Source organism: Pristis pectinata, chromosome 16 (assembly GCF_009764475.1).
Source record: "Pristis pectinata isolate sPriPec2 chromosome 16, sPriPec2.1.pri, whole genome shotgun sequence".
NCBI lineage: Eukaryota > Metazoa > Chordata > Chondrichthyes > Rhinopristiformes > Pristidae > Pristis > Pristis pectinata.
Window position 1 is genome coordinate 38,914,041 of NC_067420.1, and position 233,814 is coordinate 39,147,854.

The following is a 233,814-nucleotide window of genomic DNA, read 5'->3' on the forward strand; positions in this document are numbered from 1 at the left end:
CTTGTGACATGATGCTTACCCTGTCCAATCTGTTTTTTTCCACCTTCCCTTCCAAATCAGGCTGGTCAAAATTCAGTTGTTCTGAGTTTTCTATTTGTTAGCATTTCTGCAGAGGTGAATCATTACAGAGTTTCATGGAGGACGTTAATTTGACGTTCCATAACCTCTTCCTTCGCTGCCCCTTTCACCATGTTAAATCTTTCCACATCCCTTTTTGAAGCTGGGTGTGGTGAGAAGTGAAACAGTTCTTTACTGCACTGGCCTTTGCAGGTTGTTGTTCAAATTGAAACATTCAGAAGGTCAGGAGCTACGGGATCCAGGGAAACCTGGTTGTGTGGATTCAGAATTGGCTCGCCCATAGAAGACAAAAGGTGGTTGTAGATGGAGTGTATTCTGCCTGGAGGTCGGTGACCAGTGGTGTTCTGCAGGGATCTGTTCTAGGACCCCTGCTCTTTGTGATTTTTATAAATGACTTGGATGAGCATGTAGAAGGGTGGGTTAGTAAGTTTGCTGATGATACAAAGATTGGTGGTGGTGTGGATAGTGTAGAAGGTTGCTGTAGATTACAACAGGATTTTGATAGAATGCAGACCTCGGCTGAGGAGTGGCAAATGGAGCTCAACCCGGAAAAGTGTGAAGTGATAAACTTCGGTAGAATACAAGGTTAATGGCAGGACTCTTAGCAGTGTGGAGGAACAGAGGGATCTCGGGGTCCATGTCCATAGATTCCTCAAGGTTGCCGCGCGGGTCAATAGGGTTGTTAAGAAGGCATATGGTGTGTTGGCCTTCATTAGTCGGGCTATTGAGTTCAAGAGCTGCAAGGTAATGTTGCAGCTCCCTAGAACTCTGGTTAGACCACACTTGGAGGATTGTATTCAGTTCTGGTCGCCTCATTATAGGAAGGATGTAGAAGCTTTAGAGAGGGTGCAGAGGAGATTTACCAGAATGCTGCCTGGATTGGAGAGCATGTTTTATGAGGATAGGGTGAGTGAGCTAGGGTTTTTCTCTTTGGAGAAAAGGAGGATGAGAGGTGACTTGATAGAGGTGTACAAGATGATAAGAGGCATAGATCAAGTGGACAGTCAGAGACTTTTTCCCAGAGCGAAATAGCTAATATGGGAGAGCATAATTTTAAGGTGATTGGAGGAAGGTATAAGGGGGATGTCAGGGGTAAGTTTTTTACACAGAGAGTAGTGGGTGCGTGGAACGCACTGCCGGCAGAGGTTGTGGGGGCAGGGACATTTAAGAGACTCTTAGACACATGAATGATAAAGAAATGGAGGGCTATGTGAGAGGGAAGGGTTTGATAGATACTAGAGCAGGATAAAATGTCGGCACAACATCGTGGGCCTGTACTGTGCTCTAACGTTCTACGTTCTAACCTAAACTGGACCATTCCTTGTTACAACGTCTCTGGAAGACCGTGCATTCTGTGGTGGTGAATGGCTTCATGTGCTTCTCCTCTCACCACTTTGAGTGGCTGTTGTTTAATGCAGGCAACCTCCATGTAACGGCAGTTCAGGTCATGGAAAGTCACCCTTATGGAATTCACAAATCACCACTAAAAAATTTGACACACGGAATAAAAATTTGCTCTTATGAAATTTATGTGAAGGAAAGTAAATAAGCACAACATTTTTATTTCAACTCGCATTTCTTGATGCATGCACAGACAATGCAGCTTTGCTTGAGGGAAGTCCATGATAGAGACTGTTCTCGAGGGACGGTAACCCCCCGTAACGTGGGGTTCGCCTGTACTGAGGGTTTACACATAAGTATAAAAGGCCACCAAGTCCTTTCTTGCAATAATGTGGATGGACCTGTTGGAACGATCTCAGAAGCAGCTTCCACACCTGGACTGATGCTTCAGGAAGTTTTGCTCTGTATTTCTGTTATACTCTGAGTATACTGGCTTATCCATCTTTGCCAAACCAAAAGATGATGCCTTCGTATCCACCAATAAGCCTGTGTTCTTCCATAAGCCTGTTCTGCGATGCCTTGGGTTTCATTAGCCTCCGTACCCCTGTTAAACAACCTTGGCGATGAAACAGTTTCCTGCCTTCATCCAGACGTATATCTAAGTCATTCCATCCACGTAGCGTGTGTTCATGCACTTGCCTCAAAAATCAGGTTTTGTTTGCACCACTCAGCTCTTTCCACTGCTCTGACAGAGCTGTTATCTTCTGCTGCCGGGAGAATATGATTTTTGTTTTCTAAGCTTCTTGTAGGTGATCTCAATAGCACATTCACCACTGAGGTTATGTTTGAACGCTCCATACTCAATGTTACAGTCCAAGTGGAATAGAGGCTTGGCCCATCTCTGTACCCTTGACTCTGTACCATCGAGGCAATAATAGACTGTGACCCCAGAATGGCCAAGTGAAGGTTTGTGGTCAGTAACTAGTGTGAGTGGTCTTCTCAGCAAGAATTGGTGACACCTTATAACTCCAAATATAATCACTATTGCCACATTCTTTCCATGAGCATAGACATTTCTACTTCTCATCAGTAGGTGTGACATACAAGTAACAGGCATCTCATGGATATCTGAAATATCTCTGCAGGAGCCCTGGCAGGATATTTGAGATATCCATGGTAATCTTAATTAACCACGGGTGAGGTGACAGAGGACTGGGGTATAGCTAATGTTGTTCCGTTGTTTAAGAAAGGCTCTAAGAATAAACTGGGAAATTATAGGCCAGTGAGTCTGATGTCAGTCAAAGGTAAATTATTGGAAGGTATTCTGAGGAACAGGATATATAAGTACTTGGATAGACAGGGCCTGATTAGGAATAGTCAACATGGCTTTGTGCGTGGTAGGTCATGTCTAACTAATCTAATAGAGTTTTTTGAGGAGGTTACCAGGAAGGTTGATGAAGGGAAGGCAGTGGACGTTGTCTACATGGACTTTAGCAAGACCTTTGACAAAGTCCCACATGGGAGGCTGCTCCAGAAGGTTGAGTCGCTTGGCATTCAGGATGAAGTAGTCAATTGAATTCAACGTTGGCTTAGCAGAGAAGCCAGAGAGTGGTAGTAGATGGTTGTCTCTCTGATTGGAGGCCTGAGGGTAGTAGTGTGCTGCAGGGATCAGTGCTCGGTCCATTGTTGTTCATCATCTATATTAATGATTTAGATGATAATGTGGTAAAATAGACCAGCAAATTTGTGGATGACACCAAGATTGGTGGCATAGTGGACAGTGAGGAAGGCTATCAAAGCTTGCAAAGCAATCTGGACCAGCTGGGAAAATGGGCTACAAAATGGCAGATGGAATTTAATGCAGACAAGTGTGAGGAGATGCACTTTGGGAAGACAAATCAGGGTAAGACTTACACACTGAATGGTAGGGCACTGAGGTGTGCGGTAGAACAAAGAGACCTGGGAATACAGATCCTTAATTCCTTGAAAGTGGCGTCACAGGTAGCTAGGGTCGTAAAGAGAGCTTTTGGCACATTGACCTTCATAAATTGAGTACAGGGGTTGCAATGTTATGTTGAAGTTGTATAAGACATTGGTGAGGCCAAATTTAGAGTATTGTGTGCAGTTTTGATCACCAACCTATTGGAAAGATGTCAATAAGCTCGAAAGAGTGTAGAGAAAATTTACACGGATGTTGCCAGGACTTGAGGACCTGAGTTACAGGGAATAGGTTAGGACTTTATTCTGTGGAGTGCAGGAGAACGAGTGGAGATCTTATAGAAGTATAGAAAATTATGAGGGGTATAGATAGGGTGAATGCATGCAGGCTTTTTCCCCTCAGATTGGGTAAGACTAGAACTAGAGGTCATAGGTTTAGGGTGAAAGGTGAAATATTTAACAGGAATTTGAGGGGGAACTACTTCACCCAGAGGGTGGTGTGAGTGTGGAACGAGCTGCCAGCAGAAGTGGTGGATGCAGGTTCAATTGTAACATTTAAGAGAGGTTTGGATAGATACATGGATGAGAGGGGTATGGAGGACTATGGTCTGGGTGCAGGTAGATGGGACTCGGCAGAAAACCAGGCCGGCATGGACTAGATGGGTCGAAGGGCCTGTTTCTGTGCTGTAGTGCTATATGACTCTATGGCTGGTGTTCATGATGGGGCTAATCTTCACCCCAACTCCATAGTTGGAAGCACTGCAAGACAACTCCAATTATCTGGCATCCAGTTGTTTGGAAATCCTGATAGTCCAATATCTGGCTCACTCATCAGTCCAGAATGTGAAGCAGGGGTCCAGAGTGCAAGTAGGGTGTCCATCCAGAACTGGGGTCCCGGGGTCTTGATTGGTCAGGGGGTTAAAGATTACTGGGAGAAAGTGGGAGAATGGGGTTGAGAAGAAAAAAATCAGCCATGATTGAATGGTGGAGCAGACTCGATGGGCCGAATGGCCAGTTTCCATATCTTATGGCCTTATAGTCCCACCAGGATCGGACTGTGGGCCAGTTGTGAGACTGGAGCCAGGGTTATGGTCTGGAACACCAGAGGTCAGGAACGTGGGCAGGTTTGTGGTTGGAACCTTGCATATTTCCTGCTCCCTTTAAGAACAGCGGGTTCACTGGAAAATTTATGATACCACTGAGTAACATGTAAATACTCGTGTGTTTGGGCAATAATAGGAGAAACATCCAATAGTCCAGAAGATCTGCTGGTCCAGTACCAACAAAGTCCAAAAACGTGCTGGATTATCAGAGCAAGCTTCAACACACCTGGTGCAGGATGTAAATTGGTTTATTATTGTCACATGTACTGAGGTACGGTGAAAAACTTGTTTTGCAAGCCATCCATACAGATCATTTCATCACATCACATCATGTACCAAAAAGTGCTCACTGCCAACCCCTTTCTTGCAGGAGTAGCACACCTCCTCTGCTCTCCCTCCCACCTTCATGGTTCGCCTTTCTTTAACGGTTGATGAAATGGAGGCAGCACTGGCAATGGAGGCCAGAACCTGATGTAATATTGGGTCATACCATACAATGACCAGGGCTCAGTTTCACATTCTGGCTCTGGTAAGAGCCTCACATTTCTCTTCAACTGCCTGTAGTCTACATCTCCTCGTAGACCTAAATAAATCGCTTCCTTCTGCCTAAGGGCCATTTTCCTTTTTTTTTAGTTTAACATTATGTTGATGACGCTTTCTGAACACTTGCTCAAGTATTTGGAGGCTTTCCTCCTCTGTGCAATTTGGATGCCATCCTGGTTGTGCAAGCCGTACTGGAGCCCCTGATTAATATATGTGGCCTTTGAAATATTGGGCGTGTACCCTTCTAAGAATTGTAGCATATGACCAACTATGTGTCTGTCACTATAAATAGTTCAGTATTGGGACTTTCAGATTCTCTCTGTCTGCCTCTGGGGAGAAGCTACCTCCGCGGACCGATAGACACACCATGGAGAAATGCTGCGTGGCACAATGTATGTTCTTAGATAAACAAACTGCCTTCATTCCTTACTTCAAATAACCTCAAGGGTAAATAAGGCAAAGATACAGAGACACTTTGCACCATCTTATCTGCTTCTCCACTTTAGGTAATCCCCACCCCACCCCCACCCACCAGGCACGGTAGTGTAGCGGTTAGTGTAACGCTTTACAGCGCCAGTGACCCAGGTTCAATTCCGGCTGCTGTCTGTAAGGAGTTTGTACGTTCTCCCCGTGTCTGCGTGGGTTTCCTCTGGCTGTTCCAGTTTCCTCCCGCGTTCCAAAGAAGTACAGGCTAGGAAGTTGTGGGCATGCTATGTTGCCGCTGGAAGTGTGGCGACACTTGCGGGCTGCCCCAGAACACACTATGCAAAAGATGCATTTCACTGTGTGTTTCAATGTACATGTGACTAATAAAAATATCTTACCTTGTCTTAAATGAATCTGGAGCCCTTTTATATGTGTAATCCTTAACTATATCTTCATATTAATCCAGATTTTCTTTAAACATACCTGTGATGCACTCACATTAAATGTGCTTTTCCAATCTATCCTCAACTCTTTCAGCCGATCTATCCCTAGCAGGGTTGTTTCTTTCACATAATCAACCAATATAATCATTAGCCTGGCCTTTTGCCCATTGTGGGGGACTACACACTCCATTTGTCCCAGTATTTACTGGTTCTCATTTGAACACCTTCTCAACTTTAATGCACTTCTTGCTAATGGCACCTTACTGATCCCTTGGTTATGTGTAACCCTTCCCATAATGGTGCAGTCAAGTTCTATTTCAATATTCATGTCTACGTCATGAAGTTATATCCCTCTAGGCCTTTTCTATTCATGTACCTTCCAAACGACTTTAAAACATTGTAATTGTACCCGCCTCGAAAGCTTCCTCTGCTCCTGTGCCCTCATGTACTAAAACAACCTGCTACAGAGACACACATGGTGCTGGAAACCTTATGGATAGAAATTAGTAGAAGGAGCACACAGAGCACCCAGAAATCCTACAGTAAAGTTCCCATAAGATGAAAAAATTATGAATTGCAAATCAGCTGGAATTATGCAAGAAAGACTTTAGTGTGTTCAAGCATTACTTTGGCTGTTATGGAGTCATGGAGTAATGTAGCACAGAAAGAGGCCCCTTCAGCCCAACCAGTCCATGCTGACCAAGATGCCCCATCTAAGCTAGTCTCTGTTTGCCTGCATTTTTATAGAGTAATAAGTCAATAACTTAATTATTAATGTTTGCTTTAATTTTGAAATCACTGCTTTTATCAGTGGCAAATAGCCCATTTACAAAGCCTTCGTCTTGGTCTTCAGCCTCATGTTATGTAAGCATCCTTCCTGTGGTTTTTCTACTAGAATTATTGACCTTCCACTGGGATGAGGTCCAATTTGACCGGCTATATCCTGTATAGCCCTCTGTGGAGACCATACACCCCTGCTCTCTACAATTGAAACACCTGTGCTGAATGATTCCCATAGCAATGGTGACGGTGTTTCCCACTGGTGACTGTGTTTCCCAATGGTGACAGTGTTTCCCCAACAGACTCTCTTTGTTTCACGATTCCATGGCATCATGGCCCCTGACACTGGTCCGCGTGCCATGTTTACATTAACATTCCGTCCCGGCTGAAATATCCTTCACGCTTTTAGGGGCCATTTCCTTAAAGACAGTTACCTTGTATGCCAGTTTCAAATTACAGAAGTACATCAGAAATAGAAGCAGGACCCTCAAACTTGCTCCATCTTTCAACGTGATCACGGCCAATCTTCTAACTCAACATTACTGATCTCAATTTTGAATGAAGCCAATGACTGAGCCTTCATAGTCATCCTGGAGAGAGAACTCCAAAGATTCATCACCTTTTGAGTGAATAAATTACTCCTCATCTCAGTCCGAAATGGCCTACCCCTTACTTTAGGGCTGGGCGCCTGATTCTACCTTCCTCAGGCAGGAGAAATAATCCTCCCAATATTTACCTCGTTAAACTCTATAAGAATTTTGTACATTTCACTGAGGTAGCACGTTTAGTAACGGACTGGAGGTCTCATCAGTTAGTTCATGTTCAAACTGGTCTCACAGTGTGTGATCCAAGAATGCACCAAAGTTGACATAATTCTTAAAGGGCTAACAGCCTTACAGCAACAATTATAGTTCAGTCCTATATGATGCACACTATAAACATCCATGGCAAACACTTGAGCACAGAAATCCAGGCTGGCTACTCAGGGAACTGCTGAACTGTTGGAGATTATGAGAAGTCAAACTGATGCCCCATTTGCTCTCTCAGGTGGCCATATAAAATCTGATGGCATCATTCTGAAGACGAGGGAGGTTATCTCCTCAACTATTAAGTCTGATTCTCTCTCCACAGATGCTGCCTGACCAGCTGAGTATTTTAAGAACTTTCTGTTTTTATCTCAGACCTTCAACATCTGCAGTACTCTGCTTTTGAGCTCTCCCCTGTGCCCTGGCCAATCAACATCGATAAAGAAAAACAGGACCCTGGTCATTATATCGCATTGCTATTGGTGGGAGATTGCTGTGTACAAAATGGTTGCTAACTATCCGTCATTACAGCACTAACTGTACCTTAAGAAACATTTCATTGGTTGTACAATACTTTGGGATGCTTTGAGGTCCATAAACGGTTCTTTATGAAATGCAAGCTCTCTTTAAGTTTTTAGTCTATCCCTTGACACACTGAGGTATTTATGCCATCAAATCCATTGTGCATTACCCTTCAATATTCCATGCACCAACTGTCTGTCCAATCATGCTTCAAGATGATTGTTGGACCTGGGCTTATGAAAATTGAGCAGCCAGGAGATCACTGACTGGTTAAGTAAGTCATGGGGCAAGGGTGGGTTTTGTTTGTGGGGAGGAAGGGTAAAAATTCCCTTTTTTCTGGGCTGCAGAGGATCACTCCTGCTCCTCACAACTCCAGACACATCTTGGTAAGTTTCAAACTAACCCAGCAGGGTTTTATTGGGACAAGGAATAGGAAGTGTCCAGGCTGGATGTACTGATCAATGTTTTGATGACACCAGGACCTTAGTTTACATATCCCTGCAAGAGTCAAGATGGCTTCCTAAACTCTCAGAAGAACAACAGTTCAAAGTCAAAGTCGAGTTTATTGTCATACGCACGAGTACATGTGTGCACAGGTGCAATGAAAAACTTACTTGCAGCAGCATCACAGGCACACAGCATCAGGTAAGCAGCTTATCCTCATAACGACACAACAGGAGTCGATTTGGTTGAATGGTTTCATGTCAGCTTCTGGGGAGCTATCCCATTACCCTGTATCCCTTCAACTTATTCTCTTACACACACGTCCACCAACACCCCTTTCAGTATTGAACGGTTTGCTAGTACGATAAGAAGGACTCTTGATCAGCGTGGCACGGTAGTGTAGCCATTAGCATAACGCTATTACAGTGCCAGCGACCCGGGTTCAATTCCGGCCATTGTCTGTAAGTTCTCCCCGTGTCTGTGTGGGTTTCCTCCAGGTGCTCCGGTTTCCTCCCACATTCCAAAGACATACGGGTTAGGAGGTAGTGGGCATGCTATGTTGGCACCAGAAGCATGGCGACACTTGCGGGCTGCCCCCAGAACACTTTACACAAAAGATGTATTTCACTGTGTGTTTTGATGTACATGTGACTAAAAAAGAAATCTTATCTTACCTCGTTATGACCTTGCACCTTATTGTCTACCTGCACTGCACTTTCTCTGTAACTGTAACACTTTATTCTGCATTCTGTTATTGTTTTCCCTTGTTCTACCTCAATGCACTGTGTAATGAATTGACCCGTACGATTGGTATGCAAGACAGGTTTTTCACTGTACCTCGGTACAAGTGACAATAATAAGCCAATGCCAATTCCAATTCCATTAACCTACATTTAGAGGGATATGGGCCAAACGCGGGCAAATGGGACTAGTTTAGATTGGAACCTTGGTCGGCATGGATCAGTTGGGCCAAAGGGCTTGTTTCCGTGCTGTATGCTTCTATCACTCCATGACTTGGTGGTAATTTACAGTCAGCGACTAACTTACTGGCATGTCCTTGGGATGTGGGAGGAAATGGGAGACCTGCGCTATCACAGTGGGAATGCGCAAACTCAGCACAGAAAGGACCCAAAATCAGGGTCAAAACCAGGTCCCTGGAGCACCACCACATCACTTAGACAGCTGTCAAAGATTTTGTGGGCAATTGGTGGGAAAACTGGAAGAATAACAATTCCAGGGAATGCTTGATGGGCTGTGTGCTCTCCTTTCATGCCACAATAATTTGAGATTCAGTGGAGAATCATTTAAAGGGTAGAGTAAATATTGAATGTGTTCAAAAAAATCTCTCCGCAGGAAAAACAATAACCAAAGTAAATGAGCCTCTGGGGGAACTCACTATGTTCCTGTAGATAATAGACTCTTAGATGGGATTTCAATTACAGGAAGACTATACATTTAAAATGGGTGTGTGTGTGTATGTGTGTGTGTGTGTGTGTTTATAGTTACCATAGATAAAAAATACAATGGAAAATCACTGATTGGTGAAATTTTGAAGAGATAGAGAATAAGGCCTATGTTGTACCAGACGACAAGCTCAATCAAAGCGTCTCACCACTCCTTCCCTCCTCTTTATACTGGTCATCTCCCCTCTTCACTCTCAGTCCTGAGGTAAGGTTTCGAACCCAATCATTGACAATTCCTTCCCTCCCCCACAGATGCTGCTCGACCCGCTGAGTTCTTCCAGCAGATTGTTTGTTGCTTCAGATTCCAGCATCTGCAGTCTCTTGTGTCTCCACCAAGGGAGTATGAGGGTGAGGAAGAAATCATGGGCAGTATTGTTAGAAATGGGTTTTGGGGCCTGGGTTTGACACATGGCCTGTTCGGTGGAAGGATTGGGATTTTCATCTGGGGGGAGGGAGATAACGAGAAGATTGGATGGGGCTGGTGGGCATTTGATGTGATGCAGAGTGATGTAGTCATCTAAAGATTTCACTGACATGGTGGATGTCCCCATTCAGTGCACTGCCAGTAAGACCGAGGGTGTCCCAGGATGACTCAGGAAAGGACTTCCCCTGGACAACATGGTCTCAGTTCCCTGCAATGCACAGGAAATGTCAGCCAACTGTGTGCCCTGATGCGGAAATCTCTCTAGATCCAATTTCCAGGGTGACGCCAAACAACTGGAAAGTGATTGTTATCACATTTCAGTCAAGATTAAAATGGGTTTTACAGTGCTTGATCCTGAAAAGAACAGCATCATACGATTCAATTTCGAGTCAAGAGTGCTGTCCTTTCATCAATCCTGTGACCATAGTTCTGATAAAAGAGGGTATGAAAACATTGACGATACATCTAATTAAGGACATAAGAAATAAGACAGGGGTTGGCCCTTCAAGCTGCTTTGCTGTTCAATAAAATCCAGACATATGGTTTTTGGCCTCAATACCACATATTTGCTGATTCCATGGTAGTTTAAATGTCTCTGCAGCTCTCTAGGGGAGATAATTCCAAAGATTCATGACCCACTGAGTGAAGAAATTTCTCCTCATCTGTCTCAAGTGGCTGACACTCTGGAATTATGCCTCCTAATTCTAGACACCCCGACCCAGGGAAATAACCCCGCAATGTCCACAGTGTTGCAGCCCCTCAGGGTCTTGTGTTTCAATAAGGACATCTCTCATTCTTCTGGCCTTTATACATCAGCTCCTTTTTCCCAGAAATCAGCCCAGTGAACCTCCTCTGCAAGGTCTCTGGTGTCAATATTTCTATCCTTAAATATGAAAATCAAAACTGTACGTGGTACTACAAGTGCAGTCTCACCAGCATCAAAGTTGCCAGAAGTAGCATCAAAACTTCCCCACTTTTATACTCCATACCCTTTGCATTAAAGGTCGACATTCCAATAACCTGCAGCAAAAAACAAACTGCTGGAGGAACTCAGTGGGTCAAGCAGCATCTGTGGAGGCAAAGGGATGGCCGATGTTTCGGGTCGAGACCCTGTATCCTGATGCACCTCTTTGACCACCTCCTTGCCTCCACAGATGCTGCTCGACCTGCTGAGTTCCTCCAGCAGCTGCTTGCTGCTCCAGATTCCAGCATCTGCAGTCTCTTGTGTCTCCATTCCATTAACCTTTCTAGCTACCTGCTATACCTGCATGCTATCCTTTTGTGTTTCATGAACCAGGGCTCCCAGATTCCTAAGGATCTCATTATATAAGTCTCAATTTGTTTAAATAATAATTTTCCTTTTCATTCCTCCTTCCAAGGTGCACAACTTCACACTTCCCCACATTACACTCCATTTGCTAACTCCTTGCCCACCAATTCACCTCTCTATGTCCTTTTGCAGGCTCTTCGTGTCAACCTCACAACTTGCTAACCCACCGATCTTTGTGTCATCAGCAAACGTAGCTGTAGTACACTCTGTCCCTTCATCCAAGTCATCTCTACATAGCTGAGATCCCAACATTGATCTTTGTGGTACACCTAGCCAATGAATGCCAATCCAAAGGTGACCCAGTTACCCCGACCCTCTATTTCTGTTAGTTAGCTTCTCCTCTATCAGTGCCAATATATCACTTAAGTGTGAGGGGGCACCAAACTTAGGTGAAGGTTCCATTCAATGACTGGCTGCATTTGAGAACATGGACACGGGGGTTTCATTGCTTCCTTGTGATAGACGGAATCACTGACATACTGGACTAATACCAGGAATAGGCAGGTGGAAAGATTGGATGGGCTAAGCTTGTATATGCTGGAGCTTAGAAGACTGAGAGAGGACTTGATTCAAACATATAAGATCCTGAGCGGCCTTGATAGGGTGGATGTGGAGAGGACTTTTTCCCCTTGTGGGAGAATCTAAAACTAGGGGTCACTATTTATAAATAAAAGGTTGTTCCTTTAAGATGAAGATGAAGCAGTTTTTTGTTTCTCACAGCTGTCCGTGAGTCTTTGGAAATCTCTTCCCCGTAGGGTTGTGGAAAGTAAATATCTTTAAGGCAGTGATTGATGGTTTCTTGACAAGCAAGGAAGTTAAAGGTTACCATGCATAGACAGGAGTGGAGATCACAGTCAGATTAGCCATTATCTTATTTAATGGTAGAGCAGGCTCAAGTGCTGATTGGCCAACTCCTGCTCCTAATTCATATGTTTCCTTATTAATGTAACTTACAATTTTTAATAGAAAAATCCATCTACAGTTCTTGATAGTGTTATTGTTTAGCTGAAGTTGGATTCTTGAGCTGTTTAATGTATAAGACACTAAATGAGATCTTACAACCACAGATGGGAAAAGAGCAACAGGCCAGCACTTGTGTTTTCACCCCCTCTCCATCCTGTTTCTAACTTGAATCTCCCCAGTTTTAATTGCTTTGTTATTGGTGGCAGTGCCTTTAGCTGCCAAGATCCAAACTTCAGAATTCTCACTCTAAATCTTACCATCTCACTGCCTCTCCTCCCTCCTTTAATTTCCTCCCAAGGTTTTGGTCATGTTCTAAAATCTCTTCATGCCATTTGGTGTGAATTTTTGATTACTTCTTCGGTGACCTTGCAGTATGTCTAAGGCCCAGTGGAAAAGCAGGTGCATATCGTTGAATTTTAAACCTCCCTGATACGTTTTTCTAAGATGCCTTTTGTCCTCAAGAAACTCTTCTTGGGCAGGGAGTAGAGGAGCTGGTAAATTGGTGAGAAGCCATGGAAGAAAAGAGAGCCAGAAAGTGAGGGAAGGAGGTATGGAAAGGTGGAAGATAGAGGGGAGAGGGGGTAGGGAGGGAGAAAACGGGGGAGGAAGGGGGTGGGAAGGGAGGAGGTGAGGGAGAACTATGGAACTGAACCACAGCTTTTCCCACCTCCTACATAAGGCCACCTTTGAATTGGTGTCACTTCTGGAAGCCAAGTTTCAGTTGGATTAAAATACGATAGCCATTTCTAGCACAAAGGCTTTAAATAAATGCTTAGAGGGTGCCTTTATTCATCCTACCTGAAGAAAAGGTTCAAGTTACAATACATCGTAACTGCTTAAGTCATCCTTTGCAAATTTGCATCAACAGTCAAGTGTGCTGTGTCACGTACTGCATTAGATCAGAAATTTTCCAGGGGATTTGCATATTTTAAGCAAAAGTCCAATTCCCTTGAGCAGTGCCTTTGGTAATCCAATTGAATCGTACGGCTCTGACCATTCCAAGTGTATAAATGAATGGTTCTTTCTCTTTTCATTCTGCCCACCCACCTGTCCTAACTGAACCACCACAGGGACTGCGTGGGCTCCCTCATCAATGAAGTACATACATCCTGGCCCCCACCCCTCCTCCTCTGGTGTCTTTTCTTTCACTGAGCTCCTCACTTGTTCCACTCATCCTGAAATCAAGGACGTCTATCATTCACGCAACCACCCCCCTCACCTCTGCCAATCCCCCGCTCGCCCTGTGTATTTCACCGAGGTATCCTGTCTTCTTTCATTCCTTCAGTTTTACACTTGGAACTCCTCCTCATATTTCCATATTCTCATATTTCCTTATGACCCTTCAGCCCATCCTGTCTATTCCAGCTTACAAAACTATCCTCAACCCCCCACTCATTTTCCCTGTGGAGGAATCTCCCTCAAGTTGCTCTTTTGCTGTTCTCCCCACCTTCCCATCAACTCCACCTAGAATCTCCCACTCACCTACACACCAGGGGCAATTTACATTAACCAATTAACCTACCAACTTATCAATCTTCTTTGCCCTCACCTTAACATCTTCATCCCACTCCGTTCAAGACCAGCCCCTTGATCTTACCATTTGATGTGCCTTCTCTTATTCTGTGGTCTCTATCACAGATAAGGTCAACTCTTACCACTTTCTCACACTGCCCCCATAACCTCCTAACTTACTGACTAATGACCGTGGATAAGATGTTTCTCAGTAGAAACACTAATGGATAAAAAGAAGGCAAGATACCTTTAAAACTTAAAACTTTAAAACTTTATACAGCATGGTAACAGGATCTTCTGGCCCAATGAGCCCCGGCCACCCAATTACACCCATGTTAACCTACTAATCCGTACGTCTTTGGAATGTGGGAGGAAACCAGAGCACCCAGAGGAAACTCACGCAGTTATGGGGAGAACATACAGACTCCTTACAGACAGCAGCGGGAATTGAACCCCGATCGCTGGCACTGTAATAGCATTACACTAACTGCTATGCTACTGTGCCTGCCCTTAAAGATGAAATGGTGATGACAATTTAATGACATAAAGCTCTGTTTGTCAAACATTTGTTCTGTTTGTCAAACTTTGTTCAATTTGTTTCAACATAGCATTGGTATTGGTATTGGTTTATTATTGCCACTTGTACTGAGGTACAGTGAAAAACTTGTCTTGCATACTGATTGTACAGGTCAATTCATTACACCGTGCAGTTACGTTGAGTTAGTACATTGAGGTAGGACACATAAAAACAATAACAGTACAGAGTAAAGTGCCCGCATGCCCACAACTTCCTAACCCGTACGTCTTTGGAATGTGGGAGAAAACCGGAGCACCTGGAGGAAACCCACGCAGTCATGGGGAGAACATCCAAACTCCTTACAGACAACAGCAGGAATTGAACCCCGATCGCTGGCGCTGTAATAGCATTATGCTAACCGTGCCGCTGTATCTTGGTGGGGTACTTGACTGGAAGCAGTGCGGGTGTAAGCATGGATAATAGATAACAATGGCTTTAAGAAGTACTGTCCGAATCACAGCTGGCTTCCCTTCGCCCTTCATTTGGCCCAACCTACCCAAGTTGCTCTCTTGTTTAACTTTTTGGTGCCCTTGTTTGCATGAAAACTTTTACTTCCTCCAATCCTTGTTGATTCCTCACCCTGGGCAACCACCCAAAGTCCATTGTAGTTAGTGCATAATGACAGATGTGAGGTCACTGATAACCTGCCTACATCTCCACTAGAACTCTTGACCTGCACCACAATGCAAGTTTTCTAGTATAGAACACAGAACAGTACAGCACAGGAACAGGCCCTTCGGCCCACGATGTCTGTGCCGAACATGATGCCAAATTAAACTAAATCTCTTCTGCCTGCACACGATCCGTAGCCGTCCATTCCCTGCAGATTCACTTGCCTATCTATAAGCCTCTTAAACGCTACTATTGTATCTGCTTCCACCACCACCCCTGGCAGCCTGTTCCAGGCACCCACCACTCTCTGTGTAAAAAAGTTGCCCCACACGTCTCCCTTAAGCTTTCTCCCCTCACATTAAGTGCATGTCGTCTGGTATATGATGACGTTTCTACCCTGGAAGAAAGATTCTGACTGTCTACCCTATCTATGCCTCTCATAATTTTATAAACTTCTATTAGGTCTCCCCTCAGCCTCTGACGCTCCAGAGAAAATAACCTAAATTTGTCCAACTTCTCATTATAGTCATGCCCTCTAATCCAGGCGCCTCTTCTGTACCCTTTCCAAAGCTTCCACATCCTTCCTGTAATGAGTGACCAAAATTGCACACAATACTCCAAATGCGGCCTAAACGAAGTTTTATATATGCAGGGCAGGCACGGTAGTTTAGCGGTTAGCGTAACGCTATTACGACGCCAGTGACCTGGGATCAATTCTGGCCACTGTCTGTAAGGAGTTCGTACGTTCTCCCCGTGTCTGTGTGGGTTTCCTCCGGGTGCTCCGGTTTCCTCCCACATTCCAAAGATGTGCAGGTTAGGAGCTGTGGGCATGCTATGTTAGTGCCGGAAGTGTGGCGACACTTGCGGGCTGCCCCCAGAACACTCTACACAAAGATGTATTTCACTGTGTGTTTCAATGTACATGTGACTAATAAAGATATCTTCTCTTATCTTTACATGACTTCCTTACTCTTGTACTTGATGCCCCAACCAATGACGGCAAGCAGGCAAAATGTCTTCTTTACCACCCTATCTACTTGCATAGCCACTTTCAGGAAATCTATGGACTTGGACCCCAAGATCATTCTGTACATCAATGCCTTATAGTGTCCTGCTATTAACTGTATACTTTCCCCTTACATTTGACCTCCCAAATTGCATCAGCTCACCCTTGCCAAGATTAAACTGCATCTGCCATTCCTCTGCCCATATAATATTGGATTGGCACAGTGGTGCAGCTAGCAGAATTGCTACCTCACAGTTCCAGTGACCCAGGTTCCATCCCGACCTCTGGTGCTAATTCTGTAGAGACTGCACGTTCTCCCTGTGACTGTGTGGGTTTCCTCCGGGTGCTCCAGTTTCCTCTCACATCCCAGAGAGGTGCAGGTTGCACTTAACTGGACACTGCAAATTGCCCTGATTGTCTTGATGAGTGGTGGAATCTGGACAGTTGGGGATGTGGGGAGTATGAAATGGGACTAAAGTTGGATTAGCATGAATAGGTGCGGGCTGCCTTCAGAACGCTCCACGCAAAAGATGCATTTAACTGTGTGTTTCGATGTACATGTGACTAATAAAGGTATCTTATCTCATCTTATCTTATCTTGATGGTTAGCGTGGACTTGGTAGGTCGAAAGGCCTGTTTCATTGCAGTATAATTCTAATTGTCATAGTTCTGAGTGCTGGTGCTCGATTCTGCCCCTTATCCCCATTGATGGGGCCTTGTTGTGCAGCACATGGTTTCCATGCACTACTATTTGCTAATGACACACGCCTGAGTTCCATCAGGAGGCTAGTATAAGAACCCTGGTTTCACAAACACTGGTTGCCAGATTGTTGGTCTATCTCTGGGTGTACTTTGTCTCCTGGCTGCTTAGAGCTGGCAACTCTAGAGCAGTCCTGGTATTGCTGTTTCTCCTAGAAAACCCTGTTTGTGTTGGGACTCTGTCTCAGGGCCCTGAAGCAAGATTCCTTCTGTTTGCTGTTCTGCATTTGGTTCTGAGGAAGCATCCTGACTCCAGTCTTGGACTGGTGTACTGCATTTGGGTTCTCTGCGATCTTGCTCTTTGTGTGACATTGTGACACTAATATCCAATGAGTGAGTTGCAGTTTTCTTCATTGAGCATCTCTTCCCCCACCACAACAAGCCACTTGAGACTAGCACTAACTTAATCATCCTCCCTCACCATTATCTCAGGCCTGTTCACCAACTCCCTGCCCCATATCCTTTTTCAATCTGAGCTGAGCTTCACACCACAAATTCCCTCCATTCCCAAACACTTCACCTGGGATTCCCAGAAGCCTTTGAAGTCTCAATGGGATTCTTACATTCCCCTGGCTTAACACTATATTGAAAGGTTTATGTGGAGAACTAACAGTGGTCTTCAAAATTGTCAGGGTGTCCTTCATAGAGGAAGCAGAGCAAAACCAGTTACATCAGCAAATGAGTCAGTAACCATAGGTCATTGACCCAAAATAACTGGCAAATAACAGGAGAGAGGTGAGAATCAATACTGTACAACAAAGCGTGGTTGGCAACTGAAGGCACTAGCTTGAAATCTGCAAACGTGTTGGTCTCTGATTCCCTCAGAATTTATGAATGGCATTCAATGAAGACTTAGGAGGAACTAATTATCAGAGTTATAGGGAAGACCTGAGTTGATATTGGTATTGGTTTATTTTTGTCACTTGTACCGAGGTACAGTGAAAAACTTGTCTTGCATACCGATCGTACAAATCAATTCATTACACAGTGCATTGAGGTAGTACAGGGTAAAAACAATAAAAGAATGCTGAGTAAAGTGTCACAGCTACAGGGAAGTGCATTGCAGGTAGACAATAAAGTGCAAGGTCAAAACAAGGTAGATTGTGAGGTCAGGAGTCCATCTCATTGTATAAGGGAGCCGTTCAATAGTCTTATCAGAGTGAAATAGAAGCTGTCCTTGAGCCTGGTGGTATGTGCCCTCGGGCTCCTGTATCTTCTGTGTGATGGGAGAGGGGAGAAGAGAAGAGAGAATGATCTGGGTGGGTGGGGTCTGTGATTATGCTGGCTGCTTCACCAAGGCAGCAAGAGTTGTAGCACTAACCTACATCTGGATAAACCATAACCGTCAAGGCTATGGACCAGGAGCTGAGAAGTTGTAATGGACCATAATTGCTCCATTTTGGCTGGCATTGATACAATGGGCTGAATGGCCTCCTTCTGTACTCTGATTGACACTTTAAGTATTTCCTACTACTTGTCTGGTTCATCTGCCAGGTACGTGATGTCAACAACTGATTGTTAATAAGGCACATGCATTTCTATAGCACCTTTCAGCATCAAGGATACTTTATAGTCGCCCAGCACTTTCGAAGTGTGGTCACAGTTGAAACATAGGAAATGCAATCAACACAGTGCAGAGCAAGATCCCACAGAAAATAATGCAGCAATAGCCAGGCAATCGATCTTTATTAAGGAATAAACATTATCCAGCAAAACCCCCCTGATCTTTCTTCCAAAAGTGTTCTTATCTAACCACCTGAGAGAGCACGTCACCTGAAAGACTCTGGAGCATACTAGAAACAGTGGCACAGCTAGCAGAGCTCCTGCCTCACAAGGAAGGCTGTGTTAAATAGGGAAGTAGAAAATGCAACTCCTTTCATCAGAAAGGGCAGGAACCTGAGAGCAGGACCAGTTACCTTAATATTTGTCATACAAAATTGTGAGAAGCCATTGTTAATGGTGCTATTATTATAAGGGACTTAGAAATATTCAAATAAATTTATTGGAGCTGTTTGAAGAGGTATTGTGTGTGTTGATAAAGAGCAAACTAAGAAAGCGTGGATGTATGTACTTAGATTTCTGGCTGACACGACTTCAAAGGTCAGAATGGAACATGAAAGCTCTAGGAGGAAGATCTGCTGGGTAACGGGAAACTGAAAGACATAAACAAGCCTTTATCTGGTCTGCGAGATACGATAAGTGATGTGCCTCAACATTTTGTATAACTTGGACAAAGGCAAACAAGGATGTGCTTGCAAAATCTGCTGATAATCTGCCGACTATTGAACAGTCCCCTTGTACCTCACAGTCTACCTCGTTATGGCCTCGCGCCTTATTGTCTGCCTGCTCTGCGCTCTCTCTGTAACTGTAACACTTTATTCTGCATTGTGTTATTGCTTTTCCCTTGTACTACTTCAATGCACTGTTGTAATGAAATGGTCTGTATGGACGGCATGCAAAACAAAGTTTTGCACTGTACATGTGACATTAATATACTGATTTACCAATTTAACACAAAGATAGGTGGAAACGTAAGTTATGAGGGGCATGGAAGGAGGCTACAAAGAGATATAGATAACATGATTGGGCAAAAATCTGGCAAAAGGAGTATAATGTGGGAAGGCTTGACATTGTCCATTTTGGCAGGGAAAAAAAGAAACATTTTATCTAAATGGTGAGAGATTGCAGAACTCTGAGATGCAGAAGGATTTGAGTGTATTAGTGTATGATTTGCAAAAGGTTAGCATACACGTACAGCAAGTAGTTAGGAAAGTTAACAGAACGTTACTGTTGAGCAATTGAACACATGACTAGGGAGATTATGCTACAGTCATCCAGGATAATGGTGAGACCACATCTGGAGTACTGTGTACAGTGCTTACTTAGGGGAGAACGTAATTGTGATGGGAGCAGCTCAGTGAAGGTTTACAAGACTGGTTCTTGGAAGCACTGGTTTGTTTTAAAGGGAACGGTTGGATGGGCTACGCTCGTATCTGCTGGAGTTTAGAAGAGCAAGGGGTGACAATTGAATCACTTAAGGTCCTGACAGACCTTGACAGAGTGGATGTGGAGAGGTTGTTTCCTCTTTTGGGAGAACCTAGAGCTAAAGGTCACTGTCTAAAAATAACCCATTCAAGAGAGAGTTTCTCAGAATGTCAACAGTTTCTCCGAATGTCAGCAGTGTTTAGAACATTGTTTCCCAAAGGGTGCTGGAAGCAAAATGCATGAATATTTTTGATGCAGAGACAGACTGAGTCTTTGTTAGGAAGGGGATGAAAGGTTACCACAGGTGGATGGGAATGTAGCTGAGGTTACGATCAGATTAGCCATGACCTTAGTAAATGACAGAACAAGCTCGTGTGGTTGAGCAGGTATCTCCTGCCCTATTTGGGATTCTTTTAAAGCATCATGAGAGCAGAGTATTTGAATATTTTGTTTTAAGATAAAGGCAGACAGATACATGATAAGCAAAGGAATGGAAAGTCACTGGGGATAGACAGGATTTGTAGATACAATCAGATCAGCCCTGTAATTAAATGACAGAGAAGGCTCAAGGGGAAGTGTGGTGGGGGCGTGGGGAAGGGTGGGTGGGAGGGAGGGAGGGAAGGGATGTGGAGGATAAGTTGCCTATTCATGCCCCAATTTTCATATGCAGATATGCAGGACTCGAGGGATTGTGTTACCTGGGTTGCACTAGGACTTTATTCATTGGAGTGTAGGAGAATGAGCAGTGATCTTATAGAGGTGTATAAAATCATGAGGGGCATAGACAGGGTGAATGCACACAGTCTTCTTCCCAAGGCTGGGGAATCAAGAACCAGAACGCATAGGTTTAAGGTGAGGAGGGAGAGACTTAATAGGGACTTGAGGGGCAACCTTTTCACCCAGAGGGTGTCCATATATGGAATGAGCTGCCAGAGGAAGTGGATGAGGCAGGCACATTGCAACATTTAAAAGGCACTTGGACAGGTCCATGGATAAGAGAGGTTTGGAGGAATATGGGCCAAACGCAGGCAAATGGGACTAGCTTGGATGTGCATCTTTGTCAGCATGGACCAGCTGGGCTGAAAGGCCTGTTTCCATGCTGTCTAGGTACCTCCTAGGTTACGAACACCCGACTTATGGACAGCCCGACATATGAAAGAGCTTTTGGGAAACCACCGGGATATATGGGGGTGGATTTGCCATCTGCTGCAGTGCTGCAGGCATCTTCTGCTGGATGGGAACGGGACATTTCCATGTGTCATCCCTTCCCACCGCAGCTGTCCCCACCCTCCCTGAGCCCCAATAATCGGGGGGCTGGGACAAGCCGAGCAGAGCCGGGAGCGCTGAGCAGACTCACTCGCTTGCTGACTGAGTCAGTGAGACCGGCTGGCAGCCACTCTTCCCGTGCCCGCTCGCTCTTCCTGTGATCCTCTGCCACACACTGTCATCGTTCATTTTCGACTAACAGACGGTTCTCAGGAACTGAACCCTGTCCTAACCTGGGGACTGCCTGCAAGTATACATCTGAGCGCAGCAGTAAAGATGTCTTACTGCAATTATATAAGGACTCAATGAGGCCGCAGCTAGAATATTGAAGACAGGTTTGGTCTCCTTACCTGAAAGGATAAACTTGCCAAAGAAAGAATGCAATGAAGATTCACAAAACTGGTTGCAGGGGTGGTGGGTTTGCCGTAGAAGGACTGAATGAAAAGACGAGGCCTGTATTCTCTACGGTTCAGGAGAATGAAGTTAAAATTTCTTATGAATCATGACTGGTAGACATGTTTCTTTGGCTGAAGAGCCGAGGACCAGGGTCACAGTCTTGGAATAAGGGCTAGGTCTTTTAGGATTAAAATGAGAAGAAATTTCTTAACGTAGAAGGTGGTGAATCTTTGGAGTTTTTTATATCCCAGAGGGCTTTGAAGACTCAATCATTCAAACTAGAGATCAATGGGTTTCTGGATATTAGGGGAACCAAGATATATGGGGATAATGAGGGAAGCGGAGCTGAAGTAGATCAGCCATGATCTGAATGAATAGCGGAGAAGGTTTGGAGGACCAAATGACCTATTCATTGCCTCTACTTTGCCTTTATGTTCATGAAGGAGCAAATCAAATAAAACACTACTCAAAAGTTACAACGATCAATGCTTTTTTGTTAACTGATAATTTTTTGGCAGGGTTCGCCTGAGGCTGTGCTACAGCGCTAGATAAGTGCAAATATTTTCTTCTTTCTCCTCTGAAAAGCATATAGTAATTTTAAACTTTAAAAAAAATTCCAGTTCTAATTGTACTTTGACCTAACATCAAGGGTGATCAAACCATGAGATCCTGATCAAGTCAGGGTCCCTATGTGGACAGAACTGGAGCCTGAGGTGATAAGTTCCATTGTCTGCCAGATGCTGTTTCCTTTGTCCTTCAGCAGTGAGATGTTGCGTTCCTTTGAACAGGGCATTCTTTTGAAATGTGTGGTTGAGCAACGAGTTCACGAGAACCCAGACCAGAGCTAAGACCAGAGATGAGTAGTTCCTGCAATGTATCTAGGTGACACACCCAGCAGCTGACTGAGGTGTTGTGGTTAAGATGCTGACCACTGAAACTCTCTCAAGTTGTGCAATACACTTCCATGCTTGCAACTGCAGTGCTGAAATCTGTCCTACAGCCAAGAGCTCAGTGTTGCCTATACTAGGATAGTTCACATCCTTAGAATATAGATGTTGTGCCGAACTAATTAATCTAGTACTTAAATGCCTAACTAAACTAATCCTTTCTGCCTACACTATGTCCATGTCCTGCCACTCTCTGCACATTCATGTAAGAGCCTCTAAAATGCCTCTATTGTATCTGCCTCCACCACTGCCCCTGGCAGCACATTCCAGGCACCCACTCCTCTCTGTGTAAAAAAATTTGTCCCCTTCATCTCCTTTGAACTTACCCCCTCTCACCTTAAAGCTATACCCTCTAGTGTTTGACATTCCTATCCTGGGAAAGAGATTCTGACTGTCCACCCGATCTATGCCTCTCCTAATTTTTTAAATTTCTATCAGGTCTCCCCTCAGCCTCCGTCGCTCCAGAGAAAACAACCCAAGTTTGTCCAACCTCTCCTCATAGCACATGCCCTCTAATCAGGACAGCGTCCTCTTCCGCACCCCTCATCCTTCCCACAATGGGGTGACCAGAATTGAATGCAATACTCCAGATGCGGCCTAACTAGAATTTTATAAAGCTGCAACATTACTTCCCAACTCTTGAATTCAGTTCCTCGACTAATAAAGGCAAACATGCCATACGCCTCCTTTACCACCCTATCGATCTATGCAGCCACTTTCAGGGAGCTATTCAGGAGCTTCTTTCTTTTAATTTGCACACAGATTATGGGATAATGCCAGCCTTTCCCTAAATAGACTGGGGTGGCAGTTGACAGCCAACTGCAGTCATAGTTCTAGACCTAAAAGGAGATTAGGGCAGTGGATATTCCTCTGTGCCACTGTTGACCCTGAGTCAACTAACTCAGGCTGGGTAAATAACCACAAGTCCTAATTAATCCAAACTACTTGCAATTTTATTGTATCCATACAAATATCCACATAAGTTATGTTGACGGCAGGTCAACAATTCCAGAATACTATTGTTCCCTTAGTACTGGTACTCACCCAAACTACTTCTCCCATTTACAGCACTAATAGGGGATCTTCTGTTGGCCAAATGATCAATCCTTCTTCTCCCTGCCCAGGTATGGGGGTCTTCCTTGTGATAGTTAGTCTCCAGAGTTCTCGCTGCTCTGTCTCTGAATCTCTTCATTGTTATTCTGTTTCCTTATCAATTCTGCACCGTTATAAGATCTCTTTATTAGTCACATGTACATCGAAACACACAGTGAAATGCATCTTTTTGCATAGAGTGTTCTGGGGCAGCCCGCAGGTGTTACCACACTTCCGGCGCCAACACAGCATGCCCACAACTTCCTAACCTGTACGTCTTCGGAACGTGGGAGGAAGCAGGAGCACCCGGAGGAAACCCACGCAGACACGGGGAGAACGTACAAACTCTTACAGACAGCGGCTGGAATTGAACCCGGATCGCTAGCGCTGTAATAGCGTTACACTAACCGCTACACTACTGTGCCTTGATTCTGTTGGTTCTAATTTATCGGGCTAGCCTGTGTCTACCTTTCACCGTCTCTGTCCCAAGGCTACAGGTAGCTTTACCCCATTGCTCTTCTCCCGAATAAGGAAATGTCTCTGATGTGATTCTCTTGTTTTTTTTTCCCTGAATCAGGCCATTCAAGCCAATTAATCCAGTTCAAGTGAGACTCAGGTTATATCAGTTCACGGACACAGACAATTGTCGATACTTCTACCTTGTCGAAGAGTATCCCACAAATAACTTATTATTTGGAAATGATCTCTGATTAAGCAGATTATTGGTCGGGCCTTCGTTACGTCCACTTCCATCCAGAAAGAGATAATTTGGAAAACTAGTTCACAAAATGGTGGTCACAAGAATCGTCTGTCAAAGCGACAGCCTCCACTTCTTTCAACATGTGGCAAAAATAAAGACGTTTTGTTGTGTCTACTCATCCACTGTCCTTGATTTGTTCCAGCCGGCTGTTTTGTGGATTTTTAATTTCTTCAGGCCAACACCACTGCCTTACAGTGCGAGAGATCCGGGTTCAGTCCTGACCTCAGGTGCTGTCTGTGTGGAGTTTGCCAGTTTCCTTTGTGACCGTGTGGGTTTCCCCCGGGCTCTTGGTTTGCTCCCGCATCCTGCAGACATGCGTGTTGGTAGGTAGATTGTCTCTTGTGTGTAGGTGAGTGGAGTGAGTTGATGGGAGTGTGGGGAGAATTAAATAGTATAAATGTAGGATTAGTGTCATTAATGGTCAGCATGGACTCAATGGGCCAAAGAGCCTGTTCTGCGCTGTATCTCTCTATGACTCTTATGATATTATTGAACCAGATGGCTTTTACAACAACATGCTGCCCTCAAGCTTGCCATTTTAATTCCATGATTTTAATTGGTTGAATTTAAATTCCCCAGCTAGGCTATTTAGATCAATAATCCAGGCCTTTGGATACTAGTGAAGTAACTAGATCTTGATTCCATGGTCACCTGAGTCACTGGTATCTGGCTGTGGAGTATGTTGAAAGCAAAATGATGAGCAGAACAAATGACCTTCCTCTATAGGAGCAGCAAGTTCCTTCTCTCTATTTCCTGCTTCCTTTCATTTTGTTTCAGGTGAGAGGGAAAAGATTTAAAAGGGACATGAGGGACAAGTTTTTCACACAGAGGGTGGTGGGTATATGGAACGAGCTGCCAGAGGAAGTGGTAGAGACAGCGACAATTACAATATTTATAAGGCATTTGGACAGGTGCATGGATAGAAAAGGTTTGCATAAGAACATAAGAAATAGGAGCAGGAGGAGGCCATCTGGCCCGTCGAGCCTGCTCCGCCATTCAATAAGATCATGGCTGATCTGGCCGTGGACTCAGCTCCACCTACCTGCCTTTTCCCTATAACCCTTAATTCCCCTACTACGCAAACATCTATCTAACTGTGTCTTAAGTATATTTAATGAGCTAGCCTCCACTGCTTCCCTGGGCAGAGAATTCCACAGATTCACTACTCTCTGGGAAAAGCAGTTCCTCCTCACCTCCGTCCTAAATCGTCTCCCCCAAACCTTGAGGCGATGTTCAGAGGAATAGGAGCCAAATGCAGACAAATGGGACTAGTTTAGATGGACATCTTGGTCAGCATGGATATATTTGGCCAAAGGGCCTGTTTCCATGCTCTTTAAATCTATGACTCTATGTCTGGCTCAGCTTAAGGAGCCTTATGCTGTCTGGCTCTGAAAAGGTCAAGTGTATCCAAATGCAGATTTATACCACCTCACCTTTAACTCCAGTTCAAAGAGAAGCTTTATTTTTGATTCCCTGATGTCACAGATATCAGAATATCTAATTGTAATAGTAAATTAGTAAATTGCTAAATTGGTTTATTATTGCCTCATATAATGAGGTACAGTGAAAAACTTTGTTTTGCATGCCATCCATACAGATCATTTTATTACATCAGTACATCAAGATAGTGCAAGGTAAAACAATAACAGAATGCGGAATAAAGTGTTACAGTTACACAAAGTGCAGTGCAGGCAGATAATAAGGTGAAAGGCCATCACGAGGTAGATTGTGAGGTCAACAGTCCACCTTATCGTACAAGGTATCTGTTTAATAGTCTTATAATGGTAGGATAGAAGCTGTCCTTGAGCCTGGTGGTACGTGCTTTCAGGCTTTTGTACCTTCTGCCAGATGGGAGGGGGGAGAAGAGAGAATGCCCGGGGGGGGGCGGGGGGGGGGGGTCTTTGATTATGTTGGCTGCTTTACCGAGGCAACGGGAAGTGCAGACAGAGTCCATGGAGGGGAGGCTGGTTTCCATGATGTGCTGAGCTGTATCCACAACTATCTGACAAGTTCCAGGTCCAATTCCCTCCCTGTGCTGTGATGGTAAAATAACATAGGTTATCTTGGAGTATTGCCCACAGTGCTAAAGGCATTTCTCTGAAAGACATTTTCATTTCCTTCAACTGCTCTTCCTTGAGAAGTATGTAAGTTCCATTTAAGAGATGTTGTTGATTTTGATCCCACTGTGGTTCCTGATAGGAGAGGCCAAGGGTTAAATTGGACAGACCCAAAAAAACAGGCACAAGTGCAAAGACCAGTTAACAATCTTAGTCATCCTAAACAGTGCCCCTCAATCACGCTGCAACACAGCTCCAGAGACCTGAGGTTCAACACTGACCTTGGGGCGCTGTCTGTGTGGAGTTTGCACGCTTTCCCTGTGACTGCGTGGGTTTCCTCCTGGGCATTCCGGTTTCCTCCTGCATCCCAAGGACGTGCTGGTGGGCAGGTTAGTTGGTTGCTGTAAATTCCCCTGGTGAGGGGGGAATGGAGAAGTATGTGAGAAAGACCATGAGATCATAAGATATAGGAGCAGAATTGCGCCATTTCGCCCATCGAATAGATTGCAGGGAAATAAGTGGGGCAATGGGACTAACGGGGATGCTCCAACAACTGGCAAAGATGATGGGCTGAATGGCCTCCTTTTTTGTAGTAGGATAAATATGAGAACATAGAACATAGAACATTACAGCACAGTACAGGCCCTTCGGCCCACAATGTTGTGCCAACATTTAATCCTGCTCTAATATCTGTCTAACCCTTCCCTCCCACATAGCCCTCAATTTCTCTCTCATTCATGTGTCTATCTAAGAGTCTCTTAAATGTCCCTAAGGTATCTGCCCCCACAACCTCTGCAGGCAGTGCGTTCCACGCACCCACTGCTCTCCGTGTAAAAAAACTTACCTCTGACATCCCCCTTATACCTTCCTCCAATCACCTTAAAACTATGCCCCCTCGTGTTAGCCATTGTCGCCCTGGGAAAAAGTCTCTGACTGTCCACTCGATCTATGTCTGTTATCACCTTGTACATCTCTATCAAGTCACCTCTCATCCCCCTTCTCTCCAAAGAGAAAAACCCTAGCTCGCTCAACCTATCCTCATAAGAAGGGAATATGAGGCAGGACAAACACTGTGTGCTCGTTACTCTCTTGCATTGATTCTGCATCCAGCCGTCATTAACCCCTCTGTGGCTGAAAAGCTGTGGCAGGTGCTCAGTGTTCTGTGTAGATAAGGCTGGTTCAAGCAGTATGGTAGTGCAGCTGCCTCACAGCTTCAGCGACCCGGGCTCAACCTTGGCCTCGGGTGCTGTCTGTGCGGAGTGTGCATGCTCTCCCTGTCACTGCCTCCTCCAAATCCCAAAGACGCGCGGGTCGATAGCTTAATTGGTGAGTCTAAATTCTCCCTAGTGTATGCGGGTAGTAGAAGGACGAAGGTGGAGTTGATGGGCAGCTGAGAGAGAATAGGTTATAGGGAAATAAAAGGGGGAACGGGATCGACAGGAATGCTCCAAGGGCTGGTATACACTCAATGGACTTAATAATAAGACCAGATTTGAGAGTGATCTCTACCCCACTAAAGAGGAGGTGCAGTGCAGCCGGAGTAAATAGTAATGTGTACCTACCACCCACCCTGGGCAACATAAAGCACAATATGTGGAGACCAGGACTATGACCTGGGATTTTCAGGAACTGCACCTGACCTTGGTGGGATGGAAACATCCTGTATCCACCAGGGTCCAAGGGCTTTCATCTACACTTCTCACTGCCTCGGAAAATCAAGGATCCCTCCCACCCTGATCGTTCTCTCTATTCCCCTCTCCCATCGGGCAGAAGATACAAAAGCTTGAAAGCACGTACCACCAGACTCAAGGACAGCTTCTATCCCGCTGTTATCAGACTCTCAAAAGGACCTCTCATATGCTTGAAATACGAACTCTTGATCTCCCAATCTACCTCGCCGTGGCCCTTGCACTTTATTTGTTTACCTGGGCTGCACTTTCTCTGTAGATACAACACCATATTCTGCATTCGTTTTTTCTTTTTACTACCTCGATGTACTTATGGGATGATCTGACATCGCAGATCTGACAGCACGATCTGACTGGCTGGCATGCAAACAAAAGTTTTTCACTGTATTTTGTACATGAGACAATAATAAAACGAATACCAATAGGTCCCTTCTGGGTGCACATTCAAAAGACAGAAGGAATTCATAACTGTGACAGTCTATATTGTGGGGGGAGGGACAGCAAGCCTTGAGGATCTTGATGCATTCATACAAGAAGTTGTGAATTTATTTTATTAATTAGCCCTGCCCTGCAGTGGTAGGTGGAGTTGGAAAGGCCTATCAATAGTTGCTCCCTAGAAGGAAGTGGTGAGCTTCATTCTTGAACCTCTGTAGTGAGTGTGGAGAGGCATTCTCACCATCCTTTCTACCAGAAGCACCAGCAGCCTTGGATACTCAGCGACCCACACACCCTCATTGCTCACCAACAATCTGGACTCTTCAAGAGAACTCACACGCTCCACCACACCCTCACATACTCGGCACTACTGCAGGATGAATCACACAGCTTGTGCACAACACACACCATTCAACCATGCCAGCCACATCAACTGAACGAGTTGCACAGCCCCCAATGAGACACCACCTCGCTCTTACAGGTCAAGATTGTGCCCAGCTGAAGGAAGACAGACTGAGTCGCTGTTTCCTAACACCCACCATGAAGGAGAATGCTGTGTGTTGTTGGATTGGCAACTGATGAGCCTGTGGCCAGAGCAGGGACTGAATCAACAGAAGGTGAGTGTATCCAGCACTTCATCCTCTTGTCTCACATCTCCCCTCTTCACAGTCTCTTCTGGTCTGCGAACTTCCAGTAATGTCCTTGCACCTTTCACGTTTCCTCACTCCCTGCCTGAAGCATAACTTTGCAGAAACTTTTCAGAAACACAAGGTGGGTAACCTGAGGTTAGCAGAGGAAGAGTAAGGAGATTGGACTGACTTCGGTGAATGACTATCAGTGCAGCGTACGGCACACTGCTGTGGCTACATTGCCTGTTTAGCAGGCAACCTGTCTTTACCTCCCGCTGCCTTGGTGACGCGGCCAGCATAATCAAAGACCCCACCCACCCAGGTCATTCTCTCTTCTCTTCTCTCCTATCAGGTAGAAGATACAGGAGCCTGAGGGCACATACCACCAGGCTTAAGGACAGCTTCTTTCCCACTGTGATAAGACTATTGAATGGTTCCCTTATACGGTGAGATGGACTCTGACCTCACAATCTACCTTGTTGTGACTTTGCACCTTATTGCACTGCACTTTCTCTGTAGTTGTGACACTTTACTCTGTACTGTTACTGTTTTTACCTGTACTACCTCAATGCACTCTGTACTAACTCAATGTAACTGCACTGTGTAATGAATTGATCTGTACGATTGGTATGCAAGACAAGTTTTTCACTGTACCTCAGTACAAGTGACAATAATAAACCAATACCAATCCAGATCTATGTTCTTCAGAGTTTAGAAGAATGAGGGGTGATATTATTTAAACATAAGATCCTGAGTGTGCATGAAAGGGTAGATGGCGAGATGTTTCCACTAGTGGGAGAACTGTGAATGAGGGGACATAGATTATGGAACAACTGAGTTGCATAGGAACTTCTTCTTGCAGAGGGTGGTGAATCTTTGGATTTCTCTACTCTGGAAGGTTGTGGAGGCTGGATCATTGGGGATATCTAAAAAGGAAGTAGAGAGTTTCTTTGAAAGATCAAGGCATTGAGGGTTATGGGGAACTGGCACAGAAGAGGAGTTGAAGCCAGCATAGATCAGCCATGATTATATTGAATGGTGGGGCAGGCTTGAGGGGATGAGTGGCCTACTCCTGCTCCTATTCCATTCTTATGTGCAATGATTGCACAGAATCAGCCCGATTCTGGGGGCTTTCTCTCCCAGCTTTGACTGGTTGTTTTCCTGCTGTCCAGAGTGCTCCTTGACCCTGGGTGGATGCGAGATATCCCCACTTCCTCCACCGAGATGTCTGCTTAGTGCCTGTCCCCTCAGCCCTCCATCACTGTTTCCCAAGCCAGCCGTTGGCAGCCCATCATGATTTACTCCAGCCACATTGCACCTCCACCTTGCAATCTCCACTACCCCCAGCTAAAGGTGGACAGGCAAGGCTGTTCCAAATGTCACCTCTGCTCCCTTCCCTAACAACCCAGGTCTAAACTTGAACATGATCTCCAGTTCCACACTCACTCCCTCTTGCCCCCTGTGGATGGTGTGTCACAGTAGGATGCACAGTGTAATGCTGGGCCACTGCCCTTAACATTGCAGTGTGGGCGTGGCTCACAGATCCTGAACCCATTTGGTATTGGAGTCATAGAGTCCTACAGGCCCTTTGGCCTATCGAGTCCAGGCCAACCGTCAAACACCCATTTACCCATTCTAGTAGCATTTTATAGTGGCCAATTAACATATAAACCCTCACATTTTTGGACATGGGGGTGGGAACTGAAGCACTGGGGGGACCCACCAGTCACAGGGAGAATGTGCAAACTCCCCACAGTACTGGAGGTCAGGATTAAACCTGGGTCTTTGGACGTCTGAGGCAGCAAATCTGCCCGCTGCCCTTACCATTAATACTTCTCCATTTAATGCTTTGACAGCCAGCTACAATCACCTAGAACATCAGGGAGTTACATCCCTGCAGCTCTCAACCCTGAGAAATCTCCCTCTGTGGAATCAGCAGAAGGCAAACAGACTGGGGCAGCACAGTGGCCCAGCTAGTTGAGATACCTCCTCATTTGTCCAGCAATCCAGGTTCGCTGGTTCTGTCTGTGTGGAGTTTGGACGTTCTCCCTGGGACTGCATAGGTTTCCTCCAGGTGCTCTGGTTTCCTCTCATATCCCAAAGAGGTGCGGGTCGGTAGGTTAATTTGCCACTGTAATTTGCCCTTAGTGTGTTGGTGAGTGGTAGAATCTGGGGGAAGTTAATGGGAATGTGGGAAGAATAAAATGGGATTACTGGAAGATTAGTGTAAAAGCGTCCTTTATGATGGGGGCAGACTCAGTGGGGTGAAGGGCCTGTTTCAGTGTTGTATGATTCTATTGTGCTGCAAATGCTTTCCTCAACACCCAAAGTAATGCTTGAACATACTGAAGTCTTTTTCACAATTCCCAGCTGAATTGCAATTCATAATTTTTCAATTTTTAGAGAACTTTACTGTAGGATTTCTAGGTGCTCTGTGTCTTGGACACTGGTGTCGTTGTAACAGGTAGTTTTAGTACATGAGGGAACAGGAGCAGCGGAAGGTGTAGTGGACGGTACAATTACAATGTATAAAAGTCATTTGGAAGGTACATGGATGGAAAAGGCCTTGAGGGGTATGGGAAAAACACAGGCACATGGGGAAACAAGAGACTGCAGACGCTGGAATCTGGAGCAACAAACAATCTGCTGGAGGAACTCAGTGGGTCGAGAAGCACCTGATGCAACGTTTCGACCTGAAATGTCAACAATTCCTCTCCTCCCACAGATGCTGCTCGACCCGCTGAGTTCCTCCAGCAGATTGTGTGTTACAGGCAAATGAGACTAGATCAGCCAGACATCTTGGTCAGCACAGATGGGTTGGGCTAAAAGGTATATTTCTGTTCTGTGTAACTGTATGACTCCATAATTTAAATTCCTGGATGTTAACATATTGGATGACCAGTCCTGGGCCTTGCACATAGATGCAATCACAAGGAAAGCACGCCAGTGTCTTTACTTTTTCGGAGGTTAAGGAGGCTTGGTTTGTCACAGAGCACTCTAACAAACTTCTGCAGATGTACTGTGGAAAGTATCCTGACTGGTTGCATCATGGTCTGGTACGACAATTCAAATGCGCAGGAACAGAAGACTCTGCAGGGAGTAGTGGACTCTGCCCAATACATCACGGGCACATCCCTCCCCACCATCGGTAATGTCTACAGGGGCCGCTGCCTCAAGAAGGCAACATCTATCATCAAAGATCCCCACCATCCAGGCCATGCTATCTTCTCGCAGCTACCATTGGGAAGGAGGTACAGAAGCCTGAAGACCGACACCACCAGGTTCAAGAACAGCTACTTCCCTTCAACTATTCAGTTCTTGAACCAACCTGCACAACCCTAATCACTACAGTTTAGCAACATTGTGACCACTTTGATCACTTTATACTAAAATGAACTTTACTTTCATTTTGTTCCAATTGTGTTCTTGTAAAAATTGTTTAATTTATGTTTAATTTATGTTTTTCTTGTGAATGCTGCTTATATGATGCTATGTGCCTGTGATGCTGCTGCAAGTAAGTTTTTCATTGCACCTGTGCTACATGTACTTGTGCATGTGACAATAAACTTGACTTTGATTTAATGCCATCAGATATAACATCATGACTTACTAATTACCTTTGCTGTTGCAAGAATTTGTCATCAACAACAAAATATTTGTGCTTTGTTTTGTGAAGGAAGATCACCACAAAGATCTTACAATCTATAAACAAACTTCCCCTTTCCCAAAATCTGCTGCCCAGTCAAAGGGATCAAAGGGATCCCTCATGCCCAGCAAGAGCAAATTAAAAAGAAACTGCAGATGCTGTAAACCTGAAATAAAAACAGAAAATGCTGCAAATACTCAGCAGGTCGGACCACATCTATGGGAAGAGAAACAGAGCTACCATTTTAGGTTGAAGACCTGAGTAAAGATTCTTCAACCAGAAATTTAGTTTGAAACAAAATGAGTCTCAGAAACAACGACAATGGATTGTCATAAAATCTTAACTTGTACACTTATGTTAATACCCAGTTTGGCCTCTATGTGACTCCAGACCCACTGATGTGATTGATTCTGTAGTCTCCTTATTTCAGAGGCAACTATGGATGGATAATATTCATATAGATAATGTGGATTATGATCATAATATGGATAATGAATCTAAATTCCTTCAACAAGCTCTGTTTCTCTTCCCATCGAGCACAGCATCTACATTGTCATTGAGCTGGGTGAACAGCTAACATGCTAAGGAATTCTCACAGAGAGCATAATACAGAGTGCTAAATAGAGATTGGAGTACATATATGTGAGTAAGATTAAAACTGCCATATGTTAAATACAATTCCTAAACTTTTAAAAAAGATGCAATATTATTTGTCTTGCAATATACATCTGCAGAAATTACATAAAATTAGACTAGCAGATAGTTTGCTGAGCAGTAATAATGGTTCAGTGTACCATTATGACCTTGTTTATCCATTTTCAGGGCATTTTTTAGCAGGGCTGGTTTGTAAGTAGTTTACATTCCTCTCTATACATGCGATTCTCTCTACTTCCAGCGGCCTACTGGGGAGGACTGTGTCACTCACATGAAATCTAAGGTAAAATGCTGAAGCCACTATCTGTTTCACTTACTATCATTACAATTGGTATTAAGTTGCCTTTGCAGCTGCCCCAGATACCAGGGCAAATTCTTACTCCCAACTTTCCTCTCCATTGAAGCAGTAAGCTGAAGAATCTGATACAAAACACGATAAAGATGTTTACACGATTATCACGCAGTCATTCTATTCCATGTATTGTCAGTGAAACTCTTGTGCTGAACACATGTGATTCTGAGCAATTCTGTCCTGATTACTTCAGCTCGGTTGACTGTGTATCCAACTGCCGAGCTCCAGATCTCCTGAAATTCCCTCCCGAAAGCTTTCCACATCTCTCTCCTCCTTTGTGGCATTCCTTAACCTGATCTTTTGATCGTAGTTGATGAAAGGACCAACTACAGCCACTCACTCTTCCTCTGTCAGTTCCAGCAATAATCACTTGTCCTCTGTTGCCATGGCTGGACTCTCTATACATCTCCATGTAGGGAGATGTCAGGCTTGGTTTGACATGTTTGTCTGATGATGCTCCTGTGAAGCATGTTATAATGCCTCAGCACATTAAATTAATTTCAAAAGCAAAGTTCTGCTGTATAGTGAGCCCAGCCGTGGCAATTGAGGACAAGTGATTGTTGGTGGTATTGGTTGAGGACAGATGAGTGGCTGGTTCTTTCTGTGTGGGCAGCATAAGTGTACACCCCTGCCCATGGCAGACCTTGTCAATTGTTACGTGTGAAGCCCATTACACATTCACCTTCTTCCATAACCCATTCATTGTACACTCCACTGCGTATTTTCATTTCAATTTTTTTTGACAGGATGCATATTTTATTATCCATCTGTAGTTGCCCCCGAAATAAGGAGGCTGTTAAGAATCAATCAGATCGGTGGGTCTGGAGTCACATAGAGGCCAAACTGGGTTTGAGCATAAGTGGACGAGGTAGGTTTTAATGACAATCCAGTCATTGTTTCTGAGGCTCATTTTGTTTCAGTTCCTTGAATCTAAATTCCCCATCGTGTAGAACATAGAACAGTACAGCACAGGAACAGGCCCTTTGGCCCACTATGAACATGATGCCAATCTAACTAATCCCATCTGCCTGCACATGGTCTATATCCCTCCAGCCCTGCCCTTTCATGGGTCTGTCTAAGTGCCTCTTAAATGTTGCTATCGTATCTGCTTCCACCCCCTCCCTGACCGCGTTCCAGGCACCCACCACCCGGGTGCAAATCTGGCCACTGTCTATAAGGAGTTTGTACGTTCTCCCCGTGACTGCGTGGGTTTCCTCCGGGTGCTCCGGTTTCCTCCCACATTCCAAAGACGTACGGATTAGGAAGTTGTGGGCGTGCTATGTTGGCGCCGGAAGCGTGGCGACACTTGCGGGCTGCCCCCAGAACATTCTATGCAAAAAGATGTATTTCACTGTGTGTTTCGATGTACATGTGACTAATAAAGATATCTTATCTTTTGTGTAGAGTGTTCTGGGGGCAGCCCGCAAGTGTCACCAAACTTCCCTCGCCAAAATAGCATGCCCATAACTTCCTAACCCGTACGTCTTTGGAATGTGGGAGGAAACCGGAGCACCCGGAGGAAACCCACGCAGACACGGGGAGAACATACAAACTCCTTACAGGCAGCGGCTGGAATTGAACCCGGGTCGCTGGCTCTGTAAAGCGTTACACTAACCGCTACACTACCGTGCCTATCGGATCTTATCTGATCTCTGTGTAAAAAAATTGCCTCACAAATCTTTTAAACTTTCCCCCTCTCACCTTAAAGCTAAGTCCTCTAATATTTGACATTTCCACCCTGGGAAAAAGACTGATTATCTACCCTCTCCATGCCTTTTATAATTTTATAAACTTCTGTCAGGTCTCCCCTCAGCCTCTGATGCTGCAGAGAAAACAACCCAGTCTGTTCATCCTCTCCTTACAGCTGCATGGCAAGATTCAAGCCCTTGTGTCTACATCAGCGATCACCATCATTATACCCCACTCCAGTTATATATATCATGGTGGCTATCCCCACTACCCTTGAGCCTAACTTGATCCCTTCTACTTATCCAAGATTCCTTCACTAAAAGGGGCCACCTAACACAGGAGCATGTGATTTGGATCCATTCCAGAGATGGAAGCTTTACGAGAATGTTGCCAGGACTCGAGGGTCTGAGTTATAAGGAGAGGTTGGGTAGGCTAGAACTTTACTCCTTGGAATGTGGGAGAATGAGGGGTGACTCTATAGAGGTGTATAAAATCATTAGGGACATAGATAGGGTGAATGCACGCAGTCTTTTCCCCAGGGGAAGGGAACCGAAGACTAGAGGGCAGAGGTTTAAGGTGAGAGGGGAAAGATTTAAAAGCAGACCTGAAGGGCAACTTCATCACGCAGAGGGTGGTGGGTATATGGAACGAGCTGCCAGAGGAAGTGGCTGGGGCAGGTACAATAACAACATTTAAAAGACATTTGGATTAGTACACGGATAGGGAAGGGTTAGAAGGATACGAGACAAACACAGGCAAATGGGATTCGGTTAGGTGGACGCCTTGGTCAGCACGGACAAGTTGGGCCGAAGGGCCTGTTTCTGTGCTGTATTATTCTATAACTCTGTGGGTCTAAGCCCTAAAACCCAGGCTGATCTTCCAGTGCAGATGGATGGAAGTACCTCAGGGTCAGAGGTGTCACCTGGATAACATATCTGCTCCTTCCAGTCCCTGTAACTGATCCCATGACACTATTCCAAAGAATAGGGGAGACGTCCACAGTGGTCTCACCAATATTTACTCTTCAATGAACATCCCCGAAAGCAGATTCACTGGCCAAAATTACATCGACTGCATCCATTCCTGCTTACAGCGAATTCTCAAAAGCTAGAAAACGGAGTCTTGGATCGGGATAGGAATAGTGACCAATACCTACACAAGGCTCTGTTACAGATCATCTAAGAACCATCTAACGTCATCTAAGAATCTCAGCAAGTGGAGCAGCATCTGTTGGGGGAAGGAATTGTCGATGTTTTGGGTCAAAATCCTCTAATGCAGGGTTTCAACCCAAAACGTTGACAATACCTTTCCCCTCTACAGATGCTGCTCGACCTGCTGAGTCCCTCCAGAAGATTGTTTATTGCTCTGGATTCCAGCACCTAAGAATGTCCACATCTAAGAATCTTTTTAATGAGAGAATAACTAGTGAGTTATGAAAGGTGCCATTAAAAAAAACAAGAAGTTATATAAAGGAAACAATTCTTTTTGACTGCAGTGTTGTATGTTATTTCACGTGAATTGCTGAACCTCTTGAACCCATGTACATTATAATCTTTATGTTATGTTATAATCTTTTGTCCCGATAAAGGGAGTTTTCAGTGGCCACCATCACTACCATATAAGGTTAGTGAAGGGGCATGGATCACAATCTAACCCGCCCTCCCCCTCTCTCTCTCTCTCGGGCTGACGCGCGCTGTATTGTGGAGCGATGTCTAATGCCGAATGATCACGGGGTTTTCCGCAAACGAAACCACAGGGATCGCCAAATAAAAGCTCCCCAAAGCTGGAGGCATTTCTTACAACCAGTGAGCAGGGGCAAATCTGCAGCCAAAGACCACACAAGGTGAAAATCGAGTCGGAGGAAATCAACAATAATGTATTCAAAGGTAATTTCAGTGATATTGATCTACAGGGAACTTGCACACAGTCGCACAGACTGTGTCTGGCGCCTTTGTTCTTTACCAAGAAGTTATGACTGATTTTTATATAACTTTTTTTTAATATAAATGTTTCAGGCGGGACGCTATTCCAGGACCTTCTTCATTGTGTCGTTTATTGGCAATACTTAGGTACCAGTGAGTTATTAAACCTTGGTCTATTTTTGCAGTCAGTAAACAGGTCGAAACCTAATTTTTTTTACTGATATAATTTTCTGGTTCTTCAAATAATGCAAAAATTGTTCTTTCATCTAACATCTATTCACAGAGGGCTGGGGGCGTACCCTCTCGCCTATCTACACAAGGCTCTGTTGCAAATTCAAAGGGTTTTTCCTGCGACAAGGGCGAAGTTGTGAGACTTCAGTGCAGTCGTGGACTGTGAGAGTTGTCCTAGAACCCAGCTGATCCAGAAGATGTTCTGGAGGGAAGGGGTTATACCACCCAGTATGTTCGCCTTCAACGTCTAACGCGGTTGCTGCTTCAAATCCTGGGAAGTGCTCCTTCCAGGGACTTTAGGTGGTCTTTCCACATCGAGGGATAAATTATTTCCACAAATTATCCATCTGTTTCACTCGCCCTGCGTCTCACCCACTTTTATAATTCCTGCATGTTTCTCTCCAACATACGTTCTGTATCACCACTGCCATTTTCATGTACATATAGAGTGCATACAACAGTACAGCACCGGAACAGGCCCTTCGGCCCACGATGTCTGTGCTGACCATGATGTCAATCCCTTCTGCCTGCACATGGTCCATATCCCTCCATTCCCTGCATGTTCATGTGTCTGCCTAATAGCCTCTTGAACACCACAATCATATCTGCCTCCACCACCACCCCTGGCAGATCGTTCCAGGCACCCACCACTCTCTGTAAAAAAAAAACTTGCCCTGCACATCCCCTTGAAACTTTCCCCCTTCTCAAGTAGCCCTTTCTCCTACGTATTACTCTCTCCTTCTCACATTTAGTGCCTGGCTCCCTGTCCGTGAGGATATAGCCTGTGCTAACAGCCCACAGTGGGACTGAGGGACTGCTGCATTGTCAGAGGTCCCATCCTTTGGTTGGGCCTTTGCCTGGGCAAGTGTGCATGCTTCCAGAGGTCAAAGATTCCAGAGAGGTTTTCTAAGGAAGGTTCAACTCTTGTGGTATTACAACATTCTTCTCATAATGTTTGTGGGATCTTACTATGTCTGCTATGACTCCCTATGATTTGCCTACAAAACGGTGCACCTTAAAGTAACACATTGTCTGCAGTGAGCTTTGAAGTCATTTGTCTCAGCACCGGTGGACGTGGAGGGTTAGGGGAAGTGACCTTTGGAGAGGCTTGCGGACAAGTATTGGGGAAACCCAGATAACATGTTGGAGCATCTTGTGGTCAATGCTCTGGTGGGCAGTGATCCATTCTTGGTGACAGGTATATAACATTTAAATGGGCAGCAGCTAGAGCACTGTGTATCGTGCTGGTCATCACACCTTAGGAAGGAGGTGTTAGTATGAGAGAGGGAGTTACAACGACTGTACCAGGGCTGAGGAAATAGACTTGCGGAGGGACCTTCTTGCCTGGGGTTGTTTACTTTGGAATAAAAGAGACTAAGGGAGACTTAGCTGAGGTGCATTAGACTGTGAGCAAGCTGGATAGGATGAACAAAAGGCATCTATTTCCCTTCAAAGAAAGGCCAGAAACAATAAAATTAATCGATAGAAGGACTGGAGAGGAGATGAGAGAAAAAAATTTCATTCAACAAGTCGTGGTGATGTGGAAGCCACTGCCTGAAAGTGTGGCGGAGACAGAAATCCTCACCACATCTCAAAAGTACCCTGTGAGCATTTGAGGAACTATCGACCACAAGCAGGAAAGGGAGTTTAACCTATTTTCTGCTGGTGTAGACACAATGGGCTCTGCTGTGTTGCAAACAAATGTGATTTCTATGACCTAAAAATGGGTAGAGGTGATCTACTGATACCAGTGACTGGTTGGTTTATGACACTACAATATTCCACAATGGATCTTAATCTTATGGCTAAAAGTGCCTAAGATAGTTAGATCACTTCCATATTTTGGTTGAATTAATCATGTGCAGAAGGGTTGTGGGTAAAAGGGGATGTGTGACCCAGTCTGCAGCCCATACGGGTGTAAGTAACTGTTCACAAAACTTGGAGAGGAATTCCCCAGAGTTTCCATACTTCTCCAACTGACCTAAGGTTTTTCCCTCTCTTTGTCACACTGTTAGCTGTCTTTCAGATAAAGCCTTAAGCTGGGACCTCATCAGATGGGTGTAGAAAAGTCATTTGGAATCATTTTAGGAAGAGCAGGGAAGTTTTTCAGGTAACCTGACCAGTTTTGAGTTCTCATCCACCAGTGAATGAGGTTGTGTTGCCAGGACTTTGCCTGACTGTAGGACCTTGGCGTTCATAACCTTGCTCATAATCAAGGATACCCCAATGCTGGGCATAAGCGTCAGACTAAATTCTCCTTGTTGTATTGTAGTAAATAACTTCTCATAACATCAGTCTGTTTGAATTCATACCTAGGCCTTAAAAGTTTAAAGAATTTTTAAAATTAATTTCTTTAGGACATGTGCATCACTAGTAAAGCCAGCATTTATTGTCCATTCCTATTTGCCCTTGAGAAGGTGGTGGTGAGCTGCCTCTTTGAATCATTGCAGTCTTTCTACATAGAGTCAGAGTCTTACATGGAAACAGGCCCTTCGGCCCAACCCGTCCATATCGACTGTGTTGCCCAGCAAGCTAGTCCCATCTGCCCATGTTCGGCCCATAGCTCTCTAACCTCTGCTATCAATGTACCTACCTGGATGGCTTTTAAATGCTTTTAAATGTATAGAATTGGGAACAGTTCCATACCTGGAGTTCAGGTATGAGGAAGAAAATTTAAAGAAATCAAGGGACAAGATAGCCTTAAATATAAATGCACTGCTTATTATTAATATAGAATGGATTTGGAGTTACTCCCCACACTCATACTTATCTGATGCAGATTCAGAAAGTCTTTTTTTCACTGGTCTGAAGCATCCCAGACCACAGCAGTGCTTTCTGGTGAATGTTCTCCCTTATTAATGTTGGGGAGGGAGTTTCAGCATTTTGACCCAGCAGCAATGAAGGAATGGAAATCTCTTTCTAAGTTAGAAACGGAGGAAAAAAAACCGACAAACATTTATTGTGCACTGTGAGCTACTGTTGATGTCATGAGAGTTGAACTCCCGAATCCCACTGTAAAAAATCAGAGGTACAGATCTCTTTAGGATGTGCTACAAACTAACAACTAACACAGCGCTTATGTTACATATACAATTATTAAATCAAAAAAATGTAATGTTGGCAACTAATTACCTGCTTTGTATGTCTCATCGAAAAAAATTGCCTTACGCAGGAAGTTTTTCTTTATTTCCAGTGATTCAGCCCCTGACCTTTCACCACAGAGGCCTAGGTTTGAATCCCAGCTAGACAACTGAGGTGAAAAGACCCCGACAACCATTAAAAAAGAGACTCAGGACAAATTCATATTGGACATTTCCAGTCTGATTTTAAATCCATATTCACAGCACTTAAAGCCAAAATTATAATTGTAAGAGATATTGAGAAGATTTGTGTTGGGATTATTAGTAGGGTTTGAGAGCAGCGGCCGTTCTCCTTGAAGGTGAGCTCCAAATCACACAGCTTTGTCTCAGTTCCAGCTCCATATCTTTTTTGCAGAACCCGTGTGACTGGGATCATAACACCCTGGGAATGTTTGCTCAAGTGTTTTCAGTATTTTATCTCTAAAATCCGCTGATGTAATTCCAGATGCTTCTGATAACTCCCTCAATAAAAGGAACTCTTTTAAGCAAAGGCATGCTTCTTCATGTTTAATTGGATCACGATGGCCAGCTGTATCTGGTGGAACTATTTATTAGCTTTACAGCCTGTAGTGATTTTAAACATGTCATTTTAACATGTTTTAACATGTTTGATTGATCTCAAGTCATTACTGCACAGAAAAGCAATGATTTATAATTACACCAAGAAATCCTGCGTCATTTCTGTCTTAGTCCTGTTACAGATTAGGAGCAGCTGGAGCTAATTACTCTTCTAACTCCCTTTCCCAGACATGTACAGGGTCCTGGTTGCAATGTGGGCTTTCACTGCACAGTCAACAAGTTGTAAGTTCAATTCCCACTGGAGCAACAAGCAATCTTCTGGAGGAATTCAGCGGGTCGAGCAGCGGCTGTGGCGGGGGAAGGAATTGTTGATGTTTTGTGTCGAAACCCTGCATCAGGACAACTTTGACCCGAAACGTCGACAATCCCACTGGAGTTTGCGATGCACTAGAATTAACAAACCTGGTTACTGGTGGCATAAAACATAGATCGGCAGATTGTCGCTCAAAAATGGGTTCACAAAGACGCTTCACGGTGTGATTTTAGTTTGTTTATTTCCCTTGGCAGGGTAACTGATTTACCAGCAGAACAACATTCCTCTATTCAATAAATGTTCTAAATTAATCCATTTATTTAAATATGGAAGCACAGCTACATCATAAGAGCAGCCAAGTGGTATAGCTGCTGCCTCACAGCTCCAGTGACCTGGGTTCAATCCTGACCTTTGGTGCTGTCTGTGTGACATCTACATATTCTCTCTGTGACCGTGAGGGTTTCCTCTGGGTGCTCTGGTTTCCTCCTACGTCCAGAAGACGTGGGCTGGTAAATTAATTGGCCACTGCGTATTGTCCCTGTTGTGAGTTGTAGAATCTGATGGGAAAGCAGGGATTGGTATAAACATTGGTAGAATTGGTATAAACATTGATATAAACTTGATCGTTTATGTGGATGTGATAGGTTGAATGACTCTATGAATCGAACCATAAACAGGTTTCATAATGCATATTTATGACATGCTTAGCTGCATTATTTTAAGCTCAAAAACAACTTCCACTCTGTTTAAGAAATATTTGGGAAAGTCAAGTCATTGCCGACAAAATCCAACTGGTTGATCAAAAGGGAGGCACACTGTCACATACCTGCCCTGACCTACATGCAGCTCCTGACCCAGACTGTGTGCCTGCTGTTGGTTCAGAACCATCTGCATAGACCATGTCCCAGAGATAAAGTGTATTTTTAAAATGCACACTGCCCAGGGCCAAATGAACATTAGTTACTTGTCCTAAATCATCTTGACTCAGACACACAGCTGGTGAATGTCTTAACCCCTTCTGCTCCAGGAAAACAAGCCCTTTGCTGTCAAATGTAGCCAGGTGCCTTGTGCAGGTGGAAGTTCAGAAATGGTGTCTGCTGCCTGATTTATGCTTCATTTAAGATGAGCTGTGTCTGATGTTAGGAATAGCAGTGTACCCTGTACTTTGCAACCTCCCAGTGTGTTCTGACCTGTACTACAGGGTAGAAAGAATACAAGTTCACACCTGCAAACATGCTGTCATGGAAGGAATTCATACATAAATACCACCTTTCATGCATGCTGAATAGCCCAAAGCATCTCACAGATACATACATGATTTGTGCAATTAGTGTGTGATAGAGAAAATCTTGTTTCACACAGCAGGCTCCTACAAGTCTTAAACCTGTTTAAGTGATGTTGGTTGAAAGATAAATATTGGGGAAGATCCCAAGGTGCCTCTCCTCCAGTTGATTCTATTGGATAGCTTAATAAGGAGGTGGAGCCTGACCATTTGTTCCTGTGCTTGGGGACTCTTGTTTGGGCAGCACCCCCACAGTACTGGAGTTGAATGCCAGTTTATATAATCTGCTTAGGTCTCCACATTGGGTCATAGAGTCATACGGCACAAAAACAGGCCCTTCGGCCCAACTGGTCCATGCCAAATAAGATTCCCATCCAAGCTAGTCCCATTTGCCCTTGTTTGGCCCATATCTCTCTGAACCTTTCCTATCCATGTACCCGTCCAAGTACCTTTTAAATGTTGTTAATGTACCTTCCTCAACCACTTCCTCAGGCAGCTCACTGCATATATGGACCACTTTCTGGGTGAAAAGGTTGCCCCTCAGGTTCCTATTACATCTCTCCCTGCCTCGCCTTAAAACTATGCCCCCTAGTTCTTGTTTCCCTAACCCGGGGGAAAATGTGCGCATTCAACTAATCTATGATCACGAATCTAGGAGCTTCTGACCATGAGACAAGATGTGTGAGCCAGCTGCTTGAAGATCTCTGCCAGTTCCAGGCCTCCACTTGGAGTAGTGTGTAAGGAGGTTCATTTCTTGGGCTCACATGTTCTCCTCGCATGTGAATGAAAATCAAGAAAAACTAGCGATGCTGGAAATCTGACTGAAAACCAGAGGACGCTGGAAACTCAGAGCAGGTCAGGCCGTGTCTGTGGATAGAGGAACAAGGTTAACCTTTCAGGTGGAAGACCTTCAATCAGAACTGTTGGCCTTCCTGATAGAGGCGCCTTTGACCGGACATGTTAACTTGTTTCCATTTCCACAGACGCTGCTTGACCTCCTGAGTGTTTCCAGCATATTTTTCATCCTGGCTGGTGACCTCTTTAATCACTAATGCACACAACTTATCGAAGAAGTTCTCCCCAGTACCCAGGCCAACATTTACCTCTGAGCTCACTATTACCTGGAAGTTATTGTGCAAGTCTGTGTGGGACCTTGCTGAAATGATGCTGTCTGACATCTCTCAAACATCGAAATTATGACAGCAAAACTATTTTATTAATTGCTAAATGCTTCAGGGTGCTACAGATGCCTTTCTGCAGTACAAAATTACCTTGTGTAATGTCAACTATTTATGCAGGTGTTTGAAATATAATAGCTTCTGCCCAATTGTTCAATCTTCTCTTCTCATGCTTATGGTTCCCCTCCCATGAAAGGATTGACTTTTATGAGTCAGTCATAAAAATGAAAGATGCTGGAGATTGGGAACGATGACAGAAAATGCAGCAAATACTCAAAGAGTCAGGCAGTATCTGTGAGTAGATAAATGCTGATGATCTTTTATTAAGGAGAGGCATGAGAGACTGCAGATTCTTGAATCTGGAGCAACACACAAAGCTCTGGAACTGGGAAAGGTCATTAAGTTGCGGGGAGAGGAGCAGAGTAGGGAAGGTCTGTGAAGGCAGGACTAAACACTCAGGTCAGGCAGCATCTGTAGAAACAGAAACAGGGTCAATGTTTTAGGTCTGAGACCCTTTGTTAGAAGGCATGGTTGGTAATGGTAGAGTGAAGGGTGAAGATAGACTAATGTGTCGAATGTTATCATAGCACATCAGCGTCTTTACTTTCTCAGGAGGTTAAGGAGGTTCAGCTTGTCACCAAACGCTTTTAACTTCTACAGGTGCACTGTTGAAAGTACCCTAACTAGTTGTATCATGGCCTGGTACGGCAATTCGAATGCACAGGAACGTAAGAAGCTGCAGAGAGTAGTGGACTCTGCCCAATACATCACGGGCACATCCTTCTACACCATTGGTAGTATCTACAATATGCTTCAAAAAAGCAACACCTATCATCAAAGGTCCCCGCCGTCTGGGCCATGCCACCTTTTCACAGCTACCATTGGGCAGGAGGTACAGAAGCCTGAAGTCCCACACCGCCAGTTTCAAGAACAGCTACTTCCCTTTCAACAATGCAGGTCATCCAATATGTTAACGCCCAGGAATTTAAAGCTGCTGACTCCCTCCATTGCCGATCCCTCAATGTAGACTGGCGCATGTTCACCCTCCTTCCCCTTCCTGATGTCAACAATCAGCTCTTTAGTTTTGCTGACGTTGAGCAAGAGCTCAACACACTGTAGAAAGGTGTGGTAACAATAGGAAAAGTGCAGAAGAGTTTCACTGGGATGTTGCCTGGAATAGAAGACTTTAGTCACAAGGAAATATGGGATAGGCTGGTGTTGTTCTCCCTGGAGTGGAGGAGGCTGAAGGGTGACCATATAGAGCTCCATAAAATGATGAAGAGCAGAGATAGGGTAGATAGTCACAGTCTTTTTCTAAGGATGGAGGAGTCTGAAACTAAAGGACATAGGTCTAAGGTGAGTGGGGAAATACTTAAAGGAGATCTGAGGGCCAAGTTTTTCACCCAGTGGCTGGTAGGTCAATGGAAGAAGCTGCCAGAGGAGGTGGTAGAGGCAGGTGCAATCACAGCATTTATAAAGCATTTGGACAGGTAGGAAAGGAACAGAGATATGGGCCAAATGCAGGAAAATTGTATTAGCATAGATAGGCATCTCGGTTGGCATGGACAAGTTGGGCCGAAGGGCCTGTTTCCTTGCTGTACAACTCTATGACTCTATCTCAAAAGTGTTTTAGCCTGTAAATTATCCATGTACATGGACCATTAGGTTAGCAAACACAGCAAAGCATAACAAATGAATGACCAATTTATTTGGTTATTAGATGGATGTTAGCCAAGTTATTGAGAAACTCCTGCTTTTCTTGAATAGCACTGTTGGAGGCAGTTTAGTTAGTAGAAGAACAGTCACTTGTAGTTCAAGTAAGTGGTGAGAACAGTAATGTGAGTTTCTTTTAACTGATCTGACAGAGACAAGAGGTGTTGGTTCAAATTTCCAGAGGAAAAATTGATGAGAGAAGATTTTCATTGCCTCTTTAAGGATCGCCAGGAATCAGCATCAGGCTGATTTGACTGTGAGATCCGAAGGTTATGATCTCTAGTCTGAAGAAAGAACCACAGAATTAACAGAGTGGATGATGAGCAAGGATTAAGTTGGTGAGAGCAGAGCTCAGGAGGGCTCCTGAGGTTCTGGACCAAGACCCAGAGAGGTTTGAGGTTCAAGAATTTAAGGAAGATAGACAAGCAATCGGAATGTTTACAGAACACGATGTTTCACAATGATATCTGGCCCGGATGAATTTCAATATTAAGTTGATAACTTGGATTATATTAGCTAACCTAAAAGTAAGAGATTTCATCTTAGCTCACCATTTCAAGGTTTACTTGTGATTATCCATCTGCTTTAGAAGGTCAAATTAGGTCCTTTCTGTGCGATTAGCCAAACTGCTTGGGCTATATGATGCACAAGAGACTACGGAGGCTGGAATCTGGAGCAACAGACAATCTGCTGGAGGAACTCAGTGGGTCGAGGAGGAAATCCTCTTTGAAGTCGGAATGCCTTGAAGAGACTTTGTAGTAGAGTAGTAAAATGTAATTCCTTTTACCTCCAACAGATGCTGCTTGACCTGTTGAGTCTCTCCAGCAGATTATTTGTTGCTTTTGACTCTCGGACTGTTTGTTACATTACACACTTTCAATCTTCTTGTTGGATTTGTGCTGCTTTCAAATCCTAGTGAGAGCTTGGTGGTAAACAGGAATCTTCTTTAGTTTCTGCAGGTTGAATGGGTTGTGTGTCTTGTGTTGCTATCGGAGGCCGTCCTATCCATTGGAGCCTGGAAGTTGTGCGCTGAACCCTCAGAGAAGCACCTGTCGAAGAGGCTGGCCCATTTGGAGTCCAGTGAGTTGGGCTCCAGTGCGAGGCAGTTCATTCCTGGCAAAGAATTCAATGCCTCCCACAGTTTCACCTCTGTGGTTGGAGAACGGAGCACTTCACCATGGTCTTACAGGTAATTATAGAGTATTATTGACTTATTCACCAGTAGACCATTGACTTAACCTATTCCTGCTTCCTTTACTGCTGGTGGAATTGTAGGAACTACAACTCCACAATCCAGGGAGCTCCCAATTATGGTCACTTGCTCTGCCCTGAATCCCCTGATCAACCAGATGAATTAGATGCAGGAGTACTTCCTTGGTTATCTAACCCTAGGTCCCCTGTGGATCACCATCTAGAGATCCCTGCTAATCTCATGTTGGATTAATAGAGGCCAGGGTGTAGAAGAGATTCAGCAAGCAGATACCAGGAATAAGAAACCTTGGTTGGAGAGACCAACCAAAGACAAGGAGGACCTCCGATTGAAGTGATCAGTTCATTATGAAATATTTGCACTGGTCCATTCCTTGAGTGTGTAAACTTACAATCACCATCTTGAGAACAAAGGGAAGAGTTAGGAGTATTCTTAGTTCAATATTCGCTCCAGCAAATGTGAAACCATGGAACCCTCGTCCAGAACCACCGGCAGAAGGGTAATCTGCACTTGCTTTCATAAGGGAAATTGCTAAATATATAAAACCAGACTTTACCAGGAAGGGGGAGAGGGGATTGAACTCAAACTAAGGAGACTGGTCTTTGAGAGGAGACAAAAGAGACTGCAGATGTTGGAATCTGGAGCTACAGCCAATCTGCTGGAGGAACTCAGTGGGTCGAGCAGCATCTGTGGGAAGAGAAGGAATTCTCAAAGCTCTGGGTTTTGAGATGTCGGTAATTCCTTTCCCCTGACAAATGCTGCTCACCCCACTGAGTTCCTCCAGCAGATTGTCTGGAACACTGAACACTTGATTGTCTGTTGCTCCAGATTCCAGCATCTGCAGTCTCGTGTGTCTCCATGGAAACAAACCTTTCAGCCCACTGAGTCCGCGCTGACCAACAGCCACCCATTCACACCTCAAATTTTCAATTGTTGGGGTGAGGTGCGGATCATTTAAAACAAAATACTCAATGAATTATTTTGATGTGGAACAGAGTCCCTGAAAGGTTCGATAGTAACTTTCAAAAGGGAATAGACTTCAAAAGGTCTTAAGAAAGAAAACTGTGCAGGACTAAAGGGAAGAAGAGAGAGAGGGACTAATTGAAAGGTTCTTTGATGAGCTGACAGAGGAAGGGCTTGATGAATGGCCCACTTCTGCGATGTACGATTCTGTGGCCCTCACAATCATATAAACCACGTAATAACTCCAAAGTATTGGCCACCCCAGGCCCTTTCACTCGGCAGAATGTTGGAGCAGCATCCTCACTGTTCATTTTAGAATGTAAGAAATTGGATAAGGAGTAGGCCCCTCGTGCCTGTTCTGCCACTCAATAAGATCAAGGCCAATCTGCTTCCATTTCCAAAGACACATAACCCACTCAGAGGAGAAATTCCTCCTCACCTCAGTCTTCAATGGACAAGCCTTTGTCCTAAGACTATGCCTTCTACTGCAAGAGTTTCCCACTGGGGAAAATATCTCACACATCTGGTTTGAACAGTGGAGCAGATAGGAAGGGATGTAAGGCCTTGTCTTGCACCTATTACTTATGTTCCCTGATTCTACAGGAGTGCAGCTGTTCAATAGAACGTGATGGAGTAGTCTCCACTGGTCTGGATGAGTGCAGTTTCAACAAGAAGCTCAACACCATCCAGACAGAAGCAGCCCACTTGATTGACACCCTGGTGCCACCATAAATGTTCTTCCCCTCCACCATCGACGGACAGCGGCTTCAGTGTGTACCACCTGCAAAATGCACTGGATTTACTCACCTAGGCTACTTCAGCAGCACTTCCCAAACCTCCCACCTCTGCCAACTAGGAGAACAGGTGCAGGGGAACACCACCGCCTGCAGGTTCCCCCCACACTGCATGCAAATACATCACAGTTCCATTGACAAAGCGGCTCAGCAGGGCAGCACGGAGGAGCAGCTGGTAAGAACTGCTGCCCCACAGCTCCAAAGACCTGGACTCGACCCTGACTGTCGTTGCTGCCTGTGTGGAGCTTGCACATTCTCCCTGTGACTGTGTGGGTTCCCTCTGGGTGCTCCAGATTCCTTCCACATCCCAAAAACGTGCGGGTTGGTAGTCTTGACCTCACAATCTACCTCGTTATGACCTTGCACCTTATTGTCCACCTGCACTGTACTTTCTCTGTAACAGTTACACTTTATTCTGCATTCTGTTATTGTTTTCCCTTGTACTACCTCAATGCACAGTTGTAATGAATTGATCTGTATGAATGGTGTGCAAGAGAAGTTTTTCACTGTAACTTGGTACATGTGACAATAATAAACCAATTCCAATTTAATTGGCCACTGTAAATTGCCTCTAGTGTGTAGGTGAGTGGTAGAACTGGGGGGAGTGTGGGAAGAATAAAATGGGTTAGGGTGGGCTAAAGGGCCTGTTTCTGTGCAGTACCTCTCTGTGCCTCTATGCCCGTTGATTCATCATTGCTGGATCCTATGCTCCAGCACTGAGGGAGTATCTTCAGCAGAAGTACTACAGCAGTTCAAAAATGTGGCTCACCACTACCTTCTCAAGGCCAATTGGCGATGGGGACTAAATTCTGGTCTTGCCAGTGCTGCCGGCCCTGAAAGATTGCATAAAATAAAGTTGTTGCTTGCTAACACCTCATTCCAGGGTATGTGTCATGCCTTGTCAATCAGGTAGAATTTAGCAGGCAGATTTGTTTCCAAAAGAGCAAGGGTGTGAATTGTAAACACATGATTTAGCCCGGTCAGGTTTATCAGGATTTTCTGCTGTTACGACATTTATTCTTAAGAAACAACAAGGTGTGTCCCGCAGCAGGAGCAGGACACTCTGTGTCTGCTTCTCCAGTGGCCCACAGTAACTATAAATGAGATGGGTGCTGTCTGCATGGAGTCCGCAGGCTCTCCCTGTGACTGTGTGGGTTTTCTCCAGTTGGTCCAGTTTCCTCCCATGTTCCAAAAGTTCCCAAGGTGTTCCAAGGTTTACGAGAATGTTGCCAGGACTTGTGGGTCTGGGTTATAGGGAGAGATTGGGCAGGCTAAGACTTCATTCCTTGGAGTGTAGGAGACAGGGGTGGATAAAATCATGAAGGGCATGGATAGGGTGAATGCACACTGTCTTTTACCCAGGGAAAGGGAATCAAATACTAAAAAGCATACGTTTAAGGTGAGAGGGGACCTGAGAGGCAACTTCTTCACACAGAAAGTGGTGCGTATATGGAACGAGCTGCCAGAGGAAGTTGTAGAAGCAGGTACAATAACAACATTTAAGAGACATTTGGATAAGTATGTGGATGGGAAAGGGTTAGAGGGACATGGGCCAATTGTGGGCAAATGGAGGGCAAATAGAACTAGCTTAGGTGGGCACATTGGTCAGCATGGACGAGTTGGGCCGAAGGGCCTGTCTCTGTGCTGTATTACCCTATAACTCCGTGTGCACTGCTAGGGTAATTGGCCACTGTAAAGTGTCCCTAGTGTAGGTGAGTGGCAGGAGAATCAGGGAAAGTTGATGGGTATGCAGGGAAGGATAGCTTGCATGGATATGTGAAATAGGACTGATGAGATTGCTCTGAGATGGAATAGACTTGAAGAGCCGACCAACCTCTTTCTACATCATAAGGGAACATGAGACTCTTTGCTCTGAATTTACCCCATTTGATGAAACATTTCTTCTGTAACTGCTCTCTCATTCACTAACTTAGATCTCTCCTCCACCTTCTAATGCCTGTATATTAAGCTGGATTTCACATTGGTAAATTGGTTTATTATTGTCACATGTACGTGAAAAACTTGTCTTGCATACCGTTCATACAGATCAGTTCATTACACAGTGCATTGAGGTAGTACAAGGAAAAGCAATAACAGAATGCAGAATAAAGTGTAACAGCTACAGAAAAAGTGCAGTGCAGGCAGACAATAAGGTGCAAGGCCATAATGAGGTAGATTGTGAGGTCAAGAGTCCACCTTATCATACTAGGGGACCATTCGATAGTTTTATAACAGCAGGATAGAAACCGTCCTTGAGCTTGGGTGGTACGTGCTTTCAGGCCTTTATATCTTCTGTCCGATACTCTAGGAGGGGACAGTGGGGGCCACAAGAGGTAGCAGTTTTATCCTATTCTGTTTTGCTTTTCAAACCACAGAATTAATGAGGACAAAGCACGTTACCCAAGGAAGCTGATGGAAGCATACTGTCTCCACAAGGGCTGCATCGGAACCAATGGGAAAATTGATAACACTGTATTGAGCATGCCATATCACACAACCGTCGTAGTGCTGAGAAGGAAATCAAACTGCAAACACAAGACCTTTGTCTACAAAAAGGCCATGGAAAAGATTGCGTTGTTCTGCATTTGTGTGATGCCCACAGGGGACAAGTCTTAGACGGAACATCCAAGATCCCAGTAGAAAGAATGTAGCCCTCTTTGTAAGATTCATGGAAACCCATTTCTGTAGGCCAGGGATAAAAATGTGAAATATTTTAATTGTTTTCTAAAGCCCCACTTTGCTTATCCATTCCTCACTAATGGGAGGGTGAGTTGAATTTAAAATGATGGACCCCCCACCCCTTCTACTAGAACACATTGACATTTCACCAACCCAAGGTTGGATACGGCTGAGGATTTTATCCTCCTCTCTGTTGTCAGGATTGCACAGTGAACACCTTGTCGAAATGCCTGAAGAGACAAACGCTCAAAGATTCTATTGCTCAGCCCCATGTGTTCTCTGCAATAGAATTTTATCTGGAAGCCTGTTGCTTTATACTTCATAATAAACAGAGATTGCTAAGTTGTTTCTGGGCCCCACGCGGGTATGAACGCAGAGGTCTCCAGATATGCAGTGCGTGTTCAGAAGCCTCTTCCAGGAAAGTCAGTCCTTTAAAACAAACAGGAGGCCTGTCAAGGCAACACTTAAAGGGCACCTGTCCATGCACTATACTTGCCCATGGAGTCTTGTGCCTGGAAAAGACTGCGGTTAGGTGCCCTTTAAGAACCCGCACCTTACTCCAGGCCGCCTTTGGTCCCTTTATGTTGTACCCTGACTCACTTGGAAACCTGAAGCCCTCGCCCTCCCACAGCGTTTCCCTCAAGTGATTTAAGCCATCTTGGTCCTCGTGGCTCTGGTTATGGTTTAACCCCATGCTCGGATCACTCTTCAATGTGAATGTCCCCTGCCATTCGTGACCCTACCTAATTTCCGCTCTTTGTGATGGTGTGATGGCCAGAGGAAAGTGTGTAAGGCCCATCCTGTTGCACGTGACATCTGGGACCTCATGCACAACAGAATCCTGCAGCAATGAGCTCCCACATTAAAACCGGCGCTGGCACAGCCAGAAAGAATTCTTTCACCAATTGCTCTTCACCTGGCCAATTATTGAATGTGGTCCTGTTGAAAGTTCCTTTCACAGCAGTAGCTGGTGTAGCAACAACAACTTTCATTTTTATAGGGCCTTTCATTGCAAAACATCCTGAAGTCCTTTACAGGAGCACCAAACCAAGATATCAGGGCAGGCAAGCAAAAACTTGAGGAGAGAGGGGAAGAGAGCCTCAGGGAGGAAATTCCAGATCGTAAGGGCTGGTTGAAGAAGACGTGGCTACCAGTAGTAAAATAATTATCTTCAGGCTTGTACAAGAAGCCAGAGGTAGAGGAGCTCACATTTGGAGGGCTTCAGAGTTGAAACAAGTTGACCACACTTTGTTTTAGAGCATCCCTTCGATAGGAGTTGTAATTGAAATCCAGTCAAACGCTAGGAGTTCCATGTTGGGTTTAGATCTGAGTTTGATGACTGATCTGTGCTAGGCTAAGCAATCGCCCTCAACATGATGCAGAGGAGATTTACAAGGACATTGCCAGGACTGGAAAATTTTTAGCAATGATGAAAAATTGGTTATGTTGGCTTTGTTTACTTTGAAAGGAAGGAGGTTAATGGGACACTTGAGGTGTAAAGGGGGCATAGATAAATGGGAAGGATCTATTTTTGGGGTAAAATCCGGAGGGGGGGAGGGAAAGATTTAAAGTAATCAGCAATGGATCAGAGAGAAGTTGAGGTAAAATGACTTCACTCAATGAGTGGTGGGGATTGGGAACTCACTGCTTGAAAGGACGATGGAGCCAGTAACTATCATGAAAGTAGCTGACCATGTACTTGAAGATCGGTGACCTGCAGGGCTATGGACCAAATTCTGGAAGGTGGGATTAGGCAGGGTTGCTGTTTCTTGACCAGTGTAAATACAATAGACCAAACAGTCTTCTTCTGTGTCATAAGTTTCCTCTGATTTAAGATGGAGACTGCACAAGGTTGGTTGGGTTGGATTCTAATGGCCGTGGAGTGTGCAGGGCCAAAGTTTCCTACTTGGCGGAGTAGCTCTGCAGATCATTGCAGGGTGGACCTATTAGTGGACAAGCAGAGGTTCCCCTCCTGTGCCCAAAACCATCCATCTTTAATCAGCCAGATGTTGCATGGCCCTTGGTACAATTTGGGATCCAGCCAGGCATGAACTTGTGTGCATTTCTTGAATTCCTGTCTGGTGGCCCCTTAATTGCCAGAATTAGGAGAGAAATTTGACCTTACCTGCTGCAAATTGGACTGGAGCTGCGAGGGATGTAAATACTTAAAAGACAGAGAGTAATGATTTCCCCACTCCCTAAATATTTGATGTCAAGAAGATTTGATGCATTTCCAAGCTTGTGGTTTCAGATTATGCATGTGACTGTTTGCTTGTCGGCAAGATCAGACCCAACTCCTTATGGCACTATTAAATCGGCACTGTAATTATGCTTGGTCATGTGAAAACAGAAAGTACAGTGGGGTAATCAGCTTATGGTCTTTGCTTCCGCTAGACTGAACTGCCAGTGAACTGACCTAACTTAAAAGTTAATGCCCAGTCCATTTGCCTTCACTGCAGTTTTGGCAGAAGATTGATGGTAAACTCATACGGATCTCCACAGAAACTTGGAACCAGTTCCAACTCAACCCACCCAATGTGAAACCAACCAGCTGATCAAGTGCAGTGCCTGTTTTAAATCCTCCCTGATCTTACTCCCCATTGAAGTTAACTGAGAGAATTATTGAGGTGAAGCCACTGTCCCACCAAGCCCTGAAGGAATTTCACCTGGGTGAATTAGGTTAAAGTTACCACCTGGCCCCCTCCCTACACCCAAAATATAAAGTCATTGCTGCCAGGATCATGCTGAAGTTAGTAGAACCACTTTGGGAAAATTTACTCCAATCTCTTCAAGATGTGAATAAGATCCCACTGAATGTTCAATTGGATAACTAGTTGTTCTCCACATATCCTCTTATTAGCTGTACTGGGGAACCAAATACACTAACCCTCAGATATCTGAGCACAATCTGTGCAAAGAATGATTTTTTTTTATTCTTAGTTTCTTTGTACATGAACTGTTGTAACTTTGTCTCTGTAGTTATTAAAACAAGTGAGCCAAGGTTATGACTAAGCGATGATTGGACTGACATTTCCTGGTATATCCTGTTTAAAGGACTTCTTGCAGCCTGGTATTAAATCATTATTTGTCCAGAATGTCATTGGAGGATTTAAGAATGCTGCCTAGTTCCAATCTCTGTACAACATTATCAACCATCCATAGGGCATTTATTTTAGTAATGCTTTTGACCAACATGTTGTGATGAAAAATCTGCTACTATTACAATAATAAAGCCTGAGATGACTGCCATAGTTCTGTGGAATTTTTAAAGATTCTTATTATGGTAAAAGGAAGCCTTTAAGTCTTTAACTAAATTGTGTGATGAACTTCAAAATAAAAATGTGGCTCAGTTGCGGACAAGACATATAAAATTGTGGCAAATTAATATTTTCTTTGACTAATGGTGGTAATTTGCAAAAGTCAAAAGGCATTTTCATTTCTGAAGGGAAACAGCTCAAAAGGTGAAAACTTTACACTTTTTTTAATCATATCTGTGGCGTTTTTCACCTCAGGAACAATCTTCATTCTCTATAAACATCCTTTTGTTCTCTGCTTCTCATTGCTTCGCCAGGGATGATTTGTTCACAAGTGAAAAAGAGGTGATTTAGGGGCCGAGGGATCAAAAATACTGCAGATGCTGGAAATCTGTCACAGAAACAGAGATTTCTAGAAAAATTCAGTAGGTCAGACAGCAACTGTGGAGTCAAATGTTTTAAATGTGGGACTTTTGATCAGAACTGAGAAAGAGAGAAGCAAATTGGTAGAACAGAGAAGGTGGAGGGTGGATGGAATGAAAGGAATTTCTGCGATAGGGGATCTGGGGTTGTGTGGGCAGCGTAAATCTTCGAAGTGACCAGGAGGGGAACAGGAGACCTTGGAATAGCTGAGAGGAAGGCCCCGAGATTGTGGCAGTGGCCAGGAGAGAGGTCAGAGACAAGGAGCTGTACCTTTTTATATTGTAGAATCTGTCGTAACTACAATCCTTACTTGCCCATCTCCTTGTGACATGGGTGTCACTGATGAGTCAGTATTTATTGATTATTCCCAATCACTTAAGAACCATGTGTCATGGAGCTGAAGTCACATAGACTGGACTTGGAAGTGCATTTGTCCCTCTGAAGGACCAGTTGCTCAGTTGGACCAAAACAGCCCGCATGCTCTGAATTTAATTGCATAATTAGACATTCCATGATTATAGAAGTATGCTCAGTCCACCCCACAAACTCTCAGCCACTGTATCTCAAAGAAGTCCAACAGCTTCTCACGCACGTTAGGGTCAAAGTTCCACCATAACTATTTCCAACTGAGGTAAGGAGGAAGTTCACCCAGAGGATTGTGAGTCTTTGGAATATGTTATCCTAGAGAGTTGCAGATGGCCACTCAAGAGTAAATTCAATACTGCTTGATCACGTTTTGGGCACTGCGGGAATCAAATGGGAAAGGAGAAGTTGTGGCAAAGTTAAGAGATAAGATAAGATCTCTTTATTAGTCACATGTACATCGAAACACAGTGAAATACATCTTTTGCGTAGAGTGTTCTGGGGTCAGCCCACAAGTGTCACCACGCTTCCGGCGCCAACATAGCATGCCCACAACTTCCGAACTCATAGTCTTTGGAATGTGGGAGGAAACAGGACCACTCAGAGGAAACCCACGCAGACACGGGGGAGAACATATAAACTCCTTACAGACAGTGGCCGGAATTGAACCTGGGTCGCTGGCGCTGTAATAGCGTTATGCTAACCACGACAGTACCATGCCTGCCTACTTAAGCCATGTTCTGAGCAAATGGTAGAGCAGAACCAGGGAGCTGCATGCTCTGGTTTTGTGTGTTCTTACATCAAATTAACTTTGTTTCAGAGGTAGGAGGCTGAATCCTTAGCCATAGGCATATGCAAAACATTGCAAGTAATACGCACATCTGGGGCAATGCCTAGTATCACATAGTTAACACTGCATTCCATATAATTACACCACTCTGGTCTGAGATTGGAACCTTCAGCGGGTGTCTGAACTCTTTGGTAAGCCAGAGTGACTGATTAGAATTAGGTGCCCACTCGCCCGATTTTGGAGACCCCAATACCACTTTTGACCCGGCAGCTTATGTCTGGTAGGGTAGGGGAGAGGCAATTGATGAATGTTTGCAACACGTCCATTGGGCGGTTATCCTGTGTAGCACATGGAGGATTTGTTGGCCAGAGTCCTTTGCACTGCCATCCACTCAGACCACCATCACAGAACATAGGACGTAGAACAGTACAGCACAGGAACAGGCCCTTCAGCCCAGCACGTTGTGCCAAACTAAGTAAGCTAATGACACCTAATCCCTTCTGCCTGCATGTGGTCCATATCCCTCCATTCTCTGCATATTCATGTGCCTATCTTAAATGCCTCTATCGTATCTGCCTCCACCATCACCCCTGGCAGCACATTCCAGGCACCCACCACTCTCTGTGTGTAAAAAACTTGCCCCCTCTCACCTTAAATGCATGCCCTCTAATACTAAACGCTGGGAAAAAGATACCGGCTGTCTACTCTAACTATGCCTCTCATAATCTTATAGACTTCTATCAGGTCTCCCCTCAGCCTCTGCCGCTCCAGAGAAAACAACCCAAGTTTGTCCAACCTCTCCTTATAGCATGTGTCCTCAATTCCAGGCAACATCCTGGTAAACTTCTTCTGCACCATCTCCAAAGCCCCCACATCCTTTCTGTAGTGGGGCATCATGTTCATCAGAAAGTCATTGGAGACCACTTAGTCCATCACATCCATATAAAAAGCAATGCCCTGGTTTCTTTCAGATGACAAACTGCAGGCAACTGGGATGTGACAAATTGCAAGCAACTTCCCTTTAAATATAGGGCCCAAGCCCTTTAATGGTCTGTAAAGGTGGCTGTCCTGTCCAATTTTCCAGTGGTAGACAACCAACTTGGCTCTCTGCTTGGAGAAGGCCTGAACAACAGGCATAGTTGCAAGGAGCTCACAACATCGTCATGGTGCTCACTCTGAGATTTGTCCAATCCGGGATAACAGGCGTCCTTCCTGTTTTGGAGGTGCCCTGTCCCTGACAACCATCCAGTCATCCTGCCTGCAGGTACGCACATGAGCGAGCAGCTTTGGACGTGGAAACCGCTTGTCCGATCTGCTCCTGCCCCTGATACCACACGTGGGTGCTGTCTGAACTTGTGCACAAAGATCTACTGCAACTCAAGCCATCACAGCCATGCAAATGATTGGTTGCTGTGTCTGTCTGGTCAGGTCTCTGGCTTCCAATGGGGTTCGAGTTCCACTCCAAAACCTTCAATCAGTATACAGTTGACACTGTCACCTCAGTGTGGTATCTCGGGGAGGACAGAGGTGAGTAATGAACTGATGTCAGGTGGGAACCAAAGACACAATGGCTTTGTTTGGAAGAGGAACCAATACCATAAATAGATTACCCGTCATCTACAGCTTTAGAAAACATTGGCAAGGCTACATCCAGAATATTGTGTGCAGTTTTGGTCACCACATTATAGGAAAGGTGTGATTACTCTAGTGAGGGTGTGCAGCAGATTCATCACTGAGAGGGAGTGTCTTGTAACTGAGAAGAGACTGGATAGACAGAGTTTGTTTTCTTTGGAGCAGGGAAGGCTGAGGGTGGACCTGATAGAGGTGTACAAAATATTGGATAAATTGGTAAATTGGTTTATTATTGTCACATATACTGAGGTACATTGAAATACTTTGTTTTGCATGCCATCCATACAGGTCAATTCATTACAACAGTGCATTGAGGTAGTATAAGGGAAAACAATAAAAGAATGCAGAATAAAGTGTTACAGTTACAGTTGCAGTGAAGGTGGACAGTAAAGTGCAAAGTCACAATGAGGTAGATTGTGAGGGTCAAGAATCCATCTTATTATACTAGGGAACCGTTCAATAGTCTTATAACAGTGGGATAGAAGCTGTCCTTGAGCCTGGTTTCAGGCTTTTGTATCTTCTGCCCGATGGGAGGGGGGGCGGTCTTTGATTATGTTGGCTGCTTTACCAAGGCAGCAAGAGATATAGACAGAGTCCATGGAGGGGAGGCTGGTTTCCATGATGTGCTGAGCTGTGTCCACAACTTTCTGCAGTTTCTTGCGGTCCTGGCAGGGCAGTTGCCATACCAAGTCGTGATGCATCTGGATAGGATACTTTCTATAGTGCATCGGTAAAACGTAGTGAGGGTCAAAGGGGACATACCAGATTTTTTTGATAGGGTCGACATTAGTAATTTTTTTTGCCATTAGCCGAGGTATTTCTAACCAGACGGGGTGGGTTTGAGGTACCGTCTACCCCACGTTACAGCAGTTTGGGTAATGGAAATTCACCCTTATGGAATTCACAAATCACTACCAAAAAATTTGAGATAGAGAATAAAAATTCATCCTTATTAAAGTTATGTGAGCAAAACTAACTAAATAAGCACAAAATGTGAAAGAAAAAACAAATTTTGTCAATTTTTATCAGGGTTCATGTTGGAGAAAGTGGTGATACGGACAGTTTCCTGGGAACGCAACCCCTCTGTCACGCAGGAGTGTACAGCAATGATAAGAAGTTTAGAAGGGATCTGAGGAGGAATTTTTCAATCGAAAGGTGGTTGGAATCTGGAACACACTGCCTGAGGAGGTGATGGGGACAGGAACTCTCAAAACACTTAAGAAATATAGGGAGGAGCACTTGAATCGCAAAAAGGCGCGTTTCACTGTGTGTTTCAATGTACAGGTGACTACTAAATAAATATCTTTTCTTATCTAGAAAGATACAGACCAAGTGCTGGTAAACAGGAAAGTGCTGGCATACAGACCAATTCCTGAAGCAGGTTACCTCCACTACTTGTGTAATGAGAACCCTGCTGTGCGCTAATTGGCTGTCATATTGGCAGGAAGTTAGACAAATTATGAAACTGTTCCTTCCCATTGCTGCAATCTTTCTCCACAGTTCTGCAAATCTTTTCTCTTCAAGTAAATACCTAGTTCCTTTCTGAAAGTTATTAGTGAATTAGGTTACACCATGTTTTCAGGCAATACTTTCCAGAACGTGCCAACTTATTTCTTAATGTAAACACTTCTCCATCCTGCCTCTGGTCAGTTTTTACTTGTTGCTACAAAAGAAAATGAAATTATTTGGCTTGAGTAAAATTTAACTTACTGGTAATATTTTTAAGGCACCTCCTTAAACAGGAGAGGCTGAAAATAATATTTTGTATTTATCCAACTTCACGGAAATCGCACCGCAGGGAACTACTTCTGATATTCAGGTACTTTGGATGGACGGACACAACTTGACCATTAATGGTTTGGAGATTGGAGACACACGAGACTGCAGATGCTGGGATCTGGAGCAACACACAATCTGTTGGAGGAACTCAGTGGGTCAAGCAGCATCTGTGGGAGGAAAGGAATTGTCGACGTTTTGGGTTGAAACCCTGCATCAGGTCTGGAGCAGAGTTTTGACCCAAGATGTCGACAATTCCTTTCCTCCCACAGATACCGTTCGACCCAATGAGTTCCTCCAGCAGATTGTGTGTTGCTATGGTTTGGAGGTGAATGTGAATGGATTACTCTACCAAGAACCAGAAAAGACTCAATGGAGCTAATGGCCTCCTTCTGTGATGTAATGATTCGGAGATTCCATGTTTCTGTGCTCTTCCATTAAAATTCCTTCTGGGAAGAAATCACTGAGATATTCCCAGGAAGACCATCCAAGTCTCCGGTTGCATCCTTCGACAGGAACCATGGAGAGGGGAGGGGGGTGGGGGGTGGGGGGGGCAAGCAACAATACGCCACAAAGAAAATAATGGTGAGACACAAGAGATTCTGCACATGCTGGAATCTGGAGCAATACACAAAGTGCTGGAGGAACTCAGCAGGTCAGGCAGCATCCATGGAGGGGAATAAACAGTCGACGTTTCGGGCCGAGACCCTTCATCGGGACTGGAAAGGAAGAGGGCAGAAGCCGGAATAAGAAGGTGGGGGGAGGGGGAGGAGCACACGCTGGCAAGGGAGAGGTGAGTCCAGGTGATAGGTGAGTCCAGGTGAGAGGGGGAAGGTAGTAGGTGGGGGAGGTGGAGAAGATGTAATAAGCTGAGAAGTGATAGGTAGAAGAGGCCGAGGGCTGAAGAAGGAGGGATCCTGTAGGGGACCCTGGGGATCTTGACGCATGCATATTGCAATGAAAACTCTTGATGTTAATTGGCATATAAGCAACATAAGATGAAGTATTAGGTACTAACTGGTACTAATTGGCCATTGGTATTAATAGCCAATGGTACCAACTGAAGTATTGGTGCCAATACTAATTGGCCCAGCAAAAGCTGAAATACTAGAGACACAAGGGACTGCAGATACTGGAATCTGGAACAGAAAACAAACTGCTGAGGGAACTCAGCAGATCGAGCATCATCTGTGGCGGGGGGGGTGCGGGGAAGGGACTGTCGATATTTCAGATCGAGAATCTACATCAGAACTGAGAGCGGAGAGGGAGGATAGGTGGTATGAAGAGGAAAGGGGGAGGGGTGTGCAGGGGCCTGTAGGTGACGGGTGGACCGAGGAGGGGTGAAGGATGATGGGCAGAAGGAGCCAGGTGGGGGGAGAGGAGGGTGAAGGTGGAGACAGAGGCTGGAGGGTGATAAGTGGGAACACAAAGGCTACAAGTACTGGAATCTGCTAAGTAGCTGAAATATTACGTGGATGCAATATGTTTAAAATAAAGTCGTTCAGTAATATAGCAACTCTCATATCCCAAAGCACAATGAATTGTGGCAATTAGCACACAGCAAGCTCCCAGTGCAACAATGATCTGTATTATCTGCATTAATTATGTTTAGGTGGTAAATATGGGGCAAGACAGCAGAGAAAACTCCCCTAATGTTCCTTTTCATCCTCCTGAGAGGGCAGGCAGGGCCCTTGTACAGGCCATCCCAGGGTAATGAACGGGTTCCATTTTTACAGATGTCCTTAAGTCAAATTTGTCCACAAATCGGAAAATGTACAAAAATCACTCGATTTGGTAACCACACTTCCACAGTATGATAAAGAAAGGCATCAAAGGCACGTAAGACTAATTAAAAATAATTACTAAAGGTGGAGAGGGAAAGGAAACTAGTTCTGCCGTTTGTAGGAACGAACAGATGTACGTACGTCGGACTTTGCTGGGAGCTTTCTCACGTGTGTGGGTGTCTATAAGTTTGTAACGTTGGGACAGCCTGTACTTAGATGAAAATCAAAAACTGCAGATGCTGGAAATCTCAAATAAAAACAGAAAATGCTGGAAACACTCACCAGGTCAGCCAACATCTGAGGAAAAAGTATGTTTCAGGTCCAAGAACCCTCTTCAGATTTTATTCCATGAAAGATTCCAGGCCTGAAATTTTCCCCTATTTTCCTTTCCACTTGCTGAGAGTTGCCTGACCTGCTGAGAGTTGCCAGCATTTTCTGTTTCGATTCATTGTTTAATATCTCATCTCAAAAAGGCCAGTGGATGATCTTGAGTAAAGCTTGGGTGGACTTTGTTATGTAATTATGGGAAACTGCAGGAGCAACTGCAGGAAGGAAGGGTGGCGTGCAGACAGCAAAAACCTCAGCAAACACCTTTGAGGCATTTCAAAATTTCTGCTTTCATCACACTTGTATGGGAATCCTGAGCTTCCTGACACTTACATAGAGAGTACTGCTTCGATTCTCAACGAAATCTGGCCCATTGAAGCTGGGAACTGAAGACCAACAAAGCACACTCTCAAAAGCAACTAGTTCCAAGTGGCATGATCAGTAAACTGAGGAACTGGATGTGGGTCACTGTGTTTATTTCCCACCATGGCAACAGCGCAAACAACTTGGAGGGCATTACATTGAAGTAACCCACAGAAATGGATCTAAACCTCAGCAGTTCATCACAACATAAAGAAGAAACCTGAGTCTATAGACAAATTCAGGACTTTGCTAAGTATTTTACAACCAATTGCAGTGCATTCATTGCCATAAAATAATAAATGTGGCAATCAGTGGGTTCACAGGAAGACTTGAAAAACAGCAATGAAATAAATAGCTGGAAAATCTAGGTTTGTAACACTGATTGATGGATAAATATTGTCATAGACACCTGAGGAAAATGCTTCTCTTGGACCATGGGATCTTTTCAGTCCATTAAGGAGAGAAGCCAGGACTTCACATTGAAAACTGCGCCCCCACCTGTACAGAACTCTCTCAGAGTGGTGAAGGAGTATCAGCATTTTTTTAAATTTCAAAGTTATAATTTATTCATCATATCCCTCAAGAAGGCGGCATCTACCATCAAGGATCCCCACCATCCAGGCCATACACTCTTCCCGCTGCTACCGTCGGGCAGGAGGCACAGAAACCTGAAGTCCCACACCACCAGGTTCAGGAACAGCTACTTTCCTACAACCATCAGGTTCTTGAACCAACCTGCACAACCCTAACCCGACCTCAGCAACAGAACGCCTCTTGCTCTACCATTGACTTGTCTCTTTTTTTTTGCACTAATGTCTTGTTTCTTTTCCCTTCAGTCTCTTCTATAATTTATGTTCTGTGTGTTGTCTGAACTTACATGCCTGTGATGCTGCTGCAAGCACGTTTTTCATTTCTCCCCACATTCGCATCAACTCCCCCCAGATTCTGCAACCCACCTGCACACTCGAGGCACCTTACAGTGGCCAGTTAACCTAATAACCTGCACGTCCTTGGGATGTGGGAGGAAACCTGTGCAATCACATGGAGAATGTGCAGACTCCACACAGACAGCACCCGAGATCAGGATTGAACCCAGGACTCTGGTGCTGTGAGGCAATGGCTCTGTTAGCTATGTCACCACCTCAACTTACGTTCTATGTTCTGTAGCATCCAATTAATTTGAATGCTTGGGTGATGGACTCCCAATATTTATAAATTCAAAGCTCTTGTAGAAGTAGTTTTATTCATTCTGTGGATTTGGATGTTGTTGGCCAAACAAGTATTGTTATGCCTTGGCTTTGGTGAGCTACCTTGCTGAACCTCTGCAGTCTGTGTGGTATATCTACAATGCTAGTAGGTAGGGAAATCACAGGAGAAGGAACATTAAATTTCAATGGCGCTTTTAATGTTTAACTAGCTTATTGAATAGTGCTTCTCAGTACAGTCAAGATCAAAGCCATCTGCAGTGTGACCACGTTTTATTTTAGACTGTTCCTTGTGAGCAACACACAATGCTTTAATGACATACTGCACAGGGCCTCTTTAAATAGAAACCAGGCAAAAGTTCGTTAGCAGGTAACTATAGATTTCAATGAGAGGCACATATATGACAAGCAGGGAGGTCCCACTTGTACTGCGTAAAACACAAGTTACATACACTTCTGGCTTACAAATAGGACATGGTTAGATTAGAGGAGACAGAGCCTGGATTGAGGAGGATGTTTATATCAATGAAGTAGTTTGGACATCAGGAAAGGTTGGTCAGGATGTTTTTCTTCCAAACAGTGGAAGCTTCAGGAAAATTTAATTTCAGTGTATAAGATTAGGAGAAACATAGACTGGATGAGCAGATCAGACCTGTTTCTCATAGCAGGGAGGTCAATAGATTTAAAGCAATTGGTAAAAGGATTGGAAGTTGGAGTTGAGGAAACTTTCTTTTCACTTGAAGGGCACTGGGGGCTGCAGTTCACCTTACTGAAGGGAGGTGGAGATGGGAAGCCTCAGCATATTTAAAGTGTTCCTAGAGAATTACAGCACCAGCGATCTGGGTTCAATTCCTGCTGCTGCCTGTAAGGAGTTTGTACGTTCTCCCCGTGTCTGTGTGGGTTTCCTCCGGTTGCTCCGGTTTCCTCCTACATTCCAAAAAGACGTACGGGTTAGGAAGTTGTGGGCATGCTATGTTGGTGCCAGAAATGTGGCGACACTTGCGGGCTGCCCCCCGAACACTATGCAAAAGATGCATTTCACTGTGTGTTTCGATGTACATGTGACTAATAAAGAGATCTTATCTTTTTCACTGTACCTCACTACATGTGACAATAGTAAACCACTTTACCAATTATTTAACAAAAACTCACATAATTGGTGAAAAAAAAGTTAAGAAATCATTGGGCTGGTCTTTGCCCTAATTTGTGCAGTTAAGGTTTTACCTGCATGGTCGCCCATGGCAACTGCTGAGGAGTTGCTGCACTGGCTGCTGGGAAGTGAGTCAGGCCTTAAAGAACCTTCCCCATTGCACCCAGAGTGAAGCAGCAGAAAAAGGTAGCCATGGACATAAGGGAAAACATGGGGTGCAGGTGGTGAGGACGTAATCAGGGCTGACAGCTCGAATGTGCCTGAGCACTCCCACACAACTGGCAGTCTCAACGAGTCTATGCCACAAGTGGTCCTGAGTCAGTGTGAGCTGTGGACTGACCATGGGGCTAGTGAAGGCAGCATGGAACTGAGCACCAAAGGCTGTGGTCAGTGAAGGGAGTCCCAGGGAATTACCTAACATTAGCGTGCCAGTGACTAGAGAGTCCGGGAGACAGTGTGTGCAGGATGTTTTTTGTCACAGTGTGGATTTTTTAAGTGACAACTCATTCCTGAATCCTGCCTAACATGCTCCTGGTATTTTTTGAGTGAAATCTTTTTGCAAAAACTCCAATTTCCGCAGTCAGCGGAGGAAGTGAGTGTTGCATAACCTTCCTGCTGTGCGAAAGCACAACTACATTACTAGTCCTGTGGCTGGCCTTGCCAAGGGGAGTTGCCCATAGATATGCCCGCATCTATTTCCTATGTTGTTAATCAAGCCAGAATTGCTCATCCTATGTGAACAAAGTGGCTACAATGCATAAATATGTCTCACTACAGGAAGGATGTGGAAGCCATAGAAAGGGTGCAGAGGAGATTTACAAGGATGCTGCCTGGAATGCGGAGCATGCCTTATGAAAACAGATTGAGGGAACTCGGCCTTTTCTCCTTGGAGCGACAGAGGATGAGGGGGGAACTGATAGAGGTGTATAAGGTGTTGAGAGGCATTGATCGTGTGGATAGTCAGAGGTTTTTTCCCAGGGCTGAAATGGTTGCCATAAGAGGACATAGGTTTAAGGTGCTGGGGAGTAGGTATAGAGATGTCAGGAGTAAGTTTTTTACTCAGAAAGTGGTGAGTGCATGGAATGAGCTGCCGGCAACGGTGGTGGAGGCGGATACGATTGGGTCTTTTAAGAGACTTTTGGATAGGTACATGGAGCTGAGAAAAATAGAGGGCTATGGGTAAGCCTAGTAATTTCTAAGGTAGGGACATGTTCGGCACAGCTTTGTGGGCCGAAGGGCCTGAATTGTGCTGTAGGTTTTCTATATTTCTATGTTTTCATTCCTGAGCAATTTATTTTTCGTTATTCTCTCAATGAAGCTCAAATACAATCTGACGCTTAACGTATAAGGAGTGTTTAACAGCTCTGGGCCTGTACTCGACAGAGTTCAGAAGGATGAGGGAGGATCTCCCCGTGCCTGGATGGGTTTCCTCCGGGTGCTCCGGTTTCCTCCCACATTCCAAGGACGTACAGGTTAGGAAGTTGTGGGCATGCTACGTTGGTGCTGGAAGAGTGGCGACACTTGCGGGCTACCCCCAGCACATTCTCAGTAATGCAAAAAGATGCATTTCACTGTGTGTTTCCATGTACATGTGATGAATAAATAAATATCTTATCTTATCTCATTGAAACCTACCAGATACTGAAAGGCCTGGACAGAGTGGACATGGAGAGGATGTTTCCATTAGTAGGAGAGTCTAGGATCTGAGGTCACAGTCTCAGAATAAAGGGAGGTTCCTTTAAAACTGAGATGAGGAGGAATTTCTTCAGCCAGAGGGCGGTGAATCTGTGGAATTCGTTGCCGCAGAGGGTGGTGGAGGCCAAGTCATTGGGTGTATTTAAGGCAGAAATTGACAGGTTCTTGATTGGTAAAGGGGTTAGGGGTAACGGGGAAGAAGGTGGGTGAATGGGGTTAAAACAATCAGCCATGCTTGAATGGTGGAGCAGATGATGGGCCGAATGGCCTAATTCTGCTCCTATACCTTATGGTCTTGTGGTCTCCAATGCTCTGGTTTAGCTTCAGACAGTTTACCAGCAGAGGGAGCAGAGTTTATGTAGAGGCCTAAGGCAAAAGATTTGGTCCACCCAACCTTCAGTTGACGGAATGTTCTGCTCCTCAATTGTTGGATTCTGGATCAAGTCATAGCAATCAGAAAGCCTTCCTGTCCTGTTCTCTTCCCATAAACCCTGAGCCCTGCGGTGAACTTCCAGAACAGGACCATCGCTGAGACTGCCTATTTCTACCTCTGCGACGTTATGCATTTCCAACCCTGCCTCGGCTTATCTACTGCCGAAGCCCTCACTCTTACACTAATTAACTGTAGATTTGATCCTCCATTACTTTGTTGTGTTTGCCCTAACACATCCCATTCAGTTCACCCACCTGACTTACAACAGCTTCTGGTCTGACAGCTCATTGATTTTCAATTGCTCATGCGAGGAGGGTGTGGTGAAAGGTGCAAGGGTCCTTGTCACGTTTCATCCCCAGCAGTTGTGTAACAGAGGATTCTCTGATCTACGGGCTGTTCCCAGGGACACACACAGAGACGGACATCAACTGCTGCTGGTAGGTCATCAACACAGTGAAAGACGCCCTTTGGTCTGCCCGAAACTTGTTGGTCTCCCAGCACTGCGAGATGTCCGTAGGGGAATGCTGCCCACTGGCACATTCCAGGCTGCAGGAGTACGTGCTGAGGGACGCACTGAAGCTGGGTGCAGCCAACGCAAGGGCTCAGTGGGGAAGGACTAGAGTTTAGGGTTCTTCTGCCACTGAAGAGGGAGGGGTGGGATCAGGCGAGAAAGCCCCTTAAATATTGTAAATACGGGATTGGGGTAGCTCCCCAGGGAGCCACACGAGTGGCATCGGTGCTGTGTTCTTTATATAAGAAAGTAACACTAATGATTGATCCGAACACAAATGTAAAGGTTTGCACTGTTTTATTGTTGAATATAGTTTATTTTTTAGGATGAATAAAGTTTATTTTGGAATAAAAAAAAGCTCATGCCTTATTTTCCGATTCTTCCATTGGAAGAATGGAAGTCTGCTCCTCTTCCCAAGTTACAGCAGGGTTCCATTCCTGAGAACCATTCGCAACTCAAACAGTTCGCAAGTCAGAAAAAGTGAGTTCCCAGGCAGCAGAAGATTCCTGCAGCCAGCAAATCCATCCCGCGCGTCTCCCAAACGCTCGCTCGTGTGTATGGGCTGTACATAAGTCAGGCGTTCGTAAGCTGGGTAGGACCTGTGCATGACTCCCTCCAGTTCTGTCCCCTGCAGCATCTGTTTTCAGTCGCTCCAACATTGACAGACATGTTGCAGCCTTCAGCTCTGGAATTCCCGCCCTAAACCTAACTCTAAGACACTCCCTAAAATCTACCCCTTTTCCCTAACAGCTTCTGATGTGGCCCAGGTCAAATTTTGTTTACATAAAGCCCAATGCATTGAGCACATTCCAGGGTTTTATTAGAATAAAAATGCTCTATAAATACAGGTGGCTGATCTTAAAGTTATCAGGCAGGTAAAACAAGTAGGTAAGAAGGTAAACAACATTATGGCCTTTATTACAAAACAGTTTTGTTTTTTCATTACAGGGTGTTGGTGAGGCCACACCTGTAGTACTGCACAGTTTTGGTTGCCATCTTTAAACAAGGATACAAGAGCATTGGAGGCAGTCCAAAGGATATTCACCAGAAGAATTCCTGGGATGAGAGGGTTGTTCTATCAAGAGAGGCTGGACAGTTTGGGCCGGTATTCCTTGGAGTTTAGAAGAATGAGTGGTGACCTTATTCAAACATACAAGATCTTCAGGGGGCTTGACAGGGTAGATGTTGAGATGTTTTCACTAGTGGGAGAGTCATAAGCAAGGGGACATAGCTACAAAATAGGGGACCAGTCATTTAAAACTGAGGTGCTATTTCTACAGAAATTCTTTCAGAGGGTAGTGAATCTTTGGTATTGGTATTGGTTTATTATTGTCACTTGTACTGAGGTACAGTGAAAAACTTGTCTTGCATACCGTTCGTACAGATCAATTCATTACACAGTGCATTGAGGGTAAAAACAGTAACAGAATACAGTAAAGTGTAAAGTACTGAGTAAAATCTCTGGAATTCTTTGCCCCCAAGGGTGGTGAAGGCCAGATCATTAGATATATTTAGGGTTGAGGTAGATAAATATTTGAAAAGTTGAGGAATTGTGGGTCACAGGGAACTAGCACGGGAGAGTTGAGGCCAGCAATAGATCAGCCGTGATCTTATTGAATGAGGGGCTGGTGGCCTACTCCTGCTCCTATTTTCTTGTGTTATTACAGATTCAATAGGCTAGATGGCCTCAGCTTGTTGATCTAAACTAGCACTCAGTTTTAAGCAATAGCTTGGTTTTAAAATTCTCTCTCAAGTAAGTTCAAAGGAGATGTGTGGCACAAGTTTTTTTACGCAGAGTAGAGGTTGCCTGGAATGCACTGCCAGAGGTGATAGTGGAGGCAAATTCGACAGAGGCATTTAAAAGGCTCTCAGATAAGCACGTGAATGTGCAGAGAATGAAGGGTTATGGACAGTGTGTAAGCGGAAGGGATTAGTTTGGTTAGACAAATAATTACGTTTAATTAGTTCGGTACAACATTGTGGGTCAAAAGGGCCTGTTACAGTGATGTACTGTTCTATATTTGATGAAATCTGTAGACCCACTCCTCAATCCAAGATATAACCTACAGCTCTCTATCTCCCCCATTTTAAGGCACTTAAAATATTGTGTTAGGACTGAGTTTTAGTTCAGTTTCTATTTAATAAAGTTCCTGTAAAGCCCCGGGAATATTTTACCACCTTAAAAGCACTACATAAAGAGAATTCAACGCCGTTGTAAGATTCTATGGTTCTACATGTGACTTTTGAGAATAGAACTCAGCAGTTTCAATCTCTGGCTAAATGCAAACACGCAAGATGTCGTTAAAAAAAACACTTCAAATTTTTACAAATATTTATTTACATTTACAACAAAGAAAGGAAAAAATACCCGATTCAAAGAAGCACGGCGTTAAAAGGAACAAATACTGCAGGTCTGTTGCTAATCTCCAAGAATTAGCCACTGCATTAATGGAAGATAGGTTTGGGACTGTACTTTCAACATAGTTTGCTGTCCATCACGCTGTTGTTCGCCTGGACTGTGTTTTAACAGAAGGGGCGGACAAGTAATGTTATCTTTGTGGCGGTTGTTGGAATTGCTGATGGAGGATGGTTAGACATTACACCAAGACAACCTTCAGGCTGTGAGTGTGCTCCAGGCAAAGATCTTATTTCCATATGGCCTGGAATTACACTTGCCAAGGAACAAGTACCACATACAATCCAGGTTGCTGTACTCGCAAACCAAAGTGTGAGGCTGCTGTTTATGTTGAAAGTACTTTCCCTTACAGGTTAGCTACTGTCCCAACAACTCTAGGAAAAGCTCAGACTAAATTAAGTTCTGGTTTCTCATTCTGACGAAGGCCAAGTGCAAACTTGGCCTAGATATTTCACATCTCTTCTTTGGCAGGAACCTGAGGCCACACTTTGATACGCAGACGCCCGATCCTTATACTTGGTACATGCCTGTTCCGATATGATACAGATCCAATTGTGCTTGATGATTACCTGTGTCTCCATTCTGGGATTCACTGCCTGACAGGGCAGTGGCAGCAGATTCTATAACTACATCCATAATTATCTAAAATGAATTTATAAATAAAAAGTGAAAGGGAAAGAACCTTGTGAGATAGCTCTTTCAATAAGCCAAATGGCCTCATATGATTCTATGAGAGCTTCTCATGGTTAAGTAGTGTTCCCTGCAGTATCAAAGTATCTCATCTGACTGGAAGCCAAGATGGACATATCTATATTTGTATTATAGGCTGAAATTATAACATTAATTGGAAGTTAAAACCTGTGTATGCCTGAAATTTGAAACTATAGTCATAGATCTTGGGAATAAGCCCTTTGGCCCAACTTGTCCATGCCGACTGCATTGCCCAGTGAGCTAGTCCCATCTGCCCGTGTTTTAAATTAACACGGAAAATTCTTAAAACACTCAGCAGGTCAGGCAGCATCTGTAGAGAAATGGTTAATGTTTCAGGTCGAAGATCATTCATCAAAAATTCAGATGAAGGATCTTCGGCCTGAGATGTTAACACTGTTTCTCTCGCCCCAGATGCTGCCTGACCTGCTGAAATGATAACAGAGTTGTCACAAGGACACTGAAGACCAACAAGTTGAATGCTAGCACCAGGGTTTATGCACATCTGCTCATATGCTTATCCAAAAGAGAGGGCCAGTGAACAAGAGTAAGTCTGAGGTAAGCAGGATTGGAAGAATCCAATGGTTGGCCAGAAGTTTAACGTGTGTCCTAGGGTATGGCACAGGGAGACCTTGAAGGAAGACGAGAGAGACATTGTGGGTCAGGAGACCTCAAGGGAAGGAAAACTTGAGGTGTAATTGTGTATGCATATGTGCAGTAGGGGTTATGACAATGGCAATAACACACTATAATCCTAAAGATAGAAGATTGGGTTTTGTGACATAATCTAGAATGAGGAATAGGGAGCCAACATATTCTCTGTATTTTTATCTCTGATGACTGCCCCCAGAGAGATGTAAGACAGTCTTTCACCCATCTTACACCATGGTTTTACAAAGTTGAGATCTCCACCTCCACAAATGCTTGGATAACAATTTGCTAGCAATCATCAAAATTTGATGCTGGTTCTTCTCCTTATGTTGGGTAATTCTTTACAAAAGATCTGGTAAAATTTATGCTGTAAATGCATGGGAAGGTCCCAACAACTCCATGACCCCAGTGCCAGCCAAGAATGTGACGATTACAGATAACATTCCTTAGTGTATTGGGTTCCTTAGACATGCCTTTTACACCATTTCCACTGGTCGGTCACTACTTTGGTTGGTAAGGTGGATAAATCCAAGTTACCTAGATACAGGTGAAGGTTCAAGTGAAATGGCAGAGCTCAGGGAGTAGGCGTGCATCCTTGATCACACGTGGTTCAAGTACTGGTTGCCCACTTCACACCTCTTTCCAATATTGAAGTCAATGGAACCAACATCAGGAAGGGAATATGCAGGTGAGCAAATGCTTAGAGATCTCCAACTGATTGTTCATTGAAAATGTAACATGGCGATCATGTGTCTAAGGTAAAGAGGCCATTTTTGGTTTGGTATTGAACTTCTTTATTGCCCGTGTAAGTGTGGATTGAATTGATATTGGTCCAGTAATGGGAGGGGATGCAAAGTCCTGAGAAACCAGAAGTTAATTTTCAACAACCTGAATTTACATATTGCACAATTTGGGACAAAGTCACCAAACTACTGGCTGATTAATTTGTCACTTTATACCAGCAAAAATATATACACATCTGTGAGGAAATAACAGAAACAAAATGAGTCTCTTTATATGGATTTCCCTTGGGATATGATAGCGGTGGTCAGATTAGAAGTCCCTGTAACTTCTGACAGGGTAGGTTAATAACGCACAAGAGTATGGGCAAAGTGTCATAATCGAAAGAATGGCTGGTGTTACAAGTGCACAGGTTGATATGATTTGCTTTCGACAAGTAAGCTTAGCCAGCACTGCTAAATGTATCTTTTATACACCCAAACCCACGTGTTGAAAGCCAGCACGGTCAACTCTTGGGGGGGCAGATGGGAGCAGAAGCTATGACGTTAACAGGAGCAATGACGCAAAGTTTTGTAGAATATACAGCATTCGGCCAAACTAATCTGCTGGTATCTATGATTTTTCTCCCATGCCAGCTGTCTCATCTCCTCCGCAATATCATTTTCCACACCCTTTCTCTCTCTTGTGCTCACCCAGTTTTGTTCTGAAAGTATCTAAGCTTTATATCTCAGTTCCTTGTGTGGGAGGGAATTCTGCATTCTAACAACTCTCTGAACAAAGACAATTCCTCTTATTTACTTACTGGATGTAATAATAAAAGATGGAATATTGGGTCAGCTGTATTGCCATATCTCTCGAATAAAAAGTCAGGAAAGTGGGTGGCTGATCCAATATCACGTTTTGCCCACAGTCTAAATTATCCCCAATAATTCTACCTTTTCACTTTCTCGTCATTGATTAGTGCTGAAGCCCATTGTGGAGAGGAGGGAGGGGCCACTGCCCCAGTCATGGGGAACAGTTGACCTGTCCCTTCCATTACCGTTTCCTTCTGCCCATTAAATTCCATTAACGGAAGTTGGTAAGTTCCTTTTGCATGGGTGGCACCAGATGCACCCGTGTAGCGCACTTGGTCTCGTCAGTGGGCAAAGGGAGGGGAGCTTGAGGGGAGGGGAAGAGGGAGAAGAGGTTAATGTGGAAGAGAAATTCGAAGCGAGGAGCTCCAATGACCTCATCACCACTTCGGAAGAGTTCCCTTGCTATCACCAGCAATCTGATTGGGTTATATGCCTATGATTTGCAGCAGTCCTGAGGTACCAAGTCATCGGCCTGAAATGCTGACTGTCTCCCTTTCCAGTTGCTGCTTGACTTGCTGAGTATTCCCAATATTTTTTGTCTCTATCCAGAGGAGGTCATCAGTGGATGTGACCCTTTTAATGGAATCTGGTAAAGCCCAATAGAGTCCAGGAATTGAGTAGGAGATAATTCCATCACTCTTCTCCCTGAATGGAAGTAGCTCTTCCTTTCTTGTCCTTTTCACTTTATCCAGTCTGGACCACACAAAGTCCTTAAAGAGATTGTTTTAATTTTACATTTCTGGGGATGAGGGTATAAGAGGAAACAATGAATGTTGGAGGAAAGATTCAAACTTATTCCAAACCTCAAGATATTTCAAGTCATAAGTCATTGGATGCAACTCAACACCAAAAGCCACCAAATAATGTGGCTCCTGGGGGTCAAGCCACCAATGACCAGGAGTTCATTCTCAAGTTCTCAGAGGTCTCGTATTGTTGACAAAGTTCCCAGAGATTCTGGGTCACATCCAGTGAATTCCCAGATAATACCACTTTAAATGGTTTAACAGCACAGAGAATTTATTTGTGGGAGGGCAGAAACGTGTCGGATTCTGTGCCCATACTTTCACAACGAGTCCAGCCCATAGACCCAGAAGGTGCAGGAAGACTGGAATCAGTTTAATCTGATTAAAATCCTGAAGTGGTGATTAAATCAGAATGTAGCACACACCAATGACACAGAACATTTAAAATAAAAAGGTGGCAGAGACAAATTGCCATTTTATCGGTTGCTTACACAAATTCTTCTTAAATAAAAAAAACAGACAAAAAAATCAGTAATCACAACACGACAAGTTCACTGAAGAGAAAGAAGTCACAAGCCATAGAGGCTGCTTTCATTGACTTCAATACTACAACATCTTACACTGACCATTCACAAGTGAAACAATTAAACTGGACTTCTCATTCACTTACGGAGACACATAGCCGAACAGAGGGATTAGTTTATTCGGTTTTCTTTATCTTTGTTGAATCCTGAACTTTGAGGTTTTGGTTGTTGGCCCAGCAAGCTAGGCCCTCTTCGACTTTGCTAAGTTGAAGAGAGAGAGAGTTTGGCTTCGGTAGTTTGGTTGTAGAGTGATAATTTGGTTCAGTTTTCATTTTGGTGGACACACACACATAAGATGCGTATGTGAGGTGCAGTGCTAACAGTATGCTTCCAATCTGATCACAGCCTGGGATACCTAGAGGCACCTGGTTTTATTGGGATTTCTGGAGGAGGGCTCAAGAGGAATTAGAGGCAGATGTAAACCAAGAGGGTACATTGAGTAAAGGTTCCTGATCTGTACCGATCTTACATTTCCTGCTTTCTGTAAACAGAGGAAAGAAGATTTCACTTCAGTCTTAGAGGATGAAATGTGCTTGGGTGTACAGTAGCCAAAAGCAAAAGAGGAGGAGATGGGGGAAGATGATTCAGTGATGACTAAGTGCTCTGTAATCCAGTAAAGGATGTTTATCATAATTGGATGCACCGATGTATAAACTCCAGTTTAACCCAGGCATTGGATAGGACTCTACAGACTAGATTAGTATCCAAAGACTTGGACATGAGATCTTGGAGTCAGAGGCTTGGACTATTATCAGGAAACATGAGTTCGAATCCCACCATGGCAGCTGGTGAATTTAAATTTAAGCAACTGAATAAAAGGTAACAATCTGGTGGAGGAACTCAGCGGGTTGAGTAGCATCTGTGAGGGGAAAAGGAATTGTCAAAGCTTCAGGATGAAACACATCAGGACTGATGCAGGGTTTCAACCCAACACGGACAATTCCTTCCCCCCCCCCCCACCCCCCACAGATGCTGCTCGATCCACTGAGTTCCTCCAGCAGATTGTTTGTTGCTCCAGATTCCAGCGTCTGCAGTCTCTTGTGTCTCTGAATAAAAAGTAATCTGGAATAAACAGGTGGAACCAGCTGGTTCACGAATGCCCTTTGTGGGAGGTAATCTGCTGTCTTTACCTGCTCTGGCTCCTGACCCACAGGAACCTGGTTGATTCTTAACTACCCTGCAAAATGGCCCAGCCAATTGCTCGGTGTAAGGGCAGTTAGGGATGGGCAATAAATGCTGGCATTGCCAGTGACACCTTCAAGGAGGAGATGCAACTGCTGGGGGAGTCAGTGGGGTAGAAGTCTGTCCTTTGTCCTACATGGTGCACCCAAGGTGTGTGAGTGTTGAACTCTGCTTCTGAAATCTTGCTCCACTGAGCTCAGAGCTGACTACATCACGTGTTTACTGTACAACAAAGAACCCCCCTCCCCCCCCCAGAGGTTTTTATAAAAGGCAAGAACACCACAAAGCTCATATAAATCAATGAGTTACCACTTTGATTCCTTGCTCTGTTCACTTGCCAATTTCTGGGGGAGAATTTGCTGACAGTTTTAATTCCATGAGTTGAGTTTGTGTTCCCAACACTTGATGACTGGCTCAGAACCTTCAAGGACTGAACCTCAACGACACTATTGCACTCAGCTCTTTGGAGATGACTCACGAGGCATTAAAAAAAAAGTTATGCTTATGTTTTAATTTCTCTTTCTTAAGCTAGAAAAATGTAAGAAATAGGAGAACTGGGTCAAGAGACTTCCAATGGGATAATGAGGAGTATTTTGGCTTTCCAATTGGTGTGGCAAGCCTATGCAGTGCAACTTTGGCCAACCAATGGGTGGACAGTGGAGAGAAGGGAGGAGATTCTGTAACAAACTCCAGGGATACAGTACAGGAGAGAAGCCACACTTAGTTGAGGGGTACATAATAAATGCAGAACTCTCCCTGGGCCATTGTCAAACCAGCTCATGGGTAGAGCAGCCTGGGACCTGGGATGTACATTGCCAGCCTGCAGAAGTGCAAGGTTCCACCTGCCAGTATCTGGAGGTCACAAGAGGGACCCATTACATACTCAAACACTGTTGTGGAATACCAGCGAACTCTCTAAGCAGCCAACAAGGTCAACTACAGTTCATTACATAGAAAGACCATGTGAAATCTTCAGGAATACCTCCAACCAGAGCTCATTACCCTTAGAACCCACCCATGTTACCAGAAAGACATAATTTATTCATAATAATGAACTCTGCACCAGTCAACAGTCAAACATCACCAGTGAGGACCTGTGGCACTACTAGCACTAGCCAAATATCTTGCCTACCCAGAGGACTAATTACAGGGCACCTCTCACGTATATGGTGGGCAAATCAATCACATTCACTTAAACTTTCCAATTAGCCATTTCAATTCTGCTGCCTGGCACTGTTTCCAAAACACAGTGTTATTGAAGGCCACACCTCAGACACAGATGACAGTGGGAGAGTTTCTCAGTCCCACCTTGATGCGTGTTGCCTGAGCTGTTTCACAGGTTGCAGCTATTCAGTAGACAGCTTGAATCCTCAAAATTGGGTTAGTGTCCTATGTAATTGGGCAATGATCAGACGTAAATTTATTTGGCAAAAAAAATGTGCTTAGGGTTACCTGAACCCCTTAATGAAGTGTCATTCTTGTGACTGTTCCAATTTGCCCATTGTGAGTACCATCAGCTGGTTGTCTCTTTGCTACCATGGTCTGTGTGTGATAGGTAATTCCAGGGAAGATCCTTTCCTTGATAGGAGTAGATTAAAAAGATAAAATTTACCAATATTCAACAGCTTGGCAAGTTCCGACCAAAGGAAGCCTGTCTGTCTCTGAAAGTTACAAATAAAATATTGTCTTGTTTACGTGATAGTTTTATTTAACTACTGGTTGACCTCCCATGGAGTTACTTGTGGCAAGGGTCCCAGTGTGTCCAAGGTGAGCACTGGTTAGTAACTGGCAGTGTAAAGCACGGTAGAGGCTAGGATACCGGCTTCAATTCTCTCCTTTTAGATGTTTTGGCTGATGTGGGTGTCAGGTACCTCAAATGATGAATGCTAAGGTTACCATTGGCCCTTGAGTTTGTGATGTGATTGGTTGCTGCTGGACCAATTGGCTAACATCTATCAAAACACTATGGAGAAGTAATTTATAGAGAGTTCGGTTCCACAAGTGGGTTAAGTTAATTATTCATGGCATTGAAATAATAGAATATAGTGCAACCTTCTGCAGTGGGATTCATGCATCGTCACCAATGGAGACCAGGTGGTGTTCCCCAGGATGCCTCAATTGCCTCTGTGAATGATGCACAGCCAATAGCAAGAGGATGGAAGCCTGGTTTACAAAGCTTGGACAAGATTTTTTAACTCCCAGAATGAGGATTAACTTTTGAATTTAGGGAATCACATCAGGCTGGAAACTGTCTGTCCATTGATCTACCAACAACACCCCACTCCCTTTAAGCAGGAAGGTGGGATAATGGGGCAGCACTGGGTCAGTGTTGTGGGATTTACCCGCTTGCTATACAAATCTCCACAAATTTAACCTTCATTTCTGGCCAGCTCTTGGCAGTCTCCAACCAGTCTCCTTTTCCATTGGGGGGATGGTGGTGGTAGGAGGCTGCACAATGGGGTTGAAGGGTGGGGGATGCTTTGGCAAGCTCGAATAATGGAAGAGTCATCAACTGTTTCCAATATCTTGCCTTTCGCTTCTTTCTTTACCCCCCTCTCCTCCGCTGTCTCTCGTATCAGAAGGGTGGCTGCTATTTTCAGTCAAAGAAAGCTTACCAAAGGAGAGAGTCTTTGGCCGATGGCATTTAAGTATCTCAGGCAGCTGTCTAGCTCTGACCAGGCAGGAAATAAGCAGGCACCATGTCACCAGATACCTGAACTCCTGACGGCAAGGAGGCTACACACACAGTCCCTCACATCACCACAACTGCAGTTTTTTTTTAAGAATTACATTTATGTGCCTTGAGTTTTTTTACTGTTAGCGCACAACACGGACTGTTCGCTTGCTTTGAGGAGGTTAAAATGGGAGGTGAAGAGATATTTCTCAAGAGGTCAGTCGTTTCAAAGTGGCGGGCAAGGAGCAGGTCCCCAGGCGAAGATAAACAAGCCCATCCTTCCCACCACTTGTCCTGCTGGAGGAGCCATCAGCAAACGCTTAGCTCTGCTGAACACCCTTGTGCAAGGGACTGAACAGCGGCAGGGCAGAGGAATCAATGTATGGTCCCCCTCTGTGGGTGCACAACTTTCACATGGCGGATTCCCACCCAAAGGGCTATGGAGGCTGATTACAAAAGTTCCTTCATCCTCCTCAAGAGCAGTGAGATAAAAATAGCCACATTACTTTTGACTTTTTTTGTGTAAATTACAATCTCTTGAAAGAGTTCCACTTTCGTCAAGAGGTAAAGAGTGCGTCGAGTACACAGAAGTTGGAGTCCCAGGCCCCCTTTCGATTGCCGTGGCAACTGTTCACCTTCTTGGACAATAGGGCAGGGTGTGGAGGGGGTTGCTGTGGAATGGCAGTGTAGGGGCAGAATCACACGAGGGAGGAAAGCGAGGAGGTTAATGTCGATGTGTACAGCATCCAGTCTCAGATATTTCTGCCGCAAAGTCTTCAAGGCCCGAGCACTGTTGCTGGATGATGCATTCCACAGTCGACTTCTGGCTTTGTGTGAGAGAGCCTGGCTGCAAGTTTCTGCCGTTTGGCTGCTCCGGACATTTCCAAAGATGTGTGTACTCTTGCTAATATTAAGCTGTTATTTTCTTTCTCCTCCTCCATCAGTTGCCAATTTATATTTCTTTGAAAAAAAGTTTCTGTAAAAGCCGAGGTCTACACCGGATACAAAACCGCGGTCAGGCTGGGGGAAGGGCGTGGGGTTTCCTTCCTTGTTGGTGCAGGTCGGAGGTCACGTTACTGGACGCCGGCGTCCGGAGTAGCCGGGGTGGCTGACCTGGAGGTGACGGTGGACGGCGGGGTCTTCTCCAGGGTGGGACTCTTCTCACCCTTGGGGGCCTTTGGGACCGAGCCTCCGGAAGGCAGGGCCTTGGCCTGGGCCTGAAGGTTCTGCCCGCAGATGCGATGATGCTTCTCCCAGTCTTTGTGCTGGCAGAAGGAGCCGCAGTAACGGGCTGCGTTGCACCCGCTGCAGGTCTCGCTGGCCTTGCGTCCACAGTTCCAGCAGCTCTGAGGAACAGAAGAAAGGTCAGGTTCTGGGTTAGAAGTCACAGGTCAGGTGCGGGCGGGGGGGTCAGAGGTCAGATTCAGGGGGAGGTCAGAGGTCAGGCTCCATGGGCAGCACCCTTGCCTCTGAATTAGAAGGCACTGGGCACTGAGAGGGGACCCACCTTTTTCATACAAGTCGTAGAGTTATACAGCACGGAAGCAGATCAACTGGTCCATGCTGACCAAGATTCCCATCTAAGCTAGTCCTATTTGCCCATGTTTGGCCAAAATCTTTCCAATCCATGTACTTGTCCAAGTACCTCTTAAATGTTGTTAATGTACCTGCCTCAACTGCTCCCTCTGGCAGCTCATTCCATAAACTGACCACGCTTTGCATGAAAAAGTTGCCCCTCAGGTTCCTATTAAATCTCTCCCCTCTTGCCTTAAACCTATGCCCCCTACTTCTTGATTCCCCAACCCTGGGAAAAAGACTGCCCAGATTGACCTTATCTATGCCCCTCATGATTTTATACACCTCTATAAGATCACTCCTCAATCTCCTACATTCCAATGAATAAAGCCCCAACCTGCTCAACCTCTCTCCATAACTCAGTTCTTCATGACCCGGCAACATCCTCGTAAATCTCCTCTGCACTCTTTCTAGCTTCATGGCATCTTTTCTACAGCAGGATGACCAAAACTGAATACAATATTCCAAACGAGGCCTCACCAACAACGTTAAAGCAAAGCTTTAAAGTCAAAGAAAGACACAGCACGGAAACAGGTCCTTTGGCCCACTGAGTCCGTGCCAACCATCAACCACCCATCTCCGTTAATCCGGCATTAATCCCATTTTTCTACCGTCCTGTCAACTCCCCCCAGATTCTACCACTACCTACACACTAGGGGCAATTTACCGTGGCCAATTAATTTACCAAACCACATGTCTTTGGGATGTGGGAGGAAACCGGAGCAACTGGGGGAAATCCACGCGGTCACAGGGAGAACGTGCAAACTCCACACAGAAGGCATCCGAGGTCAGGATTGAACCTGGGCCCCCAGCTCTTTGAGGCTGCGGCTCTACTGCTCACCGTTCTGGCCCCCTCTGCTCTCTCTCTAAATGATCCAGCGACATTATTTCAAACAACAGAGCCCTGGTCAATATTTATCCCTCAACATCACTAAAACCAACATTAAACATGAGAACATAAAAAATGGGAGCAGGAGTCGGCCATCTGGCCCGTCGAGCCTGCTCCACCATTCAGTAAGATCACGTCTGATCTGGCCGTGGATTCAGCTCCACCTACCTGCCTTTTCCCCATAACCCTTAATTCCCCTACAATGTAAAAATCTATCTAACTGTGTCTTAAATATATTTAATGAGCTAGCCTCCACTGCTTCCCTGGGCAGAGAATTCCACAGATTCACTACTCTCTGGGAAAGGCAATTCCTCCTCATCTCCGCCCTAAATCTATTCCCCCGAATTTTATGGCTACGTCTCCTAGTTCTAGTCTCACCTACCAGTGGAAACGACTTTCCTGCCTCTATCTATCCCTTTCATAATTTTATATGTTTCTGTAAGATCCCCACTCATTCTTCTGAATTCCAGCGAGTGTAGTCCCTGGCGACTCGATCTCTCCTCATAGGCTAAGTCCTAGCTGGGAGTTGTTTGCAAATTCACAGTGGTGCTTTCCCCATATCACCCCTAGCTGCATGTCAAGAGTCCTTCACTAGTTGGGAAGCACACTGGAGAACCTTAGCAGGACCTGTGAGAGGGCACTCTGCAAATACAAGCCTTTCTTCCTTTCTTGACACAACAGCCAGTTCTTATTAAATACTCTTCTGGTATAGTTTTCTAAAATCATAGAATCATTCGGTCTGGAAACTGATACCTTGGCCTGTCAAGTCTACACTGATCAAGTGTCCAGTTACACAATTCACAATTTTATTCTCCCCACATTCCCAGCAACTCCCCCCCCCCCCACAAATTCTACCACTCACCTACAATTTACAGCAGCCAATCAGCCTAGCAACCCACGTCTTGGGGTGTATTTTAGGCAGAGATTGATAGGTTCTTGATTGGTCAGGGGGGTTAAGGGTTACGGGGAAAATGGGGTTGAAAAAAAAATCAGCCATGATTGAATGGTGGAGCAGAGTCAAAGGGCCGAATGGTCTTTGGGATGTGGGAGGAAACCAGAGCACCCGGGGGAATCCCACTCCGTCACAAGGCAACCTCTCCACACAGGAGCACCAGAAGTCAGGATCGCTGGACCTATGAGACAGCAGCTCCCCTACCTGTGACACTGACTCACCCAGTGAATAACTGGGGAAGAGGAAGAACCTTATTTCAGACCCCCAGCTTTCGTCTAAAGTGGTGCCCTGGACACCCCCAGTATCCTGCTGTAAATGTAAGTCGAGCGAGGGCTCTTGATTAGTTACCCTGCACAGCCCTGCTCTCACCCAGTGAGAGTGAGTGGGATCTCTAGTCTGATATTTCAACCCCAGGAGGATCTCTGCCTGGGAAGGACCCCTTGAACTGGAGATCTGCAGGGTGGTAGGCACGAGACAGAGAGCGGGTCACTGACCAAGCCAGCGAGCCTTGCTCTATGCTGAGAGCGGGTCACTGCTCCTGAGCCAATGGGCTAACTAGCACCTGTCAGAGGAAGGGCCGTTGCTAGTGGTCAGAGTAAGTGTTCCAGCAGCAGAGAGGAGAGGACATCTTACCTCGCTGGTGTCTTCCTGCTCGTTGATAACCGTGAAAGCGTCTTCGGCCGCTTGCCGTTTGGCATCCGCTATCTTCTGCTCCATCTTGGCCCGCTCTGCCGTTATCATCTCGTAGGCTTTCTGCTCGGCTTCGGTCACTGCCTTCTGCAGCTGCGACACCGCCTGCCGCTTCACCTCGTTGACTGCTTCCTCTGTTCACCGAGGAGAGACAGAAACATCTCTAAGAGGTGGCCACATGGGTGCTCAAAATGATCCCAGCAGAGAGGGAATTGGAATTGGTTTATTATTGTCACATGTACCGAGGTACAGTGAAAAACTTGTCCTGCATACCGTTCATACAGATCATTTCATTACACAGTGTACTGAGGTAGTACAAGGGAAAACAACAACAGAATGCAGAATAAAGTGTAACAGCTACAGAGAAAGTGCAGTGCAGGTAGACAATAAGGTGCAAGGTAATGATGAGGTAGGTTGTTGAGGTCAAGAGTCCATTGTATTGTACTAGGGAACTATTCAAGTCTTCTAACAGCAGGATAGAAGCCGTCCTTGAGCCTGGTGGTACGTGCTTTCAGGCTTTTGTATCTTCTGCCTGATGGGAGAGGGGAGAAGAGAGAATGTCCGGGGTGGGTGGGGTCTTTACTGAGGCAGCGAGAAGTATAGATAGAGTCCATAGACAGAGGGAGGGAGTGATTTCATGAACAGGAAAGGCAGGTGTGAAGAAAACAAACATTAAAGGCAATAGGAAAATTATAGTACTCAGTTCTTTAGAAAAGGTGTAAAGGCTTTACAGATGAAGCAGAAGGTAGTTATCAAATGATTCCAGGAATGGTGGGCATTATTTATATGGATTGATGGAAGAAGCAAATTTATTTTTATAGATTCTTCGAGTTCTACAGAATGGAAACAGGCCCTTTGGCCCAAGTCATCCATGCTGACCAAGATGCCCATCCATGCTAATCCCATTTGCCTGCACTTTTCCCATATCCCTCTAAACCTTTCCTATCCATGTACCTGTCCAAATGTCCTTTAAAAGTTATAACTGTACCCACCTCTGCCACTTCCTTTGGCAGCTCGTTCCATGTACCCACCACCCTCTGTGTGAAAAATGTACCTCTCAGACCCACTTTAAATCTTTCCCCTCTCACCTTAAACCTGAACCATCTAGTTTTAAACTCCCTTATACTGGGAAAAACACTGTGACTATCTGCTTTATCTATGCCCCTCATAATTTTATAAACCTCTATAATGTCACCCCTCAGAGTTAGTCAACCTGCAAAAAAGTGGAAATTGTGAGACAATCTGACAGCAGTTCTTAAAGTCATTGAAAAGGTTCAGACAGTAGATAGAAGCTGCTGTCAAGAATGAGTGGATACTGAGTGAACTGCTTGGCAGAAAAGCCTAACTGGCATAAGGAAACTCTATTACACAGTGGGTGGCAGAGAGATGGAATAGACTGTCAGTGGGGAAGGGTAGTGAAGGTTCAATTGTGGTGTTCAAAAGGGAGAAACTTGAAAGGAAAGGATTTGCAGGTCTGTGGGGAGAGAGCAAGGAAACACGACCAGTCACATTGCTCTTGCATTGAGGAGAAATAAAGGACTGCAGATGCTGCAATCTAGATGAAAAATACAATGATGCTGGAGGAACTCAGCAGGCCAGGCAGCATCCGTGGAGAAAAGCAGGCGGGTCAACGTTTCGGGTCAGGACCCTTCTTCAGGACTGGAGATAGGAAAAGGGGAGGCCTAATATAGAGGAGGGAAAAGCAGAGCAGTGATAGGTGGACAAAAAAGGGGAGGCGGGGTGGGCACAGGTAGCCGCAGGTAAGAGATAGTGCTAGGCAGGTGTGGATGAGGAGGGGAGAGCAGATCCGCTGGGGGATGGGTCAACTAAGGAGAGACAGAGGGAAGAAAACATAGAAGAAAAGAGGCTAGCAAAGGGAAGAAGAGAAGCACAGGGTGGGGATTACCTAAAGTGGGAGAATTCAATGTTCATGCCGTCAGGCTGCAAGGTTCCAAGACAGAAAATGAGGTGCTGCTCCTCCAGTTTGCGCTTGGACTTCTCCTGGCAGTGGAGGAGGCCGAGGACTGACATATCTGTGATGGAGTGGGAGGGGGAGTTGAAGTGACTGGCAACGGGGAGATGCAGATCGCAGTTATGGACAGAGCGCAGGTGTTCTGCACAAAGGTCACCTAGTCTGCGCTTGGTCTCACTAATGTAGAGGAGGCCAATGTAGCTAGTACATGCTTGATGAGCCAGCTGGCCTTCCTACATTAGTACATTAGACAGTGTTTTAACAACAGACCAGTAATTTCATGGTGACTCTGACTGAAAATAGCCTTTTAATTTATGAAATAAAAACAGAAAACGCTGGAGAATCTCATCAAGTGGCAGAGGGATAAGGACCATGTGCAGGCAAAAGGGATTGGTGTAATTAGGCATCATTAGCTTAATTAGTTCAGCACAGCATCATGGGCCGAAGGGCCTGTTCCTGTGCTGTACTGTTCTCTGTCCTAAAGTCATAGAGAGATACAGCCCATCGAGTCTGCGGCAACCATCAACCAATCCAACATTAACATCATTTTTTTATTCTCCCCACATTCTCATCAACTCCTCCCAGATTCTACCATTCACCTACACACAAGAGGTAATTTACAGCGGCCAATTAACCTTCCGACCCGCACGTCTGTGGCATGTGGGAGGAAACCAGAGCACCCGGAGGAAACCCACACGGTCACAGGGAGACCCAAGGTTGGGATCGAACCCGGGTCTCCGCTGCTTGTGAGGCAGCGACTTTACCAGCTGCACCACTTTGCCACCTAGGCAATACTTCAGATTTCCAGTATCTGCAGTTCTGTGCCACAAACAATCCTGGGTTGAGCAGCATCTGTGGGGGCAGAATTCCTTTCCCCTACCGTCACCAACAATTCCCCCCCCCCCCCCCCCACAGATGCTGCTCGACCCACTGAGTTCCTCCAGCAGATTTCTGACTGCTCCAAGTCCCAGCATCTGCAGTCTCTTGTGTCTCCATCTACAGTTTTGATTTTCATTTTCATTTTTAATTTATGAACAAAATTTTTAAAATTAAATGGCCCGACACTGTGATCGGATCTGAACTTGTGCCTCTGGGTCGGGCAACTGGATGTCTATCCAGTAACACAGCACCGTGTTTCCTTATCCTGTGGGGGAACCTGACAATAAACAAATAAATGGCAGGTGCCTGACACCAGTGTGATACGGTTACCAGTTGCAGATGGCAACGGCACACACAAACTCTCACAGAACCAAAAGCCCAGAAGTTGCCAGGGCAGAGTCAGACTTTGGAGCTAATTCTGCTCTGGGTTGGCAGATGGTGTATTTTCTGCAGGTGAGACAGTGCGACAGTTTTCCTCCTTTCACCCTCTGCTCTTTTTCACTCTGCCTCTCCCCTCCCCCGCAGAATGGAATGCTGTCTTGTACAAAAATGCCAAGCCTTTCTACGCCAGCTGTCAAACTACCCAACTGTCAGAGGAAATATCAAACTGCAAACTCACATTATCATCACTGGGTGATTTCCCTGCTGCTTGTATTTTCCATCTTCACCGAGTTTCCACTCTCTTCTCCGTACCTATGCTCTCACACAATGTTTCCTCTGCAAAGTGGGCTGCCATCCATTTCACACGACTTCCCGAGACCACCTTCATCACCACTGACCCCTCACAGAATTGTGTGACATCTCATGCACGGTAGCACACTTGCCTCTGAATCGGAAGGTCGTGGGTTCAAGACCCACCATGGAGACTTACAGTCATAGAGTCACAGAGCTATACGGCACTGAAAACAGGCCCTTCGGCCCAACTCGCCTATGCTGAACAAGTTGCCCAACCAGCGCCTCTACCTCTTCAGAAGGTTGAGGAAATTCGGCATGTCCCTGTTGACCCTCACCAATTTTTATAGGTGCACCATAGAAAGCATCCTATCCAGATGCATCGTGGCTTGGTATGGCAACTGCTCTGCCCATGGCCGCAAGAAATTGCAGAGTTGTGGACACAGCCCAGCACATCACGGAAACCAGCCTCCCTCCATGGACTCTGTCTACACTTCTCACTGCTTCGGAAAAGCAGCCAACATAATCAAAGACCCCTCCTACCCCAGACACTATCTCTTCTCCTCCCTTCCTTCCGGCAGAAGATACAAAATTTTGAAAACATGCACCACCAGGCTCAAGAACAGCTTCCATCCCGCTGTTAGAAGACACTTGATCAGACTCTTGTACATTAAAGACAAAACTCTTGACCTCACAAACTACCTCATCAGGGCTCCTGCACCTTATTGTTTACCTGTGCTGCACCTTCTCTGTAACTGTAACACTATATTCTGCATTCTGTTATTCTTTTCCCTTGTACTACCTCAATGTACTTAAGTTTTGAAAGTATCTGTATGGATGGCTAGCAAAACTAAGTTTATCACTGTGTCTCAGTATACCTGAAAATAATAAAACAATTACCAAACCATTTCCCAGTCTTAGACACAAGCACTGCCAGGTTTGAGATGTTAACTTGCTCTCTCCGGTTTATGTATACAAAGTCCATGGGAGTTACTGAACATCCTCCACTCAATTGGTTTAAAAATGGGTTGGCCATTATCACATCGATGTTTGCGGGAGCTTGCTGTGTGAAAATTGGCTTCCAGTTTACCCAGATCACAACAGTGCTTATGTAAGTATTTAATTGACTATAAACCCGATTGAAACATCATGAGGGACTGTAGCAGTTCTGGAAGGTGGTTCACCACCACTTTCTCAAGGACAATTAGGTATGGGCATTGAATCCTGGCCTTGCTGCTAACACCCAGATCCCACAATTGAACAAATAAAAACAATATAAATGCAAGTCTTTCTTTTCTTTTAGTAAGCAAGAAAAACACAATCTGCTTTCACAACACACAAAAAGCTGGAGGAACTCAGGTGCTGCCTGACCCACTGAGTTGCTCCAGCTTTTTGTGCACCTGCAGTCTCTCGTGTCTACAATTTGCTTTCACATTGACCACTGAATGCAGCGGCTTTAGAAGAATTCTCGTCAATGCATAGGGTCCTATGGGAACGCGGAAATAGACCCTTCGGCCCAACTGGTCCATGCCGACCATAATGTCCACCAAGATAGTCCCATTTGCCTGCGTTTGGCCCATATCCCTCTAAACCTTTCCTATCCACGTACCTGTCCAAATGTCTTTTAAATGTTGTAATTGCCCCTGCCTCCACCACTTCCTCTGGCAGCTCATTCCATATGCGTGAAGAGTTTGCTCTTCAGGTCCCTTTTAAATCTTTCACCTCTCACCTTAAACCTATGCCCTCTAGTTTTTAGTTCCCCTTGCCTGGGAAAAAGACTATGTGCATTCACCCTATCTATGTCCCTCATGATTTTATACACTTCTATAAGGTGACCCCTCAATCTCTTATGCTCCAAAGAATTAAGACCTAGCCTGCCAACTTCTCCCTATAACTCAGGCCCTCGAGTCCTGGCAGCATCCTCGCAAATCTCATCCACACTCTTTCCAGTTTAATGATGTCTTTTCTATAACAGGGTGACCAAAACTGTACACAGTGCTCCATGTGTGGCTTCACCAATGTCTTGTACAACTGCAGCATAATGTCCCAACTCCTATACTCAATGCCCTAACTGATGAGAAGGGGAAAAGTGTAGGGGAATGGTATAGAAGGTGTGGTATGTTCACACTCCATACAAATCTCCCCCTAACCTCTTTACATTCCAACTGATCAGCAAACATTTCTATTTCCTACTCCCTTATGCATTTATCCACTTCCCTTAATTGCATCTGTGTATTTGTCTTAACCATTCCTAAGGTTTCCCATCCTAACTATTCTCTGGGTAAAGATGTTTCTCCTAAAATCCCTGTTGGATTTAAACTGCAAACAGAGACAATGCTATTTCAGACTAATTCCACTGTCAGTCAATCTTGCTGTGTGTGACTGAGGTTGAACTGAAATACGTAATTATGAGAGCATGGATAGAGTAGACAGCCAGTATTTTTTTTCCCAGGGTCGAGATGTCTAAAACTTGAGGGCATATATTTAAGGTTAGAGGGGAGAAGTTCGAAGGGGATGTGCGGGGAACGTTTTTTTTACACAGGGAGTGTTGGGTGCCTGGAATGCACTGTCAGGGGTGGTAGTGGAGGCAGATACAATAGAGGCATTTAAGAGGGTCTTAGATAGGCACATGAATATGCAGAGAATGGAGGAATATGGACCATGTGCAGGCAGAAGGGATTAGGTTAATTAGTTTGGCACAACATCGTGGGCCGAAGGGCCTGTTCCTGTGCTGTACTATTCTAATGTTTTACTAGTTATTAGAACACTATGTAACTCTCCTCCATTCCCTGCATTTCTGATGAAAACATCTTATTTAGATGCTGTAGTTTCTGCCAAAACTTTCCTCTGCCCTTTAAATGAACTATTTTCTTAGTGAATTGACATTGTTAGCTGTACAATCACTTCCAACTCACTGACTGGCAATTAACAGCCAACAAATATTCTGTAAGATTTACTGGGTGTTATCTTACACTGCAGCCTCTCTGACTAGTGGAAGTGTTTACCAAACACTTAGTAAGGACCTCTGTTACATATTTGCTCAGTTTTCAGTTTCCTGGAGAAAAGAGTTCAAGCCTGTTAAGTTTTCCTGGAAAGGAAAACCACCTAGTTATGATATGATCATTGTAAATCATCTGAAGGGCTCCTGTACCCCTTTCATATAATGTGACAACTAGGACTGCACAAAGAAAACTAGCCGTAGTTCAGTCAAGTCTATATAACTCCTTTTCCTTTCACCTCTCTCTCTTTTGAAGTGATTTTTTTAATAGCCCTACGAGCCAATGATTTATTTATCCCTTCAGTCCTGTGCCCCCATTCAGACTTATCATTACCCGAAGAAAATCCACCACCTTTAGAGAGAATGCATTTACATTTTTGTTTACATGCCATTTCAACTCCCCTTCCCATTCCCAAACGGACCTGTCAGTCTTCTGGTCTTCTCCACTGTCAGGGTGAAGTCACACACAAACTAGAAGAACACCACCTCATATTCTACCTGAGCAGCCTACAACCCAATGGTATGAACAGTGAATGTTCCAACTACTGCTCTTCTGCATTTATAGTAGTACCTTCTATCACACTCAGGATAAAGCAGGGCTCTCCACTAGCAATAAGTTCTTGTTTAGTACACCTTTTTGACAGGTCAGCCATGGTATTTTAGTGACAAACATCCCAGCTGACTATCTTAAATATTCGTCCTTGGCATGTGGACAAAGCTATCCTTCAGCCTCCACCCGACAGAAGGTCAGCCTTCTTCTTCAATCTAAGGTCACTAACTTTATACAGACAACAAAATACAAACTTCCGAAACATTTTTACTTAAACCTAGTATTTAAGGTACTGAGGTGGCCTCAAGCCCATGCTGGTGTTGATGTTCCAAACCAGCCTCATTATTCCCATTTTCATCTAATTGCATCAACACATCCGCTGCTCTTTCTCACCCACTTTACTCTTTAATATTTCTTTCCCTGGAAGACCATTTGCTTGTAAAAGTAACTGGAAATGTAAGGGTTAATAGTGTACAATTGTTATTGCTTTAACCACGGCGCGACTATACTTATGACTGCAGGATGTGCAGGTGCTTGGGAGTGCTTAAGGCATATATTGTTTTGCTAAAAGTTTGCTGTAAGCAACTGCCCAAGTATGTGCAGCTCCGCATGTAGGCATCTTTAGATTAAGTATAAAAGGAGGGACACAAACATGTAAATCTCTGAGTGGGGATCAGTACAGAGCTCGGGTTACACTGTTTACTCTTTCTCTGTATCCCTCACTCCCACTACTGTTAAATAATAAAGTGCTTATTGTACACTCCTTGGTTCTGCTGTCGTCTACTTTATTACAGCGTGGACTGACTTCCACAGCTACTTTAGTCGCTCTTACCTCCCCGGAGGTACATTCCTTTAAGGCCCAAACCCCAAAGTGATTCATCTGTGACTGACCACAAAAAATAAAAAAAGTATTATTATCAAAAGAAGAGGCTTGAAGAGTTGCCAGAAAGAAGAGTAGGTATGGGGATTGGTAGCATTTTGGAACTCGGCAGTGGAGAACTAAGAAACTGATAAAGAAAAGGCAAGACAGAATATGAGTGTATCCTGGTGAGTATGATAAGAACAGATCTACAAGCTGAATAAGACTAGTGAGGGGAAAGATGAGCCCCTTAAAGCGACTGGAGAATTTATAATCCAGAGGCTGAGAGGTGACCTTATGGAAGTGTAGAAAATAATGAGGGGCATAGATAGGGTGAGTGCACACTGTCTTTTTGCCAGGGTTGGGGAATCAAGAACTAGAGGGTATAGGTTTAAAGTGAGAGGGGAAAGATTTAACAGGAACTTGAGGGGCAACTTTTTTTACACAAAGGGTGGTATGTATGCGGAATGAGCTGCCACCGAGGCAGGTGCAATAACGAATTTTAAAAGACATTTGGACAGGCTGATAGAGAACAAAGAGAGAGCCAGTATAAAAAGGTGAGGGGAAGGGGTGGAGCAAGAGCCAGCAAATGATAGGTGAATCCAGGTGATGAGGAGGGGCGATAGACAGATGGAGGAGGGAAGAGTGGAAAGAGCGGCAGAATCTGGGAGGCGATGGGTGGAGGCGACAAAGGGCTGAAGACGATGGAATCCGACAGGGGAGGAAGTTGGAGCGTGGAATCAAGGGACGGAGGTCAGGAAGGCAGATGGGACCAGTGGGGAGGGGAACAAGTGGGAGGGGTGTGTGGGTAACGGGCAGAGGGAGTGGGTGGAGCAGGGGAAAGAAACAGGGTGATGGCGGGTCTGGGGTGGGTGTAGGAGGAACTGGGTAGATCAGGAGGAGAGAGAAAAGGACAGACGGGGAGTAGTTTACCAGAAGTTGGAGAAGTGGGAAGGGTTTGACTAATCCGCTGGAGTCCTTTGACTGGTAGAACAGATAAAGAGGAACCATTGGATGAGGTGTATTTGGACTCCCGGAAGGCTTTCAATAAGATCCTGCACTGGAATCGGCCAACAAGGTTAGAGCACATGGAATTGGGGGTAATATATGGATATCGATTGAGGATTAACTACTGCACAGAAAGCAAAGGGTGTGAATAAACAGATGCATCTCAGCTTGGTAGGTTGTAACTGGTAGGGTTCTGATGTTGGTACTTAAGCCCCAGTTATTCATGATCTATTTCAAATATTTGGCTGAGAATATGAAATGTCACATTTGCTGATGACCCTACACTCAGTAAGAAGCTTCAAGTGAATATTGACAAGCTGAGTGTGTGGGAGAGAACACGGCAGATGGAATATAATGCAGAAAAATGTGAGATCATCCACTGTGATGCACAAAATATTGTGCAGATTGGGTAGCGCTGATATTCAAAGGAATGTGGATGTGCTTGTACACAAGTCACTGAAAGCCAACAAGTTGGTGCAGCAAGTTTAGGAGGACAAATAAGACGTTAACCTTTATTACGAGAGGGTTTGATTAGAGGAAGAAGGAAGTCTTATTGCAATGGCACAGCGACTTGGTGAGACTGCACTTGGAGCAATTGTTTTAGTTCTCCTTATCTTAGAATGGCTATGTACCTTGGAGGGAATCCAGCGAAGATTCACCAGACTGGTTCTAGGCGTGGCAGGTTTGCATTACAAGGAGAGGTTGAATAGACTGGGACTGCATTCTTTAGAGTTTAGCAAGATGTGAGGAGATCTCATTGAAACTTGCAAAATTCTTACAGGGTTTAGCAGACTAGACGCAGGGAAGATATTTCCCCTGACTGAGAAGTCTAGGACCAGGGGCCACAGTTTGAGAACAAGGGTTAGGCTGTTTAGGTCCGAGATGAGGGGAGATTTCCTCACTTGGAAGGTAGTGAACCTTTGGAATTTTCTACCCTGGATTGGTGTAGAGACTCAGTCATTGAGTCCAATCAAAACAGACATCCATATGTTGCTGGACATTAAGGAAATCAACAGATATGGCATTGATGCTGGAAAATGGTGCTGAGGAAGGAGGTTAGCCACAATCTTATAGGGTTAAAGGGCTGGACTCCTGCTCCTGTTCCTTCGATCTTATGTTCAGAGCAGACCAGTTGCTGTCATATAAACCAAGAGATGCTAAATTATCTCCAGTATGGCTTACCTGCCTTTTTCCAGATGTCATCGGGGACGTACCCAGCTGATGGCCGGTGAGTGATCTCCCGAAGAAGCTCTGCCGAGACACAAATCAACTTAAAGTAAATGGAAGCCCATTTCCTGGGGGGATCCATTCCTTCACTGGAGGAGACTCCAATGCAGGCAGAGATAATGAGTTGAACCCCATGCCCCAGCGAACAATTATATCGGAGGCTCAAAGAGATCTCTTTCCTCAGGCGATGAAAAGACAATGAGAAGGACTATCTAGGACTAGGGGCCACAGTGGTGCAGCTAGTAGAACTGCTCTCTTATAGCCCCAGAAACCTGGGTTCAATCCTGACCTTGGGCGCTGTCTGTGTGGAGTTTGCATGTTCTCCCGGTGACCATGTGGGTTTCCTCCCACATCCCAAAGACGTGTGCACTTTGGTCAAGGAGAAATGGGCAAGTCAAAGGAGATTTAAAGAAACAATCAATCTGCTGGAGGAACTCAGCGGGTCAAGCAGCATCTGTGGGGGGAAAGGAATTATTGACATTTCAGGTGGAAACCCTGCATCAGGTCTAAGAGTGGAGAGGGGAGATGGCCAGTATAAGGTGGAGAGGGGGAGCAGTAAGACAAGGGCCAGAGGTGATTGGCGGACTGAGGGTGAGGGGGGAGGGGAGGTGAAAGACGATGGGCAGATCAAGCCAGCTAGGGAAGAGGGAGAGGTGGAGTTCCACCAATCACCTCAGCTCCCTGTCTCACCAAGCCCCCTTCTCCTTTTTATACCGGCCATCTCTCCTCTCTACTCTCAGCCCTGATGCAGGGTTTCGACCCGAAACATCGACAATCCCTTTCCGCCCACAGAGGCAGCTCAACCTGCTGAGTTCCTCCAGCAGATTGTTTGTTGCTCCAGATTCCAACATTGGCAGTCTCTTGTGTCTCCAGAGGAGATTGAGAGCTTGGTCAAAGTGGCTAGTTTTTAAAAAGAGATCCTAGAGAGTAGGATTTGGAGAGGGAAACTCAGACTGTGGGTATTATGAGGTTGTGAGCAGAGTCACCAGTCTTGGGGTTGTAGGTGGACAAGCAGCTGGAATCAGTAAAGATGCAGGGTTTTAGCAGAGTTGGCGGCAGATTATAAAGAAAGGGAGAAATAAGACCAGTCATGGTTTTAAAAACAGGAATGGGGATTCAGTGACATGCAAAGGTAAGTGAGGCAAGGATAATTGGTGAGTGAACTGTTGCAGAAACCTTGAAGTCCTGCTGGTGGTGCATCTAACCTGGTCATGCACCTCAGGGGTTTGTGGGGTCAGACCCCTCTCGCAGTGTAGTACATTACCAAAGGCATGCTGCACTGTCAGAGTTACCATCTTTTAGCATACTTCAAACACTGTGAAGGTACAGTGGTGCAGCTAGTAGAGCTGCTGTCTTACAGCCCCAGGAACCTGGGTTCAATCCTGACCTCGGGCCCTGTCTGTGTGGAGTATGCACATTCGCCCCGTGACCACGTGGGTTTCCTCCCACATCCCAAAGACGTGTGGACTGGTAAATTAATTGGCCGTGATAAGTTGCTCCCAGTGTGTTGATGAGAGATAGAATCTTGGGGGAGTTTGATGACTACATGGGGAGAGTAGAAAATGGGATAATGTTGAATTGGTGTACATGGGTGTTTGATTGTTAATGTGGACCGTTGGTTGCTGAAGGGCCTGTTTCTGGGCTGAATCTCTCTCTGACTCTACAGCCCTATGACAGACAGCAGCTACTCCCCTAGACAGAAGTAGAAGTTTCCATGGGACTATCCTGAAGATGGGCAAGGAAGATGTTTCTGGTACCTAGCACATAAGCACCCCTAGATCAACAAAAGAAACCCCTGATGATCTGTTCAACTTCCTGTTGCTAGTTGTGGGATCTTCCTGTATGTAAATTAGCTGCACTGCTTTACATTAGAATGATTGCATTTCGGAAGCATATAACAAGTTCCGCGGAGCTTTTGAAAGGCAATATGTAAATGCAAATCTCTTTCTTCAGTTCAGACAAATGGAACGGCTGCTCATAAGCATTGTCAAGCTACCTGCATGAGGCAAGACAGGGAAGGGAACTAAACCAGTCTCGGTGACTTGGCTGCCAAGGACAATGAGCAACAGAGCCATCCAGACAGCAGGCCACCATTTTGTGCTGAGTCAACTGACTTTGGGTGCTGTCACAAAATGGTTGCCAGCTGTTGGCCTCAGTGCACCTGGTGTAGGGTGGGGGTAGGTCACGGGAGGATGGGGATGGAAGACCAGGGCGGGATGAAGCCTGGATGCACTGCCCCACACCGCCAAGTGACCCATCAGCAAGCAAGGCCCAGAGGGGCAACTGGACGAGGAGCCCCAGAGCGACCATCAATCCTTGGAATGTTGCCCCAGGATGAGTCAGGGGGCTTGGGGAGAGAGTCAGGCAGAAACCTGGCAACTGGGGTAGGGTGGGGTGGGGGGGGGGTGGGAGAGACTGTGGGGTGGCTGGTGTGTGAACTGAAGTTACATGGAGGCAGACCAAGAACAGCTTCCCGCTGCACCCAAGCGCTCTACACCATGAGGTTCCTCATGGTAGGCTCGTTCAGAAAGTCATGAGGTATGGGATCCATGGAAAATTGGCTGTGTGGATTTGAAATTGGCTTGCCCACAGAAGGCAGAGGGTGGCTGTAGAAGGGAGTATTCGACCTGGAGGTCGGTGAGTAGTCGTGTTCTGCAGGGATCTGTTCTGGGACCCCTGCTCTTTGTGGTTTTTATAAATGATTTGGATGAGGCAGTGGAGGGCTGGGTTAGTAAGTTTCCAGATGACACGAAGGTTGGTGGTTTAGTAGATAGTGAAGAAGGTTGGCGTAGATTTAGACAGGATGCAAAGCTGGGTGGAGAAGTGGCAGATGGAGTTCAATCTGGAGAAGTGTGAAGTGATACACTTTGGAAGAACGAACTTGAAGGCCGAGTACATGGTTAATAGCAGGATTCTTAGCAGTGTGCAGGAACAGAGATCTTGGGGTCCAAGTACATAGATCCCTCAAAGTTGCCTCACAAGTGGATATGGCAGTTAAGAAGGCGTATGGTGTGCTGGCCTCATTAGCTGGGGGATTGAGTTCAAGAGCTGCGAGGTAATGTTGTAGCTCGGTAAGACTCTGGTTAGACCACACTTGGAATATTGTGTTCAGTTCTGGTCACATCATTATAGGAAGGATGTCGAGGCTTTGGAGAGGGTGCAGAGGAGATTTACAAGGATGCTACCTGGGTTGGAGAGCATGTCTTATGAGGAGAGGTTGAGCGAGTTGGGGCTTTTCTCTTTGGAACGACGGAGGATGAGAGGAGATGTGATAGAGGTATATAAGATTATGAGAGGCGTGGACAGCCAGCATCTTTTCCCCAGGGTGGCAATGGCCAATACTAGAGGTCACCTGTTTAAGGTGTGTGGAGGAAAGTTCAGGGGATATGTCAGAGGTAGGTTTTTTTTTTACAGAGAGTGGTGTGTGCCTGGAATGCACTGCCAGGGGTGGTGGTCGGGGCTGATACAATAGGGTCATTTAAGAAACTATTAGATAGGCACATGGATGAAAGGAAAATAGAGGGTTATGGGAGGTGAAGTAGAGAGGGGGATAGATTGAATGGGGGTAAGGTTTATATAGGTCAGCACAACATCATGGGCCGAAGGGCCCGTACTGTGCTGTACTGTTCTATGTTCAAGGAGGCAGCACTTATACCATCGCTGATTAGCACCAGAGAAAACTACCTAGAGGGCATCTTCTTCCCTGGTATTAAAATCCCTCAGCCTGATAAGTATAAAAAAACTTCAAAGTAATTTGAAGAGGGTTCAAAGGAAAAGCGTAATCGTGGAAAAGCCCTTAATCCTGGTGCAGAAACACAATCCACGGCCAATTATTCACGCTCTGGGTGGCCATTTTACACTTGCAGGACAGGCAATAGCAAACCAGCAGCATGCTTTACATCCAATCTCAAGTGTTGCACTGAGTCATACAGCCGGGAAACAGGCCCTTCAGCCCACCGAGTCCATGACTATCATTAAGCACCCATTTATAGTCATCCTATTTTATTCTCCCCACATTCCCATCAATTCCCTCCAGATCCAAGATATCTTTATTAGTCACATATACATCGAAACAACCAGTGAAATGCATCTTTTGTGTAGACTATTCTGGGGGCAGCCCGCAAGTGTTGCCACGCTTCCGGCGCCAACATAGCATGCCCACAACTTCCTAACCCGTACGTCATTGGAACCATAGAACCATACAGCACAAAACAGGCCCTTCGGCCCACCGTGTCGTGCCGTCCATCAGACCACCCTCACACTACCTAACCCCCTCCTCCCGCATATCCCTCTATCTCACGTTCCTCCATATGCCTATCCAACAAGCTCTTGAACCTGTTCAATGTATCTGCCTCCACCACCATCCCAGGCAGTGCATTCCATGCACCAACCACTCTTTGGGTGAAAAACCTCCCTCTGACATATCCCCTGAACCTCCCACCCATAACCTTAAAGCCATGACCTCTCGTCTTGAGCATTGGTGCCCTGGGAAGGAGGCGCTGACTGTCTACTCTATCTATTCCTCTCAATATTTTATATACCTCTATCATGTCTCCTCTCATCCTCCTCCTTTCCAGTGATAAAGCCCTAGCACCTTAAGCCTCTCCTCATATTCAATACTCTCCAATCCAGGCAGCATCCTGGTAAATCTCCTCTGCACCCTCTCCAATGCCTCCACATCCTTCCTATAATGAGGCGACCAGAACTGAACACAGTACTCTAAATGTGGCCTAACTAGAGTTTTGTAAAGCTGCATCATAACCTCGCGGCTCTTAAACTCAATCCCACGACTTATGAAAGCCAACATCCCATTGGCCTTCTTAACTGCTCTCTCCACCTGTGAGGCAACTTTCAACGAACTGTGAATATGAACCCCCAGATCCCTCTGCTCCTCCACACTGCCAAGTACCTTGCCGTTTACCCTGAAAAGTGTACCACCTCACACTTCTCCGGATTGAACTCCATCTGCCACTTGTCAGCCCAGCTCTGCATCCTATCAATATCCCTCTGTAAGCTCCGACAGCCCTCCACACTATCCACAACACTGCCTATCTTAGTGTCGTCCGCAAATTTACTAACCCAGCCCTCCACCCCCTCATCTAAGTCATCTATAAATATCACAAAAAGTAGAGGTCCCAGAACCGATCCCTGCGGGACACCACTAGTCTGCCTTCCAATCCGAGGGCACTCCTTCCACCACAACCCTCTGCTTTCTACATGCAAGCCAATTCCTAATCCACAAAGCCAAGCTTCCTTGGATCCCTTGGCCTCTGACCTTCTGAAGAAGCCTACCATGAGGAACCTTATCAAATGCCTTACTAAAATCTATGTAAACCACATCCACCACACTGCCCTCATCAATGTGGGAGGAATGTGGGAGGAAACTGGAGCACCCGGAGGAAACCCATGCAGTCACAGGGAGAACGTACAAACTCCTTACAGACAGCGGCCAGAATAGAACCCAGGTCGCTGGCGCTGTAACAGCGTTACGCTAACCACTACGCTACCGTGCCTGCCCAACCACTCACCTACACACTAGGGACAATTTACAGCGGCCGATTAACCAACCCACCCAGACGGATCCCAGGGAAAAGTGCAAACTCTACACAGTCAGAATTGAACCAGCGTCACTAGAACAATGAGGCAGCAGCTCTGCTAGCTGCACCACTCTACCAGCCCTCTTTTCCAGCTTTTATTTTCATCAGTTTGCTATCAGAGTTTACAGAGGGCACCTGCTTCTCTCTCTCTTTTGACACTGAGGATACAGATCAACATCGTTCCTCTTTATGCCAGCCAGTATGAGCGAACAGAGTGAATGCTGTAGCCTGCTCACCAGACTGAATGGCGTCCACATTGCCGGGGCTAAGCTGTCGGAGGTGAGTGCTGCTGCCCTTTCGCACATCCTCGGTGTCATTATAACGCCTCATCCAGTAGTTTAGCTCTTCTCGGTCTGCCTCCTGGCAGCGACAGAGGACGGCCAGCGAGCGCCGGGTCTTCTCCACCATGTCCATGATGCAGTTCAGGAGCTGGAAGTAAACAGAATGCTTTCGTTCCTATGTGACCGACCTCCAACGGCTGCACCTTGAAACAACAACATCCAGTGGGGACTCCCAACACCTCCCAATCGGAAACCAGGCGTTTATGGGGACAAGTCCCAGACTGCCAGCCAATAGGAACAAGTGTGGAGATTGACCGTAACCACCCCCAAACACAAATTGGTGGGACACGAATATAGTCATAGAGCACAAAAAACGGGCCTTTCAGCCTAACTGGTCCATGCCGACCAAGATTCCCATCTAAGGTGGTCCCATCTGCCTGCATTTGGCCCATATCCCTCTAAACCTTTCCTAACCATGTACCTGTCCAAATACCTTTCAAATGTTAATGTACCTACCTCAACCACTTCCTCTGGCATCTCATTCTGTATACTGACTACCCTCTGGATGAAAACATTTCCCATCAGGTTCCTATTAAATCTCTCCCCCATCTCACCTTAAACCTAGGCCCTCTAGTTCTTGATTCCCCCTGAGAAAGAGACTGTGTGCATTCACCCTATCTATGCCCCTCATGATTTGAGCATGTACAATCCAATTTCCTGCTTTATAAACAAAATATTACAAATGGTGGAAATCTGAAATAAAAATTCATGAGGATATTACCAGGATTGGAGGGCTTGAGTTATAAGGAGAGGATGGATAGGCTGGGACTTCTTTGCCTGTTGCGTAGGAGGCTGAGGGGTGACATTATAGAGGTTTATAAAATCATGAGGGGGATAGATAAGGTGACTACACACAGTCTTTTTCCCTGGTTAGAGAGTCTAAAACTAGAGGGCATAGGCTTAAGATGAGAAGGGAAAGAGTTAAAAGGGACCTGAGGGGCAACATTTTCAGACAGAGGGTGGTGGGTAGATGGAACGAGCTGCCAGAAGTAGTGGTTGAGGTGGGTACAACTACAACGTTAAAAGACATTTGGATTGGGATTGCAGAACGCAGACAAGGTGACCGTTTCGCAGAACACTTGCGCTCTGTCCGTAACCGCGATCTGCATCTCCCCGTTGCCAGTCACTTCAGCTCCCCCTCCCGCACTATCACTGATATGTCAGTCCTCGGCCTCCTCCACTGCCAGGGGAATTCCAAGCGCAAACTGGAGGAACAGCACCTCATTTTCCGTCTTGGAACCTTGCAGCCCAACAGCATGAACACTGAATTCTCCCACTTTAAGTAATCCCCACACCCCTTCCCCACCCCCCCCCCACCCCACCCCACCCTGCTTCGTCTCTTATTCCCTTTCCTAGCCTCTTTTTTTTCGTTTCTCTCCTTACCTTTGACCCATCCCCCGGTGGATCTGCTCTCCTCTCCTCCCCTGCACCTGCCTATCACCATCTCTTACCTGCATCTACTTATCACCACCCTGTGCCCACCCTGCCTCCCCTCTTTTGTCCACCTATCACTGCTCTGTTTTTCCTCCTATATATTGGGCTTCCCCTTTTCCTATCTTCAGTCCTGACCCGAAACACTGACCGCCTGCTTTCCTCCACGGATGCTGCCTGGCCTGCTGAGTTCCTCCAGCATCATCGTGTTTTTCATCTAGATTCCAGCATCTGCAGTCCTTTATTTCTTTGGATTGGAAAGTTTAGAGGGATGTGGGCCAAACACAGGGTAATGGGACTGTCTCAAGTAGACAGCTCGGAAGGCATGGACGAGTTAGTCTGAAGGGCCTGTTTCCCTGCTGTATAACTCTACGACTCTAAAAACAGAAAATGCTGGAAATAATCAGCATCTGTAGAGAGAGAAACAGTCAATATTTCAGGTCCAAATAAATCAGAAGTTCTGAGGAGACATCATAGACCTGAAACCTAACTCCCTCTACAGATGCTGCCTGACCAATTGAGTATTTCTAGCATTTTCAGTTTTCAGTTCCAATCTCCCCCCTCTTTTGAAACTTGTTGGATGAAATAGAAAGCTTCCATTGTCGTAATGAACACTGAGTTTAAAAACATAAAAGAAACATTTAAGATTATGTAGAAAAATCTTGAACATTCTTCCTTCTGTCAATTGTGCTACGAACTACAATAGCCAAACTCCCAGTTACTCAAACTCCTCAGGGTTTTGTTCCATCTCAATCTGTAACTTCAGCCCATTATGACACCCTACCCACAAGTGAGGACACTTTGGCAGATTCCTCTGCAGTTACAGAGCATATCAGGACAGGGAACATTTAGCTTAAATTGCCTGCATCTAAATGGGTCAAACTTCAGTAGAACCATTTGTGAATCAGAAGGTTATGGAAGAGAGTAAATAGGACAAGAGGTAAATTGCTGAGGTCCACAGAAACGGATCATTTAACAGGCACAGGGCAAGTTGATAAGGTGGTTTGTAGATGGAGGCACTGAATGTAAAAGAAAGAATTCACCCCAGAACATCACAAATCCCTGATTAATTGCCGGCTGGACTAATGTGAGAGGAGGTAAAGGTCTTGGAAAAAGTATCCAAACAGTTTAGAAGAATGCTTTCAAGTACCTTGCAAAGCAACTACCTCTACCACTTAGAAGGTCAAGGGCAGGAATACGACCCCCCCCAGTTCACACACCATCCTGATATTTACCATCCCTTCATCATTGCTGGGTCTACATCCTGGAACTCTTTCTACACAGCACCGTGGGAATACCCCTACCTGAAAGGACAGCAGTGGTTTAAGAAAGTGCCTCACCACCACCTTCTGAAAGAAAATTAGGAATAGACAATAAATGCTGGCATTGCCCACAATACCCTGATCCTGTAACTTCACTAAACAAATGTAACCAGGGCCAAGAACTTGCTCTGTAGCTATAACACTATATTCTGCATTCTGCTTCTCCTTTTTACTACTGTACTTATGTATGGAATAATCTATCTGAATGGCACGCAAACAAAAGCTTTTCGCTGTACATCGGTGAGACCCGACGCTGATTGGGTGACCGCTTCGTCGAGCAATTTCGCTCCGTCCATCGCGACAGCCAGGACCTCCTGGTGGCCATCCACTTCAATTCCACATCCCACTCTCACACTGACATGTCCATCCACAGCCTCCTTTACTGCCACGTTGAGACCAGATGCAGGTTGGAGGAACAACACCTCATATTCTGTCTTGGGAGTCTCCAACCTGATGACCTTAACATCGATTTCTCTAAATTCCAGTAACCCCTCCCCTTCATTTTCTTCCCCCCCCCCCCCAACTCCTTTGCCTTCCCTTATTCCTGTGGCTCCCTTTCTCCGCATTGATGACCTGCCCATCTCCTCTCCTCCCCTCCCCCATCCTTTATTCCATGGTCCACTGTCCTCTCCCACCGGATTCCTTCTTCTTCAGCCCTTTGCCTCTTTTACCTATCACCTCTCAGCTTATTACATCTTCTCCCCCTACCACACCCACTTACCACCCCCCTTTCACCTGGACTCACCCATCCCCTGCCTGCTTGTGCTCCTCCCCCTCCCCCACTTTCTTATTCTGGCTTCTGCCCTCTTCCTTTCCAGTCCTGATGAAGGGTTTCGGCCTGAGACGTCGACTGTTTATTTCCCTCCATGGATGCTGCCTGACCCGCTGAGTTCCTCCAGCACTTTTTGTGTATTGCTCCAGATTCCAGCATCTGCAGAATTTCTTGTGTCAATGAATCTTGGTACATGCAATTCTAGAAAAGCTGGGAATGTTCTCCTTGGAGCAGAGGGCATTAAGACATAATCTAATCGAGCTTTTTAAGATGATGAGAAGTTTTTGATGGAGACAAAGCATTTCCTCGAACAATCAAAAGAAAGAAAATGTACAATTGTTGTAAAAAGGTCTAGATAAGTAATGATAACTGTTCCCATTTAGAAAGGGGTCAGGATCATAAATGCCCTTCCTGAACAGGTTAAAACTGCTTCCGTCAATAATTGTAAGCAAAAGTTTGGTTGGCCCATGTGGTTAAGTCATGGATAAAAAGCAGGGCTGGCATAGGCAAGATGGGTTAAACAGTCTCCTTCTATTATTCTTTGACAGCAGGAGAACTGAGGACCTACATGATCCAAATGCTTCCATTCTTCAGCCCACTCCCGATCAGTCAGTCGATGATCGATCATTTCCTCCTGATACACCCCACGGGATCCTGCTGCAAAATAACCAAAAGGAGGAAAAGAAATGTTTGAGGCTTGAAAATGGCATTTATAAGAATTGCTTGAGTTTTTTTGCAAAAAAGGGCTTGCCAACCCCTTGAAGGGTTTGGCAGAAGCTTTAGAAAGAGACATCCAGTGAGTTAAGTATATAACTTGACAGGCCAGTGAGATAAGAAGTGATGAATAGATACCAGAAAGTGCAAACGTTAACAACATATGCACTGCCAACAAACTCTGCTTTCCTTTGAGGTACGCTTTATCTTGCAAAACATTAATGTTTGGCATGACAAAAGTAAATGTCTGTGAAGGGGATCCTGCTATCTGCACCTCTTAAATTTTATTTTAAAATCCACTTTCTCCCATGTTTGTTTAACTGGTCCAGTGTGTCTGTCTGTGAGATGAATTGACAGGGTTTCTCTAAGGAACCTCACACCCAGTAGGGCTGCCATACTAAAGCCAGTCACCGCTGCGGTAGTTCCCTGGTACCTCGTCCAGGAGAACCTCCTTCAGACACGAGCCTGGTGAAGCAGAAGATATCAGTTGTTGTGTGAGGAGGGCAGAGAGCGTCCCAGGTGAGGGGACCCTGTTCCGAGCCTACGCTCTTCACGAAGGCCATTGGAAAACCAAGCTGATGGCTTTTCCTCTCTCTCTCTTCAAAACCAACATCACTGATGCCAGTGAGAGCTCTCCAGCCTGACAGAATTAGCTCAACGGGTAGCCCTCTCAGCTTCACATCATAAGATGGTGGGTTTGAGTCTCCATCGAGACAACTCTAGGTTGGAACCCTAGCCCCAGTACTGAAGGAGTGCCTCACTGTTGTCTTAAGGCCCTGTTGCATAAGGTACCCCTTGGCTATAATTGGTGGAGTGCTTCCATTATGCTGGACAATATAAGACAAGATTTCTTCAGTAGTCACATGTACATCGAAACACACAGCGAAATGCATCTTTTGCGTAGAGTGTTCTGGGGGCAGCCCGCAAGTGTCGCCACGCTTCCGGCGCCAACATAGCATGCCCACAACTTCCTAACCCGTACGTCTTTGGAATGTGGGAGGAAACCGGAGCATCCAGAGGAAACCCACGCAGACAGAGGGAGAACGTACAAACTCCTTACAGACAGTGACGGGAATTGAACCTGGGTCGCTGGTGCTGTAATAGCGTTATGCTAACCGCTACACTACCGTGCCTGCCCGTCAAACCCTCAATCATTATTACAATAAGGGAGTTATGGCTGGTTGGTCACACTAAATGCTCTATATTGTGGAGGCAATGCCCTGTACACTACAAAATTCATTCTGTTGGCCTCAACGAAGAGAATTTTGGAGGGAAGAGTAGAACATACTGACACCATCATACAGCGTGTTCAACTGCTCTGCCAGGCGATGTATTCCTAGGCAAGATGATCTCAACGGAGTTTGTGGGATCTTGCTGTGCACACATTAGCTGTTGCTTTTCTTACCTTTCTGGCTCCACGGGGCTTTGGGAGCTCCTGGAGCCAAGAAATGTGCTTTATAAACGTGTGTCCTTTCCCTCCAATTAACCCACATTGCAACAGAGGCTCTCTCCACAGCTACCCTCGGCACTGATGGTAGGGATAGCTGCTGCTAGCAGAGCCCTGACACCCGAACCACTCACCATGATGTCTGTGCCGGTCCCTGTACTCAGGAAGTCTCTGTGGGTCTCTGTACAGGTGGCTCATGGCCACGTCATCCAGGCTGTAGTGCTGCAGAGGGGGAGGAGTTGGGTGCAGTTGGCCGTTGGGTGGGGGTGGTAAGCTGACGCTTGGGCTGTGGCGCTGGGCGGGGCTGATCGTACATACTCGCTTGGCCGGAGGGTCGCGGTCAAAGCCATTTTCTTTATTCCTGAGGGAATAACATCACAGTGAATAAGCATAGCTTTCAGGAGGAAGAAACACCGTCGACAAACAAGACAGATATTGGCCGGGAAGAACATTCATTGCCCTTCACGGTACCCCGAGAAAGAGGCGAGACCTCAGCTTCACATCTTATCTGAAAGACAGCACCTCCCACAGTGCAGCACTCCCTCGGTACCACAGAGGAGGTTGGCATGTGATAGGTGGACAAAAGAGGGAAGGCGAGGTGGGCACAGGGTGGCGATAGGTAGATGCAGGTGAGAGATAGCGATAGGCAGGTGCGGGGGAGGTGGGGAGAGTAGATCCACCGGGGGACGGGTCAACAGTACGGAGAGAAAGGGCAGGCAGACAGGATTAGCTTGGATTGGCACTGACTGCATGTGCCAAAGGCTGGTTCTTGTGCTGTACTGTTCTATATTCTATTTTCCCTCAGTTGAGGGGTCGAGAAAACAGTGATAGAAGAAGTAGAGGGGAGATGAGGGAAAAAAGTGCACAGCCAGGAGCAGTGGATGGTAGGGACAGAACCCTCCACCAGATTTCAAAAGTGCCTGGATGTGTACTTGCAGAGCTGTGACTGACAGCTCTGGGCCCAGTGCTGGGATTGGGTTAGGCAGTTCCTTTGTGACTGGTATGGAAAGGATGGGCTGAACCTTCTTCTGACCATCCCACTTTATTTCAGTCCAGATGAAGGGTCTCGACCCGAAACATCGACTGTCCATTTCCCTCCACAGATGCTGCCTGAGTTCCTCCAGCGCTTTGTGTGTGGCTCCAGATTCCAACGTCTGCAGTCTCTCTTGTGTCTCTACTTTATTTCTTGATGGTTTGTCCTTTGGTAAACTTCCTGCAGCACTGTGAATGACCTCAGAATCATAGATCACAGGGGGTTGGGCGAACAAGTGCATGTGGTTGGGAAGTAGAAGCTGAAGATACTTTGGGATGAATTGGTACATTACAAGTGCTATATAAGTGCAGGTTCTTGTTGCTGTTGAGCAGATAGCTTAGTACCTTGAGCGATTCAACTCCATTATCTTTGAACAATACAGATGGAGGCTATTTGGCCCATTGAGTCCATGCCAGCTCCAAGGAAAGCAATCCCATTAGTCCCATTCCCCCCTCCCTATTTCCCTGTACCTCTGCAATACATCCTCCCTCATGCATGCCCATCAACTTGCCTTTGATTATTCAAGCCATTAACCAAGAGATATTTTACAAAAGTCAATTCACCCTTATAGAGATGTATAAAATCATGAGGGGCAAAGGTAAGACCATATGACCACAAGACATAGGTGCAGAATTAGGCCATTCAGCCCATCGAGTCTGCTCTGCCATTCAATCATGGCTGATTTATTTTTCCCTCTCAACCCCATTCTTCTGCCTTCTCCCTGTAACTTTTGACACCCTTACTGATCAAGAACCTATCAACCTCCACTTTAAATATCCCCAAAGACTGGGCCTCCACAGCCATCTGTGGCAATGAATTCCACAGATTCACTACCCTCTGGCTAAAGAAATTCCTCCTCATCTCTGTTCTAAAGGAACATCCTTCTATTCTGAGACTGTGCCCTCTGGTCCTAGACTCTCCCACTACTGGAAACACCCTCTCCACGTCCACTCTATCCAGGCCTTTCAATATTCGGTAGGTTTCAATAAGATCCCTCCTCATTCTTTTAAACTCCAACGAGTACAGGCCCATAGCCATCAAAAGCTCCTCATACGTTAACCCTTTCACCCCCGGGATCATTCTTGTAAACCTCCTCTGGACCGTCTCTAACACCAACATATCCTTCCTTAGATATGGGGCCCAAAACTGCTCACAATACTCCAAATGTGGTCTGACGAATGCCTTATAAAGTCTCAGCATTACATCCTTGCTTTTATATTCTAGTCCTCGCAAAACGAATCCTAACATTGCATTTGCCTTCCTTACTACTGACTCAACCTTCAAGCTAACCCTTAGGGAATCCTGCACTAGGACTCCCAAATCCCTTAGCACTTCCGATTTCGGAATTCTCTCCCTGTTTAGAAAATAGTCTACACCTTTATTCCTTCTGCCAAAGTGCATGACCTTACACTTCCCTACGCTGTATTCCATCTGCCACTGGAAGTGTGGCACCAGAAGCCTGGCAACACTTGCGGGCTGCCTCCAGAACACTACGCACTGTGTGTTTCGATGTACATGTGACTAATAAAGATCTTATCTTACTATCTTATCACTTCTTTGTCCATTCTCCCAACCTGTCCAAGTCCTTCTGCAGACTTCCTGCTTCCTCAACACCACCTGCCCCTCCACCTATCTTTGTATCATCCGCAAACTTGGCCACAAAGCCATCAATTCCATCATCCAGATCATTAACATATAACATGAAAAGCAGTGGACCCAACACCAACCCTTGCGGAACACCACTAGTCACCAGCAGCCAACCACAAAAGGCCCCCTTTATTCCCACACTTTGCCTTCTGCCAGTCAGCCAATCTTCTATCCATGCTAGTACCTTTCCTGTAATACCATGGGCTCCTATCTTGTTTAGCAGCCTCATGTGTGGCACCTCCTCAAAGGCCTTCTGAAAATCCAAGTAAACAACATCCACTGACTCTTGAGAAACAAAGGACTGCAGATGCTGGAATCTAGATGAAATACATGATGGTGCTGGAGGAACTCAGCAGGCCAGGCAGCATCCGTAGAGAAAAGCAGGCAGTCAAATCCTGTCTATATCCTTCCATTCCCTGCCTGCCTAAATGCCTCGTAAACATTGCTATCGTAATAGGTCCTTCCCAATTATTCTATCAACATCCCTTCTAATTCTATGCAAACTCCTGCCACCCCAGCAAACCTCTGCTGTTCCAAAGAGAACAACCCCAGTCTGTCCAAACTTTCCTCATCACAACATCCTTGTAAACCTCCTCTGCACTGTATCCAGGCCAGGATCCATGGCTGAGACCTATCCCTAACCTTACCATCCAATATTCCGGAATCCAAATACTAAGTTCAGGGTGAAGTTCAGGGATCACTCCTACTGCATTAATGAACTTGCACCAAGAGGCCTCTTAAACGCCTCAGTAAGTATGACTCAATATTTAGCCCCAGCCGAGTGATTCACCACTCCTGCTTCAACATTCATTGTTATGATAAAAGCTGGCTTGTCCAATTTTGGTGAGCAATTTTTTCTGGCATTTTTATTCTGTAATCTTATTGGAATGTCAAACACTCCTCCCCCCCACTCGCCCCAGCTCAGCCCCCAGGAACTCTGCTTTTTGGTACTTGGCTAAAAGGTGCTTGGATCAGATCCAGTCTCACTGAATTCTCTCATCAGCTGAGGCAAGTATAAACTGCATCACTTAAGGTTTCCCTGTAGCAGGTTGGCAACACAGACTGTTACATACTTGGCTGAACCAAAGGCAGATAAGGTGTTCCAAAAATGAAATGTCCATTTACATGCTCCAGAACATTTCCTATCAAATGGTTATCCATCTTAGTAAATATCTAGAAGAGGAAGCCCAGAGATAGTGAGACGGATGACATACAGCCATGTTTTCCTTTCTTTGTCAAGAGTGACAGACATGTCCTTTCCAAGTTATGACAGGGTTCTGTTCCTGTGAACAAGTCGGAAATGCGGCCTCCAGCCCAGTTCCCACACGGCAGAAGATGCCTGCAGCCCCTCAGTAGCCAGCAAATCCATCCTGATGGTCTCCTAAACGATCGCCTGTATGTGAGGGCTGTACATAAGCTGGGCGTCCGAAACCTTGGGAGGAACTGCACTCCACTTATTGGCTGAGACATCAAACACAAGAGCAGGGAACATTGTCCTTTAGCCTTCAGGTTTCACCCAAAGCTCTGAGCTACATTGCCCCACATTTAATGTGTCGCTTGTGTCTTCTCTCTTTCTAACTGCCCTCATTAATATATTAGCCACAGCAGGTCAGGCAGCATCCGTCAACGTTTCAGGTCAAGACCCTTCATCTGGACTGAAAGGTAGCAGGGAGATAGCCTGTGTAAAGTGGAGGAGGGAAAGGGTGGGGAAGAGCTGGCAGGTGACAGGTGGATCCAGGTGAGGAGAGGTGACAGGCAGATAGGGGAGGGGAGAGTGGGAACAGTGCCAGAAGTTGGGAGGTGATTGGTGGAGGCAACAGAGGGCTGCAGATGATGGAATCTGATGTTCTGAGCATTGAATTCTCCAATTTCTGGTAAACTGCCTCCCCTGCCCCCTTTCTCCCTTCTCCTGATCTACCCCGTTCCTCCTACACCCACCCCAGACCCCCATTACCCCGTCTCTTTCCCCTCCTCCACTCACTGCCTCTGCCCGTCCCCCACACACTCCTCCCACTGGTTCCTCTCCCCCACTGTTCCCACCCGCTCACCCCCACCTCCCTCCCTCGCTTTCATGCTCCAACTTCCTCTGCTGTCAGATTCCATCATCGTTGATGCCTCCACCCATCCCCCCCCACCCCTCACCTGGATCCACGTCCCCTGACAGCTCTTGCTCCACCCCTTCCCGTCACCCTCTTTATACTGGCCATCTCCCCTCTACCTTTCAGTCTAGATGGAGGGCCTCAACCCAAAACGTCGACTTTCCACTTCCCTCCACAGATGCTGCCTGACCCTCTGAGTCCCTCCAGCATCTTACTTTTTCGCTACAGATTCTGGTATCTGCAGTCTCCTGTGTCTGCTGTATTCCATTTATTGGCTGAGACAGCAAAAGCCTGAAAGCACATACCACCAGGACAGCTTCTATCCTGCTGTTATAAGACTATTGACCTAGTACGATAAAATGGACTCTTGACCTCACGATCTACCTCGTCACGGCCTTGCACCTTACTGTCCACCTGCACTGCACTTTCTCTGTAACTGTAACACTTTACTCTGCATTCTGTTATTGTTTTTCCCTTGTACTACCTCAATGCACTGTCGTAATGAAACGTAAGATGTAAGATATCTTAATTAGTCACATGTACATCGAAACACACAGTGAAATGCACCTTTTGCGTAGAGTGCTCTGGGGGGCAGCCTGCAAGTGTCGCCACGCTTCCGGCGCCAACACAGCATGCCCACAACTTCCTAACCCGTACGTCTTTGGAATGTGAGAGGAAACCGGGGCACCCGGAGGAAACCCACACAGACACGGGGAGAACGTACAAACTCCTTACAGACAGCTCTGTATGGATGACATGCAAAGCAAGGTTTTTCACTGTACCTCGGTACATGTGACAATAATAAACCAATTTACCATTTTCCAAATTTACAAGAGCAGGGAACATTGTCCTTTAGCTTTCAGGTGTCACCCACAGCTCTGAGCTACATCTCACAGCATTTAACGTGTCCCTTTGTGATGTTTACTCTTTGTAACTGCCCTCGTTAATCTCTTAACCTATCATCTCTGTAAACACTGGGATCATCTGGGCAACCCTGACGCCACCCCATCCACCACTCCCCAACCCTCTCTGCAACTATCTTGTTTCCTTTTCTGGTTCTGACGATATGGCTTCCACCTGAAATGTTAACTCTTGTTTCTCTTGCTGCAGGCGCTGCCTGACCTGCTGAGTGTTCCTAGCATTTTCTGTTTCTACATGAGAGCAGGGGGTTTCACACGAGAACCACATACAATGTTGGGAAGGTGACTGCTGCAACATGTACAGTCTGATCATCACATTACTGCAAGGGCGTGACCACATGACACGATGCAAAGGTTTGCAAAGTTGTTGCCAAGGCAGACTGGGAAACATTGGCTGGTCTGGGACTGTTTTACTTGGAACAGAGGAGAAGTAATTGACGTGTATAAAGTTACAAAAGACCTTGAAGGGTGAAGAGATTTCCTTAGAAGTGAGCTGAGTAAATGGGGAGTGTTGTTTAACAATTAAAAAGGGTTAGAAGGGAAATGAGACAAAGATTTTCTTCCAGGTGGAAGAAGGAGGTCTCGAACTCACTGCTTGGAAGGGTTGTGGAGGCAGAGATTCCCAGCACATTGAAGCATCTGGGTGAGCATTTGATGTGCTGTGGTCAACAGGGTTGTGGTACAAGGACTGAGATATGGATTCGTCTCAGTTGCTCTTTTCTAACTGGCACAAACACAATGGGCCCAATGATCTTTTGCAAGACAAAGTCGAAGTCGAGTTTATAAGCACAAGTACATGTGTGCACAGGTGTAATGGAAATCTTACTTGCAGCAGCATCACAGGCACACAGCATCAGAGACACAACGTTTGCAAGAAAAACATAAATTATTCAAGGAAAGAACACAATTTGAACCAAAAAAAAGTCCATTGTAGTGCAAAGTGGATGTACAAAAAAAACAAAGCATTGTAGTGCAAAGTGGTTAAAGTGGTCACAGTGTTGCTGTACTGAGGTAGTGATTAGGGTTGTGCAGGTTGGTTCAAGAACCGAATGGTTGAAGGGAAGTAGCTGTTCTTGAACCTGGTGGTGTGGGACTTCAGGCTTCTGTACCTCTGCGCATTTCCACGGAAATGCCTTGGCATTATAACACAAATTATTGGCGATTTGGAGTGGGGGCTTTGAAAAGAGGTGAGTCTCTGTCCGTGTGCTTGTGAGTTTCACCTTGCAGAGTCGGGAGTTGGAGCCAGATTTGGAGCAGGAGCTTTGAAAAGAGGTGATATAATGTTCTATGTTCTATTCTACCACTGCCCGGATTCCCAACGCAGTTGAGTGACATTTGCCACCTGCTTGTACATTTCTTTGCAAGAGTCACACTTATTCCCTGTTACATTTTAGTGGTCACACCTCAGAATAGCATGTGATCATATTCCTGAACATCCATTTCCTCCACCAATAGTGTACAGTGGCTGCAGTGTGTACCATCTACTGCAGTTACTCCCCTAGGTTATTCCAACAGCACCTTCCAAACCCACAACCCCTACCACCAAGAAGCACATTGGGAAACAGGTACATAGAACACCACCACTTGCAGGTTCCCTTCCAACTTGCATCCTGACTTAGAAATACATCGTTGATCCTTCATCACCGCTGGGTCAAAGTCCTGGAACTCCCTCCATGCGGAGCACCTTATCACCGCACCAACAAGTCAAAGCAGCTCAGCACCAAATTCACAGTAGTAATTAGGAATGGTTATTAAATGCCGATCGTGAAAATTTTTTTTAAAATTGCAGATGCTGGAAATCTGAAACAAAAACAGAAAATCCTGGAAAAACTCAGAGGTCAGGCAGCATCTGTGGAAAGAACTTTACCTCATAGAAGTGTATAAGATTATGACAGGCATAGATAGAGTAGACAGCGTTATCTATTAAGTCAATATGCAGCCTTAAATGTATGCCCTCCAGAATTGGACATTTTTTCCCAGGGTCAAAATGTTCAATACTAGAGGGCATGCATTTAAGGTAAGAGGGGGGAAAGTTCAAAAGAGGTGTGCGGGGCAAGTTTTTTTACACAGAGAGTGGTGGGTGCCTGGAGTGCGCTGCCAGGGTGGTGGTGGTGGAGGCAGATACAATAGAGGCGTTTAAGAGGCTCTTAGATAGGCACATGAATGTACAGAGAATGGAGGGATATGGCCATTGTGCAGGCAGAAGGGATTAGTTTATTTAGGTGCTTAATTATTGGTTTAATTAGTTTGGCACAACATTGTGGGCTGAAGGGCTGTACTGGTCTATGTTCCAAAGAGAAACAGTCAATGTTTCATCAGAACTAGGAAAAAGAGAGATGCAAGTTAGTTATTTTTGCTGAATTTTTCCAACATTTTCTGCTTTTGGTATTAAATACAGGCTTTGTCAATGGCAGCCACATCCTGTAAACAAATATAAGACCTCCTTGTCTCGAGCCGCATGCAGTGAGACACCCAGTGGGCACGTCGATCAGCGAGGATTGGACTTACCTCTCTGGGCTGCTCCTCTTCCCATTCTCGTTCACCTCCAGGAGATCCGTTGAGTTGACCGGGGATGTGGCGTTGGCATTCAGCAGCAGGTGCTCGTGCTGTGCCAGGTACTGAGCTGGCGTCTGCTTGGCAGAGCGAGCACAGTGCAGCAGTTCCCGTTGGAGCAGGGGCAGGTTGGCCTGGTAAAAGAGAGAGAGAGACCACACTGTGATTCACTGCCATCAGGCACCATGCACATCCAGGCAGCTCCACACTGTTTATGTGGAGCCTGTAATGCTTACATCCGATAACACACTTCATGGGAAAATTAGTAAATGAAATCTGATGTTCTATTAACCATGCAGATGAAAAGCTGCTCAAAGTGATGTTATAAGGAATATCTTACAGGAGGCAAGAGAGGTGAGCATGTTGAAACCCCCATCACCAAGTACAGACATCTGGAGATCCCCATCACTGTTGAGTACAGGCATCAGGGGAGCCCCATCACCACTGAGCATCAGGACAAGGAGACTCCCATCAATGTTGAGCACAGGCATCAGGAGACCCCCATCATCACTGAGTACAGGTTTAAGAAGAACCCATGATCATTGAGCAAAGGCATCAGAAGATCCCATCACCACTGAGTACAGGCATTAGAAGACCCCCATCACAAGTAGAGGCACCAGAAGACCTCCATCACTGTCAAGCACGGAGATGAAAAAATCAATTTTGCTATCAGCAGTCAAGTAAACGCTTTGCATATTAAGAAATAATTTTCTGATTTCTGATTTCACTGCTTCGATCTTCAGGTGTCTTGTGGTAATTGGTGTCTACTGGGGAACTACTGTGGAGTTAAGGTACAAATCCGCCAAGATCCCCTGGAAGGGCTGTGATACTCCTGGGGGTCTGCACTGGAACCTTTGCTGTGTTTGATCTAAATGATGTGGGTATGTAGGGAACGTTTCCAAACCCTGTGGACAACACAACATTTGGAGCTGTGGTAGAGAGCAAGGGCAGTAATAACTCCAAGAAGAGAGACCAGCTGAGAGGGCAGAAAAGTGTTGGAAGAAATTTAACGCAGAGAAGTATTGTCACGAACCAGCAACAAAAGAAACTCACTGAGCAGGATTCAGTGTTAAAAACTATTTTATTAACCACTACTTATGATAATACGTAAAATAAAAGTAAAAATGTTAGTATGTTAGAATTCAAAAATGTTAAACCTTGAACGTTAACCCCAAAACTAAACTCTTCGTGTGTGTGTGTGTGTGTGACAAAGTCCAAAACTCCCAGTTCAGGAATGGCTCTTAAAGTTCAGTTCCGCAAGCCATAAGGTGAAACATGAGCAAGGGCTTCTTCAACAACCACCGTTGTCTGAAGATAAGACGTAGACGTAGAGAAACAGAGAGAGAGTAAATACGAAATCCAAATGTTCCACGATGGAACCCAAACGACACTCCAGCGTTTACTCGGTAGTGACTCCCTCACCCCGAAAAGCATCGGAATCGTGGTCGTCCAGACAAATACCTGTTTCCTTCTACAGGTCAGCAACAAAGTGAACTCCACCAGATTACTTCTACTTTCCATACATGGATTTCAGTGGCAGACACAGTTATAGTTTCTCATCCATCAATACAGAAAACTAGCAGGCTGGTGTCTCTCTCCCTTCTCTCTCTCTCTTCTTCTTCTGACTTCTTCTACAACGTCATTACGTCCTTTATCTTCTATTGACGTAAGCACACCCCACACACACATACACACACACACTCTCTCTATCTTAAAGGGATATTCACTGAGTCCGTAACAGTATGAAGTGGTAAACTTTGGCAGAAAAATTAAGCAGAGACAATGTAAACTATAACCCGAGAGCATGGGTTTATGGTAAGGGGAGGAGATTTAGAGAGGACTTGAACATTTTATTTCACCCAGGGGGTGGTTGGAATCTGGTGGTGGTGTCATCGCTGATATCAACTAGACTCTGACAACTTGTTTCTCAATCACACTTTATTTTCTTGTGCACAAGGAGAACAGTCTGGCCCCTCTCACTGAAGTATTCTGAAGTTTCAATAAAGAGTTGTCTTTTTTAAACAGATATTGACCAATTAAAATCTTTGGGCACCTTAGAATCCCTCATTTGCATACCAATCATAAAATACCAATCATATTCCATTAATATAGATATTAATGACCAATAGAAACTACAGGTTAATGGCCAATAATACCTTAGAGTCCATAAAGTATTGCTCGATAGTTCGTGTATGCTTTAGAGTGACTGGTCATTGACTTCAGGAAAGGGGGTGGTGTACATGCACCTGTTTACATCAATGGTGCTGAGGTTGAGAGGGTTGAGAGCTTCAAGTTCTGAGGAGTTAACATCACCAATAGCCTGGCATGGTCCAACCACGCAGACACCATGGCCAAGAAAGCTCACCAGTGCCTCTACTTCCTCAGGAGGCTGAAGAAATTTGGCATGTCCCCTTTGACACTCGATGCACCACAGAAAGCATCCTATCTGGATGCATCATGGTTTGGTATGGCAACTGCTCTGTCCAGGACTGCAAGAAACTGCAGAGGGTGTGGACACAGCCCGGCGCATCACGGAAACCAGCCTCCCCTCCATGAACCCTGTCATTCTCTCTTCTCCCCTCTCCCATCAGGCAGAAGATACAGGAACCTGAGGGCACATACCACCAGGTTTCTATCTCACTGTGATACTTATTGAACGGTTCCCTTATACAATGAGATGGACTCTTGACCTCATAATCTACCTGTCTGACCTTGCACCTTATTGTCTACCTGCAATGCACTTCCCTGTAGCTGTGACATTTTACTTTATATTCTGATATTGTTTTTACCCTGTACTTCCTCAATGCACTCTGTAATGAATTGATCTGTACGAACAGTATGCCAGACAAATTTTTCACTGTACCTCGGTACAAGTGACAATAGAAACCTATACCAATCCTTCGTCTGCATCCTTATCTTGTCTCGGTATGCCTGGTGACCTTGGTTCCCATGCTGTACAAAGAGGAGCTATGCTCTCAAGGGCCTTTCTCAGCATGGGTGACTGCACACTGTCTGCAAACCATCTCTGCCTGCACACTATCTTAACCCTTGCCTTGCCACCGTGTCCACAGTGGAGGCAAAGACTCTCACAACATTTAAGAAGTTTTCAGATTACCACCTGAAACCCCAAGTCATAGAAGGCCACAGGCCAAACACTGGGAAATGGGATTAGGAAAGATGGATACTTGAGGGCCAACACAGAAATATTGGGCTGTAGGGCCTGTTTCTGTGCTGTCTGAATCTCTGTCTATGACAGACAGAAACCGAAGGGAGGGAATTCCAAGGCTCAGGGCCGAGGCAGCAAGAGGAGCAGCTGCCTGTGGTGGAATGATTGAATCAGTGATGTGCAAGAGGGCAGAGTTTGAGGAATGCAGAGATCTCGGAGGATGGTACGACTGGTGCACTGATCAGAGATAAAGACAGGACAGGCCCTTGGAAAGTTTTTAAAACCGAGTTGTTGCTAGACTGGGAGCCAATCTAGAGTAATGAGCTTGAATCATTATCAATTGAACAGCAGCCAATAATTGCTGCCCTTTCCAGCATTGCCTACATCCAGCAGATGAAATAAAAGTAGCTAAAAACTCCTCAAACGTCACTGCACAACCCCAAAGTTATCACCAGAGTTTTGCTTCTTCAGAGCTCGCTGTGTGATGTGTTCCATGTTACAACAATGACTACACCCTAAACAATCTGCTGGAGGAACTCAGCGGGTCGAGCAGCATCTGTGGGGGGAGAGGAACTGTCGACGTTTCAGGTCGAAACCCTACACCAGGACCGAGAGTGGAGCTCTACAAAACTCTGGTTAGACCGCACTTAGAGTACTGTGTCCAGTTCTGGTCGCCTCATTATAGGAAGGATGTGGAAGCGTTGGAAAGGGTGCAGAGGAGATTTACCAGCATGCTGCCTGGTTTAGAGAGTATGCATTATGAGGAGAGACTAAGGGAACTCGGGCTTTACTCTTTGGAGAGGAGGAGGATGAGAGGAGACATCATAGAGATGTACAAAATATTAAGAGGAATAGATAGAGTGGACAGCCAGCGCCTCTTTCCCAGGGCACCAATGCTCAATACAAGAAGGCATGGCTTTAAAGTAATGGGTGGGAAGTTCAAGGGAGATATCAGAGGGAGGTTTTTTACCCAGAGAGTGGTTGGGGCATGGAATGCACTGCCTGGGGCGGTGGTGGAGGCAGGTACATTGGTCAAATTCAAGAGATTACTAGATAAGCTAATGGATCGTTTTAGGCAAGGTTTAAAGGTCGGCACAACATTGTGGGCCGAAGGGCCTGTATTGTGCTGAAGAAAGGAAAAAAAAGAGGGGAGATGGCTGGTATAAAGAAGGGAAGGGGAGTGGTGAGACAGGAGGCCGAGGTGATCGGTGGACTGAGGAAGGGTGTAAGATGACGGGCAGGTAGGGGAGGGGAGAGGAGGGGGGGTGGAGTTGGAAGAGAGTGGCAGGTGGATGGAGGCAGACAAAGAGAGAGAAAAATGAGAGGCAGATAGAGCGAGGTGTGTGGGGAGAATGAAGGTGGGAGACTTTAAAAGCTTTAAAGTCTTTGTACTTTAAAGGTAATTCATTGGTTGTAAAATATTTTGGAACATCTTCATTGCAACAAATGCAAATCTTTTTTTTTCAAAATTTATAAAGTCACCTGGATTTTCTGAAAAAGAACTTCTCAGCGTGTCTGTTACTTTTCTGAACCTCACTGTATAACTCTGAATCTTTCAAATGAGTTAATAGTGGACTCTGAGTCCTTGTTTATAGAGTTGTGCTGGTTGCAGTCAGGAAGGATGAAATCCTGGCTTGGTGGTGGGGGTGGGGTATGTGTGGATGAAGGGGGAGGATCCTAGAATCCTAGAACCTAGAAACTGGGCTCTTCCTTGCAAAATTCTGGGTTAGATGAAGCAGAATTGGTCCCTACACACGTACCACCCCCACTGCCCTACGTTACCAAGCAATGCTGAACTCCTGCTACAGGTCAGCCAACAGTAACATTGCCTTCAGGTAACATCCTGTATCTGCAAGTGTAATCAGATAAAAGAAAGGATCTGGTTCAGAAATGATGGTGAAATGCAAAATGTCACACCACTTTCAGCAATAAACCAAGTAGGTGTGGTGAAGTACAATAAATTTATAATTCTGTTACCTGGGCAACAAGGACTCAGGGGTTGCCATTAACTCATTTGGATGATTCAGACCAAGTTACACAAGAAGTCCAGAAACAAAACAGGTCACTCAGTATGACTCTCCATGCTGTTATTTACCTTCGAGCTTTCAGACATGTGTCATAATCCCTGCTCGTGATACTTTGCCAGAGTTTATTTGATGACATTTCTGTGTAGGCCCTCAGAAGGTCAATCTCCATTCGCAAGCCCTCTTCTATGGACCCTCTCAGTTGGACCAGCCATAGCTCAGTGGTCTGAGTCAGGAGGTTGTAACTCCAGAATTTGTAGCACAGAGATCCAGACTTCCACTGCAGTGCAGTGCGGTGGGAGTGCAGCACTGTCAGGGATGCTGTACACCATCTCTGATTTTAAACTGAGGCACCATCTACCCTCTCGGGATGATGTAAAAGATTCCATGGCACTCTGAGGGAGATGATCAGGGAGTTACCCCTCAGTATCCAGGCCAATACGTATCCCTCACTATAAATGAATGAATGGGCCATTACTATTCATGGGAGCTTGCTGTGCACTAATCACCTTCAGCACTGGCTACCCTTCAAAGGTACGTCCTTGGCCGCAGAGTGCTTTTGGACTTTGTGAAAGGCACTATATAAATGCAATTTGTTTCCTTAATCTCTTTTCTCCCCCCTCAATTCTGTAGTGTAGCGGTTAGCGTGACGCTATTACAGCGCCAGCAACCCGGGTTCAATTCCGGCCACTGTCTGTAAGGAGTTTGTATGTTCTGCCCGTGACTCCGTGGGTTTCCTCTGGGTGCTCCGGTTTCGTCCCACATTCCAAAGATGTAACGGTTAGGAAGTTGTGGGCATGCGTGGCGACACTTGCTGGCTGCCTCCAGAAAACTCTACACAAAGATGCATTTCACTGTGTGTTTCGACGTACACGTGACTAATAAAGAAATCTTATCTTGAACACCTTAATTGCCACTTTGCTATTCACCTGGGGCAGCACAATTCACATTCTCAACGTCCTCTGGGAAAGGAAATTTGTCCTAGATTCCCTACTGCATCATTCTGCTTCAGAATCAACAGTCATACAGCACGGAAACAGGCCCTTCAGCCCAACTGGTCCATGCCAACCAAGATTCCCATCTAAGCTGGTCCCATTTGCCTGCATTTGGCCCATATCCCTCTAAACCTTTCCTATACCTGAACCTATCCAAGTACCTTTTAAATGTTAATGTACCTGCCTCCAACACTTCCTCTGGCAGCTCGTTCTATATATTGACCACCCTCTGGGTGAAAAAGTTGCCCCTCAGGTTCCTATTAAATCTCTCCCCTCTCACTTTAAACCTATGTCCTCTAGTTCTTGATTCCCCAACCCTGGGAAAAAGACTGAGTGCATTCACCCTATCTATGCCCCTCCTGATTTTATACACCTCTATAACATCAGCCCTCATTCTCCTTCACTCCAATGAATAAAGTCCCATGGCACAGTGTGATCCCAAGTCTGTGCAAGGTGGGGAGTCTCCCAGCCACCCTGGTGCCTCGGTGAGTATGCGGTGGGATTGTTGAACCACTGGGCTCTGAAACACCCACCCCAACCCCCACCTTCAAGTCCCAGCCCCAAACCGCATCCAATGACCCCAGCAGAGAGAGAACAACAGGTATCATTAACCCTCACCTCCTGCCCACTGCCCCCCCCCCCCAATCAGAGAGGATAGGGCTAAAATAATAAGGGGTTTTGTACAGATTTCAATTTGACATGTGAGGATTCAAGGTGATGACAGATGGGAATATGATGCTCCCTTGGTCGAATAGCCTGCTAAAATGCACCAAGCAGAATGGCTATTCTGTATGTCAGAACATCGCGCCTGAGGAATAACCCACTAAGCTCGATTAGTCTTCTGGATCAGTGGATAATTAAAGAATAAAAGAGTTTCACGGTGACCTGTGTGTGTTTTAATTGATCATCCAAAGAAAACACTTAAGTGGGTTCACAAAGGCACCCACCACTCAGCAGGCGCTCTCGGTGTCGAGTTTCATCCAGTGGTACCCCTGCCAGGAACCAGCCCGCAACAGGTTCCCGCACTAATGGTGGGGTCAGTCAGCAAACCAGCCCTCCAACCCCACCTCACAAAACACCCTCACTACACTCGCCTTCCAGAGATAAAGGAGAAAGCACACACACACATCCACACTTACCCACACGCACACGCATACTTACCCACATGTGCGCACACAAATACACACCCACATGTGCGCACACAATTACACACCCACACCCTTGCATGCACACAAAGCCACAAACATGGTCACACACACCAACATGCACGCACATACACATCAAACAAGTGAACTCACACAGACACACAAATACCCACACTCACATTTGCTCAGACACAAACCACCCTCACACTGGCACACACCACACTCACGCAGAGACACACACACACACAAACACCCACGGGCACACACACAAGTGCACACACAGACACACAAACACCCACACACATGGGTGCGCACGCACACACACACATATACAGACACACACATGCTCACACACATACAGACACACACACATACAAACAGACACATACACAAACACACATATAGAGACACTCACACACATGCAGTCACACCCACAGAGACACATACAAACACACAGACACACACCCACATACAGACACACACACTCACAAGCACACGCACTCACACACACCAGACACAATACAGACATGCACACTCTCAAACACACACATACAAATCGACACACACTCAGACACACACACACTCACAGACACACACACACACACATACATTCTCACACACACACACACACACACACACACACACACACACACACACACACACACACACACACACACACACACACACACTCTCACATAAACATTGGCAAACTTTGCTCAAGTTTCTGTTCTAACAGCCAGTTACAGAGTTACGCAAATAACTGCACTCCCGTGAGTTTCCCTCGGCAAAATCAAAGACAATTAAAGCTGGCTAATGTCGATCGGAATGGGTTGCAAAGTCTTACTGGTGCTAATGTCAGCAGTGGACCTGGTAATTGAAATGGTTTCCATTATCTTTGCAGTGAGCAATTTGACACACTGCAGATTGGAATGGGAGTCAGAGGGTTACATTAGTGTAATGAAAGGCAGACTCAGGAGCAGGCAGTTCCAGCTGCTTCCCTCATTGAGGATTCAGCTCAAATATCCAAACACATATGGTCCCTGTCATTTACTCTTCCCTTGGAGGGTGGATGATAACGTTTCGAGCAAAAAAAAATTCTCCCATTCAAATGATTGCCACTAAGTGATATGGTGCCCATATGGTGTGCGATACTTCCACGAGAAAAATGGTTTGCAGTGTGGTTTCACACTCATGCTCTGCAACAGAGACACACACACACAGACACCAACCCCCACCTCTTCCCCCTTGGGAGAGCAGATCCCACAATGAACGCTACTCAGTCAAGACGGCACAGAGGAGCCTGGCTGCTACAAGCAAACTTAACCCCATCTCTTCAATGAAAATTGAAGACATTTAAAATTAACATGTAAATCAAAGAAAATAATGAATATGCTAAGCAGAAAATGGTGGAAGTCTCTGAGAAGAGGTTTTCAATTACTGTGGGCTTCTAACCACAATACTCATTCACTAATCCAATGCCAACAACAGCTTTTATCTACACTGCAGACAGTCCCCAGGTTACGACAGGGTTCCGTTGCTGACAACTGTTCGTAACCTGAACCATTTGTAAGTTGGGAAAGAGCAACAGCGGTGTGTGCGAGAGGGTCGCAAGTACAGGGGTGACGGGAGAGCAAGCAGGCGCGCGAAGAGCGGCCGCCAGCCGGCCTCACCGACTCAGTGAGTGAGCGAGCGAGTCCGCTCGGGGCTCCCGGCTCTGCTTGGCTCCACCTGGACCCCAGGTTGTCGTGGGGAGGGTGCGGTGGGGTTTTGGGAGAGAAGGCACGTGGAAACGTCCCAATCCCATCCAGCACAAGATTCCTGCGGCCCTGCGGCAGCCAGCAAATCTATCCCTATCCACCCCGCCAGCCTCCCAAATGTCCGAGGGTATGTAGGGGGTGTGCAGAAGTCGGGCATTGGTAACCCGGGGAGGACCTGCATTTGTATATGTATTAAAAGATAGGAGCTGAGGCTGGCCACAAGGCCCTACAGCCGGTTTCACCACTTCCATTATCGATACTCTTGCTGGTCCACATTCCTGCCCGATCCCCATATCCCTGATTTCCCCTGTCTACAGGAATCTATCTGTCCCAACCTTGAACAACTGAGGTTCTGGGATAGGGAATTCCAAAGATTAACAACCCCTGGATGCAGAAATTTCTCCTCATCTGCCTGATTCCTTATCCTGAAACCTCTGAATAACCCAGCCTAAGGAACTGGCCTCTCAGTATATGGGAGTCCCAGTGTTTGGGAGTCCCGGTGCTTGGGATTTCCAATGTTTGGGATTCTCAGTGTATGGGAGCCTCGGTGTACGGGAGTCCCGGTGTACGGGAGCCCCAGTGTTTGGGATTCCTGATGTTTGGGAGTCTCAGTGTATGGGAGTCCCGGTGTATGGGGATACCAGGGGTTGTGATTTTGAGTGGTTTCATTGTGATGCAGTGAGGTTTCCTTCCTCCTCTGAATCTGTGCTGAGCTCAAGTCCCACTCCAGAAGCACCTCCACAAAAATGTGGAGAACAGGCCTGAGAGTAAGTGATGCAGATGAAGGGGCTAAATTCCAGATGGGACATTAAGCTGATTACCTGTCTGTTCTCTCAAATGAATGTAGAAGATTTCAAAGATGGGTAGGGAAGTTATCACTAACACAGATGATCTGAACATTTCAACATTACCTTTTGTGGGAGCTTGCTGTGCACAAATTGGCAGCTGTGTTTCCTGTTACAACAGCGCCTGAGAATGACTTTGTTGGTTATGGTGCATGTTAGGATGTGAAAGTCACTATGTACTATATATGTTTTCCATTATCTGTGCTATGATAAGGGGTTCATGCAGTGAAGATGAATCACTGTCTTATATGTCAATTGGTGTGCAGAGAATTTCACGTCAACAGCAGCCAGTACTGGGGTTGCCAATTCTGATTGGGTGAATTCCTGGAAGATTCACGTCAAGATCTCCTAGTCTAGACAAACAGACTTCTCTTTACCATCCAGCTTTTGTTTTTATTATGAATAATCCAATATGTTCTTTCTATCTCATGCACACACACATCCTTTTCTCACAACATGCATTGGAAAGGGAACTTGAGTTGTTCATTCGAAAGATGTTGCAAAAATACTCCTCCACTATGTTAACAGAAGAACACTATCATCCCGATACCTAAGAAAAACAAGGTAAGGTGCCTTAATGACTACTCCCCGGTGGCTCTGACATCCACCATCATGAAGTGCTTCGAGAGGCTGGTCACGGCACGCATTAACTCCAGCCTCCCAGGCAACCTCGAACCACTGCAATTCGCCTACCACCGAAACAGGTCTACAGTGGACGCCATATCCCTGGCCCTACACTCATCTCTGGAGCAGCTGGACAGTAAAAACACCCATGTTAGGCTATTCTTTATTGATTACAGCTCCACCTTCAATACTATAATTCCAAGCAAACTCATCATCAAACTCCGAGACCTGGGACTCAACACCTCCCTCTGTAACTGGATCCTAGACTTTCTGACCAAAAGACCGTAATCAGGAGGACAGGCAGCAACACCTCCACCATGATTATCCTCAACACTGGTGCACCACAAGGCTGTGTCCTCAGCCCCCTACTCTACTCCCTATAGACTCATGACTGCATGGCCTGATTCTGCTCTAACTCCATCTACAAGTTTGCAGATGACACCACTGTAGTGGACTGGCTCACAAATAACTGTGAGTTGGAGTATAGGAAGGAGATAGAGAGCCTAGTGGCATGGTGTCACGACAACAACCTTTCCCTCAATATCAGCAAAACAAAACAGCTGGTCACAGACTTCAGGAAGGGGGTCAGAGCACATGCTCCTGTCTACATCAATGGTGCTGAGGTCAAGAGGGTTGAAAGCTTCAAATTTCCAGGAGTGAACATCACCAATAGCCTGTCCTAGTCCAACCATGTAGACGCCACGGCCAAGAAAGATCACCAGCACCTCTACTTTCTCAGGAGGCTAAAGAAGTTTGTCACGTTCCCTTTGACCCTCACCAATTTTTATCAATGCACCATAGAAAGCATCCTATCCAGATGCATCAAGCATTGGTATGGCAACTGCTCTGCTCAAGACCACAAGAAACTGCAGAGTGTTGCGGGCATAGCCCAGCACATCACGGAAACCAGCCTCCCCTCCATGGACTCTATCTACACTTCTCACTGCCTCAGTAAAGCAGCCAACATAATCAAAGACCCACCCACCTCGACATTCTCTCTTCTCCCCCCTCCCATTGGGCAGAAGACACAGAAGCCTGAAAGCACATACCACCAGGCTCAAGGACAGTTTCTATCCCACTGTTATAAGACTATTGAACAGTCCCCTAGTACAATAAGATGGACCCTTGACCTCACAATTTACCTCATTATCGCCCTGCACCTTATTGTCTGCCTGCAATGCACTTTCTCTGTAACTGTAACACCTTCTGCATTCTGTTATTGTTTTCCCTTGTACTACCTCAATGCACTGATGTAATGAAATGATCTGTATGGATGGCATGCAAAGCAAAGTTTTTCACTGTACCTCGGTACATGTGACAATAATACACCAATTTGCCAATTTAGCCATGGATCAGTGGGGAGCACCCTTGGGGTCAATCCTCCCCTGCTACTCAGTAATTCCTTAATCCCTGACTAATCTGCACCCACTTCGGACTCTATACTCCACTGTTATTCAGTAATGCCTTGTAACTCTGTACTCCCTTGTTATTTAGTAATTCCTTGTTATTCTGTACTCCCTTGTTACTCAATAATTCCCTGTTACTCCATACCCCTTGTCACTCAGTTCTCCTTTGTTACTGCTGACTCTAAGATCATTTATTACTGAGTTCTCCCTTGCTGTTCAGTACTTTGATCATTCAGATTGTTGCTCAAAGGCGACGTGGGAGCAAACACCTTATGGCAAACTCTACCCCCAAGGATATGGCCCAACATGTAACCACATACAGGGGTGAAGGCGATTCCCTAGTGTAACGGATTCACTGCTCTCGGTCTCTGTGTGGCTAGACACCAGTGGCTCTGAACAGAACCTGTGAGACCTCCTATGCCCTTTGGATTTGCTGTTAAACTCTGCCTGCTCTCACTGGTCGATATATTCTTCTCGTTTTGAAGACCAGTTAACCTCTTTATGAGTCCTGGCCAATATTTATCCCTCAATCATCACCAATAAAAATTAGTTCACCTTATTATTATAAGATTAATATTTATGGAAGCTTGCTGGGCATAAATTTACTGCCACGTTTTGGAAATCACACTTTAAAAAAAAGATGTTTGGCAGTAAAGTACTTTGGGATGTCCTGAGATTGCTTCTTGGAATTGGGACATCATGTTGCAACTGTACAAAACACTGGTTACACCCCACTTGGACTATTGTGTACAGTTCTGGTCACCACACCACAGGAAGGATGTAGTAGCAATAGAGAGAGTGCAGGAAAGATACACCAAGATGTGGCCTGGAATGGAAGGCTATAGATATTAGATTAGATTAGATATTTATTTATTAGTCACATGTATAACGAAGCACACAGTGAAATGCATCTTTTGCGTAGAGTGTTCTGGGGGCAGCCTGCAAGTGTCACCACGCTTCCGGCGCCAACACAGCAGGCCGACAACTTCCTAACCCGTACGTCTTTGGAATGTGGGAGGAAACCGGAGCACCCGGAGGAAACCCACGCAGACACAGGGAGAATGTACAAACTCCTTACAGACAGCGGCCGGAATCGAACCTGGGTTGCTGGCGCTGTAATAGTGTTACACTAACAGCTACACTACCGTGCCTGCCCCTTATAAGTTATAAGGAGTGATTGGATACATGAGTTTAGTCTCACTGGAATATAGGAGACTGAGGGATGACCTTATAAAATTCTGAAGGGCAAAGGTGGGATGGATAGTTGGGATTCTTTTTCCTGGGGCAGAGGGGTCTAAAACTAGAGGGCGCAGGTTTAAAGTGAGAGGAGAGAAATTTAAAGGAGATCGGATGTGTAAGTTTTTCATACAGAGGGTGGTGAGTATCTGGAACGAGCTGCCAAAGGAGGTGGTGGAGGCAGGTACAATCACAACTTTTAGGAGGCATGTGGACAGGTACTTAGATAGAAAAGGTGTAGAGGGGTTCGGGCCTAATGTGGGCAAACGGGATGAACAGGGACAGGCATCACAGCCAGCATGGACGAGGTGGGTTGAGAGGGCCCATTTTAGTGCAGTCTCAATTCCACAGTTCTTTCATTACACAGCCGATTCATATTACATCTTAACATGGAAACAAGACCGTGGAATAGTGAGGTCATTGTTGAGAAATGTCAGGTTTTGTACACTTCATATACCAAGCCTTGACACAGTGAGAAAACAAGTTTTCAACAAAAACCCCCCAGAAAAAAGCCTGTGACTAACCCAGAGGATTTGCATTTATGAACAATTAGATCAGTCCTCCAACTAACCTCCGCCTTGAATAGGCAGATTGAATCACCTGGCTTTTTAAGCATTTGGTGTAAACTTAAAAGGGACATCTCAATTTGCCAGTTAAACATTAAACAAACTGAACAGCAGTGCTGCACCTAACAGCACTTACTATTTCCTTATTCCTGGGAATAATTACAAGGACAGGACCCAGAACTAGGTAAGGAAGATTTGCATTTATATGATGCCTCTCAGGAGACCAGTGTGACACAAAAAAAAATACAAGCACTGATGTCCTTGGTGAAGTGTAACACTACTGCAATGTAGAAAGCATGGCAGTCCGTTGATGCACAGTAGGCTTCCACAGACATCTGCTAATGGAGTGCTGAGTAACAATGGTACACTCAATAATAAAGAAGTACTTCCAATTGTGTACAGAGTAATAATGGACCGATAGATAAAGTTGTATTGAGTAACAATATCAAAGTACCAACGAGGGAGAAATTACAATGGTGCACTGAGTAGCAAGGGGACAGTGAGTAACAAGGGAGTATTAACAAATAATGATATAAAAAATTGCACCAAGTAAGAAAGTATGTATTGAGTAACAAAGAAGTACTGAGTAAGTTGGCTGCGCTGAAACAACACTCAAATAATCTTGGATTCAGCAGAGTTTAGTGTCCACTTAACAGGAAGTTGCCATCCCCAAGAAGCACCTGTAATGGAGGATTGGCTGCCAATTCTAAAGGATTGTTCTGGACTTTCCAGTGATTCAAAATTTTCCTCCTTCCAAAATAAAAATCCTCCCAAAAGAAAAGTCATAGAAGAATTGTAAATTATTTTTTCAATGTATTTATTAATTACAAAAATATTGGGGATGGGTGTAAAGACCTTTTAGTGATTAACAGCAATGATCTGATGGGGAAAGCAGGGGTTCCATTGATAAGGGAACAGGGCGGATCCCTAGGAATGAACACGTCAGGTGACCAGTAGTGGGGAAGTCAGAGGAGGGAGGTCACATGATCGATACACCAGAATGTGCCCATAGTTGGCCACACTGCCTCCCCAAGACAAATATGTTGGTGTGAGTGATTCCCTAATGAGGAGCAATCAGAGTAAAAGGAATGCTTTCATGACCATTGCCAAAGGTTATATCCATGGTATCCAGCTGGGTGATGGTCATGGAGATCAACAGAGTACCTGCAGTGACAGACAGTTGTTGGCCTTATTGGATGGGATGGCCAATAAATGCTAGTCTGCTGGCAATGCCCAGATCCCAAAAATGAATAGAAAAGAAAGATCTTCCCATCTCCCTCCCCACAACAATGCCCACCCACATGACGTACTTATACAGGAAGAGACCGCATTACCTTTAGAAATGGAATGACAAAGGGTCGCAATGGGAAGTTTGTTGCCTCTTGCAGCTTGGAGTGAAATTCTTCAATGGTCACAGTTGAATTCTGCAAGTGTACATGAGGGAATAAAAGAAAAATCAGGTGGGTGTTTGCGTATGAAGCCATATCCTGAAGTCAAGAGGCTCATTTGTTGGTGGAAAACAATCCCATGGAATGCTAACTTTCAGATTAGTATCCATAAAGAACAGCCCTAGGTTGAGCTAAGCTCTTGGGAATTCTTGGATCACCTACTTCCACACTAAAGAGCCTCGAAAACCAACCAGGTTACTGTTCAAAGGCACCATACAATGGCTCTTGGGAACCGTTTTCCAACTGGAGTTCAGGGGGAAACGAGGAGGAATTCATTCTCTCTTTCACTTGGGGGAGACTCGAACAAATGGACATAGTTTCAAGATAAGGAGCCGGCCATTCACAACATCAAGGTACGTGAAATTCCTCTCACAGAGCATGGTGAATCTCTGGAATTGTCAGCCCCAGACAATTGAGAAGAACTATTTAAGGAGGTAGATAATTTTTTTGGAAGACTAGGGGATCGAGGTCTATGGGGATCTGGTACAGAGAAGAAGTTGAGGCCTGGGGTAGATCAGCCATGATCATATTGAATGGCGGGGTAGGATTGAGGGGCCGAGTGGCCTACTCCTGCTCCTATTTTCTTGTGTTCTTGTGGTTGATGTGCTAAACATACACAATACTGCAGGCTCATGAATACTGATTCTGAAAAGCAGGCTGTCATTTGCATTCATTATTACACTTTGTTTACTACACACAAATATCCACCCTGGGGTCCTGGATGGTTTCTCGGGCACCAGAGGATTCCCACCCAGGGTCATCCCAACACATCCTACTTCCCGGCATCAATGCCCACACTGAAATCTCCCCACTTGCAAACCAACCAATTTGTGACTTGACAACTGACCGTCCCGAGTCAAAGTACTCAGAAATGTTTCAGTGTGGGCAGGTACATTGATACTTGGTTTTAATAAAGGCAAACTGGTCAAGAAACTGTGAAGTCTGTTAGGCACAGATGGGATAAATGCACACAGTCTTTTTCCCCAGGGAAAGGAAAGCAAAAACTGGAGGGCACAGACTTAAGGTGAGAGGGGAGAGATTTAAAAGGGACCTGAGGGGGAACTTCTTATGCAGAGGGTGGTAGGTATATGGAACGAGCTGCCAGAGGTAGTTGAGGCAGGTGCATTAACAACATTTAAAAGGTACTTGGACAGGTACATGGATAAGAAAGGCTCAGAGGGATAGAGGCCAAACGTGAGCAAATGGGACTGGCTTAGATGGGAATCTTGGTCGGAATGGACCAGTTGGGCTGAAGAGCCTGTTTCTGTGCTGTATAACTCTACAACTAGAGGGCATCCGTTTAAAGTGAGAGGGGAAAGATTTAAGAGGGGCCTGAGGGGCAACTTCTTCACGCAGTGGGTGGTGCGTAGATAGAACGAGCTGCCGGAGGAAGTGGTTGAGGCAGGTACAATGACGAGATTAAAAGACATTCGGACAGGTACGTGGATAGGAAAGGGTTAGAGGGATATGCGTCAAATGTGGGCAAACGGGCTACTTGGTTGGCATGGACGAGTTGGGCCGAAGGACCTATTTCCGTGCTGTATTACTATGTGACTCTAAAATAAAACCCTTGCTTCTGTTGACATCTGGTTGCCAAGTGTTCAGGTTGTCTCTGATCCCCAAAGGCTTGAGAGTTCCAGAACTGTCACAGAGGTTGAAGTGTGCACCATCACTGGCACTGTAGTTACTAAGCCAGGTTACTCAACACCTCCCAAACCCACAACCACGATCACCAAGGAGGAGGAGGGAAATAGGCACATGGCGACACCACCACCTGCAGGTTCCCCCTTCTGACTTGGTCCTTCATCATCACTGGGTCTAAATCCTGGAACTCCCTGCCCAATAGTATTGTGGGAGCACCTTCACTAATGGTGGTTCAGAAAGGTGGCTCACCTTTCAAAGGGCAATAGGGATGGGCAATGAATGCTGGCCTGCCATCCAGAACATGAAAATGAATATTCCAGATTGGTTAAGGATACATTCAGCCAAGGCGACCACAGGTAAAGTCAGTTGAAACAATAACCTAACTGTGTTTGAAACCACAGTTTTAAATTAGCTATCAAAAACCCAACACTGATGTCAATGTGAGGATAATCCATGTCAAGACTTGACTGGCAATCTATTAGAGTCTATTGATAACCAATGTGGCCAACATGCTCAATATATCAAGGAGCTTCTAAAGAAGCCCTGTCAGTATTGTTCCAATCTTAAATCAGAGTATAATTTATACAAAGGATTAGTATTAGTGCACCAATGAGTTCGATGTTCTCACTCTCTCCAGCACCTTCGATAAAGCGATTCTTTAGAGCTCCCTATTGGATTTCTTGCTATTTTAAAACAGAAGGTCTCTAATTTTGCTGTTCCCAGGTGTAGTGTGCCCTGAGGCACAACACAGTTTGATTCCTGCTCAACGGAGATGTTTCTGCTGGAAATAGAGCACTTTCCCAGCCCAGGTCTGGGTCAATCAGTCCAGGTCCAAAACAGCACAGCCCAGATGCAGCGACGAGCTCCTCCCTGCCTGCCTCTGACATTGGGTTTGGGTGTACAGGGTGGAAGTTCACCTCCAGGTACATGCACTGCTTGCATGACAAAGCAGAATTTGTGCACCGCTACTGAAATTCAGTTCAGTTGGTGCTCACTGGTGTAATGCACCTTTAACCTAGTGACTAAAGCCCCATCCCCACTCTCGTGTACGTCCCTTGCCCCTAAACCATTGGTAGTTTTGTGTTAGTTTGCTCAGAGTAGGTAGCCTAGAAATTCGAAGGCAACTTTCTTACGTGCTGAATGGCAGAATCTTTTTAAAATCCCAATTGCGATTGGGTACCTTGCCCGCCAATAACACTCTTCCAGAGCTTTGATTGGAGTCTTCTGGGATAATACGGCCACTGGGCACACATATGCTGAGGCCAGACAGTGTACTCTACACTTGTGTCACATTCTGCCCTGCAGACAAGCCCACAAAGGGCACGTTTATGGAACACCGCAGTGTGCCTGGACTACAGGCCTGAGCTACAGGCCTGGAATACTACAGAGGGCCTGAGCTGGAGGCTTGAGGCCAACCTCAGCATTGAAAGGCCTGGCCCCACTGATAGTCGGCCAGCAACTAAGTCCGCGGGTGGCTTCCTGCATCCAAGCAGGCTTCCTTGTTAATTTTCCACAGGTAATGGCTGCCTCTATAAAAGGTAACTGGAAATGTAAGGGTTAATGGTGTGCAGCTATTATTGCTTCCACCATGGTGTGACTATAGTTATGACTGCAAGATGTGCAGGTGTTTAAGGCATATCTTGTTTCACTAAAGTTTGCTGTAAGCAACTGCCCAAGTATATGCAGCTCTGCACGTAGGCAGCTTTAAATTTAGTATAAAAGGAGGGACACTAACATATGAATCTTTGAGTGGGGATCAGTACAGAGCTCGGGTTACACTGTTTACTCTTTCTCTGTATCCCTCACTCCCGCTAGCGTTAAATAAAAAAGCATTAGTTGTACGCTCCTTGGTTCTGCTGTTATTTGCTTTGTTACAGCGCGGGTCGACTTTCACACCTCCGCCCATTCCCCATCGTCCGCTCCCTGGCACATCCCCTGGCCTCACCTATTCACCACCTCTCTCACCGATCTTCACTCCATGATTACCTCTTTACCTCCGCAGTCCAACGCAGTAACCTCGCCACTCGCTCCCCTCCCCTCTGCTCCCACAGATCATTTGCCCAACCTTCCCCGCTCCCTCAATTCCTTCCTCCTGCCCCAACCCCATCCCAGGGTGATGTCCTGGGGCTGAGATGTGAGGTGGTTTAGTTTGCGTGGAGGAGATCGGGTCAGGGGTGGAACTTTGGAAGAACAATTGGAAATGATGAAACACTAGGGCAAGGAGAGTAGAAACAAATAGTTTTTTGGTGCTGGAGGAACTCAGCAGGTCGAGCAGCATCTGTGGGGGGGAGGAAGGAATCATCGACGTTTCAGGTCGAAACCCTGCATCAGGATTGAGAATGGAGGGGGGAGATGGCTGGTATAAAGGGGAGAAGGGAAGTCGTGAGACAGGACTCTGAGGTGATTGGTGGAGGGGTGTGAAGATGGCGGGCAGGTTACGCTAGGTAGGGGAGGGGAGCGGGGGGTGGAGTTGGGAGACAGTGGCAGGTGAATCCCCTCCCTCTGTATACCAGCCATCTACCCTCTCCACTCTCAGTCCTGATGCAGGGTTTCAATCCAAAACATTGACAATTCCTTTCCTCCCACAGATGCTGCTCGACCCACTGAGTTCCTCCAGCTTTTTGTGTGTTGCTCCAGATTCCGGCATCTGCAGTCTCTTGTGTCTCTCAAATATTTTTCAGTGGTCTGGATCCAGGAGGGAAGAGCACCAGAGAATCCTCTTTACCTAGTAAAGGTGGTGGGGTTGTGGAATACATCATTGGAACCATTGATTCCGGCACAGAACATGTCAGTATTTTAAGGGTAGGTTAGATAGGTGGCTGAAGAGGGGAAGGCAAAGGTGTACTGGATCAGAATATTGCTCGTGAAGAGGGGGGAGGTACAGTTTCTCTAATTCCACACCAAGGTATTCCCTGGTGTACAATGGGATAAAAGTAGAGGAACCATCTCATCTCTCTGTCAACAGACGGGACCATTCCAATTGCTCCAAGCCCAACCTTTGAGGGGTCACAACACAAGAGTGTACATTGAGCTCAAGAGTTCCAAAGTTATGCTGCAGCTTTATAAAATTTGGGTTAGGACACATCTGGAGTACTGCATTCAGTTCTGGTCGCCCCATTATGGGAAGCATGTGGAGGCTTTAGGGAGGGTGCAGAAGAGGTTCGCCAGGATGCTGCCTGGATTAGAGGGCACGTGCTATGAGGAGAGGTTGGACAAACTTGGGTTGTTTTCTCTGGAGCGTCGGAGGCTGAGAGGAGACCTGATAGAGGTTACAAAATTATGAGAGGCATAGATAGGGTAGACAGTCAGAACCTTTTTCCCAGGGTTGAAATGTCTAATACTGGAGGGCATGTATTTAAGGTGAGGGGGGACAGTTCAAAGGGGATATGGGGGGCAAGTTTTTTTTTACACAGAGAGTGGTGGGTACCTGGAATGCACTGCCAGGGGCGGTGGTGGAGGCAGGTATGATAGAGGAGTTTAAGAGGCTCTTAGATAGGTACATGGATATGTAGGGAATGGAGGGATATGGACCATATGCAGGCAGAAGGGGTTAGATGCCATTAGCTTAATTAGTTGAGCATAACATTATGGGCCGAAGGGCCCACGCTGTTCTGTTCCATGTAGAACAAGGCTGGTAGGATGTGGTCATCTCCAATCCAACTGAGCATGGATCAGATGGGCCAAATGGTCTGCTTTGTTCTTCCTGCCCTTTCCGTCTGCACCAACACCCCCTCTTCCCGACCGGTGTTCCCCCGTGAAGTTACTCACCACCAGCGCCAGCACCAAGCTGCGCACGCGCTCCCCAATCTCCGGCGAGATGTCGTTGCCGAACTGCTGCAGTGTGGTCAGGAAGCGCTTCAGTTTGCTGAGCTGGCGGGCACCGCAGGTGGCGGGGAGCTGCTGGCTGGCGAGCGAGGACGACGGGCCGTTGGTGAACCGCTGGGGCGGGGATGGCACCCCATTCAGGGCAGGCGGGGAGTGCTCGACGCCATTGGGCACTGGGGGAGAGGAAACACACGCGCAGACACACACACAGACAGATGTACACACACATGCACACACACACACAGACAAGCACACACACAGATGCACACACAAGCACACACACAGACAAGCATCGATGCACACATACACACATGCAAATGCAGTTACACAAACAAAAATGCAAACACATATACAAGCAAACATATACACACATGCACATATGCAGAGGTCCATATACACAAACAAATGCAGAAATGCACAGAGACGTGCACACAGACAGATGCATCACAAAGGGAGATGCACGAACAAATACAAGTATGCACAATTACACACAATGCACGCGCACACACACATGCAGATACAGAGGCATACAAATTCAGACAGGAGCTCACACACCCACGAACACATCCAGACAGATGTAAATACATACATGTACACATTATGGCAAAACGCACACAGATCCATACAGATGCGTAGATTCACATGCGTAGATGCAGGCAGAACACATGTAAACACACACACACACACACACACACACACACACACACAAAACCCAGTTAGAGTCTTAAAACCAAGAAGTCATTTCCATCTGAGCATTAAACTTAAGTCTAACTTAATTTAACTCTCCTGAAAGACTCAGCAAAATAAAGAGTTTGCATTTATTTAGAGCCTTTCACTAGCTTGGCGGAATGCAAAGTACTTTGGGACATCCTGCAAGAGACAGGAGGAGGCAAAGGAATCCCCAGCTCATGATCAAGAACACAATGCCTCAAAGCAGCTTCACTGGCAATTGTGCAGAGGGGAAATGGGTAACTATTCAAAGGGAAAAAACATTGGGGAAGGATAGAGTGGTGCAGAGTGGTGCAGCAAGTAGGGTGACTATCTCACAGCACCAGCGATCCCGGCTCAATCCTGACCTCCAGTGTTGTCAATGTGGAGTTTGCACGCTCTCCCTGTGACCGTGCAAGTTTCCTCTGTGTGCTCTGGTTTCCTCCCATCTTCAGAAGATGTACTGATTTGTAGATTAACTGGCCATTGTGAATTGCCCTTAGTGTATGTGGGTGGTGGAACTGATGCAATGTGTAGCAGATAGGTTCCAGGAAAAATTAGTGGGGGAATGGGATTGTTCTGTGAGCTGGCAGAGACTCAATGGGCCAAATGGCCTCCTTCTATGTGATAAGGAAATATGAAAAATGGAATGCAGAAGGGTGGGAGGTGGGAAGAGCAGGCAGCAGGTAGAGGATGAATAGGGAAAACTAACAGTTTCCTTTTGAGTGGAATCGTTCCAACCAGTCCGCACAGACAGGTGGAGTTGAAGAACAGGATAAGAAACATCAATGAAAGTTCCAACAAAAATAAAACTCTGGTGAGGCCACATCTGGAATATTGCATTCAATTCCGGTCTCCCCATTATGGGAAGCATGTGGAGGCTTTGGAGAGGGTGCAGAACAGGTTCACCAGGATGCTGCCTGGATTAGAGGGCATGTGCTATAAGGAGAGGTTGGACAAACTTGGGTTGTTTTCTCTGGAGTGTCGGAGGCTGAGGGGAGACCTGATAGAAGTTTATAAAATTATGAGAGGCGTAGACAGAATAGACACTCAGTATCTTTTTCCCAGGGTTGAAATGTCTAATATGCATGCACTTAAGGTGAGAGTGGGAAAGTTCAAAGGAGATGTGCAGGGCAAGTTTGTTCTACACAGAGAGTGGTGGGTGCCTGGAATGTGTTGCCAGGGGTGGTGGTGGAGGCAGATACAATAGAGGCTCTTAGATAGGTGCATGAATGTGCAGAGAATGGAGGGGTATGGACCATGTGCAGGCAGAAGGGATTAGTTGTCATTAGCTTACTTAGTTCAGCACAACTTGGTGGGCCGAAGGTCCTGTTCCTGTGCTGTACTGTTGTCTATGTTCTGTGTTCTAAAAATCCCGCAACAATTTTAAGATGCATCTTTTGCATAGAGTGTTCTGGGGGCAGCCTGCAAGTGTCACCATGCTTCCGACGCCAACATAGCACGCCCACAACTTCCTCAGAGTTATGTCTGATCTTCCCATGTCAACATCATAACAAGCTGAGCTCCCAAAGACAGCTCAATACTGCACTATGTCTATCAGCCTAGACTTCTATGCCTAGAGCAACAAACAATCTGCCGGAGGAACTCAGCGAGTCAGGCAGGATCTGTGGGGGGGGGAAGGAATTGTCAAGCGCTTTGGGTTTTGTCGACCTGAAATATCGACAATTCCTTTCCTCCCACAGATGCTACTCGACCCACTGAGTTCCTCCAGCAGATTGTTTGTTGCTGCAGATTTCTGCAGCTGCAGTCTCTTGTGCCTTCTATGCTCTAGAGTCTGGGCTGGGACTTGAACCCTCAGCCTTCTAGCTCAGAGCAGGGAGAGCCACCAAGCTAATCACAGCTCACATAGGGAGTCGTTGTATTATCAGGGCAACAGAACTTGGTTTAAAATGAATGGGATTTTGGAGGGAGAAGGAACGGTGGATTGGGGTTAGAAACTGGTTGGTGGGAATAAGCTTGTTGGATGGGATAGCTCGACCCTTGGGAACTCCTGCACTGCGGGGAGAGAACTGGCTTGTCTGAAGCAATGAGGATCACTGAGGATCAGAGACTGGATTCTGCAGGGGGGGTGAATGGGAAAACAAGGGTCTGCTTTATGAGGTTTTCTTTGAACAAGTGAACGCTGAATTGGATGGATTTTGCAGATTACATTACGATCATTGAATTGAACCACACAGCATGGAAACAGGACCTTGGCCCACCGAGTCTGCACTGATCATCAAGCCCCCACCTTATACATCGTACCCTAACTCATTTTATTCTCCCCACATTCTAATTAACTCCAACCCCCCCCCCCCACCCACCCCCAGATTCTAGCACTCACCTTTGCACCAATTCACAGCAGTCAATTAATTTACCAACCAGCACGTCTTTGACATGTGGGAGGAAACTGGAACACCCAAGGAAAACTCACACAGTCACAGGGAGAACATGCAAACTCCACACAGGCAGCACCCGAGGTTGGGATCGAACCCGGGTCTCTGGAGCTTTGAGGCAGCAGCTCTGCCCACTGCACCACTCTGCAACTCCGTTGGCTTCACTGGCGGATTGCAAGCTATGAAGCTTCACTCACTCTGTAGTTCTCAGCACCTGACTCACAGGAACGCAGGTGTTTAAATGAAAGGGTTTAAACAAAGGACACAGATGGCCGGTGTAACTTAGCAACCCCAGGAAAGCAGGATCAATACATTGGGCATTAATGAAGACTTACGTGATGTTGGGGTGAAGGAGGTTGTACGTGGTGCCCCTTGGTTCCCTGAGGGTGGTGGAGGCATGGTTGGTGGGGTGGCCCTGGATTGGGCCTTCACATCCACGGGAGATCCTGGCATCATGGGACGCTTCTTCTCTCCGTTGACTGTTTAGTGACACAAGAAGGAAAGAGATTTTTCTTAGGACATTTTAAATCCAAACACTGTGGAGTCCCCTGAGATCGGATTAGCTCATCTCAGTGTCCGTTCTGGGCTTAATTCCATTTTGCCTCAAACTGTTGACTCTCCCTGAACTCAGTTTCCTGAGAGCCAGATGTGAATCACAGCCACTGATTGACCAGCCCATTATCGCTGATGTACGTAAACCTACTTAAAAACTAATCATGCTAGCAAAAAGTGTTAAATTTTTTAAATAAGTTGAACGCTCTAAATTAAAATGCGTCACGCCTAACAACACAAAAACAATTGTGCATTAAAATAACCCTGAATTATCAATACAGGTTGAAACTCTAGTCCAGTTTCCTGGATCAACACACAAAAATTGCTGGAGGAACTCAGCAGGTCAGGCAACATCTATGGAGGGAAATGAACACTCGATGTCTTCCCCCCTCACCTGGATTCACCAATCACCCGCCAGCTTGTTCTCCTCCCCCTCCCCCACCCTTTTATTCTGGCTTCTGCACTCTTTCTTTCCAGTCCTGATGAAGGGTCTCGGCCCGAAATGTTGACTGTTCATTTCCCTCCATAGATGTGCCTGACCTGCTGAGTTCCTCCAGCATTTTGCGTGTGTAGTCTCTCTTGTGTCTCTGGCTTCCTGGAACCTGACTGGTACTGGACCATAGAAAATCCCGACCACAGAAATAGTCCCCAGTCAGCTTCCTCTGTGCAGCAGAACTGTTCTTTCTAATTGTAGAGAGTCCCGGGTCTTGTAAGGGTTCTGAGAACTGTCCATTACCTAAAGTTTCTGTAAGTCGGAAACGCTGTTGGCTGAGATTGCAAAAGGTACGTATGAAAGGTCTCAACCCAAAACGTCGACTGTTTATTTCCCTCCATAGATTCTGCCTGACCTGCTGAGTTCCTCCAGCACTTTGTGTGTGTTGCTCTAGATTCCAGCATCTGCAGAATCTCTTGTGGTGGTACGTTAATTAGCTACAGATTAGTACAGATCTTAGTTAATTTTAGATCTTAGTTCATACTGGTTAACGGAAATAGATTTGTACTACAGATTCAAGACATGTCAGGCCCTGGGAGTTAGCGGTCCACAGAATGCCAGACCAGAGAGTTTCAACCTGTACTTATAAATACCCTTTTCCCTTGTAGCCGTTCTTCTCCATTCAGAAGAAAGGGCATGCTCCTCCTGAGCCAGGAAGAGTAGCACGGGAAGAGTGGGCAGATTCCTCAGTACAAGTGCTGGGAAATCTGCTACACAGCTGAACACCCTGAGGAATCTGATGCTGAAATATCACTGGGTCATACAGCAGGAGTTCTGCAGATTTGAGACAATATTCTTGGTAAGGAAATGGTGCTGAATTAGAGGACAAAGAATGAACAAAGAGGAAAGGAGAGCGGAGAGGAGAAGAGGTTAGAGGAGGAAAATGGCTGGAATTGTGCAGCTGCCTGCCATATGTGTTTTGTGATTAAGCTGCTCAAGATCAAGAAATAATTAGTTCCAGACAATTTTGACAGACCACCACAACTATTCTCCCTGTTGTAAACGCTTCCTTTGCTAGGAAGTAGCCATACAGACTTATGAAGAAGCTTGTTCCCACTACCCCTGCTTCCCAGAAACACACAGTATGTTCCCGTAATGAAAGGCAGGGGCTTTATCCAGAGCTACGATCCCATGGATAACAGCAACACATTTCCATCACTGTTGTGCATTAAGTGTGACCTCATATCATGGGTGAGCTGTCTATCAACAATGGGAATAGGATAAGATGAAGAGAGGTGGGAGGTAACATGTACAGAGCACGAACACCACATATGGGCCGAATGGCCTTTTAATTTCCTTTAGTATTCCACCATCTCGGCTAAATCTTTCCAATTGCAGGTCAGAGGTGCCCTTTCCTACTGTGAATGACTTGCAATATCTGGATGAGGGCAGCTTCAATGACGCGCCATCTAAAATACGCAACTCACCAGAGCATGCTTTCTGCCACAGCACTGCTCCCAAGCACTGGCATCTACCACCACACAGGACAAGGGCAGCAGGTGCAGAGAAACACCACCGACTTCAGGTTCTCTCCCCAAGTCGCACACAACCTGAACTACATCATCGGTCCTCTGTCATTGCTGGGTCTTAATCCTGGAACTCCCTACCCATCAGCAAGGTACTAGTCCCTTCTCCAGAAGGACTGCAGCTATTCAACAAGGTGGCTCATGACTTCCCTCTTGTGGGCATATAGGGATAGGTAATAAATGCTGGCCTTGCCAGCAACACCCAGATCCTGCCGTTGAGTGTTTAAAGCATGCGAGGAACACGGCATAAGGCTCTTTACTTCTCAGTCTGAATTTTCATTTCATTTTGTTCCTGTCTCAAGAACAGATGTTCTCAGCCGGAGAAATAAACACGGTAAATGAACTGGGAGGACGTAAGTGAATTAAAAGCCGCGGACTGCAACACAAAGCAAATAGAGGAGACCTTCACTCTGAAGGAGAAACAGAAATCAGCTCAAAGCCTTTGTATAAATTCTCACAAAGTTTGCATTGGTTAATGATTGTCACATGTACCAAGGTACAGTGAAAAGCTTTTGTTTTGTGCGCCATCCAGAAAGATCATGTCAGACCTAATTATATCAAGGTAGTTAAAAGAAAACAGAATGCAGAATGTAGTGTTGCAGTTATGGAGAAAGTAAAGTGCAGATAAACAAATAAAGTGCAAGGGCCATGACGAGGTAGGTTGGGAGTTCAAGAGTTCATCTTTTAGCGTATGAGAAGAACGTTTAAGAGTCTGATAACAGAAGCTGTCCTTGAGCCTGGTGGTACGTGCTCTCAGGCTTTTGTATCTTCTGCCCGATGGGAGAGGGAAGAAGAGGGAATGACTGGCGTGGGAGGGGTCCCTGATGACGTTGGCTGCTTTTCCGAGGCAGCGGGGAACGTCAACGGAGACAATGGAGGGGAGGCTGGTTTTTGTGATGGACTGGGCTGTGTCCACAACTCTCTGCAATTTCTTGTAGTCTTGGGCAGAGCAGTTGCCATACCAAGCTGTGATGCATCTGGATAACGTGCTTTCTATGGTGTATCTAAGAGAGACCTTGGAGAAGCTGGGTCCAGCATCATGAGAGGGCGGAGGGGTGGGGGCACTGGAGGAGTTTGTTCAGAGCTTTACCAATTCAATCCCTTGTAGAGTCATAGAATTGTGTAGCACAGAAACATGCCCTTTGGCCCACCAGGATGCTGCCTGGATTGGAGACCATGTCTTATGAGGATTGGTTGAGTGAGCTAGGGCTTTTCTCTTTGGAGAGGAGGAGGATGAGAGGTGATTTGATAGAGGTGTACAAGATGATAAGAGGCATAGATCGAGTGGACAGTCAGAGACTTTTCCCAGGGCGACAATGGCTAACACGAGGGGACATAATTTTAAGGTGACTGGAGGAAGATATAAGGGGGATATCAGGGGCAAGTTTTTTTTACACAGAGAGTGGTGGGTGCGTGGAACGCACTGCCGGCAGAGGTTGTGGGGGCAGAAACATTAGGGACATTTAAGAGACTCTTAGATAGGCACATGAATGATAGAGAAATGGAGGGCAATATGGGAGGGAAGGGTTAGATAGATCTTAAAGCAGGATAAAGTGTCGGCACAACATTGTGGGCCGAAGGGCCTGTACTGTGCTGTAATGTTCTATGTTCTATGTCCATGCAGACATTTTTGCTAATCTCATTTGTCCACATCAGGACCGTATCTTTCCATGATTTGCCGATGTAAGTGGAGAGACAAAAGACTGCAGATGCTGGATCTAGAATAAAAAGCAATCTGCTGGAGGAACTCAGTGGGTCAGGCAGCATCTGTGCGGGGGAAAGGAATTGTCGACGTTTCAGATGGAAAATTTATCCTGATGCAGGGTTTCGACCCGAAATGTTGAAATTCCTTTCCCCCTACAGATGCTGCTCGACCCACTGAGTTCCTCCAGCAGATTGTTTGTTGCCTATTTAAGTGCCTGTCTAGATATAGATATTTACTTATTAGTCACTTGTACATCGAAACACACAGTGAAATGCATCTTTTGCGTAGAGTGTTCTGGGGGCCGCCCTCAAGTGTCGCCACGCTTCCGGCGCCAACATAGCATGCCCACAACTTCCTAACCCATACATCTATAGAATGTGGGACGAAACCGGAACACCCGGAGGAAACCCACGCAGACACACATGGAGAACGTACAAACTCCTTACAGCAGCGGCGGGAATTGAACCCAGTCTGCTGGCGCTGTAATAGCGTTATACTAACTGCTACACTACCGTGCCACCCTCTAAATGCCTCTTAAACGTAGTGATTGCATCTGATTCCACCACTTACTCTGACAGAGAGTTCCAGATATCAACCACTCTCTGTGTAAAAACAAAATCCCTTACATCTCCTTTAAAACTCTTTCCTCTCACCGTAAACTTATCCCCACTTGTTTTTGATAACACTACTCCAATAACCAAGGCTCCAAGGATTTCCCTGTTGCAGTGGTTGATGCCTGTGGGCATTCCGCAACACCACAAAGCTCATGCGACACCTTTAACATGGCAAGATGGAATGTTAACAAACAATAGCTGGCAACGAGCCACATTAGAAGGGATTAGAACAGGTGGGGTCAAGCTCAGACAAAGAGGAAGGTTTTTAAGAAGTGTTTTAAAGTGTCAGAAAGGTTTCCAGAGAAAACATTAATTCTAAACTGGAGCATGAGACACAGGCCAAAGAAATCATGGCACCTGTGGTGCAGCGATTAGAGCATACATTGGTGTGGCTCCCTCGTTGCTAACGATGCATCATGATAAAATATCCACTGCTACGCAAGCTCCGTGTGGATTTCCTCGGGGCAGGAGGTACAGGACTGTTCCCTCTGCCAGCTCCCTTCGAAAATCCGTGGGGCAGTGCTGGCTTCGCCTCACCTTCCAATCCTACAGGAGCCCTCGAGCTTTCAGTGGAGCCCTATGGCTTGACGCCTGGTTTTGGCTGATAATGTTTTCCATCAAGCTCCTTGGGACATTCCACAATGTTAAAGGAGGTAAATAATTGCAAATTGTTGCTTCATTCACCGAAATAAACTGCACAAGACAGGTTGAGTGATGCTCAAGGAGAGAGACTGCAAATCTATTAAAGGGCTGGGTGGCCTGCCTGTTTCAAATGGAAGACTGTGAAAATGTTAGTGTAATGAACTTATCCATCTTCAGTGCACACCAGCTGCTGCCAACTGAAATGAGGATGATCATTTTTTTTGCTTAGCCACAGAATGGGAATATTAAAAATTTAGTTAATGCAGTTTAAATTACTCTGGTGAGATCCTCGAGGTCTCAGAGACTATTGCTGTGATGAATGACGGTAATCTGTGAGAGACTCATCTATTGCAAGTGGAAAACCATGCAGAATTAGTTTAGGAGGATCCCCGCATCATCCCCTTTTCGCCCTGCTGACATCCAGCCATGCTCAGAGTTCGTCTCTCCTGCTCACAATGCAAGATCATTTGTCAGCAGAAGGCTGGGGATAATGACCCTTTTTTGAGGGAATGGGGCTAGGATATATTTTGGTGGGAAGGAGGTGTTTAGATCCTGGTGATAACAGGCAAATAGGAATACCATCATCCAAAGATCCCCCTCTAAGTCACACATCACCCTGACTGAGAAATCTGTCACTGTTTCTTCAAGTTCTCCGGATCTCAATCTTGGATCCCTCTACCCTATAGTGCCAAGAGATCACCTTCACTGGAAGGCTGCAGTGATTTAAGGCAACAGCTGACAGAGAAGCCTATTAAAATATCATTTAAATATCCCACCTTGACCATGCGTCTTTTGTTAAAGAATTTCTGCTTATGGGATAGGAATGGGAACATTTATGAATGACCCCCAACGCCCACCCTCCCTTGCTCTCCCCTTCACCCACCCGAGTCCATCACCTATCCCCAGTCTCCAAGTCCCAAATTCAGACCTCCCTAGTTGGTGGAGACACGGGAGACTGCAGATGCTGGAAGTTGGAACGACATATCAGATACTGGAGGGACTCAGCAGGTCAGGCAGCATCTGTGGAGGGAAGTGGACAGTCGACTTTGAGTCGAGACCCTTCATCTGTCCCTAGTTGGCGACGCAGTTCGAATTAAAACTAGGCAGAATGGGAGGCTGTTGTTCATCATGGGGAGAACCTTTAGTGAAGACCTTCACTGGAGATGCTGAAGACATGTCAGATTTTAGTGTGGCTCAGTGAATTACATTCTTGTCTCTGAATTAGAAGATGTGGGTTCATACTTTCATATTTCCCATGATATAAAAGGCCATTCAGCCCATCGAATTTATGTCAGCTTTCAGAGCAATCCTATCCCTATAATCTTTCACAAGCCCATTAACTTCCCCTCAGATTCTCCCTCCGTCCACCTTCACTGGGGGTAATTTGCAACAGCCAACGACTCTACTGACTAGTACGTCTGTGGGATGTGGGAGGAAACTGGAGCACCCAGGGGGTCACAGGGAGAACGTGCAAACTCCGCACAGACAGCACCGGAGGTCGGGGTCATACCTGAGGAAGCAGCTCTACCTGCTGTGCCACAGTGCAATCCTGACCTCAGAAGCAGGAGCAATAACCCAGGCCGATGCTGCAGTGCGGTGCTGAGGGAGTGCCGTTACAGGTGCCTCCTTCCAAATGGTCCATTAAACAGAGGTCCTGTCCCTTTCTCAGGTGAACCTAAAGAATCTGCAATGCTTCCTTAAAGAGCAGAGACGTTCTCCCCAATGATCTGGGCAATATTTACTTCTCAATCATCGCCTGAAAATATTTTACAGGTCCTCCCCAGCTAATGTACAGCCTGTACATATTATCAAGTGTTTGGGATAAGATAAGATATCTTTATCAGTCACATGTACATTGAAACACACAGTGAAATGCATCTTTTGCATAGAGTGTTCTGGGGGCAACCCGCAAGTGTCGCCACGCTTCCATCGCCAACATAGCACGCCCACAACTTGCTAACCCGTACGTCTTTGGAATGTGGGAGGAAACCGGAGCACCCGGAGGAAACCCACGCAGACACGGAGAGAACGTACAAACTCCTTACAGACAGTGGCCAGAATTGAACCCGGGTCACTGGCGCTGTAATAGCGTTACGCTAACCGCTACACTACCGTGCCTGCCCGGATGGACCGGCAGGATGGATTTGCTGGCTGCAGCAGGGCTGCAGGCATATTCTGCCGTGTGGGAACTGGGTTCGTGGCAATATCAATGCATTTTGCAGGGATATCTGAACAATTGAGTTAAACGCCCTGATTTAATTACACGTTGTTCTTGGATGGCTTATGTTTTTATTTAAATATATCACCGGACTTGCAAACTGTTCAGGTTGCGAACATTTCTCAGGTACGGTCCTGGTCATAACCTGGGAAGGACCTGTACTGACAACCTTGGTTGCAGTGTTCAAATCCCATCAGGGAGAGCTGTGAACCCAGGCTCAGTGATCGTGTGGATGGACACCAGATAAAATGAGTGATCACAATCATCGCCTGGGGATCCTTGTCCCACAGTCTCCCTCAGCTGAGGAAGCCTGGCCCATGCTGCAAGGAATCCTGTTGATCCCAACACCCCCACTCCCCCCCAACTCCCATGTATCCCACTGATCCCACCCCCTCCCTGTGGCACCCACCCACACTCAATCTGACAGAACCTCAAGGATGACGGAGGCTGGCAGTAAATCCCTCCTTGTCCCCTACAGTCTTATCCCAAGAGCCACAAAGTCCCTGACAGCAAGTGGGGGGGAGAGAGAGAGAGAGGGAGATGGAGGGAGGAAAAGAGAGAGGGGGAGAGAGGGGGGAGGGAGGCAGAGAGAGGGAGGTGGAGAGGGAGGGAGGGAAGAGAGAGAGCATGTGTGTGTGTGTGTGTGCGCGCACGCATGTTCGCATATGCATGAATGTGAAATCCATGCACATCCATGCGTGTGTTCATACATGAGAACAGGTAAAACTGCACGAATGAGTGGAACAGTTCTGTCTGCAGATGAACAGATCTATAACTACCACCTCACTGTTAGTGAGTCCCACCTCAGCTGCATCCTCTTGGGTTGGCTTGCTTATAGTTTCTTTAATTTTTGCAGGAGGCAAGGATGAAGAAGGATGAAAACTAACTGAACCTCCATCCTCACACAAGGCCATCCTTGACCACCCAACCCATAACTCACCATCAACTGGGAGAATCTGTGACTGGGAACAGCACCTCCAGCACAGCATCCCTTGGAGGAGGAGGACGACTGACTGGTACTCTGACAGGACTTCGCAAGTTGCCTCTCACCTGTGGTGGGACAGAGATCCTGCCCGGGGGATTGGAACAACACAGCATCTCACCTCAGCAAGCAAATTACAACTGGTCAGTACCCCCAGGAAGGTGAGAGGGGGAAGGGCTGAGACAAGACAAGCTTCCTGCCCCTGATAACCAGGTGACACTTGCTGCACCTGTACTGCACTCTGGGAAGGACAGAACAATTGGATGGAATTGCGCTCTCAAACATATGCATGAAGCCATTCAAACACCCTCACAGATGCACACTCAAAAAACATCCATACCCTCATGCACTCACTCACGTACGCACATATACTTTCAGACACCAACAGACACACTCGTGCACACAAACACTCAAATGTATCCACACTCAAACATGCTCTCCTCAAGCACACTGTCATGCACTTACACACTCAAGCCTACAGACATTTGCTCAGATATATTTTGCACACACTCTCTCTCAGACATATACACACACACAGACACACTCTCTCTCTCATGCACATACAAAATGCAGCCACAAAGATCACTGTCCTGAGAATTCACTGCCCAAAAAACTAATCTTGGCTGACTGGCTGTCTATAATCCCTTCCACACAATTGAATCTAAAGCCCCAGAGGGAACTTCACCTCCTGCACCACAGAGAGAAGCAGCAGGCATCTTAATCACCGGAGCCAGCTGTGACCGCCACATTCCAACTGCTGGTTTCTCAGAATATCTTCACTATTTCACTGCCAGCAAACAGCCTGTGTCAATCACCTGTTTAATGCAGCACCTCGCCCTGCCTTGCCTTTCTCATCCCTCGTACCGGCAGAAAGCATTAGGGCTGGAGCCACTCGCTCCCTGTGCCCATTAGAGATAAAGATCGATTAAAAAAAACACCTGCAAATGTAAACAGATTTCCTGGAATGTTCCCACCTGCCTGAGTTTTCTGGTTAGCTGTGTGTGAACTTTCCATCAGCACGGGTGAGAATGTGGTGTTTGAGTGGTTGTTGAGTGTATGTGAAGTGAGTGTAGGAGAGTGAGTGTGAATAACTGTGGGTGTACGTACATGAGAGCAGGTATGCCATGTACAAGTGTAACAGTATGTGTGTGTGTATTTGAGTATGTACAGACAGGTGAGAGAATGTGTGTGCATCCCTCAGCATATGTGAATGGCCGAGTCTCCATAATTAAGTGAATTTCTGTGTCTGAGATTCTGTATCTTAAAGTGTCTGTATAAATGTGTGTATGTGTGTGTCAGTACTGCTGGGTTTCAGGTTCTTCTCTGTATAACGCTAGGGTACAGTACTGGCGGGGACGGGTCTGACACTGTATACCACTAGGGCACAGAACCAGTGGGGATAGGTCTGTTGCTGTATAACTCTAGGGTTCATCTCTGGTGGGATGGGTCTGTCACTGTATAACACTGGGGTACAGTACTGGTGGGGATGGGTCTGTCACTGTATAACACCAGGGTACATTAGTGGCGGGGATGGGTCTGTCACCGTGACTCATCTCCAGCACCTCTGAGGTTTATTACTGGTGGGGACGGGTCTGTCACTGTATAACACTGGGGCACATTACTGGGGACGGGTCTGTCACTGTATAACAATGGGGCACATTACTGGTGGCGACAGGTCTGTCACCGTGACTCATCTCCTGCACCTCTGAGGTTGGTCCGTTCTTATTCCATGTGCTACATGTGGGAACATTTAGTGGCTAGAAACTAACCCTCGGTGCAGTCACATAGTGCAATAAGCAAGATCAAGAGGGTCTAATTTTCACCATTAAGTCTTGCGAACCTAAAGTCTGAAACATAACTGTTCACTGGTTGGCTGATAACTGAGATTTCCCTTGTGGTCACCTGAAACAAGTATTAAGCACCTTGGATATGTAATGTGGGGCTGGGTGCCCTTTAAGGGTCCAGTTGGGATGTTTCGTTGTAGTTGGACAATACACTGGTGAGGCCACATTTGGAATATTATGTTCAGTTTTGGTCACTCTGCTCATAGGAAAGATGCCAGTTAGCTGGAAAGAGCAGAAAGATTTACGAGGATGTTGCTGAGACTCAAGGGATTGAGTTATGGAGCGAGATTGAGCAGGTTGGAATTTTTTTCATTGGAGTGTAGGAGAATGAGAGGTAATCTTATTGAGGTGTACAAAATCATGAGGGGCATAGATAGGGTGAATGTGCACAAGGGTGAATGTGCACAGTCTTTTTCCAAGGGTTGGGGAATCAAGAACTAGAGGGCATAGGTTTAAGGTGAGAGGGGAGAGATTTAATAGGAACCCGAAGGGCAACTTTTTCACCCAGAGGGTGGTCAGTCTATGGAACGAGCTGCTAGAGGAAGTGGTTGAGGCAGGTACATTAACAACATTTAAAAGGTAGAACACAGAACACTACAGCACAGTACAGGCCCTTCGGCCCACAATGTTGTGCTGACATTTTATCCTGCTCTAAGATCTATCTAACCCTTCCCTCCCACATAGACCCCATTTCTATATCATTCATGTGTCTATCTAAGAGTACTTGGACAGGTACGTGGATAGGAAAGGTTCAGAGGGATATGGGCCAAATCCGGACAAATGGGACTAGCTTAGATGGGAATCTTGATCGGCATGGACCAATTGGTCCAAAGGGCCTGTTTCCGTGTTGTGTGACTCACCCCACACCCTGGGACCTGCCCCCTGAAGCCCACCTTTGGTAAGGCAGCCGACCCACGTTGATGTATTAGTACTGATTGGTCCTGAGGCTTATATCTGGTGGAGTCCTGGGCCTTGGGTACAGCCATGGAGCCTATTCCGGGCCTGAAAACCGGCCTGAAACAAATTTCTAGTCCTTGGTTTATCCCGAAGTGGCATTTTGGTACAAAGGGTAAAAGCGATAAAAACTTCTGCTGCAAATTGTTCCAGCAAGGGTGACAGGGGTTTTGAAGAGTCAGACGATCGAAAGTGGCTGCTTTAATCCAAAGCAAGGAAAGAAGTGAGAGATAATGGAATTAAGCCATTGGGATGTGACGGCTTTGGAACGACGGAAGTAATTCCAGACCTCAGACACTCAGAGATAAGCTTTTGCGGAAGATTAACTAAATAGACTCCAACAAAATTAGAAAGAAATGGAAATAATAGTTGCACGCAGATCCGAGAGGTTATTCCAGGCCAAGGCTGAATTCATACTGACGCAGGGTGAAAATTATTCTGCTTGAATGAGCTCTCCAGATGCTCGTCACGATGAAATATTGCCAGTTAAGTCATTCACCCATAAACTGGCTCCAAATTATGAACAGTCTCATTACTTATACGGTGCAAAGAGTGGTTAAATAGGAACTCAGAGTATTATCTAATAGTTGGTAGGCTGCGAAATATTGATGTACAAAGGGACCTGGGTGTACACCAGTCACTGAAAGCAGCCAGCAGTCAAGAAGGTAAACAGAATACTGGCCTTTCTAGCAAGGGGATTTATCTCCAGGAGCAAGGGTGTCTTGCTACCATGATACAGGGGCCTTGTTAAGGCCGCACATGGAATATTGTGTGCTGTTTTGGTCTTATTTAGGATGGCAGAACTGTCATATGAGAAGAGATTGGGTTATTCACTGGACTACAGAAAAATGAGAGGAGATCTCATTGAAATTTATATGCTGTTAAACTCTTGATCAGGCAGAAGATACAGGAACCTGAGGGCACATACCACCAGGTTCAAGGACAGCTTCTATCCCACTGTGATAAGACTATTGAACGGTTCCCTCATACAATGAGATGGACTCTTGACCTCACAATCTACCTTGTTGTGACCTTGCACCTTATTGTCTACCTGCACTGCACTTCCTCTGTAGCTGTGACACTTTACTCTGTACTGTTATTGTTTTAACCTGTACTACCTCAATGCACTCTGTACTAACTCAATGTAACTGCACGGTGTAATGAATTGACCTGTACGATCGGTATGCAAGACAAGTTTTTCACTGCACCTCAGTACAAGTGACAATAATAAACCAATACCTCGTTGTGGCCCTTGCATTCAACTTGCCTACCTGCACTGCACTTTCTCTGCAACTGTAACACTACATTCTGCATTCTGGTTTTTTTTCCCTTTTGTACTACCTCGATGTATTTATGTATGGAATGATCTGTCTGGATGGCACGCAAACAAAAGCTTTTCACTGTACCTTGGTACAGATGACAATAATAAACCAATTACTAACTTAATTTACTAATTTTTGACAAGACTCAACAGGTTGGATGCAGGGATGTTTATCCAGGCTGTGAGGTCTAGAATTAGATCCCAGGAAAGACCTTTAGGACTAAGATAAGGAGAAGTTTCATCACATAGAGGATGGCCAACCTTTGGGATTTTCTATCAGAGGATTCTGTGGAGGCCAAGTTGCTGAATGTATTTAAAAAAGATCGACTTCTTGAAACAAAAGGCATCAACGGGTAATGGAGAGAGAGCAGAAACATGGTATTGAGGATCAGCCATGACCATATTCAATGACAAACCAGGCTTGTAGGGCCAAATGGTCTATTCCTGCTCTATTTTTCTATGTTGCAATGAAACATGGTGAGGAAATGCTGAAAAGAAGCCAATCCTTTCACAGCAAGCTCCCTCAAACAGCAGTGTAGTAAAGACCAGACCATCTGCTTTCTCAGTTTTAGCTGAAGATTGGCGTTAGGGTTTGGCCTGAAGAGCGGGTTGGAAAGCAGATTGAGTGACCACTTTGCAGAGTATTTCTTTCTGTCTGTTTTTGATGACCCTAAGCTTCCAGTTGTCGACACTTTAGTTCTCCATCCCACTCTGACCTGTGGGCCTTTCTCCTTCACTGTAAGCCCAAGGGGCACATCCCACCTCAGGACTCAACACTGCATTCAACAATAACCAGCCTTTCAAGCTGGCCCATACTGGCAAAAGGTCATCGACCTGAAATGTTAACTCTCTTTCTCTCTCCATAGATACTGCCTGACCTGCCGAATATTTCCAGAATGTCCTGATTTCATTTCTGATCAATATTTATTTTCAGTCTGAATCGGGAGAGGCAGGTTAAAGGCTGGTGCTACTTTCCCAAGGGAAGTGACGGGAAGAAAAAGCAGCTTTGAGCGATATATTTATAACAGTATTAACTCCCAGCTAGAGACCAGTCATTAGCACACGTCTCCAAGTCAGACTGCTCTGGCTTCAAGTCCCACTCCTTAGAAGCAAACATAAAAATCTAGTCTAACATTTCTATGGTCGTACAGCCCTGTCACAGGTGCCGTCTTGCAGACAAGTTGTTAAACTGAGACTTTATCTGCTCTCTCACGGTTCGTGGAAGATCCTGTGTAACTCTTTCTAAAGAATAAGAATAAGAGAGTTCTTCCTGGCGGTCTGGCTGATATTAAGTGGATGACTTGGATGTGGATAAGTTCAGGAATAACGCAAAGACTGGCAGAGTTGTTGGTTGTGTGGAAGGTAGCCTTAGGCTGCAGGGAGATAGCGATGCGTTGGTGAAATGGGCTGAAAGACAGCAGATGGAGTTTAATCCAAATAAATGTGAGGTAATGCATTTTGGGAGCACCAATGAGGCTAGATAAGAGGGTGAATGGAGGAACAGAGGGATCTTAGATCCTTGAAGGTGGCATCTCAAATAGATAACATGGTTAGGAAGGCATATGGGATACTGGCCTTCACTAGTCGGGACAATGAATACAGAAGGGAGGTTATGCTCCAACTTTATAAAACCTTGACTGGACCTCAGCTCGAGTACTGCGTGCAGTTCTGGTCACCACACTATAGGAAGGATGTGACTGCACTGGAGATGGTGCAGAGGAGATTCACCAGTATGTTCCTTGGGATGGAGCAGTTCTACTATGAATAGACTAGAGAAGATAGGTCTGTTCTCCCTGGAGCAGAGGAAATTAAGAGGGGACATGACTGAGGTATATAAAATTATGAGGGGTATGGATAAAGTAGACTGCAAGAAACGTTTCCCCATATCAGAGTGGATAAAACTAGAGGACATAGTTTTAGGGTAAGGGGGAAGAGATTTAGAGTGGATATGAGGGGGACCTCCTTCACCCAGAGAGTGGTGAGTACCTGGAATGCACTGCCCGAGAGAGTGCTTCAAGCTGGACTGCTGACAGTATTTCTAGATGGACACCTAGGCTTAGAAGGCTATGGACCAAGTGCTGGAAGATGGGGTTAACACGGATTGGCTGGCATGGACAAGTTGGACTCAATGGCCTGTTTCCATGTTGCCTGATTCTATTACTCCAATTAACATTTCTGAAAACCAAGCTATCTGTAAATTAAAAGTGCTGTTATTGTTCTGTTATTATATTCACTATAACAATGTTATTTCTGTTATAAGAATATTGTACATGGGTTGCAGTTTATGCAGTGGCTAAGGCTAACCATTAAGGAAGCAGAATGCTGCCGCCATTCTCCTGAGCTGCAATGCATGTACTTACAAGCATATCGCTTAGGAGTAGGAATAGACCACTCAGCCCCTTAATCCTGCTCCTCCATTCAATACGATCATAGCTAGCCTTAACTATGTTTCCTTGTCTCCCCAAGTAACCTTTCTCCCATTACTCATCAAGAATCTATTTACCTCTGTCTTATAGTATTCGAAGGTTCTGTGCCTGGTGTTCTTTGAGCAAGGGGTTCAAAAGACACTCTGAGAGAAAAATATTTGGTCTTAAATGGGTGACCCCCTTATTTTTAAACCGTGACCTCTCATTCTAGATTCTCCCACAAGAGCAAACAACCTCTCCACATCTAATCTGCCAAGGAGCTGAATTGTCACAGTTTACATTTCTCACACTGCTCTAACTGGGAGCTTTCTATGTGAAAAGTGGCTACAGTGATTCCTACTGCAGTGACAATGCTGCAAAAGACTTAACTGGCTGTGAAAATATCCTGGGATGTGCGGAAAGGGAAGTGAAAGGTGCTATGTAAATGCAAGTCTGTCTTTAACAAGCACATCACAGGGACCATGCTTGGTCCTTGCAACTCTTATATGGAGCCAGATAAATTCGCTTTTTCAAAGGTATCTGATGACCACGCCTTTAGGCATTTGGGTCCCAACCTTTGGGATTTCCTGCCCATTCCCTCTACCATGGTCTCCCCTGTTAAGATGCTTATTAGATCCTGCCTCTTGGATTGAGCTTTGGGTCACCTCTTCCCTGACTCAGTACTTCTTTAGTTTGACTATTGCTCCTCAGGATTAAAGGCAATGTACAAATGCAAGATACTAGTGACAGTGGAAGCACACTCAGTGGCTTTACTCTGAGCTACTTAAGAAGCCCTAATTTCACCCTGGGAGACCTAGTAATCCAGGAGTGGGTAAAATAAGTAAACTGGAATAAAACGATGGGAAATGACTTGCTAAAGAACGCTTTTATCCGTGAAGGGTGTGCAGAATTTCAGGCACTTTTCCCTGGAGGTAAATCAGGTGGCTTGAACCCAGTCCATTTCCTGAAGAATGACAGAGTGCCGACAGACAGCTGGGCCCCACTGCAGGTGATTCACACCATCCCCACTTGCACATTCACCCACTTACATTCCAAAGCATTCACCGTATCGCAATCTCTCCCAGACCTGCAGAAATAACAAACAATTTGCTTTCAATTCGTCCCTCAGTTCCAGTCCACTCATTTCTGCTGCAGGCCTGGAGCCTGGATATAAATTTTACGATTGGCAGGCTCACGTTATTTTATCCTCTTGTCTGAAATAGAGACATCTGCTAAGCTCCAGTTAAACTGAGTCACTTGGGAAGAATGCGAGTTTTCCCAACACGAGGATTTTCAAGTTTCCCAAGCCAGTTGCTTGAAGGATGGGTCCTTAAGCCTCAGCTGAAGGATAGGATCCTGGATTCCGGTCGCCTCATTATAGGGAGGATGTGGAGGCTTTGGAGAGTGTGCACAAGAGGTTCACCAGGATGCTGCTTGGAATAGAGGGCATCTGCTATAATAGAGGTTGGGCAAATTTGGGTTGCTTTCTCTGTAGTGTCGGAGGCTGAGGGGAGACCTGATGGAAAGTTATAAAATTATGAGAGACATAGATCGGCAGCCAGTCGTTTCCCATGGTCGAAATCTCTAATACTAGAGGGCATGCATTTAAGGTGAGAGGGGATAAGTGCAAAGGAGATGTGGGGGCAAGTATTTTCACACTGAAAGTGGTGGGTGCCTGGAAAGTGTGACCAGGGACGGTAATGGAGGCAAATACGATAGAGGCATTTTAGATAGACACATGAATGTGCAGGGAATGGAGGAATATGGACCTTGTGTAGGCAGAAGGGATTTGTTTAGTTTGCTGTTTAATTAGCTTGGCACAACATTGTGGGCCGAAGGGCCTGTTCCTGTGCTGTACTGTTCTATGTTCTATGCCTATGTAAATTTTACCTTGAGGGACTTGCACCATTTCGGTTCACTTCTCTCTTGCAAAAGAAACACAGAGGCCTCAGGCCCGTGTGTGGTTTTGTTACTGGTTCTGCTGCATAACTTTGAAAGAGTGACTCTGGTGCTGTGTGGGCTGGCTCAGTCCAGGAGCACTGCCCTGTGTAAACAGAATCACCCAGCGAGGAAGGGCAACTGAAAGTCATCACCAGCTGCACTAAAGCAACCAGTGCCAAACTTTGTGCATCCTTACTGGGCTTGGGCCTTGGGAGATCCAGGGACCCTTCCTCATGGTCACATCTTGAGCTGGCACAGAAGCTTGTCTTACTGGTGCAGAAGGATGTCTTACAACAGTTAGGCAGGGTCTTGGTGAGACTACACTGGTCTCTTTGCCTAAGAAAGAATGTGCTTGGCATAGAGGGAGCTCAACAAAGGTTCACCAGACTGATACCACTAGCAGCTTGCTGCTGGGGCACTGGAAGGACCCTAAACAGCAACCCCATCTGGTCATCATGAAATGGAGATACCTCAGCAGACCTGAGACCCGGGCAGACTGAACAGTGCCTCTTGGTATGACCTCCATGTGAGAACAGGCCCTTCACAGTGCCGGAAGGGGACATGAATCAGAAAAGGTGAACCTGAAAGGAGTTAATAAACAGCTTTAACAATGCCGCGGACCTGTAACAAGAAGATGAGGGAGCCTTTGAGCGAATGGGTGGAGGTGAAGTTGGAGGGATGGAGAGATGGAGGTGTAGAGATGGAGGGGTGGTGGAGGAGGGGCGAAACCCTCCTTAATTACCACCTCAAGAGCCAAGACAAGGCAGAACAATTATCCTCCTGGGTTCAAAGTGGAGCAAGGTGAGACTAAGGAACAGCTACACAATCCCCACAGGTGGGTCTGAGGACAGAACCGAACATCTCCCTCTCCTGCCTCAGACAGACAGATGCACACACACGACCCACTGCCTCACAACACACAATACGTACCCCAGCATACACAAACTAAACAGATTCACAGAACACAAGTATCTGCGCCCTAGCAAACATACAAATACTCAGTCCCACGCCACATACAATAGGCACATGTGTTCTAATGCACACAAGCACAAAACAACCCCACATCACAACACACATACACCACCCCTGACACACACATCACAGCATGCACCCAGTATACATCAGCTGGAAATACAGTTGGCACAGCCACTGAACAAAGTAGGTGTCAAGATACGACCTCATATCTTGAATGATCTAATTTCATCTCCCTCTCTCTCTCTCACACACACACACACACACACACACACACACATTCCCAATTACCAATAGCTGGGCAACAATCCAGGGGAGGGCATCTGTGACTTAATACTGGCACAGAATCTGTTGTGGGTATCCCCACAGTGAGCCCCCACACCCACCAATAAACAGGCTTGGTAAAACCCTCTCATTAACCTAACAGATGCCAAAAGTCAAACACTGACATGTGATGCACACACCCCGTCGAGCTGTTAGTATGAAGGAAGAGGGGCTAGAAATGGAAGGAGGAAACACACACGAACGAGAAATAAGGACTTACATCTCCAGGGCATATTTCACAACCCTTTCAGGACATCCTGAAACAAAGCAAATATTTTTGAAGTGTGGTGACTGTTATAATGTAGGAAACACAGCAACCGATTTGTGAACAGCAAGATCCTGTAAATTTGGATGGGATAACATCTAGGTAATTGTTACTTTGCGTGACGTGAACCAAGGCATAATTATTGGCCAGGACTCTAGGGGTTAACTGACTCGACTCTAAGGGTTAACTGACTCTATTCTTTGAAATAATGCCATGGTGCCTTCCAAGCCTACTCAACAGAGGGCACAGGGACTTAGGTAGTGCTACACCTCTGGCAGTGTAGCTCTCCCTCAGCCACGCTCAGCAGGGACAACCTAAATTTTTGTCCTGAAGTGGCTGGGATGGGACTTGTTTGACTCAGGCTCTCAATTTGCTGGTCAATCAAGTTACACTCCCACTCCAAAGCACTGCTCTTTTCCCATTTACCCCCATTCCCCCGCTCCCCACTGCTGAAAGACCTTGAGGAAGCAGCATTGGGGCAGGTCAACTCCACAGACTCATAGAATTGGCAAAGCCATTCAGACCATCTAGTCTATGCCAGTTCCAGGTAGAGCAATCCCATCAGTCCTATTCCCTTGCTCTTTCCCCACTGACGATTGTCCATCCGACTGTCTACCTGACTCTTCACCAGTGTAGACAATGGGTGCCAGTTCGACTTGTCACTGAACACTCTAACAAACTTCGACAGATGAACTATTGTAGGTATCCTGACTGGTTACATCACGGTCTGGGATGGCAATTCGAATGTGCAGGAACACAAGAAGCTGCAGTGAGTAGTGGACTCAGCCCAATACATCACGGGCACATCCCTCCCCACCATCGGTAGTATCTACAGGAGGCGCTGCCTCAAGAAGGCAACATCCATCATCAAAGATCCCCACCATCCGGGCCATGCCATCTTCTCGCTGCTATCATCGGGCAGGAGGTACAGAACCTTAAGTCCCACACCAACAGGTTCAGGAATAGCTACTTCCCTTCAACCATTCGGTTCTTGAAGCAACTGATACAACCCTAATCACAGTATAGCAACACTATGACCACTTTGATCACTTTGCACTAAAATTGACTTTTTTCTGTTCAAGTTGTACTTCCTTGTAAAAATCGTGTATAATTTATGTGATTGTTGTTTACCTGATGCTATGTGCCTGTGATGCTGCTGTAAGTAAGTTTTTTATTGCAAGTGTGCATAAATGTACTTGTGCAGATGACAATAAACTTGACTTTGACTTAACTAAGGGGCCAATAGGGATTTGTTAATGACAAAGAACATTTACCCAATTTGACAGAGTGCTTTGATAGTCAATGAGAGAGTAATGCAGTTGATGTACACGGATTTGCAAAGACTTCTGATAAGGTGCCACATGACAGGCTTATCAGCAAAGTTGGAGTACATGGAGATTCAGGGCAGGGGTACAATTGCATAGAACCTTCCGGCGACCACACCTGGAGTATTGTGCACAGTTTTGGTCCCCTTAACTTAAAAAGGACAAAATAAATACAGAAAATGCCAGAAACACTCAGCAGGTCAGGCAGCATCTGTGGAAAGTGAAACAGGTCAGAGATCCTTCTGATGAAGGATCACTGATCTGAAACATGAACTCTGCTTCTCTTTCCACAGATGCTGACTGACTGGCTGTGTGTTTGCAGCATTTTCTGTTTTTATTTCAGATTTCCAGCATCTGCAGTTTTTTTTTGGATTTTCATTTCATTAAAGAAGGATAGCCTTGCCATAGAGGAAGACTTGCTAACTTGGTTCCTGAGATGGCAGGTTTGAGAAGAATGAGAGATAATCTCATTGAAGCTTATGGAATTCTTACAGGGTGGATGCAGAGAGAACATTTCCCCTTCAGGAGAGTCTAGAACCAGGGGTCACGGTCTCAGAATAAGGGGCAGACCACTTACCACTGCTATGAGCACATGTTTCTTCAGAGGGTGGTGAATCTTAGGAATTCTCCACGCCACCGACCTGTGAACGAGGAATAACCCCTCACATTCCACCTGGGTAGTCTACAACCCAATGGTATGAACACTGAATGTTCCAATTTCAGGTTACCGTTCCCTCCCCAACCCCCACCCCTCTCTCCTTCTGACCCACCTTCAGTCCCCCCACCTTTGTCCCCTCTCCTACACCCCTCCCTCCAGCCCCCCCATCACCCATTTTCATCCCCCTCCCCCTCATGGTTCCATCCACCTACAACCCACGCACTTCATCCACCAGAAGCCCTCCCCCATCTGGTTTCCCTGCCCTTCCCCTCGCCCCTAATGGTTCCCCCATCACCTTCCTTACTTATCAGATTCCAGTACCCTCCGAGCTGTTTCCACCTTCACCCTCCACCTACCACCTGGCTCCATCAGCCTTTTTATCTTCTATGTCTGCCTCTACCTATCATCTACCTACCTGTCTCCCAACTCCACCCTTCCCCCTCTCCCAGCTGGCTCCACCTGCCCATCATCCTTCAGCCCTCCTCAGTCCACCAATCACCTACTGGCCCCTGTATCATCCCTCGCCCTCTCCTCTTTACACTGGCTACGTTCTCTCTCCACTGTCAGTCCTGATGTAAGGTCTCGACCTAAAACCCTCCACAGATGCTGCTCGAATTCCTCTAGCAGATTGTTTGCTGCTCCTGTGAAGGGTCAGTTGTTGAGGTTATTCAAAAACGGAGATTGATGGATTTCTGGACATTTAAGGGAATCAAGGCAAACGTTCATCTAGATCGGGATCAGGAGGTCTGGGTCATGCTGAAGGACTGGAGCTGGGATCAGGCTGAAGATTGGAGAAGTGGCAAGTGGTGCTGGAGCTATTCTGCCTGGGAATCTTTCCCCCCCCACCCCCCCCGCCCCAGGCAGAATAGGCCCTGAGTTCCCCTGGTCCTACCTACCACCCCACCAGCCTACACATCCAACATCCCCTCCCCAGGCGGAACAGGGCCCGAGTTCCCCTGGTCCTACCTACCACCCCACCAGCCGACACATCCAACTGAACATCAGCTGTCCACTTCCCTCCACAGATGCTGCCTGACCTGCTGAGTTCCTCCAGCACTTTGTGTGTTGCTCCAGATTCCAGCATCTGCAGTCTCTTCTGTGTCTCCTGTGGAGCTACAGACGAGCTGCAAAAGAGCACTACATTCCTCTGCCATCAGCCTCCTTTTACACCCAAGCTTTCCGCTGCTCCAACCCTGGTGACTCTGCATTCAGCTAAGATCATGAGCAACCCATAAATCTTTCCATCTTTCTCATACCCTTCTGAACAAACTTTCAACCACCTGTCAGAATATCTCCACGGCTCTGTCAAACGTTGTTTGACAACCCTCCAGTGAAACACCTGGGGATAATTTACTATGTTAAAGTTGATGTTGGTTATAGCTGAGAGCAATGTGGAAAATTCCCCAGCACTGACGTATCTTAGCTTGAAGGCCATAAATCATGAAAAGACAGAAAAGTTCTAAAAACATGTAGGAAACTCAAGGGTTAATGCTTTAATGTCTTTTTCATACAAAATCCTGCCCAGGTGGCTCAACAGAATGTGTGTGTTGTTAATACATTAGTCAGACAGAAGCCTCAGCAGGCCTTTCAATTCTCACTTGTACATCTCGTTCTCTTTGCACACCACTCACGCACTCTCCCTCTTCCCGAGGGTTTCCATTGCATCCAATCTACCGTAGGGCTGTGGAAACCTTTGCTGCACAGCCCCGAGCCATCTGACTAACTTGGTTGTCAAAGTTACCCAGCAGGCAGGTGGGCAGAGGTGATGGGCTGCGGCAACCCAACAGACTCGGTGCTGGTTTTGTGTTCCGGCCAAATCTGAGCCAACAGTTTTGACTGTAAAAATGTTTGCCTTTGATACGAGGGGATGGCAGGAGGGGAGGTGGGGGGTGGAAGACACCAGGAATCACTGCAGATGTCACAATTGGCGACGTGCCCATGAAATTAGTGTTGCTAATTCTTTTATATTTCAATTACCCAAACTGCTAAGATTATTTCAAACGAGCAAGCTTCAGTCAATGAGCAGTTCACATAACGAGCTCTGTTTGTATAAAGAGATAAAGAGGGTTTGCATTTTTTTTCTAAAGAGGAAGAGAGACGTAAAGAAAGAAAGGGAAGCACACAACATGAAATGAAAGGGCAAAAACTGTTTCCTGTCCATTAGATGTTGCCTCAGTGTTTTAATTTGACTCCCAGGATGGGAGCTGCCATTGTAAACTTGCCCCCATAATGTGTCCACTTCTCAGCCTTCAATAAGCAGAAAATTATAAAAACACAACATCTAACTCACCCCATATCTCCCATTGTCAGAACCTCCTGAACCAAGATGGCCATTTGGCTGGTAAATAAATGTTGTTGCCTTACATCCATTCATAATACGACTCCAATCCATCTAAAATTTATTTGGCTTAGGTCTCCCCACCATCAAAAGCATCTACGAGGCAAGAAGGCCTCGAGGATCCCCACCATCCGGGCAATGCCCTCTTCTCGCTTCTACCGTCGGGCAGGAGGTATAGAAGCCTGAAGTCCCACACCACCAGGTTCAGGAACAGCTACTTTCCTACAACCATCAGGTTCTTGAACCCACCTGCACAACCCTAACCCTACCTCAGCAACGGAACACCACGGACCACCTCTTGCACTACCATGGACTTGTTTCTAATTGTGATTTTGCACTTATGTCTTGTTTGTACAGTGTTCTTCTTCACTGTCTTATATAATTTATGTATAATTTGTTCTGTGTGCTGTCTGAATCTATGTGTCCGTGATGCAGCTGCATTGTACCTGTACCTCACCGTACTTGTGCACATGACAATAAACTCGACTTGATCTGTGGGCCAGTGTTGACTGCAGACATTCAATGCACCAGTCTGGCCACAGAACCGAGGAGAACAACCAACAGAAGTCTCTCCGAGGCTGAGCTTGCTCACAAACCAGCAACTTAGAAACTGCACCACTGGAAATGAAGACGGAAGTGGAGCAGATTCCTCCAAGAGATTGGAACGGGTAAGGTCAGGTAGAACCTGGAATTTGCTTATTCTACAGAAATGGGTCTCAGGCCACTCCCTTTGCTCGCTGTTGTGAAAATTCCATGGATTTATTGTTGCAAGTACTTCATCCCGACCAAACGCATGCCTTCAGATAAATGCTGTCAGCGCGCTTGGTTGGCTCGCATGCACCCAAACGTGCCTGAGCGGTGAACTCAGGAGATCCGAGGCGGGGCTCCAAATCAGAGCTCACATTCCCCCTTTCAGGAATTTTATGCGGATCCCAGGGAGAGAATAACTGGGAACTACAAACCTGGAGAGTCCAGGATCTGCGTGACACACATTCCACGGAAGAGGGACGTTCGCTTATTCGCCTCAGGAAGACTGAGGCCAATCATGTAAGTTTGGTGGATCCCTCCCAACACCTTGTGGCAGACACTGCCTTCAGTTTGCAGACTTCTGATAGAACGTACAGCATGGAAAGAGGCCTTCCAGCCGCATGGCTCCAGTCCAGAACCTATGCCCCAGAACCCTACTTCCTTTCTGGGTCAAGAACCATGAGCTGTGGTTCAAACTACTCCGCCAATGAAAGCCCATAATGCAAGTCAAATAAGAAGAAGGTTCTACAGCCTTGCAGTTGTAGCAGTATTAAGACCACCAAATAATCTGTTGGTGATGTTGACGAATAAACAAACAGTCCTTATAGGACGTTGGTTGAAAGGCAAATATTGACCAGGTTCCTGGATAGCTGCAGGGGAAAGGGAGGGTGTTATACTTAGCACACCCAATGGGTTGTATCGGGCCTTGGTGTACCATCGCGCCTGACAGTGCAGCACTCTCTCAGTACAGCGTTGGACTACCAGCCTCCTCAGTACAGAAGGAAAAGTGCTGTCAGAGTTCCACCCAGCAGTAAAGTTCAATCCCGACCCAACCACGGCCAATTCCTGCTCCACCCATCTCAAGGGCTCCGAGCTCTTTCCATTCCCAATTCAAGATGGAGGCATTTGCAGAAAGGCAGAGGAGGACAGACTGTCTGTGCTGCGCATTTGTTGGGCTGGTCAAGAAGAGGATCCTATGCCTGACCCCAGCGCTCCAGCAGAATATACAACAGGGTCAAGCCCAACCTGACACAGTCGGCTCTTGTGGGGCTGAGGATGGGTGATAGATCTCTCAGAACTGGAAGAGTAACGAATAGGTTGGTATCTATACAGGAGCCTGAGGGCACGTTCCACCAGGCTTAAGGACAGCTTCTATCCCACTGTGATAAGACTATTGAACGGTTCCCTTATACAACGAGATGGACTATCACTTAACAATCTACCTTGTTGTGACCTTGCAACTTATTGCACTGCACTTTCTCTGTAGCTGTGACACTTTACTCTGTACTGTTATTATTTTTACCTGTACTACATCAATGCACTCTGTACTAACTCAATGTAATTGCACTGTGTAATGAATTGATCTGTACGGTCGGTATGCAAGACAAGTTTTTCACTGTACCTCGGTACAAGTGACAATAATAAACCAATACCAATACCAATCTCCCCAATGTCAATGCCAAATTCTGAGCTCAGTGAGACATCCTTTTTCCTTCAGATGGACCAACCAGTCTGGTCATCAGCCACTCTGAGGGAAGACATTAACCGCACACTGATGATTCACACCCAGATGTTGGTGCTCTTGGTCAGTGGGCTGATTGCTGTGTTTATTCCTATCAGTGCTAGACCATGGTCGACACGTTTTACTCAGTCCCCGGCCTCAGATATTCCAGTTGCCAGATCATAAACAAACCCACTGCTTTCTAACCTCCTGGGTCCTATTTACTTTTTACAACAGATGTCCTAGCTCGGGAAATTTACTGCAACCATCCCCAGCCAAAAGAACAAAAATAGTTGTGGCTCAGTGGGCAGTGCTCTTGCCTGAGTCAGAAGGTTGTGGGTTTAAGTTGCACTCCAAAGATATCAGCTCAAAAAAAAATCCAGGCTGACACCCCAGTGCAGGAGTGAAGAAGTGCTTCGTAATTAACCCTATAATTAGTTCTGCTTTCAGTACTGCTAGGAGAAGCCCCATTTAGTGAAGAGAATGGCATTTGGCTTCTCCTCTCTCTCTGGTCCTGGGAAAGATGCCAGGGGATCTTAACAATGCAACTGTGGATGTGGGTTCCAGCGAGTGACGTAACCATGACTGTGTGTAATGAAACAGATCAAGGCACAGTTCAGTAGTGTGAGAGAGTCCCTGCCACCTGCACACATCTGCCATAGAGTTATACAGAGCTACAGCACAGAAACCGGCCCTTCGGCCCACAAAGTCCGTGCCGGCCATTAACCACATATTTACAGTGATCCCATTTTAAGATTAAGATATCTTTATTAGTCACATGTACATCGAAACACAGTGAAATGCACCTTTTGCGTAGAGTGTTCTGGGGGCAGCCCACAAGTGTCACCACGCTTCCGGCGTCAACATAGCATGCCCACAACTTCCTAACCCGTATGTCTTCGGAATGAGGGAGGAAACCGGAGCACCCGGAGGAAACCCACGCAGACACGGGGAGAATGTACAAACTCCTTACAGACAGCGGCCGGAATTGAACCTGGGTCGCCGGCACCGTAATAGTGTTACGCTAACTGCTACACTATTTTTCCCACATTCTCATCACTTCCCCCTGTATTCTACCACTCACCCACACAACAGGGGAACTTACAGCAGTTAATCAATCTACCAACCAGCGGGTCTTTGGGATGTGGGAGAAAACCGGATCACCTGGAGGAAACCCACACGGTCACAGGGAGAACATAGACAGCACCAGAGGTCAGGATTGAACCCAGGTCTCTGGCGCTGTGAGGCAGAGGCTCCACTAGCTGTGCCAATGTGTCACCCAGCTGTCTATCCTTATATAGAACAGTACAGCACAGGAACAGGCCCTTCGGCCCATGATGTCTGTGCTGACCATGATGCCAAATTAAACTACATCTATCTTCCTGCACACAATCCATATTCCTCCATTCCCTGCATGTTCATGTGCCTGTCTAAATGCCTCTTAAACACCACTACAGTGTCTGCTTCCACCTCCACCCCTGGCTGCACATTCCAGGCACCCACCACCCTCTCACCTTAAAGCTATGTCCTCTAGTGTGTGACATTTCTACGCTGGGAAATATACTCTCTCTACCCTATATATGCCTTGACACCTGAGGATGTCCGTCAGCTGATTGCAGCCTGGGGCTAGAATGTTGGGAGTTTTAAACACTGATGCTCTTCCTCTTGAAGTAGCCTTGCCCATATTTCTACTCTTGGGAAAGATAAGGGATGCTGGAAGGAAAATAAAAGCACGGAAATCAACTGAAAACAGGATTAGACTTGAATGGGATTACCCCAGTGAGCAGCTCACTGACACTCCTCCATGGGAGCACGGTGGAACTGATCCCTTCTTTGAATGACTTACTCTAACCACATGTTATGCAAAAACATTTTAAGGGACAGAATAGTTTTAACCGAAACTTCTGTGAAATAGTTTAAAATCTGTCTTTGCATTAGAGCATTCAAACCACACCCAAAGTGTTATAATTTAATGGGAGGTGCCTGTTAAATCAAAGGGATTGATCCTAGATTCTTTTATTGATGGCATTTGGACCATGTGATCTCTGGGAATGATTTGACCAGAATTTTCCAGGATTGTTCTTTCCCTTTTTTGGTCCTGGTTTTTTCACTGTGAATGTTTTCCATCTCCTGGGAGATTATACGACTGCAGGGTTGGACCAGGAGTGGGGATAATTACGTTCAGTCACGATAGCCTGATCCTCATTAGATTGGGGGCCTCATCTTGTCCTAATGGTAACTTTGCAATTTTCCTTTCAGGATAAGTCAGTTTTGTCCGGTAGAATGGGTTCAGAGCTCACAGGTTTAATTTAGGGAACCGTTAAAAAAAAAATGATTTTTAGCATACTGCTTCGACAAACAAAACACTGGAGGAACTCAGCGGGTCAGGCCGCATCTTTGGAGGGAAATGGACAGTCGACGTTTCGGGTCGAGACCCTTCATCTGCACTGAAAGATCGAGGGGAGGTAGCCAGTATGAAGAGGGTGACGGGAAGGGATGGAGCAAGAGCTGTCAGGTGATAGATCGATCCAGGTGAGGAAAGATGATAGGCAGATGGGCGAGGGAAGAGTGGAAATAGCGAAGGAGGCTGGGAGGTGATGCGTGAAGGGTTGCAGATGATAGAAGCAAACTGCTTCTTCACTCAAAGGATGAAAAGCAAAGTACAAAACACACAAAACAGGGAAAGATCATTTAATTCCCTGAGATCTTTCTATTGCAAAGTTGCACTTTGCAAAATGCTTCCTCCCTCCCCATCAACACACCCGCAGCCCATCAAGCCCCACCCACTATCAGCTGTCAGCCAATGGGAAAAATCCAGAAAGATTATCGTCAAGCTGGGGGACACCACAGCAATGGAGTGGTGCAGACCCCAATAAAGGCAACAGCAGCTTACGTCCACAAGAAGCCTGAACTTGGTCCAATGCTCCAAAGCACTTCACAGGAACGTTTCTGAACAAGATCCCGTGCTGAATCCCAAAAGGAGATTATCAGCTCAGGTGAATGAGATAAGTTTAAAGGAATGTCTTAAAGGAGGAGAGAATTCCGGAGCTTGGGCCAATGTTGGTGCGATTAAAAGCTGGACTCCCGAAAGAACAGAATTCAAAGAGTAAAACAATGTTACTGCAGAGGTGATTCAGTTGAGCGCCTCACACTTAAAACGGCAAGGATCACAAACTGGGCTCAATGAGGAAACCTAGACGAGGTTTCTATTCTCAGAGAAGTTATACTGATGTCACTACTACTGTGCTCTCCACCATACTCAAGAAGATCAACCCTCCAGTCCTGACAGGTGCCACCTGGGCCACCAATAGAATACCAAATCAGAGAATGATGCAAGGCCATTTAGCCCATCATGATTGTGGCAACTGTTGAACAAACAAACCAATCCTTCCTTCTATTCCACCATTTACATTGTTTTTGTGACAGGTACTATTGAATTTGCTTCCACTGCCCTACACAATGAGATATTCCAGCTCACAATAGCTCACTAAATATAAACTTTTTCCTCACTAGCCTTTTGTTCATTATCATAAATCTGTGCCCTCCCGTCCCCCACCTTCCTCCTGGTTTCTTCCCATCAAAGCCACTCAGGGTGACAATGGCTAACACGAGGGGACATAATTTTAAGGTGATTGGAGGAAGGTATAAGGGGGATGTCAGAGGTAAGTTTTTTTTACAGAGGGAGTGGTGGGTGCATGGAACGCACTGCCGGTGGAGGTTGTGGGGGCAGATACATTAGGGACATTTAAGAGACTCTTAGATAGCTACATGAATGAAAGAAAAATGGAGGGCTATGTGAGAGGGAAGGGTTAGATAGATATTAGAGCAGGATAAAATGTCAGCACAACATCGTGGGCTGAAGGGCCTGTACTATGCTATAATGTTCTATGTTCTAAGAGATCTATTTGGAAGCATATCAAAACAAAGAGAGCTTGAAATGACACTGAGCTACTCTGGCCAATGCCTGGTGGATTTGTCCAAAATCCCACATCTTTTGCGGATGAAATTAAAATGGCTTATCATTTTGGCTAAAATAGCAGCAAGGGATTTCAGATGAATGCATCAGGCATCCTCACCATTGTCCAAGTGTCATTACAGGGCCTATAAATTATTAACAGGGAATATTTAGGGGTGGTCATGTGGGTTAAATATTCAGAAACCAAGTGTCACTCTCCACTGAATTCCCTTCCCAATGGATTACCACTTTGCAATGAGTCTCCAGGGGCTGACGTTCAATGCAGAACATTTAGCCAGATGCTCCCATTCCCAGGAATTTAATTCTGCTCCAGTCATGTCCATCTCAGGAAGGACTGGGATTAGAACCATCAACAGTCCCACCGTCACGTCACCGATACCTACTAACAACTCACCAACATCCTACTCCTCAGCCTCATCTCCTCAACAACACCCTATTCCCCCACACCCAATCCTCCACCAACACCAGCCACTGGCTGCCCACAACACCCCACTCCCCCTACCAGTACCTTGCCCATACCCCACTCCTTCCAACTAATCACCCAACTAATACCCCACACCCACACCTGACTCCCCCCCATCAACACACCATTACGCTCACCATCACCCACTCATTGACACCAATTCCCTGCCCAACAGATCTCCTACCAACATACCACTTTCCTCCATTGATCCCACCCACCAATACACCAACCCCCAAACGAAAACCTCACCTACCCCCCACTGCACCACCTTCACCTCTATCTCCACGTCCCTTTCTTCTGGGACACCCGCTCCCTCCCACTCTTGCTACATTGGGAGTTCCTTCCAGCCTCGTGAACTTTACAAAGAGCTTTCAACCATCATATGGCTTTGCTCACAGAACATACTTCACAAAACAAAACTCCCAGCCTCGCTACATCTCCTACCTGCTTCAAAACTCAGTCCAATCTTTCCTTGCTCAGTCAACTGAATGCACTCAGTTGTACACACACACACACACGCACGCACGCACGCACGCACGCACGCGCACGCATACATATACTGTAGGGAGGATGTGATTGCACTGAAAACAGAGCAAAAAATTCACAGGATGTTGCCTGGATTGGAGGACTTTAGTTATGAGGAGAGACTGAATAGGCTTGGCTCTTCCCTGGAGAGGAGGCTGCAGGGTGTCCAGACAGAATTACATAAAATTACGAGAGGCATAGATTGGGTAGATAACCATATTTTTCCTGTGGTAGGGGTATCAAAAACTAAAGGGCATAGAGAAACAAAGGACTGAAGATGCTGGAATCTGGATGAAAACCACGATGATGCTGGAGGAACTCAGCAAGCCAGGCAGCATCCGTGGAGAAAAGCAGGCGGTCAACATTTCGGGTCAGGACCCTTCTTCAGGACTGAAGGTAGGAAAAGGGGAAGCCCAATATATAGGAGGGAAAAGCAGAGCAGTGATAGGTGGACAAAAGAGGGGAGGTGGGGTGGGCACAGGGTGGATATAGGTAGATGCAGGTAAGAGATAGTGATAGGCAGGTCGGGGGAGGAGGGGAGAGCAGATCCACCGGGGGATGGGTCAAAGGTAAGGAGAGAAAGGGGAAAAAACATAGAAAAAAAGGCTAGGAAAGGGAAGAAGAGAAGAAGCGTGGGGGGTGGGGGGTGGGTGTTTGTGGGGAAGGGGGGGTGCGGATTACCTAAAGTGGGAGAATTCAATATTCATGCCATCAGGCTGCAAGGTTCCAAGATAGAAAATGAGGTGCTGTTCCTCCAGTTTGCGCTTGGAATTCTCCTGGCAGTGGAGGAGGCCGAGGACTGACATATCAGTGATAGTGTGGGAGGGGGAGTTGAAGTGACTGGCAAAGGGGAGATGCAGATCGCGGTCACGGACAGAGCGCAGGTGTTCCGCGAAATGGTCACCTTGTCTGCGTTTGGTCTCACCAATATAGAGGAGGCCACACTTGGAGCACCGAATGCAGTAGATACAAAGGACATAGGTTTAGGGTGAGAGGAAGGAGTTTTAAAGGGGATCAAAGAGCGGTTGATATCTGGAACCTGCTGGCAAAGGAGGTGGTGGAATCAGACACAATCACTATGCTTAAGAAGCCAGTAGACAGACACTTAAATAGGCAAGGCATAGAAGGATACAGTCCTAATGCGGACTGATGAGATTAGTGTGAATGGGCAAAAAGGTCAACTGGTGGACTGAAGGGCTGTGTGCATATATACCACATTATATTTGATATTCTGTGTACATCACACTCATATACACACAGATAAATTTCACATAAATGTACCCATTTTTGCAAGGGTGTGCACATGTACCTACACATGCACATGTACACCCTGGCTGCTAGGTTCTGCTTGGTACGGGATTCCATTCCCCCAATTCAAAGTAGAATCGATTTCAAGTATGGCAAAAATCAGCAAAGTCAAAAAAAAAGGCTTTCTCAAAATAAGCAGCACCCACACACTGCGCTTATGAGTTCGATGATGCGGCAGTGTTGCAAACACAGGCCAGCTCTTCCAGAAAGCTCGTTCCCGTCTGCACACCCCCACCCCCACATTATCCCCCTTCACCACTGAATCTTGCTCACAACACATAGCATCAACAAGGGATGTGTGACAATTAAAAAATAAAACATTTCTGAGCAGGGCCTGCAGCCTGGGATCAGAGCGAGCGACAGATGGTAACCAGGGTCACACTTTGCATTGAGAATGTAAAAAGCAGCTCAATGCCTAAACAAAAACAGGACATCCCCACTCACAATCTGTTGTGTTGCAGCAGCAGACGTCCTGTCATTCAGCGTGGCCTCTTTTCACCATCAAATTAATACACATTATACAATATTCCCAGCCACACCACCAGGGCTGCCCAAATATTCCTCATATGTCTTCCTGTCTGATCTCCCAACAGCACCCACTCTCTCCCTGGTTTTGATAAGGGCATAAGAATTAGGAGCAGAGGCAGGCTGCTCTGTCATTCAATAAGATCACTGGCAATCTGCTCTTGGTCTCAGCTCCACTTTCCCATGTAAACCCTTGACTCTGAAGTGGTCCAGAAATCTATCTAAGCCTTGAATATCTTCGATGACACTGTCTCCTCACCTCTATTGCAGAGAATTTGAAAGGTTTATGAACAACCATCAGAAAGAAATTCCTTCTCATCTCCCCTTAATCTGTAATTATGCCCCACTGGTTCCAGATTCCCCCATGATGAGAAAACGTCCTCCCTGCATCCGATCTTTCAAGCCCTTTAAGAAATACAAGATCTATGTTTCAGTAAGGTCACGTCTTATTCTAAACTCCACTGAATAGAAGCCTCAACTTGCTCCTCGGAAAGCAACCCAGAAATCAACAGACTGAACCTTCCCTGATCTGCCTCTGATACAAAACTGTACACAGTACTCTAGGTGTGATCTCACTCTGTACAAAATGCTGGAGGAACTCAGTGGGTCAGGCAGCATCTATGGAGGGAAATGGACAGTTGACATTTCGAGTCAAGACACTCTGTATAGTTGTAGAAAGGCTTCCCTAATTTTGTACTCAATCCTTCATTGCAATAATGGCCAACACCCCATTTGCTTTCCTAATTATATGTTGTATCCCCCATGCTAACTTTCTGTGTTCTATGCATGAGAACTTCCAATCCATCTGCACCACAACATTCTGTACCTTCCTTCCATTTAAATTATATTTTTATTCTTCCTTTTAATGTGGATAATATCAGGTTTCCCCACATTATACTCCTACAAAATTCTTGCCCATGAGCTTAATCATTTTCCCTTTGTAGAGTCCATGTCCAGCTCACAACTTGCTTTTCTATCTATCTTTGTCTTGACAAAAATATGACTATGACACACACAGCCCCTTACAGAGAGTTGAGGGCCCGAAACTGACCCCCGTGATACATCACTCATTACGACTTACCAGCCTGAAAATCCTGATGCACTGTTATCTGTTGGTTGGCCAGTCCAATATCCATGCTTCAGTGAGATCCCCCTGCTTCTTCTAAACTCTCACAATTGGAGGTTCTTGATCAATCAGCTCCTCGGAAGACAATTCTTTAATCCCAGAAATCAACAGAGTGAAACTTCTTTGAACTGCCACCAATACAAGTACATCCTCACTGACAAAAGAGACCAAAACCAAACCTGATGCCCTGAGCTCCCACCTTGTGCAAGATTTTTTGAATGCTTTTAGTGAATCCAAATATACTACATCCACTGGTTCCCCTTCATTCACCCTACCTGTTACATCCTGAACTCTAATAAGCCTGTCAAACATAATTTCCCTTTCACTGATTCTATTTGATTATATTATGATCTTCGAAATGTATTGTTACTACGCTCCTACTAATGGGTATTAATACTCTTCCAGTGACAAATGTTGGCCTAAATATCCTATGGTTTCCTGCTTTCTCTCTTCTTCCTTCTTTGAATTGGAGCTACATATGCTATACCATCAGAGTGGCCACAGGATGCTATCATGTTACTTGGCCATTTAAATAAGTGTTACGGCTCCATCCAATCAGTCAATGATAGCACGGTCAACAGCTATCGTTACCACATGGTGGATATGGTAACAGTGTGGTCTCATCACTAGACTGGTAATCCAAAAATTCACACTGATAGTCTGGGGACAGAGGTTCAAATCCCGCAAAAGCTAGAATTTGTAACGGTGGCCAAGAAACTGGAAATCTGGTGTCCTTATATGTGACTCCAGACCTATACCAAAATGGATGACCCTTGACTGCCCTGCGAGATGGGCCGGCAAGTGACTCAAGAGTCGCTTTGAGTAAGGCCCCTCCTAAGCGAAGGATTGAACTTCAAATAACTGTGGTGGAATTACAGACTGGGGAGACAAGATTTCAAAAAAATTCACACTTTAATTAATTATCTAATTTGCAAAATTTAACAGGCATATTAAGTTGGTGAGGAGGGAACAAGTTAAACGACCCAAACATTTTTTTAATATAACATTTAAACCGTGCCGTTATCTATGGAGGGTTTTGCATTTACCTCAGTAACTATTGTTTTACTTATAATACACATCCCTTCATTGGTCCAGTCGAGGGATGTGATTGGTTCACTGGGTTTGCTGTACAGACAGGGTATCTGGGGTCTGAGGTTGGGTACCCCAGGTGTGAGGGGAGGGAGGTCAGAGATCAGGGGAACAGCCAAGGGAGGCAGGAGACTCTGAGGATGGCTGAAAGGGGGGCTGGAAACCCCGGGAGTGAACAAGACAGAGGCTGGAGACTCTGGGAATGGATGAGAAGGAGCCCAAGAACTGGGGATGGGCAAGAGGGAAGATGGAGACTCACAGCCAAAATACCACAGAGGACTGGTTGTTGGCTTAAGGTTTTGACGTATGGAGACTGTATCTGAACCTATCCCAGAGCACAGCTTTGACTGGTGCACTTCGGAATGGTAAATTGGTTTATTATTGTCACATGTACCGAGGTACAGTGAAAAACTTTGCCATCCATACAGATCATTTCATCACATCAGTACAAGGGAAAGCAATAACAGAATGCAGAATCAAGTGTTACAGTTACAGAGAAAGTGCAGTGCAGGTAGACAATAAGGTCTCCAAGGCCATGACGAGGTAGGTTGTGAGGTCAAGAGTCCATCTTGTCATACTAGGGGACTGAATCAATAGTCTTATAACAGTGGGATGGAAGCTGTCCTTGAGCCTGGTGGTATGTGCTTCAGGCTTTTGTATATTCTGCCTGATGGGAAGGGGGAGAAGAGAGAATGTCCAGGGTGGGTGGGAGTCTTTGATTATGTTGGCTGCTTTCCCAAGGCAGCGAGAATGTAGACAGAGTCCACGGAGGGGAGGCTGGTTTCTGTGATGTGCTGAGCTGTGTCCACAACTCTCTGTAGTTTCTTGCAAATGGAATGGAAAGATTGGCTCGAGGATGTAGAGCACAGAACCTGAGAGGACTGGAAGTATGGTGGCAGTTGACCTGTGGATGGAACACCAAAGAATGATCTAACCAAAGACGATCTAACTGAAGGGTTTAAAACGATAATGCAACTAAACAGGGTGTATAAATAGGAAGTTATCTCCTTTGGCGATGAAATCGAGTACAAGAGCCTTAAAATTACAGGAAGATCAGTTAAAAAGTCAAATATGAAGACTTTTTTTTCCTTAAAGAGAAATGTGGACATCTCTCCCCAACATTCCTGGTGGCAGACCCATCAATGAAGAAGGAATGGTGACATATTTCCATGTCAGGTGGCAGGGAAAGTGTCGATGAGGTGAGGGGGCTCCCATACACCTACTGCCCCTGTGGCATAGTGGACTAGAGCTGCTACCTCACAGCTCCAGGGACACAAGTTCGATTCTAAGCTCTCTTGTTGGTCTCGGACTCAGTTTCCTCCCCAGCTCATGCCAGCCTGGTCTAATTCTCTGGAAAGTTTGTTACTTTGCTTGCCAGATCTGCCTCTCGACTTTGTGGTGGATCCCACACTTGCTTCTGCGATTGACACTGATTTCAACCATCAAAGCTGCAGGTACAATAACAACATTTAAAAGTCATTTGGATAAGGACATGGATAGGAGGGGTTTAGAGGGATATGGGCCAAATGTAGGCAAATGTGACTAGCTTAGGTGGACACCATGGTCGGCATGGACGAATTGGGCCGAAGGGCCTGTTTCCATGCTGTGTTACTCTACTCTAAGATAGACTTTTCCATAAGCAAGATACTTCTTTTGAAAGATTCAATTAATTCCACAACCTCCTCAGCCTTCCCCAAAGCCCTGCAGATTCTTTTCTTTATGGAATCACAGAATTATTAAAGCACACAAGGCCATTTGACCCAGTGGGTCCATGCCAGCAGGTAACCAATTCTCTTCTGGATGTTATTCCTCATTATAGTTCCACCACCCTCAAGAAGAGTTCCTGATCATGACAATTCACTGTGGAAACATCTCCCCTGGTTTCCCCACATGGATCTTTCATTTTGTTCTGGTTACTAACCACCCTGCCACTGGGTCAAAGCTCATCATCTTGAACCCTTCTTCAAATCTCTCCTTTCCTTCCCTCGTCAACAGTCCAGCTTCTCCAATGTGACAAGAGCATCAGCCAATTTACACACAGCAAGTTCCCACAAACAGCTGTATAATAACCAGCAAGTCTGTTTGACTGACGTTTACTGAAGAATTCGCCGGCTCCTCTGTGCGATAGTTCCAGGGAATCTCCTCCGGCTCCTGTGCTCTGGTCGCATTGGTGAAGACAGAGAATCACAAGCTTCCTTCATCAACCAATTGGATTTTTAATCAGACTGTCCTGCAGCTTTGAGGTTATTGCTGACCCTAATTCATGGCACTTAATGGCCGTCCCTAAGTGCTTTGAAAAGATGGTGGTGAAACATCTTCATGAACCACTGCAGTCCTTCTGGTGATGGTGTGCCCATAATGTTGTTGGGCAGACATTGAGTTGTTATGACACCAGAGGGAGCCGTTCGGCCCATTTAACCTAAACCAGCTCCTAGTTAAGTAATCCCATCAATCTCATTCCTGCTTTCTTGCAAGTTATTCCCTCCCATGCCTATCTAATTCTGATTAATTTCATTTCTCCTACTTCCAAAGCGGGTATTGAACACCAGATACTCTCTGTGTATAAAGGGGCTTTTCCCACTTGCTCCTATTATCTAATTTTAAATCAGTGCTCCCTGGTCCTTAAACCAACCAACCAGCTTCCCTCCCAAACTTCCAGACGAAGGGTCTTGACCCGAAATGTCAACTGTCCATTTCCCTCCACAGATGCTGCCTGACCCGCTGAGTTCCTCCAGCATTTTGTGTGTGGCTCCGGATTCCAGCATTTGCGGTCTATTTTGTCTCCCTCACAAACTTGTCCAGTCTCCCCTCAGCTAGGATTTAGACCCATCAGTGATGAAGGAATGGCGATACACTTCCAAGTCAGGCGGCAAGGGAAGTGCAGATGAGGTGAGGGCGCTCCCATACACCAACCACCCCTGAGGCAGAGTGGGGTAAAGCCGCTGCCTCACAGCTCCGGGGACCCAGGTTCGATTCTGATCTCCTGTGCTGGCTGTGTGGAGTTTGCATGCTCTCCTCATGACTGCATGGGCTACCCCGCCCCCCCCCCCCCCCCCCCACCAGGGTGCTCCAGTTTCCTCCCACATCCCAAAGGCGTGCTAGTAGCTAAATGCCCACTGTAAATTACCCATCAGGGTACAGGGAAATAAGGAGAAGGGGAATGGGATAGGACGACACTGCTTTGGTGGGGGCTGGCATAGACCTGATGGGCTGAAGGCCCTCCTTCTGTGCCACAATAGGTAAGTAGGTTCTTCTAGCTTCTTAAATTGCTGCACTGTGATTTCAACTCTGCATTACCCCGTCAAGTGTTGGATTACTGGCATCTTGGAGGAACCCCAACACTACCACAGAAAACTGACAAAGAAGGGAAAAAAAACTTCATTTCATTATGTAAAATAAGTGCACTGCTTTATTTTTGACATCTGCTGAATAAGGCAGATGTTCTGGCACATCATTAGTTTACTTTGTGAGAATTCACAGGTGTCTCTTAGTTATCTCAACCCTTGTAAAATCCCACCCTAATACCAGGGAGAGAGATGGAATGCCTCCTATCAGCTTAAGCAATGGAATCATCAGGAGTAGACTGGCGTTTAGCTTTTAAGTATGCTCCTAAGGCTGCTTAATGCATTTATACATGAAGAGCCATGGTTAAGATGTTTCATGGCCCCCTTACAACAATGTCAACACAGAGTTTTTAATATGGGAAAACATTCCAGAGGCAGTTCACAGGCAGCTACCGAACAAAATTTGACATTGAGCCATGTAAGGGGTTACTCGGCAGTGTATCCAAAAGTTTGGTCAAAGAGCTTTAAAGAACATCGAAAAAGAGCAAAGGGACACGGAGAGGTTTTGGGTGGGAAATTCCAGAAATTAGGATCCAGCAGCTGAAGGCATGGCAGCCAATGGTGGAGTGTTGGGAATCAGGGATGAGCAAGGGATAGGAACTGGAGGAGTTCAGAGGTCTGGGCAGTGGGGTGAAGGTGCAGCAGCAGGGCAAGCTCCTACTTTGGTGGAAAACACTGCAGACTGTCTAATAACACAGGGCGGCACAATGGTGCAACTAATAGAGCCACTGCCTCATAGCTCCAGCGACCCAAGTTCAATCCTGGCCTCAGGTGCTGTCCGTGTGGAATTTGCACCTTCTCCCTCTGACCGTGTGGGCATCCCCGGGTGCTCCGGTTTCCTCCCACATCCCAGTGACATGCGGGTTGGTAGGCTAACTGGCCGCTGTAAATTGCCTGCAGTGCGTAGGCGAGAATCTGGAGGGAGTTGATGGGAATGTGGGGAGAGATACAAAAAAAGGGGTTAACATAGGATTATGGTGAATGGCATAGCCGTGGTGGGCAGAAGGACCTGTTTCCATGCTGAATCTCTCTGTGACTCTGTAACATGACAAGGCAGCGAACCTTTAAGATCTTGATGGTCACCTCAGTGGCATCTCTGCTTGAGGCACGTGCCTCTTTGTGACACTTCTCAGCTGCCATCCTTGTCAGGGGTCGGAGTCAGGGTCAGAGTCTTCATTCATGACGTCAAACCTCATCACCTACAAGTCAGCCGTTCACACTCTTCGGAAGGGTGAACGCAACATGGAAATCTCCAGCGAGCCCGTTGCTGGATGCAGGGCAATTATTCGCATTTTCTCACATGCACATTACCAAAGCCACTCACTCAGGAAGCCGAAGGCATTGTCTACAGAGCAGCATACCATGACATGTCGCTTTCATATATATAATGAAACAGGAGGCCAGTCAGCCCTCTAGGACTACGCCAATCCTAAGGCAGCGACCGACCCATTCCCCCCTCCTTACTTCCCTGTATCCCTACAACTTATTTTCTCTCTCTCACACAAGCCCATCAACTCCCTTGCAATAGCAACACACGGATGCTGCAAGAACTCAGCAGGTCAGGCAGCATCTATGAAGGAAAATGGACAGTCAATGTTTCAATTCGAGACCCTTCATCTGTCCATTTCCCTCCACAGATGTTGCCTGACCTGCTGAGTTACTCCAACGTCTATGTGTCACTCCAGATTGCAGCGTCTGCAGTCTTGTGTCTCCAGCTCCCTTTCGATTCCTTTTTCCATTAGCCCACACCAGGGGTAATTTACAGTGGCCAATTAACATTACGGCATATCTTTGGGAAGAGGGTGGAACCCCACGGAATCATGGAGAGAACGTGCACACTCAAGATCCAAGGTCGGGATCAAACCCGGCTCCCTGGAATTCTGAGCCAGCACTACTGACCGCTGCACCAGCGTGCCTGCCTCACCGATGCCTTGCCCCAATGCCAAATTGGACGATTACTCCACCTCATCTCCCAAGGAGGGTGGACACCACCCAGACTGACATCGCTGAGACACAGACAAGAAACCCCGCACTGCAGCGAGGTGCTGAGGCAGCCCTCGGTGTCAGAGGTATCGGCTTTACACGAGGTACCGACCCCTCACCAACCAGTGTCACACGGCATGCAATCACACTCCTATTTATGCTGTGTGCAAACAAGTTCACATGCTTTTTACAGGGAGTTCAAAACACGCTGCTTTGGCCGCAAGGTGCATTGAGAATACATTGAGGAGGACAAATCGCCCAACTCTCTGCACCCTGGGGCACACAAGGCTACAGAACCTGGCCTTTGGATGTGGGAGCTTGTGTCATGGAACAGAAAGGACTAGGATTTGTACAGCATACTTCACCTTTGAAGTGTAGCCACTTGTGTTTGTAAAATAAAATGAGCTGCTGGAGGGACTCAGCGGGTCAGGCAGCATCTGTGGAGGGAGATCGACAGTTGACGTTTTGCGTCGAGACCCTTCATCTGGACCTGAAACATCGACTGTCTGTTTCCTTTGACAGATGCTGCCTGACCCACTGAGTTCATAGAACATAGAACAGTACAGCACAGTAACAGCCCCTTCAGCCCACAATATTGTGCCAAACTAATTAAACTAGTAATTAAATGTGGAGGCGTTGGAAAGGGTGCAGAGGAGATTTACCAGGATGCTGCCTGGTTTAGAGAGTATGGATTATGAGGAGAGACTAAGGGATCTAGGGCTTTTCTCTTTGGAGAGGAGGAGGATGAGAGGAGACGTGATAGAGGTGTACAAAATATTAAGAAGAATAGATAAAGTAGACAGCCAGCGCCTCTTTCCCAGGGCACCAATGCTCAGTGCAAGAGGGCATGGCTTTAAAGTAATGAAGGGAAAGTTCAAGGGAGATATCAAAGGAAGGTTTTTTACCCAGAGAGTGGTTGGGGCATGGAATGTGCTGCCTGGGGCAGTGGTAGAGGCAGGAACATTGGTCAAATTCAAGCGATTACTAGATAGGCATATGGAGGAATTTAAAACAAAGGGATATGTGGGAGGAAGGGGTTAGATAGCCTTAGGCGAGGTTTAAAGGTCAGCACAACATTGTGGGCCGAAGGGCCTGTATTCTGCTGTACTGTTCTATGTTCTATGTTCTAAATGCCTAACTAAGCTAATCCTTTCTGCCTACACAATGTCCATATCCCTCCGCTCTGTGCACATTCATGTCCCTATCTAAGAGCCTCTTAAACCCCTCTATCATATTTGCCTCCACCACCACCCCCTGGCAGTGCATTCCAGGCACCCACCAATTCCTTCAGCAGCTCACCTTTTGCTCCAGTTTCCAGCATCTGGTGTCTCTTGTGTCTCCATCTTGTTTGTGGAAACTTGTACACAGCAAGATCCCACCAATGTGATAATGTCATAGAATCACACAGCATGTAAGACAACCCATTGACTCATTGAGTCCATGCTAGTCTTTGAGCACCCATTTATATCAATCCTACACTAACCCCATTTTACTCTCCCCACATTACCACTAACTCCCCCCAGATTCTACCCCTCATCTACACACTAGGGGCAATTTACAGTGGCCAATTAACCTACCGTCCTGCATGTCCTTGGGAGGTGGGAGGAAACCGGAGCACCCGGGGGAAGCCCACATGGTCACAGGGAGAGGGTGCAAACTCCACAAAGACAGCACCAGAGATCGGGATTGAACCCAGATCGCTTGAGGTGTGAGACAGTGGGCCACGGCAAGGGCAGCCAGTAGAGCTGCTGTCTGTCGGCTCTAGCAGGGTTCAATATCTGTGTGGAGTCTGCATGTTCTCCCTGTGACCGCGTGGGTTTATTCTGGATGCTCCGGGTTGGTGCTTAATGATAGGCATGGACTCGATGGGCCAAAGGGCCTGTTTCCCTGCTGTATAACTCTAAGCAGCATCTCTACAAGTTGGGCCACTATATCCCGATAACGTTTTCTCTGTTATGTTGACTACAGCACAAATATTGGTCAGATCACCAGGAAGAACCCCCCCTACTCTTGTTCAAAATAGTGTTGTGGCATGTTCAATGATGACTTCAGATGGAGTCTAACGTCTCACCCAAAAGGTAAGGACAACGACAGCTGAGCGCTTCTTGAGGTGCTGCAGCGGCGCAGTGACAGGGAGCACATAGACTTGTTGTAATCTGGGACACCCCCACCTGAAAAGGAGATGCAAGCTGGAAATGGAAGAAAGGGCGCTGGACCTACAGAAGATTCTGAGCAATAGTGTGGACGTGGGGCTTATGTTCAAAGAGCTGGCATAAGTACCAGAGGCTGAATGGCCTCTTTCTGTGTTGCAAGTGCTTTTTAATTATAGTGGGCTTTCCACAGAGCACAGTGACCCCCCCACCCCCACCTCATCCCCCCTGAGTGAGATGGGAGTAGCCCTCCGCCTGGTCGGAACTCCTGATGGCACCAGGAACATTAAGCAGTGCAGAGGAGTGTTGCTCCTTCAACTCAGATACCTCCTGGTACCAGCGCCACCAACAACTGACCTGACACCACAAGACTCGGGGCATATCCAACTTTGGAAGAGCAGACGCTCCGATGCAGAGAGGCAGTCTACACACACTTCGAACGGACGATTTCCCCACACACCACCACACCTCACCAGAGAGTCGGTGACCGAATCGCGACAATTTCAAAAAAGGAAATTGAAATTGAAATATGTGAGTTTGTGGCACGTTCTCCGGGCTGGAGCGCTGCTTTATAAACAACCCATTAGCACATTTATAATTTCCGTTCCTCAAGCGACCACCAACACCTCTGAGCCCTGATTGACAACTGAAGCTGAAGATGAAACTGGGGCCAAAAGGTGAGACCGAGGGCAGGGCTTGGTGAGCAGGAGACCAAGGAAGTCAGGAGGTTTACACCATGCATCAGGCAGACTCTCTCCACCGTGCATGGTTCTGCAGAATCACCTGGAGCCCTGCTCCTTCAGGGCGAGAGCTGCCGAGAAATCCAATCCTCATTAAGCTTTCCTTCCCCCTCACCAACCCTTTCCATCCATCAACTGATTAGAATACAGAGAGATTTAATTAGCATCCACAATACAGCACTACACGCACGCACACACACACACACACACACGCGCGCGCACACACACACACCTCATGCACAAATGTTCCAGAACTCCATTGTTATTATTCATGAGCATAGCTAATTACTGTTAAATTTATGTAATGCTTTTCTCTAGATAAAACATTTCCCGGCTGCCAGAAGATAACGAAGAATCTCCCAAGGTGCCACACACACTTACCTTTTCCCAGTTGGGTCCCCAAAAGACAGATCTTAAAATGTCAAGATATTCCGCTGAATTTCTGGAGGTCTAGGAAGAGGTATCCCGCTTCTCATCTCCTGGTTTCATTCCTCAATGCAGTCTTGTTCCCAGCTCCTCTCCTTCCTCCCCTACATATGTTGAGCATGTGTTCAAACTCTCACATCTGTGAGCCATTGGGAACCAAGCAGCAGACTCTTTATATATATTAAAAAAAATCCCCTTTCTTGTTTTCCCCTCCTCCTCCTTCCCTTTAAATATTAGAAGCTTGGCCCATGCTGAGCAGATGGAGCCCAGATGGATTCTGTGTATAGCTGGAGTGACCAGTTTCATATGCTCCTGCCTGCCTCGTCACAAATACATTTCATTCCAAGCCTCCTTCATGAGTGATGTCACTAAACACATGCCCCCTTCCATAAAGCCTTGGCCAATCAGCCCTGGAGTCTAGACGTTGATCCCTTTAACATATTAACCTCATTTTCAGATGGATTCTTTCCCCGTGGCTGTCTGCAAAACTGCCTCGGCGATACACACAAAACAAATGAATGAACTGCTTAAGTAATTCCAAATCAGTTTCTTTTTCTCTTTTGAACATGAGCAGCTTATTTTAAAATTACAGGCTGCCCTGTCTCACTGACTGTGTTAAGAGAGGGCTCCTGGTTCCTGCAAGTATTGAAGGGGTCTGGAGGTTTTTATTCTTCAGTTAGGGACCCTGCCTGTGGATTAGAGGGGAAGTGCACACTGGGCTGCAGAGTACTGAGGCCAAAAGAGCACTGCAATCCCAGGGTCATACCCTGGTCTACTGACCTGCTCCCGGATGGAGATGGAGAGACTCTGCTTGATCCTTGTAACTCCCTAGCCAGTCCGAGGAGGAACCAAGGCAAACTAATAGAAATCAGCAAAGCCTCCTGATCACTAGCTGCAGCAGACATCAAGTGTAATTCATACAGCACTGTCCCACAAAGCAAAGACTTCTCCCACAGTGTTTCACACAAAGATTGATACCAAGCTGGAATGGATGCAGGAAAGATTCACAAGGATGTTACTGAGTCTGGAGGGCTGGAGTTATAAGGAAAGTTTGGATAGGCTGGGGCTTTTCTCCCGGGAATGTACAAGGCTGAGGGGTGACCTTATAGCGGTATATAAAATCATGAGAGGCATAGATAAGGGGAATGGTCACAGTCGTTTCCTTAGGGTAGTGGAGTCTAAAACTAAAGGTCATAGGTTTAAGGTGAGAGGGGAAAGATTTAAAGGGGACCTGAGGGGCAAATGTTTCACACAGAGGGCAGTGAGTATGTGCAACGAGCTGCCAGAGGAAGTGGTAGCAGCAGGTACAACTACAACGTTTAAAAGACATTTGGACAGGTACATGGATAGGAAAGATTTAGAGGGATATGGGCCAAACGCAGGGAAATGGGACTAGCTCGGGTAGGCAACTTGGTTGGCATGGACCAATTGGGCTGAAGGGGCTGTTTTCGTGCAGTGTAATCTATGTCTCTGTGACTGTATGACTCTAAGCCTAGTATTGGTAATGGTGACCATCAAACCACTGGACTTACAGGTTACTAGTTCAGTAAAGGAGATCTGGCTGGCTTACATGTGACCCCAGACCCATAGCAATGTGATTGACTGAGAACTGCCCTCTGAGTTGGTCCCAGTTCAACGGCAAATAGAGATGAGCCTCACCAGTAACATCCACATCCTTTGAAGAATACATTTTTAAAACAGCCATTCAGGCCCTCTGTCTTGAATCATTGTTGATCAAGATCTTCACACAGCTCACCTCTCCAGTTATCAACAATTCCATCTAACTGAAGACCATTATTGTCCATGAAATTTTTTTTAAAACCGCAGATACCGGAAATCTGAAATAAAATACTGGAAACACTCAGCAGGTCAGCCACCACCTGCAGAAAGAGAAGTAAAATTAATGTTTCCCAGGGCGACAATGGCTAACATGAGGGGACATCATTTTAAGGTGATTGGAGGAAGGTATAAGGGGGATGCCAGAGGTAAGTTTTTTTTACACAGAGAGTGGTGGGTGCGTGGAATGCACTGCCGGCAGAGGTTGTGGGGGCAGATACATTAGAGACATTTAAGAGACTCTTAGGTAGACACATGAATGATAGAGAAATGGGCGGTGATGTGGGAGGGAAGGGTTAGATAGATATTAGAGCAGGGTAAAATGTCAGCACAACATTATGGGCCGAAGGGGCTGTACTGTGCTGTAGTGTCCTATGTTCTATGTTCCAGTTCTGACGAAGGGTCTTCGACTTAACCCTCTTTCTCTCTCTGCAGACGTTGTCTGACCTGCTGAGTTGTACAGCACAGAAACGGGTTCTTCACCGCACCACGTGCATGCTGACCTTCTTGCCCGTCTATAGTAATGGCATTTGCCTGCATTAGGTCTGCATCCGTCTGTGCCTTGCCTACTGAAGCGCCTGTCTAAATGCTTCTCAAAAACAGTGATCCCACCACCTCCTCTAGCAGCGAGTTCCAGATATCAGCCACTCTCTGTGTACAAAACTTACCCCTCAGATCCTCTTTAAAATCCCTTCCTCTCACCTTCCACCTATGCCCTCTTGCTTTTGATACCCCTCCCATGGGAAAAATATTTTGACGATTTATCCAATCTATGCCTCTCATAATCTTACATACTTTTATCCAGTCACTCCCAGGCCTCTTCACCCCAAGGAAAACAAGCTCAGCCTACCCTATCTTTCTCCATAACTAAAATCCTCCAATCCAGGCAACATCTGATGAATCTCCTCTGCACCCTCTTCAGCGCAATCACATCCTTCCTATAGTGTGGTGACCAGAATGGCACACAATACTCCAAGTGTGGCCTAACCGGTGTTTTATAAAGTTACAATATAACGTCCCATCTCTTGTATTCTACAGCCCGACCTATGAAGGAAAGCCTTGTTCGCCACACTATCCACCTGTGTAGCCACTTTCGGGGAACTATGGACTTGGACACCCAGGTCTCTCAGTTCATCATTATTCCTTAGTGCGCACAGTGCACAACTTTCCAATTGATCTACATATTGCTGTAGCCTTAGACAACCTTCCACACCAAACCAAACACCACCTACTTTTGTGCCTTCTGCAGACTTACTAATCATACCTCCTTGATTCACATCCAAGACGTTAATATATGTCACAAACAGCAAAGGTTTCCACACCGATCCCTGCGGTACACCACTAGTCTCAGACTTCCAATCAGAAAAGCATCCCTCCACCACCACCTTCTACCTCCCTATCACCAAGCCAATTTTGGGTCCAATTAGCCAGCTTGTCTTGGATCCCACATGCCTTAACCTTCTGGACCAGTCTACCATGCAGAATCTGGTCAAATGTCTTACGAAAGTCCATCTAGACAAAATCCACCATCAATCGCCTTTACTACCTCATCAAAAAACTCACTCAAATTAGTGATACAAGGTTTTCCACTCACAAAGCCATTATGATAATCCTCACCAATAGCCTGTCCTGGTCCAATCACATAGACGCCACGGCCAAGAAAGCTCACCAGTGCCTCTACTTCCTCAGGAGGCTAAAGAAATTTGGTATGTCCCCTGTGACACTCACCAACTTTTCTCGATGCATCATAGAAAGCACCCTATCCGGATGCATCACTGTTTGGTATGGTAACTGCTGTGCCCAGGACCGCAAGAAACTACGGAGGGTTGTGGACACAGCCCAGCACATCACGGAAACCAGCATCCCCTCCATGGACTCTGTCTTTACCTCTCGCGGCCTTGCTGAAGCAGCCGGCATAATCAAAGCCCCACCCACCCGCGTCATTCCCTCTTCTCTCCTCTCCCATCAGGCAGCCTGAGGGCACATACCACTAAGGACAGCTTCTACCCCACTGTGATAAGACTATTGAACAGTTCCCTTATACGATGAGATGGACTCTTGACCTCACAATCTACCTTGTTTGACCTTGCACCTTAATGTCTAACTGCACTGCACTTCCTCTGTAGCTGTGACACTTTACTCTGTACTGTTATTGTTTTTGCCTGTATTACCTCAATTCACTCTGTACTAACTCAAAGTAACTGCACTGTGTAATGAATTGACCTGTGAGATCAGTATGCAAGACAAGTTTTTCACTGTACCTTGGTACAAGTGACAATAATAAGCCAATACCAATACCAATAATCAGTCCTCTGCCTCTCCAAATGTGCATCAATTCTGTCCCTTAGAATTTTCTCCAATAATTTCTTGACCACACTCGGAAGGCTCAAAGGCTAGTAGATACCTGGTTTATCTATGCTGCCCACCTTAAATAAAGGAACATTTGCCATCCATTAGTTGATGTGAAATGTGAAGAGAATTAAATGGGACTACTGTAAATTGGTACTTGATGGTTGGTACAGACTCGGAGAGCTGAATTGGTACTTGCTATCTACATGACTCTATGTTTACCCTTAGTGATATTAGCTTTTAAATTCGAGATTTATTTAATGACTTGAATTTAAAACTCCCCAAGCTACTGTGGTGGGATTTGATCTCATGCCTTTAGATTGTTAGCACAGGGCTCCAGATACCAGTCCAGTAACTTAACCACTATGCCAGCATTCCCCAGCAACAGCTGCACCTACAAGAGAGAAAGGAGTAACACTATGGGAACACAGGGCAGGGAAGTGAGTGAGATATGCTGCCTGAATCCATAGATCCATAGATGTACCTTGAGATTCTACAGTGGTGACATCCTCGTGCAAGGTTAAAAATTTCGGCCCCACAAATCTACATTCTAATTTAATGACTCCATGGCCTTAGATTTGAGGTGTACAGAGTTCAGAAGGATTTGATAGCTGAAGAAAAAATGTTTCTTTTAACCACAGAATCGTACTGCACAGAAACAGGCTCTTTGGCCCACCTTGTACATGCCAACCACAATGCCTTTCTATGCTAATCCCATTTGCCTGCATTAGGCCCGTATCCCTCTGTGCCTTTCCTACCTAAGTTCCTGTCCAAACACCTTTTAAACATCATTTAAAGGACATTTTGAACAGAGGACAACCAGAGGACAACCAGAGGACACAGATTTACGACAATTCCCAGAACAACCAGAGGTGACATGAGGAGATGATTTTGTCACACAGTGAGTTGCTCAAATCTCCAATCTGCCGCCTAAAAGGAGAGTGGAAGCAAATTCAATGAAACTTTCCAGCCAGATGCAAACAGGAAACAGGAATAATAGATGCAGGTTGGAGGAACAACACCTGATATTCCGGCTTGGTAGTCTCCAACCTGACGGCATCAACATCGATTTCTCTAACTACCAGTAACCCCTCCACTCTGCTTTCCTTCACCCCCTTCGTTTTCCTTCTTTCCTGTGGCCCCTTCATCCCTTCTCTTTCCCCTCCCCCACCCTCAAAATCTGCCCACCCCCTTCCCTTTATTCCATGGTCCGTCCTCTCCGATCAGATTCCACCTCCTTCAGCCCTTTGCCTCTTCCACCCATCACCTCCCAGCTTGACATCATTCCCACTCTCCCCCCTCCCCCACCCACCTACCTTCCCTCTCTCACCTGGACTCACCTATCACCTGCCAGCCCGTGCTACTCCCCCTCCCCTTTAATTCAGGCTTCTGCCCTCTTCCTTTCCGGTCCCGATGAAGGGTCGCAACCCGAAATATCGACTGTTCATTTCCCTCCATAGATGCTGCCTGACCCTCTGAGGTCCTCCAGCATTTTGTGTGTGTTGCTCATAATTTCAGGGCTATGAGGATGGAGCAGAGGGATGCGGCTAATGGGGTGATTCTTTCAAAGGGCTGGCATGGACATGAAGGGCTGAAGGGCACCTTTTGCATTGTAAGATTCTGTTTTATTCCATGTGTCCTACATCAACCTTGGCATAGATAGAGTGGACAGCCAGCACCTTTTCCCCAGGGGAGCAATGGCCAATATTAGAGGACATCAGTTTAAGGTCAGAGGAGGAAAGTATAGGGGAGATGTCAGAGGCAGGTTTTCTACACAGAGAGCGGCGGGTGCCTGGAACGCTCTGCCGGGGGTGGTGGGAGAGGCTGATACAATAGGGACAACTAAAAGACTCTTAGATAGGCATATGGATGTAAGAACAATGGAGGGTTATGGGCTGTGTAGGAGGGAAGGGTTAGATTGATCAGGGAGTAGGTGCTTATATAGGCCGGCATAACATCGTGAGCTGAAGGGCCCGTACAATGCTGTACTATGTTCTAAGTATGTTATTAGAAGCAGTTTTTCCACATTTACTCAGTGGTCTGCTGTTGGAGGCAGTGAGTTCCTTGAGTCGGGAGTGCTCATTGTCTACCTTCCACTGAAGATAATGTGGCAGCTTCCTCATTCTTCACTGACAGGACCTGGGCATCACTACCAGGTCCAGTAGTTACTGACACCATCCCTCTGTGCTGAGGAAATGATGGTGAGCCACCTTCTTTAAGTCACCGCAGTCCTCCCGGTGAAGGTGCTCCCACAGTGCTGTTGGATAGGGAGCTCCGGGTGATTGAGATGATGAAGGAACAGCAATGTATGTCCAAGTCAGGGTGATGTGTGACTTGAAGGAGAAGCTGCAGGTGGCACCTGCTGCCCCTGTGCTTCTAGACACTGAAGGAAGTTTGGGAGGTGGAACTGAAGGAGCCTTGGCAAGCAGCAGCAGTACCTTTCTCTTCTTTGGCACTCGCTCGATGGACTCTGTCTACACTTCTTGCTGCCTCGGTAAAGCAGCCAGCATAATCAAAGACCCCACCCACCCCGGACATTCTCTCTTCTCCCCCCTCCCATCGGGCAGAAGATACAAAAGCCTGAAAGCACGTACCACCAGGCTCAAGGACAGTTTCTATCCCGCTGTTAGAAAACTATTGAACAATTCCCTAGTACAATAAGATGGATTCTTGACATCACAATCTACCACATTGTGACCTTGCACATTATTGTCTGCCTGCACTGCACTTTCTCTGTAACTGTAACACTTTATTCTGTATTCAGTTATTGATATTGGTTTATTATTGTCACTTGTACTGAGGTACAGTGTAAACCTTGTCTTGCAAACCGATCGTACAGGTCAATTCATTACACAGTGCAGTTACACTGAGTTAGTACAAAGTGCATTGATGTAGTACAGGTAAAACCAGTAACAGTACAGAGTAAAGTGTCACAGCTACAGAGATAGTGCATTGCAATAAGGTGCAAGGTCACAACAAGGTAGATCATGAGGTCATAGTCCATCTCATTGTATAAGGGAACCGTTCAATAGTCTTATCACAGAGGGGTAGAAGCTGTCCTTATGTCTGGTGGTACATGCCCTCAGGCACCTGTATCTTCTACCTGATGGAAGAGGAGAGAAGAGAGAATGTCCTGGGTGGGTGGGGTCTTTGATTATGCTGGCTGCTACACCAAGACAACGAGAGGTAAAGACAGAGTCCAAGGAGGGGAGGCTGGTGTCCGTGATGCGCTGGGCTGTGTCCACAACTCTCTGCAGCTTCTTGCGGTCCTGGGCAGAGCAGTTATTGTTTTCCCTTGTGCTACCTCAAAGCACTGTTGTAATGAAATGATCTGTATGGACGGCATGCAAAACAAAGTTTTTCACTGTACATGTGACAATAATAAACCAATTTACCTTGGGATCAAGGATGTTTTGCCTGCTCTCCAATGGTGTGAGTTATGAGGTGACTGATGAGGCCAATGTGGGACCCACAGACTCTTCCACAGATAGGGCAGGAGGCAGGGTGGGGGGATAGTTTGAGAGCTGTTGCATTTCTTCTGTTGTCTATTCTGGGCTTGTGTGTGCTCCTGATAAATGGAGTCAAGGTTATCAGTGCCATCCTAAGCACTCCTTCTCTACTTTGAGCAGTCATGAGCCAGGAATTCCCAGGAGGTAGTGGGGATGTTGCATATTCTGAAAGAGGCTTTGAGCACATCCTTGATTTTTTTCCTTATCTGTCTGCCTGGTAATCTCTCCCTTGCCAGTGGTAATTGGTTTATTATTGTCACATGTACTGAGGTACAGTGAAAAACTTTCTTTTGCATGCCATCCATACAATCATTTCATAACATCAGCACTTCGAGGTAGTACAAGGGAAAACAAGAACAAAATGCAGAATAAAGTGTTACAGTTGCAGAGAAAGTGCAGTGCAGGCAGACAATAAGGTGCAAGGTCATCACAAGGTAGATTGTGAGGTCAGGAGTCTATCTTTCATACAAGAGGTCCGTTCAATAGTCTTATAACAGCGGGATAGAAGCTGTCCTTGAGCCTGGTGGTACGTACTTTCAGGCTTTTGTATCTTCTGCCCGAGGGGAGGGGGGAGAAGAGAGAATGTCTGGGGTGGGTGGGGTCTTTGATTATGTTGGTTGCTTTATTGAGGCAGCAAGAAAAAAAACAGCATCCATGGAGGGCAGTGCTTGGCACAGTCTGTCTGTTTTGGGAGTCTAGTATGTCAGTACATTTTGAAGACGGCGCATACTGCAGCCACAGTAGTGAGAGTGAATGTTTAGGGAGCTGGATGGGATACCAATCAAACAGGCTGGTGTCAAGTTTCTTGGGTGTTGCTAAAGCTCACGCGTTCTACCTGTAGTGTTATTCACCAGGCTACAGACTAATTCCCCAGAAGCATTATTCCCAGCATAACATTAAATAAATAAGCTCTTGCAGAGGTAAAAAACTCAGTTTCTTCTCCAGAATTAAGCACAAAGTATAAACTGATGTTCCAGTGCAGTACTGTGGGTGAAAAGCACAGTCCGAGGTATCTTATTTCAGATGAAGTTCCTTCAGATGAAGGCAATTGGTCCCATATAGTACTAGATCATGAAGGGGGCAGGGTTTCTCTCCATGCCCCATGTTAATTCCACAAGAGATGACCTTGTCACATATTTCTTTGGTTTACAGAAGCTTGCTGTTTGCAAATTGGCTCTCCCTGCATTACGGCAGAGGCTGCAATCTATAAGCAACACACAAAATGCTGGAGGAACTCAGTGGGCCAGGCAGCATCTATAGAGAGAAATGTACTGTCGACGTTTCGGGTTGAGACCCTTCATCTGGATAGGGAGGTGGGGAGGGCACATGGGAGAAGTGGGGGAGGGGAACTAGTGTGGGTGATGGGCAGATGGGGAGGGTTGAGGAGGGGAAAGAGACAGGGTGATGGGGCCTGTGTAGATCAGGAGGAGAGAGACAAGGGATAGAGGGCGAGCAGTTTACCAGAAGTTGGAGAATTCAATATTCGTGCCGCCAGGTTGTAGACTACCCAGGCAGAATATGAGGTGCTGTTCCTCAAGTTGGCAAAATGAGGGGTCTCGCCCCAAAACGGCGACTGTCCCCTTTCCTTCCACAGATGCTGCCTGACTCGCTGAGTTCATCCAGCACTGTGTGCGTTGCTCCAGATTCCAGCATCGGCCGTCTCTTGTGAAAGAGAAACAAAGGACTGCAGATGCTGGAATCTGGATGAAAACCACGATGATGCTGGAGGAACTCAGCAAGCCAGGCAGCGTCCGTGGAGAAAAGCAGGCGGTCAACGTTTCGGGTCAGGACCCTTCTTCAGGACTGAAGGTAGGAAAAGGGGAAGCCCAATATATAGGAGGGAAAAGCAGAGGCAGTGATAGGTGGACAAAAGAGGGGAGGCGGGGTGGGCACAAGGTGGTGATAGGTCGATGCAGGTAAGAGACAGTGATGGGCAGGTCGGGGGAGGAGGGGATGGGTAAAAGGAAAAAAAGAGAGAGGGAAAAAAAAGGAGGCTAGGAAAGGGAAGAAGAGAAGAAGCATGGTGGGAGGGGGGCTGTTTGTGGGGAAGGGGGGTGGGAGGATTCAATATTCATGCCGTTAGGCTGCAAGGTTCCAAGATGGAAAATGAGGTGCTGTTCCTCCAGTTTGAGCTTGGAATTCTCTTGGCAGTGGAGGAGGCCGAGGACTGACATATCAATGAGTGTGGGAGGGGGATTTGAAGTGACTGGCAATGGGGAGATGCAGGTCACGGTTACAGACAGAGCACAGGTTGCGTCTGCACTCTTTAAGGTAGTTCTGTGTTTGCAATGGAGCATTTACTAACACCACGATAGCCAATGAGCTGATGGTGGAACAGAATGTATGACTTGGTAAGTCTCTCATACAGCAAAGTCAAAGTCTATTTACTGAAAAAAACAAAACCTACAGCAACCTCTCCCAATAAAAGAAGACTTCTCCAGAAAAAATGCAGTAAATGGAGGACAGTTACGTATAAATTATGTGCACAAATTCAACCTCAATCAACAAGTCTGATTAACAGGGGAATAATCCAAACGTCCATAGTGTTGGCCCTTCATGGGCTCTCCAGGATACGAATAACCTGACTTTAAGCAAATTCTCCCATACATTTTTAAAGCATTTTTCAAGCTCGTAGTAATAATAATGCTTAATGATATTCACTAATGACCGGACACAGTATATATTCCATTACTTTAATTATGGAATGCGTAAGGGTGATTATTCAATGCAATGAAAGAATTAAACCAAGTGTATGTGGAGCGATACGATATGGGTTTCTATTGAAAACGGATGTTTCTAACTTATGAAGAAATCGGCTTATGGACAATTCTCAGGAGCAGAACCCTTACGTAACCCGGGGAATGCTTGCATATGCACTGGTTGTCAAGCTTTCTGAGATGTCTTGAGTTGTGAGAAGCACTATCTAAATGCAAGTCTTTAGTTATGAAAAGGTCAAAAAGAATCTTGAGATGTATGCAAAATGGCAACAAAGCTCATTTGCATTTCTATTGCACTTATCACACGCAAGAGACATCAGGAAAGCAGCCTCCAGGGTGGAGGAAATCAGGATGGGGGGAGGGGTTGAGCGATGAACAGTTAAAACAGGATGCATGAGTGACGGAGGAGGAAAAGAGCGAGACGGGCCCAGATGAAAAGAAGGATTTGTGCTTTGCATCAATCCCCTTAATATTCACACTGTGTCACTTAAAAGACCAGCATACTGAAGATGCAAGCTAATGTTAAATAGAACTGGATCTGCCATAAACTTTGCCCAGGGATTGTCATGCCTTTTCAAACTCCAATCATTTTAACATGGATAGCACTTCATTTGAGAGTATTCTGCTGCTCTTTGCGTGCTCTGAATTACCAAGTCAATGACTCAGTGGCTGTGGCACAAATCTGTTCTCTCTGCGACATTGCAGCACTCTCCATCCAAGATCAACATTTCAGGTCGTCCCTCTTGGGCTGAGCTGGCTTTGTAGATTTAGGGTCATTCATTTTTGATATCTTTTTTTAAGCAAGAGTACAAAGAGTTCTTCCCTGCTGATCTTCCCCTGGAAGAATTCAATAAAAATTGCATTGATCGGATACAAAAATGATTATTTGGGAACATTACACATCATTTTCTGATCCACTCATGAAAATCATAGAATCATGAAAGTGTACAGCACAGAAAAGGGGCCCTTACAGCCCACCTCATCCATGCCGACCATGATGTTCATGCTAATCCCATTTGCCCACATTGGGCCCCTATCCCTCTCCTCCTTTCCGATCCAAGCGACTGTCCAAATGCCTTTGTGCTTCCACTACCTCCTCTGGCCACTTGTCCCAAATATTCATCAATGTCTCTGTGAAAAATTTACCCTTCAGGTCTCCTTTAAATTTCTCTCCCCTCATCTAAAACCTGTGCCCTGTAGTTTTAGACTCTCCTGCCCTGGGAAAAAGATCCTGACAATCTGTCCTATCTATCTCCCTCATAATTTTGTAAAACCTCTATAAGGTCACCCCCTCAGCCTCCTACGTTCCAGTGAGAATAAAGCCAGCCTCTCCAATCTCTCCTTATAACCACATCCCTCCATTTCAGGCAACATCCTGGTGGATTTCTTCTGCACTCTCTCTATCACTACCACATCCGAAACGTTGACTGTTTATTTCCCTCCATAGATGCTGCCTGACCTTTTGAGTTTCTCCAGCATTTTGTGTGTGTTGCTCCAGATTCCAGCATCTGCAGAATCTCTTGTGTCTACATTTTACCTGTAGTGTGGTGACCAGAAGTGTACCCAATACTCTTAAGTACAGTGTAATCAATATTCTGTACAATTGCAATATGACATCCCAGTTCTTATGCTCAATGAAATATACAAAATGAAGGTACAATTGTATAAAATTCCAGATGATATTTTAAAAAACTAAATATAAATTAGAAAGAATGTGAAATGCATAACCAGAACATTTGGCCCAATCAGTTCATCTCAATGCTTATGATCTACTGCAGACATCTCTTGATCTTGCCCTATCGACAGATCCAACTTTCCCCTTCTCCTTCACGTGTTTTTCCAGTTTCCCTTCAAATGCATCTATGCTGTCCACCTCTACTAACCCTCAGAGCAGTGAGTTCCATTTTTGAAACACACTTTGATTCGAGAGGTTTCTCCTGAATTCCCTATTGGTTTTATTACTGACCGGTGTTCAGTGTGCACAAACATTCTCTGCATCTGCCTGCTCAAACCCATTAGTAATCCCAAAGACCTCTCTCTAGAATCAGAACCAAAATCAGATTTATTATCACTGACTTGTATGACATGAAATTTATTGTTTTTGCGGCAGTAGTACAGTGCAAAATTACTATAAATTACAAAAATAAATAAATAGTGCAAAAAAAAGAGGTAGTGTTATAGTAATAACAAGGTAGGGTGACCTCTACCAGGTCAGTCCTCAGCCCTGCCTTTTTCTGAAAACTGTGTCGGCCTCCAATCTTTCCCAAGAGATGGAACCTCTCAGCTCTTCAGCTATGTATAGACTGGCCTGAATAGAACGCTTCCCTCTCAGCCCCAGGAACTGCTGAGGGTTCAAATGGAGCTTGATAAAAATGAGCAAACTTCAGCTCAACTAATGGTGGATTTTAAATTCAGTTCATGGGCATGAAACCATCTTATTTATGGATGGATTATCTAGAGAGCCACAGACATTCAGAGGTGAAGGGAATCAGGGAAAAGGAGGTTAGTGCAAGAACATGGCACTGAGGCAAAGATTCAGCATTGATCTTATTGAATTACTGAGCAGACACAAGAGCTGAATGGTCTACTCTTGCTCCTACTTCTTATGTCTATGTTTTTATTTAGTTAAAAATACAAACAAATTCCTGATTTCAGATATCTGGACGCCAAGGCGCTTCAATTACCCAGAATCTATAACAAGGTGAAGAGTATTACAGCATGACTTATTTGCTACTATGGCCACTGTATAGGTTAAATGAATGTGGTGGCCTAAAGCAGAGAGCCTAAAACAGTGGCCTAATGAATCCCACCCTTCTTGCAGAGAGGGCTCCTGGCAGACATTGTTCACAAATGAGTACCGTGTGTTTCTATCGAAGTGTAATGCATCACTGCATCACTTTGAGGGCTAGATCAAGAGACCGTTATCTCCCAGAGTTAGTGGGAAACAAAGCCAGCCATACTAGCAATGACGGCAAATAGAACTGATAGTACTCCATCTCCTCCTCACCTGTGGTCTCCTGCACGGTTGCAACGACACTTACCACAAGCTTGAGGAACAGCACCTCATCCATCTGGGGACGGTACAACCTTCTAGACTCACAATGAGTACCACAACCTCAGGTAACTTCATTCCTCTGTTTGCATCAGTTGTCCATCTGTGACATTGGCTCAGCTTGTTTCATTACCCCTCATTTTCTTTTTTCTCAGCATTTCTCCCTGCTCTGCATTTCACAACTCCTACATTTTTTTGTCCATGTTCCTTTGTCGATGTTCTCACTCTCCAACTGCTCCCATTCACTCACCGATCAGATAACCTTCTTACAGTTTATCCCGATGGTCTCCCCGGTTTTACCCCATCAGAGATGTTCCACCCACCCTGCAGCTTCTTTTGTCTCCTTCCCAGTTCTGATGAAGGGTCTCCAACCTGAAATGTTGACTCTGTTTCCCTTCCCGCAGATAGTCATAGAATCATACAGCACAGAAACAGGCCCTTCGGCCCAACTCGTCCATGCCGACTGTGATGCCCATCTGCCCGCGTTTGGCCCATAGCCCTCTAAACCTCCCCTATCCATGTACTTATCTAGATGGCTTTTAAATATTGCTGATGTGCCCACCTCAACCACTATTTCTGGCAGCTCATTCCAAATACACAGCACGTGAAGAAGCTGCCCCTGATGTCCCTTTTAAACTTCTCCCCTCTGATCTTAAAAGTTCCATATGAAGAACATTTGACGGCTCTTGGGCTGTACTCCTTGGAGTTCAGAAGAATGAGGGGAACCTCATAGAAACATTTTGAATGTTAAAAGGCCTGGACAGAGCAGATGTGGCAAAGTTGTTTCCCATCGTAGGGGAGTCTAGTACAAGAGGGCACGGCTTCAGGATTGAAGGGCACCCATTCAGAACAGAGATGCGGAGAAATTTCTTTAGCCAGAGAGTGGTGAATCTGTAGAATTTGTTGCCACGGGCAGCTGTGGAGGCAAAGTCATTGGGTGTATTTAAGGCAGAGATTGCTAGGTATCTGAGTAGCCAGGGCATCAAAGGTTATGGTGAGAAGGCGAGGGAGTGGGGCTAAATGGGAGAATGGATCAGCTCATGATAGAATGGCAGAGCAGACTCGATGGGCCGAATGGCCGACTCCTGCTCCTTATGGTCTTACGGTCTAAACCTATGCCGTCCTGTTTTTAGCCTCTCTTCTCTGGGGAAAAGACTAAGTGCATTCACTCCATCTATACCCCTCATGATCTTATATACCACTATCAGGTCACCCCTCAGTCTCCTGCGTTTCAGGGAATCATCTCCTTTGTTCCAGGGATGCAGCCTAGCCTGCTGAGTATTTCCAGCATTTTCTGTTTTATTTTAGAACTGATAGCTAACAGTGATAAGACAGTACATGGATGGTGGTACTGTGGTACATTAGAGACTGTGGTACACTAACGATAGTGCACGATGGAGATGGCGGGACATTAGAGATGGTGATAATTTTAGGGCTGGAATCAGCGAAGATGGCAGTGCATGGAAGTTATGGTGCATGAGAATTCCAAACATCATGTCCATGGTCACAACAGTGAAGTCACTTCATTGAGGAAACAACTTGCCCCTCCCTCCGTACCATGCCATCTTCTAGCAGCTACCATCAGGCAGGAGGTACAGAAGCCTGAAGTCCCACACCACCAGTTTCAACTTCCCTTTAACCATTCAGTTCTTGAACCAACCGGCACAACCCTAATGACTACCTCAGTACAGCAACACTATGACCAATTTGCACCACATTTTATTGTTCTGACTGCATTCTTTTTTTGTATAATTTCCCCAGGTAAGGGAGTCGAAAACATAGATTTAGGGTGAGTGGGGAAAGATTGAAAAGGGACCTGAGGGGCAACATTTTCACGCAGTGAGTATATGGAACGAGCTGCCAAAGGAAGTGGTTGAGGCAGGTACAACAGTATCGTTTAAGAAGCACTTGGATAGGAACATGGAGGGGTGGGGCCTGGAGGGATATGGGCCGAACGCAGGAAATTGGGACTAGCTGGATGGGTGCCATGGTCAGTATGGACTGGTTGGGCCAAATGGCCTGCATTCATTCTGTATTGCTCTGTGACTCTAAATTATACATAACTTAAGTTTTTCTTATGAATGTGTCTCTGATGCTATGTGCCTGTGATGCTGGTGCAGGTAAGTTTTTCATTGCACCTGTGCACACATGTAGATACAGGAGCCTGAGGGCACGTACCACCAGACTTAAGGACAGCTTCTACCCCACTGTGATAAGACTATTGAACGGTTCTCTTACACGATGAGATGGACTATGACCTCACGATCTACCTTGTTGTGACCTTGCACCTTATTGCACTGCACTTTCTCTGTACCTGTGACACCTTACTCCGTACTGTTATTGTTTTTACCTGTACTACATCAATGCACTCTGTACTAACTTAATGTAACTGCACTGTGTAATGAATTGACCTGTACGATCGGTATGCAAGACACGTTTTTCGCTGTACCTCGGTACAAGTGACAATAATAAACCAATACCAATACTTGTGCATCTGACAGTAAACTCGACTTTGACTCTCTTGCAGCAGGAGACACATCAGGAATCCAGCCTCAGGGGGGGATGTTCCAGCTGCCCCCTGTACTGCTCAGGAAGTGAGGTCTCCTGGAGAAAGAAGCTGTCCCCTTCTCAATGGCGCAGGGTCACTTACGTTCTCGCTCGCACGAGGATTGAGCCAAACTTCAGTAGGAACTTCCTCCGCTATCACTGTGGATGAGCTGTGTCTCAAGTAATAAAACATCGGACTGCTGCCTCACAGCTGAGTTCAAGACCTCGGGATGAATTCGACCCATCTGGATCCCAAATAACCAGAAGAAAGGAAATCCTACATTTATATAGTGCCAGTCACCTCTCATTCAGAGCATTGCAAAGCATTTTACAGTCAAGGTACACAGAACATTACAGCACAGTACAGGCCCTTCAGCCCACAATGTTGTGCCAACATTTTATCCTGCTCTAAGATCTGTCTAACCCTTTCCGCCCACATAGCCCTCCATTTCTCTATCATTCATATGGCTGAGTCTCTTAAATGTCCCTAATGTACCTGCCCCCACACCTCTGCCAGCAGTGCGTTCCACGCACCCACTACTCTCTGTGTAAAAAAACTTACCTCTGACATCCCCCTATATCTTCCTCCAATCACCTTAAAATTATGCCCCCTCGTGTTAGTCATTGTTGCCCTGGGAAAAACTCTCTGACTGTCCACTCGATCTGTCTGTTATCATCTTGTACACCTCTATCAAGTCACCCCTCAGCCTTCTGCTCTCCAAAGAGAAAAGCCCTCGCTCACTCAACCTATCCTCATAAGACAACCATAAGGTATTTTGAAATGCAGTCTCTATTCTAATGTATGGAACACAGCAGCCAATTAACACACGGCAAGATCTCACGTATAACATTGTGATCGTAGGCAAATAACATTTTTAGTAATGTTGATTGTAGAGGAAGTATCAGCTGGGAAAACGGGCAATTCTCCCTGTTCTTCAAGAGAGGGCCAGGGCGTCTGTTACATGCACCAGGGAGAGAAGGCAGGGTCTGGGCTGAGCTTCCCACCTGAAGGGGAGTGCAGCACTCCCTCGGCACCACATTGAAACATCACTCTGGAGTCTAACCTGGCCCTCGCACTCTTGCTAATACAGTTCCTTGAACATACAGCTGCCCTGCATAGTATTTGGTCGCACAGTTTCATTCAGCAAGAGAACATTAGCTGAACGTGGGATCTTTCTGATCTCTGGCTCAGTGTCACACCTAACGATGTGATCATCTATTGCATGCACTTCAAGGCCTTTCTATTAAAGGAACTTTCCAAGGGGAGTAGGCAAATAAAACTGGAATGCAGGTGGGGAATTTCCAGCTGGAAGGAGATTTATTTGTTCGTGAGCTCTGCAATCACGGGCTTTGCCAGCATTTACCCCCCTCCGCCAACCACCCGAGCTGAGCGACTGGCTGGGCAGGTAAAGCCATTCACATTGCTGCATCTGGAGTCAAACACCAACCAGACCGGGTAAGGATGGCTGACTTCCTTCCCTGATGCCCAGTACCAGAAGGATTTTCACAACCACCCAGAAGTCACCATTACTGATACCAACCTTTTACTCCACACTTAACTGTTTGAATTACAGCAGAGGTTGAGGGGAGACCTGATAGAGGTTTTCAAGATTATGAGAGACATAGACAGCTGGTATCTTTGTCCCAGGATCGAAATACCTAATACCGGAGGGTATGCATTTAAGGTGAGAGAGGGTAAGTTCAAAGGAGATGTGCGGGGCAAGTTTTTTTAACACAAGGAGTGGTAGGTGCCTGGAATGCACTGCCAGGGGTAGTGGTGGAGGCAGATACAATAGAGACCTTTAAGAGGCTCTTAGATAGGGACATGAATGTGCAGAGAGTGGAGGGATATGGACATTGTGTAGGCAGAAGGGATTAGTTTAGTTAGGCGTTTAATTAATAGTTTAATTAGTTCGGCATAACATCCTGTGCTGTACTGTTCTATGTTCTATGTAATTAATTTCCAGAGCAGACATGGTGGGATTTGAACTTACGGGCTGCAGAGCAATAGCCCAGGTCTTTGCAGACTATTCTGTCCAACAGCATTGCCTCTCCCAGGTGCTCCTGAACCCTTAGCTCTGCCTTTGTCACCTCCTGGCCTGAATGTTCCGGTGATCTCTTCTCTGGCCTCCCATTCACCCTCCAGAAATATGATTCCATCCAGAACCCCACGGTCCACATCCCAACTTGCATCACCCCATTCACCCAATACCCCCATGACCACAGAGCTCCAGAAGCCACTAAGTCTAACAACACACAACACTTCAGTTTCCTCATTTTCCTCCCTTCCTGGTCTCTGCAACTCCTCCCAATTTACAAATCCCCTGAGATCTGTGCATTTCTCCAATTCTGGGCTTTTGTGCATCAGAATTACCAATGATTGGATCCCAAGCTCTGCAACTTCCTCCCTAAACCTCTCTGTTTCTCCCTTGAGTAGCTTCTGAATGCCTTTGAGTTGGTGTTAATGCTTGCCTCATTATGCTCTTTAGAAGCAGCTCAGGACACTTCCCCTCACTAGAGGACCACGTATTAGGTACAGTGGAAACACCTGCTGGTTAAGACCATAATAGGAGCAGAAGTAGGCCACTCAGCCCCTCAATACTACCCCATCATTCATTATCATCATGGCTGATCTGCCCCAGGCCTCACCTCCTCTTCCCTGCCATTTTCCCACAGCTCTTAATTCCCTGACCTTTCAAAAATTTATCTACCCAGTGATCCGGCCCCCACAACTTTCGGGTTAGAGAGTTCCAGGGATTCACCACCCTCTGTGAGAAAACGTTCCTGAACGCCTCCATTTTAAATGATTGCCCTGAATTGCTCTAACTCCATCTACAAGCTTGCAGACGAAGCCACTGTAGTGGGCCGTATCTCAAATAATGATGAGTCGGAGTACAGGAAGGAGATAGAGAGCCTTGTGGCATGATGTCATGACAACAACCTTTCCCTCAATGTCAGCAAAACAAAAGAGCTGGTCATTGACTTTAGGAAGGGGGGGCAGTGCACATGCTCCTGTCTGCATCAACGGTGCTGAGGTCGAGAGGGTTGAAAGCTTCAAATTTCTAGGAGTGAACATCGCCAAATAACCTGTCCTGGTCCAACCATGTAGATTGCATGGCCAAGAAAGCTCACCAGTGCCTCTACTTCCTCAGGAGGCTAAAGAAATTTGGTATGTCCCCTTTGTCCCTCACCAATTTTTATCGATGTACCATTGAAAGCATCCTATCTGGATGCATCACGGCTTGGTATGGTAACTGCTCTGCCCATGACCACGAGAAACTGCAGAGAGTTGTGGACACAGCTCAGCACATCACGGAAACCAGCCTCCCCTCCATAGACTCTGTCTACACTTCTCATTGCCTCAGTAAAGTAGCTAGCATAATCAAAGAGCAACACACACATTCTGGCTTCTGCCCTCTTCCTTTCCAGTCCTGATGAAGGGTCTCGACCCGAAATGTCAACTGTTTATTTCCCTCCATAGATGCTCCTGACCTGCTGAGTTCCTCCAGCATTTTGTGTGTGTTGCTCCAGATTCCAGCTTCTGCAGAACCTCTTGTGTCTGCATAATCAAAGACCCCACTCACCCCGGACATTCTCTCTTCTCCCCTCTCCCATCCAGCAGAAGATACAAAAGTCTGAAAGCGCGTACCACTAAGCTCAAGGACAGCTTCTATCCCGCTGTTATAAGACTACTGAATGGACCTCTTGTACGTTAAGATGGACCCTTGACCTCTCAATTTACGTCATGACCTTGCACCTTATTGTCTGCCTGCACTGCACTTCCCTTTATTCTGCATTCTACCTTGTGCTACCTCAATGCACCGTGTAATGAATTGATCTGTATGATCTGTATGCAAGGTAAGTTTTTCACTGTACTTCAGTACAAGTGACAATAATAAACCAATTCCTATCGTGTCCCATCAGATGGGATTCTCCCACTTGTGGAAAAAAATGGAAAATATTAACATTCACATTGTACTCTTCAGAAACTTCGTGGTCAAGCGGAACACAAAACGGTATCACCTGTGCGCTATAAAGGACAAATTTATAGCCCCTTTGAGTGTTCAAACACCTGTTCCACTTTCCACATGAAACTGGCACTGTGCTGCCCCATTCATACTCTATGCTGGTTACAGATCCCAATCATTGTGAAGCAGGATGATACAAGTTCAAATCCCATCAAGGAAAGTTGCAAAACTGATAATAAATCTGACCATTAAATGGGTTTTGTCATTGCCGAGGCCAGGGTCCTTTCACCCCTTACCTGGATTGCCCACTACGCTACTTGAAATAAGAACTCACAAAGGCTGTGGAAACGTCATCCAATTTTGTTGCTTCTTGAGCTAATGAGGCATGGCCAGTAAATGTTTCTTTGCTCCCATCGCAGGAACACATCGATTTAACATTCCAGGCTGAATCCAGTAGCAACTCACAAAATTCACAGGAAAAGCGGAATCAATCAGGAAAAGCTGGGCCTTTGATAATTCCACAGGCAGACAACCCAGCACTTACTGTCAGTTCTATCTGAGATTGGTGCAGAAAAGTGGTGCCAAGGTAGATCTTCCCATGATCTATTGAATGGAGGAGCAGGCAAGAGGGATCAAATGGCCTATTCCTCCTGCTGTTTCTTATATTATTCTTACATAGCTCACAACTTATGGGCAACAGAGTGGTACGGCTAGCAGAGCAGATGCCTCAGGACGCCAGAGACCCGGGTTCAATCCCGACCTCCGGTGCTGTCTGCGTGGAGCTTACACATTCTCCCTGTGACCATGTGGGTTTCCTCTGGGTGCTCTGGTTCCCCCACACAGTGGCTCTACTTTGCTAGGAGCTCGAGGAGATTTGGTATGTCACCATAGACTCTTACAAATTTTTACAAATGTACGGTGGAGAGCATCCTGACTGGCTGCATCACGGCCTGGTACGGAGGCTCCAATGCACAGGATCGCAAGAGGCTGCAGAGGGTTGTAGACTCAGCCAGCTCCATCACGGGCACAACCCTCTCCACCATCGACATCTTCAAGAGGCGGTGCCTCAAGAAGGTGGCATCTACCATTAAGAACCCTCACCATCCAGGACATGCCCTCTTCTCATTACTACCATCAGGGAGGAGGTACAGGAGCCTGAAGACCCATGCTCAATGATTCAGGAACAGCTTCTTCCCTTCTGCCATCAGATTTCTGAACAGTCCATAAGTCCATGAACGCTACCTTGTTATTCTTTTTCTTTTTGCACTATTTATTTATTTTTGTAATTTATAGATCTTTATGTCTTGCACTGTACTGCTGCCGCAAAACAACAAGTTTCACGTCATATGTCAGTGATAATAAATCTGATTCTGGGTTGGTGGGTTAATTGGCCGGTGTAACTTGCCCCTTAGTGTGTGGGTGAGTGGTAGAATCTAGCAGGGTGTCAATAGGAATGTGGGGAGAATAAAATGAGATTAGTGTAGATGGGTCCTTGGTACGGACAAGATGGGCTGAAGGGCCTGTTTCCACGCTTCAGCCCGTTTAATCGAGTCAAGAATTTGACACGGTAGCACAAAGAATATTTTAAGGCAGAGGCCTGACCAAAGGGGTTTGGATCTTCTTAAAGACGGCAGAGGCTCAGCCAAAGAGAAAATTCAATCCAAACACAAGTTTGCAAAAAATTAACTATCGCTAACAACAATAAACAGGCTTCCCTCAATTTCTTCACTTCATTGCTGTTCAGTTTTTAATTCCGTAACTCTGATAACTGAAGGAACAAGGCATCACTTGATTCCTTTCCCAGTCCTCCAGTTTTAAATTCCTTCGGGAAAATTCTATTAAGATCCCTTGTTCTGTGAGAGAGATTTATTTGCAGGCAGTTCTTGTTTCCCTCTACACCCCCTCACGCCACCCATGACCCACCCCATTCTTTCAGTCTTGGACACTGGTTTGCTGATGAAACCAACTCTCGGAGAACAAATGGCTGGCAAGCAGGAAGAGGGGAAGGCACGGAGCGAGCTTCGGTATTCCAATAACTTCACTCTCGGCTCCACGAAGTCTGGCTTGCCGGCACTGCTGGGAGTCATTAGTGCTCCACCAGCGCTGACCCTCCCCCCTCTGCCTCCCAGCCATGTAACAGTCTGGCTCAGCTCCTGGCCGCTGCTTCCCATTCTCCCAGAGCTTCCTTCAGGCCGAACTGATTGCACCACCCCCATGATGTTTGGGCAAATCGAAGTCACCGGGCACGTCGGAACCACTGCCCTTGGTGCTCTCCTAGCTCACTGCACTCTAATTATCGCAAAGACTCGCCCCTTTTGTGACCTCTCCTCGGCCAATGAATGCCATTAGAACACAGAACAGTACAGCACAGGAACAGGCCCTTCGGCCCACCACGTCTGTGCCTGCACATGATCCATATCCCTCCATATTCGTGCGTCTAACAGCCTCTTAAACGGGACTATCATATCTGCCTTCACCCCCACCCCTGGCAGCCCGTTCCAGGCACCCACCAATCTCTGTGTAAAAAACTTGCCCTGCACATCTTTGAATTTTTCCCCTCTCGCCTTAAACGCATGTTCTCTAGTATTTGACATTTCTGCCCTGGGAAAAGGATTCTGACGGCCAACCCTGTCTATGCCTGTCATCATTTTATAAACTTCTATCAGGTCTCCCTTCAACCTCAGACACTCCAGAGAAAACAACCCAACCTCTCCTTGTAGCACATGCCCTCTATTCCAGGCAGTATCCTGGTAAACCTCTTCTACACCCTCTCCAAAGCCTCCACATCCTTCCTGTAATGGGGCGACCAGAACTGCACACAGTACTCCAGGTGCGGCCTAACCAAAGTTTTATACAGCTGCAGCATGACTTCCTGACTCTTATACTCAATACCCCCAACCAGCGAAGGCAAGCATCCCATACGTCTTCTTTACCACTCTGTCTACCTACATGACCACATTCAGGGAGTTATGCACTGACCCCAAGATCCCTCCGCACTTCAATACTGTTAAGGGTCCTGCCACTAACTGTATACTTTCCCTTAACGAAATGAAACAATGCAAGGAACCAGGCTGTGCACAGGAAGATCCCACTTTGTGATAATTGCCACTTTTTGTTCCTCTATACTCTTCCCGCCCTGCCTCACTGTTTGCGGGTTCAACATCGCCCAGGCCAACAGATGGCTGGGAGATTTCACTGATCGTCTTTGTAATAGTGCAGCGGGATCACTTAAAATCTCCTGAGAGGCATACAAAGTCAATGACCCTTCCAAAACACAGCACCTCCAATACTGCAGCACTCCCACATCGTTAAAAGATCCTATATAAATGCAGATTCCTGTTGGTGTGATCATCATCACACTAACATAGCTCTTCCTACACTCACCCCAGACCCCCCCCAATCACCCCGCTTCTTACCCCTCCTCCACCCACCCCATCTGCCCATCACCCGCACACTCTTCCCACTGGGTTCCCCCCCCCCCACTGTTTCTGTCTGCCCTCCCCACCTCCCTCCCTTGATTCCATGCTCCGCCTACCCCTCCTATCAGATTCCTTCATTTTTAGCCCTTTTTACCTCCTGGCTTGTGGCTCTTTTTCCCCACTCTTCCCTCCATCTGCCTATCCCCCCTCCTCACTTGGATCCACCCGGAGATTACTAGCTCTTTGTTTCACTGCTTTTTACACTGGCTATCTCCCCTCTATCTTTCAGTCCAGGTGAAGGGTCTCGAGCCAAAACATTGACTGTCCATTTCCCTCCACAGATGCTGCCTGACTTGCTGAGTTCCTCCAGCATCTTGCCACGGTCTCTTGTGTCTGCATAGTAGGAGCATGCTCTGTGTAAATCGACTGCCACACTTTTTTTAAACATTTAAAAAGTGCTTCAATAAATTTTCCTTTGGTCTTCTACCATCCTGCACTGCCGGAGGGTGTGATATAACCAGTTCTACTTTCGCTTCACCCCTGTTCTTGGGGCCCTATTTAAGCCCGATGTTGCACAGAAGTTGGACTGCAGTTTCCAAAGTTGTGCCGAGAGTCTCAGCTGCCAGGAACCCAGAGCAGAAAGTTCAGCCCACTTCAGAGAGCAGAGATAGTAACTCTCAGCCACCTTGCTTCTCTCCAAGTGGGAAGAGAAGTAAAACAGCCACTAGTAATACCTCTTATCCAAAGTGGTTTAAGGACATTCACATATTTTTGAAGTTGGTATGGCATCTGACCGATACACAGCAAGCTCCCATAAACAGCAACATGACAATGATCAATTGAATGGTTCTTCAGCCTGGGGACACACATGCAGTACAATGCAGTGTCCTCTCTGTATGACACTGGCAGTGTCAGTCTGTGTTTGGTGCTCAAGACTCTGGTTCAAAGATGAGAATGCCACATGCATTAACACCGCACAAGCACACATACATTCACTACACAATCACCAGACACTGCACAAACACACATAGACACCACGCACAAACACAGATGTATATACAGCTCACACACACCAGACACACACACGCCACATGTGAACATAGACGTATAAACAGCTCACACACACCAGACACACACACACCAGACACACACCACACACATACACCAGACACACACATACCCCACACATACACCAGACACACACACATGCCACATGTGAACATAGATGTATAAACAACTCACACACACCAGACACACACACACCGGACCCACACACATATACACACACACACACACACACACACACACTCTCACACATCCATACCACACACATACACCAGACACACATATATACACACACAAGACACACACACACACACCACACACATACACCAGACACACACATATATACACACACACACCCCACACACATACACCAGACACACACATATATACACACACACACACCCCACACATACACCACACACACATATATACACACATACACCAGACACACACACACACCACACACATACACCAGACACACACATACACCAGACACACATATACCAGACACACACACCAGACACACACACACATACCACACACATACACCAGACACATATATACACACACAAGAGACACACACCCAGACACACACACACCACACACACACATATATACACACACAAGACACACACACACCAGACACACACACACCACACACATACACCAGACACACACACACATACCACACACATACACCAGACACACACACACATACCACACACATACACCAGGCACACACACACATACCACACACATACACCAGACACACACATACACCAGACACACATATATACACACATACACCAGACACACATATATACACACACAAGAGACACACACACCAGACACACACACACCACACACACACATATACACACACAAGAGACACACACACCAGACACACACACACCACACACACACATATACACACACAAGAGACACACACACCAGACACACACACACCACACACACACATATATACACACACAAGACACACACACCAGACACACACACACCACACACACACATATATACACACACAAGACACACACACCAGACACACACACACCACACACATACACCAGACACACACACACATACCACACACATACACCAGACACACATATACACCAGACACACACACACATACACCAGACACACATATATACACACATACACCAGACACACACACATACCACACACATACACCAGACACACATATATACACACACAAGAGACACACACACCAGACACACACACACCACACACACACACAAGACACACACACCACACACATACACCAGACACACACACACATACACCAGACACACATATATACACACACAAGAGACACACACACCAGACACTCACAGGGACAGTAAGTTTCACAGTTGGCAAAGCTGCTGCCTCACAGCTTCCAGCAACCTGGGTTCAAAATCCTGTCTGTGTGGAGTTTGCACATTCCCTCTGGGACCATGTGGGTTTCCTCCGGGTGCTCCGGTTTCCTCCCACATCCCAAAGACATGTGGGTTGGTAGGTTAATTGGCTGCTGTAAACTGTCTAGTATGTAGGTGAGGGTAGAATCTGAAGAAAGTTGACGGGAATGCAGGAAGAATAAAATGGTTTAGGTTAAGATTAGTGTGGTGCTTAACGACTAATACAGACTAGTTGGACTGAAGGGCCTGTTTTCATGCTGTTTCTCTCTAAGTATTGCAGAGCTGTGACGTGCAAAGGCATCTGGGTGTCCCAGTGCATGATTCACATAAGGCTAGTATGCAGGGACAACAAGTTATTGGAAAAGCTAACAGAATATTATTGTTTATTGCTGGTGGGAAATTGAACAGGGCGGTTATGCCTCAAGTTATACAGGGTATTCACTGGTGAGACCACACCTGGAGTACTGTGTACAGTACTGGTCTCCTTGTTTAAGGACAGATGGCAAAGAAGGTTTACCAGACTAATACCCAGAATGGGCGGGTTGCCTTACAAGGTTGGAACAGACTAGCCTGTATCTGCTTAGAACAGTGAGAGGTGATGTGGTTGAAACATGTGGGATCCTGAGAGTTCTTACAGGTCAGCACTTAAGGCAGAGGTGATGCAAAACATTTTCTCCCAGAGGGTCACGAGTCTCTGGAACTCTTCCTCAAATGCAGCTGAAGCAGAGTCTTCGAATAAGATAGAAATTTGACAAGCAAGGGGGTGAAAACTTAAAAAGGTAAATGGGAATGCAAAATTGAGATCATATTCAGATAGGCCATGACATTGAATCAGGGAGCTGGCTTGAGAGGGTGAGTGGAGCACTCCTGCTCCCAATTCATATGTTGCTGTATGCCGTAGGGCACACACACAGGCATGCATGCTCATGTACACACACTCATGTGCGCACCCACACGCTCGTGCACACACACACTTGTGCGCACGCACACATGCACTCACACACACTCTGGCATGCGCATATACACACACTCGTGCACGCACAAACTCATTCGTGCATGTACGCACACACATACGTGTACACGCACACACACGTGTACACGCACGCACACACGTGCACACGCATGCACACACTCAAACATTGCGATGACGGCTTGCTGATTCCAGTGCTTTTTTGGAACAAGCCCAGTCACGCTGTTGCAACCAGTTCTTGTCTCACTGGTACCACTGCCTTGTCCGAGATCAAATTATCTTCCACGAACCCCCCACACACGCACTCTCCCAGTGGTGAACCTCGCGCTCGGCGGCATCTGCAACAACTCTCTGTGCTCCAACACCCTATTCCGGGATTGGGAATTGCTCATCGCACAGACCGAGAGGGGATGAATCACTGAGTATTTAACATAAACAAAACCCACTTTCTTTTTCCTGGATGCCTTTCCAAATATATCTTTACCTCAACAGTGTAAACACCTGTCAGGGCTGCTGCAGATTCCAAAGGTGCTGCTTTTGGAAGCTCGTGTAGGTTTTCCCAACAGCACCAGTGAGCTTCACACCTGCTTTCGCAGATGTCACAGCTGCAGAGTCGAGAGTTACCACCTGGCCATCCCGACTGTTTCTGCAGTCTTTGCTCTTTCTGTCACGGAAAGACAAGGTTTGAATCGGCCACCTCAAGCGTCCAGTGCAAGTCTCGAGCTGTCTCTCCCACTCATCGTCAACAGACAGAGGGAGAGAACTCACTGGCTCCAAAGTTCAGGACTGTTTTCCCTCCCCTTCCACCCTAAGAGGTATTTCATTACAATGAAAACGTTAACAGTTTTGTTTGAAATATTATAGGACTGTGCTCAAGGATACAGTCAGTTACCATTGCCATTGGGATCTGGATTTGACTTGAAATCTACACCCCCCCCTTCCCTTTTTCCCTATATCATCAAATCCCGTTCTCTCTCTCTCTCTTGTTCCTTTCTCTCTCTCCCTCCATCTGCCCCTCTCCTTCTCAGTCTTCCCCTCTTCCCTCCCTCCTTCTCCTCTCCATCTCCCTCTCTCTCCCCATCCTCCTCCTCCTCTCTCTCCCTCCATTTCACTCCCTCCTTCTCTCCCCCCATTCCATCTCCCTCCCTCCCTCCCCTTTGTCTCCTTTCTTCCAGCTCCCCCCCACCCCCATCTCCCCTTCTCCCTGGATATTTGGAATCCCGTGGCACTTTTGGCAAGGATTCTTCTTTCCTGGGTTTGGGGATAGTGACTTCTTTTTTTCCGGTGCCTCCAGTGCCAGCAGTTCAATTAATCCCACCCTTCCCCATATTCCGGGCAAGCCTTTCTTTTTTGACATATATCTCCAAATCTATTTAGGACGTTGTTATTAGAGCCCCTATCACTAGCTCTTTTAGGTTGTGCTTTCCAGATCGTTCCTACCCACCGTGTAAAACACAAGGTACTTGATAAGAAAACATTTTATAAGGCTTCAGGGAAACAGAAAGCGAACAGGACTAATTGGTTGAGGTTTTCAAAGAGCCGACTCTGGCACAACGGGCCAAATGGCCTCCTTCAGTGCCGGGTATTGACCTCCTGGGAATGAAGCCACACAGAATGGGGCAGCAGAATGGCGCAGCTGGTAGAGCCGCTGCCTCACAGTTCCAGCGACCCGGGTTCGATCCTGACCTCGGACACTGTCTGTGTGGAGTTTGCACATTCTCCCTGTGACCGCGTGGGTTTTCTCCGGTTTCCTGGCACATCCCAAAAACATGCAGGTTGGTAGGTTAACTGCCTGCTGTAAATTGCCCCCTAGTGTGTTGGTGTGGGGTAGAATCTGTGCTGGTGGGAATGTGGGGAGAATAAAATGGGATTAGTGTAAATGGTCAGCACGGACGCAGTGGGCCGAAGGGCCTGTTTCCATGCTCTATGAGCTTGCCTCCATCTCCTCCAACACACAGCCCCTGGGATAGAGGGAAGTCTTGTTATCGGAGCCCAGGATCAGTCAGTGCTGTTCTATGTCACCTCCCCAACAGAGAGTGGCTTATTTATTACAGAGCCTGTTTTGTGTTTCCTTGCTGTACCACCTCCACACCCCCCACCCCCACCACTGACTCGGTAAAAAGGCAGTTGTGAAAGTTCCCAGGATCGATTCCCCGGTCTCTGCTGAGGAAGGGGAACTGCCACATTTTTAGAAAGTGAGGAAAACCATATGGTTTCTGTCAGCTTCACTCTCGTCAGAGGCAGCCAGACAACAAGCCGCAACCCTACTGCACAGAAACTGCACGTAATGTGCCACCAATCAGCATCTACCTCCAGAACTCTACAGTGAAAGGGAATGGTCGGGGGGGGGAGGAGGTGGCAATGGAGGGGGCTGAAGGAGTGCAGAGGAGACCTCCAATGATTCAGAGAACAGGCTTGACTCCCTGGGCTGAATGGCCTTCTTCTGCATGGTAAGTTTTCAGTCTGATTCCTCCAGGGCTCCCTTGGCTGTAAGCACAGGAAGACGCCGGCCCTGATATCCCTGGGGGTATCAGACTGGAAATTTACCATGCAGGAGGAGGCCAGTCAGCCCGCTGGATTCATGACAGACTGGGGCAGGGGGCCGCTCGATGTGCTGATTCCATTGCCTCCCTCCCTCCAGCTGCCCGCCACTGTCTCGTTGGGAGTTGATGGTGGTAGGAGGTAGACAGCTCGATGGAACCTAGCATCAAAAGAAGCCAGGGAACATAGAGTCAAAGAGCCATACAGCATGGAAACCGGCCCTTCGGCCCAACTCATCCATGCTGACGGTGTTGCCCATCTGCCCGCGTTTGGCCCATAGCCCTCTAAACCTCCCTTATCCATGTACTTATCTAGATGGCTTTTAAATGTTGCTGATGTGCCTGCCTCTACCACTACTTCTGGCAGCTCATTCCAAATACACACCACCCCTTGCGTGAAGAAGCTGCCCCTGATGTCCCTTTTAAATCTCTCGCCTCTGATCTTAAACCTGTGCCCTCTTGTCTTTAGCACCTCCCTGGGAAAAAGACTACGTGCTTTCACCCTGTATGTGCCCCTCATGACCTTATACACCTCTATCTGGTCACCTCTCAATCTCCTACATTCCAGGGAACAAAGTCCCAGTCTACACAACCTCTCCTTGTAACTCAGGCCCCTAAGTCCAGGCAACATCCTGGTAAATCTTTTCTCCAGACAGGCCAGGGAACGTCCACATCTGCCCTCACTCAGAAAGGCTTCCTGAGCCAGATGTGGCTCTGAAAATAACCCTCGCCTGGATTTCATTACCAGAAACAGCAGAGTCAAGATGATAACAATCTTGATGGTTTATGACGTTCAAACCCCCTTGATTTAACTCTTGGCTTGTAAAACACTGCTCGACGCTTGCTATCTCCAGACTCAACCAGGGCGGACCAGACTCCTGACAGGGCTGCACGTGGCACTCCAGGCTGACAAGTTATAGAGCTATAGAGTCATACATCATGGGGACAGGCCCTTCAGCTCACCCTATGCATGCTAGCCACTACTGTAATCCCATTTTCCAGAACTAGGTCTATGCTCTGGCGTTTCAAGTGCTCATGTAAATACTTCATAAATGTTGTGAGAATGCCTGCCTTCAGGCAGTGCATTCCAGATTTCAACCCCTAGATGAAAAAAATTCTTCCGCAAATCCTCCCCCTTATTTTAAACTGTGCCTTCTAATCATAGATGTCACTGTCATAGGGGAAAGTTTCCTACTATCTGAGTTAACTATATCTCTCCTCATTTTGTGTACCTCCCCTTTCAGCCTCCTCTGTTCCGAGGAAAACAAATTCAGCCGATCCCATCCCTTCACACAGCCGAAACTGCAGGGATTCAGAACTTGGAGACCCAGGAGAGTCTGCAGATGCTGTATCTGGAGCAACACACAAAATGCTAGAGGAACTCAGCGGGTCAGGCAGCATCTATGGAGGGAAATGGACAGTTGGTATTTCAGGTTGAGACCCTTCAGCTGGACACCAGATAGAGGGTCTCGCCCCAAAATGTCAACTACCTATTTCCCTCCATAGATGCTGCCTGACCCGCTGAGTTCCTCCAGCATTTTGTGGGATCAGAACTTGTTCTTTTAATATTTCCATATTTCTTTACAACATTGAAGGAGACCCATTGTCTTTTTTCACTGAACAATCCCATACCCCCTCTAATTTCTCCAATAACCTATTCTCCCCACATTCCCATCAACTCTACCAGCCGGGAGACACAAGAGACTGCAGATGCTGGAACCTGGAGCAACAAGCAATCTAAAAGAGTCCTGACGCAGGGTTTCGACCTGAAACGTCAACAATTCCTTCCTCCCTCAGATGCTGCTCGACCCGCTGAGTTCCTCCAGCAGACTGTTTGTAAACTCTACCACCCACCTACACACCAGGGACAACCTACAGCGACCAATTAACCGAACAACCAGCGCTTCTTTGGGAAGTCGGAAGAAACTGGAGCACCCGGGGGAAACCCACACGATTGTAGAGAGAACGTGCAAACTCCACACAGGCAGCAACGGAGGTCAGGATCAAACCCAGGTTGCTGGAAGTGTGAAACTGCTCCTCGACTAGCTGCACCACTGTGGGAGTTAAACTACATGCATTGGCAGAAGCTGCAGCTATTTGACAACTGCAAACTCCTAAGGAGCCCGGTCTGCTGCATATGGAAGTGCAGTGTGGATTTAGCCACTCTGCACAGAGCCCAGGCACAGTGAGAAACATGGCCCTTACAGTGCAGCTGGGAGAAAGCTCAGAACCGCCATCTCAGCTGTTAAACCAAGACCCCACCCACTCTCTCAGGTGGACATTAATGGTCCCGAGACTACTTTGAAGAGACAGGGAATTCACCTGAATGCCCTGGCCAACATTTACCCAACATCGTTTGTCAGCGAGCATATTGTCAGCCTCGCATTCCCATGTGTGGGATCTTACAGTGCCACCTTTCCTAACATTTTACAATGGTGACAACACCTCAACGGCTGTAATGCAAGTTGGTTTCTCTGCACTAAAGCTACGGTAAAGATGAAATCTTGATCTCCAAAATCTACCTCGTCATGGCCCTTGCACTTTAACTGTCTACCTGCCCTGCACTTTCTCCATAACAGTAACACTATATTCTGCATTCTGTTTTTCTTTTTACTACCTTGATGTACTTACATATGGCATGATCTGTCTGGATGGCACGCAAGCAGAAGCTTTTCACTGTATCTTGGTACATGTATAGGTGTAGGGGGGATGTAAGAGGCAAGGTTCTTTTACACAGAGAGTGGTGGGTGCGTGGAACGCACTGCCGGCAGAGGTTGTGGGGGCAGATGCATTCGGGACATTTAAGAGACTCTTAGATAGACACATGAATGATAGAGAAATGGAGGCCCACGTGGGAGGGAAGGGTTAGATAGACCTTAGAGCAGGGCAGGCACAGTAGTGTAGTGGTTAGCGTAACACTATTACAGTGCCAGCAACCTGGGTTCAATTCCCACCGCTGTCTGTAAGGAGTTTGTACATTCTCCCCGTGTCTGCGTGGGTTTCCTCCGGGTGCTCCGGTTTCCTTCCACATTCCAAAGACGTACGGGTTAGGAAGTTATGGGCATGCTATGTTGGCACCGGAAGCGTGGCGACACTTGCGGACTGCCCCCAGAACATTCCACGCAAAGGTGCGTTTCACTATGTGTTTCGATGTACATGTGACTAATAAAGATATATCTTAGAGCAGGATAAAGTGTCGGCACAACATTGTGGGCCGAAGGGCCTGTACTGTGCTGTAATGTTCTATGTGACAATAATGAACTAATTCCAATTGCAATGTGGAGGATAGGACAGAGGCTGAATAAATGCCACTGTTTACCTGCTCTCCAGGGAGACAGAAAGCCTCGTTAAGTCCGAGAGAGGGAACTTTGGAGAGTGTAATAGAAACGAGACCAGTGTTGCCATTGGGAACTCGATGCTTTCTAACTGGGTCTGCCTTAAAGTTGAAAGGCACAGAGCGTCGGGAAGCAACATGGTGACCAATTAACTTCCCTCTTCCAGCCCTGTCCCTCCCCCAGGAAAAACACAGGGTTCCAGGTAAGAGCTGCCCCACAACCTTCACCAACACATCCCCTGCACCAGGAGCACTGGGGGCTGACTGTGGTCCCATCAAAACAGGGAAGAAGAGCCGGTCAGCCCAACTACGAGCAAGCAGACTACGTCCAAGCTAGCGTGGACGAGGGGGGAATCTAAACACAAGACCGCTTGTGCTGAAGCTGGGAAAGCCTGTTGGTGCAAGCAGCCAAACATCTTGATGTGAAGAGAAAGCTGCTATCATACCCGAGATGCTCTTTAGAGTCTTTTAAAGCGTTTCTTGCCAGGCAGCATTCCGAGAGACACGACTCTTGTGCAGCTGCGAGATAAACTAGATTAGGAGCCAAAATAACAACCGCTTAATTTCCACCTCCCCCTCCCCTCCCTGCAGGCGCCTGGAGCCACAACACATGACAAGCGTTCTCACACCTATCAATAAAAATCATAAAGCGTTTGCCAACTGTATCCATGCTGGGGGAGTTGGGAATTTTTGTTGGAAGCCCTGGTTGGATTGGGCGATTGGTATCCACCATAGCAGGGAAGGATGGATTTAAATCCTGTCTAACGAGGCTTGTTTGAAATGCATGTTGTTCACAGTGAGATGAATAAACCTGACACCAGCAGCTGTGGGAGGTGCCAGGGACACATGTGGTAGGTCCCCAGGAAGCAAGCATTTTCAAATGTTCCTTCCCCCCCCCCCCCCCCACCACCACCCCCTCCCGAGGAATGAGGAGGGTCTCGGAGAGTGAAGGAAGGTAGGAGAGGGGCTGGAGGTGAAAGTATAGCATGCAATTAGATGTCAGAAGTTGACAGGATCAAGTGTAAGAAAACTTTAACAGTACGATTGCCGCAGGAGAAGGCCATTTGGCCCACTGTGGCTGTGCCAGCTCTTTGCAATTAACCTTAAACCATCTGCTCTGTCTCCAAGCTTTGCCAATTATTTCCTTTCAAGCACTGATCCAAGTCTCTTCCAAAAGTTCCTGTTGAATCCACTTCCTCTGCTCCTTAAGGCAACTCATCCCAGATCAGAGGAAGGAAACCTTCCTCATCTCACCTCTGGTCTATTGTAGCTCAGTTACACCAACATCCTCCTGGGAACTGACCCTCCGACCACAAGAAGCAAGTTCTCTTCACACCAAAAGCTCACACATCCAGCAATTCACTCACCAGCACGCTCCTGTAATCAGCAAGTCAGAGGGAATGGCAGGGCCAACACAGGGGAAGTGCTGAGAGAATGGCTGAACCAATGGAAGGGCAATGATGAGGGATGGCTAAGCCAATGGAGGAGCAGTACTGAGGGAACAGCTGAGCCAATGGAAAGGCAGTGTTGAGGGATGGCTGAGCCAATGGAGGAGGAGTGCTGAGGGAACAGCTGAGCCAATGGAAAGGCAGTGTTGAGGGATGATTGAGCCAATGGAGGAGCAGTGCTGAGGGAACAGCTTAGCCAATGGAAAGGCAGTGTTGAGGGATGGCTGAGCCAATGGAGGAGCAGTGCTGAGGGAACAGCTGAGCCAATGGAAGGGCAGTGTTGAGAGAAGCCTACATGCTATGCTCAGGGCTCTGGAGCTCAATGTTCGGGGCCGGCCCACGTCTCAGCACCTAGAGGTCCAACTCTCCAGAGTGTCGGGATACAAGTCATGCTAGCAAACAGCATGCATCACCCTTCCCTAAATGAACTGCTCCAGCCCCTGTAAAGATGTTGCAGCTCCTGCATCAGTGCTGAATCCCTGCATCAGTGCTGTACTCCCTACGGCCTGAACTTCAGCAGGATTCCAGCTGAACAACTTGCATTTATATAGCGCCCTTAGTGTTAATAACATCTTCATCAGACATGGTTTGATCACTCCAGACTGCCCACCCTGGATGGTAACTCTGTGATGTAGCACGAGCAGGTCCCTCAGCTTCTACCCAATCTACTGACACCGGCAACCACATAACAAAACAGCGGCTGGTTGATTGACACTGGCCTGAGGTTGGAGCTCAACTGGTATGAAATGAGAATGGCATCAGTTCTACATCTGGGATTGCAAACCCAATGGGAGAGAAACAGCCAGCAACACAACACACCAACGTTTTAAACACTCTCTTTTACCTCCAACTTTTTTCCTCACTCGCTATTTGCTTCTCTGAGCTTTCAGTGGGCAGCACTCTCGCCTCCATGCTAGAAGATTGTGGGCTCAAATCCTGCTTCAGATGCCCGAATCCATACTGAGGGAGGGCTGCACTCTCAGAAGTGCCACCTTTTGACGTTAAGTCAAAGCTCCAACCGATCTCTCGAATGGATGAGCAAAATCCCACAGTACTACCTTAGGAAGGACGAGGGGAGTCATCCAGCAAGATACCATAACCCCCCAATCATGGGGTTACTGGGACAACACCACAGTGCTGTTGGTGGAGGCTAACAGCACCTGAGTTGACTGCTCATGAGGAAAAGGGTGTTTGAAGGTCACAACCTCAAACTTGGCAAAAACTCACGGTCTATCAGGCAGTGATAATCCCTGCCCTTTTGTATGCCTCTGAGACCAGGACTATCTACAGCAGGCACCTCAAGGCACTTAAAGATACCATAGAGTCATACTGTACAGAAACAGGCCCTTTGGCCCAACTGGTCCATGCTGACCAAGATTCCCATCTAAGCTAGACCCCACCCACCCGGATCATTCTCTCTTCTCTCCTCTCCCATCAGGCAGAAGACACAGGAGCCTGAGGGCACATCAACCAGGCTCAAGGACAGCTTCTATCCCACTGTGATAAGACTTATACGTTGAGATGGACTCTTGACCTCATAATCTACCTTGTTTGACCTTGCACCTTATTGTCTACCTGCACTGCACTTCCCTGTAACTGTGACACTTTACTCTGCATTCTGTTACTGTTTTTACCCTGTACTACCTCAATGCACTGTGTAATGAATTGACCTGTACGAACGGTATGCAAGACAAGTTTTTCACTGTACCTCAGTACAAGTGACAATAACAAACCAATACGAATTTGCTCGCATTTGGCCCATATCCCTCGAAACCTTTCCTCTCCATGTGTCTGTCCTAGTATGTTTTCAATGTTGTTAATGTACTACCAACACTCTCTCTCTGCAAGATCCTCCAAATTCAGTGCAGGAGACATGAGAACCAACGTCAATGTCCGTTCCCAAGCATCCACCCCCACCGGCGCGACCCTAGTTGCAGCGGTGATGGAGAGAGTCAGCAGTTTTAATTCCTGAGCATTAACATATTGGATGACCTGCTGTGGGCCCAGCACATAAATTCAATCACCAGGATGGCATGCCAATGCCTTTACTTAGAAGGTTAAGGAGGTTTGGCACGTCACCAAACAATCTAACAAAGTCCTACAGATGTACTGTTGAAAATATCCTGACTGGTTGCATCATGGTCTGGTACGGCAATTTGAATGAGCAGGAAGGTAAGAAGCTGCAGAGAGTAGTGGACTCAGCCCAATATATCCCTCCCCACCATCGGTAGTATCTACAGGAGGCGCTGCCTCAAGAAGGCAATATCCATCATCAAAAATCCCCACCATCCGGGCCATGCCACCTTCTCGCAGCTACCATCGGGCAGGAGGTACAGAAGCCTGAAGTCCCGCACCACCAGGTTCAGGAACAGCTACTTCCCTTCAACCATTCGGTTCTTGAACCAACCTGCACAACCCTAATTACTACCTCAGTATAGCAACACTGTGACCACTTTGCGCTATAATGAACTTTTTTTTTGTTGTAATTGTGTTTTCTTGTAAAAATTATACATAATTTCTGTTCAACTTATGTTTTTCTTTTGAATGTTGTGTCTCTAATGCTATGTGCCTGTGATGCTACTGCAGGTAAGTGTTTCATTGCACCTGTACATACACGTACTTGTGCATCTGACAGTAAACTCGACTTTGACTTTGACTCTCTTGCAGCAGGAGACACATCAGGAATCCAGCCTCAGGGGGGGATGTTCCAGCTGCCCCCTGTACTGCTCAGGAAGTGAGGTCTCCTGGAGAAAGAAGCTGTCCCCTTCTCAATGGCGCAGGGTCACTTACGTTCTCGCTCGCACGAGGATTGAGCCAAACTTCAGAAGGAACTTCCTCCGCTATCACTGTGGATGAGCTGTGTCTCAAATAATAAAACATCGGACTGCTGCCTCACAGCTGAGTTCAAGACCTCGGGATGAATCCGACCCATCTGGATCCCAAATAACCAGAAGAAAGGAAATCCTGCATTTATATAGTGCCAGTCACCTCTCTTTCAGAGCATTTCAAAGCATTTTACAGTCAAGGTACATGGAACATTTCAGCACAGTTCAGTTTTATGGCAAAGTCACAGTTTTGACTTTTGACTAACCACACTCCATTAATTATGCAGGACAGGCTACGTCCTTCGTATGTCCAACACCAGATTTCCAAAACAGATACCCTACTCCAAGCTCAATCATGGAAGGAAGCTGCCAGACGTCAGAAATTCATGGATGTTCTGAAAGCCCCCCTTAAGAACTGCAGCATCCCCACTGATTCCTGGGAATCGCTGGCCCACTGCTGCTCAAAGTGCAGAGGGGCAGTGGGACAGTATTTAGAACCTCAGGTCAATGTATTGCGTGCCCTGTGTAAGTGGCAATGGGAGCTCACCACCTCTTAAACTAACTGTAGTGGGCCAAATCTCAAATAATGGTGAGTCAGAGTACAGGAAGGAGATAGAGGGCTCAGTGACATGGCATCATGACAACAACCTTTCCCTCAATGTCAGCAAATCAAAAGAGCTGGTCATTGACTTCAGGAAGGGGGGCAGCGCACACGCTCCTGTCTATATCAATGGCGCTGAGGCCGAGAGGGTTGAGAGCTTCAAGTTCTGAGGAGTGAACATCACTAATAGCCTGTCCTGGTCCAACCACATAGACGTTGTAGCCAAGAAAGCTCACTAGTGCCTCTACTTCCTCAGGAGGCTAAAGAAATCTGGCAAGTCCTCGTTGACCCTCACCAATTTTTATAGATGCACCATAGAAAGCAACCTATCTGGATTCATCAGGGCTAGGTCTGGCAACTGCTCTGCCCGAGTCCACAAGAAACTGCAGAAAGTTGTGGACACAGCTCAGCACATCACGGAAACCAGCTTCCCCTCAATGGACTCTGTCTATACCTCTCGCTGCCTCGGTAAAGCAGCCAGCATAATCAAAGACCCTACTCACCCCGGACATTCTCTCTTCTCCCCCCTCCCATCAGGTAGAAGCCTGAAAGCACGTACCACCAGGCTCAAGGACAGCTTCTATCCCGCTGTTATAAGACTATTAAACAGACCTCTTGTACGATAAGGTGGACTCTTGCCCACACAATCTACTTCGTCCTGACCTTGCACCTTATTGTCTGCCTGCACTGCACTTTCTCTGTAACTGTAACACTTTATTCTGCATTTTGTTATTGCTTTTACCTTGTACTACCTCAATGTACTGATGTAAGAAATGATCTATATGGACGGCATGCAAAACAAAGTTTTTCACTGTAGCTCAGCAAATGTGACAATAATAAACCAATTACCAATTTAACCCCCCACCTGTCCCATCAACCAGCTCCTGCCCCATGTGTGGAAGAGTCTGCGGTTCCCATATCAATCTCATCTGCCACATCAGAACCCTGAGAATTGAAGTGAAAACAGGTTATCCTCGATCCTGAGACTGCTTAAGAAGATTGCAACAATGACTACACTTCATTTGCTACAAAGCACAAAAGAAATTCCAGAATAAGAAGTAAAAGGTGCTATAGAAATGTAAGTTGTTTTTTCCTTTCTGCACCTTGGTTATGGTGTCAACAGGAGGCAGTTTTTAATTAACCTGGGCTTATCCACAGGAACACAGGGCTTCTGCTGCACTGCAGTGGGTGATCTGGGCTCTTTTAGACCCAGCAGATGGGAACTCGATTTAATCCCTTCTGCAGGGAACAGGTGGGATGTGCTTGGGCTCAATTCCCTAAACTGCTGCCGTGCTCTCAGCCTTCTGGTACAGGGAGGATGGCATCGGCTGCATAACAAAAGCCAGCTGACAGCTCACACAGTGGAAGAAGTGGGGGGGGGGGGGGGGGGGGGGAGGCAGGGAGAGGTGGAGAGGGGGAAGAGGGAGGGGGAGAGGGAGAGGGAGAGAGAGAGGGGAGAGGGAAGAGAGAGAGAGGGGAGAGGGAAGAGAGGGGGAGGGAAGGGGGAGAGAGGGGGAGGGGGGGAGAGGGGGGGGAGAGAGGGGGGGGAGAGACGGGGGGAGAGGGGGGGGGAGAGAGGGGGGGGAGAGAGGGGGGGGAGAGAGGGGGGGGAGAGAGGGGGGGGAGAGAGGGGGGGGAGAGAGGGGGGGGAGAGAGGGGGGGGAGAGAGGGGGGGAGAGAGGGGGGGAGAGAGGGGGGGAGAGGGGGGGGGGAGAGGGGGGGGGAGAGGGGGGGGGAGAGAGGGGGGGGGAGAGAGGGGGGGGAGAGAGGGGGGAGAGAGGGGGGGAGAGTGGGGGAGAGAGGGGGAGAGAGGGGGGGGAGAGGGGGGAGAGGGGGGAGAGGGGGGAGAGGGGGGGGAGAGAGAGGGGGGAGAGAGAGGGGGGAGAGAGAGGGGGGGAGAGAGAGGGGGGGAGAGAGAGGGGGGGAGAGAGAGGGGGGGAGAGAGAGGGGGGGAGAGAGAGGGGGGGAGAGAGAGGGGGGGAGAGAGAGGGGGGGAGAGAGAGGGGGGGAGAGAGAGGGGGGGAGAGAGAGGGGGGGAGAGAGAGGGGGGAGAGAGAGGGGGGAGAGAGGGGGGAGAGAGGGGGGGGAGAGAGGGGGGAGAGAGAGGGGGAGTGAGAGAGGGGGAGTGAGAGAGGGGGAGAGAGGGGGAGAGAGAGAGGGGGCGAGAGAGAGGGGGAGAGAGAGTGGGCGAGGGGGAGAGAGGGGGAGAGAGGGGGAGAGAGAGGGAGAGAGGGGGAGGGAGGGGGAGGAGGGAGAGAGGCCAGGAGAGGAGGAGGGAGAGAGGGGAGGGGGAGGTGGAGGGAGAGGAGGGAGAGAGAGGGGGAGGGAGAGAGGGGGAGGGAGAGAGAGGGAGGGGAGAGAGAATGAACATGTGTACGTGACAGAGAGAGAGAGAGAGAGAGAGAGAGAGAGAGAGAGAGAGAGAGAGAGAGAGAACTCAGCCATCAGCTGCTAACACTCTATAAAATGAGCAAAGGCTGAAAGCAATACAAAGAACCTGCATTTCCAAAGGATCCTTCATGATTTCAGTCCACAGCCAACTCCTTGAACTCCAGCTGCTGCTGCTTGGGAGGAAATGCAGTCAATTTGTGCACAGAAAGCTCCAGCACACACTTACAGTGCCGGTGATCTGCTCCACTGCTGCTGGGGGAAGGAGAGATTCCCGGCAATCCAACGAAGTAGAACGGTCTCATATTCTCTGTGGTTCCGAAGAATGAGAAGGAATCTTGTTGAAACGTACCATTCTGGGAGGGGCTGATTGCAGAGGGGGAGGAAGCCCTGGATTGAACCAGGAATCGGGATGGAAGGGCGGCTGATTTAGAACTGAAATAGGGATACATTTGTTGACTCAGAGGGTGCTGAGTCTTTGGAATTCTCTTCCTCAGAGGGCTATGTTTGCATAATGGTTAAGCACATTGAAGACCTAATATCTCTACGTTTTTAGGCACCAAGAGAAGCAAAATTAAGGGCAACTTTTTGGGAAAGTGTTGAAGCAGCAGAGAAACTCAAGCCAGTTAAAAAAAATTATACTTTAATTTATAATTTTAAATCATACTTTATATTTATAATTTACACTTGTGTATAAAATTATGAGGGCCAGATAGGGTGAATGGGCAGGGTCTTTTTCGCAGAACTGGGGAATCAAGAACTAGAGGGCACAGGTTTAAGGTGAGAGGGGAGAGATTTAATAAAAACCTGAGGGGCAACATTTTCACCCCGAGAGTGGTCAGTATATGGAATGAGCTGCCAGAGGAAGTGGTTGAGGTCAACCTCCTCCTGCACTGTACCATGCTAGGATCTGATGACCTTCTGACAGAAAGCCAGTGTAGAAAGACTTGTGAACAACCCTTGGGCTGCTTATCAATCCTGCTCCCTACTTTTACAAATATTTGGCATGTAGTATCAAACTGAGAGTTAAATCAAGCGTTGTAGACGTGAATGGGACACAATCAATGCTGCTCATGGAACCTACCCCTGCCCCAACTGTAAGAGGTCAACTCCTATCAGAAGTATCCACCTTCACCACTGCAGGCTACTTACCATTCCCATCACAGGGGAAACAATGGGGAAATGGGGGTCCCAGCACCTGATGCAATGACCATTCAAACTTCAACCCTAACTGGGCATAAAGGGAAAGCCCAGGCAACAGTCGAACCGATACCTCACAGAGCCAGCGGCCTGGGTTTATTCCTGATCTCCGGTGCCGTCTGTGTGGAGTTTGCACGTTCTCCTTGTGACCCTGTGGGTTTCCTCCGGGTGCTCCGGTTCCTCCCATATCCCAAAGACGTGCAGATTGGTAGGTTAATTGGCCGCTGTAAATTGTCCCTGTGTGTAGGTGAGTGGTGAATTTTGGGGGGTGAATAACAAATGGGATTAATGTAGGATTAGTGTCAATGGGTGTTGGTGGTCAGTACGGACTTGGTGGGCCGAAGAACCTGTTTCTGTGCTGCACCTCTCCAAGACTCCATGACTGATCCACTCCTTGTCAAAACATCAGTGATTCTGATTGCTCGTCGATCTGGCAAGAAGTTGGAAGGTAGTCCCAAATCTGTGAAGTCGGGAGATGCAGCCATTGTTGACACGATTCCAACTAAGCCCTGTGTGTCGAGAGCTTTTCTGAATATCCACCTCTCGGTCACTTTGCTGTCCGTGATATGAGACAGACAGCAGCTGTTGGTGTGACCAAGTCAGTTACTAAGAAAGAAACTTCTGGCAAAGCCACCAAGGCTTCCAGTAAACATCTAAACAAAAAGAGAATATCACCACTGGCTACCAAGATTCAGCAAACCCTGAGCTGACACCAAACCGACTCTCATTTATGCAATTGTCCATATTGGATCACTGCGCAGCACTCTCGCCTCCAAGTCAGAAAATCATGGGTTCAAACCCATCCCAGAGACTCAAACACAAAAACTCAGGATGAAGTTCGAGTGCAGTATTGACAGACTGCAACACCGTCAGAGGGTGCAGTGTCTCTAGATTGTCCTTCCTCTCTTGGATGGACATTAAAAAGCTCCTGAATATTCAATGTCTTCCCCAAAGGATTTTCCCTCTCATAGCAATGTGATTAGAGGCTGTTCCCAGGTTACAAACACCTGAATTATGGACAATCAAGCTCCCATAATATTATTAAATTCAAAAATCCTACGTACATACATACATATGTTCCTACGAAGAGCAAAACTAGTTTTCTCTCTCTCTCTCCACTTTCAGTAATTGTTCTTTCTTATCAGTCTGATGTGCTTTTGATGCTATTCATTACAATGCTGTGAAGCTGTGGTTACCACATCGAGTGATCTTTGTGTCTATTCCAATTTACGGATAAAATCGACTTCACGGATATCTGTGAGTGTAAACAGACCCCATTTGTTCCCTGGAAACGTCCTGCAATTTTAAAACAACAGATTTTCTGACTATTATCATAGAACAATACAGCTTAGGAACAGGCCCTTCGGCCCATCACGTCTGTGTTGAACATGATGCTGAATTAAACTAAATCTCTTCTGCCTGCACACGATCCATATCCCTTCATATTCATGTCTATCTAACAGCCCTGTAAACCCCACAATCGTATCTGCCTCCACCACCACTGGCACACCATCCCAGGCACCCACCACTCTCTGTGTAAAAACTTGCCCCGCACATCTCCTTGAAACTTTCCCCCTCTCACCTGAAAGCTATGTCCTCTAGTATATGACATTTCTACCCTGGGATAAACATTCTGACTGCCTACCCTATCTATGCCTCTCATACTTTTATAAACTTCCGGCACACCAGAGAAAACAGCCCAAGTTTGTTCAACCTCTCCTTATAGCTCATACCTCTTCCTTACAGCTGAACAGACGTTGTGATTTGGTTTGGGTCTGGTTGCGCAGTGCTGCACAGCTCAGTTGTGTTTTCCAGGTCAGTGATTTCCTGTTGGTGGGAATCTTGCTGTGCACAAATTGGCTGCTGTGTTTTCTACACTTCTGCAAAAACGTAATTTTTTGGGATGTGGACTTCATTGGCAACGCTAGCATGTGTTGCCCATCTCTAATTGCCCTTGAACTGAGTGGCTTCTTAGTCTATTTAAGACTCAACCTTATTAGCAAGTCTGTAATCACATATAGGCCAGACTGGCATTGGGAGTAAGAACAGCACATTTTCTCTCCTTAAAGCCACTGGTGAACCAGATGGTTTTACAAAGTCTGGTGGGTATTGTGGTCATCCTTACTAATGACTTGTTTTTTTTATTTAAGTTGCACATTATTAATTGAATTTAAGTTCCACAGCTGCTATGGCAGGAGTTGAACTTGGTTCATCCAGGCCTCTAGTTTATTAATCTAGTAATTTAACTGTTGCGCTTGAAGGACTGGCTTAAAGGTACTTTGGGATGTAGAAAGGTCATACAGAGTGCTTTAAAAATACAACTCTTTTTTAAGTTAGCTTTTGACATGTTGAGATGTTCCAAGGCATTTCACAGGAGTACGATCAGAATTTTAAAAATTAGACGTTAAGCTGATGACTAAATGCTCAGTCAAAGTAATAAAAAACAGAATCAACAGGTCAGGCAGCATCTGTGGAAAGTGAAACAGGATGGATGGATGGATGGATTTATTTATTAGTCACATGTACATTGAAACACACAGTGAAATGCACCTTTTGCGTAGAGTGTTCTGGGGGCAGCCCACAAGTGTCGCCACGCTTCCGGCGCCAACATAGCACGCCCACAACTTCCTAACCCGTATGTCTTTGGAATGTGGGAGGAGACCGGAGCACCCGGAGGAAACCCATGCAGACACGGGGAGAACGTACAAACTCCTTACAGACAATGGCCGGAATCGAACCCGGGTCGCTGGTGCTGGAATAACGTTACACTAATCACTACACTACGTTAAACCTTCAGGTGGAAGACCCTTCATCAGAACATAGTTTCATTCTTGTGACTTTGATTTATTGCTTAGTCAAAGAGATAGGCTTTAAGGGAGCAGCTTAAATAGAGAGAAAGGTAGAGAGGTTTACGTGAAGGATACGGTGCTAATGCGGGCAAAAGGGATTATTGTAGATCGGCGAGAAGGTTAGCAGGGACATGGTGGGCCAAAGGGCCCATTTCTGCGCTGTACAACAACTATGACTCGATGGCTCTAGAGATCAGGATCTAAGCAGCAGAAGGCACGGCCAACAGTGCTGGGAGAGAAAGGGAGTGGGAGATTCAAGGACCCACATGTGAAATCATAAGTACCCTTGTGAGGTGCCCATGTATGGTTGGGCTCTGGTACCAGGACAACCAGTTCTGTACCCACATGACTACAATCACCAATTGTAATTGGTTAATTATTGTCACACATACCGAGATACAGTGAAAAGCTTTTGTTTGCATGCCATCCAGGCAGATCATTCCATACACAAGTACATTGAGGGAGTACAAAAGGAGAAAAAAAAACAGAATGCAGAATAAAGTGTTACAGTCGCAGAGAAAGTGCAGTGCAGGTAGGCAAATAAAGTGCAAGGGTCATGACGAGGTGGACTGAGAGTTCATCTTTATCGTCTGTACAAGAGGTCCGTTCAAGAGTCTTATAACAGTGGGATAGAAGCTGTCCTTGAGCCTGGTGGCGTGTGTTTTCAGGCTTATGTATCCTCTGCCCGACAGAAAGGGGAAGGAGAATGTCCGGGGTGGGAGGGGGTCTCTGACTATGTCAGCTGCTTTACTTTGGCAGCGAGAAGTGTCGACAGAGTCAAAGAAGTGGAGGCTGGTTTCCGTGATGGACTGAGCTTTGTTAACAACTCTCTGCAACTTCTTGCAGTCTTGGGCAGAGCAGATGCCATACCCAGCTGTGATATATCTGGATAGGATGTTTTCTATGGAGATAGGATGCTTTCTACGGGCGCGCGATGGGGGAAACACAGTGGCGCAGCTACTATAGCTGCTTAACTCACAGCTCCAGTGACCCAGGTTCAACACCAACCTCAGGTGCTGTCTGTGTGGAGTTTGCATATGCATGGATTTCCTCCATCATTACAAGACACACATGTTTGAAGGTTAATTGGCTACTGTAGTGCGTGGGTGAGTGGCAGAACGTGGGGGGGGGGGGTGGGTGGAGTTGAAGAGAGTGTGAGATTAATGTAAGATTAGTGTAAATGGGTGGTTGATGGCTGGTGTGGACGCAGTGGGCTGGCAGGCCTGTTTCCCTGCTTGATCACGCTGTGACTCTATAAGAGGGTCGAAGAAGGAAACCTGACAATTTCCATTCACATCCCCGTGATAAGATATTATCAGCTTTAGGAATAACAAGCGTCCAGCAAAAGGAACATGAAAACAACCAGTTAATCTGCCTTTTCTGTGGTTGGTTGGCTTACACCGTGGGCAAGACAACAGTGGGAACTTCAACTAGTGCCAGGTACTTCTGGGTAGTCCAAGAGCTGGGTCTGGGTCCTGGAAACATGGCCACATGAAGGAACAGGAGAAAATCTGCCCTACCTGCTGCAGTGCACAAAACGAGGTCACTGTCCAGAGGAATTCCAAGAACCCGATTAGGAATTACTTCCCACCACCTTCCCAACAGCGCAAGTCTATGCAGGCCTGGAGCTCCCTGTAAACACTGGAGTGAATATGTGTCATCACAAACCAATAAAAAACATCTGATCTGTACAGCCTGTCAAACTAGCTGGATCACTCTCCATCTCTCTCACACACACACACACACACACACACACACACACACAAATATTCCCACACAACCTCAGTTCTATCCTTGGAAACAAGCCTCCACCCATCCCATGGCACTGAGGAAGGACACCAGACTGGTTCTCACCCATGTCCACTCAAGCAGTATCACGAGGAAAGGAATTATTGGGTCACAATCTATGAAAACCTTCCATGTGTGAATCTCTTCCTCGTGACCACAATGAAGGGAACATCACTGATGAGAGATGCTTGGATCATGAAACCCACTACATAACCCAAGCTCATTTCCTCTTCTATTTAACTTGGGCAGCTCACTACAGCCTTTGGCATATCTACCAAGAGAGGTTAATGCAACAATGGAATAAATCTTCAAGGAACTAAAATGTTTCGGGAATACCTCTGCTCTTTGCTGGCAGCCAAGAAGTCTGTTGCAATTTAGATCAGTGACTATGGACATGATAGCCTGAGTGGTCACTTCTCTGCTGCAGATTTCCTCCAATCAACTATGCTCTCCAACTGGAGCTCAGTGTGTGCACGGCCGGTATAAAATCCAGGTGTCGTTAGGAACCGACCAATTGTACAAATTGGAGGATGGACAAATCCTGTAAAACGCCAGCATCAACTGAAATTACTGCTGGACGGCCAAACAAGAGCACACTCACAACCTCACACACACACACACATAGACACGCAACAAACACACACACACAGACAAGTTGCATGCTTACATGTACAGACACTGCACACTCACACACATCGTATGCACAACACATACATGCAAGAACACATGCACACACAAACATACAACCTCAGACATACATGCAAACACAAATGCACACAGACACATGCACATACAGACATGCTTACACATGCACACACACAAATCCACACACCCATGTGCACACACACATCCAAGCACAGCACACACACATCCACACTCACACACACACACACACGCTCTGCACAGGGCCTGTCAGTGCAGCACCAGGAGAGGGATGAAGTGCTCTCCTTACATCACCACCAATCCAGACAAGCAGTAAGTAACTATCACAGAGCTGGCGACAGCAAGGCTAAATCACTAGAGGTATTTATAGAAGAGGTAGATAATTTTTGTTTAAAGGGAATTGGGGACTGTGTGGAACTGGCACTGAAGAGATGAGATGAGGCAGAACAGCCATGATCACACTGCAGGCAGGCTGACTGACTGACTGACTCCTGCTCCTAGCTTCTCATGTTCTTGGGACACCGCTTCCAGGAGAAAGTGTCAGTGTGCCTGGGAGAGATAAATCAAGTGTTTTCTAAGTGGAACTAGGATTGTAAAAGCAGCACTGGGATTCAAGAGTGCAAGCTCACAAATCACTTAAACCCAGCAACGGGTACAAAAACTGTTCAAAAACACCAAATGGAATGTTGGCTTTGTCTCAAGGGGTTGGATTACAAAGGCAAGCTATGTGTAACTTGTGCAGAGCCTTGCAAGAGCCTCTGTGGGGTGCACTCAGTTCTGTCCACTGCACCACAGGAAAGGTACACTGCCCTTGGAGAGGGTGGATGCTACACAGCTGGCAGAGTACTGGCACAGCAAGAGTTCGGTGGCCAGGTTGTACAGACAGCACTTGAGTATGGCAAACCGAGGGAGAGACCTGATCCAGGTGTTTAAACTGTTAGGAGCATGCGGAGAAACAATTTCCTCAAGAACGAGAGGGCATAACCTAACAGCAGGGCGAAGGAATGGGAATCACTTTCCCACACAAAGGGGAGCCAAAATCTGGAACTCTCTGCCCCCAGACACTGTAAGCGGGGGCCCAACTGATGCAGGCAAGGTTAAGACAGATATATCCTCTGTCAGTTAAGGCTGTTATGTGGCATGGACCAAGATTTTTTTTTAAGATATCTTTATTAGTCACATGTACATCGAAGCACACAGTGAAATACATCTTTTTGCGTAGGGTGTTCTGGGGGCAGCCCGCAAGTGTGGCCACACTTCTGGCACCAACATAGCATGCCCACAACTTCCTAACCCGTATGTCTTTGGAATGTGGGAGGAAACCGGAGCACCCAGAGGAAACCCACGCAGACACAGGGAGAACGTACAAACTCCTTACAGACAACGGCCAGATTTGAACTGCAACACATTACGCTAACCACTACACGAATTTTGGTGCAGATTCGTCCCATTATGACTGACCTTGTGCATAACACACAGTGCACCACTGCTGGATGTGGGCTAATCAGTTACCAGACCAGTGATGACTCCCTCAAGTTCAACTCTTCCCTCCTTTTCACTCCCTGGGTCACTGTATCGAACCTTGAGGATCCCATTCAAACCCAGAACCAACTTGTCCAAATGCACCGCCTCTTCATCAGAAAGCTCCCCAGATTCCAGCTCCCTAACATTGCCCACCTCCATCACATGCTCAGCTGAAAAAAGTCCTTGCCAAATTAAACTCTGGCAGAAAGCTATGGGTTCATGCTGCTGACTAGAAACGTCAGCGCATAATCTAGGCAGACACTCTGGAACAGTACAGAGGGAGTGCTGTACTGTCAGAAGTGCATCATCAAAAGGGCCTACCTTCTTTTGGATGGAAACTTTTAACCTTGGTCAACATCCATCCTTCAACCAACTCCACAAAACAGATTTGGCCCTTGTTTCATATAGTCTTTGCAAAGTGGTTAAAGGTGTCTATATTACAGCACTTGCTCACTTTAAAGGCCATGCAAGGTTCTGGGATATCCTGAGGTCATCCAAGTTGTGATATAAATGCAAATTCTTCTTCCTTTTGCTCCAATATTCTGGTCAGGCTCCGACCCTCCAAAATTACTCCACTTCCTCACCCTGCCTTATCTCTATAACCTCTCACTGCCCTCAGTTCTACATTCCACTCCTGGTACTCTGAGTCAGGCCTTTCCCTCCTTGATCGCTGGCTGTGACTTCAGCCAACCACAGCAGCTACTCTGCAACTGTCTCTCTGAATCTCTCCGCTTCTTCATAACACACATCTTTACAAAGCCCTTGTTCACGCTTTCTAATCTGGCTTAATGTCTGTTATCCCTGGTGCATCTGTGAAGTGGCTTGGGATGTTTTCCTGCAATAAGTGTGCCATGAAAATGAAGATGTATAGAAAGCAATTGCTACCTGTGTGACCACACTATTATTGACCATGTACTTAACAGTAAAGTTATAAACTACACATTTCATTCGAGACATCGTTGCTTCCATATTTTGGTATCCACACAGTTATTGAATGTGCCTCTATCACTGGTTCTGACTGCAATGTTAATGATCCGTGTAACTATAACAAATAACACCTCATTGTTACTTGTTCACATAACACATACCCCACTGCTATTAACCTTATATGTAGAACACACACTCCACAGTTACTAACCATGTATACATAACATATACAATGCTGATGCTGTTCTTGTATGTACAACACATACTCCACTGTTACTGACCGTTATACATTAACACACATTGCATTGTTAGGGATTATGTCCATACAGCACAAACTGCACTCTTATTGAGCCTGTATATGTAACAAATACAGCGACGTTTCTGACTAGGTACATATTACTGACCACCTATTTACAACACATACTGCATCAGTACTGACTGTCACATAGAACATTTATCTTGTATGTATAACACATAGCACACTGAAGCCAACCACATATTTACAATACATAGAGCACTGATACTGATCACGTATGTTTAACAACTACCACACGGCTGCTGAACATGTATGTACAACACATCACAGAATAAAAGGACATCCCTTCAGAACTGAGATGAGGAGGAATTTCTTGAGCCAGATGGTGGTGAATCTGTGGAATTCACTGCCACAGACGGCTGTGGAGGCCAAGTCATTGGGTATATTCAAAGGGAGAAGGCAGGAGAATAGGGTTGAGAGGGAAAAATAAATCAGCCATGATTGAATGGCGGAGCAGACTCGATGGGCCGAATGGCCTAATTCTGTTCCTATGTCTCACGTACTGTTTATGTACAAGATGCAGGTCTTCTTTGCAGGGAATCCCTCCGAATTTATGACGACTTACTTCCACGCCAGTTGTGCAGGTTTTGACGCAGTGATGAAGCCAAACCGGGACCCACAGTCTCTGCCGCAGACAGTTGTGAGGTGATGCACTCCTCCCACAGTTTGTGCTGGGCCACTGCGAGCTCCTGGTGCACGGACTCAAGCCTCCCAATGCCATCCCGACTGCTGCTCCTCCACTTTGGGCAGCCAGAAGGAGCAGGAGATTCCCAGCACCTTTCCAAGGACACGTTGAGCACACTTTTGAATCTTATCCTCTGTTCCCCAGTGATCTCCTCGTCTGACAGAGTTCAGAATAGAAGGCCTTGTTGTTTCGGGAGTCCAATGTCAGGCATTGGCCTGCTCATTGGAGCTGACCAACTGCAATCAGGGCCTCAGTTCTGGGGATGTTGGATGGGAGAGAACGCTGGTATCAGTCGACTCATCCGCCAGCGGATTTTATGAAGGCAGATTCAGGGGTATCTCTCCTGTGCATTTGGGTCCCACCGGAGGACAGCAATCACTGTTGCCTGGTAGACTAACACCAACACCTCGTTTCATGAGGGAGACAAGCAAAAGACCTCATGGCAATACCACTGGCCCAGGCATTAGCACCTGTTAAATTATATCATTATTCAAGTGTGAGACAGCAAGGATGTCAAGACCGCTAGGGCTCTGACAGGTATCAATATCTGATGGGCTGACACCAACCACTTTCTTCATCAGGTCACAAAACAACATCACCACAGGTATCGAGGACCCCATAAGTCAAAGTCAAAGTCGAGTTTATTATCATATGCACAAGTACATGCATGCACAGGCGCCATAAAGAAAGCTCTCCTCATCGGCAACCTGATAACTCCCAAGCAACAGGAGCCAATAAGTCTCCTGGGCACCTGGACTGCCCTGAGTCACACTAATTAACATGTGTGAAGAGCCTCCAGAAAGCACCCTCAGGGACTGGTTTGACGCAAGTATGACCAGGAGATACAGAAGGTAATTAACCACAAACACAAGGCATTCTTGAATTGGAAGCTACGCAATGCCTCAGGGCACAAGGGACAATTCCAAAGGCACCCAACCCTGGGGGTCCAACAGAAAATTTGTGACTTAAAGAAACAATGACTGGAAAAAATGCACGTTATAAAACACACTGTTCCTGACCATATACGTATTATACATAACAAAGTGTTTCTGACCATGTCTGTATTATACGTACCAAAGTGCTCCTGGCCATGCATGTAATATACACAAAGACACAAGAGACTGCAGATGAAGGGTCTCAACCCCAAACACTTCCCTCCATTGATACTGTCTGACCCGCTGAGTTCCTCCAGCGTCTTTTGTATATAATATACATACCAGGCTGTTACTGACCATGTCATACAACACATAGTGCACTGCTACCAATCATGTATATATAACACACTGCTTTTCTTCATTCTCATTGGGGTGGTTGGCCATAGATGGTCTTGACAGCTCTGAAGACTATGTCCATGTCATGATTATCGACGAGTTGTGAGCTCTCCTGCGCTCTTTCCACCCACCATCTGTTCTTCATATCATGTGGTTTCTGTTGGATTTGGCCATCATGGAATTGGAATTGGTTTATTATTGTCACACATACTGAGATACAGTGAAAAACTTCTGTTTGCCTGCCATCCAGGCAGATCATGCCATACATAAGTACATCGAGGTAGTAAAGAGAAAACAGAATGCAGAGTATAGTGTAGCAGCTACAGAGAAAGTGCAAAAGTAGCTGTCGAGTTGTTCTCTCTTGAATTTGGTGGAGTTTCCCACCCAGCTATGCCTTGTGATTGTGGTTATTGTAATTAGTTCTTTGCCTTTCTGGTAGCAAGACCAGTGTCTCTTCACAGGGGAACCAACGCCAGTAACCTCTCCCAAGCCAACATGCCAAGCATCGAGGCCATATCACATGGAGTCGGCTCCAATGGGCAGACCGTATCATTCACTGTCCCAACACCAGCCTTCCAAAACAGGCACTGCTCCCACCTCCATTGAGGCATCTCTGGCGGACAGAGGACAAGATTCAAGGAAGCTCTCAACCCCTCTTTGAAACACCTCCACCAACAGAGAAGGAGCATTTGGGAGAATCTCAAGTACATCTGTCAGCGGCGCACAGAAGCCCAGCATAAAGGGAAGAAGAACCACACCACCTCCTAAACCGTCCCCCCATCCATCCTGCAAGTCTCCCCTCACCTGTGGGAAAGTCTGCTGGTTCTACACCGGCCTCAACAGTCACCCACCCCAACTGGAGTGGAGGCAAGTCAGTCCTGAGGGACGACTTTAGGGAGAGGTATTAACGTAGGAATGACTATGTACGTTACATACTACACTGAAATTAACCTTGTAAATACAACGCATACCTCACCCATCCTGACCATGTATACATAACACATACTTCAGCGTTACTTTCCATGTATATATGACACATATATTTCCGTTACAGACCATTTATGTGTAACACGTACCAATCTGTTGTTACTAGCTGGATGCATTTAACATAAACCGCACTAATAACTTTGTACAAAACCAATAATCCATTATTCAATAACTAATCTTATTTTGTAACTTATATCCAGTTCAATATTTATTGGACTGGATACAAGTTACAAAATAAGATTAAAGATAAACTGTTACAACAATAGTTATAAAAAAAGTTGGATCTTTTTAAATAGCATGTAATTGAAAAAATAACTCCACCTTTGCTACTCCTTCCTGCACATTGAAATAAACATCAGCATACTTCACTCTTTTTTTGGCAAGGATTCTCATTCGCAAAGACACAAGCAGCCAGACGTACCGTGCTTGCCGCCCGAGTCATACTAACCGGGATTCAACACAATGACTCGGTTACCAGCAGCACTCTGCTGGTTCCCAACCCGCCTCTCTCCACCTCGTTGAAAGTCGCACGGAGCCCGCAACCAAACACGTCTCACGTCCAAAGGCTCTCTCTTTCTTCCCCTCTCAATTGCTTTTGAGGCAACTTTTAAACTTCTCCAACCACTGGCTTGGTAGAACGTTTTTGTTTTTTTGGAGAGGTGCTGGTCTTTTGCAAAAACAGCAAAAGTTGCAACAATCTCTCCCCCCCCCCCCCCCCCCCCCCCAAGAGCTGAACAAAGAATCGAAGACAACACCCTCGGATTTCACTCACTCTGATAAGATCCAGAAATCCCCACCATATCTCCCTTTGGCTTTGGAAAACTTTCTCGATGGCCAGGAATTGCGGCATGCAATAAGAGCTCCACTTTGTCTTGGATGGAGTTGTTTTTGTCTGTGTGGCAGTGACCTCTCCCCTCAAGAGTCCCACTCCAAGTCTGAACGATTCACCAGACCCCGAATGGAAACCAGCAAGATCAGACTTCAAAGACACGACCTCAGCCAATGTTTTAAAGAGGCAGCCTCTCCACTTTGCATACCAGTTGGATAAACTACCCGAGCTGGCAAACCGAACAGACGGCTAATTGTACACTGTACCCATTCCCGCCCCTTCATTCTGTGTATCTTCAGGCGATTTCCCAGTGTACCCGGGGAGTTGGTTCAAATTTAAATTAGAAACTTTTTTTTTACCCCCCCCCCCCCACTCCACTGCAATTCTCACAACACGACCCACACGCCACCAGCCCCAAAAAGCCAAACAAAAACTCTTTTAATTAAAGGAACGTAACCGCAAAAGACTTGCAGAACTTTAAATAATCTCAGGACGCTGCAACAACAAGTTGCATTTATATAGCTCCGGGTGTTTGGAGTGATGTCAAACATCGGCCAGCGGAAGGATGGCACAAATGGCGAAGGGCTTGGTTAAGGGGGTGGTTTTCCAAAATTCTCCCACTTTTGGGTTAGAGGGGGAACTGCAAAGTGACTTGGTTCGAAAGTGAGAGAACCCAGCACTGCTGAGAGATGGATGTGGAGAGGATATTTCCTCTTGTGAGGAATCCAGACCTGTGGTCACTGTTCAAAAATAAGGGGTCACCGATATAAGAAAGAGATGCAGTGAATCTTTCTCTCCCAGAGGCTCATGAGACCTTTGCAAGTCCTTCTATTTTGTAAGAAGCTCACGGAGATTTGGCATGTAGCCAAATATTCCAACTTCTACAGATGCACTTTTGAAAGTACCCTGACAGGTTGCATCATGGCCTGGTAGGGCAATTCCAACACACAGGAACATTGGCTGCAGAGAGCAGTGGACACAGCCTGGTCCATCACGGACACAGCCCTCCCCACTATTAAGATAAGATATCTCTATTAGTCACATGTACATCGAAACACACGGTGAAGTGCACCTTTTGCGTAGAGTGTTCTGGGGGCAGCCCACGTGTTGCCACGCTTCTGGCGCCAACATAGCATGCTCACAACTTCCTAACCCGTACGTCTTTGGAATGTGGGAGGAAACCAGAGCACCCGGAGGAAACCCACGCAGTCACGGGGAGAACGTACAAACTCCTTACAGACAGCGGCCGGAATTGAACCCAGGTCGCTGGCGCTGTAAAGTGCTACGCTAACCGCTACACTACCGCGCCTGCCCTAACAGCATCTACAGGAGGCGCTGCCTCAAGAAGAGACACAAGAAATTCTGCAGATGCTAAAGTTTGGAGCAATACACAAAAGGTGCTGGAGGAACTCAGCAGGTCAGGCAGCATCTATAGACAGACAGCGGCCGGAATTGAACCTGGGTCGCTGGTGCTGTAATAGTGTTAGGCTAACCGCTACACTACCGTGAAGAGTAACCACTGTGGTAATGCAGGAAATGTACACAGCTCCCACAAACAGCAATGTAATAGTCATAACAACTACTTTTTGTGATGTTGAAGGAAGAATAAATATTAGACAGGACCCTGTAAAAACAGCCCCATTGTCTTTTGAAAGAGTGCCCTGGGATCTTTTACACAATTCGTGGGAAGGGGTGGGGGCGATGTTTTAATGTCTCCCTGAAGGACAGCACTTCCAATAGCTTTGCATCCCCTCCATTTTCCACAGGGGACAGCTAAACTTTTCCTGGTGTTATTAGTTCAATAGTAACCCTTCAAACCTCATAGAGTCACACAGCACAGAAACAGGCCCTTCAGCAAGCCACCTTCAAGAGGCGGTGCCTCAAGAAGGCAGCATCCATCGCCAAGGACCCTCACCAACCGGGACATGCCCTCTTCTCGTTACTACCATCGGGGAGGAGGTGCAGGAGCCTGAAGACCCACACTC

The 233,814-nt window shown here is 46.2% G+C and overlaps 2 protein-coding genes across 8 annotated transcripts; one reads left to right on the forward strand and one right to left on the reverse strand.

The window, feature by feature from the left end:
• Positions 1–37,360: 37,360 nt before the first annotated feature.
• LOC127578932 (interleukin-17D-like) lies at positions 37,361–54,972 on the forward strand. Its single transcript, XM_052031521.1, has 3 exons — positions 37,361–37,552; positions 46,915–47,153; positions 51,307–54,972. Exons 1-3 carry the CDS (start codon positions 37,541–37,543, stop codon positions 51,545–51,547), a joined length of 492 nt encoding a protein of 163 aa, XP_051887481.1. The 5' UTR covers positions 37,361–37,540; the 3' UTR covers positions 51,548–54,972.
• A 15,753-nt stretch (positions 54,973–70,725) lies between these two features.
• LOC127578717 (protein CBFA2T1-like) lies at positions 70,726–231,931 on the reverse strand. 7 transcript variants are annotated; one of them, XM_052031080.1, is made up of 11 exons: positions 231,773–231,930; positions 136,137–136,280; positions 132,641–132,870; positions 127,115–127,204; positions 111,972–112,150; positions 103,899–104,125; positions 102,172–102,257; positions 97,974–98,166; positions 92,096–92,164; positions 81,919–82,109; positions 70,726–79,215 (listed from the first exon to the last, which is right to left on the reverse strand). In XM_052031080.1, the coding sequence occupies exons 1-11, from the start codon at positions 231,798–231,800 to the stop codon at positions 78,943–78,945; spliced, it is 1,710 nt and encodes a 569-aa protein (XP_051887040.1). In that variant the 5' UTR covers positions 231,801–231,930; the 3' UTR covers positions 70,726–78,942. The 7 variants fall into 7 exon arrangements, with proteins under 7 accessions (XP_051887040.1, XP_051887039.1, XP_051887045.1 ...); XM_052031079.1 differs by having other exon boundaries at positions 102,172–102,260; positions 231,773–231,928; XM_052031085.1 differs by lacking the exon at positions 231,773–231,930 and adding an exon at positions 231,422–231,545 and having other exon boundaries at positions 102,172–102,260.
• Positions 231,932–233,814: the final 1,883 nt, after the last annotated feature.

What these genes read in the sequence shown, in the direction of transcription:
- LOC127578932 (XM_052031521.1), top strand. An exon ending in ACTTCACCATGGTCTTACAG is followed by an intron (nt 47,154 to 51,306) that starts GTAATTATAGAG and finishes TTCAAACCACAG; the next exon opens with AATTAATGAGGACAAAGCAC.
- LOC127578717 (XM_052031079.1), bottom strand. Translation starts at nt 231,800, where the DNA reads ATGGTGGGGATTTCTGGATCTTATCAGA. An exon ending in CTCCTTCACCCCAACATCAC is followed by an intron (nt 132,871 to 136,136) that starts GTAAGTCTTCAT and finishes CCTCTCCCCCAG; the next exon opens with TGCCCAATGGCGTCGAGCAC. An exon ending in GGACCGGCACAGACATCATG is followed by an intron (nt 102,261 to 103,898) that starts GTGAGTGGTTCG and finishes GTTATTTTGCAG; the next exon opens with CAGGATCCCGTGGGGTGTAT.